At 46.6% G+C, this 256373-nt stretch overlaps 4 protein-coding genes across 11 annotated transcripts; 2 read left to right on the top strand and 2 right to left on the bottom strand.

Annotated features, from left to right (window-relative positions):
- Positions 1-7198: 7198 nt before the first annotated feature.
- Positions 7199-8071, bottom strand: LOC135899167 (uncharacterized). Its single transcript, XM_065428435.2, has one exon. It carries the CDS (start codon positions 8054-8056, stop codon positions 7199-7201), a length of 858 nt encoding a protein of 285 aa, XP_065284507.1. The 5' UTR covers positions 8057-8071.
- Positions 8072-35691: 27620 nt separating this feature from the next.
- On the bottom strand, positions 35692-240247 carry LOC135899217 (hepatocyte growth factor receptor-like). Of its 7 annotated transcripts, XM_070538371.1 has the most exons (22): positions 212019-212057; positions 211735-211925; positions 210220-210336; positions 132060-133301; positions 122881-123057; positions 119589-119717; positions 106308-106478; positions 76578-76726; positions 74246-74381; positions 72414-72550; positions 59940-60131; positions 59238-59352; positions 56460-56729; positions 53797-53952; positions 50235-50487; positions 48743-48892; positions 46090-46176; positions 40132-40316; positions 37896-38005; positions 37654-37816; positions 36505-36641; positions 35692-36386 (listed from the first exon to the last, which is right to left on the bottom strand). In XM_070538371.1, the coding sequence occupies exons 2-22, from the start codon at positions 211894-211896 to the stop codon at positions 36197-36199; spliced, it is 4428 nt and encodes a 1475-aa protein (XP_070394472.1). In that variant the 5' UTR covers positions 211897-211925; positions 212019-212057; the 3' UTR covers positions 35692-36196. The 7 variants fall into 7 exon arrangements, with proteins under 7 accessions (XP_070394472.1, XP_065284548.1, XP_070394475.1 ...); XM_065428476.1 differs by lacking the exons at positions 211735-211925; positions 212019-212057 and adding an exon at positions 240125-240247; XM_070538374.1 differs by lacking the exon at positions 211735-211925 and having other exon boundaries at positions 212019-212060.
- On the top strand, positions 181533-194909 carry LOC139059876 (uncharacterized). The gene is made up of 3 exons (XM_070538378.1): positions 181533-182297; positions 189487-189827; positions 194291-194909. Exons 1-3 carry the CDS (start codon positions 182048-182050, stop codon positions 194714-194716), a joined length of 1017 nt encoding a protein of 338 aa, XP_070394479.1. The 5' UTR covers positions 181533-182047; the 3' UTR covers positions 194717-194909.
- LOC135899218 (uncharacterized) lies at positions 215114-255753 on the top strand. 2 transcript variants are annotated; one of them, XM_070538376.1, is made up of 7 exons: positions 215114-215239; positions 217658-217830; positions 233458-233757; positions 240023-240313; positions 243961-244245; positions 250328-250468; positions 254971-255753. In XM_070538376.1, exons 1-7 carry the CDS (start codon positions 215131-215133, stop codon positions 255298-255300), a joined length of 1629 nt encoding a protein of 542 aa, XP_070394477.1. In that variant the 5' UTR covers positions 215114-215130; the 3' UTR covers positions 255301-255753. The 2 variants fall into 2 exon arrangements, with proteins under 2 accessions (XP_070394477.1, XP_070394478.1); XM_070538377.1 differs by lacking the exons at positions 215114-215239; positions 217658-217830 and adding an exon at positions 223982-224114.
- Positions 255754-256373: the final 620 nt, after the last annotated feature.

The following is a 256373-nucleotide window of genomic DNA, read 5'->3' as shown; positions in this document are numbered from 1 at the left end:
GTACCAGTGCAATTTATACCTCGGTATTTCTACCCAAAATAGACCCTATTTACACATTGCACTTCTGCCCATGTTAACTCTCACACTACTGCACACAAATGTTCTTTTCTTTCCCATTGCCAAACTCCTATTTCAGTCACCACTTATGACGTTTAACTAATGAATAACCTTTCTGCCAAGCTGAAACTGCACATATTCAGCTTAGCCAAGCCACGCATACCGATTTGCTCACAATGAACAAATTTTATTCCATCTATTTCAGGGTTTCAGGTAAAGTTTGCACAGTTGTGCAATTTTGGAGCTGTTCATAATGCTGCATCGTGCAGTGGCGCAGTATTATTTTAACCTTTTCTTTGAACGAAAATCCTTTTTTTAACATAAAGTATCATTTTCACCCTTTTCTTGCATTCGGGTGCTTGAGTTGATTCCCGCAATCTTTCTGCATTCGAGTGTTAGACTCTGTCTTTCCAAGCTGCCAAGTGCCTTCGCTTAATACTTGACCCCTTCAGTAGGATGCCTGTCCGTTTGATCACACACGAAAGTGCAAAAACTCTCCTTTGACTTATCGCTCTCGTTCTGATCCCGGCTGCCACAGCTTATCTAAAAGAATCCTTGTCTCGTTTATCTGGAAGCTTGATCCACCCCCCCCCCCCCTTTGTTTTGCGTTTTTGTCTTTAGGACAAATGTTTAACATTTCTTTAGCAGTGTTGCCAGATGGAATATCACTTCCAGTTAAAGGAAGGCTGTCGCCATATTAAGGGCAGACACAGGAACCATTGACCGACACAGTATAGCAGGCCTGTAACAGAGAACAGAATGGCTTTGGTGGCACAAATTCAGATGTGCCTCTGTGAGTTTCTGTGCTTTTGGAGCTATGACTGTTGCTTCTGCAACGAATCTATTTGCTGCGAGAATACCGCTACTCAAGTAGTGGTAATTTCTTGCAGCTACCTTTAGACCGAGTTATTAGCTTCATCAATGGGCATCCTCTCGTCATGTGAACAAACCCAGCTCTATGGCCTTCTTATTAAAACCCCTGTTCGCATAGGGTGTGTGTAACATGCTGTCCTGTCTAACTTGGTCAATCGGACCTAGAGCTTCACTTTACTGCAGCAGGTGTCCAATTCAATGTATTCACAAGCTTATACGTCACTCATGTTGATCCAGACTACAAGTGTTAGGAATCTGGTGGTCTAGTTTTTTCAACGCCTGTCGCATCAATTGCAGATGTAAGCAAACTGACTTGAACTTAACAACTATTTGTGACATATATGTAAGTATTCTATCACTTTTCTTTGATTTCCTTGATGTGAGTGTGCAAGAATATTCCCATACTTCTCAGCCACTCAATGTTCCATATTTCAGTCTTTTAGATCCCTAGGGCACTTGTGAGTGCACAGCCAAGGATGCTACATATTTGTTTGTAAACATCAGTGATCCTCGCAGTTCCTCTCATTTTTAATACTGCCGCGGCGGTGCTGGCTGCTTGAAGGGCAAATCTTCCAAATTTCAGATGGGACGACCTCAGCATTCCAGCCTTGCAAACCTTGGAGTGCCCATCACGATGAAGGCGCAGAATATTGGCAGGCACACAGCTGGTGATTTCAAGGGCTAGGCCTGCACGATCAGCCTTCCAATGAGAATTGCTAGCCCAGCCTTGTGAGCTATAGAGCAGTCATCGTTGTGGTGGCAAGATAAGTCTGCACTCTACGTGCTGTTCACTTCAAGGGCTAGGCCTTCAAAATGGATGTCACTGAAGAAATTTATCATCCCTGTCTTGCAAGCTTTGCAGTTGTCACTGCAGTTGTCCTTCGCATCGATAGGCAGGTCATCGGCTGCTACGAGGGGTAGGCTGACAGGCTGTGTCATTCACCCCGGGGGGGCATCCGAGCTTTGTGAACTTTATGCCATTGTGCTGAAGGGCAAGGTCAGACAGGAGCTTAAGCAAGATGAAGGTGCTCCCGCCTCTCAAACCTACAGATGACGCCTGCAGCCACACTATGAGTCCTGGATATTACGGCGCAAAATGTAAAGAACCAAGACAGGTGCCATGGCTACCCCGATCTTGCTTCTTTAATGGAACTTTAATGTGAACGATCATGATAGAAGAGTGATGCTATCTTCCTGTTCTGTTTGCAACAGGTACGAGGGGATTCAAGGCAAGAAAACAGGAAAAAAAGGACCTATTTGTACGTATTAACTAAGGGACTACTCACTGCGGACCACAAAGCCCCGGGTGACAAAATGAAGGGAATAGCTGGAGCATGGAGGAAAGCCAGGTAGGGAAGGTCGCCCTGTGGATTGTACTGATGACATGCCATCAAGACTTCACTGGACCAGGGCAACCAGTCAAAACCTGGCCAACACATCGCTACAAGAGTACGGTTTGTAACTTCACCAGGCCACAGAATTCTAAGACAAGGCCTATGAGTTGCCGTTTCTGTGGCCAGAACACAAACTTCTCGATATGGTCTCTACTTCTTTGGCCAAAAGTGCACATTAAGTTCGAGATGTTTTGGATCTCTTGGTCAAGCCTGTAGTTGCTGGGGTGAGTGCAGTGCTGCTTCCCTCATCGTCTCACCTTGCTGCAATATTGAAATTTTTTATTTGGCTGAACAGTACTTTTTTCATTCACTTTGTTTTGGGCCACTGCTTTATTTGTTGTAGTCTGCTGTTCACGCCCCCCCCCCCAGAACGCCATCTTAATCTCGGCTTCTAAATGAAATCTTTACCTTTACTTCCCCTTCCATGGGTACATTAAGCTTTTTTGAATGTGTGCAATGACTTTATATTATTTTGGGTACTATGAGGTTTTGGGTAAGTTAGTAATTCCAAATATAAAGAAGTACATCATATCTACTGATTATTGGTAGCCACGTGGAAAGCAGGAAAACGCAGTGAATATGTAATGGCTAAAAATTCACTCCACATAGTTAGATGGTTTGTTGCGATTTTTAGGCCTGCCAAACTTTTAAGAACATGACAGTGCAAGCCAGAAAGTACTTAAATTTAGAGGAATATAAAAAATATTCGGTTATTTATTATGTTGACTGTTCACCGTAATGATGCTGTGAACAGCCATGCAGCTCAATGTAGTCGCAACCGCAATGGGTCTGTGCTGCAGACATGCAGAAATGTATATAAAGTTTATTATGATCAATTAAATCTTCACGTAACATCTGACAAGAACTCAGTTGCCGTATACATGCAGCCGTGCAGGTAGGTCTGCATAATCAATGAGCGCAAAAAAAATTTGGCCATAAGCATCGCTCAGTGGCTTGTTTTATTTGAAATTGATTTTGCCCAATCTACACAAATGAAAGCCATCACATATGTGTCTGAATATGAAAAACATAAATGAGGGGGAAATGGCAAGACGAAATGGAGAACAAAGCCCGAATGCGATTGGGCTTGGTTCTAAACCTGACAACAGCTTCAAAGCACGGCCACAAGGTTGGCCCAGGATGCTAGACAATATATTATGTTGGCAAGAGATCGAGGGCATTGTGGTCAGCTCCATGCTTGATCCATAGTACTATCTGCAATGCGTGTCAATAATTGGCCTCCTGAAATTTGTTTCATATGTAAGCGTGGTTGTGTATGTTTAAGCTCAAGAACGGAAGTTATAGTTACCAGCTTCTGTGCCTGAATTGACAGATGAGACAGATAAACCAGGAAATGTCGATAGTGTACTGAGTAGGCTTATGTTGGCAGGCTAGGATTTTCTTTGTCTTCAGTTATATTTCTCATCATTTTACCTGTTGCACAATTTAGACCAATGAAGGCCCTAGCACAAGAGGGAAGATGAAAAAGTGAATGCATGCATGACTTCCTTTAATGACAAAATGAATGTTTTCTACCTGCCAACTATGAAATTTCATCACAAAATGTCAGATTTCTAGAGGTTGCTTATAATTCTTCTATTCACACAGATAATTATAACGTGGGCATTTCTTAGGCATTTCTTCATCATCTGCACATGATAATCACCACATCTTGTCCTTTTCTTTCACTTAATAATTCCAATAATAATCGACCATCGATTCTTTTCACCTTTAATTATGCATCGTCAAGTGTACGCGATTTTAACTTTTATTTATGTATTGCCAATTGTATGTAATGTGGTGGTGCCTACTATCTGCATTGCTTTTATTTGTCCTTATCCCATTTCTTTGTTCCTTGTTTGTTTGTTCCGTCATAGAAAAGTCTCTTGATTGATGATTGTAAGTATTATTTATATGTAATGTTCAGTTCAGTTCAGTTCAGTTTATTGTCCTTAAAGACCCCCGGACGGGGTATTACATAAGGGGTGGGTTTAACACAAGTTCCACATTTGGTACATTCATAAGTTATATTCAAAGTGATCAATCACACGCTGTAGGAATGAAGACAGGCAAGTGATGCTAACAATGTCAGCAGGAAGGCAGTTCCAGTCTTTAGCTGCTCGAGGAATGAACGAGGCGGAAAAATGAGTGGTTCGGGCACGTGGCCGTGCGACTTGCTGCGGATGACTGGTGCGGTGAGAGATGCGTGCTGCAGGAACGATGTATGGCGCATGATGAAGGGTACTGAAAAAGAACTTGTGATAGAGCTCAAGACTAGCAATGCGTCGGCGATTAGATAGTAATGTTAGTCCGGATTGTGTTTTAAGTGCGGAAATACTGACATCATATGAATATTGTGAGTGAATGAACCTAGCAGCGCGGTTCTGAACAGATTCAAGTGAGGTGATAAGGTATGTTTGGTGCGGGCTCCAGATGGCAGATGCATATTCAAGTTTTGCCCGAACAAGGGACTTGTAGGCAAGCAGTTTTACGTTTTGAGGTGCCTGGCGGAGATTACGTTTTAAAAAACCTAGTGTTTTATTAGCAGATGATATGATATTAGAAATATGTTTATGCCAGGATAGATCATTGCATACAGTGACACCTAGATATTTATAGGACTCTGCTAGTTCGAGAGGCATGCTTCTAATTTGGTAGGGAAATACCAGGGGATTACTGCTACGAGTGAAACACATAACTTTACATTTTTGTACATTTAGTTTCATTAACCAATCGTCACACCATGTCAGTATGTTGGTGAGGTCTTTCTGCAGGGCTGTTTGATTGCTGGTGTTACGTACAGTTCGATAAATGACACAATCATCGGCGAACATTCGGATATTACAGGACACATGTGAAGGTAAGTCATTAATATATATTAAAAATAATAGGGGGCCAAGAACCGATCCTTGAGGGACGCCTGATGTGACTGGCACAGGGTTAGATAGGTGATTATTTATAATGACAGATTGGGAGCGGTTGCTAAGAAATTCAATGATCCAATTCAAAACATCAGGATGCAAATTAAGTCTTGTAAGTTTCAATATTAGACGTTGATGAGGAACTTTATCGAAGGCCTTAGAGAAATCCAGGAAAATTGCGTCAGTCTGTATGTTACTGTCAAGGTTAGTGTGAACATCGTGCAGGAAAATGGCCAGCTGTGTTTCACAGGAGAAACCTTTGCGGAATCCGTGCTGGGCGGGATGGAAAAAGTTATTCAAGTCAAGAAAATTCATGATAAGAGAGTAGATGACATGTTCCATGATTTTGCAGGGGACGCTTGTTAGGGAGATGGGGCGGTAGTTAAGAGGCGAGTTTCTGTTACCTGATTTGTGAACTGGAACGACCTTCCCAATTTTCCAGTCATCTGGAATGAAACCTGAAGAAAGAGACTGGGCAAATATCAAGGACAAATAGGCTGCAGAAATAAGCTTCGTGTTTTTTAAAATTTTTGGGTTAATCTCGTCTATGCCGGAAGATGATGAACACTTGATTTTGTCAATGATCGCACAAATACCATCTGCATTGAAAGCAATGGCTGGCATTGACGAGTTCATACTAAGCGATGATGAAATGGGAGGCGCATTAGATTCGTTAGTGAACACAGAAGCAAAGGCCGAATTGAACACTTCGGCGCAATCGGAATCATTAATAATTTCGTTCGATTCGTTAGTTATCTTAATAGTGCGCGTTTCGCTATCGTTTATAACTCTCCAAAATTGCCTCGGGTTATTGATTAATAGGTTTGGTAGATCATTGTGATAAAATGAGTGTTTAGCGTGACGCAGTGCGTCGACGTAGCTCTGTTCGGCTTCATAATATTTATCCCATGCGCATGGGCGTCCTCTCTGTTTGGCGGCGCGATACAGACGCTTCTTTTTGTTTTCTAGGCGTTTTAAGGCCTTTGTGAACCATGGTTTTTGCTGACAAGAACGAAAGGTGACTTTAGGAATGAATTTATGTGCAAGATCACTTAGTTTGTTTTTGAAGCGCGTCCAATTGCTGTTAACGGAATGGTCTTGAAAAGTTGATTCGAATATAGGAAAGAATGTATTCATAGCTTCAGTTATAGCTCCGTAATTTCCTTTGTCGTATAGACATATTGTTTTCTTAAAGGTATCCCGTGTCAACAAATTGAACGAAAAAGTGGCATGGATGACTTTGTGATCACTGATCTCAGGTAAATAAGAAATGGATGAAAGGCTGTCAGGGTGGTTGGTTAGTATGAGATCGAGGACGTTAGCAGTTTGCTGCGAAATCCGGGTTGGTTCAGTTACTAGCTGGGAAAGATTAAAGTTGAGGCATAAATCGACAAAATTTTTGGCCTCTGTGTGTCCGGATACCGAGAATGATTGTATGGTACGCCAGTCTATTTGTGGGAAGTTAAAGTCACCGAAGAGCAGGATTTGCGCGTTTCGGTGGGTGGTTACCAGTTCGCTTATGACGTTGTTAAGTTGATGGCAGAAGTCAGAAGTAGCACTGGGCGGTCTGTAGCAGATACCAAGTAGCACTTTTTTTGGATAGGTATGCATTATGACCCATAACATCTCGAGATCTGATGTGACGTTAATTAGCGAGCATGGCAACTGCTCACGAACAGCGACTAGCACACCACCACCACGGGTTCCTGCGCGGTCGTTCCGATAGAGGCAGAAACCGGGCAGGTCGGCTATAACTTCGCTATCAGCAACGGCGCTGCTCAGCCATGTCTCAGTTAGTAATAGTATGTTGCTACCGGTAGATGAAACTATGTTCGACACCAATTCACGCTTTGGAAGGAAACTGCGCACGTTCGTGTATATTATAGAAAGCGAGGCGCTATCTCTGGAGCAAGTCGGTGTTGTGTTATTTTTCTGTTTGGGGTGATGTAGCTGCTATGACAACTCTTTGACACTACTCGAAGCGGCATCAAAGGTGTATCTTCTGGAACCGATGAACAAAGTCTTAAAGCGGAGTGAAAACGGGGCGCCTTTACCTTTTGCGAAAGCAACGAGATGTTTTCGGGCATTTCGTACTGATCGCGAAAAGTCCTCGCTAATACTGTAGTCAGTGCCCTTAAGCTTTCGGCCACTCGAAAGGATGTTAACTTTGGTTTTATGGAAAGTAAATTTCGCTATCAGGGGGCGAGAGTGATTGGCGGAGTGACGACCGATGCGATGTGCACGTTCTATTTCTTTTGGGTCGATGGTTAGTTGCAACCTATCGCGGCAAAGTTCCACAATCAACCTTTCGGAGTCGGCAGTGGTTTCCGAGCTGGAGGGGTCAGGAATGCCGTAAAAAATTAAGTTGTCCCGCCGTGAGCGATTTTCAGCATCGTCGATACGTGCTTCGAGCTCGGAAATGCGAAAAATAGCCTGTTCAGTCGTGGTGCGCATTGCATCCACTTCGTTGCGAATGGGCAAAAGCGTCTGGTAGTGACTCTCAAGATCATTCATTCGTTTGCTTAGATCAGTAATTGCTTTATCGGTAGAAGTAAGTTGCGACTTAAGACCATGGATTTCAGTGATCAGCTGGTTCTGACCGGCGGTTAGTTTTCGCAATTCGGTTAGTAGGTTTTCAGGAATGTTAGGACCCGGGTTTGTTTCCACATCACCGGCCAAAATCAGCAAGGCATGAATAATATGAGCACATTCGACAGCAATGGCGGCACAGCAGTGCGGGCTCGGCAACTGCATCAGGAAATAATTGCTAGATTTTTTAGCAAAGAGAGCGTATGGTTGACTAACCTGCATTGCAAAAGCAACAGGTTTAGCGAGCTGTGCAGATGCGCAGTCGCCGAGTCCACAAAGCTGTGTTGACGGCCGCCCACAGTTTATATCTGGTGACTGCGTTGCTGTTGCTGACGATGGGGACTGCCACCCTCGACTGAGGACCACCGGCCGCCACTTCTTCTGCCGGATGTCCGGGTATGAAGCATCACTGGTACGGAAAACCTGGATGTTGGCTGGCTCGTTTCCTTGGCAGTCGACCACGCACCTCGACGAAGCTGGTGTAGCAGGAGCGGTTATCGTAGGCAGCAGGAAATGCACAGTAGCGAAGGTGACGATCTGCATTGCAAAAGCAAAAGGTTTAGCGAGGTGTGCAGATGCGCAGTCGCCGAGCCCACAAAGCTGTGTTGACGGCCGCCCACAGTTTATATCTGGTGACTGCGTTGCTGTTGCTGACGATGGGGACTGCCACCCTCGACTGAGGACCACCGGCCGTTCTTTGCGTACGGTTGATTACGCTACTCACTGCCACCATGTAACACGGGGGCTAAGGGCACCTCAAGCTGCATCATTGCAGCTTTTATCTTAGCCCTTGTCATTGTATTTTAGCAATGGAAACAAATAAAGAAAAATCTTATCCTTCATCTTCATCTCTTGTGGGGACTCATCTTAAGATTGATCTGTGCCTTCAATGTGATCGGTTCACCATGTCTTCGGGGCGTATGAAAGGTCATAATAAATGCTACGTCACAATACCATTTTTTCATTTGAATGCTACTAACGGCAAAAACAGATCTTAACAGAATGCAAATATTATCAATGGGCAATTTTCAGAACCAGACTACTCAGACCCACTTGGTTATTCAGACTTACTGGCAGCAGTGCCACAAGAAAAACGGCAAGTAATATTTTGGCTGTCGTTACATGAATATTTTGCAAATAAATATCACAAAAATATGTTTTTTATGACGCAGATTATGTTTGCTGCGAATATAGAGCAGCGTGCCTTTTCATAGTGCCTTTACATAATGAAGAAATGTAAGGTTCCCAGAAGTGTTGCATAATTCAGTTTCCAAAATCAGCTTCGCCCGAATAGTCTTGTTATGCAGTGAAGCATACACAATGTACGGCGGCGAAGCATATTATAAAAGTGGAAAGGGGCCACCATCACGGGATATACAACGCGTTCCTTAATCATACATGTGTGCACCCAGCGTCTCCTGTCAGTAAAAGCACCAATACACCTATTAATTGCACTAGCAGGCCATCAGAGCTACTTTGGACACGGCTGTGGCAATGTAAGCTCTTATTTAAACCTCCTTGGAAGGATGCAGCTAATATTCTAGAAGTAATAAACACTTAAAAAAACATGAACACTGTAAACTTTGGCTTGATAAACAAAATGTTACTCTCTTACAGCTAGGACCGCACTTTTCACTCCAGAAGATGGGCCTTAAATCTCCAGAGAAACAGCTTTGAATGGCTGCCACTACAGTTATTACATGTGTCGGTATTTGTACTATGACAGGGGACAGTATGTGCGCACATGTGTAATTAAGGAATACACATGTCCTGTGACAACGGCTGTATTACGAAAAAACTGACTTTATGAAACCGAATTATGCAACGTTTCTAGACCCTTGCCCAAAGCCAACCAAATTTCTGGCGCAGAAAACAATTCTCAGAATTACTTGCTATATTTCAATGTTTCCTGTCTGCAACGGTAGTACTTTTTGCATATAAAGTTGTAGGGTCTGTAATACAAATGGTTTGTTTGTGTGTAAATTTTCTATCAGGTTATCTTAAGCTCGAAGTAGAACACGAAAGCAAAATGACATACAATACAGAAAAGCTGAAATTTGGCCTAGACAGCACAAGATAGCACAAATTTTAGTTCTTGTGTAAATGTATTTTGACCATGAGTTTAAAAACCCTGTTCACTTATTGTTGAAGATAAAACCTATAAGGAAAAATGCACAAATTTTTAACGAATGAAAATGCGCAGGGTAGGTTCATCAGAAACTACGTATAAGCTTTGTGTTTTAGTAAGGGTTTCTTGCAAAAGTCCAAATGTGGTTTGTAACGAGAGCTAATTTTGAAAGCTGATAATCCCAATATTTCTATGACATTAAAGTCATTTAATGTGGATCTAGCTCCTTCCTCCATGTTTGGCGTCGGCATCTAACCAAGTACACGTAGCAGGATACAGCTGTACAATGGACAGGGAAAACACGAACATTTACAGGACAAAGGACTCCTGCCAGATAGACTTGGCGGAAGGGCTCTGTACTTGCGTGATGGATGTATGTATTCGCTCATGCAATTCAGAGATGCTCAAACAGTAAACATTTTTACTACCTCGTAGCGGCGTGACTGTCACCTCTAACGCAGGCGAAAAAGATGAGCTCACATGCAGGTAGCGCGAGAATAGAACACGTTAGCGCACTTGACCAAAGCGGCCACGGTGTCAGCCGGCCCTCAGATCCCATGGCACCATGGCTGGCTGGCTTAAACAAACAGTGGCTACGGCGGCTACCTCTCCGCTCCACCTCCCTCAAATTGATGAGATGGATGACCAAGCCCAGCCGTCCCACAACTTGGTGGCCAGGACGACTGAGCACTGCCATGGCAGCATCAGTGCACCGACTTTACCAAGGCGAGTAGTGACGTCGCCTCGCATGGTTTTGCAGACGTCCTGCGATTGTAGGGTGCCCGAGAATTCTACATCGACATGGCGGACATCTGATTCATCCAGCTAAACAGTCATTTCCTTCTCAACAAGGTTCCAGGCTCCGGCTTCGTTGCAGGATCTGGCTCTCAGCCCCTGCTCCGACTTCTACAAGGACTTGCAGGCAGCCGTGCTTGCTCACTATGTCACCTCGAGCATTCACTTTCCTCCAGCTGGTGCTCCATCAAAACACCTCTCACCATCTATCGCGTCCTTCTGCGTCTTGTCGTCCCACATCACCTGCGTCCACCTGTGGCGGTCGTCAGCACACGCCGACCTCAGCATCAAACCTCTACTCGGTCCGTGAGCCTCCTCCGCAGCTCAAAGGCAGCTGTTCGACTATTCTTTCCAAAAATTCACTGGGCCAAATGCAAGCGCTTTCGGCTACTCTACAGCTCATCGTTCTCCTTCCTTAGACGTTCCAACAAGCTACCCGCTTTCCACTCGGGGCACCTCACTCATCACCGATTCAGAGGCTCAGCCACCGGCTCCACAAGGCGCAAATTTCACTCTCGCTGGCACGGCGACGCCACTAGTCCAACCTTAGTGATGCATTCAGTGACCACTGCAAACCTGATGCTATCGGCATTCGAGATTCCACTGCAAGCAGCAGCAGGCAAGCCTTCCGATGTTGTGTTCACACCTTCCGCGGATGCATGGCCTACCAAAGGTTAGCAGGAGCAACTCTGCCATCTGGTTTCTTCAGCTTGAGAATCACTTAGTCAACAACATGAGTCACCAACACTTACGCTATCTCCACGCAAGTCCCGAGCTGCCAGACGGTCTACTTTTGGAGCTCCGACTTCTACAGGCCCGGACATTTACGAGTACCTGTGGCAGGTTGCGATTTTTCACTCTGGTATCATTGTGGCTGCGCCTCACTCACAGCCTATGCAGTCGGTGCTGCCTGGTATATTTCTCTCAGATTGCATGAACCTGACACTACCAATGACGACACCGTCTGCACACTTTACCTCGGCTTTACCACTGGACTTTATTTCAGTTGCACTTCGCACTAGGAGGTGGGCCCTGTAGCCATGCGACTATCGCCTCCAACGCAGGCAAAGAAGATGGGCTCACGCACAGGCAGAGCAAGAATAGAACATGCTAGTGTGCGCAACCTGATCGGTTGCTCCCGAGATCCCGTGACACCATGGCTGGCTGGCTTGAATAAGCCGTGGCTACCTCTTCATGCTGCCTCCCATAAATTGGTTACCAGGACGACCGAACCAAGCATTCCCACAACTTCTTTGTACATACACCACTGCTCACAGTGCTTCCATCGCAAGTCTGTGATGTGTGGTGCGCGACATAGTGCGGTGTCCGGGACGGTTCGAAGCAGACGACGCTGAGTGCACGCGCGCCGAGGTGGAAGAAGGAAGACAACGACGCCGAAGAGCGTCCGGCACGAGAACGCGCGGCGCATGAAACAACAAAAAGAAGAAAAACAGCCAATCAGAAAAGACCACGGGGCGTTAGGCAGCCAATCCAAGAATGCCAAATCGGCCAGACGAGAAGAAAAAGCGTTGTGCGCTGGCAGAACGGGGCGACACGCAAGAGCACACGCTAGAGGACACGCAGGGAGACGCCGGGGAGACGCCAGGAGAGTCCCAGGAAACGACGGCAGGAGGAGGTCAACCACCGGAGTGGGCGTTGAAGACGGGCCGTCGGGTTCCGGACCCGAGCCCACCAGGACTTCACCCGCCCGGGGCCTCCTGCCAACCTGTTCCTGGGCGTCGCCCGTCTACCTGAGCGTGCCGTCAGCTCCTCGAGGCCGGCGGTGAGCTTCTGCGCCAGTGGGCAGGACGAGAACAGTCGGGCTACGGGCCCGAGTTCTACGCCAGCTGCCCGGCCAGGACGCCACCCCCGTCGGCCGTGCCGTCTGCTGCCCGAGGCCAGCGTTCGAGCTTCCGCGCCGTGGGCGAGAGGGGAGCAGTCGGGCTATGGGCCCGAGCTCTCTGCCCGGCCAGAACGCCGCCCTCGTCCACTCCTGCCACCCAGCCGCCAGCGTTACCTTGCCCAGCCAGAGCTAGCGCGCTCCCGGCGCCCGGTCGGTCAGCTAACGCCGCAACCTTTGGTGAGACCGGCGCCACTCCTTTCGCCAGCTTGTCGCCGCGTCGCCGCGTCGAGACTCTGACGCGTCCCCGCCTTCGTGGCAAGCCCGGACTCTCGCACTTGTTAACCTCATGCTAGCCCTAGGTGTGTTCCTTACCGCAATGTCCGCATGAGTGTTTATTTTATGCATGCTTTCTGCTTCCTTCCATCTACTTTATGCCTCTTTTTAGTGTGATTAAAAGTCTGTGTGTGCGTCCAAACCAACGGCTTTGTCCTCATTTGGGTTCTCGGAGGCTCCGCCTAAGAGAACCGACCGAACCATTGAGAACACGAACCTTTGCCCCCATAAGTGGGTCATCACAAATTGGCGTCCGCGACAGGACAAAGCCGTTCGTTTGGACCTTTTTTCTCTAGCGGCTAGGAACTATGGCCAACACACGAGACTTGTTAGCGCTAGCCGAGCGCATGGGGCTAGAAGGTGCGGAGTTGAGAGCATGGTTGAACGAGCAGGAAGCGCGGGAGCGAGAAGAGCGGGCAGCGGAGCGAGAAAAGCGGGCAGCGGAGCGAGAAGAGCGGGCAGCGGAGCGCGAGGCTAAAAAGCAGGAGCTTGTATTAGAGGAGAGAAATCTACAGTTACGGCTTAAAGTCGCGGAAGCTGAGGGTAATCGTGGCGAGACGAGCCAACGGCAGCTAGAATTGGAGGAGCGAACGCTTCAGTTGCGCCTCCAAATGGCGGCAACGGACGCTGCAAGGACAGCTGACCGAGGGCCAGGAGGGAGTGCCCCATTCAGCGTGAATCCCCACAGTTTAATGCCGGGATTCAACGAAAGCCGGGACGACTTGGATGCCTATTTAAAAAGGTTCGAAAGCGTCGCCACCGGACAAGAATGGCCTAGAGACAAATGGGCCACGGCTCTAAGTTTATGCTTGAGCGGAGAAGCTCTGAAAGTCTTTGGACGTCTGTCTCCAGAAGACTCCATCGACTACGATAAAGCCAAGTTGGCGTTGCTCCAGCGTTTTCGGTTTACGGCGGAAGGCTATCGGGAGAAGTTCCGACAGAGCAAACCCCAAGATGGCGAAACTGCAAAGCAGTACGCAACTAGACTACTGAGTTTCTTTGATCGGTGGGTGGAAATGTCCAAAACCGAAAAGGAGTATTTGGCACTTCGCAACCTGGTGGTCACGGAACAGTTTCTGAACAACTGTCATCATCGGTTAGGACTCTTCCTGCGCGAGAAGAGCTACCGCCAGCTAGATGACATGGCCGAAGCTGCCGCTAATTTCCTAGAGGCTCAGAGACAACCCAATTTGTTAGTGTTCCGGCAGAAATCGGAAGACAGTAACCCTACGGAGAAAACCGTAAGCCCATCTGAGAGAGTTCCAATGCGATGCTTCGTATGTGGAAAACTGGGCCACGGGGCATCAGACTGCCGATCTAAGCTGAGGCAACCGTACTGCGGGTATTGCCGTAAGCCCGGGCATGATGTCAAAGCCTGCACCAAGAAAAATGATCCACCAAGGACGTCTTGCCTGTTGTCGCCGGAAGAGCGCCTGGAAGATTCAAACGCAGTAGTCGTTGAACAAGACATGGCTAACACGGTGAAGACCCCCACAAAGACTGTAGCATGCAAGATGCCAGTGCTAAAGGGCTTCGTCTTCGGACAGACCGCGTCAGTCTTGCGAGATACGGGAAGCAACACGCTGGTCGTGCGTCGTTCCCTCGTACCAGACAAGGCTCTGACAGGTACCACCGCTAAGCTTGTCCTGGCGGATGGCAGCAGCATTGAAATTCCCGAGGCTAAGGTTGAAATCAATTCACCTTATTTTTCTGGTATAGCGATTGTAAAGTGTCTGAGAGCTCCTCTATACGATGTTATTGTCGGGAATGTACCAGGCTCACGAGGACCTCATGACCCCGATAAAACCTGGACAAAAAGACTGAAGAAGCCCATCGAAGATGGTATAGCAAGTCGGAAAAGAACGAAGAGAGAAGACCATTCCCCGGATGCTTTGCTGGTCGGCATCAAGAGCCGAGACCAACAGCCGAAAACATCCGCGATCAATATCAGCGCCTTGAAAATAACCAGGAAGGATCTTACCACAACCCAGAACGAAGATAAGACCTTAGAGTCTTGCAGGAACAAAGTGGGTCAAGTGTTCCAAGGCAAAGGATTGGCATCCTACTCATTCGAAGTAGTAAAGGGAGTGCTGTATCGCCGCTGCCGGCTGTCCTCGGGCAAAACAACCCAACAAGTGGTAGTACCCCAAAAATTGCGGGGCCAAGTGCTCACTCTGGCGCACGAAAGCCTGATGGCAGGACACCAAGGAATCAAGAGAACGATCGATCGTGTTCTAGAATCCTTCTACTGGCCAGGAGTCCAAGAAGCAGTGAGAAGATACGTACGCTCTTGTGACACTTGCCAGCGAACGTATCCTAAGAGCAAGATACGCCAGCTGAAAGTTGGTGACCGTGCCCTTATCCTGCTTCCAACGACGGCCAACAAACTGTCGATGCACTGGAAGGGGCCTTTCTTGGTCACAGGAAAGAAAAGCAACTTTGATTACTGGCTGGACTTGGGGCATACCAAAAAACTGTTCCATATTAACATGCTGAAGCGCCATGAAGAGCCTGAACCGGAAAGTTCCCCACAGTCAGCATCATTCATCGTGGTGGAGGAGGGCGAGAGAGACACCCCTATACCTACCTCCACAACTGAGTGCCCGGGTACAGAAGCAATTAAGCTTGGCGATGACCTTCAAGAAGGTCAACGTGCGGAACTTTGCAGGGCGGACCACAGGAGTAGAACACAGGGGGAACTCCAACCCTACGCCTCTAGACGCTATTGGTACCATAGCAAGGTTATGTCGTCGCAATGCCATGCTGTTAGTGTTTGATGCTAGTTTCTTTGTTTTTGTTTTACTTGGTGTGCTTTCTTTGAATTAGTGTTTTCCTTTAACGGTTTCATGTGCGTGCTCAGTGAACTGTGCGTTGAAACCATACAGCGCAATCTCGAGGACAGATCATGACTGTAGTGTTGTGCGCAATCTCGAGGACAGATCATGACTGTAGTGTTGTGCGCAATCTCGAGGACAGATCATGACTGTAGTGTTGTGCGCAATCTCGTGGACAGACCATGACTGTAGTGTTTGGAACTTTGTCGCGCACTTAGCGGCAGTTTTTCTTCAGAAAAACTTGTTAAAAAAGGGGCTTGTGTGATGTGTGGTGCGCGACATAGTGCGGTGTCCGGGACGGTTCGAAGCAGACGACGCTGAGTGCACGCGCGCCGAGGTGGAAGAAGGAAGACAACGACGCCGAAGAGCGTCCGGCACGAGAACGCGCGGCGCATGAAACAACAAAAAGAAGAAAAACAGCCAATCAGAAAAGACCACGGGGCGTTAGGCAGCCAATCCAAGAATGCCAAATCGGCCAGACGAGAAGAAAAAGCGTTGTGCGCTGGCAGAACGGGGCGACACGCAAGAGCACACGCTAGAGGACACGCAGGGAGACGCCGGGGAGACGCCAGGAGAGTCCCAGGAAACGACGGCAGGAGGAGGTCAACCACCGGAGCGGGCGTTGAAGACGGGCCGTCGGGTTCCGGACCCGAGCCCACCAGGACTTCACCCGCCCGGGGCCTCCTGCCAACCTGTTCCTGGGCGTCGCCCGTCTACCTGAGCGTGCCGTCAGCTCCTCGAGGCCGGCGGTGAGCTTCTGCGCCAGTGGGCAGGACGAGAACAGTCGGGCTACGGGCCCGAGTTCTACGCCAGCTGCCCGGCCAGGACGCCACCCCCGTCGGCCGTGCCGTCTGCTGCCCGAGGCCAGCGTTCGAGCTTCCGCGCCGTGGGCGAGAGGGGAGCAGTCGGGCTATGGGCCCGAGCTCTCTGCCCGGCCAGAACGCCGCCCTCGTCCACTCCTGCCACCCAGCCGCCAGCGTTACCTTGCCCAGCCAGAGCTAGCGCGCTCCCGGCGCCCGGTCGGTCAGCTAACGCCGCAACCTTTGGTGAGACCGGCGCCACTCCTTTCGCCAGCTTGTCGCCGCGTCGCCGCGTCGAGACTCTGACGCGTCCCCGCCTTCGTGGCAAGCCCGGACTCTCGCACTCGTTAACCTCATGCTAGCCCTAGGTGTGTTCCTTACCGCAATGTCCGCATGAGTGTTTATTTTATGCATGCTTTCTGCTTCCTTCCATCTACTTTATGCCTCTTTTTAGTGTGATTAAAAGTCTGTGTGTGCGTCCAAACCAACGGCTTTGTCCTCATTTGGGTTCTCGGAGGCTCCGCCTAAGAGAACCGACCGAACCATTGAGAACACGAACCTTTGCCCCCATAAGTGGGTCATCACAAAGTCATAGAACATTGGCTTAGCCTGCAAGGTATTATTGCATTCATGTAATTAACCATGAGGACTTGTTAATTCACATTCCAGCAGAAGTTAAACATCTACACAAGTCGGAAATCAAGATGGAGCAACCCCCATGCATTATGGGAACCAATGTTATGGTCACATTTTGCTGGTAATCCATCATTGTTATGATTAACGTTATGTGTTGCTAAGCAGACCAACATGTTTGAGTAATGTGAACAACTATGTGTGTAACAACAGAAAAAAGACATCAGTGACCGTGATTATGTGACACTGACGGCATGATTTCTACTCCGGCCATTTGAAGTCAGCTTACGACATGCAGACTGTTGCGCTCTACATGTGTACTGGACGAGCACATGAAAAAGAAGCATGGATTGTGAAGTTATGAGTGGATATATGTGTTATATAATCGTAAGTACCAATGGCTATGCCATGTGATGTATGTTAAAGCAACGATGGCTTCATAGGTTTCTCTGCTGAAAGCAGTTTCTTAAAAGCCCATATGGGTTTCATTCAAAAAAAACTTCATAGCTGAAAAAATTTCTCCTCGTCCGGGGATGGAACCCAAGACATTGTGCTCAAGTCAGGTTGATAAGAAGTTTCCTTTTCGTGAACTCTCCTTGATCTTGAGGGCTTCCACAGGACTGATTTGCCATTAGTTGTGCTTAGGAGCAGGTCGAGAAGGTCGATGGCCCTGACTTTGACCGCCTCAATGCCTTAGGTTCGCATATAAGAGTTTATTGGCTACTAGCCTGCTTCTACGGTCATATGCAATTAAAATGAATTATATTTACTAGCACATGCAGGATCGTTCTAATAACATATGCCTCCATGAACTCATGCGCTGCCCAAAATTAGAGCACGCGAAAAACACTCACATTAGCAGGCCTTGCAAAGCATGCCAAGATGCACACCATAAAATTTATTTGAATTGTTTGAGTGCTTCCTAATATAGGCATTTATTGGAACACTAAAGGCGAATACTAAGTAGATGTGGCCTAATAAAATAGCATTCCAGAAACCTCACAGTGCTTGTTTCGTGCCAAGAAAAGACTTAGTTTATGAGAAAACTGCATCTGAGGGGGTTCGCATACCTAGAGAGCAATTCAACTCGCCTACCCCTGAGGACGGAGTGGCGATGCAGCGCCATCACTGCCCTTTACTTCCATCCGCAAGTGAAACAGTGCCCTGCAGATGGTGCTACACTTTTCTGTGCAAAATGCGTACGCACGGCCATGGAAAAACCGAGCCAAGACAGAACATTGGACTTGCTGCTGCAGCTGCTCTTGATCAAGTAGCATGGACTGTTCGGGAATCCCGCAACATCACATGAACATAGAATTCTCTGTAACTTGCAGTTTGTGTGAGTTTCGCGAGCCAGAAAAGCGAGCTCAGCACTACCTGATAACAAAACTACTGAAATGCGAAAGCTTGGTCGATTACTTAAAGGCTAACCTCAATGGGTTCTTTTTTCTAAAGATCAAATAGAACTAGACGAGTAGCATTTTCTTTCTTCTTATAATGCAATGCAGCTATCCTTTTATTATTAGTAGATAAGTCCTAGCAACAGAACTTTAATGAGGAGTGCCTTCGTCATCGGGCTAGAACTTGAATGTCCCGGGGCAGCCTCTAATTGTGTCCTGCATTTACTTCAGTTTCTTAAATACTGATGCTGTGTTCGCAATAATAGTGATGTCTTAGACGTTCTGGAGCACTAGTCTCTTCCTTAAGCTTGAATTAATATTTGCCTTGAGTGTCCCTTTAGAACCTAGTCCTTCTGTCCTTCATAGGACTTGCCATAGAAGAGAGGTATCGCACTAACCCCCAGAGCACAACGCACAAAGTGCTTGGCATTTCATACATCCTTGTCTCTCAGTACTCGTGGTACAAAGACACAATTGGGCTAATCGCTTCGGTGTGGGAGAAACCACTGGGGCACCATATCTACCAGCCAAGTTTTTCAATTTGTGGCTAATTCTGAGCATATATGGCACAAAGTCATGTCTAGTGATGTCTGTTCTTTTTATATTCGATGATGTGTCCTAGTGAGCAACGCTTCACCTTTCAAAGAAAAGATTTGGTAACAGCATGTACAACAAATTGAGTGAAGCTGGATTTTAAATGCCTGTTCCTTCGATGAAATCGCATCAACAGGCCACTTGCCCCAATTGGGTAAATGGCCAATAAACCATTGTACGCTATCTTAGGGCATCAAGGGGCAGCCGAAGTCAGAGCCCTCGAACAGAGTTGCCTGCTTATGTATTTCATGATGCCTGCAGTTAATACTCTCCTGCTGTGGCTGAGTAGTAGTGGCTTATGCGAAGGGGATGGGAGGGTGAGTGCCACAGTAGCAGAATTGGTAAGGCACCACATGCCTAATGAAGGTGGTGTGGATTCAGCTCCTACCTACAGCAAGCTATCTTTTCGTCCACTTTCAACTCCCTTTCTATATCTGTAAATTCCAAAAATGCACAATTAATTTACTCTATGCTTTCTCCGATTTAATTGTCTACTTTCATCATCTGGTCAAAGAATGATGGCTCATCTCCATATGGGCTACTTCGGCTTAGAAGATGAAGCTTCGAAGTCCGATGAGGCCTAAGGAAGTGACCTGCTCGGCAATTGTAGATACTGTTCAGAATAAGTTTTAAAAATATAGAAGGTTTTGAGCTAAATGCATAGCAGACACTCGATTTGTCATAAAGGTGCTTAGAGTAAATACTCGTGCACTAAACATGAAAGCTTTAGCTAAATGTGCCCCAATTGCTGACAAGAAATGCAACTGCAAGAAACTTCTCAATCTACTATATGCTCCTGAGAGTGCAGCTTGCCAGCGAGCACCGCAACATTTGTAACAGCAGAAGCGCAACGAGGGGTCAGATGGGGAATAGGCACCCTGCAAAACAGTGCAGTTTGCGGCTTTGAAGCTGGGCGGGGCACAGCATGGTATTGGCGTGTCCAGTAAAAGCATGAATCTTTTTAAAAGGCGGGAGCTGACGCATATGCTTTCCATTCCACGTTGTGGCACTTGGTAAGTCGTCAGTCCTCACATCACCGGCAACTGCGCTTTCCATGCTCGTATGTTGACATTTCTAATCAAATTGCCGGACATTTGTGTCATTCTTCTGCCTGTCCATGTAGAGGCTTGGTTAAGATGTCCTCTTTGCCACATCAGGGCGAGAAAATTGTTTATTAAATCAAAATTAACATAAAATACGTGTTTTCGTTTTATTGTTGCTCCGAGTGATCTAGTGCCTCACTTGGTCGCCCCCTCCCCCCCCCCCCCCAATGCTGCATAGGCTTCATCGCCTCTCTTGTTTCATGCTGGCGGCCAGACCAAGCTCTGGTTACTTCAGCATCCAGTGAATGTATGCGCCTGGGAGGTGCTATTTACATGGAGCAGCAGTGTCTGCCTAACCGGAACCCTTTATTCTGATTTGGAACTAGGGACAAGTTTTACATTTAAAATAGCGTGAGTCTTGTCACCGACGTGTGATAGCACTGCAATGCATACTAATAATGCGGCTGAAGTTGACCGTGAGGCAGCCCTACTACAAAAATCTGGACTTATATCTACCTTAACGCGTCCCTAAATCAATTTTTCATTTCGCTTTCTTCAATCTGTGGCTGCAGTAGCAGATCGAGCGAAATGCATAGATATTTCCGTGGCGTGATTATAATGGTCATTATAATGGCGTCATTTTAATGGTAAAGGCGGCTAATCACTTTGAGCACGCTGAAGTAAGCAAAAATTTAGGGTTCACTAGAGCGTCGAAGCAGTGCCATGAAAGAGCGAGCTACTCGAACATCGAGCCGGGTCGTGTTCGCAGACTTTTGAATTGCTATCTCAAAGCACAAATTCATATACGATGTGGCAAAGTAAAAAAACTGTGTTTCCATTGCTATGAATGTTGGCACTCCAGCAAAAAATGACCCCTCCTTTCACGCCGAAAACGTGCGCAGCAGTGTACATTTGTCGTATGTGAAAGCGAATAATTTTGCTATTGGCTTCAAGTAACAAAGCAGAATTCGTGCCATTTGTGTTGCTCTAAGCAAGAGCGTGCATGCCGTTTCGATATTAGTACAACATTGGCAGACCGGTCCCACCGTGCCAGGGTTGACTCAGCTTGCCTTGCGAAGCACTGATAGTTCTTGCCCCGCTGCGCCACCTGCGCCGTGCCAGAAGCTTGTACGCTATTGCGAAGAGAGGCATCTGTTTTTTGCAGGTTACTTCTAATGAATTGGCACACGGTTATTTTAGTACAATGCCTAAACAAAGAAAAATGAACATATTTGTTCACCTCAACCTAAGGAATTTAAAATCCAAATTTCTGCAGGTAAGGCGCCAGTGTCCATGTTTGTGGACCAACAAGGGGTCACCTTGACTATCTGTGTGCGGGTGCTCGGATGCTACAGTAACAGTAGTGAATAATTCATCACTGATGGCAAAATGATGCAGATCAGATCGACAGGCTTTTAAAAGCAGGTTTATCCTATAGGTCATGCCTGCCATGGCCGAATCCATTCCCCGAAAGCTGAAAAGCAGCTCGACAAGGACTTGCTAATTAGACGTAAGCGGAACAGACGCCACTAGACCTGAGGTGTACAAATTGTACGCCTCATATACAAATATGTGCACAAATTTACCCACAGCTTCAAGAACATGCCTGCTAGATACAATGTCCCATTTGTTCCTTTACACACCTGTCAAATTAGCCCAATCAAGTTCTCGTGCCACGAGACAAGGGTGTATGAAAAATCACGCCAACCATTTTGTGTATTGTGCGGTGGGTTTGTCTATAAGTTACCTCTCAGCTGTGGCAAGTTCTATGTGAACCAAACGGCCCAATGCATATATGACAATTTGAGGGAGCAGTCAAACAATTAAAAAAAACCGGATGGTGCAGCGCACGTTGCAAGGACTGCTCATGTGAGCCGTGCTTCCGCACATTATGATCCTGGGCAGGGGTAGCAACAAAACCGCACATGAGCTCACGAAGGTATACAGTGCAGAAGTTTGTAGCGCTTCAACTGCCTTAATTCCCCCGAGGTGCACTTGTTTAATGCCTATTTGTCGCATTACTAGACAAACTAGCACTGTCACAACATTCTCCTCTTGCGTGAACGCAAAATTTGTACTCTATGTCCATCCTTTGAATCATTAAATCAGTTGCTAGTTAGCACTTTCATGTGTCCTTCCTCTGTAAATATCTTTTTGTGCACAAAAATGTGCAGCAGACTTCACTAACTTGCCCAAGATTAAGTCCTAGTCAGACTCAAAAATCTCCTTCAGATTTTCTTATTGTGAGGAGAATTTCTGTCACTGAACGGCACTGTGTTCGAACAAAGTCTTCATTGATAAGATGGGAGAAAAAAAGGTTATAGAGGCAAAAACTATCCCATGGTCACCCAGATATATTCCCTAGTGCAATGCTTAAAATATTTTTTTTTCTTGGACAAGAGGATCAGGGTAAGGCTCAAGACCTATGAGCCTTCTATTTCACAGATGAAGGGATTAACCAAACAAACCCTGCAAAGTCAAAAAGATTCAAACAATGTAAATTTGGCATTTGCTTAAGAGTGGCATGCATGGACCTAAAGACCCACACCGGTCATATTAGCATGCATCTCACATCTATAACCTAATGCAAGTTCCTGCAATGAACCTACATCGTGCTTGCAAACAAGTTGCGAAGAAAATTTGTGCAAAATTGGTACATGGCATAGCGCCATCAAATGAAGCAATACTAAATAGCAGCTTAGCAAACTAGCTGGAAGAAATTTAGGAAAATTTCGTGGTCTTCAAGGCAGCCAACCTTTACAACATTGAGCCAGAGTAGAACTATGAGCGGCTGGGCCACGTTCTGCAATATTTGTCTTCATCGTTTACATTGCGGTTGCTCAACATGTGCTTTTTGAACTGTGGCTAGAGGTGCTCAAGCAAGTCGCGATTCGCTAGCCGCCAAAATCCCAGATAAACAAGGAAACAGTATGAACATGCAAGACAAGACACAGTAGAGGTAAATGCGACACCAAGTGCCGTATAAAAATTGCAACAGCTCACTTACTCAGGCAATATCTGCAACATCAATCCTACGAAGGATGAAAATTTTTTCGCGATCGATGCACAGCACTAAGCGGCAACTGCAGCAACAAGCGCTTAGAACGAGTTTAAACGTTTTTACCATAAGAAAAAAAAAGTGCTGCCAAACTGAGAGCCCGCATATGCCCCATTCACAACAGCAAATTCAACAAACAAGAGCAACCTTACTGGAAAACGTAACAGGAGCTGCACAAGACCACACTACCAACCATAAACGCGCTGCAAGGCATAAGGAAACGAGCTGCTCCAGCGTTGCGCCCAAGTGTCGCTCGAGATCGCAAGCTGCAACATCATGTTCTTCCAGCGCAACTAACTAGAATCAAATTCTAGCACACAATACAGTAAGAAACCGTAAAAGTGTGTTTTAGAATAGCGGCGTAGCTGAAGCAGCTCCAGCAGCGCGCATAACTAAAAACCGGAACATGTCATACTTGTTTAAAAAACGTCATCATAATTGTGACGTCACTTCGGTGTGCGGCAGTAGCGTTTTAGTATGACATTTCGCTTCTACCACGCGCGTGTCACCAATTACCGCCTAAAAATGCCTATAAACATTTCCATAATCACAGCCATACCCTCCACAATTTGTCCTTACAACGTGGGGACTAAAGAAATAATCACAATTTCAGTTTCAGCTTCTCATTTCTAAGTATAGGTGGGTATACACCGTTTTTGCGTAAGCGCCGCCATATTGTGAACCCAGTGGCGGCGCCTATGAGCAGCGCCATACTGGCTTGGGTGAAAGTGGTGTTTTGCATGGCAGGTATACGCTCGGCGGTAGGTTCTGGCGTTTGTTTTCGCGGTCGTGTGGTCTGTTAAGTATGACGTGCTCCTTCTACGTGGTAAACGGTTCTGTGGGACGTGCTGAAGTGGTTTAAGGTGTCCTGGCCGGAGTTTCTGCTGGCGCTGAGGTGGACGGAACATGCAGCGCGATGTGTGCGCACATATTTGAGCCTACAATCAGCCTCGGAGATCAATTCTGTATTTCTGAATGTTCCATTCACTAATGTGACCTTATGCAGTATTATCCGGTATTTCTAAGCTGCGGTTTAGGAGCCATGAAACATACGCGACGATCGCAACAGCATGGGTAACGTTCTGCTACGATAGGAGATGTGATGTTATACATTGACAAGCGTTCAAACTGTTCGCTGCAGGTTACATTGCGTGACTACTTGGTCCGATGGATGAGGTTTCCGCCCCTGAATAATATAGTTTTGGCAAGTAATAGCAGCACACCTTACAGTCTGAACTAGGCTTGTACAGCAAAGGGACTGTTTACGAACTGCGCGAGCGTCCTAAGCAGTGGTAGGTGCTACATTGCAGATATCTTTGTTCTATATACCGCATGGTCCAAGCATACGGCATCAGCTATTCTATATCTATGAACGTTGTGTGGCGTGACTATTCGTATTGAGGCGTTAGCCAGTTTTCTGCTTTTTCGAGAAAGAGGATGGTCACCGAATTTTTTTTCGGTTGTGTTCGTTCCATTCTCTACGACGCACTCACACGTATCACGGAAATTTTGTCTTCAAAAATAGCCATCGCATTCTTTTTATGCGATCCCTGTCATATATTATGGCTGTAATCAGGCCAAAAAGGCAATGCCGAAGCGAACAGCTTATATATGTATCATGCTGGTTCACCAACAGCAGTGATCGCTGTGTTAAGCAGCGCCATCGGCGCCATGCAGCAAGGCTAGCGTAGACATAATTTCAAGCCTACTAGACTTGAAATGCGCGAGAACAATGCTGGTGCATCACAAATATTTGATAGCACCTGCCGCTTTGAACTTTCGTGGTTGCCTTAGGTTGGCGTTGGCCGTGCACCAGCATGCGCTCTTATGTTTTATGTGTACTGGAGAAGAACGAGCAGCAGGCGCTGCTTCGTGAAAGACGACGACAACGAGCGATTGGAAGCCTTGTGCCTGTGTTGCCGAAGCTCTGTGTCCTCTCGCTGCGGTGCTTTGCTATCTGAGCGTTTTAGCAATCGAACTATAACGCCCCTTGACATTTGGTGGACGTTCTGGGCCCTTCTCAAACTGGAACTCCGCAGCCGGACGCCCCCTACCATTTCTGCCATGCCTCAGGACGCCGCGCAGCCCTATCCTCCCCTGGCATCGCCTGTCGTCTGCTCCGGTGCTCTACGCCAACGAGATCCTCCGGCCTTCAGCGGCAACGACGACCATGACGTGGAGGATTGGCTCTTGTCATACCATCGCGTGAGTGCGCATAACAAATGAGATGACAGGGCTAAACTGACTAACGTCATCTTGTATTTTTCTGGAGTCGCTAATCTGTGGTTTAGGAATCACGAATCCAACCTTTCCACCTGGACAGCATTTACCCATTGTTTCAAAGAAGTCTTCAGTCGCCCTGCTGTGCGCAAGCTTCGCGGAAAACAACGGTTGCGTAGTCGCGCTCAGCAAACGGGTGAAAACTTCACCAGCTACATTGAGGAAGTAGTTGACCTTTGCCGGCGCAATAATCCCGTCATACCCGACTCTAAAAAAGATCAAGAATGTCATGAAGGGCATAGAGGATGACACCTTCCAAATGCTCTTAACGAAAAATCCTAAAACGATTGACGAGGCCATTATATTGTGCAAGAGCTACGATGAGCTCCGCAAAGAGCACCTTACTACGCGACGAGCTGCCGCGCCCGACGACACGATTTCGGCTTTAACTGACACCTCCAGTGCTGCTCCCACCCACTCTTCGTTCCTCGACCAAATCAAGCAATTCGTTCGCGAAGAAGTCTCGCGCCAACTGTCACTGCTGCCTGCTACCCAGTCGTCTGAGTCCTATTTGTCCCCGGAACTCGGACGTGTCATACACGAACAAGTCAGTGACGCACTACCTCTCGCTAGTCAGCCACCTTCAGCGCGGGTTCCACATACGTACGTTGCCGTCGTCGCCAGGCCAAGACCACCGCCTGAAATCGCGCACTACACACCCACAAGCGGCTTCTACGACTCGCCTTCTGCAGCTGCGAACTACTTGCCCAGAAGCAGCTTGTGCGCGCCTCCACAGCCCCTTCGCCCAGCTCCGAACTGTGCAGCGCTACCTAGGCCCCCTGTTGATAATCCGTGGCGTACCCAAGACAACCGACCGATCTGCTTCGCATGTGGCTTTTCTGGCCACGTGACATGGTTCTGCCGCCGGCGGGGTTGGCATCCTGACGATACTACGACATGTCAAGGGAATGCTCCTGACTCCCAGTCCCGCTATTCGCCACCAGTTCCGCACTTCGCTCCTTGATCTCCTGTTCCCCGAAGCTTCAACACTCGTCGGTCTCCATCTTCCCGTCGACGTTCCTTCCCCCCCATCGTCCGCCGCCCTCTAGCTGTGGAGGAAACTTAAAGGCGCAGTTACATAGGCAAGAACTGCGATCTCTTCGAACTGCTCAAGCACTAGTTTATTCGCTACGAACATCATAGAAGTTTTTGCCGAAGGTGTCGCCGTTCACGCGCTTGTCAACACGGGTGCCACAGTGTCCGCGATTGCCGACCAGCTTCACCGTACCGTGCGAAAAGTCGCGACGCCGTTTTCTGCCTATTCGCTACGTACAGCAAGCGCTGAGCCGATTGAGCCCTTACGAACATGTACCGTCCTTGTCGCCATACAAGACAGTTTACACCACATTGAGTTTGTTGTTCTTCCCCGCTGCTCTCATGCCACCATACTAGGATGGGACTTCCTCTCATCTCATAACGCTGTTATTGATTGCGCCCGTGCAGAACTTTCGCTGACTCCATTTTGCGGCAGTCCTGAAGATTTGCCTCCATCTTCTGTTCGGGTGTTCGTCGCCACCGACGCTGATATCCCTCCTTTCTCTTCCGCCCTTGTACCCGCTTCCTGTGCTGCTTTCTGCGATTCCACAGTTGTTTTCACGCCATCTCAACTTGCTGCACGCCGTCATCCCTTCTTGCTTCCCTTTGCCCTCCTTCCCTTTCGCCAAGGCTCCAGCGCACTTTGCGTTTCGAATCCGTTTTCGGGTCCGTCAAGCTTACATCGTGATGAGTGCCTCGATTTTGCTGATGAATTCGACACGAGCTCTGTGTACGATGTGCCTGATGACTCGACTCCTGTTCACGTTGACGCCATGGCTCTCCCTGTCTCTGCGGCTGCCTGCCTGCTTGTGAGGAAACGTTTGCTTCATTGATTGATCCTAACTTAACTCCGAGTCAGCTTACGCAGATCGTCGACCTCTTTAACCAATTTCGAACTTCTTTCAACCTCCAAAAACAATGTTTAGGGCGTACCTCCACAGTCGTTCATCACATCGACACCGGCAGCCACGAGCCTCTACGCGAGCGTCCATACCATCTGTCCGCGACGGAGCGCCGTGTCATCGATGAGCATGTAGGAGACATGCTTCGACGCGGCGTGATACAGCCATCACACAGTCCCTGGGCTTCTCCGGTCGTGCTGGTCAAAAAGAAAGATGGGACTATTCGTTTTTGTGTGGACTATTGACGTCTAAATAAGATAACCCGAATATATGTATATCCTCTTCTCAGTATCGACGACGCACTGGACTGCCTCCCAGGCGCTGAATTCTTTTCGTCCTTAGACTTACGATCCGGTTATTGGCGGGACCCCGTGGCTGACGCAGACCGCCCGAAAACAGCATTTGTTACGCCTGATGGCTTATATGAATTTACCGTGATGCCCTTTGGCCTCTGTAATGCGCCAGCAACATTTGAAAGTATGATGGATGACATCCTCCGGGGCCTCAAATGGCAGACATGCCTTTGTTATCTCGTTGGCATTGTCATCTTTTCCCCGGACATTTCTTCTCACCCGTTTCGACTCAAACGCGTGCTCACTTGCCTTGCCGATGCTGGACTCCAGCTTCACTTAAAGAAGTGTCGCTTTGCCGCCTGGCAGCTAGTCATCCTTGGCCACGTTGTTTCGAAAGATGGTATGCTCCCAGATCCAACCAAACTCCAAGCCGTTGCCGAATTCCCACGACCAAAGACCACAAAAGAACTCCGCAGCTTCATCGGATTATGCTCCTATTTTCGTCGTTTCATCAGGAGCTTCGCCGCCATAATAGCGCCTTTGACACAGCTTCTCGCGGATAACCACAACCTCTTGGCCTGGCCACCACTTTACTATGCCGCATTCACGACGCTGCGTCGTCTTTTAACCTCACCCCCCATACTCCGCCATTTTGACCCAAGCGCACCGACAGAAATACACACGGATGCCAGTGGCGTCGGCATTGGCGCTGTTCTTGCACAACGAAAGACTGGCTTCGATGAATACGCTGTTGCCTTCGCTAGTCGCACACTCACGAAAGCGGAAGCAAACTATCCCGTTATAGAAAAATGATGCCTGGCTATCATTTGGCCCATTACAATGTTCCGTCCTTACCTCTACGGCCGCCCGTTTGACGTTATCACGGACCACCATGCACTCTGCTGGCTGTCGTCCGCGAAAGAACCGCTCAGGCCGTAAACATTCGGACGCGGATGCCTTGTCTCGCTCCCAAGTGTCAGGCCAACCCAATTACCAGAAAGTACGAATATGCGAGTCCCCACTCACCGCCACGGATATGCTTTCGGAGCAGCAGAAGGATCCATGTATTGTTGCTGTGCTGGCTTTTCTGTCAGACCCATCAGAGCCTTCTACTGACCGTGCATGCATTGCGTCGCCAAGCACACCATTTTGCTGTTCGTGACGGGGTCCTATACCGCCGTAACTACCTCTCGGACGGGCACAAATGGTTACTCGTGGTTCCTCGGCATCTACGTTCGGATATATGTGCAGCGTTTCCCGATGACCCGCAAAGCTCACATGCAGAAGTACTGAAAACATACGCGCGTCTGCAAATTCGTTATTACTGGTGCGGGATGCACCGATTCGTCCGCCAATGTGTCCGCACCTGCCTCGCTTGCCAACTCCACAAGAATACCCCTCATGCTTTAGCTGCTCCACTGCAACCATTGCCTTGTACAGGACGGGCCGTTGACAGGGTCGGAGCTGATCTTTATGGGCCCCTTCCGTGTACTTCAGATGGCAACCGCTGGGTGATAGCGGCGAATGACCATCTCACATGCTACGCCGATCCGAAATGTACGTGTGACACCGGTATAAGTCACAACTTTCGCTGTCCCCGTACATGGCACTCACCACACTGTGGTTCTGCGGTCGTATATTTGGCTCAGAAATAAAAGTTCGCAGATTCCACGCAGTGTGGGAGCCTATGTTAATGTAAAGAATTTTCCGGTATAACGCATATGTGTGAGTGTTTAATAGGTGCTTATTACGTAGGCACCAAGTAATGTAGGATCTTCGTAAGACATGCGAGAACGTCAGAGGCCGATGCAATCAACGAGCGTCTTATAAGATGCAGGACACTCTACCTACATTGAAACGCCTCTAATGTTTTGTTGTCATGTTTACGCTACGATATTGTCACGTTTATGCTGAGATACACAGATCGACGGTGCTAAGCATGTTGCTGTGCTGACAAGGGTGGGTAGTGGCTTAAGAAGACTGGAGTAGGAAAAGTAGCCGCGTGTGTTCAAATTGTGAAGTCCCCTTGCGACCACATGTTCAATGACGCCCTCTCTGCGTTCTTTTATTTCCATGTTTCCTTGGTCGAGCCCCGTTGCTGTTTTCATAGACGCAAAAAAAAAACACTTGCTTGATGGGTTCGATATGTCGAGCCACTGGTAACCATCATCGGCGTGTATTAGTATTGTCCAAATATGACAGCATCACGTTGCGAAGCGTTTGGTATCAGCGAAACGATGCTCACGATTCAATCAGTTCAGCCGGCAGAGTTCGCCTATGTGCCTGTATAGGAATTTTGCGTGCCATTATCTTGACGTCAGCGTCTCTAAGCTACCTTTAGGAGGCCAATTCATTATACCAGGATTTTGTATATTGTTACGTAGGAAGACACCGACGAAAAGCTATTTACAAGTATATTTACCAGGCTATACGCCGCAGTTGACCAAGAGGCAACAGCCCGCGCTAGCTTCCAATCGTCGTCTTCTTCTTCTTCCTGCTCGGCTCTTCGTCACTGGGAATACTACCACGTATCACTACCCCCGGCGGCAAAAGCGCCGTCCCGGAGCGACTAAAGGTTGGACTCTGAAGCAGTGTAGTAGCTCTTGAGTCTACTGAGGTGCACGACATCACTAGACGCCAGAGTAGATGACGAGGTTGAGCTCACAAGAGCAATTTCATAAGTCACAGGCGTCACCTGGCGCAGCACGCGGTAGGGCCCTGTGTACCGCGAAAGGAGCTTTTCGGAAAGTCCAACGTGACGACAGGGCGACCACAGGAGCACGAGTGCACCAGGCGAAAACTGTACGTCACGGTGGCGGGCGTTGTACTGACGCTGCTGCGTGGTTTGCGAGTCCGTCAGTCGAGCACGGGCAAGCTGGCGTGCATGATCGGCGAGGGCGATGGCGTCGCGCGCATACTCGGTTGTTGAGGTCGCAGCAGGAGGAAGTACCGTGTCAAGGGGCAAGGTCGGTTCGCGACTGTAGAGTAGATAAAATGGAGAAAATCCGGCGGTGTCGTGCCGGGAAGAATTGTAAGCAAAGGTGACGTAAGGAAGGGCAACGTCCCAGTCGTGGTGGTCCTTCGAAACGTACTTGGACAGCATGTCGGTAAGAGTACGGTTTAAGCGCTCTGTCAGGCCATTGGTTTGAGGATGGTATGAGGTAGTCAGCTTGTGTTGAATAGAGCAGGAACGCACAATGTCGGCGATAACTTTCGAGAGGAAGTTACGACCACGGTCAGTAAGCAGCTGTCGCGGGGCGCCATGCACTAAGATAATGTCACGCAAGAGAAAGTCCGCGACGTCAGTGGCGCAACTGGTAGGAAGAGCCCGCGTGATAGCGTATCGGGTGGCGTAATCAGTTGCGACGGCTACCCATTTGTTCTCAGAGGATGACGTGGGAAAGGGACCGAGGAGGTCTAATCCAACACGAAAAAACGGTTCCACAGGGATGGGGATCGGCTGGAGATGACCGGAAGGTAGCACCTGAGGCGTTTTCCGACGCTGGCAGGGATCACAGGCCGCAACATAGCGTCGGACGGAGCGAGCAAGACCAGGCCAATAGAAGCGGCGGCGGACGCGGTCGTACGTGCGGGTTACGCCAAGATGTCCTGCAGTGGGTGCGTCATGCATCTGAAAGAGCACAGTCTGTCGTAGATGTTTTGGCACGACAAGAAGAAGATCAGGGCCGTCAGGGAGGAAGCTCCTTCGGTACAGAATGCCGCCCTGGAGGACATATCGGCGAACGGATGCGTCGGTAGGTGTAGAGCGCAGACGCTCGATGAGTACTCGCAGCGATGGGTCTCGGTACTGCTCATCGGCGATGTTAGCGAAGGCAGACACAGAGAAAATGCCGTCGGCGGTACTACTGTCGGCGTCGTCAGGCTCGTCTACCGGGTAGCGAGACAGGCAGTCAGCGTCCTTGTGTAGTCGGCCAGATTTGTAGGAGACAGAGAACGAATATTCTTGGAGGCGTAGGGCCCAGCGACCAAGTCTTCCTGAAGGGTCTTTCAATGAGCATAACCAACAAAGCGCGTGATGGTCTGTGATGACGGAAAAGGTCGGCCATATAAGTATGGGCGGAACTTCGCAACCGCCCAGACTAGGGCCAGACACTCACGCTCAGTGATGAAATAGTTGCGCTCCGCGGGTGAGAGGAGCCTGCTGGCGTAAGCGATAACACGGTCGTGGCCACGCTGGCGTTGGGCCAGTACTGCGCCAATACCGTGACCGCTGGCATCAGTACGGACTTCGGTAGGCGCAGAAGGATCGAAATGGGCTAGAACGGGAGGCGTTGTGAGAAGATCGATGAGAAGCGAGAATGCAGAGGCCTCGTTATCGCCCCACTGGAAAGGGGCGTCTTTTTTCAAAAGCTCGGTTAGTGGTCGTGCGATGGCCGCGAAATTTTTGACGAAACGGCGGAAGTACGAGCAAAGGCCGATGAAGCTGCGCACATCCTTGGCACACTTCGGAACAGGGAAGTGCGTAACAGCATGGATCTTGCCTGGGTCCGGTTGCACGCCGTTCGCGTCAACGAGATGTCCAAGGACAGTAATCTGGCGACGGCCGAATTGGCACTTCGATGCGTTGAGTTGCAGACCGGCTCGCCGAAAAACGTCCAGGACTGCTGAGAGGCGCTCGAGGTGCGTAGCGAATGTTGGGGAGAATACTATAACGTCGTTCAAGTAGCACAGGCATGTGGACCATATGAAACCGTGAAGAAGGGAGTCCATCATGCGTTCAAAAGTGGCAGGAGCATTACATAGGCCGAACGGCATCACCTTGAATTGATAAAGACCGTCGGGTGTCACAAAGGCAGTCTTCTCGCGGTCGAGATCGTCCACGGCAATCTGCCAATAGCCGGAGCGAAGGTCAATAGAGGAGAAATAGCGAGCACCGTGGAGGCAGTCAAGGGCGTCATGAATCCGAGGTACGGGATACACGTCCTTTTTGGTAACCCTGTTAAGGTGCCGATAATCCACGCAAAAGCGCCATGAGCCATCCTTCTTTTTTACCAGCACAACCGGTGACGCCCATGGACTTCATGACGGTTCAATAATGTTCTTGGCAAGCATTTTGCGAACTTCGGTGTGAATCACTTGACGCTCAGCCGGTGATACTCGATACGGGCGGCGATGAATAGGAGGGGCATCTCCGGTATTAATGCGATGTTTAACAGCCGTTGTTTGGGCCAAAGGACGATCGTTAAAGTCAAAAATATCTTGGTAGGTCATCAGAACGCGGCAGAGCGCACGAGCGTGCTCGGACGGCATGTCGGGTGCAATCATTTTCTGTAAGTTTGCGATGGTACAAGTTGCCGACTGCGATGGTAGAGGAGGATCGGTTGAATTGTCGTCTACTGAAATCGATGCTACAGAGTGATCCTCGAATGAGCAAAGTTGGGCCAGAGACATCCCGCGTGGCAGCACTTGTGTCGTCAAGGCAAAATTCGCCGTAATAGATAAAATAGTATGAGGTAGTGTGATCCCGCGTGTAAGGAGGACGTCTTGCATAGGAGCCGCGATGTAGTGACCGTCGGGCACTGGTGGGGATGACACGAAGTCAACGTAAGTCAGTGCCGAAGGTGGCAAACGAACGAAGTCGACGGAACTGAGGCGAGGAAGGTGTTGTTCAGCGGGATCCAGAACAGGCAGGTCGAGGCGGAGAGTACTGGCGGAGCAATCGATGAGAGCAGAATGTGCGGAGAGGAAGTCGAGGCCGAGGATGATGTCGTGGGGACAGTGAGCGATGACTGTGAATAGCACGGTAGTGGAGCGATCGGCGAAGGAGACGCGGGCGGCACACATACCAATTACGGGGGCTGTTCCGCCATCGGCGACACGTACAACAGGCGTCGTGGCGGGCGTGATTATTTTCCTCAGCCGGGTACGAAGATCCGCGCTCATTACCAACAAATGCGCCCCAGTGTCTATGAGAGCTGATACAGGAACACCGTCGACTTGCACGTAAAGAAGGTTCAGATGAGTGGGCAACGTCAGGAGAGGATTTGGCGGCGTAGGGAGCAATGCAGCGTCACCTCGAGGCGCTGCATCGTCTAGTTTTCCGGCTGGGAGCGGCGTCCGAAGGGAGTCGGCGAATAGGAACGACGAGGCTGGGGAGAGCGAGATTGTCGTCGTTGGGGCGAAGGTGAACGAGAATAGGGGCGGTTCGGCGCAGGAGAATCGGTGGCGGCATTATCTGAGCGGGCAGCATAGCGACGAGAAAGGCCATCTGGGGGGCGAGAGTAGGCAGTATATGTTGACTGGTTCAGGGAACTCCAGCGACTGCGGCAGTGCCGAGAAATGTGCCCAATTCGATGGCAGTGAAAACAAATTGGCTTGTCGTCTGCAGTGCGCCATTCAGAGGGGTTGCGGAAACGTGGTGGGTAAGAAGGTGCGGGACGGGGTGGAATGGAAGATGCCGGGTGGGGATCAGGGCGATGGGCCGAGCAGATGGTGTGAATACCCATGTTGGCGAACTCCTGGCGGACAACTGCCTGGATCAGGGAAACAGTGACTGCAGGTGCATAGGAGAGGCTGGAGTCGAACGCAGCCGGATAGGCGGCCTCGAGCTCACGCCGGACAATCCTGGTAACATCGCCAGTGTTGTTGGGACGAGGAGCGTCGGCACAGGAAAATGTCGCTGGGGTGTTGGGCAGACGGGCAAACTGTTGGTCGATACGTCGGCTTTTAGCAAATTCCAGGCGGCGGCACTCTTTTATAACTGCATCCACCGTCGCGACGTTGTTAAATACGGGCAAGTTGAAGGCGTCATCGGCAATGCCTTTGAGGATGTGGGAGACCTTGTCGGACTCAGTCATGTGTGCGTCAACTTTGCGGCATAGAGCCAAGACGTCCTGAATGTACGTGACGTAGGGCTCCGTTGACGTCTGCACACGACCGGAAAGCGCCTTCTGCGCGGCAAGTTGGTGACCGTAGGGGTTGCCGAACAGGTCTCGAAGCTTTTGCTTAAGCGAATCCCAACTGGTCAGCTCATCTTCGTGCGTCCGATACCAAACTCGAGGTTTGCCACCGAGGTAAAAGACGACGTTGGCGAGCATGATAGTTGGGTCCCACCGGTTATTGCGGCTGACGTGTTCGTAAAGGCTGATCCAGTCCTCGACGTCTTCCCCATCTTTTGCCGAGAATACGCCAGGATCACGGGGAGCGGAGAGAGTGATGTAGGTCGTCGAAGTGGCAGGAGGTGTCGGAGCCGGTGGGGTCGGGTTGGCGTCGCCGGGAGCCATGAAGGTAGGCTCGACGTACCGTTCACTGCGAAGCTCCGTGACGAGGTACAGGGAACGTCCACCTCCACCAAATATGTTACGTAGGAAGACACCGACGAAAAGCTATTTACAAGTATATTTACAAGGCTATACGCCGCAGTTGACCAAGAGGCAACAGCCCGCGCTAGCTTCCAATCGTCGTCTTCTTCTTCTTCCTGCTCGGCTCTTCGTCACTGGGAATACTACCACGTATCAATATCAGCAGTGCAAGAGGCACTTATGGAAAGGCAAACGAAGTGAAGGGCGACGAATGAATGCGCAGCAAGCAAGCAAGCACGCGAGCGAGCAAAAAGCAAGCAAGCATGTATATAAGCGTAGCGCTCGCTTCTATATGTCGCTCTTATCATCCACCGCTCAAGGGCGGCTGATCTGGTTGTTAACGTGGCCCGAGCGTGACCATTGACGAGGCGCAAAAAAGAATAGTATCGGCAAACGCATCGCTAAAAGCTGGCGGCCATTCCCCGGAGATCGCATAGCGCTTGTTGCCTTTGTTGCGACATAAACCACCAACAGAGGCGCGGTGCACCGAGCTCCGTTCCTGTGTATTGCTTTAGCGGTAGCCGTGAGAAAACATGCGTAAAAGCTTTATGACGTGATTTATTTCTTTATTACGCAGAAGAGAAGTAGGCTCCCAGGCACTGCTTTGTAGGTTAGTTTACTCATACCAGCCTGCCCACTCTACAAGGAAACTTGAAGATCAAATCCAATAATGCTTCGCATCATCAAAAAAAAGAAAAAAAACGAGAAACGCTTTTTTATCATGAACTATTCCACATTGCCTTATCCTCTTTTCATCCATGTGCCTCATGAGCGCACTTACGCCATCTAAGAAAGAGTTGCAGCCTTGTGATGAACAAGGGCGTGACAGACGAAAGCAAGGTCTGCAGCTATGTGACTTACATTCGACTGATTGGCTGATTGGCCGACTGATTGATTATCTGAAACAGATTTCTACGTCTAGCATCGTTCCTTGTGGCATATGGCCCCTGCCGCTGTGTTGACTATACTTGCTTTGAATCGCTACACCGACACATAAAAGTTTTGCTGAAAAAAACTTTCTTTTTGTTTGTCCTGCACAAACAGCATCGCTCCTATTGTAAGCTGCCAGTCATCCCGGCGGCAAAGCACGTGCGGTGTCGGCTCGCGGACGATTCTCGTATGTGACGTTCAAAATGATGCTCTTGTCATCCTCCTTCTTCTCAAGGTTAGTGATCACACTTGCGACATCTGCAGCAAGCCTTGCGAATGTGGGGCGCTTCTGAGGATCCAGCTCCCAACACTGAAGCATAATCTCATACCTGTTCATAAGAAAAAAATAGACATAAAGGACAATAGAGGGGCGCAACGTTAAGCTCATGGCAGAAAAAGCACACTGCAAATTTAAGGACGTCCATTACGAATTGAGAATCAACTTACAGCTGATCAGGACAAAAATATGGCTGCTGCATCCGGCGTCCGTTCTTGAGGAAGCTGTGCATGTCCCAACTGTCGACATGGGCGTATGGCGGCGCTCCGCGCGTCATGAGCTCCCACAAGAGCACGCCGTATGACCACTGGGGGAGACAAGAAGTTCCGGGTGGTCTCGGCTTCATTCGATCAACCATGTGTTTTGTTCTATTATACAGCGCGGTGGCACAGGTAAAACCCACCAATTATCAAGCGCGCTGGCTCGCGAATACATTCTTCTCAAATGTTTGATATTCATGAGGCTAGTAGACGCATTGCTCCTGGCGAATAAAAAAATAAGAGTCACTGGACGTTTTCAAACGCCTGTGCGAACTGTTCGGCGCAAGCAAGGTAGAAAGCTGTCCCCGCTCACGCATTGCTAGCCGACATTGCAACCGATGAAAGGGGGGATTAGACGACTTCACTGTGTGCATCCCGCTTGCTTATGATGAAACTGTTGCTTAATCGTATTTACTTACTTTTTTTTATTTCCTAAAGGAATGCAGTGAATTGCATCGGGAAGAGGCAAGGGTGAAGAGGAAAGGAAGAAAATGGTGATGGAGGAGAACTTTATTCCTTATATCTGGAGCTTATTCTTGAAGTTGGAAAATGGCATTGGCGAGAAATAGGGAGCCGAGATTGCCCTTGGAAATAACATCGAGGCTGCTTGTCGAGCAAAACCCTTTTTTTTTTGTCGCTCGTACAAGAACTAGCATGTCGGAATGTGGCAGCATCGTGTGCAGGCTGCGTCAGGCCTCATCGGCAGTATTGGTGAGACATCCCATGCCACTCTTGTTGATGTGCAAGTAAACCTGCTCGAATTGGCTCGGTGCTTTGCCGCCACCGGTGAAGAACCACGTGTTCAGCATGCGCCCTACTTCTTCTCTTTCGAACGCGACTACCACTGAGGTTTCAACGCTATAAAGACAGGATAATGTACAGACTGACAGGTCGGGCTATCTCGTCCCCATTTTTGACGCGACTTACTCGCGTAGAGTCGTGCGAACTAATTTAACGTTTCAAGCAGCCGGGCATGAGATGTGAAGTGTAAAAAAAGTGCTACGAATGAACAGCTCATGATACATGAACAATGCGAGTACTGTCCCAATGCCCACTTACCACGTCCGTCTTGTGGTCGTACACGCCAGCCTCTAAGCTTTCTGGGGACATCCACTTCACCGGGAGCTTGACCTTTCTGTCTTGATCGCTGTAATAATCTTTCTCATACACATCGCGCGAGAGACCAAAGTCGGCAATCCTGACGATGAGCTCTTCGCTGAGCCTGAAATTAGTAAGGTGTTAGTAAGAAACGCGAGTCTTGAGTCTTCGAGAAATGTCGACCAGTGAGTGGCATGACTTACAAGCAGTTCCTAGCGGCTAGGTCTCTGTGCACAAACTTCAGGTGCGCGAGATACGCCATGCCCTCCGCCACGTGTATGCCGAAGGTTATCAGGTGCCTTAACGTGGGACTCTGCGATAACAAAATAACAAACTGAAAAACTAACGACGAAAGGAGAAATATATGGCAAATTTAAACCTTTATGAGCGTTCATGGCCTACTACATCAATGGAAAGCGTGACTACATGAGTACAACTACTCAACGCAACTAATTAGCTTGATTATTATTCTGATATTGTTACTGACCCTTGCTTGGAGCAAGTAATACAGGATGGCTGCAATGTCACTGTGTCTAGTAAATTATTATTTTACAATGTTTGAAGACACTTATATAGAGATAAAATTTAATCTGCAAAGCAAACATTAAATTGCTGCCCACGTCTAGAATTTGTTATATGTCCCAGAATTATTCATAGGCCTATAGGTCTATAGGACCATAGCTTCACAGGTACGGTTAATATCTAACGACGCATTTAGGCATTTGTGCGGAGACTAGCGGATCGCCGATGACAAAGTCTCCAATTCATGTGTCCTGTTGTCCCAGAGTACGGTGCTTGTTGGTGGTGTGTACCCCTCGCTTTTCGGATGCCGGAAAGATCAGATGGCGTCGAGTGGGTGCTCTGTGGAAGCCAATCATATGGTGCAGAGCAACCATACAAACGTCCAAAAAAGCAGCTGGCAAGTCACTCACGGAGCAAATTGTACAAAATGGACAAGTGCACCATATTGCATAAAAATTGGATCGCAGATCTGATATTTGTACATACTATATTCTGAAGCATGCAGAGGTACCGATATTATTTTTTGTCTATGCTCAAGAAGAAAGGAGCCGGTAACTTCGGTTTGTCTTGCCTCACAGTACACTCAAATTTGGTCGACATTTCACAGATTATGGAGATCCCAACCTGGATCCCGGGTTGTCTTTTTCTCAGTGCTGGCAGTTGTGACGGTACAGAAACCCACTCCCACTATTCACATGAAAAACAGCTCTGCTACTGTAGAATATTTTTTCGAAGAAATGTGGCTACGCACCGTATCAGACGCATTATTTGAGCATGCTCAACGGCTGATCGCAAGAATTCCCCAGACATTTCTTCAAAGTAACGATCTTACAAGGGTAAAAAAAAAGGCAGTTTTGTCCGAAAGTGAAGCATTAAGTAGAGGTGTTCAACTAGTGGAATTTTCGAATCGCATATCTGATATTTAGTGAAAAAAGTTAGGCTTAAGTGCATATGATACATACACGTTGTGCCATTCCTAACTAGATGTCACGACAAGGGAGCGCTTTGTAAACGACAGACAACTTACAATTATTAGAGGCACCCTAGAAATGGCAATACTGAAGCATGGAGACATTACGTGATCAGATGCACGTAGAGTTTTGTGTTAGTTAACCCTTTACCTCCCGTTGACGAGTGTAGTCGTTATGAAATTTTGTACGAATATAACCAATCACGACTATAGTGGTCATAACCAAAAAGTTATCCCATAGTGAACCTGTGACGGTTATACTCGTCCTATTGCATCTAGTTACGATTCCTGACATTAGATCGCCACAAGTGTCCATGTGGTGCCATTTGTGCCTCGCCTTTCATTATATTGCCGCCACATACACCCCCGCATAAGGCATAGCGGGCTTCTCGAAGGTCGGCAATTAAAGCGCGTGTAAATAAACTATTCTGACGACTCCGCATTAGGCCACAGCTCGGTAGAGTTTTGCTCGCAAACAAAAAGTGATGTGTTCTAATCTGAGGCGTCTGATGACTATTCTAAGGATGGCCCGGAGGACCTTGCGGCTGCCCGTGTGTCTAGTATACGAAGGTGACCTACTAGCTGCTTTAGGAGCTGCGTAAAAGTTGCCACAATTTATGTGCATGGTTTTGCAACGTATAGCTTGTTTTTTCCACGTATTCTCTTTTTTCTTATTATTTAGTCCTGCAAAATGCGTTTTTTGCAAGACACCAGAGCAATGTTGTGAAGCCTGTGAAACACAGTTCCATGGTCAGATTATTAACATTAGTTTTCTGCAGAATAATTTTTATATTAAGCCCTCAACTTTGCCGGTAGCTTGAGGCATGTGTAAGGGCAGTTAAACGTTACGGAGCAGCCTTTTGACAAATACCAAACTTCTAGCGCAGTATAGTTGACTACACCATTTCGGCTATATATTGTTGCCTAAGCTTATATGCTTCTCTTACATTCATCTCGTTGCGTAGATAGGAGTGCAGGTCTCCATGCTTCATGTAAGGTGTGATGACCATGAGTCCGTCTCTTTCGTCCAAGCACAGACCAATAAGTGGAAGCACGTTCACATGGGTGAAATCTTTCATTATGAGCGCCTCCTTCAAGAACTGCTGGCAGTCGGTGTCACCTCCACGAGAGTCTAAAATGCGACAGTAAAACGAGACCAGAAATCAAAACACATAGGCTCGTATTAACACATTATTTATTGTTTCTTTTTTTCGTTGTATAATTTTCTTATTAGTTGGAGTTCACGTTCTTGCCACTTAAGCTCGTTTCAAATAATGCGTTTTCGTCGTTCCAGAAGTGCAATTAATATGCGACGGCAATCGCAATCGCCAGACGCCGACCCCCCCTAGAGTTGCGACCAACGGTTTTGTTGCATGTCACATGGGCCGAAGGGACCAGTGTGATTTTGGGACGCCACACAAACACAAAAAAAAGAAAAAGAATGAAGGAAAGGATGGAAGAAGATCCGTTGAAATTGTGCTGGGAGCTGTTTCGTGGTTTGATTTGACGATGGAGGTTGTTTTGTAATGTCTGTCGTTAAACATATACGGACAACTGGAACTAATTGAGCGGAGCCGTGGATTGCGCAAGTTGTACGCACCATCAGCAGCGACACGAGAATAAGCCAGATAAAACTCGTAGTTCAGAGTTGGTTACGTGACTGATTTCTTTGTGTTTTTGACAAGCTATGTGGGTAATCCAGCGACGTTATATTTTCACGTTGGCTTCGATTGTCGACAGCACGCACTGTTGCATGTCTTTCGGTTATTTACATGCGCTACGAGTTCTTAATGCTACGATATGTTCCTAACGAGAAGACATATGACTTTCGGATGCCATCCCAAATTTATGTTTTGCTGCGGAGATGCTACTTGCGATAAACGAAAACGTCAGTTCTGGCGCAGTACGCTTTTACGTACGGATCATTTGAAGCGTATGCAACTGCGGTCAAATGATGTGTCTATGAGATATGACATGACAGCACAGCATCTGACGTTTCAACATCGCACTCGTCGCGATGTACGCGCCACCATTTAGTTGAAGTCTGTTCGTGTCGGCTTTCACGCGAATGTTTCCCGGTGAATTGAGCGTCTCGTTACAAGGTCCCGTTACTTCTGGAGTGCGACGCGACATTTCTAATCAAGTTCGCAAAGTGAACCTGCAAGATATATATCGTATCGAATTTTCGACAGTAACCTAATAAACGCTTTGACTGGGAACAAAAAGCACCGTCAAGTAGTTTTCGGAGCGCTACTGCACGATAACCATCACTGAACAGTGCTAACTCGTTCTTCTGATGTATCATCTTTTTTTCCTGCACAGAAACCAATAAAACTTCAATATGTTACACACTTAGTATTCTTACTACGCCTGTAATAACGCCCACTGTAAACGTTTTTGCTTACTGCTCTTACATCACTGCCTTGAATTCTTTGTTTTTGTTATGCTGGTCCTAACATCAAATAGCATTCTAAGAAACTACTTCGCCGTAAAGATCCCTGCCTTGCCTTGCTTCTCTCTGCCTCTTGTAAAACACAAGCAACAATGTGGAAAGCAAACAAACACCTTGTTTTTATAACACTTTAAGCAAAAGTAAATCAAAATCGCGAAGTCAAGTCCGTAAGTTGCATCCCTTCCTTCGAATGATACCCTCCTTTCAAATGCGTACGGCTCTTATACATCCACAGCTAATCAAGTGTACAGACGTATCACGAGACATAAGGAATGTGCAAAAACTTTAAAGCAAAGTCGCTTGAGTTTGCTATTAGATATATTACTTCTAAAACTGATTTAATCATAGAAGATTCTTACTACATTTATAATTAAAGTATCATGCAACGTCCAAGATATACAAAGACAGCATGACATTGGTGTATCTCAATGTCCTCTGTCTGAGATTGTAAAATGCAGCTGTTTAATTATTTATTTTATGATGTAATTTAGCAGCATGTATGGGCATACTCCCCAAAATTCTACCCATTCGAGCTCACATCGACTAAAGCTCAGACGAAATTCTACTCAGCCCAGCACGCTACAACTCATATTCACCGAAATTATACTCAGCCAGGCTCACACAAGCTCAGCCTCACGGGTCAGTCCAAGTATTAGCGAGCTGACTCTTGAGTGTATTCACCGGCCTATGTATGCATTACACAACATTAATGTTATGACCTGTACCGTGCATAAGCAAACATTGTATAGGAATTAGTCGGTGTTGCGTCTGATGAAAATGAGGACATTTGTACACGTCACTGTGAGTATTTTTTAGAAATTACCTCACGGTTGCATGAAAGCTTCGCCTCATGTCGATTCTAACAAGTGCTTTGCATCTGCAGCATATTTTTTTACAATAATGCTGGCTATCTTGGCCATTACAGGGTGGCCACATTTTGTACATTTACACACCGGCTGAACAAAAGACCGTGGTGCAACATATAAAATAAAACGCTTATATCACTACAAGTGCAACAATTAGAACATGATACAAACACATGCGCATAAGAAGGTGTACACGAAAGCTAATTATATATACAGACGTAATCGCACTTCGGCTGAGTTGGCCGCCACCTTTTACAAAAAAGTAAAAAAAAAAGCCGAGGCCCACATTGCAATGAGACCACGCATAGCCATGCCGCTTGCCGGGTCTTTGGGCTACGAGTTAAACATACGTGTAACTCAGCAGCTACCTAGAGGTAGCAGCTACTCATGCTGACACAGTCGGCAGCTGGACACTCAATCACTTAAGTGTGCTCAATCTGTACTTGTACTTAGGCCCACTTTTTATTGTTTATTACTTATATATCTAATGTGGCCTTCTAAGAAATTTCACAATGTTTGGATTCTGAAACTTCCAAAGATAAACAGTTTTATTCCATTGTTGTTCAAGAAGAAAGCTCACAGAGATATTGTGAACGCCTAACACATTTCCTCGAAACAATATGTTGTATGCTATTGAGAATCAAGCAGCTTTTCAATAGCAAGAAAATGAATCAGTTTCCATTGTTTTGGGCATTCGGTTAACGCATGTAATTGAATCAGGCATGAAATTTTGCTTATTGCAATTCGTTCGGGATTATAAATCTTAGATAGTACCTCGAGGCTTTCCTTGCACTTCCTTATTTTGGTCAGTTATTTTAGTTTGAGTTTGAAACAGCTCCTATTATCACGCTCTAGCGTTGATCTATAATACAAGTGCATGACTAGCTTAAGATATTTGAAACTTGCTTTAATTTCCAGTGAAGTAATTCTAACATCTGCTCCTGTCGAATAGCTTTTTCGTAATTTGGGGTGTTCAGCCCCACTTTAAGACAATGTGCTGAAGCAGGTCAGCGAGATTGGCTGGTAGTTACGATAACTTCCTGCTTTACCTTTGCCGCTACGATTACAAACGTTTAGCGCTCTGTTCTCTTATCAAGCAAAGAAATGTACTCCCAACTACATATTTGATGTTTGCCGCGGTGCTACGCCACCACGCTGCGCACTGCATTATATTGAGTTAAGGTTCTTGATGCAGATTGACCGCATAATAGCACGAGACACAGGACGAGAAAGTTGGCGACGCCCATGGATGTTACAATGCTATGATGCTCCATACGCGAGTGACTGCAGTTCCTAAAAAAATTGTGGTGTCAACTTTTACGTCTTTCGAAATACTCAGAGAGCATTTCTATACACAAAACAGCACACGCGCGAAGATGGACGAACCAGGCTAGCGCTAAGGTTGAAGTTCACAACACAAATTTTATTGCACGTTCAGTAATCACACACTGATCATTTGCGGCTTCCTTCAGGGTCAGATTTGAGCTTTAGGTTTCGTGCTTGCCACTACGTTTGGTGCAAGAGTATGGCTACGAGCACGAACTGCTTACGCGTGATTACGAGCCTATATTATTTTTTCAGAAGCTGACGCTGAGCACGGCCAGTGAGGTTCTCTCTGCGCTGACAGGGAGACTTCGCAGCGACCGAATCGCGAATATTGCATATACGATGATGGTAGATATGCGGTCTTATTGATCAGTCATCTTGTTATTTGTTGCAGCACGAGCAGAACGACACGGACATGGAAGGCACATGAGACAACACACAGCGCTGAACGACCAGCTGCGAACTACTGCTAACAGCTGCGAACGTCCGCCATGTCTCTGCGCACTCCAAAACAATTTCAACTTCAAAACCTTTGTAAATTACAAAACATGGGTATTATTTGGTCGTAATAAAGACAGATCAATAATATCAAAAAGCTCATGTTTCTTTCATTACGTGTGAAAAATTATGCGATATGTGTTCCCAAAACCTGGCATCAAGCAACAATGGGCGTCGCACCAGCCACATCGTTGACATCGCACTCGCGTGAAATGAGCGCTCTGAAAATGGCAATGTGATGTGTGCGACTGCACCAATTTTTTTCTCTTTTTAGCTAGAGTCACAGCATCTGAAGAAGACTTTAGTACAGTTGTCCGTGTGATAAAAATACAATCAGATGACTACCTAACGCGAATGAAATTTGTGTAAGAAAGAATTGCGAGTAGGGGCCACGATTATTAACAGTACTCCTTACCCTGACCTTAGCGTCCGACCACCAATTCACTGCTACAATTTATAATCAGCAGACTTCTTAAGGCGGAAAGGGCATTGTGGAATTGTTCACGCGTCCGTTGTCATATATTATGCTAATTTTGAAGGCTCTAGCGCAGCGCAACATGACACTACGAATTTTTATAACGCCACCTATGTCGGGGATATTAAGACGATACGTGTAGCTCAGCTGAATAACAAAGAATGATTTGTACTTTACAGCCTATGCGTAATTACAACTGTGCAATAAAATTTTTCCAGCAGCATGTAAATACTGACGTAGAAAGTACTTGGACATATATAGTCTTACCCCCGTATGCAGAGATGCAACTTAAGTCGAAGCACATGCTTGACTTGATTTAGATGACGCCTGGCGTTAACGTGCCCAAAGACGCTCCCTGCGTTTCCTTCGGCGCGTTCCCGATAGGCGTCACTCGGATCAAGTCAAGCATGTGCTTCGACTTAAGTTGCTTCTCTGCATACGGGGGTTAAAGAAGAGAGAGAGAGAGAGGTAGGAAGACCGAAGTACCCCGTATGAAATTACTTCAGCAGTGTTAAAGCACCCGCCCCCTTTTATGTGTTCGTCATGATCATTGTACTGCAGCAACACTCTGCTTTTTTTATTCACGCGCGTCCCATGCAAAATAATTTGCCAATGTTTATTACTACATTCCCTACTCAGCGTGTTCTATATAAAATGTACGAACGTCACGAACCATTTAGAAGCACCAATTTCTCGGCTTCTGCATCCCGTCCCAACACTGAAATCCTGTTGTAGTGTATATGCAAAAAAGAAAAAAAGAATGTATTCGGAGCTGCCACTGTGCAAGCATTATAAAGTTCGATTCCACGAAGTCATCAGCCTTTTTACTCCAGGCTTCGACTTCTCCAATCTCATGTCCTCCTGATGCATAGTGTTCCGGTAACAGACCTCCTAAGCTAAAATACCCATTTATACCGCACGAGAAAACTTTCAGCATAAGAAAAAAGGCGAATCAGCCAACAATAGCTATATCGTATGACCATAAGAAAATACGAACTAAAACGGTTCAATGTAAGCACGAGGCCAAGCATTGTTTTACGTCATAGAACGTGTTTGCATCGGAAATGCTTTTTTTTCCAAACCGGATCGGGCGCATCCGTTCGCGGTCTGGTGATTTATTTAATAATGTCGAGCGTCCATGCAACCTCGTGTACTCAGCTGTCAAGCATGCCCATTCTGACCCCATACGGTGCAATTGTGCATCTCGTTTCGCGCAATCTTATTCGGTAATGAAGACATCAAAATACACACGCGTTTCGGATAATAATGAACCTGATACTATACTCACTGTTGTGTAACGTCTTCACTGCAACTCTGATCACTTCGTCCTTGCCTTGCAGTTCCAGTGTGCCTCCGTACACGCAACCGAAGTGTCCTTGCAGTAATTGAAACGACAAATGCAAAAATCTGCGTTAAAACAAGGTTAAGCAGCCACAGAGCGACAAAAACTAAATTTTACATGACATATTGAGAAGTGACTCATAAAATTGTAATTAACAGCCCTACAGTGATCACGCCGAAACAAAACAAAGTACAACTTGGACTTACTTTATAAACACCTAATTTGGCAAGATAATGCAGCATATTTGTTTAGCAAATTAAGTTCCCGGGTGATGATCGAAAGAATACCATCTTAAACACGCGACATATTCGCCTCAATTCTAAATTCTAAACAATTCTAAAACAATTTGTACCAATGCAACCGTTGCCTTAAGCAACAACCTTGTTGCCATGAGCTGAAGTGAAAAACGGAGGAAAGTTGTAAGAGCTTGTGTCACCCCTCATCATCATCATCATCATCATCAGCCTGGTTACGCCCATGGGAGGGCAAAGGCCTCTCCCATATTTCTCCAACAACCCCGGTCATGTACTAATTGTGGCCATGCCGTCCCTGCAAATTTCTTAATCTCGTCCGCCCACCTAACTTTCTGCCGTCCCCTGCTACGCTTCCCTTCCTTTGGAATCCAGTCCGTAACCCTTAATGACCATCGGTTATCTTCCCTCCTCATTACATGTCCTGCCCATGCCCATTTCTTTTTCTTGATTTCAACTAAGATGTCATTAACTCGCGTTTGTTCCCTCACCCAATCTGCTCTTTTCTTATCCCTTAACGTTACACCTATCATTCTTCTTTCCATAGCTCGTTGCGTCGTCCTCAATTTGAGAACCCTTTTCGTAAGCCTCCAGGTTTCTGCCCCGTAGGTGAGTACTGGTAAGACACAACTATTATACACTTTTCTTTTGAGGGATAATGGCAACCTGCTGTTCATTATTTGAGAATGCCTGCCAAACGCACCCCAGCCCATTCTTATTCGTGTGATTATTTCTGTCTCATGATCCGGATCCGCAGTCAACACCTGCCCTAAGTAGATGTATTCCCTTACGACTTCCAGTGCCTCCCTGCCTATTGTAAACTGCTGTTCTCTTCCGAGACTGTTAAACATTACTTTAGTTTTCTGCAGATTAATTTTTAGACCCACTCTTCTGCTTTGCCTCTCCAGGTCAGTCAGCATGCATTGCAGTTGGTACCCTGAGTTACTAAGCAAGGCAATATCATCAGCGAATCACAAGTTACTAAGGTATTCTCCATTAACTTTTATCCCCATTTCTTCCCAATCCAGGTCTCTGAATACATCCTGTAAACACGCTGTGAATAGCATTGGAAAGATCGTATCTCCCTGCCTGACGCCTTTCTTTATTGGGATTTTGTTGCTTTCTTTATGGAGGACTACGGTGGCTGTGGAGCCGCTATAGATATTTTTCAGTATTTTTACATATGGCTCGTCTACACCCTGATTCCGTAATCCCTCCATGACTGCTGAGGTTTCGACAGAATCAAATGCTTTCTCGTAACCAATGAAAGCTATATATAAGGGTTGGTTGTATTCCGCACATTTCTCTATCACCTGATTGATAGTGTGAATATGATCTATTGTTGAGTAGCCTTTACGGAATCCTGCCTGGTCCTTTGCTTGACAGAAGTCTAAGGTGTTCCTGATTCGATTTGCGATTACCTTAGTAAATAGTTTGTAGGCAACGGACAGTAAGCTGATCGGTCTATAATGTTTCAAGTCTTTGGCGTACCCTTTCTTATGGATTAGGATTATGTTAGCGTTTTTCCAAGATTCCGGTACGCTCGACGTTATGAGGCATTGCGTATACAGGGTGGCCAGTTTCTCTAGAACAATCTGCCCACCATCCTTCAGTAAATCAGCTGTTACCTGATCCTCCCCAGCTGCCTTCCTCCTTTGCATATCTCCCAAGGCTTTCATTACTTCTTCCGGCGTTACCTGTGGGATTTCGAATTCCTCTAGACTATTTTCTCTTTCATTATTGTCGTGGGTGGCACTGGTACTGTATAAATCTCTATAGAACTCCTCAGCCACTTGTACTATCTCATCCATATTAGTAATGATACCCAGTCACACAGAATTGGAATGTCACCCCAGTCTCACAGAATTGGATACGCAGACGAGAGAAGTGAAGATTAGAGCAATTCGGTGAGTTTTAAAGTCAAACTGCGTTCTAATATTAAAAAGTGTGCACGGAATGTGAATTGAACATTTTAGTGCACCATTGTGGAGGATCCAGGTACGGTCGCTGTCGAAGACATAGAGCGCTGAAGGTGAATTGAGAACAGTGCGCGTGCTACTAGGTGTCATGTACCATCTCTCAATTCACGCGTGCCTAGCTGTATTTAATATGTACTGATAGACAGGAGCTCGCGTTATAGCGTTTCACTCTTTTGCGACGTTATGTTCGAGCATAAGCCGAAATTGTTTTTAGTAACTTTTCGCACTTGCTACTTTTGTCAGGTCCATCGTTAACAGTGTAATGCTGCTCGGCGATAAAAGAATGTTCGTGCCAACTAATAGAGTCGCGGAAAGCACCCGTGTCATTCAAGAAAATGAGACGTGTGTAAAATTGGTTACATCTCATACCTTGTCCTACTACCGGACCCAGAACGACGAACTCTCTCTTGAAGAGTAGCTTGTCAGCCTCTAGAATGGCTTTTGTTTCTTCATCAAGTTGAAAGGCGGCGGGTTCCGTGGTCTGCTTTGTGACGCCTCCCTTCGGCACCTGGTGTCTTTCTGAACGAGAACAATACAAGCAATCACTCGTTATTTAACACTTTGGCGAACAATAAATCATTACGCAAAAATGAAAACGGCGCACGTCGTCTATGTATGGCCACTCGGCAGTTTTCCATATCTGATTTTTATTACGGATCCGGCGAACATCAAATGGTAGCTCTGGCTCATTCTCTATATTAGTCGAAAGCGCTGCGCTGAGGCCGTATAGACGGGGGAAGCCACTGACCGTTTCTGAGGCGTACGATGGCGGACACTCATCTACTGAGACCGACCGCCCGTTACTCGAACGGAGATCATTGATTCAGCACATTACGAAGGCTAACAGGCTACGTTGCCAGACGCCAGCGTTGAGCGCAATGCTTTTTAAATAACTTATTTCTAAGGTCGTACTTATTATTTATTTATTTATTTATTTATTTATTTATTTATTTATTTATTTATTTATTTATTCATATGCGACGTCGGCAAATATCTTATTTTTGCCGAGACCCACAAGATGGTGGTAGCGAGCTAACTAAAAATGCTTCTCATGACATTATTTCTGACAGCGTGTAAAATTTTTAAAAAATTTATTGACGAGTTCCGACGCGAGTCACAAATAGAACAGACCTACCTACCCCAAAGTGCCATTTATGAAGCAAGGTACGCTTCCTAATAAAACATGCGATAAGAAGTACTCATTGCGACAACTCGAGCAATTTATGCTGCTAATAGTCGCTATCTATTCAACTAGCTTCGAAAAGAATCCGTGAGGACTGAACTACTGCGGGAAAACACTCCCGCTTAAAGCAAGCCTATAGCATTAATAAAAACACCCTGAAGTTCTACTCGACAATACTCAGCAACCTCTATGGGAGCGCAATGCTTTCTCTATGGTACAAAGTTACAACATTTGAATGCTTACCGATGTTTCTGATCAATTTGATCAATCTGTTTTTTCTGCATAGAAGAAATTTCTTAAACATTGTAAACGTACTGCTCAATTTCATATGCTTTCGCAGCAGGAACTTTCTAAATATGTCTGAATTGCTAAACTTTCTAAACATATCTGAATATGTCTTTCTAAATATGTCGCGACCTGTTACGCCGTTGACAACGTCCCCCCCCCCTACTTTCTTTCACTATGTCTACTTCCCCATCTAAAATAAGATAATAAAATAAGACTGGTTTGCCCAAAGAGAGCAGCGTAATGAGCACGCACATTGCTAGTGCGCTGAATTAAACTCTAGTAAACATTGGAAACCGCGGATGTTTCCAAGGTGGGGCAGCTTAAACGTAAGAGGCGCCAGGGCATCAGAGCTTCGAAATTTCTGCGTTCGGTACAAACGCGTGCACTTACGACAGTCTCCACCAGCCGATGCACGGTTCTCGATCAGGCGGTTGTCAAAGTCGACGAAGTAAACGGGAGGCTGGACCTTACGCACACGGAACCGACAGTAGAGGAGAACTCCAACACCGATGAAGAAAGCAAGTAGGAGGGCTACAGTAATGCCGGCAATGGTCCCGAGGGACGACCAGGACAGCGGCTTCTCCTTTACCACCTTGACCAGCCTGATACTACCCACCGGGTAGACGCGATCCACGTACACAAGCTGTAATTGTGAAGGAAAATTAGCAACCAGTACAACTTGCTTTTATTTTTCCCTCTTTTTTTGTCGTAAGCAATTACACGGGCACTCGAGGCACGTTTTCGTCATTTACTGCTGGTTCGGCCATGCTGCGTTGAGAACGAGGCTCATGCGCGGTACTGCCTACAGAGAGCGCTCGGCCTGCGCGCCGTGTGTTGGAGGTCACATGATCTGCTACGGGTGTGACGGCAAGCAAGCGAGGGCGGCCCGACGAAACATGATGCGCGGCGAAGTGCCGCGCGCCCCTTGTTGGTTAGTTCTGCTCTAAGTGCAAGGGCGAAGCGCAATCTTAAAATCCTAGCGCTATAATGCTCGCTGTTTTGCTGAGCGCCTTGTGCTGGAGGTCAACTAATTGAGCCTGCTTTGCTTGAGCGGCTGAGCACACGAGGGCCGCGCGCTGTGTTCAGAGGTCGCGTGGGTGCGAATGGGAGCCCAGGCAAAGGCTCAACGTGCAAGGTGAAGCTTTGGAGTCTGTTGAATTGATGCGCGGTGTCCTGCCGCGCGCCTAGCATTGCAGGTCACTTGGTGTTGGGAGTTTTAAAGACTCGGCACGGTTCAAATGGCGGGCAGCGGCACCATGAAACGTTCGGGGTGGGACAAGTACGAGTGCTGCCCGCTGCCGGCGCTCCTCTCCACACCAGCATTGTGCTCGCGAGTGGTCACTTTCGATCTCTATCTCTGTCGTCGGGCACGTAACTCCACGTTTGTTTCGTTGGTGTGGGTGAAAATGTTTTTGAATTAAGGTCCGGAGGCTCGACTAATGCTTGTTGTAAATAAAACTGCCTGTAGAAGGATGAGGCTTACTTCTCGTTACAATTTAATACAATCGCTATCGCTAACAGTAACTTGCGTTTTGGGTGAAATGGGACTTCGATTTTTGCTTTTCGCGGCTGCCACTGTTAGTTTCACTAAAGAATCCTGGACGTTAGATCATACTTTGCTCACTCCACCACCATGCGTCTGACCTTAAGAATTTGGCCGATGGTGCATGCAGTGACCTATATCCCCGCGCGAGACCAATCAGAGACTGAGCAGGGTCCTGACAATATACAAATAAGTGTACGTACCGCGGCATAACCAGTGACTACCTCACTGAGTCTTGTGGAATGTCATGGCAGCTTTCCTGGCATGTCTTGAATGCGTGGCTGGGCTCAAAAGCAACCTTATTATGTCTGTATGTTCCTGCTTGTTTTTGTGATAGGACCTTCAAAACGGCAATTGCGAAACTTCTTGGACGTTTTAGGAGCCACTTTTACAACGAACTGAAATAACTTTTTAAAAATTTCGATCACTGCCCTGAAGAACTGTCTTAGAACTTGACGTAATAGTTGTGCTGAAACCCGCAAGGTGGAGAGAAGTAATTAATAACTGAAAAGCAACCATTGTAGCAATTGCTACGAACGTATGGATGTCTGATTTTCCGTTATTAATGTATTAAAACTTTATAAAAATCCTCGGTAATATTCGCAGCTGGTTGAGTTAGTGTTGCGACGTGATTAAAACAGCGCTATCGAGCAAGAGAGAATGTGAAAACCGCAAGACACTGCGCTGACTCGGCTAAAGCTAACACATTTCACTCATGTCATTTTCCGGTCAAAAACGCAAGCAAGACCGAATATTCAAACCAAAAAGTAAAGGACAGTACGTATCCGTTCTGACATGTCTTTATTATTGGTAACTGCGCAGATCGCCATGGTAACTCATTTTTCGACGTCTTAATACAAGATACAAGAGATAGCTTAGATAATTATCTTGACAGACGAAACTACGAAACGTGACCTCTCAGTTGAGTTCACTACAATGGCCGGCAACAATGCCTGTCCGGAAAAGGGGGATGCCTGCATACTTTCGCCAAAGAACCACTCAACGTTAGTACGGCGAACTAAACAACGGCTACTTGGAAAACCTTAATATAATTTTACGACATATGCTATTCTTACCTCCTTATTGTTTGCTTCAAAATATCGGCATAGCTTGTAGGCAACTGTCATTTCGCATAGGACCAATATTTGCATTTTCTTAACGGCACAACTGCCTACATCATTCTTGAACATCTCCCGCTTCATCTTTAGAAGATCGCATACTTTGTAAAGTTACACCGGCAAACGAAATACTGTATTAATTTCATATCTGTGTGTCGCATTCTTCAAGTTTGACAATTTACGCGTGCACGCAAGACTTCCTTCCGTTACACCATTTTACTCTTTTTCTGAGTGGCGTTTCACCCATATGACCAACCTATAACTTGTGGTAGTCACACATTGGCTCAGATTACCCGCAATAGAAAGCCTGCAAAATTGCTCCTGAAAGTTTAATTTTGATGCCGTGGTCGCATAATTAAAAAGAAAGGAACGCCAGCAAAAAAAGTTGGATGTCAAATTTGAAAGCCCTGCGATGGCTTCAAGAGTAATAATAATGGCTCAAATGCTTACGCTACAAAGCATCAGCGCACATGGAGACAGGACAATGGTGCATTATTTCTCCTTCTGTCAAGCTGTGGCAAAAGTGCACAATACGAGGATAATGAAGCTGCAAGTCCTCTAGGGTACCGTATAGGTGGTTGTGACATTAGGCACGCTCACTTATTTGTTACATCCAAAGTACTTGCTGTGTACAGGCAGTCGTTATTGCGTGTCAAAGGGTGTGAAGGTCGGAGCAGTGCGAGAGCTAACGTAAAATTTAGACCTGCAGCTACGCTTTCCAAGGGAGTTACCGCGCGCCTGGGGCCGCATGACCGACGGAGACCAAGCAAAAGGAAGTCTGAAGTTTTCGCCCAACTTTGTATCGCTGGCCACTGGTCAGAGGGCTCAACAGCACCTCAACACCGTAGCCCGCCCATCTTTAGGGCTTCCGTAGATTAAGTTCAATACAAAGTTACTCCTGGCAAGGAGCCTAGCGTGTCCTGGCGCTCGCTCTTTGTGCATAATGACCGGCCATTCATCGCGAGGCGCGCCCGAGCTGACCGGCTTCTGCGCACTCTCGCAACTGTACGTGTATTCGAGGCTCGAGATGAAGAGAACACAAGTATTGGTTGTTAGGTTCGTCGTGCTTTGATTGTGGAAACACTGTAGAATGTTTTGGCGTACCCTTATTTTCCGCCGAACTATCGTTCTTGCTCGTAATTAATTGTTCGAGGTGCGAACGAGAAATGGCTGAAGATTTTTACATTGTCGCGCCTGAAAATTGTTTGTAAACTTATAGTCACGTCTAGATTACCGCCTTCGTTTTTACGATGAAAACCGTGATGTCCTCCACCTGTGACTGTATACTCACATCAAGATGGTGAGGTAGACCATCATCCCACGCAGTGCTGTTCAGCGTACAAATAATTAGTTCGGAAATTATATTCGTAACATAGCACGCATCATCCACGCCGTCAACACGAACGGAAAGCAGTGTGTTTTTAATAAGAACGTCGAACAGCTTTCCCTAAAAAAGATGCACAGAAAAATGCAAGGCACATGAGTGGGGTGAAATAGATCAATCAGAATCTTCGTCATTGCCAGCCTGATTAAGTTTCACACATGACGAATCTGTCGTGCACTTCTGGTTCGGCGCAATAACTCAAGAATTTCTGACCAAGACGCGTAAGGCCAAGCCCAACACAAATGACCACGATCTTCCTGGCCCTTGCCAGAATGCACTGCTTGAAAATTAATTGCACCTAACTCCTCAGAACAAAAGGTTGTTCGCTGAGGCCTTTCACTGAAAAAGGAAAGGCAGTGGCTCTATCTCTAGGCAGCCAACTGTCAGATCAATGCAAGCTAATCAAATCATGATTGAGTTCATCGCATTCGTCATTCGTTCCGTGACCAACGTTATAGCCTTTCTGTAGACTGAGGTATCTCTAATGGTAGACACATAAATCAAGCTCGCCACATCATCTTCTTTTGTTTTGCTCTTGACAAACAAAACGTTTTTAAAGCAGTTCCTGCACATCAGCAAAATATGTTAATACCCCACAGAACATTCAAAAGAGATATAATACGCCCACTCTGACTACTTTCCTAATATAAATCCTTCTCTTTAGCATGCATGTCCTCAACATGGCTTTCACCAGACTATAAGAATTTGCTCTACCTTCCAGTGTACGTGTCGGAGTATACTCTTCTCGCTCCTCAAGCAATCACGGTAGCGCAGTGATCTTAATTTCCCCTGCCCTATTTTACAAACGTAGATCGAAGCTTTATATTGCCGTTGATAATTGCAAATCTGTTTGGATACATCTATGGACAAATCAGAATTAGCTCTGAATGCTAAAAAATCTATTATAGGTCGTATCTACTCGTTCACCTTAGTCAGTTTCTAAATTGTACGCAAGCTTTAACGTATTTTCAACAATTTGTTAGAACGCAAGAACTCAGTATTTAAGGCTGATCTAAATGGTATACGCTTAATCAAACCCGAGCTAATTGCAATGAGTACACTAATTGTTTTTTATGGAATTAGTGATGAACCACTCTTAGTTTAATAATAGCAGAGTGTATCAAAAATGCGGAACTAAATACTTCTTTCAATTCGACATTTCAATTACTCATCACTCACGCATGTCGCTATTTTAATACTGGGACTTCATTTACGCTCTACTACACCTTTATCCACAGCCACACTAACTGTTCCATCACCACATGGGGCAACGCTTATCTTTCTAACCTATTTCCTATACAGTATCCACAAGGCCCAGTGATTAAAATACTAACGTTCAGTTCATTGCCTCTTCGTTGCTTCACCAATGTAATATATTTTTTATTTTTCTCGCTGTTTACATGTCGCCGGCTGAACTTTCCAATTCACAACAGTGCATCTTCTAGCACTATCAAACGCATTTTACACAATTGTTCTTCGTAACACTAACACTACCAGGCTTGCGTCAAATGGGAAAGCTTTAGCACATGTAGTACAGACGAATTATGGTCGACATGAGCCATAGCTTTCCGCTTTATTAATTTGGACCACTCTACAATTTTGTCACACTGCTCATAACTTGATACATTGATACATACAAAAAAGAATTCTTTTGCTGTTTAATGAAATATTATGTTTCTTATATATTTTTAAATATTATTCAATGTTTAAATTTTTAGCGTATGTTTGCCATATTTCTTGATTTATTTATAGAATGACTAGCTTCACAGCCATTGTAATGCTGTTTTACCTGTTATACGGCCTATTACCTAGCTTTGACAGGAGGTCCCCTAATATTTAGTGCTCTCGGAACTAACTCTGTATAATTATTTGCATGCCATTTTCTGTTGGGAGCCCAAGAAACATATCTCTGACTCCGTTTCCTCTTTGACGTCTTCAATTACAGTGATTTCCCGCAGCAAATTTTATCATATCCATGCAAACTTCTTAGCCTACATTTTCAAATGTCAGCCATATGATTTTATGCACTTATGCGTGGCTTTAAGATAGGCATAGCTTCATGCCCTATAAACAATAATCGCTATTATCCTGTGAAAATACGAACATCTGCTCTCAAAGTAATCAAGCTTCACACAAATGTAATTTGTTTAGTGAGACAGCAAAGTATTTGTGTCTTTACTCACTACAGTTTATATAAATGAAAGTTATTAAGTTCATCGTTTCCGACAAATTCTTGGTGAGGTATTTCTGTTTGAAGCTTAGCGTTTCTTAATATCAGCGTACTGGGCACTTTAACTTGGGTACTTTAGGTATGCTATTCAGGGAGGAATTACTGACTAACTTTACCGAATTTAAGATAACAAATTTTAGCTTAAATACTCATTTCTGTATGAAAAGTTATCATTGATGTCAAATAACAAAGAATATTTTTTCTCAATGTTATGTAGAAGACGAAAGTGTAAGAATGACGCTTTTGGAACTTCTGTTACTCGCTAAGCCATTCTGTAGGAATAAGGCACTGTCGCAGAGAAAAATCAAAGTACATCAAATGGTGTGACTTGTTCACTAACCCTTATTTCCACCACAGGGTGCCAAAAGTCAACTGCAATTCCTTCATCGGGGAAGCGGGCGACGCACAGTTCCAAACGATAGGTAAATGTGAAATGTGCGGGCTTGCCATTCATTGGCAGTGGCAGCAGCAGTCCATCCATCTTGAATGTGATATGCGCTACGATGGGCTTGTCGTGCGCTTGCAAATCTGCTGAGCTGAGCACTGAGAACTCTGTCAACAACGGGCCGATGCACGTCATCTCCTGGCCACCGTCAGCGACCATACAGGCCTGCAAGTCAAGATGGACAATCTTTGTGCTAGATCTAGCAGTATCCGCAGGCAGTATGGAAATATACAAGGTGTTTCCACAAAGCCAGCCAGAAAAGCAGCGTAGCGAAAAAAAAATATTGACTGAAAAGAAGAGAGGTCGCCCTGAGCCCTGAGTCAGGCAAATGTTTTGCCTTTAGCCGTGTCCCCTAAGACAATCTGTTCATTGTCTTAAATAAATCAATAAAGAAAGAAAGAAAGAAAGCTAGCTTTCTCTAGCTTTTTTACTCAGAAATCTTTGAATATTCAGAAATCTTTGAAAAATTAGTACGAGACTTCTAGGAAAATAAGGATTGGTTAGTCAAATAAAGCCATCGTGGCTGGAAAATTCTAAGAAAACACCTGATGCTTTATTTTAAATGTCAGTAGTTTTCTTCCAATTTATCTTAATGGGGCTGCGAAAACTGGAGTGCATTTATGGCTAGCGTAAGATATGGGTTTCTTAACTTTAAACGAATCAATTCAACGTAAATGAATAAAATGGACACATATGTGTTTGATTTCACGAGATTTTGCTTCGAGCAGTTGCTTTAACAACAGTGAATTTTGTTTAGCTTATTAAGTGGATATAACTCGTTCGGGCACTGCCTAAAGCTGCGTGGTTGCAGCGTTTGCGGGCCTTTAAGTAATGTGAGCGTTGCTTTCAAAGGATATCAGTGTAGCCGTTAAATTAGGCTGCGAGTGACTTTCGCATATTGTGGAGATCCACGAACGAGTGTAAGGAGGATGGGTGAACACGCATGACACTTTCAAGGATAGAAAATATTATTGTTGACAACTGGCAATAGAGGAAGATGAGTCGACACACTTCCTGTCCCGACGTGAACGACTAATTTCTATGTACGCGTAAAAAGCTTTGGCAGATATCAACTCATTCATCACAGATAACGAAGCTGTGTTAGGGAGTTATGACACCCTTGGGAACGTCATATGGGCTATGCGAACGCTTCGCAAAGTCTTAGCAAACGCTTCACTATATTCGAGCTTTGCACAGAAACGCACGTTTGTCCCTTTCAAGTAGTAAAAAGGAATGGTACAGCGCGAATGCACTCATCGGAAACGACACAAAATTGGTTTTAGTCTAAACGGCTACACAGGATATCCACAGAATATTTGTCAATTTCTGCTTATAGCTGCCCTACAACGTCGAGCCACTGAAACGTGGCCTGAGAAACGAAAATTTCTTGGTTAGCGGTTAAGGTAAGCCGCGCCAAGTAGTAGTCTCTTCGAGCGAACCTTTATATTGTAATTATTGATAATCACTCTTCAAAGCAAACCTTCGGCGCAAGCTGCATCGCTGACAATTCCTTGATTGACACTTAAAAACACCACTTTACGCCGGCCTTTGCGGATGGTTTTGACCATCGCCGCAGAAAGACCCTTGCGGTTTTGAAAAAAAAAATATGCAGGTCCCATGCGCTGTGGGTGTCAGTGTGACGCGAAATATTTTGCAGGTGCGCTGACTGTTCACCACTGTTTCGAGTTCATCAAAGCGCTACCAGATGTACCTACCTATTTGTGTAATTCGGGAAACAACGTGTTTGACGCGAGTGTGCCGATGACGATATAGCAGCAAGGGCTATTGCGCTGCGGGAGAATGCGAGATCGATTTGCATTAAAAAGCCTTACATTAAGTATGCGAGCACAGGTCGCCTAGTTAAGGCTTTTTCTGTGTGCTTCTACCTCATATCTAGTGTCCCACTTGCACTGAAAGCGAGATATGTCACGAGGACAATTAGTTATGCCATATAAATTTCGCTTTCCTTCATTTGAATATTAGCAAGCTGTTGCACACCCCCGCATTGTCTAACGTCGTGCTGGAGAAATAGCTTTAACCTATTTGGAACATGTTTATAAAGCTCGTTTGCACTGTGCGTGGAAACCGATCCTAGACTAATATCCTCATGTTCACTGGCTTTCTTACTTACTACTGCCGCACATAGTACGGCTGCCAATGACCTCGATGTTGAACTCTACGTAACTTCCTAATTTTTTGTGCTCTAAACGCGTATTGTCCTTCAATGTGAAATTCTCTCATCAAGTGGGACCAGAAAATAATAATATATAAACACGTCGTTCATACACACACATTCTTGCTGAGACACTCTCTCCGTGCTTATTAATGCTTTCGAAATTCGTGAGAGCTATCCTTGTTTTTCCTTCTACAGTATTTAAGGACCAAGGCCTGTGTATTTTGAGAGAAAATCTTAGCAGTTATGGATTTCCCACTGCATAATCGACGCGATGGTGGTTAGTGGTCACAAAAGAGCTTCTTTTGTCGTAGAATACGACGTGTGCTCTGCTGGGATTTCAGTGCTTTCCGAGGGTAATGTCTGTTTCAAATACAGACGAATTTTATTCCATTTCATGGCGAGAAGTGCGCATATAATGAATCGGCAGATACAAGACCGCATGATAGCTGCTGTAGCTTCTATAAGACACCGCGCTTACTGCCACGATAATTTCTTACCTTTTCTATCCCTTGGGGTACGTAGGAATTTCTCGCAGATGACACCTGAGTGACCATGGTGGGCTTAGCGACACTGTCCAAGTTGGTGCCCGTCACATTAATTCTTGGGTCTTCGCTGAAAGTATTTAGAATATATGCTATATAAAACTGCGTATAGTTTTTAGAGCGCAACTACAATTTCAAATCTGACGATATTATTGCTTCATTTTCTGAAAACCCTTATGCAAGCATTTCTTTTTACGAAAGCATGCTTAATATCCGGAGCACGATTCCCGAATTCTGTCAATATTTCCATCATTCAATCAAGTTTGCAATCTTCCAGCCTCCCACTGAGTTTATCACCAATATTGCTACTCCGTACGCAGCAATATGCACGTTCTGTCCTGATTATCGATAATAATCATGGCAAAAACGGCCATATATACAGGCGTATCAAAGTGCTAAAAAACACCCAACAAAGACCTGCGACTGGTAAAAATTTAGGGGCAGGTTCAGTAAATGGGGAAGTTTTCTCTCTTGAAATGTCCTTCGGAAATACAGAATAAATTACAGTTTACATATGTGAAGCGCTATTATGTCTCCAAAATTAATCTCTGCCAGTATCCAGCTTTGGCTTCCAAAGTTTGTCACCTTCTTAGCACTGGAACTGTAAATGCACAAGTTTTGGTATTGAGCGTTTGTTGCTGCCGATGATCGGCCTACCTGACAGACGCTTCGACTGGTAGGATGCCGTCGATCACCGGGTGCGGCTTGTAGGTGAATGTGGAGCCCAGATTGTTTTTCGAGGTAAAAAGCACCTCGGTATTATCTGTGGTGACTCTGAGTTGCAGACTCTGGCCCACAAAGCTGCTATTCACGGGACTTGAAAGGCACTCCACAGACGTCTCATTGATCCTGGAAAATGCCGGCCCAAGTAATATGTTTCATAGAGCAAGTAGAGTACAGTAAATAGAATCGTTTACACGGATAGTTATCGGCGGCGAAAATTTTCTTAATCCGGTCCGCAGCGAGAATTTTGTCTGGTCTACAGATCTCCGTCTCACGGTGGCGTTATATCAAGAAGGCATTCAAACTGCTCGAACCGGTTGGTACATAGCGTGTGTTGAAAACAAAAAACGACGACCACCGCGTCCCGCGCACAGATATCATCGTCAATCAGAATTAAGTGGCAATAGAGGAGGAATGTCGGGACAGACATGCTTGTGCACTTTGGGCGACTGCCAACTGCTCCGGCTCCAGGTCCAGATGGTATAAAAACCAGCATGTTCAAAAATATCAGTTAGCCTTCTCCTACAGGACCTCCTTAATATCGTCAACTATTCCGCTAAGAACCGATGAATTTCCCCAGATTGTAGGGTTGGTTTATCCCCCTGCTTAAAGAACATGGAGTGGTGATCGCAAACGGACAAGATAGGGTCCATTTCACTAACGTTTAATATTACGAAACTAATAAAAGGGTAGTATGCGTCTGTGTAATGAAGCTTTTAACGCAACACATTACTGAGCCCGTGTCAAATGGAATTTAGGTCTCAATGCTTGACTTTGTGCGTGCACGTTGATCTGGTTGACAGGCATCAAGCTTACTCGACACAGGCAATATCATGCAGCGTTCATGGTTCTTGATATAGCTAATGAACGAGAAGAAAGGAAACCGAGGGCCCAATTTTATCTTTTTTTTTTTTGTTCAGTGCATTGTGAGGCCTAGAATCCGACAGCATCGATGCCTTCAGGAGGCACGTGTGGGTTTATTAACCCATAACGATCATGTACACGTGACGCCTGTGACAAAAAAAGGATGTTCCACATCCGCCGTCAAGGCCGTGAGGTGTGGCGCTGGGTAATACTCCCAGTATTAGTCTAGTAGTGAAACATAAATACCCGAAATTCGATGGCAAAACGACGACGCAGTTGCTCTATTGGTAAGAGCATCGCATGCGTAATGCGAAGACATGGGTTTGTGTTCCACCTGCGGCCAGTTGTTTTTTTTTATGAACTTTTATTTTCATTAATTTATCATTCATTTAATTCAATTAGTAAGTACACGCAATTTGCCCCATGCTGTTCTTGGTGTGATCTGAAGTGATTCTTTGATAGAACGCTTGTACTTTTGTCTCCGCTTTTTCGCTTTGTTTCCCTGCATTTAATGGAGCTGCCGCTCCCGGCTTGCGGCAATGGATGAAGAGATCTCCGAGGACTGTTCTGATGTGCAGCCGTCAAGTCGGCTAGCGCCCAGGAAACGTGGAAGTGCGTCAAGCAATAAAGACAACGAGGCCACTGAGATATGTTCGGACAGCTACAACTCGTCGGACGATGACTTCCAGGTCGTGATGAGCAGATCAGCAAAAAGAAGACTACTGTAGGCATATTCGTCGCCAAGTGCTTCTACCATGAATAGTGCACCGCTGCGCTGGCCGCACACTGTGCTCTTTATGCACGTGGACCCGGCAACCAATTTGCGGCTCCTCAACAGGCAGGTCCTCTCTTCATTACTCGAGAGAATCGCGCCAAATGAGAATAAAGGTGTGCGAATAAACTCGCGGAAAAATGTCCTAGCCGTTGATGTCTTACATCGCAGCGTCCTACAAGACCTACGTAATACAACTGAGATCGACAATGTAAAGGTGCGATCAATGATCCCTACAGGTGGCGATGGTACTGGGGGAGTAATTTATGACGTCGACGTTGCCATCCCTAATGACGACTTGTCAACACTGATAAAGCCAACGACAGAAGGAACTTTCATTACAAGGATTTCCAGACTGGGAAACACACGTCATGTGAAGATTTTGTATGGAGGAGACAGCCTTCCATCCCACGTCAAAGAAGGACATGTCCGCCATCTTGTATGACCACTCATACCGAAGCCCCTCCAGTGCTACAAGTGTTCCGAAACTGGCCACGTAAAGGGTGTCTGCGTGAACAACGTCGTGTCCCCGCGGTGCTCTGAATCCCATTCAGAAGACGCCTGCACCACACATGTTCTAAAGTGCCCTAACTGCAGTGGTCCTCAAAAGGCCTCATCAAAGGATTTCCGGCAAGTTCGGAAGGAATTCGCGATCCTAAAACGAATAGCGCTGGACAATTCAACGCACCGAGAGGCTGCTGCCGCTGTTCGGCGACGTCGGCATCGACACCAAAAACGTTCACGAAATTCCGCAACTGCAGATGGGAACACGCCAGCTACCGTCAGAACGACTGCCGCATCACTGCACAGCGCCACCAACACAGATATAAGGAAAGCAAACAAAGCGGAGAGGCTCGCCCGCCCTGTAGAATGGCTTGAGCTACCGAGGGCACAACTTTCTGCTAAGTTAGCTCAAACCGCACCGACTTCGACGGCTTCGGAAACTTTTGAAGCTACGCTGGCTGATGACTTCCAGGTCATCAACATCCTGCGGTCGCTCATGAATGCCATTCGCGTTATACTTACCAACATGAAATCTTCATCTGCGCAAAACGTGCTACAGGTGCTAGACACTTTGCGTCAAGTACTAGCAGCTCTTGGTTAAAATCATGGATCTCCAGAAGCCGTCATTTCGTGACGAAGTCCGGAACGCGCCGATATTTCAGTGGAACGCCAGAGGACTTAAGTCACGTATGAACGCATTTCGACAGTTTGTGTTCATAAATAAGTTCCCAGTCATCGTCATCGGCGAGCCCCTATCAGATAACATCAGATTGTCCAGGTATGAATGTTTTCATTCCGCCACCCACGGAGAATGCAGCAAGATCATCGTATTCATACGAAGTGATCTTACGCTTGTCCATCATCCAGTGTCACCTGACCAAGAAAACCAGTACGCATGTCGGACAGTGAAAAAAGGCAAGCTCACTTTCACATTAGTTGGGGCCTACATATCGCCCTCAAGTCGGCTGGACTGCGAGCGATTACGGCGAATCACGACAGCGACTCCACAGCCTTTGGTGATTACTCGAGATTTTAATGCCCACCGAGATTTTAATGCTTCCGAGAACATATACACGCACCGATTGCGACATTGAGCCAGAGAAGCTTCGTGCAATTCGTCGCCGTGAAGAGCGGAGATACAGGCGCACGAAGTCTGTACATGACTTGAGGTTGGCCAGAAGAACTCAAAAGAAAATTCAGCGGCGCATGGACAAACTCGCATCTAAAAGATGGAAGTCATTCTGCGAGTCTTTGGATCCACGAAAACCTTTGTCTCACATATGGAGAACTGTTCGTGGTCTCCGTGGAACCCCTTAGCAGCGCCACCCTTTAAATCTTTGGCCCTTCACCAACAATGCAGCGAGAATGACGCCGCGGAAGCTTTCTGCAGGAGGATTTCTGGCGTAACTACTTCCGCTGGAACATCTACGCTCCACCACTCACCGATTGGACCGTCCTTTCTCCATGGAGGAACTCGAAGCTGCACGGGCCTTGTGCAAGCATTCATCTTCACCAGGACCCGACGGTATAACTTACCGTGCCCTATGTATTCTTGGCGAAGAGGCTCGGAAAGTGCTCCTGCTCTTGTTCAACAGCTCCTGGCAGACAGGCATGGTTCCCCAGGAATGGAAGACCAGTCGCCTAATTCCACTATTCAAGCCTGGAAAGTTACCTGTAGACTTTGCATCATACTGACCAATTGCGCTTGCCACTTCCATTGGAAAACTAATGGAGAGGATGGTTCTAGCACGGCTAGAATGGCACCTCGAACATTACCAGGTATATCCAGATGCAGTGGCCTGTTTCAGTCATGGCCATTCTTTCATAGACAACGTTATCGACTTGTTGACGTGCGTCGAGCACCAGAGGGCCAGCAAAAGATTATCTGCTGCCCTGTTTCTGGATGTTAAAGGAGCGTACGATAACGTAACGCGCGAAGCGATTTTCAACGCCTTAGAGGCACTAGGATTTAGTGGCAAAGTCTATTTTTGGATAAGTAGCTATCTACAGAAGAGATCATTTTTCATACTTACCGCGGATGGCCCGACCTCCCCGCATTACAGTAACCGTGGGGGGCGTCAGGGCGGAGTACTGAGCCCAACGTTCTTCAGTCTAACACTCATTGGCCTTGCCGACATCCTGCCATGCACTGTTAGGCTCTCCATCTATGCCGACGACATTTGCATTTGGACGTCGGGTGTGACGCGACTGCAGCTTCGCGCGAGGCTTCAGAAGGCAGCCACTTTAACATCATCCTACCTTCGAAAACAAGGACTTCATATATCATACGAAAAGTGGGCAGTGGTGTCGTTTATCAGGAAATTGATGTCTCCATGCGGGATATCTATCGACAGACAACTGATCTCGTACAGCACCAGTCGCACGTTTTTGGGGGTGGCCATTGAGCAAAATCTCTCTTGGACACCTCATGTGAATTATGTGAGAAAACGCCTGACAGGAATTTGCCATATGTTCAAGTTTCTTGCAGGAAAGACCTGGGGAGTGCCGATACAATCCATGCTGGAACTGTACAGGGTCCTCTTTATTGGATTCCTGCGGTACAGCCTACTGATCATGTCGAACACCTGCAGAACTAACCTGAATATAATTCAAAGCATCCAAGCCCAAGCCCTCAAGATGTGCCTTTGTGTACCACGGATGCGTCAACGACTGAAGTTATTGCAGTCGCTCAAGATTCCACTATTAGAACGCACATTAGCATTGAAACAATGCGTGTGCACACAAGACACTTCCCCCGGACCCCTACACATCATCTCGCAAGTCTGCCAGTATATAGGCCCCACAGGGCATTCAGTGCGACTGTCTTCGCGCACCGTGCCTCTATGAGGTCAGGTTACACACCTACCGCAAGGCCTTCCATTCCTCCATGGTGTATGCACCGTACTCAAGTAATCCTTACACTACCAGGAGTTCAGAAATAGTCAGACATGTCATCATCTGCGCTTAAGCAACTAACTTTACTTCGCTTGTACGAGAAAGACAGTGACTGCACACACGTCTACACTGATGAATCAACCACATCAACCAGTTCGGGTGGCGCTGTAGTTATACCAACAATTAGAATAACCCAGCGGTTCAAGACTTCCCATGTCACTACGTCTACAGCTGCAGAGGTCGCGGCTCTCCGCGACGCGCTTCATGTGATAAATGCTGAAAGTCCTAGAAAATAGGCAGACTTCTGCGATTCAAGGCCAGCCTTGCAAAGTGTGCAGTCGTTTCTCCGACATGCAGCTCAGGATCAGCTCACGTGAGAAATCATGGAACTTGTCCATCACTTAGGAGAAAAAGGTCATATCTCTTTCTAATGGATACCAGCTCATTGCGGCATCATAGGAAATGACGTCGATAAGGCAGCTCGGACATCATACCAAGAAGACAGCTGCGTCCCCATTCCTCTCTCAAGGACCGACGCTGTGAGACAACTTGGCATTTTAGCACGCACGATTTCCTTAGCCGAGTGGAATACCGTACGTACAAGGTGGACGAGACTGCACAGACTAAACCTGCCACTTTAACTGAGCCCTCCAGCGGGTCTACACCGGCGTGAAGCGTCTCTTCTGTGTCGGTTATGGCTTGGAGTTGCCTTCACGAATGCCTACTGAGCATTAATTGGAATGGCTGATAGTCCTGCATGTGTTGTTTGTGGATGCGAGGAGAACACTGACCACTTATTGTGCCACCGTCCTAAATTTCAAGCACAAAGACAATCTTTGTCCAACACATCGAGGAAATTAGATGATCGTCCTCTGAGTGAACAGACGTTACTAGAGCACCGTCCCAACCGATCATCGGCTCAGAAGGCAGTGAAGGCACTTTTATGCTTTCTCAGAACTTCTGGTTTGCGCGAGCGGCTTTAACTAAAGTGCTGCCCGTACACGTATCTACACCTTCTCTCTCCCTTCTCTCGCTTCCCTTTCTCCCTTCCCCCAGCGTCATTCCTTCCCTCTATTACAAATATATTACAAAGTTCATTTATGAATATCTGAGAGATAAAAAATTCCATTGCTCCCAAGCCGTGCGTTTAGACGTCAAAATATAATTAGTCCAGAGGAGTTCCACAGGGTTCAGTTTTTTCCTACTTTGTTTAATATTCTAATGCGTTCAATTAAATTGTGTCATAACGTTGAAGTGTGTATTTCTGTAGACGAAGTTGCATTCTTTGCGTCAGCGAGTACTATTCCCTCATTACATAAAAAGCTACAATCATATTTTGTCAGCACTTAAACACTGGTTTGAGGATCTTCGTATGTCAGTAAACGCCCCTGGACTGTGGTTCCACTACTGGTGCCATCTACGACGTGGACGCTACCGTTTCCAGTGCTAACTTGCCGATTCTGGTGCAGCCTGCCACTGATGGCGTCGCTATAACCCATGGCCATCACCTCGGCACATCCCGCTGTGTGAAAATAATTTCAAAGGGCGAGACCCTCCCTTCGCACGTCAAGGTGGGCCACTTTAGGCACCCTGTGTGACCATTTATCCCACGGCCACTCCAATAACACAATAGTATGAGGCTGGGACACGTGAGGGCCATGTGCGAGAACACGAGACTTTGCTTACGCTGCAAACTCCTGTGCAGCCATGGTTCTCAAATACACAAATTGCCTTGGGTCCCATTACGCTTCCTCGAAGGACTGCCCCAAAATGAAAGAAAAGGCAGTCATGAAGCAGATGGCGAGAGACAGTTCGTCTCGTCGGAAAGCTGTTGCGGCCATTAGAAAGCGACGCTCCCGGCGCCGTCGGACTTCAAAGTATGCTGATGCCTCTGTAAAGAGTACGCCCATCCGACGACACCTCCTCTTTTGCTCCCTAGGCCCGGCGAAATCGAATCTAAACCTGACAAGGTCATGGCACAGACCAATACAACTTGGTCCGCAATATTAAAGCCACAGCCAGAGTTTACAGAGTCACAGCGGAAGTATCTACCGAAGTCGCAGCCAATGCCACAGCCGAAGTCACAGCCGGAGCCGGAGCCACGTCAAGTGGTACAGCTGCGCACCGCTGTAGAGTGCACCGCGCGGGTTCCTGTCAAACTGCCCGAAGAAGACCGGTAAGGGGTTGTAATGCCCCGGTCTCTGAATACTTTTCCAATGCTGTTGAATACCTGCACACTTCATCAGCGCGAAGTGCAATGCAAGTGCTTGATGCTCTCAATTCAGTACTTGCAAGTCTTGAGTAGGCTTCATGGCTCACCCACATCATTCTATTCGCACTGAAGTCAACAAGGTTGGGGTTAGCTTAACAATATACAGCCACGCACTACAACGTACTGCTGACGCCCACCGGCTCATTCGTCTTCACAGGTGACTTCAATGTGCATCGCCAGCTATGGGGAAGCACCAAGATTAGCTTCAGACAGCAGAACGATGGCCTCTTAATGTATCGGCGGCGCACTTGCTTGAACTTGACTGATTTCAAGGCGCTTTGTTGCGTGCACACATAGTATTCCTTCTATCCCGCTTTCTTCTTTCTGTTCCCCTTTCCCTTCCCCCGGTGTAGGGTAACAAACCGGAGGCACGTCTGATTGACCTCCCTGCCTTTCGCCTTTTTGCTGCCTTTCTGTCTCTTTCTTAGCAATAGTGCCTCGATTGCACTTCCTTTAAGTGCACGTGTTAATCTCTCTGTCCAATACCGTAAAGAAATAATGCTTCCGCGTGACTTCACTAAATACCTAGACATTATGTACGATTCAAACCTTATCTGGCGCAACCACATCGAACATGCTACGTATAAGGAAGCGGGTGCTGTTTCCATGATTTGCAAACTCGTTCAACGCCGATCTAGGCTATGTAAGGACACACTCATTACGATTTATCGTACATGTGTTCAACCCATATTGGGATTTAAGTGATTCCTGTTCTCTAGTGGGCTAGCACACAAAATTAACCCCCTAGTTATTCTAGAGCAAGATGCTCTGCGGTTTTGTCTTGGCTTGCCGAAATTTTTTGCTAATAATGTAATATATCAAGAAGCCACATTGTTCACACTTGTTTGCAGATTCCTCATTGTCACAGTGAAGAACTACTTAAACACTTACGAATCTTCACTAAGACGATTACACTTTATACTTAACAAGGAAAAATATGCGTTCCCTGACAAAATGTCGACTCGTCTGCACGATCCGCAGGTTTTTTTATGCAAGCACAACTACAATCAATATTTGAACTACAACTACAATTTTTGGACAACAATCAATACTTGAAACCCAAAAGAAAGCGGGAACAGATGATAGTGTTCATCCTGCCTGGTCTTCCTTCATCTGTCCTCGTGTTTCTTTCCGATTCAAGTCAATTATGCATTCTCGCAATCTCGCCCGAATTTCAGCCTTTATAGAAGCAATAAAGTTCCACTAGGAGAGATCATTCCCCTTCAAAAAGCCCGATGATGCTATGAAGATTGAATATGATGATATATTTGCTTCCAATGCTTAATTCTTGCCCACTAGACATTTAGGTGGCCTATCACAAGATCATTTATTGCAACTGAAAATGAACAATGTAATAACAACACATGCATCAATGTGTGAAGAGAAAGCGGGTGTAGACATTTTTTTCTGAGGCGCTGTCCTGGTCATTCGTTTTGACTTCCTGAAAAACACTCATATTTGAGGAAGAGTTATTAGCAAGTACTTTATCACTTAGAAAACTTTCTGTAACTTTTAGACCGCTCTAATAGTGACCGATTTCTTGCAGTGTGCACAGCACACACCTCCAGCTCAGACAGTGCAGTTTTGAGTGTACTAGAAACATCAATCCTTTCGACTTCACTTCTCATGCGCTTGATATGAGTACCAGGTCACCGTGATTTGTTTCTAAATGAAAAGGCCGACATACTGGCGCGTACGTCCCTAGATGGACTAGTCATGTCTATTCTGCCCACTTATACCACCACTGCTAGATTTACCAAATTTTCTCTTTTAAAATGCTCTGGAAAACAGACATTCCAAGTAACATACCAAAATTATTTCCTTTTCGTTTGGGACAATCAATGGTATCCCACGCGTAAGTTAGAAATTTCCTTCAGAAAATTATGATACCATGTTTCATCATAAAATTTTTATTCACAAAGGTCTGGTCTGATGCTGTCCCTTCTATGCCATGTCTGCGAAACACCTGAAACAAATTATCATTTTATTATTGCAAGAGCAATTGCACGGACAATCCAAGCAAATCTTTCTTGTCGGCGTTGCCGTCGCCGTGAGGTTCCGCATTTATTTAGGTATGTGCATGCTATATGCCACCCTCTGCTATATTACATATAGTATATGCGGGTATGTATTGCCACATCATCCTCTCGCTAAAGTTGCTCATACCATGTTTTACATTCTTGACAACATTATTCCGCAGACTTTTGAGAATGGCAGCCCACAAAGAAATGTCATGAAATAAAACACCGGCAGCACATACGTGCCTTTCATCTTAAATCTTCTCCGACTTTATGATTCAAAGTGCGCAGCAGTAACGGAATATAAGTAATTCCATTGGCACGACTGTGCAATACCTCCGGGATCAGCACACGAAAGAGGTTTGAAACACTCCGGATACAGAAAAGTGGCGGCAAATTCACTAAGAAAGACGTTGGCTTTTATTAATCGACATAGATGAACTTTCCCGATGGCATGATTCGATGGCATTTAGCACGACAGCTCGTTTTTGCTTAGCTTACGTTTACTTCAATTCGTATTGCCAATACAGTTACGAGTGTTGCACTTCGTGCAACATGTTGCTATCGCATTCATTGCTTTACCCGTATGGCGAAACTGTGATTTCTTTATTACTATACCCTCGACGGACTGCATCTAAATTACATTGTAAAAATTAGGCATTGCTGCAAACACTGAAAATAATCTCTCATTTGGGTCATCGACGTCGGGTTTGAGCCACAGGAGCGTATGCATGACAGTCTGTGAGTTCCTTTGTGACACAAGGAGAGTTCTTGTTTAAATTACTGATTGAATATTTCATATTTCACAAAATTCAGATTTGAACTGATTGCAATTTCTTCTTCTCAAATTTGCTATCCTTTTATAAAGCACCCGTCTCCCTATAACGGGAAAAAAAAGTTCTACAGAGGGTTACACTCCTGTAACACGTGAACGCGAAAGCCTGCTGCACACGTGGTAACGCACCGCCTCGCATCGCCACGTTTCTGCTTCGCAGTTCGGCTTCTTCGGCTCGTTTTTGACGCTTAGCTGCGCCTTCACGTGCTCGTATAGCGAAGTCAGACTAGCGCCGACGACGTTTCTCTTCGACTTTACGTTGCATCTTCTTAGCAGAGGATTGAGGCGCATGCTGTTCTGTGTGTGGGTGATTTCAAAGAATGTATGCACTGTTCGCTTCACTTTTCTGGGCGCTTATAGCCTCAGCCTTACAGGGGTATGAACCATTGAGTTCACGTGTTCTTTTTTGTTTGTAGTACTCGACCCAATGCCGCGTTTCTGTACATTGTATGCGTGATTCGTAGAGTAGCAGGCCAGATGCTCCATTATCCGGCCGACCTCTCTACATTTTCCAATCATTAAAATACTTCTTCTAATGAATGTATACACTCTACGCTTCACTTTTCTGAATCCTTCTATTGAAGCCTCTGCATTACGAGAGGGATGGGTCATGGCATTTTTTGCTTGCTCAGAGGGGTATGTGCCATTGCTGATGATGATAGATGTTGTACCACTGGACCGGACAACGTGCTTCTTCAAGACCATCGGGGGAATGAGCCACTTAAGGCTTTCGCCTTAATATGCCTTTAACGTTAATTTGTCTGCTTTATCGCTTTGTATAATTTTACCCTGACATATACTTCTCTTTAGTTTTCTCTCCCCTACCGAATTACCTGCCGGCTTCTTGGCTATCCCCCGTAGTGGGTACGCGTCATGATATGGTAAACAAGCAAGAAACCAACCAAACAACGAGCCATGGTGTACGTGTCGGTTTCCTACATTAGGTGTCATGAAACTCGGCACCCGCCGTGGTTGCTCAGTGGCTATGGTGTTGGGTGGCTGAGCACGAGGTCGCGGGATCGAATCCCGCCCACGGCGACCGCATTTCGATGGGGGCGAAATGCGAAAACAGCCGTGTACTTAGATATAGGTGCAGATTAAAGAACCCCAGGTGGTCGAAATTTCCGGAGTCCTCCACTACGGCATGCCTCATAATCAGAAAGTGGTTTTGGCACGTGAAACCCCATAATTTTTTTTTTATGAAACTTGGCGCTGCGACTGTGGCTGGGACTGAGAGCGAGGCTACTGGCCTATTTACAGACGCGGCTGCAGGCGCCGTCCAGAGGCTCGTGAGGCGGGAGCACTTTCCGTTCGCATCATTCGTGCCTGTCCTTGCCATTCAGCACAATCACCTCAGGTTCGCAAGGCTGGGGTGAGCATGAACACACGCGAAGCACAGCCAACGGTATGTCTGCCCATCCACCAGATTTTGAATTGGCGATCAGGTCGATGCTCACAAGGCAAAGACGGCGAGTTTCTTCGGCGACATCCGTGATATAGGCCTAGTTCTCCAAGCGAATAGAACATCAAATGCTCACATGTCAAACCGCTCTAACAACGACGGCTTCGAGGCTCGCCAGGCCGGGATGGCGAGTCTTATTCCAAAGAGCGATTCTGCCGGCCTAGTCCTCGAAGCCCATCTGCGTGTCTGCCCATCAGATGCGCTTTTCTCATGACGGTGACTCCAATGTTCGCGAGGCCGGTATACTGAGCTGTCGTCGCAGCGTGAGTCATCATGGAGTCCTTGCTCTTGGAACAGCCGGTGCCGCGACAGCAGTATTGGCGATGACAGAAACCACGTGCATTGCCCTTATTTCGGAGGTAAAAAGATTGAAGACCATGATATCGAGCGACAGGTTAGGCAGAATGCCATACGCCTGCGGCTTCAGGAGATCAGGAATAAAAATGATCAGCTTCTTTTGGATACGCGACAAAGCATTGGTAAGCTTAAAGAAATCGGCTTGCTTGTAGAGACAAAAAGGAAGATCCTGGAAATAGAAATGGTCGAAGCCTTATCGAGACGGACAAAATAGACAGGGAGATCTCCACATGCAATGACTTCGAACTTGAAATCTGCCTCAAATAAAAATCCAATAATCGAATCAAATAGAACGATATTCGATTCGCTATTCAAAAGTTCAGAATATTCGCAGACTCATATATTCGTTAGACAACAGTAACATTTCGTTGCATCATTTTTGTATTAAACTTTGTACGGAAAGAAACGTCTGGTATAATTTCAACTCACCCTTTCAGTTTGCATTCTTTCGTACCGATTTTCACCTTTATTTTGGACCCAGAGTCGAGGTGCGTGCCACGAAGGACGACAGACGTTCCACCGGCCAACGGCCCGTGATTCGGAAATATGTCTGTCAATCTTGCGTCCTAGCAACAACAGCAACAAGATACTTTTACTCACTTTACAAGAAAAAAAATGTTTTTACTCACTATGGGAGCGAAATAATATTTTACGTCACACAACCTCCCCTGGCTCTGCACTTTCATAAGTACGGCTCTAACTTTTCTAACTTTATTTTCGAGTAGAACCGGGAAAATCTGGTAAACCCGAGTAAATTGTATAAAGTCTGCGCTTGTTTACTTTTGGAACAAATCATGTCGCTGAATTTTAGCACAGATATGGTGCGTTATTAAGCAATCTTGGTTGATAATTTCAAAGCTCGCTGCACTCTACAGAATATAAATTACCATGAGATATTGTCCGAAGGTAAACGTTATTTCTCAAATATAGGAACTATTTGGGACAAAGAAAAATGCAAATGTGACTGCAGGCCTCACGTTACAGCCTCTACGTATACGAACGTACACGCATAAATTCACCACACAAGGTTGTTCAAGAATAGTATGTGCCTTTTTTATTTTTCAAATGACATCATTTGCACCATAGACAGAAAACGATTTCGTGACCTGATCAGTCTCTGGCAACCTGAATAGCCAGTCAGCAGTGACCAGTAGGGTTACCATATGTTGGCTCTCGCCGGACATAATATCTACGAATTCTGTAAAGCTAATATTATTTTTTTCTTTCTTTTGCATTTCATTTGTTTTGAGCAATGGTTTTTATAGAACACTATGTGCATGGGGCAGTTGGAGACTTAAGGTAGAATGCTGCCTATGAGCTTCATCTGGTCCCTGCGCTCCATATCATTAGCAACACTACTGCGAGCGTATTGCAGATTGCAATGTAAATTGCAATGTGTTAATTGATGCATAAGGAATCTGCCTTCATACAAAAGCGTAACAGAGCGTTTGTGGATTGCCTTTTAGATAATTTGATTAGGACTCATAAATAAAGGGCGCCTATAATTCAGCGATTTTCATCCATTGAACGTTGGTGCGCTAATGTGGCGAATTGTTCATTCAAAGCTTCAAGAACACTTCCGGAACTCTAATGAAAATAATAATTTATTCTAAAGTATGGATCAGTGCGGTCTCAATGTAAAAGTCATGATTTCAGTTGTTCCGATGTCTTTGAACGCATTCAGGAACGAGCCGGGTCGATTCCTTTCGAGTTGCTGTTATTTCACTGGCAATGGTTGTTGATAAAACTTGCGCTGGTGGCTTAATTACACTCAATCAGCGGCGCCTACATAGACCACCAGATGTTCTTGTTTTTCGTTTAAACCAGGCAGCCCGAACTACCGAGCATGCGATTCTTCCATCGTGACTTTGTTACAAACAGGAGCCACCAAATATTGAGTCTGAAAAATCGTTTACAGGGTTTCTCTCCCAGGAACATGTGTCAGAGTTCATTCTTCTGTCAAGCCGGTGACAAGCTGAATAATGTGTCCACCTTGCCTGAATCAGCTATATGCTATTGCCTCGCGCTAGATTTGAAAATTTTGTCCGTTACCACTGCCCATCGAACAATCTCCCACTAATGGTTCTCCGCTACTTTGTAACGAATCTGTTTAATTGACGCTACAGTGCGCTTGTCTAATTTGATGAAAAAAAATTGTTGTTTCTCCTTGTGTAAACCCAAGAAACAGTGACGCATACGAGTGCCACAAGAAAAATGCGCATATGCATGCATGGATATGTGTAACAGAAACTATCACGTACCTTATATTCGAAGCCGGAAGGAATGACATGATCCAAGGGATCGTATTTCCTCAGCTCACTGCTGGCCACGTCATTTACGTATATAATAATGTCTACTATCGAGTCATTGCGTGCAGGTGGTGTTTTGCATTGGATGCTGCAAGAAATGGAATATTTATCAACGTTTGTGTTAATGAAAAGATGCAAGAATATACTAACAGTGGCGCCAATGTTCCCATCAGATTCAGTCTAGCTTGCGTACACTGGGATATGCCCACGTACTTGTCGAGTAGAAAACGTTTAGCAATTGCATCAGATATGAAGGAGCGTATACTTACAGCATAATATGTATAAAGGGAAATTCATACTCCGTGTAATGCCGCGATTGCGGCTGCGATGCCCTATTCCGCGTCCCTCTCCTAGTTCAATGACTGCTATGGAAATTGTAATGTTACCACGTAAGTCTGACATGGCATCACATGCACCACACGCTTGAAAACCAGCGGTGGATCATTCTTGCTCAAAATGAATTGTGGGAACTGGACTCGACATTTATTAGTAACAACTGTAAGAAGTCAACAAGCAAAGAGGAGAAGTTATTCGCTGGTTCTCATTTAAAGTAGAAATGTAGAAATACTAAGGACACGTAGAAATAATAAGTAAATGCAGAAATAATAAGGAAAAGTGTGAAGAAACCATCAACGATGACTGTCATTGAAACCTAACAGAACGAACGAACGAGCGTTTTCCAGAGTCCGACCACCGACCAGCCCATAAATGGGTGACAGCCAAAGAAAGCTACTTCCTTAAAAAGTGAAATCGGAATAAACAAAAAAGGCGGCAGATTCCATGCCCTGTGGGAATCGATGTTATGCGAAGTCGTGTGCGGGGAGCCTACCAAGTTACCGAAACCACTATGAGAGCATTAAGACGTAGCCGGCTGTTACATGACCTGCAAGACACACATCTCATGACATTCTTGTCATGACCTATCATTTATATTTGCCATACGCTCTTGTCATACTATACCAATTTTTGTACATACCAAGTCAGCGAAAAGACCATGAGAGCACCCAGATGTCGGCCGCTAGACAGATACTGTAAAAGTGTCAAATGTTCGCTAAGAAATGCTTCGCATTTAATAAATGCAAGAAACGATATGGCGATTAAGCGCTAATGGATAGATTTCTCTTCCTATTTAACTACGTTGTTGTGACTTTACGACGAAAGATAAAACAAAACTACAGTATAGCGCACTTCACGCTACGTGAAAGACATCTTTAGGTGTTGAAGAACCTTGGCATGAACACTACGATTTGCTCCGCCCGCAGAGAATTTTTCCACTTCATGAATCTTAGGGCCAAATATCTGCGTGCTGAAATTGTCGACCATAGAAGGAGAAAACAGGACTCCTGGCTGGGCTTTAGAAGCTCGGTTAATGTGACTAGTTATTACCAGTACTGTCCTTCTTATCAATTTTGAACTATAATAAAGAGGGTTACGTGCCCTGCGAAATCCGATAACATTTGTTTCTGAGGCGAAGGCAATTTAAAGAGCACATTTGGTGAAAAATATATTAGCGAGCGGATGAAATTATATTTCCTATGAATGTATCTATTGACAGAATTTATTCGTGCAAAGTAGTTCAGATGTTCAGAGTTCAGATGGTATTTTTTGTGTGATTCTTATGATTCAAGGACAAATAAAGCTAAATCGACAAGTACGCGATGTGATTTGAGAAAGTGAAAGCGTATGAAAACAAGAACGATTAGAGAAGGTCGCGGCTGTCAAGTAATTAATCCTCACATAGACTCATTAGAATTAAATTAAGAATACAAAAATACATTCTGCGGTTATATGTGCCAAAACCACGATCTGATTATGAAGCATGCCGGATTTTTAGAGCACCTGACATCGTTCAACCTGCACCCTGTGCACGGCCTTCTTGCATGTCGCCCCCATCGAAATGCGGCCGCCAAGGCCGGGATTCGCTCCCGCGACCTCGTTCTTAGCAGCACCCCGCCAAAGCCATTAAACAACCACGACGGGTCACACAATTTCGAGTGCAGAACCCCAGCTACCCATGTAGAAACCTGAAGTAACCACCATACTTCGCGGACTTTCATTCTCTCAGTTATGACTCAAAGAGTAGACCCATTAGAAAAAAGTTCTAACTACTAAATGGCTAAACACAGAGACCAGTGTTAGAGCTCCATAAAATGGCGATGTTTTCATTATTGGCAAAACGGTTATCGAGCTACACATAAAGGCAAAAACGCCCACTTGAAAAAGAAACTGTGCTTTTATCAGATTGCGTAACTTATTTAAACACACGTCGATAGCGTATACTCACCGCCGCGTAGACCACTTGATGACTTCGCACAACTGACCACCAACAGTAACGTTGCCGCTCTTCTCGGACTTATTATTAACGGAAGCGAAATTGTCGCCTTCGATCTTGAGCATGGTGCCTCCCGCAGTCGGACCTTTCTTTGGACTCACCTGCATTGGGAGATGGAAGATCACTTGATAACACATTGTTTCTTGTGTGTTTTGTCTGGTTTCACGCTGTTTAGAAAGAAGATGTTGACGTAGGCTATTTTACGCAGCATGCTCGCTAGTCACAGAGAGAGAGATAAAACTTTATTATGTCCTTGATGGGGTTCATGGGTGGCGGGGATCGGGAGACTAACCCCCAATCCCCCCCTTCCTCAGACGGCGGCCAGTCCTTGGTTTCTGGCGGCGTCTTCGGCCATCCGGGCTGCCCAGAGCTGTTCCTCTGTGTCCAAGCTGAGCAGCAATGTCTCCCACTGCTCGGTCATAGTTATGATGCGCGTGTGAGAGCGGGAGGGGGGGGAGGGGTGTTGGTGGGTGAGGCTCTGGGGCATGGCCAGATAATATGATCGATGTCAGCGCGTGCGTCGCACACTTTGCAGAGTGGGGAGTATGCATCGGGGTAAATTCAGTTGTGAAGCACGGGGCTCGGCAAAGTTCGTGTCTCAAGGAGTCGCCAAGTGGTGGATTGAGATTTATTCAGTGCTTTGTGTGGTGGGGGCTAGCGTAACCACTCTCCGCGGTAGTGCAGCAGAATTTCTCTGAACGTGACCATTCGTTCCCGCGCGTGACCGCGATGCAGAACAGAGGGCTGGTCGGGATCGGAAGACGCAGGAGAAGAATGATGCGCCCTGTGTGCGAGAGCTCGGGCGGCATCGTGGGTGGCTTCGTTTCCAGCCAGACCCGATTGACCAGAGGCCAAGATGATCTGGACACGGCGTTGCCTTGAGGGAGGGGTGCCAGAGAGTATCTTCTGCGCTTGGGGCACTCTCAGTCCTCTTGTGTAGTTACGAATGCCCTTTTTTGAATCGCTGATGATGCAGTGTGCATTGGTAGCCGCGTATAGGGCAAAGCGATGGCCGTTTCTTCTCCTACTTCGGGCTGCGTGGTGAAATATTGATGCAGCCATGGCGAGGCGGTGCTGCGAACCCGCGACTGCGACGACCGCCATGGCGTTTTGGTTGCGGTATTCCGCTGCGTCCACGTAGGTTACGTCAGTGGCTTGGTCGTAGTGCTTTTGTACTTGTTTAGCTCTTTCTGCACGTCGCTCCGGATTGTGTTCAGGGTGCATATTGCGAGGTATCGGCGGGATAACTAGCTGAGCACGAATGTTTGGAGGGATGGGTACTTTGGGTCCGAATTGGGTGGTGTAGGTTATGCCTAGGGTGCCCTAAATGTGCCTGCCCGTGGTGGAAGTGGCGAGTCGTTCGTATTGGCTAATACGCTGTGCTTCAATAAGCTCGTCTATGGTGTTGTGGATGCCGAAGGCGTCCAGTTTTTCATTAGAGGTGGAGATGGGAAGATGTACGGCTTGTTTATAAGCCCTCTTGATTATGGTATCGAGTTTGAGCTTGTCAGTTACATGGAGGCTAAGGTGCGGGGCAACATAGGGGATCCTGCTCAGGGCATAGGTTGTTACCAGGCATATAAGGTTGTTTTCTTTCATGCCGTGATGTCCATTTCCAATGCGTGCGATAAGGCGAGTGGTTTGGTGTACATAATTATGTAATTGCTTGAGTATCTCCGTGTTTCTGCTGTTTTGTTGGATGCGTAAGCCAATGATACGAATGCTAGGTACAGTAGGTATGCGCTGCTGGTACACGTAGAGTTTTATCTCGGGCGGGTGAGGGTCCGGACGTCGACATCCTCAATTAGGCTTGTACAGAAGGAGCTCCGATTTCTGTGGGGAGCACGCCAGGCCACGCGGTTCTACGTATGCAACGACCTCGTTGATGGCTTGCTGCAGCGTGTCTTGGATGTCCCCGTCGCTACCCCCGGTGACCCACAGGATGATATCGTCTGCGTAGAGGCTATGCTTGAGGTTGGGGATGCTAGCTATGCAACAACAACACAGACTCGCTTCGTCACGACTTGGCGAAACCACCACCTGCGAACGATGATTGCTGATGAGTCTAGTGTGGTGTCCAAGTACTGAACTCAATTCCTTATCATTTCATGGAAACGAGAAAGTTAAGGAGCTCGCAAGCTACTCTATCTGGGCCGTTATGAACCTCTACCTTTCCATAGCTTCTTTGTACGACAAGGAGCATGTGAGGACGAGGCATACACCAAGAGAAAAAAGAATGCATGCTTTTTGATGTTACCTACTAGTGAGATGTGCCATGGGTCTGTTCGCCCGCTCTATATATTCAAGATGCGGTCCTTATGTGTTTCTTTTAGCGAAGAGTCTAAAGACACGTCGGACGTACGCATGACAAATCCTGTATGTGGCCTTAAATCAGAAGTATCCATAAGGAGAACGCCCTCTCGACACCTCATTCCGTGAAGCTTCGCAGTACCTTCGAAGCACGGTAGTTAAATACGTACAAAGCTGCTCGACATACGTGCACATGCACCTTTCCGTCACCAGATGTCAGATTAAGGAACCTGCAAGAACAAAGGGGAGTAGTATGTGTCGCAACGCATTTCGGCGGCAATCCGTGCTAGCGCGGCAAAGGACTAGCTATAGTCTAACAAAATTCGCCCCCAAAAGCGGCTCTAGGCGTTATGCGTGCTATGGGACAAGAGGGTAGAAAAGAATGCACCCGAAGTGCCCAATAATTGGCCTTCGAAACGCTGACATCAATAAAGATAATGCGGGAAAGTCTTAACTGTTCTGAGGCAGTGGTTAATATAACCACTGAAAAAGCGAACTGGCAAGCTTCAGTGGTGGCGTTTAATATTCAGGCAAACAAACACATTCATTGCATAAAAAGACCCACCATGGGGGCTGCCCTTGTATCGCATACACGCTATTCACGTACAGCCGTGAGCAAAAGTATACAGACCACAGGGTCGCCGAAAAAACTTAATTTCTTCGTAATTACAAGGCATAAACGGAAACTGACGACTACACTAGAAAACTCGCAACGCCAAGTTTGGATTGCAGTCTTTAATTTCAAGTTACGCTCACAGGCAGAGGATAAGATCAGTTTTATCGCGCAATCCCTGGTCCGTATACTACTCACGGGTGTACGATGCAGTTTCACGGAAACAATTGACCTCCTGGACCTGCGAATTTCAGCGTGCCCGTCACACATCAAAACTGTGCTGAATACCATTTAGTCCCGACAGAATAAACATGCCATAAGGGGGGGCGTAAGGGTTTTTTGATGGTTGGAAAGCTATTGAGTATAGTGTAATGTTTATATGTTTTTACAGTGTCCCTTGTAGCATGTATCAAAGGAACACCGCGCCTTTGCAATCTGTAAAAGAATGATTGATAGTTTCAGATTCAGAACGTGCGCAACATGGCAACTATGGCGTGGTGATGGTCACCATGGCAACAACATGGTGATCATGCCAACAACCCCTATCCCCCAAACACGCTTTAACATAAAGGGCTGCTGAATGCAATAAGAGTGAGTTTGCTCAGAGCTTTACAGACCTTTGCAGAGCTTTGCCGAGCTTTTTTTATTTATTAAAAAAACCTCATCCATGTAGATTGTACTCTATCATTTATTTCTATAACACAAAGACACGTCTGCCTACACGTCTGCCTGGAAAAACGAGTCCTAAGCCGACTATGCATTGATTACCAGCTAGGTCAGCTACTGCACGTGCATTATTCATCACGTTTGCGCAGAATACCACTTATATAGCATTCTCTACTAGTAAAAAAAATTAAATTGTGGGGTTTTACGTGCCAAAACCACTTTCTGATTATGAGGCACGCCGTAGTGGAGGACTCCGGAAATTTCGACCACCTGGGGTTCTTTAACGTGCACCTAAATCTAAGTACACGGGTGTTTTCGCATTTCGCCCCCATCGAAATGCGGCCGCCGTGGCCGGGATTCGATCCCGCGACCTCGTGCTCAGCAGCCTAACACCATAGCCACTGAGCAACCACGGCGGGTTCTCTACTAGTAGACGAAGCAGTATAAAAAAAATTAATTATGAGGTTTTACGTGACAAAACCACGATCTAATAATGCCGTAGTGGGGGACTCCGGAAATGTGGACCACACGGGGTTATTTAACGTGCACCTAAATCTAAGCACACGGGTGTTTTCGCATTTCGCCCCCATCGAAATGCGGCCTCTGGGGCCGGGATTCGATCCCGCGACCACGTGCTTAGCGGCCACTGCGGCACAAGTGTGCACGCTATTCCATTTATCACGTTATTCAGGGAATATAATACATTAGCTTGCGCCGCTAGGTATGTGCTCGTGACATGTGATGAGATATTATGTAAAGTAATTTATTTATGCAGGTTATCTATTAGAACTTGAGACTGACTCCAACCAAATAACTGAATTTTATTAGCCCGACGTTTCGGAGCCCATTCGGCTCCTTCTTCAGGGGGTTGTTCTTCGGGGGGTGGCGGTGTGCCTCTTTTAAAGCGTCTTTTTTGAAGAAAGGAGGGGGGGGGGGAACACGGGAGGTGGGGAGACACTCCACAGACGGAAAGGTGGGGGGGAACAAAAGTAAAGGGGGGTTTGTGTTGTTGAGCGCTTCCAAGGAGCTGCGATGACCGGTGCTGGGTGGAGTGCTCACGAGGGTGCCCTTGATGGGCCGCGGGGGGGGGGGGGGGGAGGTTACAGGGTCGCGCCGACGTTCTGTGTTGGTGAAACGAGCGGGAGTCTATCTGGCTGTGCGTCCTTTTCTTCTTTTCGTCATGTCGCCAAGGCCATGGACATAGACCGAGGGTAGGTTGCCCTTCACACGGTTTATGTTATTCTCCGTATTCTGAATGTGCCATGACTCCAGTAGTAGTCTCTTTCGCCAGTTCGTTTCTGTTTGAAGGATTTCAGTTTCCTTGAAAGCAATTTTGTGGTCGGCGACTTCAGAGTGTTCCGCGACGGCGCTGCGAATACGGTTGAATGTCCTGACGTCGTTCTCGTGTTGTCTGATCCTTTCTTTTAGATTTTTGGTTTCCCCGATGTACGACGCCGGACAGTCAGCACAACTGATTTTGTAGACGACGCCTTGAGCTTTTTCTTTTGGTGGACAATCTTTTGGTTTAGGGAGGAGGATATTGAAAGTGTTTATTGGTTTGTGCGCCACTTTGAGGCCTTCTTTTTTTAATATTCGGCTGAGCGCTTCGCTGGTACCTCTGATGTACGGGATGGACACTCGCTTCTGGGGTTGGGGAGAAGTAAACGGCTGAAGGTCCCGCATTTTGTTTCTTCTTTTTTGTTGTCTGGTTGTCTTTCGAATGAAGTCATCTGTGTAGCCATTCCTCTTAAGTTCGTTGAGAACCGTTCTCTTTTCTTTCTTTAGATCCGATTCCGATGAGGAATGAGTTTCGGCTCGTTTGAATAAAGAATTTACAACAGACGCCTTGTGGTTTGCCGGATGGTCGGATTGGAAATGAAGATAGCGGCCTGTGTGGGTTGGTTTTCGGTAGACTGAAAATTTTAGAATGCCGTCTTTTCGTGTAACTTGTACATCTAAGAATGGGAGTGATCCGTTCTGTTCGCGCTCATATGTGAACTGTATATCCGGGTCTATGGAGTTTAAGTGTTTCTGCAAGTTTTCGACTTGGCTCGTCTTCACGATGCAAAAACAATCATCCACGTACCTGAGGAAGACTTTTGGTTTCGGGAAAAAAGTATTTAAAGCTCTCTCCTCGATGCTCTCCATAGTCGAGTTAGCCATGGCAACGGAAATTGAGGCCCCCATAGGAGTTCCTTTGACCTGTTTGTAGTAGCTGCCTCGGAAGGTGAAATAGGTATTGGACAGGCACAGTTCGAGAAGGCGGCAGATCTCGTCTACACTCAAAGGGGTTCTCTCACTGAGCGTATCGTCACGTTCCAGTGCATCTCTAGTTGCGGAAACAGCCAACTTAATGGGTACTCTTGTGAACAGAGAGATTACATCAAAAGAGACCAGACATTCATCATCTTCGATACGGATTTTTGATGTGAGTTTGATGAAATTCTCGGAGTCGCGCACGTGCGATGCTGTCCTTCCGGTGAGTGGTGATATGATCTGATGCAAGTAAGTGGATAGTGATCGTAGTGGGGAACACGAAAAGTCTACGATTGGTCGTAAGGGGATTCCGGGTTTATGGAGTTTTGGCAAGCCGTAGAAAGCTGGAGGGCTCGGGTGAGTTCGGGAGAGCTCGTCCACAGTGATCCACTGGTTACCTTTCAGGAAATCACCTCTCATTACAGAGGGAATAGGCAGAGTTTTCCTTTCCCCCATCATAAGCTCAACAGGCCACAAGCTAGCACGCTTCGCATGCTCCAGACGGGGTCCTACCCCTCTAGGGGCTTTTTGAACAAGCTCCACCCAGACATCGATCCACTCTGCCCAGATTGCGGCACTGAATTTAGCTCACTAAACCACATGCTCTGGCAGTGCCCTGTGTTACAGGATTTTAATACAGAAGAAGAGTGGACGAAGGCCATCACAGACCCGAGACAGGACGTCCAGCTCCTGGCTGTCCAGAGGGCCCGTGAACGAGCGGAGAGGCATGGCCTCTCTGTTCCGACATGGGACTAGCCAGCGGCTGGGTAGGGACCTGCAGGCCCCCGCTTAGCTCCTCAGGACCACAATAAAGTCATTTGCTGCTGCTGCTGCTGCTGGAGGGCCTCAAAGTGGCGCACAAACCAATAAACACTTTCAATATCCTCCTCCCTAAACCAAAAGATCGTCCACCAAAAGAAAAAGCTCAAGGCGTCGTCTACAAAATCAGTTGTGCTGACTGTCCGGCGTCGTACATCGGGGAAACCAAAAATCTAAAAGAAAGGATCAGACAACACGAGAACGACGTCAGGACATTCAACCGTATTCGCAGCGCCGTCGCGGAACACTCTGAAGTCGCCGACCACAAAATTGCTTTCAAGGAAACTGAAATCCTTCAAACAGAAACGAACTGGCGAAAGAGACTACTACTGGAGTCATGGCACATTCAGAATACGGAGAATAACATAAACCGTGTGAAGGGCAACCTACCCTCGGTCTATGTCCATGGCCTTGGCGACATGACGAAAAGAAGAAAAGGACGCACAGCCAGATAGACTCCCGCTCGTTTCACCAACACAGAACGTCGGCGCGACCCTGTAACCTCCCCCCCCCCCGCGGCCCATCAAGGGCACCCTCGTGAGCACTCCACCCAGCACCGGTCATCGCAGCTCCTTGGAAGCGGTCAACAACACAAACCCCCCTTTCCTTTTGTTCCCCCCCACCTTTCCGTCTGTGGAGTGTCTCCCCACCTCCCGTGTTCCCCCCCCCTCCTTTCTTCAAAAAAGACGCTTTAAAAGAGGCACACCGCCACCCCCCGAAGAACAACCCCCTGAAGAAGGAGCCGAATGGGCTCCGAAACGTCGGGCTAATAAAATTCAGTTATTTGGTTGGAGTCAGTCTCAAGTTCTAATCAATTTCCCAACCAGACAGGCAATTCTGTCGAAATGTTTAGCTTCAAGTCTTTACGTGCAGACTTCGGGCTAGAGGCAGTGCAACTTGCAAAGAACTATATAAAAGCAGTGAAAGGAATATCCACCTTCAAGACACACCTAGACTTCACCCGGAAATGCAAAGACAAGAACGTCGTGCCACGAAGTCTCCAGCTACGCCAACCAATCAACACACCAGAAGGCCGGGACATCATCGACAAGGCCCAGCAAAGATTGGTGACAGCACGGATACATGAGTGCCACATGTTGATCCGGAAGAAAGAAGTCGACGCGTTCTTCGCCAGAAGACAACTTGAACACAAGGTACCCCATCTCTTTTCATCAATTGAATCGTTTGCAAAGGCCGTAGCGTCCTCAGAGGAAATGAAACACAGTCAAACGCAGAAGAAGAAATTCTCTTCCCTAATCAACGAAAACGAGAAAACAGGAGTGTTAAACAAGCACACAGTAACCAATTTATCATCGAGAAAGCTCACAAGCGAACAAACTTCAATACTGGCAAAAGGTCAAAAATTCAATGTTACGACAGATAACCCACCCCTCCCCAAGATGATCGCCGCCCTTGAGAGCGGCATCCAGCAACTAGACCCCAAAGTGCGGGAACAGGTCAGACTGAAAGCAATCGGCATAATAAGGTCCAATAACAACCGCAGAAGAGAACGCAACTTAACTTCCGACGAAATAAAAGCAATGAGAACGCTGAAAGAAGATACCAACATTGTGATCCTACCGGCGGACAAGGGGAACTCAACCGTTGTTTTGAACATAAAGGACTACGAGGATAAGGCGTCCGCCCTACTTGACAGCCAAGATTACGAGAGACTAAAGAAGGACCCCACTACGAGAACTCAGTCGTTGCTGAACAAGACGCTGATTGAAATATTCCGCAGCCACCCAAATTCTCGAAATCTCTACCTAAAATTAATCTGTAGGAACGGATCCGCTCCAGCTTTCTACGGCTTGCCAAAACTCCATAAACCCGGAATCCCCTTACGACCAATCGTAGACTTTTCGTGTTCCCCACTACGATCACTATCCACTTACTTGCATCAGATCATATCACCACTCACCGGAAGGACAGCATCGCACGTGCGCGACTCCGAGAATTTCATCAAACTCACATCAAAAATCCGTATCGAAGATGATGAATGTCTGGTCTCTTTTGATGTAATCTCTCTGTTCACAAGAGTACCCATTAAGTTGGCTGTTTCCGCAACTAGAGATGCACTGGAACGTGACGATACGCTCAGTGAGAGAACCCCTTTGAGTGTAGACGAGATCTGCCGCCTTCTCGAACTGTGCCTGTCCAATACCTATTTCACCTTCCGAGGCAGCTACTACAAACAGGTCAAAGGAACTCCTATGGGGGCCTCAATTTCCGTTGCCATGGCTAACTTGACTATGGAGAGCATCGAGGAGAGAGCTTTAAATACTTTTTTCCCGAAACCAAAAGTCTTCCTCAGGTACGTGGATGATTGTTTTTGCATCGTGAAGACGAGCCAAGTCGAAAACTTGCAGAAACACTTAAACTCCATAGACCCGGATATACAGTTCACATATGAGCGCGAACAGAACGGATCACTCCCATTCTTAGATGTACAAGTTACACGAAAAGACGGCATTCTAAAATTTTCAGTCTACCGAAAACCAACCCACACAGGCCGCTATCTTCATTTCCAATCCGACCATCCGGCAAACCACAAGGCGTCTGTTGTAAATTCTTTATTCAAACGAGCCGAAACTCATTCCTCATCGGAATCGGATCTAAAGAAAGAAAAGAGAACGGTTCTCAACGAACTTAAGAGGCATGGCTACACAGATGACTTCATTCGAAAGACAACCAGACAACAAAAAAGAAGAAACAAAATGCGGGACCTTCAGCCGTTTACTTCTCCCCAACCCCAGAAGCGAGTGTCCATCCCGTACATCAGAGGTACCAGCGAAGCGCTCAGCCGAATATTAAAAAAAGAAGGCCTCAAAGTGGCGCACAAACCAATAAACACTTTCAATATCCTCCTCCCTAAACCAAAAGATCGTCCACCAAAAGAAAAAGCTCAAGGCGTCGTCTACAAAATCAGTTGTGCTGACTGTCCGGCGTCGTACATCGGGGAAACCAAAAATCTAAAAGAAAGGATCAGACAACACGAGAACGACGTCAGGACATTCAACCGTATTCGCAGCGCCGTCGCGGAACACTCTGAAGTCGCCGACCACAAAATTGCTTTCAAGGAAACTGAAATCCTTCAAACAGAAACGAACTGGCGAAAGAGACTACTACTGGAGTCATGGCACATTCAGAATACGGAGAATAACATAAACCGTGTGAAGGGCAACCTACCCTCGGTCTATGTCCATGGCCTTGGCGACATGACGAAAAGAAGAAAAGGACGCACAGCCAGATAGACTCCCGCTCGTTTCACCAACACAGAACGTCGGCGCGACCCTGTAACCTCCCCCCCCCCCGCGGCCCATCAAGGGCACCCTCGTGAGCACTCCACCCAGCACCGGTCATCGCAGCTCCTTGGAAGCGGTCAACAACACAAACCCCCCTTTCCTTTTGTTCCCCCCCACCTTTCCGTCTGTGGAGTGTCTCCCCACCTCCCGTGTTCCCCCCCCCCTCCTTTCTTCAAAAAAGACGCTTTAAAAGAGGCACACCGCCACCCCCCGAAGAACAACCCCCTGAAGAAGGAGCCGAATGGGCTCCGAAACGTCGGGCTAATAAAATTCAGTTATTTGGTTGGAGTCAGTCTCAAGTTCTAATCAATTTCCCAACCAGACAGGCAATTCTGTCGAAATGAAATGTTTAGCTTCAGGTTATCTATTGCACGTAATTTGTCATGACATACCATGTCATTTATGGCAAGCATAGCACACGTAACGCATGTCAGCATGATATCGAGTCAAGCGTGCATGTGATTCTTGTCGTGTCATTCATGCCAGCATGAATGTCATGCTTGTCATGTGATGTATTGTCATGTCATGGCATTTCCCGCAATTCCTTTCTTGATGTTTTTCGTGTCATGACATTAAAGCCATGTCTTTTATGTCACGTTATCCATGCTCATGACATGACGTCATTCGTGCAATGCATGCGTGTCATATAATTTTAGTACATGTCATATGATTTATGACATCATGTCATGCATGTCATGCCACTCATATGAGTGTGATGACATTCTTTCAATACACTGATCTCTCCTGAATCAAAACCTCAGCCCATTCAGTCATTGGAAGATCACTGCGTCATTGCTCTTTTATACCTCTTTCAAAGGTAGATTTCTAGTAATAACTTTCAGTGTTTGCCGCTTCACGCTCCAGTGCGCACACCTCGACGCATTCACAACGCACTTAGTTTCATGAGCATTCATGGCCAAAAACAGGTATTTAACTCATCACCACTACTTAGAGCTATTGCACATTGGGATGCTCTCCCGGATCACATTGCATCCATCTCCAATCGTGAAACATACCGAGATAATCTGAATTCGTTTCGTGTTAATATTGTATAACGGTTTTGGACTTTGCTATTTTTCTGTCATGCAATTATTGTTGCTCCCCTCACTCAATGTACAGAATGGGCCTGTAAGATATTGTAAATAAATAAATAAATAAATAAATAAATAAATAAATAAATAAATAAATAAATAAATAGGCAAAGTCATTCGTTGCTAAACTAAAGCATTCATTAACCAAGTTGAGCAATGACACAAACCTTACAAACGTACACGGTTGGTGAAACACAAAAAGTAGAAGTCTAAAAGGAAAGGTCAAAGCCAAGATGGCTTAGATGGCCAAGATGGTTCGCCGTTGATGGCCTGCACTGTAAGCGAGACGGGCTGGAAGTAGGTGTCGCCTGGTGTGGAGTAGCCGTGGCAAAGCTAGACACCATCAAACAGTCCTGGTCGCCTCCAGGTCAACAACAGGAACCCAACGATGCAGGAGAAGGCATGATTACGACCTCGGGAACATGAGGGGTAGACTTGCCACGGTACGAGGCTTTGCAGCAGGGTACGAAGCCCAGTGGCTTCGCCTCTGCTGCCGGTGCACGAGCTTCACTTTTCTGACGTGTTACAGTACCTTCCTTTCCTGTAACCATGGAGAACGTAATGATCACGCCTCTGGAAGGTCGTCCTAGTCCAGTAGGGGGCGCGAAGCATGGGTGTGACGCCCGACGGCTTCCCTCCTGCGCCCGGATCGCTGGCGGAAACCTTCCTCCCCGCTGGCATGCTCTTCTCCGTCTCCCCGGATTTCTTTTCTTCTCATTTTCTCTGTCGGCACAGCCATGTAAATCATTATTCACTCAGGGCCATTTGTTTTGGTTTCACGTCTCGTGCCACCATCCTTGTCGTCGTTTTGAAATATTTCTTCGATGCTTGCTCGAGCTCGCTTCTTCCCGACGCCACCCTGGATGCGGGAGCCACCAGGGACCTTCTCCGTAGGCGTCGCCGCCGCCGGGAGGCGGCTCTCAAAAGTTCAGAGCTGGCAGACCAGCTCTGGGCCATCCGGCAAGCCGAAAATGCCGCCCAAGTCCAAGGAGTTCAATACGCCACCTGACGCGACCACAGCAAAAACTGGCGGACTATTCTTTAACAAAGTTTCTTCTTCTTCTTCTCCTTCGATGTTTGCTTGCTTGCTTCATATGCCATGGTGCGGTACCCACTACGGAGAATTGGCCAAGAAGCCGGCGGTCAAATAGAAAACGGTTACCGCAGGACCACTGCAGCGTGTCGTCGTCATCTTCGCAGGGCTGACCCATTCCGCTCACGGCATTCGCTCATAAGTGGATCATCGTGGCGACGGACTACCTCACCCGCTTCGCTGAAACAAAAGCACTGCCGAAAGGTAGCGCAGCCGAAGTGGTGAAATTCTTTGTCGAAAACATGTTGCTGCGACATGGCGCCCCAGAAGTCCTCATCACCGACAGAGGAACGGCCTTTACAGCGGAACTCACCCAAGCCATTCTGAAATACAGTCAGATAAGGCACAGGAGGACAACGGCCTACCACGCGCAGACGAATCGTCTCACGGAGCGGCTGAATAAGACCCTCGCCGACATGCTAGCGATGTACGTCGACGTCGAACATAAGACCTGGGATGCCGTCCTGCCATACGTAACATTCGCTTACAACGCGGCGATGCAAGAAACAACACAGCTCACGCCGTTCAAGCTGGTCTACGGCAGGAACCCGACGACGACGCTCGACGCCATGCTGCCGCACGTCACTGACGAGGAGAACGTTGACGTCGCTACCTACCTCCAGCGCGCCGAAGAAGCCCGACAGCTCGCCCGCCTGCGGATCAAGAACCGGCAGTGGACCAACAGCCGACACTACAACCTCCGACGACGCTTCATTGAGTACCAGCCCGGCAACCGTGTTTGGGTATGGACCCCGATACGCCGACGAGGACTCAGTGAGAAACTACTGCGACGCTATTTCGGACCCTACAAGCTCATCCGACGTGTTGGCGCACTGGACTAGCAGGTCGTGCCAGACGGCATTTCACATTCACAGTGGCGCCGCGCACGATCTGAAGTGGTCCACGTGGTGCGCCTTAAACCCTTTTACGGACGCTGACGAACTTCCTTATTTTTTTTGTTTTCTGTACTACAAGTGATTTTGTTTATTACTTTCGTTTGTTTGCAGCATCGGGTCGACGCTTTTTAAGAGGGCGGTATTGACACGTGTACTTACCTTTATCGGGCGACCTCGTTTCACCGCTTAACAAATGTAATCGCACAGCGCGGGGCGCGCCTGCATGTACCCAAAGTTTCTGGAAAGTTATCGATGCTTCTACCCGGCTGTCTGTTGTCGCCGAACCTTGTGTTATCTGATTTCATCGCGTGACGCGAATGGTGTAGAACTTTTTGGAAGGCACGCGGGCCCGAACGATTAGTCTGGAACATTCGACGACTTCTGTATAAAATCCGACGCGCTTGACCGGCTGATCAGATTTTCGACAATCGCCGACCGTGTTTGCCACTATCGTTGTGCTATCAGTGTAGCCTGTTTTCGTGGGCACAGGTTCGCCCAATAAAAAGTTGTTTTGTCTTTCACTGTATTTGCTACTGTGTTCTTCAACGTCACCACCACGTGACAGTATTTACCGTTCTGTTTGCCGGTACATCGCTTCCTGTAAATCTAGTCAGCACCACAAAACGTCAGCAGCCTTACCAGCTGGTCGTCTTCAACCTATTGAAATACCATATTCGCCATTCTTTCGAGTTGGTCTCGGTCTCCTTGGCCTTTTTTCTCTATTCGCTTAGCAGGCACAAGTGGATAGAATTGGCTACAGACTGCGCCACCCGGTCCACGATCACGCGGGCTCTCCCTACCATTTGTGCAACCGACGTCGCTGACTTCCTTCTCGAAGGAGTGATACTTCGCCACGGCGCTCCATGACAACTCCTGACCAACCTGTGCGGCTGCTTCCTCTCACAGGCTGTCCAGGACACCTTGAACACCTGCGCTACACAGCACTAGTTTACAAAGGCGTATCACCCTCAGACCAACGGCCTCACAGAGCGGCTCAATAGAACTATCACAGAAATGCTCACTATGTACGTTTCTACCGACCGTCGTGACTGCCATGCCGCTCTGCCGTTCGTCACATTCGCCTACAATACGTCCCGCCTGGTTTCTCTCCATATTTTCTCGTGTCCTCGTGTCCGATCCTCCCAGCCGTTCGCGATACAACGTCAGAATATGCCCGAGGTACCATATCTAAAGCGACCGAGGCACGCGAGAGTGCACGCCTGCGTCTGACCGCTTCCCAAGGAAAGCAACGACGTATATACGGCGCTCGTCACTGCGCTGCCCATTTTAACCCTGGTGAAATCGTGCTTCTTTGGAAACCAGCACGGCGAGTTGGTCTCTGTGAGAAGCTGATTTCACCCTACTAATGCCTGTACCGTGTCTTGCCTCAAGTGAAAGGCGTGACCTACGATTAACAGCCTCTCGATACCTCCACACCGCGATCCTCCTCTGATATCGCTCGACTAAAGTGATATCACTCAAACCTACCAAGCGCCGGTACAGCCCTTCGCCGCCAGGGGTCATGCTACGAGACGCTGCAGTAGGGTGCCTCGATGTCCTCCTCGTACGGAGCAGCGGGCGAAGAGGACATCGAGGCACCCTACGCTGCAGAAGCGAACAATGATGAGAGGACTGACGAAGGCAACGATCGCCCACAATGGTGCGCACGGGCTCCATCTTGTATGCCTGTTTTCGGCCCGTGGTATATATCTTGTAAATATATTGTCAAGCCTCTTTTCTCCCCGTAATAATTTTCTCCCCGTAACAACATTTGTAATGTTTGAAATCGAAGCCGATGAAGTTACATATATTATTCTCAGCTTACGATGCAATAAGTCTTCCGGACTGGACGGAATTTAACCAGCCATGCTTAAGGAAAACACTGATATCTTATCACCCATATTATGCAAACTTTTTAATCATTCATTAAAATGTGCAAAGTACCCCTCTGCACTAAAGATTGCCAAAGTTGTCCCGGTATACAAAAATGGAGACCGATCCGAGCCGCCAAACTACAGACCCATTTCTATCCTAAGTGTTATTAATGATATTTATGAAACGATTCTATCCAATCATATTCGTGAATTCTTACAAAAATATAACTTACTCTGTCAACAGCAACATAGATATCGAAAACATCATTCAAGAGCATCTGCGGTCCTAAGCCTGACTCAATAAATTATTACAGCATCACATGGAAACAAACTAGACGCCACTGTATTTCTTGATTTAAAGAAAGCGTTTGATACCGTGGATCACGCTATTATGCTCAACAATAAACCACTATGGATTTCGGGGTGAAGTCTACAGCTTACTTTCCATTTACATTGAAAACCGTCAAAAAGCTAAGTTATCAATAACATCACATCATCACTTCAACATTTACAGACCGGGGTTCTTCAAGGATCCGTTTTAGGGCCCCTATTATTTTCGTTATAATTGAATGATTTGCCGAAGGTCCTAAGTTGCTCTGATATTTTAATGTATGCAGATGACACTGCGATCATAGTAACAGCTCACAACCATGAGGATCTAGAAGCAAAGACAAAGGCTGAATTAAAAAAAATTACAAGCCGGTTTTTCACACACAAGCTAACGATTAATTCAAGCAAAACCAAATATATAGTATTTAGCTCACGATCAAAATTAATTGACAGCTTCCAAATTACCATTTTCATTACCGGCCACTCACTCGAACGAACACACTCATTTAAGTATCTTGGTGTCATTCTAGATGAACATCTTCACTGGAAAAATCAGATTAGCGCCGTTTGTTCGAAGTTGGCTTGTGGCTGTTATGCCTTATTACAGGCCCGCGATTGTTTTAGCACACATACATTGCGTACCCTTTATTTTGCCCTTATGAACAGTCATTTAACATACTGTGTAGAATCACGGGGTTTGACATACAAAACTTAGCTTGATCTTATCCGGCGATTACAAAAACGGGCTATCCGAATTATAACACAAAGCAAGTGTACTGAACCAAGTAAACCAATTTTCCAGGTATTCAATATCCTTCTTTTTGACCTTTTGTGGTCTTTAACGATAGTGGTGTGTGTAAACAACATAGCAAAATATAAACAACCTTTCTATGCCACCCTTTTTTGCTCTCCTTCTCGACTCACGAGAAACCTCACACACAGTAACTTTAACCTGCCATCGAATAGTAACATTTACAGTGAACGATTGGTGCAGTTTTCAGGAGCCAAGGTTTGGAATGCTTTACCCCCAGGAATAAAACAGTCCCACGAAACAAACAAAACATTAGGAACATACTTTATGAGCCTTATTTGATCTATGTAACAGTCGTTTTCGGTTTGTGTTCGTTGTACCGTGTTGTTCATTACAGATCTTTATTCATTCTGCTGTAAAGTGCACATTATTTTATTTCTCCTCATTGTATGCTGTACTTTGGTCTTTCGCCATGATTTTGGGCTTTTCATTTTACACAAGTGCTGTGTTATTGCCATCGTGTATTTTTGTTTCTAAACCCCACACTAGCCTCTGGCTATGAGTTCAGTCAGTGTTTTGATAATTTGTATGGCAAGAGTAGCAATAAAATGAAAATGAATGAATGAAATGTCTCAAACGGGCGTCCGGGGACGGGAATGTGCCAAGAGAACCCGCAGTGTAGCGATGCACTTTAGACTGTTGGCAGTTGAGGCACGTGCGTGACCAGCGACGAACGTCTACGCTGGTACTTGGCCACACATAACGAGAAGCTACAAGTCGCTGTGTTGCGCGAATGCCAGGATGAGCCAAAGAATGGAAGGCATCAATGATGGCCCGGCGGCATGGGCGAGGCACGTAAGGACGAGGACGTGCGGCCGACGTATCACAAACGAAGGGTACGTCGCCATGAGGAAGCAAGATGGCGTCAAGCACCAGAGAGGTACCGCGATTGGCGATTGGCTGCCAAGCACCAGCAACGAACTGCTGCAAGACTGCGCCGACAGCGGTGCCCGATGCGTCAGCCATGACAGATGGGGCGTCGCATTTGGAGTAGACGAGAAGCGTCGCGCCGGCAATGGCTTCTTTGATGCCTATAAACGTGCTGTCAGCGGTGTCGTTCCAGGCCACGGGAGTATTCGGTGTATTGAGTCCTGAGAGAAGGTAGCGTAGAGGCTGCAGTATATTGATGCAGCGAGGAATGAAGCGGCGGTAATTGTTGGCGAGGCCGAGAAATTCGCCCAGTTGCCTGGTGGGGGGCGGCTCAGGAGACTCACGGATGGCCTTGACGCGGGTCGGGATCGAGTGGACGAATGCCATGTGCGTTGACACGAGGGCCAAGGAGATGCAACTCCGCAACGCTGAACTCGCTCTTCGAAACGCTAACAAGACCAAACTTGCTCAGTCTTACGAGCACTTGACGTAGATGGAGCTTATGAGCTTCGTTGGTGCGGCTGTGGACGATGTTGTCATCAAGATAGGCAACCCGGCTGGGGTTGCTCAGTGGCTATGGTGTTGGTCTGCTGAGCACGAGGTCGCGGAATCGAATCCCGACCACGGCGGCCGCATATGGATGGGGGCGAAATGCGAAAACACCCGTGTACTAAGATTTAGGTGCACGTTAAAGAACTCCAGGGGGTCGAAATTTACGGAGCCCTCCACTATGGCGTGCCTCATAATCAGAAAGTGGTTTTGGTACGTAAAACTCAATATTTTTTAAAGATAGACAAAGCAGTACGTCAACAATATGCTGAAAGGTCTGGGCCACATTACAAAGATGGAAAGGCATGCGCAGATATTCGAACAAGCCGAAAGCTGTTTTAATGGTGGTCTTGGGATATCTGAGGGTTCCACAGGAATCGGGTGGTAGGTTTTCACGAGGTCTATCTTGCTAAAAATGTTGCAGCCGTGCAGTGCCGACGTAAAATCTTGAATGTGAGGTATTGGGCGGTGGTCCTGGACAGTGGCCTTAATGAAAGCACGGTAATCGCCACAGAGGCGTCAGTCACCGGTCTTGGGCACCATACGGAGTGGCAAGGCCCAAGGACTGGAGGAGGAATGAATGAAACCAAGGTCAATCATGTGTTCAAACTCCTCTTTGGCCACAGCTAGACAATCCTGCGTGAGGCGATGAACCCGTGCAAACGCGGTAGGGCCAGTCGTGATGATATGATGCTGTGAGCGACCAAGGACTGAAAGGAAGGGGGTCGAAAGACGTCCTGAAACTCGGCAAGGACTGCTGACCAAGGGCCGGGAACAGCCATCTGCGCCAGGAGAAGCCGGAGCAGTGGAGCGTGACAGGAAACGCCTTGCACGGTTAAGCTCGTCTCGGAGTCCAAGATGCGGCTGTGCAGCACGTTGACGACGAGCTTGTAGTACCAAAGAAAGTCGGCTCCGATGATGGGCTGGAGCATGGCCGCGATGACAAAGATCCAGTGAAAGGTACGTATGAGGCGGATGTCAAGAGCCACCGACTTTTGGAAGTAGGTCCGGATGATCGATCCGTTAACCGCGGTAAGAGGAGGTGAGTCGGGATGATGGTGGCGTTCAGCCAACATAGGAGGAAGAACACAAATCTCGGCGCCAGTGTCGACTAGAATGCGGACTTTGGTTCCTCGGTCGGTGACGTGGAAAAGACTACTAGACCTGGGGCCGGGAACAGCAGTCGCCATCAGTGTTCGACCCAACCATATCCCGCGTAGGAGCAAGGCTGGCGGCGCTGGTTTGCGCGAGAGTCGTAGCGACGGTGGTACTAGAAAAGCGTAACGGGAGTAGGAGAATGGCGTCCAGAGTGGCCGGGGCTGGTGCATCGAAGTTGCAACGAAGAACGCGGCCGACGTGTTCGCATATATATAACGAAAGGTTTATTTAAAAAAAAAGTGCAGAAAGCGAGTGGGTGGAGCCCCTAGTCTAGGGCCCCACTGGCTTGAGCGGTCCGCCATGCCTGGTCGTGGAGCGCTAGCTGCATCTCCCTATCCTCGCTGGCGAGCCAAGTCTCCCACTGCTCCCTTCCGGAAAATTTGCCGGCTATTTTTGGTTTATAAATTTTGGGTGGCCTGTTCTGGCAATCCCACGTGATGTGGGCGATAGTTGGCCGGCCTGTGCACCACGGACAGCGAACGCTGTACAGCGTTGAGTGAATGGCTTGTTTCAAGTAAAGGTTTGGAAATGTGTGCGTCTGTATTCGGCGCCAGTCATAAGAGTCCCGCCTGGATAGGTCAGGGTGTGGTGGACTGTACTTTCTTCGTTCACGCCGTTGATGCTCAAGGATGTCTCGTGGTAAAAAGGAACTTTCGTCAGAGTGGTCGGCCGCTCGGTTGACAAAAGTATGAGCTGCACCGTCCGCTCTCTGATTGTTCTCGGGTCCTACGTCACCTGGGCTCTAGATGATCATGTGTTTCTGCGTTAGGTTAGATCCTAATAGGTGAGTGGGGCTGTGTGGTAGCCTCCCGGTGAGGAAGAGTCTACATGCGACTTGGGAATCTGTAAGAATGATCGACGATTGCCCCAGAGGGTCCTTAGTTTTAATAGCTAGCGTGATGGCTGAAGCTTCTGCGGTATTCACAGATGCAACTCGAGCCGTGGCGCAAGCCACAAGCCCTTGATCTGCGGCTGCTCCTACTACTGCGAGGGCGTACTTGTGATCAACGCATCGAGCGACATCTGTGTAGACTGTATCCGGATTTCCGCCGAATTTCTGCATTAACTTTCGGGCTCGAGCACTTCTACGACCCCTGTGGTATTTTGTACTCATGTTCTTAGGGATTGGGGCTCATCATCATCATCATCAGCAGCAGCAGCAGCAGCCTATTTATGTCCACTGCAGGACGAAGGCCTCTCCCTGCGATCTCCAATTACCCCTGTCCTGCACCAACCGACTCCAAATAGCACCAGCAAATTTCATAATTTCGTCACTCCATCTAGTCTTCTGCCGTCCAGTACAGCGCTTCCCTTCTCTTGGTGCCCATTCTGTTGCCCTAATGGTCCAACGGTTATCTAGTCTGCGCATTACATGACCTGGCCGGCGCCATTTTTTTTTCTCTTAATGTCTACTAGAATATCGTCTATGCCCGTTTGCTATCTGATCCAAATTGCTCTCTTTCTGTCTCTTAAAGTTCTGCCTAGCATTCTTCGTTCCATCGCTCTTTGCGCGGTCCTTAACTTGTTCTCAAGCTTCTTTGTCAGCCTCCAAGGCTCTGCGCCATGTGTCAGCACCGGTAAAATGCACTGATTTTATACTTTGCTTTTTAATGAAAATGGTAAGCTCCCATTCAGAAGCTCACGATGTCTGCCGTATGCGATCCGAACCATTTTTATTCTTTTGTGAATTTCCTTCTCATGGTCCGGGTTCCCTGTGATTAGTTGACCTAGGTAAACGTACTCCTCCAGACTCTAGAGGCTGACCAGCGATGTTGAAATCTTGTTCCCTTGCCAGGTTATTTATCATTATCTTTGTCTTCTGCATATTAATCTTCAATCCCACTCTTACACTTTCCCTGTTAAGGTCCTCTATAATTTGTTGTAACGCGTCTGTATTGTTCCTGAATAGAACAATGTCATCGGCAAACCGAAGGTTGTTGAGGTATTCGCCATCGATCTTTACTCCTAAGCCTTCCCAGTTAAATAGCTCGAATACTTCTTCTAAGCACGCATTGAATAGCATTGTAGAGATTGTGTCTCCTTGCCTGACTCCTTTCTTTTTACAGGAATCTTCCTATTTTTCTTGTGTAGAATTAAGGTGGCTGTGGAATCTCTGTAGATATTTTCTAGGGTATTTACGTAAGTGGTGTGAACTCCTTGATTATGCAATGCCTTTATGACTACTGGTATCTCTACTGAATCAAATGCTTTTTCGTAATCTATGAAAGCCATATAGAGAGGTTTATTCTACTCTGCGGATTTCTCGAGGAAGCCAGCCTGCTCCCTTTGTTGACTAAATTCCAGTGTTGCCCTTATTCTCTTGCAGATCATTTCGGTAAATATTTTATGTAAAATGGGAGTAAGCTAATAGGCGTATAATTTTTTAGTTCTTTAACGTCGCCCTTTTGTGGATTAGTATAATGTTTGCATTCTTCCAGTTTTCTGGGACCCTTGCAGTCGATAGACATTTCGTATAGAGAGCCGCCAGTTTTCCTAGCATTATGTCTCCTCCATCTTTGAATAAATCGACTGTTATTTCATCCTCTCCTGTCGCTTTCCCCCGTTTCATGCCTTGCAAGGCCTTTCTGACCTCATCTCTAGTTATAGGAGGAGTTTCTCTGTACTGTTCATTATTGTTTTGAATAGAGCGCTCCTGAGTGATCTGGGTACTCTAAAGGTCAGTATAGAATTCTTCCGCTGCTTTTACTATATCTTCCAGATTGCTGATGATATTACCCTGCTTATCTTTTAGCGCATACATCTTGGTTTGTCCTATGCCAAGTTTCCTTCTCACTGATTTCAGGCTGCATTCATTTTTTACGGCTTCTTCAGTCTTTCTCATGTTATAGTTTTGAATATCACTTATTTTCGCCCTGTTGATCAATTTTGACAATTCCGCGAATTACATCTTATCTCTTTAGTTGGACACTTTCATTCTTTGCATTTCTTTATGAGGTCCTTTGTTACTTGGAAGAGCTTGCCTACTGGTTGCCTTGGTGCCTTGCCTCCCACTTCAATCGCTGCCTCTGAAGCCAGCCTCGTTACGGTTTCATTCATTACCTCTATGTCACCATCATCATCTCTCTGTTCTAAGGCTGAATATTTGTTTGCAAGTACCAGCCTAAATTTGTACGCTTTTACCCTTACTGGCTCTAAGTTGACCTGTCTTTTTCTTGACCAATTTTACTCTTTCTCTGTTTAAGTTCAGGTGGATCCTGGTCCTCACTTACCTATGATCACTACATTTTACCCTACCTATTACTTGAACATGCTGCACTATGCTGGGATCGGCAGAAAGTATGAAATCAATTTCATTTCTTGTTTCACTATTACGGCTCTTCCAGGTCCATTTTCTGTTGCTACGTTTCCTGAAAAAAAGTGTTCAACTTTCTCAGCTTATCCCTTTCTGCGAATTATGCCAGCATCCCGGCTCTAGCGTTTCTAGAATCGACACCGTAATTGCCAATCGCCTGTTCACCCACCTGCTTTTTTCCCACTTTTGCATTGAAGTCCCCCATTACTACTGTATACCGCGTTTGCACTTTTCTGATCGCTAATTTAACATCTTCATAAAACTGATCTACTTCCTCATCGTCGTAACTGGACGTTGGAGCGTAGGTTTGTGCTACCTTTAATCTATACCTTTTATTTAGTTTGATTACGACTACTGCTACCGTCTCGTTGACGCTTTAAAATTTGTCGATGTTGCCCGCCATGTCTTTATGGATTAGGAATCCCACCCCGTATTGCTTCTTATCCGGGAGACCTCTATAGCAGAGGACATGGCCGTTATTCAGCAATGTGTTTACGCCTCACCAAATCTTCTGATCTCACTAAGGCCGATAATATCCCAAACAATGTCTGATAGTTCTTCGAAGAGTCCTGCTAAGCTTGCCTCCCTTGAGAGGGTTTGGGTGCTAAACGTTGCAAGGGTCAGTTTCCAGTGGCGGTGTGCGGACCCAGATATTCTTAGCACCCTCTGCTGCGTTGCAAGTCTGATCGCCGCCTTGGTCAGATGCTCCGCAGCCACTGCGGACTGAGGGCTATTTCTTTGAGATCATTTCATTAGTGAGGTTGTGGTCCTTTCACGAAGGACCTTGGGCAGTGATTCGAGTTCTCCCGCATACTGTGGACGAGCAAGGTAACCTATGCGGCAAAGTAATTTGCTGCCAGAGGAGGTTAAGCTGAATCTCTCCCGTTGAGATATGAGCGTCGCTGCCCGTAACTCCTCGTAGTTATTGTGAATACCGAGGGCCAGCAGGCGTTCAGTAAAGGTTCCCTGTGGTAGGCCGAGAGCCGCTTTGGGCGACGTTCTGATCAACGCATCTAGGGCCTTCAGTTCTGTTTTCGTGGGGTCCTGGAAAGGGAGGCTATATGTGAGACGACTTAGCGCAAAAGCCTGAATGAGCCGGATCGTCTCTGTTTCCTTGAAACCTTTTCGGTGATGGGTTACTCTACGAATCATGCGGGAGATCTCTTTCACCGTAGTCCTAAGAGTTTTAATGGTGCGGTCTACTCGTTTGTTGCTTTGCAGCCACAGTCCGAGGACTCGCATTTTCTGGACTTCCCTTATCCAGCTGTCTCTTAGAAAGAGGTTGACCGGCTCATGAGTTTGACGGCCTCGACCTCAGATCCTGATAAATTCTGATTTATCGGGAGCACAGCTCAACCCGCTGCTGCGAGCGTAGGTTTCAACAGCGGTCGCTGCGTCTTGCAGGATTTGTTCTTTTTGTCCTTAAGAGCCGCTGATTGCCCATAGGGTGATATCGTCTGCATATAACGCGTACACTAGCCCGGGTACGACGTCGAGAGTTTTGGCTAAGCGTCTCATGCCGGTATTGAAAACAAGGGAGGAAAGTAACGCCCTTTGCGGTGTACCTCTATTGGGTATAGGAAAAGGGTCTGAGCGCGTAGTCGCGATGCGATTGTTGTGATGCGAGAGGTCAGGAAAGAGCGGACGCAGTCATACATTCTTTTTCCGCAACCGATGTCATTTAGCTCAGATAAGATAAGTTCATGTGAAATAGTGTCGAATGCGCTTTTCAAATCAAGAGCTAGGACGAGATGCTCGGCACCAACCGTGGTGTTGCAAAGAACTTCTCGCGAAGTAGCAGGAAAACATCCTGTGTGGAAAAATGTTGGCGAAAGCCGAATATGTTTGTAGAAAATAGGTTGCGGTCTTCAATGTAAGATGTGAGACGTGTGTGGATAACCTTCTCAAATAATCTGCCAAGACAAGAGGTTAGTGATATCAGCCTAAGATTTTGTAGATCATGAGGTATTCCTGCTTTCGGAATAAGCACGATTTTGGCCTCCTTCCACTGTTGTGGAACTATGCCCCTCTCCCATATCTCTTCATTAAAATACCGAGTAAGCTGTTCTAGGTGCTCGTCGCTCAGGTTCCGGATGATAGCATTTGTGAGCTGATATGGTCCCGGAGCAGTATTTCTCTTCACAGCTTGCGCTGCCGCAAAGAGTTCTGCCTTAGTTATCGGGGCGTCCAGCACCACGTTTTCTTGCCCTTGGTATGGCAGGGTGCATGGGGGAGTGATTACTTCTACGTATTTCTCTTTAGCCTTAGTGAGGGGAGCCGGATCGGTTCCTGAATATTCTCCTGCAAGTTTTTGAAGGGTGCGGTTATTGGCCGTTTTGGTTTTTCCTGGTTCTATTATTCTGCGAAGTATCGCCCATGTCTTGGAGGTGTGTAACGTTTCGCAAAGTGAGTCGCCAAAACTCGCCCAACTCGTTGCCTCTATCAGCTGGGCGTAAGCTTCTGCCCGCTCGGATATTTCAGCAATCCTGTGGTGCAGTTTGCAGTTAAAGCGCTGTTTTTTCCATCGCTTAGTTAGTCCCCTTCTGGCTTGCCACATATGTAGCAGATCGTTTTCAACTACCGGCGTTTCCACTGTGAGCGCTAGCCATTTGGATATTGCTTTATGAGCGTCTCGTATCTGCATTGCCCACTCTTCAGCGTTCTCAGGCGATATCTCCGGCATGGAAATTTTGCGATAATTTACCCAGTTCGTGATTACCACATGGCCACAGGGTCGCTGAATTTCTGGAGAGCCTACCGACATGATGGTGATGAAATTGTCACTGCCTAGATTCTCTCTTAGATTGGTCCAGAATATATCGTCGACATCATTTGTGAATATAAGATCTGGAAAGGTGTCCGCACTGACGCTGTTACCTAATCTCGTCAGGTTTTGAGGCAGAATGATCAGCCGGAGGTCATGTGCTTGGGCCGCTCGCTCGATCTCCCGGCCTTTGGGGGTGTCTGTTCGGTAACCCCAGATGGTGTGAGGGGCATTGAAGTCCCCAAGAAGCAGTAGTCGATCCTGGGTGCCAGGGCGACACTTCACGTACCGAATGAGGGCCTCAAAATCGGCACTCCTTTCTTTAGGTGGGCTGTACACGTTCGTGATTATGATTTTTGTCTTGCTACGCTTCTGCGGTAGTATTGTTACGATTTGGTGGTTGATGCTGCTAGTCGCCAGATAATCTATACTGGTTGATATGTTCTTGAGCACCATCGTCGCGACCTTAGAGTAGTCTTAGTGGGATATCATGCAGTAGCCAGTGAATCTGAACGGCTTGTTACCGATCTCTTGCAAACAAATGACATCAGGTTTGACTGGCGCCGTGTTAATGTATTGCTGTAGAGCAGCCGCCCGTTTGTGGAAGGTGCGGCAGTTCCATTGCCAAATTTCGAGATATTCCTGATGTGCTCGCATTCTACTCGCCATGAATAGTGCTTTCGCTGTATGAGGTCAGTATGGGCCGCGGACTGCGGTTAGATTGAGCACTGGGGCTAGTGCTGACTCGCTTACGAACAGCGCTCTTTACACTGGCCACGGTATCATCGACGTGAATTTTTGGGCTTTGAAATTTTGCGTACACCTGCTGCTGAAAATTTTGCATAGTTTGTAATTGATGCACAACTTGTTCGAGTGTGACCTTCATGGAATTCGGCGTTGTTATAACCTTGAGAGGCATGCCTCCTACTTCAGTATGTGCTCTTTGGTTGGTTCGGTGCAGCGACTGGCTTTAAGAGAGGCCAACTCTCGCTTAATTTTTTTTTCATTTTCATTTTATTGCTACTCTTGCCATACAAATTATCAAAACACTGACTGAACCCATAGCCGGAGGCTAGTGTGGGGTTCAGAAACAAAAATACACGATGGCAATGACACAGCACTTCTGTAAAATGGAAAACCCAAAATCACGGCGAAAGACCAAAGTGCAGCATACAATAAGGAGAAAATAATATGCATTTTGCAGCCGAATGAATAAACATCTGTAATGAACAACACGGTACAAAAAACACAAACTGCGAACGACTGTCACATAGATCAAATAAGGCTCAAAAAGTATGTTCTTAATACTTTATTTGTTTCGTGGGACAGTTTTATTTCTGGGCCTAAAGCATTCCAAACCTTGGCTCCTGAAAACTGCACCAATCTTTCACTGTATATGTTATTATTCGGTGGCAGACTAAAGTTACTATGTGTGAGGTTTCTCGTTAGTCGAGAAGGAGAGAGATATAGGGAGGCATTGAAAGGTTGGTTATATTTCACTATGTTGTTTACACACACCGCTATCTTTAAAGACCGCAGAAGGTCAAAAGGAAGGATATTTGATAACTGAAAAGTTGGTTTACTTGGTTCAGTACACTTGCTTTGTGTTATAATTCGGATAGCCCGTTTTTGTAATCGCTGGATAGGATCAAGGTAAGTGTTGTATGTCAAACCTCGTGATTCTACACAGTATGTTAAATGACTGTTAATAAGGGCAAAATAAAGGGTACGCAGTGTATGTGTGTTAAAACAATCGCGGGCCTGTAATAAAGCATAACAGCCACAAGCCAACTTCGAACAAACGGCGCTAATCTGATTTTTCCACTGAAGATGTTCATCTAGAATGACACCAAGGTACTTAAATGAGTGTGTTCGTTCGAGTGAGTGGCCGTTAATGAAAATGTTAATTTGGAAGCTGTCAATTACTTTTGATCGTGAGCTAAATACTATATATTTGGTTTTGCTTGAATTATTCGTTAGCTTGTTGGTGAAAAACCAGCTTGTAATTTTTTTTCAATTCAGCATTTCAATCATTCAAGTATAATGAAAATAACATGGGCCCTAAAACAGATCCTTGAGGAACCCCGGTCTGTAAATATTGGAGTGATGATATCATGGTATTGATGACGTTAGCTTGTTGACGGTTTTCAATGTAACTGGAAAGTAAGCTGTAGACTTCACCGCGAAATCCGTAGTGGTTTAATTTGTTGAGCATAATAGCATGATCTACGGTATCAAACGCTTTCTTTAAATCAACAAATACAATGGCGGCCAATTTGTTTTCATGTAATGTTGTATTAATTAATTGAGTCTGGCTTAGGAAGCAGGTGCCGTTGAATGATGTTTTCGAAATCCATGTTGCCAAGTACCTGGCACTCTGCCAAGCTCTCGCGGAGAAGCTTGTTTTCGTTAATGATCTTCTGATATGCGGGATTTTCTGTTAGAGGCGCAGTAGGAGAAATGACTCGTGCCCAGCTTAGCGTGTTATATTGTGGCGCTTGCTTGGTCAGAGTTCCAGGAGCCCCAGATTTAGGCGACTTTGGTGATTGGTAATGAGGTAGGTTTTTGGCATTGGAGTTCCTTCGTATTGTATTGTATTGTATTGTATTGGGTTTTATGGCGCATAAGCAACTCAGGATATCATGCGCCAAACACATGGTACAATTTATTTCAAAAATTCGGTATCCTCAGCGAAAGTCCTTGTCCATCTGGACATGGATCGACGGCGAGTCCCTGATACCTCCGGCGAGGGATCTGATGCGGATTCTCGATCATCGGAACTGAACCAACGTCGGCGTTGAGGTGGCTTCGTAGAGCTGTCCTTCCGGGTAGTCGATTGAACGGCAGCCCTCGGCGTTTTTTTGCTTTGGGGTTCGAGACGTTTCTTACGACTTCGGTCTCCTGTCATGTGACCCTATCCGCAGGCTGCACACTTGGGAGCGCACTAGTGTCCATCTACAGGGCCCCATTGTCCACTTGTACGACATAGTGGAGTGTCCGGCTGGGGACATACGTCCGATCAGTGACCCATTTGGTGACACACTTTGCACGTCTGAGTGGTGATTTTGTAGGCGTAGCAAGCAAGTTCTCCGCCATTGTAGTAGACGTACCGTGGCGTAATCTCTCCAAAAAAGGTGATAACGGCCATTTTAGTGTTACGGAACATGTGGGCTTGGAGAATTTCACCCCTTGCGTGCGTATGCGTAGATTCACTTTGAGCGCTTCAGGCGTCCTGTGCGGGTCCAAGCCGTTAATGACACCCTTGGTTGTCCCGTCAGTTGTCGCTACATAGGCATTGGCCGAGTGAGGCCGGCCGTTGATGTTTAGCACTGTAATGCGTCTCACGCAGTCTGCCACTGTCTGGTGCGGCATGGACACGATAAAGATGTTGGAGCCCGGCTTGATTCTGAGCAGAAATTGCTCGCCTGATATTTTCCTGCTGCATGCAGCAATCATGGCGTCCGCCAGTAGTGGACTAGTCAGGTTCTTGACCGGTAGCCCTTGATGCGGTCGCACCACTATCTGGAAATCGTCCTTCGGCAGGGGAGGGGCGGGGGAAGTAACCGCCTATGTGTTGGTCTGTGTTTAAATTTTCCGGTTGCTTGACCAGCGTAAACGTGTTGATTCCGCGAATCAACACATTTTGATTGTGTGTTGATTGATGTTGATGTTGATTGATGTTGATTGTGTGTTGGACAAAACGTGTTGATTCCGGAAACGTGTGAAGGTCCGCGAATACTCTAGTGCTTTGCTCTTCTTCACTTTCGCAGTTTTTTTTCTGCCGAAGCGTGATGACCGACTGCCGATCCCCATCTGTTTAACTTTGGCTCTCCATCCCGGCGTTCTGGTTGCTGGGTCCTTTTGGTGTCATGAGGTTGTGAGAAGCGGAGCCTTGAAAATCCATGTTGTCAAGGTTCTCGCGGCGCGTGCCCGTCATCTGCGAGGGCCCGGGACGCGCAGTTGCGTCGGGGGGTTGATTTGCAAGAGCCATCGAGCGCGCGTTCGCCGCACACTCTGGCGTTCCAGCGGCCGCCTACGTGGCGGCTTTGGCCTTAGCGAGCTAGCATGAACGAAGACACGTTTGGGGTTGTGAAATACTAAGTTCCGGTCACTCACGGCTGTGGGTAGCTTCAGTCGATGCGGGACCACTTCACAGATCCGTGATAATCGTGCAAGTCAGTCGCACACACAATTTTCCACCAAAAGTCAGGAGAATTCGCGGAGCGCATGTGGACACGACAATAGTCCATGTTCGGATGGCAGCAACCTCAGCTGTCAGTCGCGCTACCTGCCGCGTAAGTTCCTCGTTAGCTTCGAGGAGACGTGCATAGCTGGCGCCAGGGGAGGCTCTGTGGGACGTCGCCTATATAATTTGTGGGTGAAGAAAAACAAGACAGAGGCTGTTTCCTGGTGTCCACAAATTATATCTTTAGCCGAGCCCGCTCAATCGGGAAGAAGTCTCATTCCGCCGATTCCACTCCTCGCGCACCGTGAATGTGCTGGTGTATCATCGCCGTCTGTTGTGACGGGAACATTGTCATATCATGTATGTATACAATGAAACATTGTGGCCCGCAGTAGTGCGCCACAAGATATTAGCACATGCACACCAATGCATACAAGGGAACTGCTATCTTAATGCAGCCTTGCTGGCACCACCTTGTCATCGTGCTCAATAGTAGATCATATTAGCAGCTTAATCAGGAAGATGAGATTGTCACAATCAGAGCTTCGTGATTCCCCATGTATATTTACACGAAAACCGCAGTAAAACCAGCAGTTACGTTTCCTCTGTGGCTCTGTGAGAGTGCATGCTTTTAGGACCATGTTCTATAGTAGAACTGTTGCCTCGGGCAGAAACACATTTTCTCACCTTAGCTTTTACCAACAGAGAGTAAAGCAGTAAAATGATTGCGCCCATGATTCTTGATGCAACACGCTACAGGATAAAGATTGCCACTTACTTTATTAACTACTATGGGACAGCGATTTGAGACCCATTGTTCTGCAGGACACTCGTGGGAATGCGCGCACCTGTCGCCACACCAGCCACACTGCAGTGGGTCTGCGGTTTTCTGCATGCAGTCCGAGCAGGCCCTGTAGACGATGCACGAACCTATTGGAAGCTGTATAACCTGCACAAAGGAGGTATAGAACAGAGCTTAGTTATTTTTAATGCCTAGCAACCTCTCTGTTCCATAACAATCCACATTTTGTATTATGTTTCCTGGGCCTGTTCACGGGGAAAGGAAAGCTATAAAAAGCTACTGGAATCAGACACCGCTATTAGAAGTATAAGGAATGCCTATTTAGGGTACAGAATATTAAACGCGCACAAAGCTGACCCTACTTAGTACTCAATAACAGGGATAGGAAGAATGCAGCGAAAAACAAAGTGAAAATAGATATTGCAGCATGTAGAAGATAAAATTATCTCGTTGACGATGTGGCGCAAGGCTCTCTCCTCTGTTGAGCGCTCTCTCCCGTTGCAGAAAACTTTTCGTCACGCAACGCGTTACCTAAATACCATCAGTCATGGCGACAATGCATAGGAGCTCATTTCGGGCTATAGCTCTGTGTAATTATAGCCAGGAGAAATTACCAATGTAACGCAAACCAAAAGAACCTACTTTTCAAACGATAAGCAATGCCGCATGGAACTATAATTTGGAGAGTAGCGGGAAGCCGTTTTGTTTTAATAAGTATATTACCATATTTGAATGGAATTTCAGGGTAACGCCATGTATCAGTGATGCTAACGCGCATTTTGGCTTGCACGATTACACGTTTACCTGCTTATTACCTGCCAACTTGTTCGTAAGCCACACTTCATCTGCTTTGATAAAACAGCAGATTATTATTGGCCGCTGGAAATCTAAAATAATTTACTTTTCGCAAATATAGTAAGTGACCAAGACGACCAAGTGACCAAGACCAAAACTTCATTTCGAATCACAACGATTCGCGTCCGGCGTGTTAGTGGGCTGGGGCACCAGCCGAGGTTACGGTCCTCAGTTCTTGCATTTCGGCGGCGTCACTGGCCCGCTGGACTGCCCAGGGTTGGTCTCCCTGGTTCGAGCTGAGCAGCGCGGCCTGCCATCGTGCACGGAGGCTGTCAATGGAGGCTTCGCTCTCATTGTCCTGCATAATTCCCTGTCATTCCCATAGCATGTGTTCTAGCGGGGCTCAAGTGCCGCACACTTTGCATCTATCTGTTGTGTATGTATCTGGATAAATAGCCTACACAATTATCAGACTCTTGTATGATTTGGTTTGTAGTCGCCACTGGACAGCTTGTGATCTACTGAGTTGTGGATGTGGTGATGGATAAGTGCATCTTTGCATCTTGTAATGGTTGGTGATGTCATTGAACCTAGTCATTCTGTCTTCCCATTCCCATACTACGGAGGGCCCTGTCGAGGGGTCTGCGTTCATCGCAGCTCTGAAGGTGAGTCCACGAGCTACGTTGTGTGCCGCCGCGTTAGGCTCGTCCTCTCCCGTTGAGTCGGGGGTGTGGGCTGGTATCCGTAGGATTTGGACGCATCTGTCTTCCCGTGTTGTTTTGCCTTTTCTGAGTATGTTTAGCGCCTCAGCTGAGATCCGGCTGTTTGGGAGTTGCGTACTGCCATCTGGGAATCGCTGATTATATAGGATCCGTTGTTTTGTGCTATGGCTAACGCAATAGCCGCTTCTTCTGCCGTTTCGATGCGTGTTGCGTTTGTGGTCAAGCTTTTGCAGCATTGTCTGTTGTGGTTAAGTACTGCTGCGACAAAGCTGCGCTTGTGTTTGTAACCTGTAGCGTCTACAAAGACCGCGTCCTTGTTTCTTCAGTAGTTATTCGCCATATTTCTTTGCCCTGCTTTTTCTCTTTCCCTAGTGATGTACAGGACGCATACTCTTGGGTAATGGGGGTACCATGAGTTTGGCCCTCATTTCGTTGAGTACATCCCGTTTTTCTCCCTGTTGTGTGTGGTAGCGTATCCTTAATTTATCTAAGATGTGTGTTCCCACCGTCTTCTTGGAGAGGCGTTCATATTGTGCCATACGTTGCGCTTCTATTAGCTCCTCTAGCGTATTATGCAGTCCCAGCTCTAGGAGTTGCGCCGTGCATGTGCTTAGCATGAGTCCAATAGCTTGTTTATATACCTTCCTAATCAGGCCGGTTAGCTTTACCTTTCTGCGGCGCGCCATCTGTGGTATGCTGCCACATATGTGACCTGACTTATGACGAATGCCTGGATGATTCTCATGACGCTTGCTTCTTTCATTCCCTCCTGCCTGTCGGTAATTCTCTTGATCAATCGCATCGTCTGAGAAACTTTGGCTTCGATTTTGCGAATGGCTTCTCCATTGGTGCCCTTAGCTTCTATGATCATTCCCAATATCCTTCTCGACTTTGGGCATGGGCTGTCCATATTGGGTCATGATTTGTATGTCTTTGTAGGTTTATGTGTTGTGGTTCTTGGGAGGTCTCCCTTTTGGCGTTGGTCTGTACAGAAACAGCTCAGAATTTTTGGCCGAGCATGTTAGACCTGTGCGTTCTAGGTATTTGTCGACTATTTCAACTGCTTCTTGTAGTTTCTGTTCAACCAATCCATCACTGCTTTCGTTTATCCATAGCGTGATGTTGACTGCATAGATTGTATGGTTAAGTCCTTCGATTCTATGTAATTTGCTAGGAAGACCAATCAGAGCCAGGTTAAATAGCATAGGTAATATAACCGATCCCTGTGGCGTGCCTGCACTGCCAATAGGCACTTTCATAGACGTCAGATCTCCTACCGTGATTTTTACTTCGCTTTCCGTTAATAAGTTTCGTATATAGTTGTACGTCCGCTTGCCCAAGCCAAGGTTGCTGATTTGGCGCAGTATGGTTCGATATGCCACATTGTCGAATGCCTTCTTGAGATCTAGACCGAGGATGGCTCGGGTCGATCTCCCTGGTTCGCCTATTACTTGGTGCTTCAGTTGCAGCACCGCGTCTTGTGTAGAAAGGTTTCTTTGAAATCCTATCGGCGTGATTGGGAGTATGTCATTGTTTTCTATGTATGTATGTATGTATGTATGTATGTATGTATGTATGTATGTATGTATGTATGTATGTATGTATGTATGTATGTATGTATGTATGTATGTATGTATGTATGTATGTATGTATGTATGTATGTATGTATGTATGTGTGTATGTATGTATGTATGTATGTATGTATGTATGTATGTATGTATGTATGTATGTACGTACGTACGTACGTACGTACGTACGTATGTATGTATGTATGTATGTATGTATGTATGTACGTATGTACGTATGTACGTATGTACGTATGTATGTATGTAAGTATGTATGTATGTATGTATGTATGTATGTATGTAGACCAAGAATCCATAAAATATTTGTCGACAAGCTATATCATTCTCAGAAGAGGTTTATTGGCGGCTCCTAATGCGAAGGTACAGCGACCGGGAACGGCGAGGCAGCTCGAAGCACTGTCCAAGAGGAAGCCAGCAGTCAACAGCGCGAGCCGAGACGAGCCGCGCGTTGGCGATGTGGCTGTGCCGCGATGCGCGTCTTCTTCTTCACAATCTCCCCTCGGACAAAAAAAGCCATCCTGGCGCCTTAGGAATCGGGAGGCAGAGGTCCGTGGTAGGACTCGAGACGCGAGACGTGGATAATGTCACGTCCACGCCGGCGCAAGTCTTCAGGTGGTGACAGGGGCTCAATAAGAAAATTCACCGGGGATGTTTGCTCCAAGACTCGGTAAGGCCCTTCGAATTTTGGGACAAGTTTCGAGGAAAGCCCCGGCGTTTGGAAAGGAACCGACAACCACACAAGAACGCCTAAAGTGTAGGTGGTGTTCGGAAGCGTGTCGATGCGGTTTTCTTTCTGGCGCTGCTGTTGCTCTGCCGTAAAGGAGCGCACTAACTGGCGGCATTCTTCGGCTTGTCGGGCGACGTCGGACACAGGTCCGACAATCGGAGGCGTCAGGACGGTATGGAAGGAGCATGTCGATGGGATGCGTAGGCTCGCGGCCATACAAGAGGAAGAAAGGCGAAAATCCCGTAGTGGCCTGGATCGCGGTGTTGTACGCGAACGTGGTGAATGGAAGGATGCGGTCCCAGTTACCATAATCAGATGCCACGTACATAAAGAGTATATCACCAAGTGTGTGGTTAAATGGCACTGTGAGACGGTTAGTCTGTTGATGGTATGCCGGGCTTGTCCGATGAATGATATGGCATTCCGAAGGCAAACTTTCGACGACTTCGGAAAGGAAGCCGCGACCTCGATCGCTGAGGAGTTCTCGAGGTGCGCCATGTCGAAGCACGAAGCGATGTAGGACGAAAGAGGCTACATCCCGCGCTGTAGCACTTGGTAAAGCAGCAGTTGCGGCGTAGCGTGTCAAATGGCTAACAGCAACTACGATCCACGGATTGCCGTCTGGCGTCATAGGAAGCGGGCCGTATAGGTCGATGCCGACGCGATCGAAGGGTGTGGCAGTGCACGGGAGGGGCTGCAAGGTACCAGACGGGCATAAAGGCGGTGATTTGCGGCGTTGGCAGTCAAGACAGCACCGAACAAACTTGTCTACAAAATTGTACATGCCGCACCAGTAGTAGCGGTGGCGAATTCGTTCGTACGTCTTTAAGACTCCGGCGTGGCCACACTGCGGATGGTTGTTGGAAAGCGGCACATATTTGAGACCTTAAGCTGCGTAGAACCACCAGAAGCCACTGATGACCTTCAGGAGTGTAATTGCATCGGTGCAGCAGCTGGTCACGAATGGCGAAATGAGCTGCTTGGCGTCGGAGGGTTCGGGATACAGGGATGGTCGATGATCCAGAAAGATAGTCGAAAAGAGAAGCGATCCACGGGTCACGACGTTGTGTGGTGGCAAAGGGGTCCACGTCGGGCGATGACAGGGAATGTGCGGAAGTTGTTCCGCAGGCCGAGTCTGGAGGTGAAGGTGAACGAGACAAAGCGTCTGCGTCGGAGAGTGTGCGTCCGCTGCGGTACACGACGCGAATATCATACCTCGGGATGCGTAGTGCCCAACGGGCTAGGCGGCCAGTGGGATCTTTCAAGTTGGCGAGTCAGCAAGCGCGTGGTGATATGTGACCAAGTCGAATGGGTGCCCGTACAGGTATGGTCGGAAGTTGCTAAGTGCCCATATCAAAACCAAGCATTCTTTTTCGGACACGGTTTAATTGGCCTAAGGCTTCGTCAGCGTGCGACTCGCATAGGGGACTATGTATTCGGGGTAGCCGGGCTTTCGTTGGGCGAGGACGGTGCCCAGACCTACCCCGCTGGCATCTGTATGTACTTCAGTTGCAGCTGACGGGTGGAAATGGCGAAGAATAGGTGGGGAGGTGAGAAGACTACTTAGCGTAGCAAAGGCGGAGTCACATGCAGAGGACCAGCAGGAGAGGGCGGCGTCACCGCGTAGAAGCTGAGTCAATGGCGCCATGATCGATGCGAAATTTCGAATAAAGCACCGCAAATATGAGCGTAGGCCCACAAAGCCTCGAAGTTCTTTGATGGTCTGAGGCTTTGGAAACTCAGCGACTGCTTGAAGTTGTGCAGGATCAGGTAGAACGCCGTGGTTGGACACAACGTGGCCTAAAATGGTGAGCTCTCGCGCGGTGAAGTGGCACTTCTTGAGGTTTAGTTGATGGCCAGCGTTGGTTAGACAGGTAAAAACATGCTTGAGGTGGAGCAGATGAGTAGGGAAATCAGGCGAGAAAACCACGACATCGTCGAGGTAACACTGACATATAGACCACTTGAGGCCACGCAGCGTGCTGACCATGAGTTGTTCAAAGGTGGCAGGGGCGTTACAAAGCCCGAAAGGCATCACCTTAAATTCATGTAAGCCAGGCGTAATGAATGCGGTTTTCTAGCGATCGGCCGCGGCCATAGGGACCGGCCAGTACCCTGAACGCAAGTCGAGGGAAGAGAAGAATTCTGCTCCCTGAAGACTGTCGAGGGCGTCGTTGATGCGCGGCAAAGAAGAGACGTCTTTGCACGTTACCTTATTTTACTTATGGTAGTCGACGCAAAAGCGAATAGACCCGTCCTTCTTGCGAACGAGAACGACAGGAGATGCCCAGGGACTGTGCGAAGGTTGAATAACATCACGGCCGGCATATCTTCGACTTGGGTAGCAGTGACACGACGCTCTTCGGCAGAGACGTGGTACGGTCATTGACGTAACAGCTGATGTGAAACGGTGTCAATGTAGTGCTGCACCTCCGACGTGCGGCCCAGGTGAGGTTGTGAAACGTCGAATGAACTTCTAAATTTGCGCAGGAGATCAAGAAGGTTGGCGCGTTCGGCAGGTGTGAGGGTATCGGTGATGGCATTCGAGAACGCATCCCTGGACGTTTCCTCAAGCACGGAAATCGAAGATGGTTGGCCGGAGTCAACATCAAATCAGTCTCCGGGAACGTCAACCAAAGACGAAGAATCGAGGAGTTCCACAAAGCCAAGGCATTCACCAACGGCAACGTAATAGGCGCGCAGAGGGGATTGTAAAAGTATATATTGCTACAACCGCGAGCCATGTCAAGCGTCGCGAAGGGTAGTGGAAAAAATTTAAGGCTCATAAAGACGTCGGACGGCGTGAAGAGGACCATTGCATCAGCGATGGCATCGCAAGAAACGGGTACGTGGGCGAAGGAACCAGGTGGAATATCTGTGTCCTCGCGCACGGTAAGTTTAGAAGGGTGGTCACAATCTTCGCCAAGGATTCGTGACAAGGAGAAAATTCAACTTCGGCGCGTGCGCAGTCGATCACGGCTTTATGACGGGATAAGAATTCTCATCCGAGGATGACGTCATGCGAGCAGGTGGGAAGAACAATACACTCGATGATGTAAACAATGCCGTGAATACACACACGTACAGTACAGGCTGCGTGCGGAGTGACGTGCTGCGCGCTTGCCGTACGAAGCGACAGTCCAGAAAGCGGCATGGTCACCTTGCGCAGCGAACGGCACAGTTTGGCGGCTATCACAGAAACGGCTGCGCCGGTATCCACAAGAGCGAATGCAGGAACACCTTCTACACAAATTTCGACCACGTTAGCAGGAGAGGTGCGAGGACTTAGACAGTTCAAATGCGGCGCAGTTCTTGCCTCTTTAACTGCGACGTTCAGTTTTCCTGGTCAGGTGATGCGGGTCGCCGACGCATTGGGGAGAGCGAGCATCGGCGAGGGGATGGCGAGCGACGCGAAGGAAATTCTGGGATGTCAGCACGAGCTTACGGTTGGGGGGAAGGAACGGCGGATTGGCGAAATGGCTGGCTGCCATACTGGAAGGGCCGAGAGGCGTCGCCGAACGCTTGAGGGTGACGCTGGCAATATGAGGCGACGTGTCCGGGAGTGCAGCAAAAATAACAGATGGGACGATTATCAGGTGTCCTCCAAGGATTAGCTCACGGTGCGGTCCAAGATGCAGCATGGACTTCCGGTGGCACCGGTTGGGACTGGGTTGCGAAAGACGCCGGTGGAGGCCAGCGTACTGCCCGCGCGTACGTAAGAGGCGCGGCCACAGGCACGACTGGCTGCGCATAGGTGAGAGGCGTCGCGACAAGCTGCACTGCCAGTGCAGAGTTGAGAGTGGCGGCTGCAGGCGGCTGACGGTGTGCGGAAGGGACAACTTGAGCAACCTCCTCGGAAATGAGGGCGCGGAGCGTGTTTGGAAGACAGGATGTGGGCTCCTGAGTGAAGGGGAATAAAGAAAGTTGGTGGGCAACTTCCTCACGCACGAAGTCCTTGACCCGCTGAAAGAATGAGGATGAGTCGTACATGTTGTCAAAGCTCGCCAGCAAGTCGTCGCTTCCTGGAGCATGCCGAGTCGAAGCGCGTTGCTTCCTTAACTCATCGTAATTTTGGCATAGGCTGACGGCTTCAGGCACAGTGCGCGGATCCCTGGCTAGGAGCATCTGGAATGCACCGCCATCGATGCCTTTCAGTATATGGTGAATTCGCTCAGCTTCGAGCATTGCGGCGTTGACTCGTTTACAAAAGTCCACGACGTCTTTAATGTAGCTTGCGAACGTCTCTGCCGTCTGCTGTGCTCGGGCGCGCAAGCGGGGTTCGGCACGCAGCTTGCGAACAGCAGGTCGACCGAACACTTCCGTAAAGGTTGTCTTGAACACAGACCACGTGGGTACGTAACTTTCGTGGCTGTGGAACCAGAGTTGGGCAACACCAGACAGATAAAAGATGACGTGGGTTAAATTGGCTGTATCATCCCACTTGTTGTGCGCGCGCACCCGTTCATATGGCGCAAACCAGTCTTCTACGTCTTCGTCGTCTGCACCGCTGTAGATCTTGGAGTCCCGTTGTCATGGAAAGCTAGTGCAGGTGACGGACTGTGGCGTCGGCGCCGTTTGGCATAAGCTGTCGGTCATGGCGGGCGGTAATGTTCTTGATCGCAGCTCCAGGGTTTCAAGCGACGGGGTTTGAGTACGCAGCACCTCCACGAATTGAGAAGAGGTTTATTGGCGGCTCGTAATGCGAAGGTACAGTGACCGGGAACGGCGAGGCCGCTCGAAGCACTGTCCAAAAGGACGCCAGCCATCAACAGCGCGAGCCGAGACGAGCCGCGCGTTGGTGATGCGGCTGTGCCGCGAGGCGCGTCTTCTTCACAATTCGTTTACTGGAAAACAACATTATTATGAAATACATAAACTCCATCGATCGTAAAAGGGAGTTCTCTAAATTAATGAAAAAAAGGAAGACCCTTCTTTTTTTAGCAAGCACTGTACCAATTTTGATACCATTTGTTGCATTTAAAAGTAAAAGGTAATATCCCCTTACCGCAACAAAAAAATCTGATTTTGGTCATAAGTATTTTTACAAAAGATGGCGAATTTTTGCGAATTACATGAAACTCAGGCATTCCGTTTAACAGATTGTATACTCCATGAATTGAAATATAAAAAGCAAAAAATTGAGCTGGTATAGACAGCTCCGAAACAAATCACTGGTTTCTGAAAACCAGTGATGTTTGGAAAACCACCTTAAACAGTTTTTCACGAAACAGATTAAACAGCTTAAATTTCACGCAAGCTCCGAAACTCATAAGAAATGTCTCTGCTTCAGTAGCTTTAACAGCAACAGTTAAGGGAGCGGCGATGTCTGTTTTCAGTGCAGTTAACTGTCCCGAAAGCGCAGTGGCTACGGCATTCCACTCCTTAGAACGAGGCCGTGGGTTCGATACAGGCGGGGTGGAATTAGGATGGAACGCAAAAGCGCTCGCGTACAATGCTATAAGGTGCACGTTCAAGAACTCCAGATGGTCAGAAACTAAACTAGGTGCTTTTGTTTTTTAAAAGTTGCCATGTTCTGGAAATTCTTGCAGAAATCTCATTACCCTAAATCGACACTAAGCTTCGCTCAGTCACCTGAGCTTTCCTACAGCTTTTCTTGTTAAATGAAACAAATTTCAATCAAATTACTTCAGCTATTATTTAATGAGAAAACTTCTTAGATTCAGAGTACGGCGGTCAAGCCAACGAGAAGCTTGACCGCGACATCAGCGTCGAGGAGGTGCGAGCGGCCCTGCACGAACTAAACAGCAAGTCGGCGGCCGGCCCGGATCACATCTCGAACAGAGCGCTCAAGAACCTCAGCGATGTGGCCATCGAAAACCTCACCGGTTACTACAACAAGTGCTGGAGTGCAGGGTCACTGCCCCAGCAGTGGAAGACTGCCAAGACAATACTCATCCCCAAACCAGGCAAGCCACCGAACACGGACAACCTCCGGCCCATCTCGCTCACGTCCTGCGTGGGCAAGGTGTTGGAGCACGTCCTCATGTGTAGGTGGCAGGATTACCTGGAGGAGTCGGGACTATACCCCACCACGATCATCGGGTTTCGGCGTTCCCTCGGCACCCAAGACGCGATGATTCTGCTGAAGAAAGATATAATTGACGAAGATACCCTAACGAAAGACAACAAGGCCATTCTGGGGCTGGTACTGCAGAGCGCCTTCGACAAGGTGAAGCACTCTGCAATCCTAGCCCAGGTGTCCAGACTCAACATGGGCGCAAGAACATACAATTATATCAAGGACTTTCTGACGGGACGGACTACTGAGCTCTGCGCCGGCGATCTACGGCTCCAAGAGAAGAGGCTCGGCAGTGTCGGGACACCCCAAGGCTCGGTCATCTCGCCGTTGTTATCCAACCTCGTCATGATCGGGGTGGCCAAGCGACTCTCTCGCGTCGAGGGCGTGCGGCACACCATCTACGCCGATGACATCACGCTGTGGGTTCCGAGAGGCAGCGATGGTCACATTGAGAGCACGCTGCAAGAAGCCGTCGACGCGATTGAAGACCAGCTGAACGGTTCCGGTTTGATCTGCTCACCGAGCAAGTCAGAACTGCTGGTGTTACCACCGAAATACGTCAGACGTAAGAAGAGCGAAGCGAGGGATTACGAGGCCATCAAGATCGTGACGAGGAACGGCCACGTGATCCCGGAGGTCGACAAAATCCGGGTGCTCGGCATGATCATAGACAAGCGACGGGGCAACGGCGAGACTATTTCCCGCCTTACAGCCAAGATTACCAACGCAATACGTCTCATCAGACGGGTCGCCAACCGCAAGGCCGGGATGAAGGAGGAAAGCTTGATTCGGCTTGTGCACTCCTTCGTAATCAGCCACGTCACCTACGTTGCAGCCTTCCACAACTGGATGCAATGTGAAAGGAATAAAATCGACGCCCTGATACGCCGAGCTTACAAGGCGGCGCTCGGACTATTCGAGTGTACGAGCACCAACAAGCTCCTGAGTCTGGGGGTACACAATACCCTCGACGAAATTGCGGAAGCGCAACGGACCGCCCAGCTGGAGCGGCTGTCTATGACCGAAGCCGGCAGGCGCATACTTCAATACTTGGGCTTCACGCCCGGAGCGAAAGCGGCGAGTAGCGACGTTTCTGTCCCGGACGGAACCCGGCGCCGGATTCGGGTGGACCTCATCCCGAGAAACATGAGCCCGGAGTACAACAAGGAGAGAAGAGCGGCGAGGGCCAAGGCCCTCATCGACTTTCATGCCAAGGACGAGCACGCAAGATTCCTGGATGCGGCAGAATATCAGCGAGACTGCGCGGCGTTCGTAGCTACCGTCATCGAGGCGTCGTCCGGCGCGACGAGGGCAGCGGCGAGCTTACGGGTCCGCAAGGCGTGTCAGGCGGAGGAGGTGGCCATTGCCCTGGCCATTGCCGACCTCGGGTTCCAGACGGTGTTGTGCGATTCCCGAAGTGCAGTGCGGAATTATGCAAAGGGCAAAGTGTGTGGTGAGGCTGTGCGCGTTCTGTGCTCGGCTGACCTGCAACGACAGAATCGGTGTGTTAGAATCAAGTGGTTCCCGGCGCACGCGGGCAACGATGCGTCCGAGAAGCACGATAACCACAACGAGACGGCACACGCAGTGGCGCGAGCGCTAACCAACCGCGCCGCTGCAACCGACCGTCCAACGTTGTGTAGTGCCAAGGACCGCATGACGACGTTCAACGAACTTACCCAGTTCCACCGCCTGGCTCGAAGGACTTTCCCACCCCCACACCCGGGGCTGAGCCGAGCGGAGGCGGTGCTGTTCAGACAATTCCAAACTGGTTCTTTACCCACCCCAGTATTAATGACTCATCTATACCCTAAATTATATGTGAGTGATGTGTGCCGCGTGTGCCAGCGGGAGAGGGCCACCCTGACGCACATCCTATGGGATCGCACCAAGTTCCCCAATGAGGCTTCGACAAGTACAACGATTCCTCCGCGACTCGCGGCTGCGGCGGAATGCTACGACCACGAAAGCCAAACCTGGGCCGTCCAGCAGGTCTCGGCGGCTCTTGAAAGACAAAGGCCGAGCGAAACCGACGGAACGTTGCCCCACAGGGCGACCAACCGCGGGAGTAACACGCGCTGGAGTTGAGTAGAGACCACCCGCTGAGAAGACGTCAGGACCCGCGTCACGGCGCCATTTAGTCATGGTGTCGTTCTGCAGGCGACTACATGAAGTTGTCTCTCTCTCTCTCTCTCTCTTAGATTCACATGTGTTCTAAGTAAAACAATCGGAGTTGACCCCAGCCTACACCTTCCTCTTTAAATGGCGACACCAATCATACACCGACAAAAGCTTTTCAATCACTGTGTGTCTTTTTGTATCATTACCATTTGTTTACAACATGCGCTGTTTGGCGAGTTCATATGTTTGAAGTACCTGTAGTATTTTTAATGTTCCTGCTATTTTTGCACGTTTTTTTTTAAGAATTTCTCCCGAAGCCATCACTTCCATTGTAGACGGCCTAGTCTACTTTAGTTGCGCAATATTGCGTAGAGTGTCGATCACACTTGTCTAGAGTGGACCGAAGGCTGCTCCGCACTGCGCCTGCGACGCCTAGCGACAAGCACCGGGTTCGAGATGTGTTGGCCGACAGCGCCGCGCGCGTGGACGCTGCGGCATTCGCGGGTGGCCAAGATACAGGCCTGCGTAATTTGCCGTGTCACGTTCGCAGCTCAGCTGGCAGTGCTCGTCCAGTAATAAAAAGCCGGTGCTCGCGACCAGCAAATCACGCAGGCCTGTATCTTGGCCGCTCGCGAATGCCGCGGCGTCCACGCGAGTGGCGCTATCAGCCAACACATCTCGAACCCGGTGCTTGTCGCTAGGCGTCGCAGGCGCAGTGCGGAGCAGCCTTCGGGGCACTCTAGACAAGTGTGATCGACTCTGTACGGTACTGATTATAATAGGCATGTACAAAAAATATACGATATACAAAGACAACGTGTGTAAGTATTTCCACATACTGCAAGAACAGCCCCATGTAAGAAACGTCAATGGCTATAATACGTAGTAAACGCACCGCATTTCCTTATCTTCACGTGCTATTTCCATATACGATTGACGTTCGTATCGTCATGACCTATGGCTCTTAGATATACAACCTCTCGTAAAAATATTGTTACATATGACCTCAGTACAGCAGTGATTCAAATTATAGCCATTTTATCAGCCTACGCAATATTAGGTAAATCTTCAAGATCTTTGATAACAAAAACATTATTTTGGCCAGCTAGGTCATATGACATTTACTTTATTTAGCGACACCGTTTTCAGAATGTCAATTTAGGATCACTGCAAGTATCTTTTTTTTAGCATACTTAATACCTTTTAATATTTTGCAGTTCAACGCACTGAAACAGTGTAAGTATAATTCAGCAGACAAAGTCTTACACTATTTCCCGCAAGAAAATATCCATGAGAACCATCGTGATCCACGGCTGTGGCTCTCTCAATGGGAACAGATGCAATGTAGCCAGTCCAAAGGTGCTCCAACCTCGTCGATTCATCTGAAATCACGTACTGGAAGAAATGGGTAGATAATTTAGCCCACTCTTTACATTTGGGGAACCAAATGAACAACTGTATCCGTGAACAATCGTGCTATGTGAAACAAAACTTCTTTTACCAGCATTCCTGATTTAAACGCCCTCCGTATAATGACAGTCTTTTTCCGGCACAGATGCTGTGCAAGCTCTTGACAGCTTTGACGACGAAGTTGTGAGCATTGTTAATGTACTTAGTGCATAAAAGCCGCCAAATATGAACACCCCGTTTTGTCTGATGTCGGTACCAGCAGATTAGTTTGAATTGTTCAACTGTTCGCGGATTATACAGGTATGTTTGCGATCGTCATAGGCACCCAATTTTATTTATTTATTTATTTGTTTACACTGCAATGGCCTGTGGGAATTTAAGCAGAGTGGGTAACACATGGTTAAAATATGGAAAACATGGGGAAGGCGGGAGATAGAAATTCAAGAAGACGGGCAGTACGAGAACAAGATTAAAGCTTGAACCAACGTTTTGACAAGTGGACTTGCTTTGAGAAAGGCAAGTCTACTTGTCGAGACGTTCGTTGCTGATTTCACATTGTTCTCGTTTGGCTCATGGTTAAAATAGGGGACATATGTAGCATAAAAATAACTATGTAGAAATTTCGGCAAGCAAACGAATTAAGGAGCACGAACGAAACATACTTTTATGTCTTGCACAAAAAAAGTAAAGAGCAACTATTACGTAAGTGTGGCACATACTATGTTATTGTAGGGTAGGAATTGAGTGTTTTACAGCGAAGCTATCCGCCTGGTAACGATTGTCACGATGGTCTGTCTGTAAACTTACTCAAAACAACATCGACATCTTGGGTCCAGTGCTTGCAAACTGCTTTAATGAATCCGATCTATCGAGTACATACCCTGACTAGCTCAAAATGGGAAGAATGGTAGCAATACACAAAGCATATAGCCCTAATGGCTTAGCGACCTATCGACCAATAGCTATTTTTTCATGTATTAGTACGTTCCTCGAAAAAGAATTCTTCGAAAAAGCGTGCCACAAGCTATCTTGAAAAACACCGCATACTTTCAAACGCACAACACAGTTACTTAACAACAAACTACTTCAGAAGAACTAGAATAGAATAGTTCGTATTCGGCGTGTTCTTGTGTATTAGAAAAGCGTTTGACTCTGTGGATCACAGTGTATATTACTAGGAAAATTAGAACATTATGGTTTTAGATGACAAGCACTTGGTTTTTTTTTCGTAGGTATTCAATAAATCATAAGCAATACGTAGTACTTGAGGCAAATAATCTTCACTAAAGACAGCAAAAACAGGCGTTCCACCAGGATCGCTAATGGGTCCAATACTCTTCTCTCTCTTCATTAACGATTATCCTAGATCGCTCAGACGTTTTCATTCTATCCCATACGCGGATGATACAGCTCTGATAAATCCACGACAGTGACTACAGGAAGTAGAAGTCACTCAAAGTGAGCTGGAGGATGCTTTAACACGGTTTCAAACTAACAAGCTCACTTAAACTCCGAAAAGACAACGTATGTACCATTTGCTCCTAACCGACAAACTATTCTTACTAAGGGCAACTTGCACTTGGTAGACGCATAAATCCAATAAAATAGTATTCCTAAATATCTAGAAAGAAGTCTTGACTCGTCATTACACTGGACTCCAGATACTGAACAAGTACAATTACAAAAACTGGTTGTTGGTTCTTACACCTTATTAGAGGCACGCAAACATTTGCATCTTGAAACCTTACACCTAATTTATTTCAGCATTTTTCATTGCCATATAACATGTTGCATAGAATATTGAAGTTTCACCTACGCCTCGTGAATTGATTGTTTAATCAAAATTCGGAAACGTGCTGTGCGAAAATTGTATTGGCCACAAAGGACGCGCCCTCCGCAGAGAATTTTGTACAATTAAATACAATGCCACTTATCCAAGCTCGGGACGCGAACACAGCTATACTAATTCACAGAATACTAACCACGAACAAGCCATATCTCTCATCAGCATTTCTCACGCCTACAAGGGACACTAGACAAGCCGAGCGTAATATTTTTCTACTTCCCTAAATCTCATAACCTATACGGTCAACCTTCCCTATCATTTATCATAAGAAAACTTTCCAATTCTACTGCATCATTAAAACAACACTTTAAATTATGTAAGATAACTTTCTTTGGCTTTTTGCTTTGGGTTGCAATTTATGGTGACTTTTACGGTATGGATCTAAAACTAGCCACATAGGCTAAGGATCCAGAAGATACTGTCAATCATATTGACTACACTCTGCGGGAATAAAGATTTCTTCTTTCTTCTTTTTCTCTCTTTTCTCTCGGTGGTCGGCAATTTTCGTGTGCATCCATAAGCACAAAATATCATCAGTAGCAATGCCTCATACCCCCCTCCGTCTTCCCCCCTCCCCACAGCAAACTAAATAGAGCTCAGACCATTATGCTAAGGCTCTTGCAAACAAGATCTTATCCGAGCCCGCTTCTACTCAACGAGATCTATCAGTAGTTCTATACGCCTACAGCATGCGATAAATGTAACGACACCATAGATCTTAGTCACATACTATGGTGTTTCTCCACGTTACGCAGCAACAAGGACAACACTGAATAACTGTGGGACACAGCTCTAGGCAGTCTCACATTCGAAGAACAGCTACGGTTAGTCCGACGGGCACGTAAAGTGGCCGAAAGGCTTGGCGTTTCGGTGTCATCGTGGGAACGGCCCGCTTCGGGCTAAGAACCTAGCGTGGCCTAATGGGCCACAGTAAAGTTTTTCCATCCGTTCATCCATCCCTCTCGTAATGCAAAGGCTACAAGCCGTCAGCAAAGTGAAGCGAACAGTGCATACATTCATTGGAATCACGCATACAACGTACAGAACAGCGGGCGTTTCAATAAAGAACATGCTCAAGACAAGCATCTATCATCAGCAACAATGGCCCTCACCTCTGTAAGGAAGCTAAAATGCAATGGCTCATACTCCCTAAGGCAGAGGCTACAGGTGCTCAGCAAAGTGAACCGAACAGTGCATACATTCATTGAAATCACCCATGCTACACACAGAACAGCACAGGCTGCAATAAAGAACAAGCTCATGACACTCACTAAACAACGCACTTTCAATTCCCGCACTTACCTTGTGCAGATTTCCTTTTAAATCACCGACCCATGCAACAATAGTTTGGTTCTGCTGTGTCACCGTCAGCGACGTTACTGTGCTTCCGAGGGTGACCATCGATTTAGCCAGCAGTGGAGCAACGCCTTCAATGTAGTTGTTGATGCCCGGTAAACACATATTCTCGCTACGTGGTTTCTGAAAAAAAAGAGGAAATCAACAAAGCGGCTCTAGACGATGCAATATTAAACTTTCGAAGTGGTTGACATCTTTACAAGAAATCGTCTTTCAAGACTGGGTGAAGCTAACTTTACGATTTTGCATGATCTCGACACTGTAGCCATTCAGAAGACCAAAGTGGAGAGCGAGGACCAGAGATAGCAGATGGTGCGTCCTTTCGCGAGGCGCTATGATGTGTGTGTTCCTCATTCGGTGGGTGTGTCTTCGGGGTGCATTGTGTTAATGCAGCCTTGGTGCTGTAGTACCGTCGGTAACCAACTGTGAGTCAGGCCGGTTGAGAGTATGTTAATTTTCGCTTTTAGTGGAAAATTGGTGCGTAATTTGTCTGTACGCACCAACTATGGCTCATGAGCGATGGGAATTTTTTGAAAAAATTGCGACCTACTTTCAAATGCGGGCGTAGAAAAATTTTTGCGGCTGATGTCAATTGTGTCCGTGTGGGACCTGACAAAACCGGTGGTGAACAACACAATGATGGACGTACTGATGGTTTGAAAGATAATCTCGCAGAACTTCATCTAGAAGGCGTGGGTAAATGCCTTCGCGGCGGTAAAGCTGGGAACCTTACCCAATTTCAGGGTACGAGCCATGCTAGACTTGAAAAAGTGTGCGTGTCGACTGAACTAATTCCTTTGTGCGACGACTACCGAGTCGCACCCGTTGCCTAGAGTGATCAGTGTTTGATTTGTTTCAGCGCTGAAAAACAAAGAAGGAATAAAAAATATTTCTTGGTATCTCTGGAAATTTCAAGCAAATTTCCTGAAAGTTGAGTTATGTAAGCAGTTTCTCTAGACTATAGATAAAACAGCTCACAACTTAGATAGCTAGGGACATAACTGCAAAATTGTAAGCAAACAATTCAGTTGGATGAACTTGAACGGGCCAGTGTTTTCATCCACAGGGAAAAAGAATATTGAGTCCCGTCTTCGATGAAAACTGCAGCAATTATAGAAAGCAGAAAATACAGCACCCGCTTAATTCTTAGCCGACATAAAAAGCACAAAGGAAAACTTGCGTTGGTAAAGGGCGATACAAGTGAACATTGGTTCGAGTCGGAGCTGAGAACTTGTGCTCATTTGAAATGCCATGCTTAAGTGAATGTGAGCTATGTGATCAGCGAAGGTGTGCGGATGGCTTACGCCGGATGTATGATGAAGCTGATAATAAACAAATCAGTAGGTGAGGACAAGGAGGAGGAACTTTATTATTGCAGAAACTGTTGCAGTAGGTGAGCGCATACCAGTGCAGCTCTCAGTCAGGCAAGTATGCCCGTTACCGCCATTAATTTCTTTATATATATATAAGCTTTCTTCTAAGCGTAATTGGGAGCAGTGTGATAAGAAGTTTTAATTTATACATGGACGAGGCCAGTCTTCTTGCTTACGCTGACGACACTGCAGTTTTCTTTGGGCTGTGAGTGTTCTAACAAGCTTTTGTCAAGCACGCGGTAGTGAATTAAACAGGGACAAGTGCCTTCGGCTTTGGAATGGGGAAGGGGACGTTACAAACTGGGTGTTTAGGAACATTAAATGGCAAGAAACACCAGCAAGATACTTAAGAGTGCCCCACCAGTATTGCTGCGACAAGGGGTCTCATTGAAAAAAACCAGAGGCGTTATGTTAGAAGGCCCAAAAATGGAAATGCTGCGATAAGTTCATTTTGCCATGGGCCACGAACGGCTTGCAACTTATTTCTCGCATGCAAGCTTTGGTAGAAAAAACAAATCTTGCATTGCAGCAACTTAAGTGAATGAAAAATCCACAAAGTGCGGATTGGCGGTCTTTATTTGGAGATTTCTATGGGAGAAAATGAGCCGTACAAGTCTTTTTAAAAGAGGGGGGGGGGGATGGGGACATGGGCTATTGCATCTGTTACTGTTATTCGCATCTGTCATTGTTATTGCTACGAGTAAGCCTCAATGTGACGCACCCCCTGGGTGTTGTCACCGCTGACACTTCTGGCATGATTCCCCGTTAGGAAAGGCCGCTCTCTTCCTTGGCGGAACGAAAGCGTAAGAAGAAGAGCTTAGTGTTGCGTAAGACAGGCTGTGCGGTGACGATGGCTACGACATGGCGCCAGAGTAGCTCGTGCCTTCTGCATGAAAACAAAGCGCTGCATGAGCGGAGGGAGGTCTGTCTGCGGCGGTTGCTGTGAATCGCGCCCACTCGTCACCTACGCGCTGCCTCTCGCGATTTCCCGATTAGCGAGGCAGTGACGCCACACTTCCCTCCATTTTCAATGTGCGGCACGAGGCAGATTGTGCGCACCAGCTATGCTACACACAACGTTCTCTTCCTTATATAAACCATGTACCTATGTAATCCCAGTACAAAATATTGACACGCGAGCTGCATATACCTATAAAGCTGTGCTCAAATTTCTTATTAGGGTTTATCGTATTTGTCGGTGATTTTTTTAATTTGCACACAAAAACCTGATCAGCGAAAACAGGTTTAGAAGATGGTGGTATATTTGTTCCATGGGGTATTCATTGTTTATTAAGGAAAAGGCCAGCTACAACCGAATGCATGTTTTTAGATTGCTTTAGTGAGATGTTTCTCTAGAACTTCTTACAGAAAGCACTTAATAAAGAATTGCCATTAAGAGAAAGCTTTAGCTCGGGCCCAACTCCAACGCGGCCTATTCAAATACATGTAAAACGCAAAAACCTTTTTCTGAGATAACCCATGGACCGATTTTAATGAACTTTGTTGAATTTGAGAGAGAAAGTTAAGTTCGAGTGAGTGTTGGAAGTGGAATTTCGGTTTAGGGCCTGAATATTGTTTTAAAAAATGTCATACATTTGACTGTTCGAAAAAAAATAGAAGCATGAAGTTTACAAATTCATAGCTCTGCATCAAGAACAGATATCACGGTTCTGTAAACCGCATCCATTAGACCATTTAAAGCGGACAAATTTGGTATGTCATTTTACTACTTACGTGAAATTGTTACGTTTGTTACAAGGGTTCTGCCAAAGCTGTATTTCCATATAACTAAATTTTTTCATATTCATGTGTAACATATCAATTTTGTCCGCTTTAGGTGTACTAATAGATGCAATTCACAAAATCGTATTATCTTTTGTTGTTGTTGAGTTACAGAGTTGTAAACTTGATAGTTCCGTTTTTTGAAAATTTTTGAATTTGCCGATATTTAATAAAAATTTACGGCCTAACTCAAAAATTCGAAACTAACAGTCCCTAGATTTTAAGTTTTTCTTTTAAATGCAACAAACCTCGTCAAATTTAGTGCAGTGATTGCCGAGAAAAACGAATTCTCCTTTTGGATGTATTTAGAGAGGAGCACTCGAGCTAAAGCTCCCTCTTAAGTCCACGTGGAATCCATTATCTCACAGTTGACGACGAATATGGCGTGCCTTTTCATCTTGCTATGCTCCTGGGATTATACAGTATATGTCGAATTCGTACAGCTCCGCACAATACAGATACGCGTATTTAATGTTACACATGTTCGGAAATATTTTTACGCATCTTTGTCCTATTTTGTCGAAGTGCAGAAGGTGCAGACGTATCTACCGGAATGGGTTCCCAGTTTGGAACTTTTGTTATACATGCTGAAATAGTGATGACATGTGGTCAGTAAAGAGATGACTGTTAGCTGTGATATAACCTCGCTATTCTTTTTTATGCTCTGTGATATGCGACGATATAAAAGGAAAAAGAAAGTATCCGCAGCGTAACGGTTTCAATGGGCTTCTGTGCAAGAGGCCCTGTGTTCGAATCCAACCATCAGACCATTTTGATAATACTTATTTAGTTATTTATTGCACAGCACTTTGTTGAAAATTACGAGTTCACAAAGTCCCGAAACGGTTTGAAGCCGGGAGGACGAAGCTTAGCAACTCCATGTACTACCCGTCATTCTCATGCAGGCTGAACCGCCCTGCGTGCAGTTCCCTTAGGCACAAGCACTAGAGTTCCCTCTGGTAATTATTCTACAAACCTTCATTGTGCCTAGATCAACCGGCTCACCAAGTGATTGAACTAGGTCCGGACAGATAATATGGCTGCCAGAGCCCGGTTTCAAGCCAATGTAGCTAAACACCGTAATTTAGTTATTCTATTTACATACATTATACTGGTACTTGGTTTTCTCCCCCCCCCCAAAAAAAAGAAGATTCCGGCATCACTTCATGATGAATGCAGGCGATAATCTGATTATTATTCAAGTGACGTAGCTATTCACCGTATAGCCACCGCAGAGACAGATCGTGTACGGGGTGCGTATGCAACCGTGGGCTCCTGTCCCGTGTTTATGATGATGACGCATTGGCATTCTTTTTGAAACGTAGCGTTGACGTATAGTCAGCTAGCTTGCTTGAGTTATTCACGTATGCTATACATGCTTTTAATTCTAGCATTTTTGTATACATCTTCTTAGTCTTCTTTTTTTTCTCTTAGTCGAAACTCCTGTACTTTGTACCGTCACCTATACCTGTAAAGGGAATGGTTTCGTCAACCTATTCCATGTTTTCTATTTTCCACCAGTACTCTAAAGGTCTCTTGGTTATATCGACTGACGACCGCTCGATGCTTCCGTTCACTTTAAATCCAAGCGCTTCTAGAAGGTGTACGTTACTTGGGGATTTCACTGGGTGTATGCCTTTGCATTCCATTGGGATGTGCTGAATTGCTGCAGCATAAAGGCAGCTCATCTTATTGCGAATATTTGCTGCGGTATGTTTTTGTCTTTAGGCAACCCGCTCGAGCCTCAAATAATAAGACATTGCCATCTGTGTTATCGTACAGATTTTGCCTTGTAATTTCTTTCTTCTCCTTATCTTAAATATTCATGGTACTTTTGTACCCATTCTTTGCATCCACTCTCTGCGTCCTTTATTTCTGGACGCGCTGCGTCATCTAGTAGCGGCGCAGACACGATGTTTTATTCTTTATTCATTTATTCATTTTTATCCTAATAAAGACATGAATAAATATGTCTTGGGGTCAATTCTCACCAGCACCGCATAAATCGACAACAATATTTGTCACTAAAAAGCGGCGCATACCGAGTGACACTTACACAGTGACCAAAGGTTGCATCAAAGAGGTTCACTGAAGAGCGCCGCATAACCAATGTGTCATACCTAGTGCCCCAAGTTGGTTGGTCTGATGGTTGGTTTCAAAATGTGTCCCATAAGCACAATAGCGCAGTGCTCTGCCCATTAGATCATGGACTACCTAGTCACCCAAGTTCGTCTGACGGTTGGTTTCAAATTGTGTCCCGTCAGCACAATATCGCAGTGCTCTCTCCAGTAGATCATGGACTACCCAGTGACCCAAGTTGGTCTGACGGGTAGTTTCAAATTGTGTCCCGTCAGCACAATATCGCAGTGCTCTCTCCAGTAGATCATGGACTACCCAGTGACCCAAGTTGGTCTGACGGGTGGTTTCAAATTGTGTCCCGTCAGCATAATAGCGCAGTGCTCTCTCCAGTAGATCATGGACTACTCAGTGGCCCAAGTCGGTCTGACGGTTGGTTTCAAATTGTGTCCCGTCAGCACAATATCGCAGTGGTCTGCCCAGTAGATCATGGACTACCTAGTGACCCAAGTTGGTCTGACGGTTGGTTTGAAATTGTGTCCCGTCAGCACAATGTCACAGTGCTCTCTCCAGTAGATCATGGACTACCCAGTGACCGAAGTTGGTCTGACGGTTGGTTTCAAATTGTGTCCCGTCAGCACAATATCGCAGTGCTCTCTGCAGTAGATCATGGACTACCCAGTGACCCAAGTTGGTCTGACGGGTGGTTTCAAATTGTGTCCCGTCAGCACAATAGCGCAGTGCTCTCTCCAGTAGATCATGGACTACTCAGTGACCCAAGTCGGTCTGACGGTTGGTTTCAAATTGTGTCCCGTCAGCACAATATCGCAGTGGTCTGCCCAGTAGATCATGGACTACCTAGTGACCCAAGTTGGTCTGACGGTTGCTTTGAAATTGTGTCCCGTCAGCACAATATCGCATTGGTCTGCCCAGTAGATCATGGACTACCTAGTGACCCAAGTTGGTCTGACGAGTGGTTTCAAAGTGTGTCCTATCAGCGCAATATCGCAGAGCTCTGCCCATTGTATCATGGACTACCCAGTGACCCAAGTTGATCTGACGGGTAGTTTCAGACTGTGTCCCGTCAGCACAATATCGCAGTGCTCTGCCTATTAGATCATGGACTGTATACCCAGTGACTCAAATTAGTCTGACGGTTGGCTTCAAATTGTGTCCCTTCAGCACAATATCGCCGTGCTCTGCCCATTAGATCATGGAGCAGTAACCCAAGTTGGTCAGACGGTTGGTTTCAAATTGTGTCTCATCAGCGCAACATCGCAGTACTCTGTCTATTAGATCATGGACTATCCAGCAGGCCAATTTAGTGAGAAAATGGTCAGAGACGTAGGAAGCCATGCAGGCAAATTAGCAGGAAAGGTGGTATACACAGGAACATGTGTGAAATATGCTAAGAATGCTTATCGCATTAATACTGCAGGATACACCCACATTACTTTTCTTTCGGATACCAGCTAATATAACCGTTGCGTACATTCCGTCCGGCTTCGACCAGCGATTACGCACGCCACGCCGTTTTTCAGGCTGGTCAGGCTGGTCTGCTCGCGCATAGTACGTTTGTGGCTTTCCAATACATCCCAGAAGGGCCTTCACGGCCATGTACACCACATTTGCGTTGTTCGGAGTTGCTTTGTGCTACCTCGGCAATGTCCCGTAGCGCGGGGCTTTCCTAAAAGACTTCTCGTCACGCGCATCCATATCATGTGCTTTGACCGGTGACTGACCTCATTGCCAGTGCCATTGCGTATTCTACCCCGTTCACTCGTAACGTCGTCCATATTTCGAGATTCAAGCATTACCACCCTTCTGTCGCTGCTCCTTATATTCCCCATTTTGGCGCTTCTGCCACCGGATCCCACACTACGTGGCATTCGATGAAGATAAAGATAGGAACCATGGATGTAAAGACAAGACGTGCCTTTCTTCTGAGTACTCGCCTCTATAATGTCCCGCTCTTGCTGAGCTCAGTTTTGGAAATGTGCCCATTAAACATGATCTCACTAGCTTTGCTATCACGTAGTAATATAAAAAGAAGCTACCCTCCTATATCACTTGGAGCGACGGACTGCGCGGCGGGTCTAAGACACAAGTACCTGATGCTAGACGACACCGACGATACTCTAGCTGAGAATACGAGACATCTTTAGCTCGACCGCCAACACTGATTCCACCTATTCAAGTACATGCAAAACTACGAAAAAAAAATAAAAGTCTGAAGTTTACAAATCCGTAACCCTGCACGAAACATAGATACCACAGTTATGTAGATAGTATACTGACACGTGTACTTATCTTTATCGGGCAACCACGTTTCGCAGCCTGACAAATGTAATAGCACAGCGTGGGACGCGCCTTCATGTATCCGAAGGTTCTGGAAAGTTATCGATGCTTCTCTTCGCTGTCTGTTGTCGCCGAACGTTATGTTATCTGATTTCATCACTTAGCGCGAATGGTGTAGAACTTTGTGGAAGGCACGCGGGTCCGAACGGTTAGTCTGGAACATTCGACGACTGCTCTATAAAGGCCGACGCGCTTGACCCGCTGATCAGATTTTCGACGATCGCCGACCATGTTCGCCGCTATCGTTGTGCTATAACTGTAGCCTGTTTTTGAGGGCACATGTTCGGCCAATAAAAGTTAGTTTTGTCTTTCACAGTATTACTACTGTGTTCTTCAACGTCACCACCACGTGACAATACGTTAGACCACCTAACGGGCGCAAGTTTGAAGTATAATTTGTAGCTTACGCAAAATTTTTGCAATACAAAATATTTTACAAGAGTCCAAGTCTCCAATTAGCACCATCTTTTACGGAGATAATTCAAGTTCGAGTGCTATCGATTTATTATCATGTGAAGTTTACAGCCTTGTGACATTTTTTATTGCTGAGTTATCTAGTTGTAAACTCGATAGTTTTGTATGTTGATATTTTTCACTTTTCTGCAATCTTTACGGAGAAGTGAAAAAATATCCTTAAATAATGTGACTATATTTTAATTTATTCTTTAAATTCAAGAATATACATCAAGTTCGTTGTCGTGGTTCGCTATAAACGCTATTTCTCCGTTCTCATGTATTCTGATAGGAGCCTCCGAGCTAAAGCTTCCTCTTAAGAAGAAACTGAATTCGTAAGTTAATCAGATCAGTAGAACGTATAAATGGTGCTCCATTACAGCGACGTGACTGGTGCCACAGAAAGTATCGAAAACAGTCGAGGTCACAAAAGGATTAGATGAAGTCAACTGAGGAAAAAACTTGCAGACTCAGAATCGACTTCGCTGGCGCGGGACACGGTGCCCTCATTTGATAAATAAAAGAATCATTGAATGTTTTACGAATCTTAAGGAATGATAAAATAGCATTGTGTGAGAAAACCTCTAGAGTATTCTTTCGCTTTTCAAGCACTCGGTAAAGATTTTAAATGCATAGTTTGCGCTGCTGCAAGAGAGAACAACTGGTCTTCCTTATTATTACAGCGTACCGACTCGCCCAGCTAGCTACCGTGCAAGAATTGATCGACGGCGAGAACAATATGTAAGCGCGCTGTCACACTCACAACCTCCCAGCTTAAGTGGGAACGATTTTGATGTTCCAGATCAGATCTTTGATCTACCTAGCCTTTCGAAACCAGTTGAAGCAGCCTATTTTTTTTATCACGTTTTCGCTTGCATAACGAGGCCTGATGCAGTGTTTGGGCAAGTTCTATTATTTGTTTAGGTTAGTGCATCTAGCGCAAGGAGGGCATATTATGAAGTCCCTGCAGCCTTTGTCCATTGTAAATGCGCCAGAAAACAGTCGCTAGTCTTCTGTGACCGGAATGGCAAAAAAGCATGGCACGAAATAACTTTCTGTGTGCATCTCGTTAAGCCTACTTACGTAAACTTGGCATGTGAACTTGTTCCCGTTGTTGAAGAGAGGCGACCACCGGGCTACCTCCTCCGGCTTGCCGTCGTTGCAGTTGTTAATCGTGTCGCGGAACTGTTCTTCGACGCGATTCATGTCGAAAAGGCACAGTGCGAACTTGGGGCGGGAGTTTTTCGTCAGATTCTCATCGTGCGGTGAAAAAGCCACGAGGAGAACATTGCCGCTGCTACCACGGTCCATCTCATTTGGTCCATATACCGCGCTGGAAGCGTTGGTGTACCGATTATTTCCACTTTCACATGCTATCAAAATCTCAGTGTACGTGCGGAACGACGTGTCGTTCTCGCAGACACGTGTTATTCGTGTTTCCACGTGCATTGGAGGCGGCATACCTTTCTGCACAGTCACAAAATATGCAAAGCCCTTGTGGGTGAAACCTTGCAAGTAACGAATCTTGTGTTTCTGCTTATGCCTGCCAATTACGTTCACGAATGAAAAGTCTCCTGTCGGTGAAGAACGCAGGGTGAAGACATGCTCGTCGAGCACTCTGGCGGACACTGCGTACGGGTGGTACTCCAGAGGCCTACCGTCGTAAGTCGATGCCGCAAACAAGACGTTCTTGTTGTTGCCGGTGCCAAAGAAAGCGACAGTGCTGACCCTCGAAGCGACGTAGTTGTCTGTTATGCCTACGTGCATGGGCTCGGCGACGGTAAGGTCCTCCAGAGGACGATGAATGGCACACATACCTTGAGAAATTGTTCCGCATGCAAGCACGTGCGGAAAGGGTAACTGAAGGAGAACTTGATTGTCGTTGTCAGCTATTATTCGTGTGTAATTGCAGTCGTAAGGATAAGGGCGGCACTGCCGACTGTCATTTTGGGGACCAGTGACGTAAGTAGCCAGGAGGGATAAGTTTTCCGCTGACAGTTTGTAGAGTGCGTTGCGTCCAGCCACTACCACAATGTCCTCGGCTCCCGGCAATCTAAGGTATATGACATTCTGCAGAGGACTTTTGGAAGAGGAAAACTCTCGCATCGGCACACGAGCGGTCGCCATCGCTAAACACGCTAATACTAATAAGGCTTGCATTTCACACGATGAACACGGCAACACAGACCAGCCCAAATATAAGTAAGGCAGCAGAGCACTCTGTGTCTTGAAGCTCAGTTCGGAGGGTCGGTCTCTGATCACAAAACGCCTTCCTAGTCCACAGAACGCCAGCAGCTGAAGAAGGTCGCAAGGACATGGCCACTTCTGAAAGCAAAGCAAGAAAAATACACTCAGCGCGCCGTACTACCGCATTTCAAATGGCCCAAGGTAGATTCTCGCTCTTGACCAGAATCCTAGTTTCCTTTAAACCGAGAAATGGAAACGTCACCTCCCGCCAATATCGAAATATGGCACTATATGGCACTAAAAATGGAGCCCCTAAGTTAACTCCCTTTCTTCTCATTCATTGCATCATGAGAAGCTCGAATGCGGCAACATTTATGCCTTCAGGTAGTGCGTGTTGGTTTATTGGCCAGTTGACTTCACCGATAAAAATCACGTACTCGTGACGCCTGCGGCATAAAGGATGTTCCACATCCGCCGCCAAGGCTTGTGAGTGGTGGCGATAGCTAACAATCCCAGGGTTAGTTCTAGTACAAACACATAAATACACGAGAGAGTGGATGGGAAAACGGCGCCGCGGCAGCTCAATTGGTAGAGCATCGCATGCGTAATGCGAAGACGTTGGATCGTTCCCCATCTGCGGCAAGTTGTTTTTTCATCCACTTTCATTTCCAATAATTTATCATTTCTTTAATTCAATTAGTAAGTACAAGTAATTTCCTCTGTGTTGGTCTTGGTGCCTTTGTTTGTGGCCTTCCTCTGACACCCAGCTATTGGTGTTCTCACCAAGTCTTTGTTCTATAATGTTGAGATTACTGAATGGTGCTAAGATGAAAACCATTTTCTTAACGGTCGTAGGCTCAAAGCACAGCACGAACAATAGTATTTTATTCCCTATAAGTTCGGTCTTGAATCTTTAAAGGCGTGCTTTTCTTGCTTTTATTATAATTATAACTGTAAGAAAGAGTTGTATGAGCGCAGCACGAGGATTACAGTGCACAAAGCCGCGCAGTTCAAGAGGCCACCATGAGTCCTTGCCAGTTGTTTACTATTGCATAGGCGCCGATATTCATTGCATTGGCGCCACGATTTTACGTCTCAGTAACGTTGGAAGCGATACAACAGATATCTGACAATTTCGATGCGCACTTTCTTAAGGTAGGTTTCAAGAATGGCTTTTCAAAAGTGTTCCGTAAATTGACAAGCGATCTAGAATGTGTCATAGGTGGCAGGAAATACCGTAACAAATAAAAACAGGATGCCACCCGTTCCGCAGGCACTCCATGGTCATTAACGACATATTAGAAAAATAGGCGCTCTTGGTCGGCACTACAAGAACGGCAGGCCAAAAGACAGATGCGCTACTGACTCGCAACTGGAGCTCTGATCGAAGAAACACCCACCTACCTCCCCCCAAACCCACACACACAAACACAAACACATATGCTAGCTCACACGCATTGCATGATAGTAGCGTCAGACAAAACCAAGGTACAGTAAAACCACTTTCGCCCACTTATACAGACACATGTGATAGCGTCCAAAGTGCTAACATATCTAACAGCAGAGCATGGTGACCTAAACATAGCATCCTTTACCACAGTGATACAGAAACCAATGAAGTGTAAAAGTGTAAATATCGGGTCACTGAACCCCATTGCGCCATTTCCTCCTAATGTAGCAGGACTTAGTTATCTGCCCCATCGATCGACCTCTGTGCAGATGTGACACGACACAACTTGCAGCGTTGAGTAACGGACTGTGTGGATCGCGCTTTCTTGAACTCTTCAGTTTCATTACCTTAGTATTATTATATCTTTCCGACTGGCCTATGTTCACGTACATTCAAGATAACTGCATTAGATACAATGCCACTCTTACATCCCTACGAAAGGAGAGGAGTGCCTGACTTTTCACATTCGCGTATTGGTTGTGTTCGATATATTGTTTAACGCATATTGCCCTGTCCAGTTTTTCAGGACTTCACCCAAGTTGTTCTTTTTCGTGATGTTAGCATCCTCTTCTTACGCTTCCACATGCATGTGTGTGCGCGTGTGCGCGTGCGTCTGTGCATTTAGTCAGGTGGAATGATTTCACTGTTTCTTTGTTCCTTTTGTATGAGGCTACTGTAATGTCCGTGAGTTTTTTTACCGTTTGCGTTTCATCATTGGTTTGAGCGGAGTGTCAATGCTTTGTCTGCATTGCTTGCCTGCGGTGCCCACCATTAGAGCTGCTTTTTCCAAGTGCATGATGATTCATGAACCCAACCAAATGATGACCGTCAGTAATGGTAGCCGAATGAAATGCATGAAAAGAAGTGTATATAACCTGCGCATACTGCCAGCATTAGCCGGCTGGGTGGTAGCCTGAAACATAACAAGTATGACAGAAAGGTAATGAATAAGCAATAGGCGATGGAACCCATAATGAACGGCGTGACTAAATAATAGGAAAGCTAGAGTAGGGATTACAAGCAAAGGTGGGTGCCTGATATTGTAGGCAACATTTAGAGGAATCATTTGGCATTTAGATAGGTTTTTTAATGCTCAAAACAGAAAACCGGTGCCCTATTGCCGCAGCATATTTCGTGCAATTCCAAATATTTGTACATTCGCACAACCATAGGTAAAACTTAAATTTTCATATACGAATTGTGCTGTACTCATTGTTCAGATTGGTACCAGTACGAACCATGTTGAACAGTATTTCTCTAGACCACAGATCTGTTAGTTCGGAACAGTACTGTAGCGCGAACAAGACGAGTACACGCGAAATGCACTTGAACACGTAGACAACACCGTGTCTCTGTGTTCATGTGCACATGTCATGTACTCCTCTGGTTTGCGCTACACCAGAACTCCCCGATTACACACCAACAATCCCGCACTGCAACAAGAGTTGATAGTCTTCGTAGCTTAACTTCGTAGCTTAAGTGAGGCACACAAAAGCACGCTTTTGTGTGCCTTCGAATATTGTTTCGAAGTTATCATTCCCTTCATCTTATTATATGCCTCATGAGTAATTACCCTTACAGTTGTTCGGGGGCAAAGCTCTTTAATCAGGGCAAGATATCGTAGTATTTCAGGTAAAAGGAAAATATAACGCCCGCTTAATGCCTGATGATGAGTATTGTCCCAACGAGGACACAACAGGTAAAAAGTGCGATACGCAACATTATTTGAAAAGTTACCCACGTTTTTATGAAAACATTTGATGTAAAATGTTCAGATTCTGCATGGTGTACTCACATTCCAAGCATTCTACGAATCAACACTCATTCTGTAGAGATCGCTGCAGGCATCGTAGCCACAGGCCGTCACGACACAACACGGTGCACTAATGCGCGACAGGCAACCGGTGTTTGGGCGAAGGCAGAAAGCGACACAACCACGCCAGGAAGCTTGAACGAAAGAACAAAACGTGGTCTATGGCGGAACAAAACAATTAAGAGCACTCGCATAACGGAAAAAGCAATTCAAGGTCCTTTCAGGGCTGTCACTGCCTCCTACACACTTTGTGCCCAACTCGGCCGCCAGGAGGGCCACACCGGAGGGACGCCGTGACGCGAGTCCGGAAGAAGTTCACAAGAAAGAAAATACCCCTACAAAAACTGAAAAACTTAACTTCCTGTAGCCCCTGTCACAACTGCAACCACTCAGCACGTAACTTGATTGACGGGGGTACCACTAGTGAAACGTAACCCAATTGGTTGCACATTGTTTAGTTTGAAGTCTCACGGCCTCTGCAAGGCAAGGCAAACAACAGTTGGCACGGCCTGCAGAAACACGCCGGCGTTAAACATTGCGTTCCATGTTTTGTGATAGTTCGCGAATGTATACCATTTTATACACACGTCACCTGGCGTTGCGCCGCATAACAGCGCGATCTAAAGGAAGCTGAACCCATGCAAGCGCAGTTCCCTGCAATATGTTACACAGTGAAAACGCTACGCTTTATTATATTGGAGTTGCTATAGACAGGGCTGCTAAACGAAGTTGCGCGTAAGACACGAATTAAGACAGGTCACGCATACGGAGGACGGCCGCAGTGCAAACCAATTACCTACTACGCAAACCCGCTTCGCTTTTATAGCGGATATTTTCACGCACAGCATCTTGAGCGTGGCGCCAAGGGTACAATGTGGATACAAATATCATTAAATTAGGCGAAATACATTTGTTACAAAGATGCCCTACAATGACACAGTCATATTTGGCCCGTCTATATGGATAGCTAAAGCGTGTACACTTCCACATTTCGCACTGTCTGTCGAAAATATTGTCAATGTACTATTAGGGCGCAGCCATGATACTTATAAAGCTTCTTTTGTTGTCCTCGAAGGGGCAAAATGGTAGGTTAGATCTGGTGGAACGCATTGGTTGCGTGATTTTGATTTCGAGGATAGTCATCACTAACCTCCTGCAGTCACGACATAGGAGTGCTTACTTGATCACCAATCAGGAACTCCCCGCTTGAAGCCCTACAGAATATTATATCCGTGCTTTGCATATACAGCCTCATATCTAATCTTGGGGTGACCCTTTGTGGCCGTCAGTCATTTATTGTGAGCTATCGCCGGCGTTGATATATAGGGCAATATCACCTGCAAACCGCAGATTGTTGAGATGCTCTCCTTTGATCCTTAGATATAATCTCACCCAGTGTGAGAGGTTGAATACTTTTTTAAGCCCGATATTATACTGCTTGGCTTGTGAACACATTTGGTAGCTAACGTATCTGTGAAGGTGCTTAAGTTAATCGCGTCTGCATTATCTACTCTATGACCTCCACATATGTTGGTATTTCTAAAGAATCGAACACTTTTGAGGTAATCTACGGATACCTTAAGGAAAGATTGGGTATATTTCGCAGACCTCGCAATTACCTGTTTTATGACGTACATGTAATCGATTGTCGAACATCTCTTTCTCCACATTTTTTTCTCTTTATATTGTATCTTTGTCGCTTTCCCAAACCGTTTTCCTAGCGGGAAGCAGCAGGCCAGAGACACTTCACACACTTCACTCAGGCCGACCTCTCCATCTCTCTGCTACTAAAGTTCCCTTCCTCTCTCGCTCCTTTCACCACATTCCAATCATCCAAAATATGTATGTCCCACCGTGACACAAGGAGCATAGAAGTGTTAAATGTATTTTCACGTTTGTAGAAATGTGACACAAGTGACAGAGAAGCTATGACCTTTGAGGTTGAAATGTCACCGTTCAACGTGATTATGTGTTACACATAATGAAAGAACGCATTTGCATGCATTGCAGTTTGTCGTATTGCTTTTACTTAAGCGCTTAGTTAAAGCTTCGTCTCACAGGCTCTAGGACGTGGGTTGTATCTGCATATTATTTTTCGAGTGAAATGTACCCTTGATATTTTATCAGGTCGACCGTTACCCCACTTTCTCGCCTCCCCTTGCCCCTCCGCCAGTACAGGGTAGCCAACCGTAGAAAATCTCTGGTTAACCTCCCTCTCTTTCCTTTGCCTTTCTCTCTCTCTCTCTCTCTCGCCTCCACTTTTCACCTGAAGATCTTGTTTCGAAGCTCCTCCTTTATAGCTGCGTTCGATCATCGTTCCATAGTTCTGTCGGGCATTGAATAAATACCTATATGATTCCTGCGCTGCCTTTAATATATGGCCCGAAGTTATGATGAAATTGCCCAGCTTCTTATATACATCTTGTTCTTCCAATGTCAAATTTCTTCTTGCTGAATACATCTTTTTCGTATTCTTTACTTCTTCCTCAATCTTTCCATGTTATAATTTCTAACGTATTTTGTCGTTGGCATTGTTTTGGTCAGTATCAACAGCATAGTGGCCGTTAAACCACCTTGATATCGCCTCTGTTGTGGGACACCTTGATGCTGTGATTTTTCTTTAGTAACTTTTTTTTGCGCGGCTCGGTATGTCTATTTTCTGTCTAGCTGCCTTACCGACAATTCCGGTAAGAATACGAGATTATATTCGTACCCACCGTGCTGGCGAAGTGGCTTTGGCGTTGCGCTGCTAAAGCAGCCGCTTGGGGCCAAATGCAAGGACGCCCTTGTACCGTGTTTTGCGTCCGCTTTCAAGAACCCCAAATGGTCAAAAGATATCCGGAGTCCCCCCCTATGGTGTGCTTCATAATCATATCGTAGTTTTGGCACCTAAAACCGCACTTTTCTTTAGAGTTAGCTTCGTTATGGGGCCTTTGACAACCTCTGGCATTTTTTGTTACACATTTCAAACAAACGCACCCATCGCGTAGAGAATGCTGTGAGTCCCGTGGCCGTTTTCTTTGGCAAATGCAGCAGCGCACGTACCGCAGGAACGCCACAAATTCACAAAAACAATCACGTGCTTCTCTCGTGGCCTCCTTCGCGCCTCGCTCGCGCAACGCGGTGTCAACAGAGTCCTCCGAGTGACGTCACCTGGGGTAAAAGCTGTCGATTGTTCGGCTGCCGAGGAACGACAGCGCCGACATGTCGAAAGCCATCCATGGGTTCGGAGAATGAAGAAGGACTTGTCCAATGTGCGTGTCTGAACATTTCACGAAGCAGTGTAAAAGTTTGGGCTAGTTGGTGGGTCATCCTTAGCTATGCTCAAAGCGCAAGGCTCTACGTGGACAAAAAAAGAGACCAGGACACATACAGTGCTGACTTCCAACTGAATCTCTGATCACGGAGAAAACACTTATATGCGTTTTTACATTGAAATTAGAGCACAGACACGCTGCTGTCTTCTAATCTCACAAACTTTAGTTTCACGTAATATCAGGAACCAGGCACGTACCCAGGATATATTTTCGGGGGGGGGGGGGGGGGCCACCACCTCCGCCATCATCATCATCATCATCATCATCATGTTTTATGTCCACTGCAGGACGAAGGCCTCTCCCTGCGATCTCCAATTACCTCTGTCCTGCGCCAACCGATTTCAACTAGCACCCGCGAATTTCCTAATTTCATCGCTCCACCTAGTGTTTTGTCGTCCTCGATTGCGTTTTCCTTCTCTTGGTACCCATTCTGCAACCCTAATGGTCCAACGGTTATCTAACCGCCGCATTACATGACCTGCCCAGCTACATTTTTTCCTCTTCATGTCAATTAGAAAAGTTCGCTCTCTGATCCAAACCGCTCTCTTTCTCTCTCTTAACGTTATGGCTTGCAATATTCGTTCGATCGCTCTTTGCGCGGTCCTTAACTTGCTCTCAAGTCTCTGCCCTATATGTCAGCTCTGGCAAAATGCACTGATTGCATGCACGCCTTACTTTTCAATAATAATGGTAAGCTTCCAGTCAGGAGCTGGCAATGCCTGCCGTATGTGATCCAACTTATTTTTATTCTTCTGTGAATTTCCTTCTCATGATCAGCGCTCCCTGTGAATAATTGACCTATGTAAACCTACTCCTTCACAGTCTGTAGTGGCCGACTGGCGATCCTGATCTCTTGTTCCTTTGGCCGGCTATTTATCATTATCTTAATCTTCTGCATATTAATATTCAACCCCACTCTTACACTCTCTCTGTTAAGGTCTCCAATCATTTTTTGTAACTCGTCTGCATTGTTGTTGAATAGAACAATGTCATCAACAAACCGAAGGTTGCTGAGAGTTTTGCCGTCGATCTTTACTCCTAAGCTTTCCCAGTTTAATAGCTTGGATTCTTCTAAGCATGCAGTGAATGGCTTTCGTGATATTGTGTCTCCCTGCATGACCCCTTTCTCTATAGGTATCTCCGTGCTTTTCTTGTGTAGAATTAAGGTAGCTGTAGAACCTCTGTAGATATTCTTACGCGAAGGACGAGTCAGTAAGACGAGAAACTATTTACATATTATATTTACAACAACGGTTGCAGCGAAGACCGGTCAGATTCACAGCGCGAACCCAGTTCGTTCTTCCTCCTCTTTTCTGGAGTGATGGCGCCTACGCGCCTCGTTCAAACAAACAAATACCACACGCATGTAGCAATATTTTCCAAGCTTTTTACGTAAGCGTTCTGTACTCATTGATTACGTAGTGCCTCTATGACTGCTGGTATCTCTACTGAATCAAATGCATTTTCGTAATCTATATAAGCTATATAAGCCACATAGAGAGGCGTATTGTACTCTACAAATTTCGCAATAACCTCATTGATGACATGGATGTGATCCATTGTAAGGTATCTCTTCCGGAAGCCAGCCTGTTCTCTTCGTTGACAAAATCGAGTGTTGCCCTTATTCTATTGGAGATTATTTTGGTAAATATTTCATATAATACTGGGAGCAAGCTAAGGGTCCTATTATTTTTCAATTCTTTGACGTTTCCTTTTTTGTGTATGAGTATAATGTCTGCATTCTTGCAGTTTTCTGGGACCCTTGCAGTCGATAGACACTTCGTATAAAGAGCCGCCAGTTTTCCAAACATTATATCGCCTCTATCTTTGATTAGATCGATAGTCATTCCACCTTCTCCTGCTGTTCTTCATCGTTTCATGTCTTGCAGGGCCCTTGTGACCTCATCGCTAGTTATAGGAGAGTTTCTGTATCTTTTTCATTACCGTTTCTAAGTGAGGTATCGTGACTCCTCTGGGTACTATATAAAGGTCAGCTTAGAATTTTTCCGCTGCTTTTACTATATCTTCGAGGTTGCTGCATGATGATATTCTTTTAGTGCATACATCATGGTTTGTCCTATGCCAGGTTTCTTTTTTACTGATTTCAGGCTGCGTTCATTTTTTACGGCTTCTTCAGTCTTCCTCATGTTATAGTTTCGAATATCAGTTATTTTCGCCTTGTTGATAAGTTTTGACAGTTCCGCGAATTGCGTAACGCTGTGTGGCCGCCAGTCCCATACAACCGCGTAGAGCGCAGGACTCTGCGATTCTAGACGTACAGCGCTCACCGCGAAAGGTTAGAAAAACACCCACATAAGCACAGCAGAGAAGTGGCTACGTGAGGTGGTTCGACCGATAACTGTAGGAGCGTCATTCAAAACAAGTAATTGTCCTCCACTTCCGGCGGCGTTTTCTCTACTTCCTTCTAAATAACAAGATGCTGATCCATAAATATTCTCATAAACAACGGTTAACTCTTTTAATATTCGCTTTTGCTTGCAGTTTGGTTGTTGCCTTGGCTCTCTCCCTTAGTAGATCGCTTAATTTCTCAACTCCTTGCGATTTTTGTTTCCAGTTCCCAATTTGGCACGAAAAGTGCTATAGAATTAGGGAAAAACAGACGAGGTAACGGGCGACAGTCATCTTGCTTATGGGCTTAAGGGTTATTACAGGGTTTCATGATGGACGTTCTTTCACATTATTTTATTTCCCACCTTATCTAACCCATATCACGTGTATATGGTTCCGGGCATCTGCCAGCGTCACGGCGAGCCGTAACTCAAGGAAATAATGAAGCAAAGGGAAAAGTTAAACGCAATTGGCGTTTTCTCCGCGGCCGCAACTCTTTCCATGAGAGTACGGACCAGCTGAGTAACAGCCGCATCCCTCTCCTGGTCCCAGGATCAGCCTAAACAAAGAAGGTTGAACTAACAAAAGCAAAAGCTGTGTGCGTGACGGTTGAATAGATGGTGACAACTGAACGCATCTCGAGTTAATCGCGTGGATGCGGAATCTATGAGAAAACTGTCCTTCACATTACAAGAGATGCCGATAACTACCGCCATCTAAAAGGAGTGAAAAAGGCAGCATAATGCTGACCGATGAACAGCTGCCAAGTCTCAACATTGATCTGGCGGCGCTTTAGGGATGTGTGAGGGGTGGTGGCGTGGGTGGGGAGGGGGAAGGGGTATGCCACTTGATTTCGGGGGGGAGGGGCCCGGGCCCCCCCCGCCCCCCCCCCCTTGGGTACGTGCCTGTCAAGGACACTGGCCACACTCGCAATGAAATCACAAAGCTCTCACTGAGTCAGCTTCACACCAAGGGTGACTTGGGTCGGACAATGGAGAAGCCTTTCTTCTGGCGTGCAGACATGAAACGTAGCTTTCATCTTAAAGCTTATTGTGCGCAAACAAACAGGGACGAAGAAAAGAAAAAACACAAGGACGAGCGCTTCTACTTCTATTCTTCGTCTCTGTTTGTTTGCGCACAATAAGTTTTAAGATGAATTTGTTGCAACTAGGCCGACTCGCAGTCTTGCCGTAGCTTTCGCTGAATTGCGTAAGCATGGTGAGCGTATGTGCCAAGGTGGAGAGAGCGCGAGCGGGGTGGGCAGCGAAGGAGAGGGAGAAGCAGGGGCGGCCGCGTCACCGTTCAATAAACGCTTATAACTTTGCTATTTCTCCACAATTTCAAAATATTCTCTCGGCTATATACTCATAGACTAGTACTGATCTCCCGCTATGTAAGTAATTTTCGAGTTCAGGGTGGGCCTGCTACTTGAGCTTCGAGGGTATGGTGGCAACGGATTAGCATTTATATGTCAGGTTAACCAGGAGATTAGCCCCGTGTTCTTCGCTACATCTGAGGATATGTTTGCAAAACTCAAGAAAGAAAAAAGGAGCAGTATTTCGACCTTACGAAACGTACTGTCCACACGCTCTCAATTAAATTGCAGCATCAGTGTCTCCCACTAGTTGTTCGTAGGAAATGTGTTTGCAGCATACAGCGTGGTACTTCTGGATTTTTGTCTAGACTATAAACTACTTGTGGTCCGCTTCTGTATAGCAGCATTACTTTTCACTATCTCACATCGGAGAGCGCCGCATCCATGACACCTACAATTGACGGCCTGTCTGTGATCATTCCGTTTAGCGATGCATTCTTCAGCAGCCTTTCTTTCAGAACTGCGATTTACTTCACTGCGTTGAGGACGCACATGCGGGTCACTAGCCATTTTCGTTGACATCACGAACCCCACTGTGGCTGCTAAAAAAGGTTACACTCTATCCACGGATATGTTGCTTTTGTCACACGTCAGATGAACGGAGTATATCGAGAATAAGTCATCTGACTACACTTCAATGAGATTTGATCTCTTTCACTTCAAATTCAACCCTCAATAAATGCTATATTCCTTTCATCATCATATCTGAACAATAATGCATTGACCATATATTTATTTATATCTGTTGTTTAGCTTTATTATGGCGGCTTTCACCCTGCGGTTGATCTAGTAGAATTTATCGATTCTTGTTGCTATAACCTTAAGCCGCAGAAATACAGTCTTTATTTCTTACCTGGAAGGCCTCTATAGCTTAGAATGCGCAATTTATTGGCACTGAGATGTACCTCATCAGCTCTCCCAACTTCGTAAGTTCAGCAACATTCCAAGTAGTGGCTCAAAAACAAATTTACCCGGCTAAAAGGACACGCACAGTAAATTTGAACGATAACAACAACACAACAACATCTACCTTCCTGCGTCTTCTAAGTGGCAAACATGTATTTAAACGCGCTATAACTAGGCCGAGAAAATCATTTTGGGCCGGATTATTCCCCGAAGAGCACTGATAAGTCAGTTTCACTTAACAGCCTCCGCAATTTCAATAACGCCACGTTCAGTTTTCACCATATATCGCCATCTTGTAACGTTGGTTAAAACAGCATGTTGGATGTGGCTCCAAATCGTTTGATGGGGCTTGCAAACTCTGCCAATGATCACGAAGAGAAAATACAGGAGAAAGTGTAGGCATTATCTCACAAATACCGGTGCTAGTTTGCCAACATCGTTTTATGGTGGTCGTCTGCCATGCTTATGCTTGTGATGAGCTCAGTCATGTCATATGCAGAGGACAACCCATAACTGATATCTAATAAAAAAGAACAGTAAACAGAGGGTCAACGAGAACTTATAACTCCACAAGTGAACTAAGATACTCTCCCCAGAAATTGATGAGGCTAAAGGTACGTCGAACGCATTCCTTCAACGTTTTGGCAGGTATACGTCTAATGGATCCTATAGTTCTTTTCTTGAAGTACTTTCCACGTATCACGTTGTTTTCTTGATGTTTCACGTTCAGATACGTCCGGGATAAGCAGGTGGGACAGCTGAATACGCGCTTCTCGCGGTTCAACGCTCTTACTCTGTGCGTTGCGGTAAAGCGCGCCTCAGTGAGCCACGATTTACATACTCGTCAACGCTGCAACAACTGCCCCATCTGCTTCCATGGCGTTGATGCGCGATTTCACAGAAAGAAAAACACTGGAGCCATGCGTGATCCTCCATAAGCCCAACCCAATTTCCAGTGAAGCCGTTATTTTCAAGCAGTTCCAATTACATTTTTATTTGCCTGTAATTAAATAACACGCTTTAAAACATGTCCCTTAATTACAGGTTTGTTTCGAACTTTCCAGCACATAATTCTTATTCGGGCGCTTGGTAATACAATTTTACAAACGAAGTAAATCATTCAGACACATATCACTTTGACACAATATTGGCCATAATATTCACCCATGTTCACTACCTGTCACCTTGCTGCTGTTTACAGTTCCGTCATGTCAGCATGTTGAATTGTGTGTACTTCCTGAACAACATTTACAACACCCCGGGCAGCCTGCATGCGCAATTTACTGCTAAGGCCTCTAATTAGTCCACGAACTTTCAGCTTTGTTTACACATTATCTACAACATGCCGCTGCGTTCAAACAAATATAAACAATGTGACTGTGGAGTTTTTCGAGGACAATGTAGAAACTTACTAAAATATCGTTTAATGGAAAAGTAAACGAAAGAAAGCATAATTGAGCAGTTATTTGCGACGATTCTAATCTGGCCAAGAAAGTTAATGTTTCGCCATACGTTGCACTGAACACTAACACCCGTTTCCAGCGAACATAAACTTGGTGTCATATAGAGGTATCTCTGGTTATTGGGAAGCACAGCTGATAACTGCAGTGTGACATATTCGAATACTTGCTCAAATTTTCCGTGAAGGACCTATTTCTTTCACATGCATTGAACTTAGCATAAGAGTTTGCAATTGTTTTTCTCACATTTTCGCTAACGTTGATCTTGTTGGCACTTGTTCTCCAAGGAAAGTTGGTTAAGTTCTTCGAGTTCGTAAAATGCACTCACAGTGCTCTAGAGTGCCTGCGCAAGTAATTTATTTCTAATGTCACGATAAATCCACCCACTTTGAACTATATATGCTTACCTATAGCCCATTACCTCTTCTCTACATCACCCAAATAGAAACAAAGTATCTGCTTTAGTTCTATGGGGACTGCGAGCGAACATCGTACCCCGCATCGACATATAGTAAAAATGATGATTAATTAGATTTTTGTAAATTTCTCAATTACACCAGTAACCTTAACATTTAAGACAAAAAACATACAAAGAGCCCCTCATTACTGTTAGATATGAAGATTGTGTAACACAGTGTTCTTTCGGGGCGTTGGGAATGGTAGCTGATAACGGCAGCTCGACACTCGCGAGCGCTTGCTTAAGAAAATTTTCGCAGAAGTTGTGTTCAATCCACACGCATTTAGCTTAGCGAACACATTTGCTTTTGACACCTACCTATTGATGCGAAAGCATCAAACGGATCATTGAGCGAAAAAGCCGGCGTCTGTCATCTGGAGGAGCGAAACGGCACCTAATTTTCTATTGGCTACGGCGCCATGTCAAGAGCGCGCCTCGACGGAGCTCACCCGCCGTGGTTGCTCAGTGGCTATGGTGTTAGGCTGCTCAGCACGAGGTCGCGGGATCGAATCCCGACCACGGCGGCCGCATTTCGATGGGGGCGAAATGCGAAAACACCCGTGTACTTAGATTTAGGTGCACGTTAAAGAACCCCAGGTGGTCGAAATTTCCGGAGTCCTCCACTACGGCGTGCCTCATAATCAGAAAGTGGTTTTGGCGCGTAAAACCCCATAATTTTTTTTTGACGGAGCTGAGGGGCCGAGAGGGAACACCTGCTGGCGCGATAGCACCCCAGGTGTTGCCGGAGGGGAGAGGGTGTCGCCGCGACGCCACGTCACCCTCGCTATCTCTCTCTCTCGGAAGCCTGTAAACAAGAAAGGGGCTGGCAGATGGAATGGCACACTGTGGTATAAACTTTTTTAAACAGGGTTGAAGTACCTCAGACAGGCTGGCCAACGTTTCGATAGGTGGACCTATCTTCATCAAAGGCGGCCTCGTCATCCTCGGCGTGTTAGTTTTAAAGGGTTAGTGCAGTGACGTCACGTGCGGGTGTTGTCGCTGGCGGCTGGTTTTAAAGAGAGAGATTATAAGAGGGAACAGGCGCTGTCGTCCGACGTCTGTGAGCCTCATTCTCAAGACGAAGGGACAAGAGCGTGAGAGTGGGCACGCGGGGAGGAAAGAAAAGAAATAGAAGCAGAAAAAAGGGGAAAAAAAAGCAGGGGGGTGCCAGGGCCGTACCAAGACACAACAAAGGGGGGGGGGTGAAAGAAAAAGAAAGAGAAAAATGAAATCTTTAAGAAATACGGGGGCTTGGGAGCGTGTTGGGAATGCGAAAGGTTAGGAGGTAATCCGGGGGAGTCGTTGGCGGCATGTTTTTGAGGCATTAGAACGGCCGGTCAAGCAATAGGTCGAGTAATTTTGAAATAGTTAAGGTGGCGACGGGGAGTCTGCGGTGCAATGTGTGGGGTGATTGAAAGGCAGCGGCATGGTCTTTCAAGGGGCACTTCCCCACGCGCTTAACGTAGGTGTCGTTACGGCGGCATCCAGAAGGCGATGGTTGAGGCGCCGAAAAAGGCATATTGACTTCGGAATGTGTTGTCGAGGGGGTTTCAAAAAAAAAAGACTAAAAAAGGGGTGAGGGGGAAGGGGGGGGGCGAAATCGGTATAGCAAACAGGAGGGCGACGCGTGCAGAAGCGGGCGCGGGCAAGTGTACATGGAAGAAGGGGATCGTACACTTGGTATAGACGTAAAATCCTGAAAGAGTACATTAAATTGAGTAGTAGGCAGGAAATTTTTTTTTTCTTTTTCCTTTCTTCCTCTCTCCCCCTCTCCCCCCTTTTTTCCTCCGAAATGAAAGAGTAGGTGAGGTTAAGAATAAAAGTTGGCTGGTGGCCTAATGTGTTTTGTGTATTGGTTGATGATATGAGAGTTTCAGATTTAAGTTACAGCTTTTAAAGATTCTAAGTTGCCGCGTGCCAAATTAATTCCTGTCGGGTGTAGGCAATTAAACTTGTGTATGAGGTATGATTCCGTGTACTTCCTTTCGCGAGGGGAACGGAAATTTGTTTGTAGTATATAGAGCCTTGCTTTGTCAAACATATGTCCATGTTCATTAAAGTGGCTGGCTACTGCTTTGGGTAAATTGTGTTTTGTGTCCGTGCGGTGACCATTGAGTCTTGTATTGATTTGTTGTCCGGTCTCACCTATGTATTGTTTGCTACAAGCGGCGCATTCTAGACAGTAGACTACATTGCTTGATGTGCAGGTGAAAGCCGAAGTTACTTTGTGTGTGTAATTCGACGCTGTACTTTTTACTGTAGTAGTGGATTGAATGTGTTTGCATGTAGAGCACCTGGGGCGACCACAGGGATTGGTTCCCAACTTCTTCTTTTTCTGTAGTTTGGCGTGCACAAGAACATCTTTAAAATTAGTGTTGCGTCTGTAGGCTACTCTGGGAGGGTCGGGAAAAATCTTCTTAAGTTTCTGGTTGCTGGTGAGAATCGGGTAGTATTTGCTTAGGATGTTATTCACGTTTGGGAGTGCGTTTGAGAATTTAGTAGTAAGAAGAGGCGTTGTTGTTCTTGTGATCTTCGGGCGGGGCTTGAGGACCTCGGCTCGATCAAGTTTGGTTGCAGCGATGTAAGCTGTTTGTAGGTCACTGTTTGGGTGGTTCCTGTTTGATAGCGTTTCTTTAAGGTGATCGAGTCTATCTATGTAGTCTTGGTTTTCAACGCAAATGCGACGTAGTCGTGTGGCTTGGCCTTTAAAGATGCCTTGTTTGCAATGTCTGGGATGGTGGCTGGTATATTCTAGGTACTGTTGTTTGTCGAAAGGTTTCCTATACAGCGTTGTCTTTAGTTCACCATTGTCAATGTATATTGTTGTGTCCAGAAAGTTTATGCGCTCAGTTGAGGATTCTGATGTGAATTTTATTGTTGGGTGAACAGAATTTAGAAAGGATACATATTTATCTAGACTGTCTTGGCCCTGTCCCCAGATTATGAGTATGTCGTCTATGTATCGTAGGTATGTGTGGGGCTTGGTAGTGCAGCGCGATAGGAAATCTGTTTCTAGAATCCCCATAAATATGTTCGCGTAGGTTGGTGCAAAAGGCGTACCCATGCTTGTACCATGTATCTGTAGGTAGTAACTCTCTTCAAATTCGAAGTAGTTATGTGTGAGAACTAATTCAAGGAGAGACAGGTAAACTTCAGTAGAGTGTTGTGCACAGTGTTTAGACAGCGTTTGTTTTATCGAAGATAAACCATCAGGGATTGGAATGTTGGTGTACAGCGCCGTGACGTCTAGTGTTGCGAGAATTGTGTTGTGGGGTAGTGTGCCTTTAGTATTAATGTCTTCTATAATTCTCAGCAGGTGGGGCGTATCTTGTACAAATGACGGAAGTGTTTTCGGCAAGTTACCAAGGTAGTGGTTAAGGAATGTGGAGATGTTCTCTGTCGGGGTGTTGTTGTTTGATACTATCGGACGGCCTGGGATAATAGCAGTGTATAGTTCAGCGGATGGAATTTTATGAATTTTCGGAAGGAGGTAAAAACGTCCGGCAGTTTTGTTGCTTGGTTTAAGAAATTTGTATTCTGATGGTGTTATCAATTCATCAGCCAAAAGTGATTTCAGCCTGTTGGTAATTGTCACTGTATAGGACAATGTCGGATCGTTATCTAGTTTGCGGTAATGTTCTGGGTTGTTTAGTTGTCTGTGAGCCTCGTGCTTGTATTTTTCTATTGGCCAAATAACTATACTTCCACCCTTATCTGCTTCCTTAATAACAATGTCATTCCGGCAGCTCAGATTTGAAATGATATGACTCTCCGACGCAGTTATGTTTTTAGGTCGCTTAGATGTCTTGGATTGGCTTATAATTTCTTTAGTGATAGTTTTAAGGTATATGTCAAGTTCTATGGCTTGTTCTGGTTCGGGAGTCCAAGTGGATTGGGCTCTAAGTGGTGTCGTCCCGGTGTCTGGTGTGTCTGCAAAAAAGTGCCGGATACGCATTCGTCGGGAGAATTCTGAGAGGTCCTTGTGAAGCTCGAATTCATTTATTGTGTTGTTCGTGGGGCAAAAGTTTAAGCCCTTGCTGAGTACGGCTATTTCTTTTTGACTTAATGTTTTAGAAATGTCTATAACATTGGAGCGGTTTAGTTCTGTGGAAATTTCCTTTCTGTCTGGTCCTTCTAAGCTCGAGGTCCCTCTTGTCTGGGTGTGGTGGCTGTTTGGCTGGAAGGTTGTTTTTTGATTAAAATTTGCTTTTTTCCTTTGTTTTTGAACCAATTTTCTAGATTGTTTTTCGCCGTAATGTTCTAAATCTCTCTTCTCATCTGGTGTCTGGGTTATGTTCCTAAGTCTGTGGTTAAAAGTTTCGATTTGCTCTTCGCAGTGTTCTTTGAGGATATTCAAAAGTGAAAGTGAGGCATTATGTAATGTTGTTTGCCAGTTTGCGCGATGGTGTGGTGGGAGTGTTCCTAGAGCTGGTACAGCCTTGAGTGTTAGGCCTTTAGGAATTATATTTTTCTCGGTGCAGCTTGTGTAGGTTTTCAGATGGGAGGTGTAGCTCACATGTTTTTTGGTAAGTTTTCTAGCCTGTAGGAATTCGGTGCTTCGTGGCATTGAGGAATTATTGATTTGCGATGTCTGTCATTTACTTGTCTTCTTGCGGGCAGATTTGCGTGGGGTGTTTTTCCGTTCGGCCGGTTTATTATCGTATGCCTGGCTTAATTCGATCTCGGTCTCTGTTTGAGTTTGTGTGTGTGCAGGCAGGCGTGTGGGGGTCTGTGTGTAGACTTCGGTGGTGGGTTTTCTGTTGTCTGTTGCCATTGTGTCTGTTTGCATGGTGGTTGATGTCATTTTTGGTGGTGTGTGTGCCTTCTGGTTCTTTTCACATTCCACTGTCTGTGTTCCAACTGTTCTTGTGTTGACTGTTTCACTTGTGCAGTGGCTTGCTTCACATTCCACTGTCTGTATTCCCTGTGTCCTCGAAGTGACTGTCACAGTTGTGTTGTTCGCGGTGGCACGTTCCGCAGAGTTGGTGGAGGTGGTATTTGTTAGCCACGCGTTCCTTGTGCGCGCAAGCTCTCGCCTGCCTTCTAACGGCGTCTCCGTAAGGGTAAATCAAAACTCGCTGAAGCGTCTCAGGGCGCTCGCTTTTTGTGCTTAGTTTGATCTTGGTGGCACATGTATAGCTATGCCATGGCAGTAGGCTAAATTTAGCGCCGCTCCTAAAACACACTAATAAATCTCTGGAGTATTTACATACACAATTTACAGGAAATTTCGCAATTAACCCCCTTATTTCAAATATTGCGGACACGCTAGCCATAACATTTCCCTGATTTCCCTTATAAAAGCAAGCTGCCTTGTCTTGTTCACCGATGACACTGAAGAAATCAACGGCAAACCTGGTACATGACACACGAAAACAAGGGTTCAGTAATTGTTTGAGACTTCCAATTGTACCACGTACATGAAAGTTTCGCCACAACATTACACATAACATTCCCACTCTTTTCGAGAAATTTGAAGTTGGTGTCTTGCGCAGTTGCTTTAAGACTTTAGGAAACGTAGCAAATAACAGCAGTATGGCACACTGGAACGTGTCAGTAAGTAACTTTCTACAAAAGCTGTAACCAAGATACAAAGAGGAAACATTTACCATTCGTCAATCACAACACGCTACCTACTGCAAAAAAAGCATAAGCCGTGAGATTCGCGCCATTAACCAATGAGTGCAGGGAACAGCAACTACATGCCAAGTAGAAAGTATAGGAACTGGGCGAAGTCTGAAAATGAGTAATTGTTTTAGAGCACATAATTATTCTAGACACTTCAAATTTTCGGCACGTGTCACGCGTAGAATGGTCTTCATTTCGACAAAATACGAAATCTCTGCCGCTTATCGCCCTCCCACAGACGAGAGAAAGTTTTTAATCGTTCAGTATAACGCTTCTATAAGCGAGAGTTTAACAATAGTAATTTAACTCCTAATTGAAACAGACATTGGAAAATTTATTTTATCATTGCACTGAACAATCCCCACATTTTCTTATAATAGTCTTTGTGAGTGGTTTCGTTTTCGTACAAGTTTCATCAAACCATGAAGACTGGTACGAGGGTGAATGAGAAAGTTCTTGCCCCCCCCCTTTTTTTTGCCAAATGACGGCTATAAATGCGAAATCAACATATCCATTCCCAGCGTAGTACTTTTCTTGAACCGGCCCGGCCTTGTCTGCCGGTAGCTCCGTGGCACAGCGCTGCTGTGAGTTGTTGAAGATGGCGATTGTGTTTCACACGTCCACGGCGTACGAGCAACGAAGCGTGATTCGTTTCCTATGGATCAAGGCACGAACGTCCATCGATATGCACAGGGAAAAGCAACATGCGTATGCGGAAAGTGAGTTCGCAAAAGGTCGTGAATGATGACAATGAGCGTTCGGGGAGGCCGCTTGTGTCGCTGACTGATAACAACATGGCACAGGGGCATCCCAAATATAGTTCTGCGATGGGACAAATGTCTGAACCGGTGTGGGGATTGTGTGAAAAAAATAGTCTAAGATACTTAGAATAGTACGTATATTTGTAATTATCTGTATATACCTTACTTTAGCTAATAAAACATAGGGACAAGAGCTTTATGATTCGCTGAGTCGCAATAAGAGTTTCGCTGCAAAATGCATTCCATTCGGGGCAATACTGTGATACTATAATAATGTGTGCTCCGCTACGCGATACTACGATAAAAATGTGCTCCGCTACCAACCCGGTTGAGTGATTGGTGGAAATGCGTGCGTGATGATGCTGTTCTTCGCATGTGTCACGGTTACAACGTCGCAGTCGGAACTAAGATCCATACATGAAAAGAAACGCTATCCCGAAGCAGCGCAACGCAACTAACTCTTCACCGAACAGTTATGCTCTTCTTCTGACCACTGTTTAGTTATCCTTCGGGAACAGGCACGAGGGAATCTTTGTTGCACCTCTCGCTTTGTCGCAAGCACGCAGTTTCTCCTTGGTGCTTGATCGTGAAACCGTGCTTTAATAATACCGCTACGGGGACTACTAATAAAGAATGGTGATCTGACGTGCTGCGGGAATCAGTTGATTTATTCGAAGTGTTCGTTGGTGCTAGCGACGAACGTTGTCCTTCGTTAGAGATAATTTGGAAATACAGCACATGAACAGATTGACCACATCTTCACAAAAAAAAAACACTTGACTACCCCCGCCCCCACCTCCCGCGCTTCAGTTTCAGTTTCATATTGAGTTTATTATTCTTTAAATATAGTGAATGGGTTGAATGATAGTGTAAAGACGAGGATACCAAAGTGAAAGACTTGATTGGGACCCTTGGTTAATAATAATAATGTAGAGATGTATGACAGATAAGCCAGTATACAATCCTTTAGAATATAAAAATACTATCAATCCCAAATGGCAATTTACCACGACGAACGATGTAAACTTAGTTACCCATGTGAAAAAGCATAAGGACATGCGTAATTGCCTGAAAGGGTGATGAACACTTAATGGTGTTGGGAACAACCATTCCATAGCTTGATAGCCGTGAATGACGATTCTTTGCATAGATTGAACCATAGGGAGTTGAAAATTGGAGTTACGTGCAAACCTGCCATTATTCTGAATAATAAGATACCTAGAAACAATGAATTCATGTGAAGGCTGTTCGGTAAGTAATCTCTAAAACAGAATCGTGAGATGATAGCTGAACAAGTTCGTAACAAGAAGGATGTTGCTTTCACGAAGTAACAGAGTAGCATTCGCGAAAAACATGCTGTTAGCGATGATGCGCATTGGTTGGCTAAATAGTGCTGAATAGATGAGATATGACAGTAATGTGTACGTCCCCAGGAAACGATGCCGCAATTGATAGAACTGCGAAGCTGAGTATAATGTGAATAACACGTATTTTGTAGGATATGCTCTGGATTTAATTAGTCCTCTACCACCGAAAGTACAGTTTTGCTTAATGAATGCGATATAATAAGAAAACGTTCAATTGGAATCTAATTTGGTGCTATGCACAGTCACTAAAAATAAACTTGCCGTGCTCGATTGCGCGCATAACACACGTGAATCACGACGACGGGTTAACGACGATGGCAGTGCGACAATGGCATGCTGGCACTGGAGTCAAGAATACGAAATTACGATGGTGGAACAAGTAGGGTGGCATAACGATGCCTGTACGACGACGAAGAAATGATGACGATGAAATGGGCACGATAGCACGACGAAAATGGCATGACGTTGTCACTGACGATCACAGCACAATGACCGCGAAATGACGACAATGAAATGACCATGTCCTCGTGGCGACGCCCGAGTGACGACAACGGTGTGGCGACAGCGGGATGACGACGCTGGTATCCCACGCATGCATGACGACAATGGGTTGACGATGTTATGACGTCGACGCAATGACGACACTATACTAGTGATAACTGTATGACAACGACGGCGTGACTTCAACGGCATGACGTCAACTGCATGACGTATACGGAACGATTACAACGGAATTAGGATGGTAGGAATAAAAGCGACGACTTGACGATGAAGGGATGACACTGACGACGTTACGAGGAAAGTGTGTTTGTGTTGAAGCTCACGTCAACGCTTGCGTCTATCGGCTCGCTCACGGGGCCGTTATGCGATGCACTATATCCCGTGCTGTTTTATGCTGTATACTCTTTCGGTGGAGTAGTTTGCTCAAGGAGAATGGCATGGCGATTTCGGCTCACGCCACGCGCGGCCTCTAGCGAAAGCGCATGAATGCGAAACCATTACCGCTTCTGCCCTGATACTGCGCGATCAGCTGTCGGAAATGCAAATAGCGGATACCTAGAGACTTGGGCTCCATTCAAGATGTCAGATGTGTAACGGTACACGTACAGTAGTTATCTACAAAATATAGTGACTGGCAAGTTAAGGAATGTAATGAATGCATGTGGTCAAGCTCGCGGACCGCTGCTACACAAGGACTGTCTGTGTTGCCGGCCCTCCGCGATGCATGACCTTCCTAGAGAATAACAATTTCGCCATTGCGCTAGTTTTGTATCGCTAACCTCCAAGGAAAGGACTTCAGCCCGGCAACGTCGGAAAGAGTGATTACCACTCGTTACACAGTGGCAAAGGGAGCGGCGCCACTTTCCGCCGTAGTAAATATTTGGTACTTTATCTATACACATCCACTCCAACTCGCATCCAATCTTATGTCCGCTTTGTCACCCACACAATAAAAATACGTCAACAGGTGTACTCTTGAGTGAATGCACGGAAGCATGAGCGAGGGACTGCACAGACAGTGCCCAAATGTTCGAAATTCAAAGTTTCGTGAAAGTCCGCAAACTAAGTGAGTGACTATCGATAATACGTCTTTGCTAAAACCTATTACAAAGTTACATCATCTGCATTTGAAGCCTTGTGCGCGGAAAAAGCACATTTGCTGCAACTGAGTAGACATGCGAGCGATTATGCAGAAAATAAAGAATCAGACACTGACCGCACCGAGCATCGTTACTGAGCCAAAAACGTGACAAGCCACTGCTTCAAAGTGGTTGTCAAATTAAGAACTAAGAGCAAAATACACTGATTCTGATTAAATTCAGAAGCGGAAAGTTTAGCCAGCTTGGAATATATTTCTAGCCCCCTTTCTAGTAGGAGAAGTGCACTGGTCACACTGTTTGGACAAGGCGCAATGTACACCGAAAGCACTTGCATCTCCTCTGAAGCTGTGGTCAAAGCTTCGCGTCGTCCAGCCAGTCCACATCTATGATATGCGCCAGAACTGATGTTTGCTGAGCCGCACCGTCGCCATGCACATCCATTGTGAACATGCAGCTGAGGCAAGCAATAGACGCGTCATTACGTCAGGAAACATGGCGAAGCCCACGGGATGACCAAGAGAGTGTCTATGCCCGCACTACGAAGGAATTATTGTGGGCGACGGCGTGATGACGAATGTGTGCTTGTGTTGGAGCTCGCGCCTGTGCTCTCGTATCAATTATTCCACACGCTTTCAACTTCGCCTAAAAATTACCTATACCATTTCCCTTAGACCAGGCATAAATGGCGAGGAGGATGGATCATGAGGAATCGGAGAGCTGCATATGATAGCAGCCTTAAGGAAAAGGAAAATGCAAGCTGGCTTCTGGCGAACAGCTAGTAACGGGATATTAAAGGGCTTCTGAAATGGTTTAAACCATTTTTGTAGAGGCGTGAGGTACAGCTGCAGTAAAACATTCGCGCCGCAAATTAAGTGAAGCCTCTCATATAAAGAGTGCTACGGACAATTGCAAGTTACCCGCCCCCTAGCCATGCTTCTTCTCCTCAACTCGTTCGCCGAATAATCGGGGCTAAGCTCAGCCTTCAGTGGCTCTTCGTCATGATTTAACGTCGTGTCATGTACTTCCAGTTGACTTGGAGCCAGCCAACACACTCTAGAAGCCTTTCCAATTTCTCCGCTAGCCGCCCGGTCGTCGATCCCCAGCGAGAGCTGCCCAAGCAGCGTGCATTGCAAGCATTTTGTCGCAGCGCCCAGCGTGTCAGGTATTCTGATAACCGCAGGCGAGCTGGGCTTTTTGACGGATGGGCGGAGGTGAAAGTTAAAGCCCCTCCATACTACTAACGTTGTGATGAAAGGTCTTTAGCGTAAACGTGAGCGTCCTAAACACCTTGAACAAAACAAGGTAGCGACATCTTGAGCGATAGCTGCGGCGAGGAGCGTGAGACGAGGCAGGAGAGATGGGCTGCGCCTCCCAACTGGTTGAGCGCCGTCACGTGGTATCTTCTTGCGCCATTTTCTATTTTTTTTTCGCTTATCATGCAGTCGCCGCCATGACTGTTGGCCGTCGAGCTGCTGCTGCGAAGCATTCGCAAAGGGATTTGATGTGTTTTGGGTAAGTTTCCGGGCTACCCGCGTATGCAGAACCATGTTTTTTTAAATGCTAGGGACTGCTTTTAAGTGTGCTGAAGGTGCAAAAGTGTACAAACTGAACTTTTTTTCTTTTTTCACAGGCTACGACACTCAGGCATGGTTAAGCTTAGACATGGGTAAACTTGTGCAAGAGTTGCTTTCTCGGTTCTCGTTCAGATATTTTTTCTCCTGATTGAGCTACCGTCAACCAGCCTCTGCATCAACAAGTGTTTGAGGCTATGACCTTTAAGCGCTGCAAATATATCTTGTGAGGACAAGCTGCTCCTGAAGTGTGTATATAATTTTCACTATTCTGAGTACGCTCTATAGCTTGGAAGGTATATGTTGGGATGTTGAGCGGGGCATTGTGCACTGTGGTGCATGTGTTGACAGTAATGCGTAAGTTTGGGCACGCTGAAACTACGTTGCACCGGTGAAGAACATGCGAGTGTCCCGTTCTCTGCGCGACTCCATGTGGTTAAAGCTAGGTGGCTGTGCGTGCTATATATGTTATGCATTTGCGTTTGTATACTATTCGGCTGTATACCATTCGGTACAAATTTCGTCCACTGTCGTGAACAAAGTCTGCACTTTTGTTTTCGTCCTCGCAATTGGCCCCGTGACCGGAAGGGAGAGTGCGTGACGCCACATTTGGGTGCGCGGCTAAGGTTACATAAACCATAGATAAATAGTATCTTTTACATGTGACATTTTAAATTTCAAAACCGCAGTTGTATGAGAAGCTATATAATTGGCCGTGCGCTAATTATGCTCAGATTGCATATACGTTTTGACTGATTCAAGACGTAACTCTTTTGCATTGTGGATGTTCGGATGAATGAACAAGCGATAATTCGAACTGTGCTGCACGTGTCAGCCATGTAACAGTTGCTTCTTTTTGTGACGCGAAGACAAGCTTTCGCGTTCGCGCACCATTTGTTTGTTTATACATCCAAGTATCTTCCAATGAAATGCCTGTTGATAGCCTGCTCTCGTGCTTGTCTAGGGTCCCGATTTCTTTTTTTTTCCGCAGGTTCCAAGAAGTCGAGCAACATGATGCAAACGTCCACGAAAAAGCGATAAGCGGCACATTCGTAAGAGGGAGACCGACTTAACGCATTTTACACTTGCGTCGCAGCGCAAAAGGCCAACATTTGTAAGGATCTCATTCATGGGAACCATTTCTATGTGTATATTTCGTGTTTGCAAACACTTTGTTTCCAAATAAATTACAGGTTCCAATGTGATGCTTGCATTTGAGAGAAAGCGGCACCAATTTGTCATAAAGGCGTACGATCACTTTCACGGCGTGCATAGATGACAACGTCACGACTAAAGGACGAGAATAACTGACATACTACGTTCATCGCGCACATTTCTACGTGACGCTCGCGTTATTCAGGCAAATATGGCACGTGCCTTACGTTCAGTCATCGCGGTACTAAAATTATTTAATACACGCAAGTACCGACGAACGCACGTAGCTCTACCAGGGCAAACACATCCGCGTTGTTGCATCAGCAGCTACATAGCGCTGCATACACGCAACCGCATTGCCTTTCGCGTGTACCGGCAAAACCTTGACTTCATCACAGCCCTTTTACGCCGGGCAAGTGTCTTTAAAAGACAAATAAATAATCTGATGAATGCAATAGAAATAACTTGCTACGCGGTTTGATCTGTGTGAGCCGCGACAGTGCTTTTACCTGCAGGTACACCAGTCGTGGACGACATAACACTTATCAAAGTTCTGGCAGCTATATGAACAACGTGTGCATTACATATATTATTGGCGAGACAAAGAGCTCTGATTTTTTGTGCTTGTACTCCACACTAAAATAACTTTCTCCACGAAACTAGCCTCAAAATGCTTCTAACTGGAAGCAGGCTGCCAATCCGAAGCGGCTAAAAAAGCGTGCAGTTACTCTGCGCAAAGAGCGCAGAAATCATCTTCTTCTGCCAGCTTTATAGCGTTCCATCATCGCTCCTAGCACAGCACTCCACAAACAAGCCTAAACTACGGTAAAATTGTATGCGCAAACGCCCAACAACAATTTTAGTGTATCACCTCGCGTATCTCTAAGGGCGAAGGAGGCATTGCCCGGGGCGAATGACCGAACTGCAAGGGCGAGCTACGAGGGAAATAGCGAGTGGCGAGGAGACCAGGAGAAGGAGAGGCGGGGCGAGGAGGTATGTCGCTACCTTTAATTTTATTCAGGGAGCTTACAGCGGCCTGCATGGTGCAGCCGACTGGTGGCACAGAACTTAACCAGCCAAACACAGACTATTGCAACCAGTCTAAACGACTTTGAATATTTCAAAGGACAATGTGTTCCCGATTACGCTCCTGCCAAAAATTTACACCAGCAGCAAAGTATAAAACAGTTGGTTACTGCTATATTAGCTCTGTGTTTCTCTGGTTCAGCTGTGTGCCACCATGCGGCAGCACCATGAAGGACGTTCATGAATGGGCCTCCGCTCATCCGGTAAAACGCCCAGTCCACTTACGTTTGCCAGACGTTTACCCAAATACCAGACAATCTAAAGCTCGCTGTTGTCGTAGTTATCCTCCGGCGTGGAGTGGCGGCCGCAAACGCGTAGATGCTGGTGCCGATCGCATACCAACAGCCCGATACGTTGCAGCCACTCCGTTCACATGCTACCTTGCAGAGGTACACGATGTCGCAGCTTGACATGTCACCGGTCGCTAGATTTGCAGCCCACAAAATAATAAGGCCGATCTAGAAAGCTCGAGAGCAACATTGACCGAGTAGCTGGCGTCCACTCGGAAAATGTTGTAACACAAGCAGGCAACACTTGCTGTGTGCCGAAAGTGCTTGAGTGTAGTGATAAATGGACGCTGTGTATTCTCTTTCTGTGCTTCTTTATAGAAAAAATTTAACTAACATCCCAACTATCACGAACAACATTTGTTCACCATAAAGTTGGAAAAATTATTGATCACGCCACCTGTGCAGCCAATCGGATAGCTCGCCCAACATGGCTAACTACGTCATTTGTGAGGGGGCGGCCGAAAACTCAAGGCAGCGGTACCGCTCTGATTGGTAGCGATGCGCATTTTTTAAAACCTTATAAAATTAATTGCACCTTTTACGCGGGGCGCTTAAACGCGCCACTTAATGTTTACGAGGACATACCCTAACGTCTCAGTACGTCTGTACAGCATTGTCAAAATTGTTTCAGGGTCCCTTTAAATATAAGCAAGGTGCATCGTCTAATTTATCGACGACATCAGCTAAACCAACTGAAAACATCGTACGATACATGAAAATAGACAAAAATACGAGGGTACAGTAATTATTTCCGACACTTTCAATAAATGCAAGAACGTGGAAGCCTTCCCACGGGTTGCCCATAAGTCGGCATCTATTTTCCCCAAGCTTGAAGGGGGTGTCTTACGCAGTTATTTTAGGAGTGTGGGAAACCTTGCGAACAACGGCGCCGAAACACCCCGAAACGCAGGAATGAAAAAAAGAAAACTTTCTGCAAAAGTTGTGATTGACGTACAGCGATGAAACATTTATAGCTCGTCACTCGTAACACGTTTTCTACTTCAACCAAAAAATAAACACCGTGCCTGAGATAGTTCACCGAAGAGACCGGGGCAAAGCAACTACATGCGTTGTATATAAAAATTTGGAGATGAGCATTCAGTAATTATTTTCGAAGCACATATATTTATGATACACACGGAAAACGTTCGGTACACATCACGCATAGTGTGAACCTCACCGCGCTGAAATATGCAATTTCTGCAAACCTAAGCCCGTCCAGTGTAGTGGATAAAATGTTTAAGCGTTTCAGCTGACGCCTCTGAAGGCGCCGGAAACGAAAGTTCAGCTATTTTAATGTGACCCCTAAATGAAGCACTCACCTAAAAATATTCCTACATATTGCGTCGTATATTACCTACATTCTCTAAAAGTAAGAGTTTATATAATGTTTTGGCTTGTTTATAAAACCGTAAAGATTGGCATATAACGTCTTCGAACGCTTCCAGTCGCAATAACTACATCGTTGCAAAAAAATGATGGAAGGCGATTTAATACCTAGTTGAAGTAGATGAAAGATAATGTACTGATGGGCAAGTTCGGCGTGAAGATGTGGCATATAAACCATGTAAGTGATGATGATGGCAGCGCTGGCACTAGTAAGTTTGATCGACCTCAGCTAGAGGTTGGATCGTTTTCCAACTTTTCATCAACAGTTATTATCGCTAAATTCATCATCATCAAAGTCACGATGAGTGAGGCTCTTAGAATAAATGACATGGCTCATAATTATTAACATCATCAACATTGATATTATTATCATCATCAGTTCTGTCTCCCCTTTAAACTACAGCAGTATCTCGGAAATCAGTCCACGAAAGTGGCTGGAATCCGAGGCTAGAAACAGGCCTACCTGATATGGAAAAGTGGCGATAACTCGTGAAGGAAGACATCGCCTTCAAAAAAGTAAAGGTGGCAGGGCATTGAACCCTGTTACACTTGCGCGGGAACGGGAGTACGAGCGACATTCCGAAAGTAAGTTTCGTCATTTATTTTCACATGGAAGCTTTATTGCCAAACAATACACCATAGCATCATGAACTACACACCTTGCACTATTTTTTCTCATAGTCGCCACCAACACTGAAGCATTTGTAGCAGCGTGCATTCAGATTGAAGAAACCACTCTAGTAAAGCTCGGTGCTGCGATGCAAGGAATTGTCGCACAGTCTGTTCCATGTGAGGATTGTTTTGGAAGCAACGTCCCGAGATTGCGGCTTTCAACGCAGGGAACAGGTGCCCATTCATAGAGCATAACAGCACGCACTTCCATTGGCGACCACGTTATCAGCACACGTATGTATGCCATCGTGATTTGTACTGGAATAACCTCCGCCAAGCCGGTCTGCTGCTACTCTCTCTTCTTCGGCGTTCTGCGCTTGCGTCATTCCTCCTCCACTGGCGTTCCTTCAGTCATTGAACCAGCAACGGGCGTGGATTCTTATGGCTATCGTTTGTTTCACTTAGTGTACCATCTTCTCTTTCAAAAAAGAAAATAGATGACGCAACTTGCTTTCGGAACCTTCATGGTATTTACCGCAACGCCAACAGCGAGCTACTCTACGGCGCTGATGTACGCGCAATAATAAAAACTGACTGAAAACATTTAAAGTTCTCGCTGGGTCATTTCTGTTGATTTCTTCGTTTCCAAAGGTGAACTTTTGGGGCCATTTTACGTTCTTTGTGGCCTAACTTTTCGCCTACAACACATTTAAAGTGTACAGTAACTTCAAGATGCCCGTTTCATCATAAAAGCGACCCTTCGGTGACGCTGGCACTGCTTTCCATCGAAGTCAGGTACTGCACGTATGTACACTCTCCCCCTTGTTCTCGTAGAATTCCAGCTGGCACATTTGACGACGGCAGGGTATACATGTACGATGGACAGCGCTGTACATATTCTAAACGTTTTACTCCGAAGGCAGCTTGGAGCTTTGCTGGATGCCCCTTTGCGCAAAGGTTTCTCCATGTGGATCCTCTGCATCTTTACTAAACCATCTAATGGATACATCAGATGCGTCTTTACACATTTGGACCAGAATACTGGTTACCAAAGTCTTCACATCCTAGTAGAAGAATAAAGGTAAGGTGAGCTATATGCACGACAAACACACCTTGTTTCGGGCTACTTGCCCGGGATCATGAAAGGAGAAAAGTACTGAGAACGACAGACTATAAAAGCTTACCATAGCCCTTAACATACCTTGAATCATGTATTAATCTCCGTATATACGTTTCACCAAACACAAGACTACAGCGCAAGCACAAACCATCCAGTCATCCTGCTTTCTTTTCTGCCCAGCGCGCACTCGCTTGGTTCACAGGGCAGCTACGAATCTCTGATCAATTCAAAAGGGCGTAGTACCCGTCGTGGGGCGGAGCCAGGGGGCATACATATGCAAGGCATGCGCGTTGGCAGCCCCAGTCTACTGTGTGTTGCCATACTCCAGAGTCGTCTGGATCCATGTGCGGCTTAGCCTGCGGCCATGCCCAGGGCCTGGTATCCGCTCCCGATGACGTGAGAGGCAGCCAATTTTCTTTCCTTTTTTTCCCTTCTATTTCTTAAAGTTATAGGTTAAATAACAGTCCAACTTATCCTTTCAAATCCGGCTTCATTTTTGCCGTGGAATACCTTAAAGGCTTTCTGAATGAATTCGAGATTAAGTCGCATCCTATCGGAATGCACCAGCACTTGCAGTATGTTGCTAGTGGTAGCCTACTTCTTAAAATAATCATGGTCTCATTCCAGTAGCGTGCGTCGCATAAATGGCGGGCTACTGCCTTAGTAAACGCAGCACTGGCGGCTCGGGAGCAGGCTTTCATGCATTCTCGTTTGGACGTCTTCTACCGAGTCGCCATGTCACTGTATTGCATTTCCTTCCTGTTTTACATTTTCCTGGTAATTGCGAAACTTGACCGCTTAGTGAGTGGCGTGCCATCTGGTGTCTGAAGGACACAAAAGCCAGACCAGGAAAAAACGCTGCAGTGCACGCCAAAGGCGACAAGTGGCGCTGGTGACGTTAAACTCAGTGGAATGGTCCGAAACCCGGCACTGCTATGCTGTTAGCATCTCCTTCCTACAAAGTACGGCTTGCGACCCCTCGTGCCTTATATTTTTTTTTCTAGAAAAGCGCCTTTTTCTGACTTAAAATGGTTCTGCCGCTACTGCTGTTAGAGCAAAAGGGGGGGAGGGGAATAAAAATTAAACATTCACGGGTTTTTGCCTCCTCCAAGTGGCCTACAATCCTCTTTTGATCGCGAGGGCTTGCGACCCCGGACATTCTGACGCTCACAGTTTTCCTTGAAACGTCCATAGACAAGAGAACTCGAGCTTCGAACGGGCTACCGGCATGCTGCGTTAGGCCGCTAGGCAACCATTTCTGTATGAACCTTCAGGTTAATGGTTCGATTCCCACTAACAAAAAATACAAACAATCCTTTTTCTTCCCTTCTCTCCTTTCTTTTCTTTTCTCCCCATTAAGAGCTGCTCCATGTTTTTTCCCCGCATTTACCTCTAACTCTGTAACTCACTAATCGGAGGCGGATATGGAGCACTGGGCTTACCCTTGTTCTCACTCTCCTAATTAACAAGTTAAAATGGCTTCTAACGTCCACATACTAATGTACCCTCATTCTCATTTGGACTGCCATTTAAGCAGGGTCACCGAGCGCAGAATGGCACTACTGGAGAGGCACTACAAAAGTAACCATGGGTTAATCATTAAGTGGAAATGTAGTCTGTGTGCATTCCTGGGCTCATCACGATCGGTTGCTGCTAACATCCCATACTGCTCTCAGAACAAGGACTCCTCCTTAACACATACAAGCTCGAGTGCCGAGAGCCTAGTTAGCTGGCAGAAATCGCAAGTAACTTCCGAAGAGATGAAGAGTGCTTCTTTACAATCCAACACGAGGAAGTAATACTTAGTTTCCCGCCTCCTCGTAATATATGCCCTGTGTGTTCGGCACAATTTTCTTCAAGAGTAAAGGTCGAGCATCACGTCACCAGCAAACACAAAAATACTGTAACATGGCAATGCAGCAGCTGCAACTCATTCAGTTACAACACCTCTCAATCGGCATCAGCCCACTTCACTAAATGCCTTAAAAAATTGTCCGCTTCGCAGCCCGCGACTGGTGAAAGCCACTGTACAAGTAGAATTATTCATAAGAAAGGCACTGCAACGAACTCCGGACACATGGCTTCAGGAGGCTCAGGATACAGGTGTTGTAAGGCACAAAACGTCCGTCACCAAAATGTAAACAAGGGTGGTTTGGGAAAGGGCACTCCGGAAGGGGGGGGTCAGCCGGCTTGGTCGGAGCGGGAGATGCGGCTGTCGTCGCCGCAAGGGCGCAGTTGGGCTCGCTTGCCAGTGTCTATCAGTTAAGTTTCAATCTTCCGGCACGTTCGGCGGCGGACGTAAAATCCCTAATTCGATCGGCTCAATTCCTACAATTTGAATCTAGCATGCCGGAAAGAGACAGAATTAAAATCTCTCTGCGTGGCTGACTGGAGACGGGGGGCTCGCATCCTTCTTTGGGTGCCAGTGCACACAGGAAGTCAGGCCGATCCATGAATTTGTCCGTGTCACTCTCCTCCTCCCCCTCCCCCCCAAGTGGGGACATGTCATCTGCCCCTGGTCCGGTGCCTCCAACACCTAGTGGAGACAATGTCACGCCCACTGCCCCCTGCCGGCGATGCCGGTGTGCCCCCAGGGTATGCAAAGCAAAAAGTTGCTCGCGACCTTGAGATCGCTGGAGCCGCTCAGGGGGATCTAGCCAAGTATTCATCTTCAATACCACAAAGCTGTGATGACGAACGGGCCCGCCGGCTAGCTGGGGACAGCGCTGCTGGACTTCTTTCGCCCACTCTGGCCGAAGAGGGGCTCGATGAGCACCCGGCTCAGCCGAGTACGCCTGCTCCCCACCACCCTTTGACCTTAACAGCCGGCCGCCCCGATGGCCCTAGGAACGGGGCACAGAGCGAGGAGAGCGGCGGCGACGTAATTCCGATCCACGAGCAACGCCCAAGGCCTGTACCTGCTTCAAGCTCGTGCCACGGTCTTTCTTTCCGGGACGGGTGCAGCCCTACGTCTTCGGCGCTTCCTGCCTCAGAAACAAGTAAATTACTTAGTAAGAGTATTGATGACTCTTTTAACAACCTCAGTCTTATTCAGCCGCCCGGGTCGCTTGCAAGTACGCCTCCGAATCCGGATTCATAGGGGCAGGGTAGAGTAAAGTCGGCAGCGGTGCCTGCTGCAAGCTCTTACTGCAGGTGGATGACGCCGCAGATACTGATTCTGGCCAGAACTGAGCTGTCCCTTCCTCCCAGTGAGAATTACATAAATAAAAAACTAGCTGCTGTTTATCCGTCAAGATCTTTAGATGCAAATAACGGTTTAAGAAAGATTGAACGATTTAGAGACCTTTTGGCCAAAGAGTCTGAGCTCTGCCAAACTGACAATAATAATGAGCCTTCCACCTTGTCTCCTGAGGAGAACTACGATAATGAAGCACCTCCCACGGTGGAATCATTAGATGATGAGGATGTCAATCAGATCTTCTTAGACTCTAATATTAATTATCCAGGGTTGGCAGAAAATGCTTGCAATACTCCAATAACAATGTCGGATCTAGCCATCATTTACAGACATTTTGGAGTGAAGCCCAGAAAACCGAAACAGGCGAAGAACGCCAAAGGCCGCCTCATTCGAAACAAAAATGAAAAGTCTAGAGAATTCACACGGCGGCAATATAAGGAACACCAGCGTCTATACAACCTAGGTCCGAAGGTTCTCTTAGAAGAATTAGTGCGTCAGCAGGGAGAACTTGGGGAAATTGAGATGAGTGATATCCACGACATCTTTGATGACATCTTGGGATCGGATTCAGTAACTGCAGATAAACTAAGTATAAAAGCGAATTCGTTACCTCATGAATCCAACCTCTTTTCCGAGGCCGAAATTGAAATGGCTATGAAAAACATGGGCGTCGGCTCGGCACCAGGTCCGGATGGCCTAACCATCCGAGAGATGAAAAAAATGCCGAGCGCCATATGGACGATTATCTTTAATAATTTTCTGTGTTTCCGGCGTTTGCCTGATGATTCCCGACAGTCCAGAACAATCTTCATTCCCAAAGGTTGCGATGCGGCCTCTGCGGCTGAGCTTCGACCAATCACTATTTCCTCAGTGATTGTTCGTACTTTTTCTAGACTGCTTCTTATGAGATTACAAGATTCCTATAACTTCAATAAATTACAAAGTGGTTTTTCTCCCGACAGGGCTGCGCAATCAAATCTCCTCCTTTTACAGGGCATCATGAAGCACGCAAAGAAATTTCACAGGCCGCTTTTCGCAGCCTCTCTGTATTTGCGGAAAGCCTTCGACTCAATCAGTCATCACGCCCTTTTTACGGCTCTTGAGGAGAGCGGCTGCCATATCGCTTACTTGGAAAGCATTAGAGATATGTACACTTCCCAGGAAACCACATATACATAATTATAGAGGAAAAACGGACAATGTCAGAGTGTATGTCCATAGGGGCATTAAACAGGGCGACCCTTTGTCTCAGTTTCTGTTTAATCTCACTCTCGACCCCCTATTAAACGACCTGAACTCCTCGGCTTTCGGCTATGCGTTCAATGGTCCAACGATCGCTGCAATGACATATGCCGATGATCTGTTATGTGTCGCCTCGTCATACGAAGAACTGCACAGAAACCAGGAGGTTGCAGAGAGTCACTTCAAAAAAATCGGATTGGCATTATATTCACTCAAAACCCAATATTTTAGTTGGCGGTTCGACTCCAACAGGTTGAAATGGTTTGACAATGGCATTCCTGACCTAAAAGTTGGGGTTGCCATGATCGTCCCAAAGGGTCATAACGAACCCATTCGATACCTGGGAGTTGACCTTTTTGTGAACAAACACCCGACGGCTTCAATTGATACCATTCGACGGGATCTTAATCTAATTAATTCGGCCCAATTGAAGCCATTCCAAAAACTTAACTGCATCTCAACCCTATTGGTTCCAAAATTGATGTATGCCGCCTCCAGCTCTATGACAGTTCAGTCGTTAACCCGGAAACTACACCGCGACATACGCCAGGAGCTTAAGAGAATCCTACATCTCCCTGCATCTTTTCCAGACATTATCATGCATACTCCTCATCGAGCAGGGGGGCTTGGCGTGCTGGAGCTATCGTGAATGGCGGCTGAATGCCAGATAAAAGCATTCGCTCGGCTCCAGCGCCTAGGCTCCCCAATCGTGGATGCGGTGCTGGAAGGATCGCTTCGTGGAGACCAGGAGGCCCTTGAAGAAAAGATGTGTATAGCGGCTGGCCTTGTAGAGCCTAAATCCTTGCAAAAAGCTCTACAGCGGGCGCGCAAAACACATTTGGAGGATTGGAAGAAAAATTACACAAATAAAAGCCTCTTTGCTTTTGAGAGCGATCTGCTTGGAAATGGGTGGCTTCGGCCAGATACCAGGATTATGGGAGATGGTGATCGCATCCGCTCCTTGCGCCTGCGTACCAACCTATTTCCAACTAGGACGCTCTCTAATCGGCATTCGAATGACGATTCGGCCAAGCTTTGTAGAAGGTGCCATCAGGCACAGGAAGCCACATATCACATCGTCCAGGTGCGTCCATCCGTCCACTAGCCGCGTTGCTCTCGGCATAACTTCATCTCTCAGGCACTCATCACTAAACTGCGGGAAAAGCACAAGGATGCTGAGATTTCGAGCGAGCGCCTCCTTGTAACCGGGGACAACACCAGGCTTAAGCCTGACATTGTTCTCGAGCTCAAGGAAAAAGCATTCATTTTGGATGTGGCGATCGCTTGGGATGCCAGAACAGAAACACTGGAAGGAATGCGTGCTGCGAAACACCAAAAGTACCAGGCCTTGGTGCCGGTACTTCAGGCCAAGTGCCCTGGAAAGGAGGTGAAGGTCCTAGGGCTGGCGTTTGGCGCACGCGGTCTCCTTTGTCCCAGCACCAATAGGGCTGCCAAAGAAATTGGCTTAAAAGAATGGGAATTGGCCTGGCTTGCGGCACGCACTTTGGTTGGCCGACTTATCGGCCTCAACCGTTTTTATAAATAAGTGATCGCTTGATCTAGGGTATTGGCAGCACTATTGAGGCCATCCTTGTGTCTCAGCCCGTATAACATTTTTCCCCCTCTTTCAATTTCTTCTTTTTTCTTCTTTTTTTAAAATCACCGAGTACTCAACTTTTTTTCTCAAACCGCACCCTAACTTACTAAAAAAATTGTTTAGCTCCTGTGCGTTAGCGCTAGCCTAATATAAACGTAATGGTGAATGTAACTGAAAAGCACAAGGTAATGGGTAATAGGTAATGTAATAGGTAATGTAATGTAATAGGTAATAAGTAATAGCCGAAATAAAAACGTACATCCTCAATAATATAGTTTATTGGTACCCTTGGGCATCTTACGTTTACAACTTAGGAATCACGGTTTTTCAGCAATGTACATAACCTCTAGGTCCTTGATTACAGTCTTTATAAGGGTTATTCGGATAGTGTGCCACACAAACATGTATACTTTATGTCACTTTCATGTGCCTACCCTTTTTCCAGCTGCTGCATTGTTTTCATGGTTAAATGCCATTTATATATTCAGGCCACTTAGCTGGTCCGATCGGGAAGAAATGTCCGTGCACAAAGCCTCTCCGGTGCTCTGCCAACTGTGCGAGAGCATCGTCCCGATGGCTAGTCTCTTCGGCACGTCCTTTACCACTTCTTTTTTCAGCATGCTTCACTTTTTGTGTCTTCTGTCTTTAATTCTTTCTTTTAATTTCTAGTAAACCGAGGAAGGCTTTCTGTAAGCCTGTTGGAACCAACAGTGGACCAAAGCAACTACGCATACCAACTGCAAGTTAAGGTGACCTGGAAATCCGAGAAGCCTTCTGAAACTGGCCAACTTCGGCCTGCTCTGTGGTTCCTGGCTCCAGCATGGCTACCCCTGTACACCAAAGGGGAAGAAAATAAATAGCATTGCCGATAGAGCAGTGCGGCATTGTCCTGTCCGGTGAGCTTCAACTGGCATGGACCGGAGGAATCCGACTCTCCAATTAAAACAAAGCATTGTGAGGGCTGTTGACCATGGCTAGAGCAGTGCGGCTTTGCGCTCTCCGGTGTGCTTCTACTGGCGTGAACCGGGAGAATCCGACTGTCTAAATAAAAAAAAGAGCATTGCGTTGGCCGTTGATCATGGTGAGGCAATGCGATGTCTGCCCAGTGCTCTAAATGTCAACGTGAGGAAATTCAACAAGGTTCAACAATTGACAATACGATACATCTTGAGAATGCCTCGAATACCAAACCTACTCTGATGCGTGTCATCTGTTCCATGAAAACTTTGGTACGTAACGCCCACAGCTTGATGCGACGTGGTGCAGCTGTCTTGATGCTTGCGCCTTTTCTGTTCTGCCTTTTCTGCAAATGCATTGGCTGCCTCTTTGTGGCATTTTGCCACATGTCAATCATGCACGGAGCCACACGTTGCACAGCGTTCAGCTTTTGTCTGTAGTACTTCATTTCGGCGTAGCACGTTCTCGTTGACAAGGAAGCTTCCCTTCTAAAATCCGTACACGCTTCAGTGGAAGCACACACTTTCCTTCTTTCAGGACAACTACCACCAGTATATTTTATTTTTCTCTTGTTTCAGCCACTGCCTACGACGCCTTGATTTATCTTCCACTCATTTGCGGCTTTCTCTTGCACCACAGTGTGAAAAGATACTGACACGCGTATATTTGAAATGCGTAAGCATGTCTATAGTTACCCAACAAGAAAACTGTCCGTCCATTTTTCCTTCGCGTGAGACGATCGTTTGCAAGGTTGAGCCAGCCAGCTCTGAAAGACGGCGATGCAAACGCGCGGGCAGTGGTACTAAATTTGGGGGTGGGCCAACTTGAAATTTGGGGCTTGACCAAGTTACATTTGGCGGTTGGCCTGAATCCATGATATAATGTGTAAGCGCGACTGAACGAGCACGTAGAGAGAAAGAGACACACCGAGACAGCGCTGTCTCTGTGTGTCTGTTTTTTTTCTGTGTCCTCGTTCAGTCATGTTGACACAATATAGCATTGTTAGTTTACTTAGCGAATGTTTACAAGGTTATACAGCCGATAAAACTACTATCCTTACTTCGTATAGCTATGTACTAATTTGCTATCGCAATCGGTGCTTCACCTTTCGGGAAAAACTGCAACTTTTTCTAAACCGGGTGCGTGACATTACACTTGTTTCGAAATCGGCCCAGCTAGACGGCAGTAAGTGCTTGTATGGCGTTGCGTATTGTGTAAAAGCGAGAGGTGCACGAACGCCTGAAGTTTCACGGACAACCGGGACCACCTACTCTCGACTACGAGGTGATAAAAGAGATTAAGTGAATGACAAAAGGCCTGTAGGGCCATACTGTATTCCGTTAATTGTTTCTAAGGTGATTCGTTTATTATTTATTTCCGCTGACAGTTTTTCACCGGAAAATTGTGGATCCGCGGGACGGAACAGATCTTTGTTCCGTGTCAGACGGTGCAGCACGTGAATACGTCTCCTCCGTCTGCGTCTTGCTGGATGGCCCATAGTTGATTTTGGAGGTTTCAGCTGCGCAGCGCGGCCGTCCACCGCGCCACAGATTCACCTCGGAAAACTTCATTTTCTCTGCCTATAACCTCACATTTCCGGAGAATGTGTCTAAGTGATGCGTGAGCCCTGAACTATGGCAGTGCAAACTGTAGACTTTCGGATCATTCCCATAGTTTCGTCATGTTTAACGCTTCATGTGTAACTTTGACCGCCAGTCTAGATAACGCATCTGCATCCGTCAATCCGCTGCCTGCCCGGTGGATGACCTCAAAATCAGACTGCTGAAGTTTGTTTATCCAGCGCGCCAGCCTTCCTCTTGGCTCCGACTGACTGAGGAGATAGGTCAGAGCCTGATGGTCCGTATACAGTTTGAATTTTCTGCCGTATGTGTACGATCTAAAGTATCGCACTGCCATGAGGACGGCAAGGGCCTTCTTCTGCGTCGTAGAGTAGTTGAGCTGAGAAGTGTTAAAGGTGTAGGAATAGTACCCTACGACATGAAGTTGTCAATTTAGTGGAGAACTGCAGTCCCGCTAATACAGCACTGCCCCTGTACCATAATGTGATGCGTCTGTGTTCATTTCGTACGGCAAGCTGAAGTCGCGTAGAACTAGTGCAGGGTCAGACGAGATGCGGCGCACTAGTTCTTGATATGCTGCTTCACAATCATCGGACCAAATAAAAGGAACATCTTTTTCTGTCAACTCGGTCAGGCACTTTGTCATAGCAAAATCCTTGATGAAAGCCCTGAAGTGGCCTGCTAGTCCAAGGAAAACTCGCAGCGAATGAAGGTCGTGCGGCTTCTTAAGTGTGGAAATCCGATGTACAGACTCTTGCTTGGTACTTTTGGTAGCACTGTCGAATACTCTACCCCACTCTATAAAAAGGACCTCGGGCTGAAAGAAATCACTCTTTTTTTCATTTATCGTCAGATTGGCATTGCTGAGTGCTTGTAAGGCCTTCGCCAGGTGTTCGGGGTGCTCCTGCTCAGACCTAGAATACACTATGATGTCATCAATGTAAACATTGCCAAAAATTCCGATATATGATTTTTGAACATTGTTCATCATCTTCTGGAACTATGCGGGTGAGGTCTTCGAGCCAAAAGGTAGCCTGTTATATTCGTATATGTCGAATGGTGTCAGGAAGGCGGAAAACTTTTTAGTCTCCCCTGACAGTAGTACTTGCCAGAAGCCTTTGCACAGGTCCAAGCGCAAAAAAAAAGATCTAACAGCCCCCGGTTTCATTGATGATTTCGTCGATAAGTGGCATTGCAAAGGGAAATAAGTCAGTCTGTTTGTTGACCTGCCTGTAATCAGTACAGAGACGAAATGTGCCATCTCCTTTAGGAGCAATAGTGATCGGAGAAACGAAGGCAGAAATTGATGGGCGCATTACACCACCATCGAGCATCTTCTGTATTTCTTCCTTCAACCAATGCTTCTTCTCTCGCGACATATTGTAAGCCTTGCGTTTCACTACAGTCTTGTCGCAAAGTTCAAATGGTACTTCAAACTTTGACGTGGCGTTTGGATAGCCCCCGACGCATATTAGCTCTGGATACAGCGTGATAGCATCCACCGCTGTAGTGGGCTTCCGTTGATGTTCAGCAAGTGAAACCGAAGACATTTTGCGGTCATCTCGAAAAATGACTTCCCCATCCCAGTAGAGGTTAAGTCGTAGCTGTTGCATGACTGGGCGAGACAAGAGCAGCTGATATTTTATTCCACTGAGTACGAGAGCCTCAGTTAATGTGCCTTGTCCTTTATAGGTCATCAACACTTCCGCCCATTCATTATACGTCTGTTTGTTGCCGTCGTAACCATACACTGTTACAGGATAACATTCCATGATGCTTAGGTCCGGAATTTCGCTCTTGTTTACAACTGTTATCGAAGCTCCGCTATCAACTAAAGCCTTGCGTCCCTCCCATTTGCTTGCACAGAAATGTACACAAGCTTGGCACGATCGGCAAGAAAGATAGTCTCTTTAAATGAGAGAGGGTGACCTCCCGATATCAACTTGGTCCCGTTTTTACATCGCAGTGTTTGATATTCATTCGATGAAGTACTGTAGCCGTTAGAAGCACTCTCTTGATGCTGCAAAGTGCATAAATATTACATATTTGTAACCAAGTCATCAGCAGTATGTGGAGTTCGTAATTGTACCTCACGCTGCATGCTCTTCGGCAATCCTAATATAATCAGAGCTACGAGCGACGAGTCCGATAACGTGGAGTCAGCAATATGTAGCAGCCTTCTCTTCTCAAAAAAGTATTCTACCAGAGTGCCGGATATTTGAAGGCTATAGCGCTGCCCCAGCTCTGGAGCTTATTTTCGGAGAAAGACGTCAAAAAACTCTCTCTCTACTCAGCCCACGGCCGGTGCGCTCTTTGGGTGATTCTCAAGTCATGCCAGGTTTTTGCTATGCCTCCTACGTACAAGCGCATATTCATAAGCTTGTCAAGGTCATGTCGCAAAACATTTTGGTCGCACGCGTACTTTTAAATAATCAGCCAAGCTTGTTCGCTTGCAGGTGACGAACCGTCGAAAACATCCGGTTTTACCGGTTCCACCGATGGGCTCCGGGAATGCTGGAGGACGTTTTTCGTCACGACCTCTAGTATTTGTTGCTGGTGTTCGCTGTTTCTCTGCTCGAGTTCCATTATATGATGTAAGATGTCTTGCGCTCTCTCATATATTCGGCCTTGTTCACTCATGCTGGTCGTACATGGTTACGTTGTACCGCCGATAGCAAAAGGTCGTTCGTGAGCATTTTGAACAAGGGATCAGTGCTCACACAACAGCCGTCCTCCGTGGAAAAGGCTTGCCACACTCGTGTGTCTGTCGCCATCTGCGCAGATTCCCATAACGTTCAAGCCAATGGTCCTCGGTGAAACGAAGCGGATGAGGTGCACAACACAGGTTCTAATCCTATCCTGTCGACCACGCCAAATTTGTAATAAAACTGAGATACGTCAAGATGACAAGGTAGCCATCCTTGTTTTTTCTCACGTCTTCTTCGTCTCCTCCCCACACCTTTCCTCTTCTTCTCCCTTACATAACTTCTGTGATGACAAAGACTTGTATTAGTCTGAGAAGCGTTTTCCCCCAGACCGCCGGTGTTGTTGGACACGCGGCCGAGGAGTGTCAGAGTGTTGTCGACGGTGGTTTGGAGTGTCTGGAGTGTGTGCGTGTTGTGTCGATTGCTTTGAACATGCAGACCGGCAATCCTGAGCCTGTCTACCCTGGGGACTTGTTTGTTGCCGAGTAGAATGTCGATGTCGGGAGTGCGTCTATGGTTGCCGGTGTAGGCAGGAAGGAGTAGTTCCGATTCCTCGGGGAACAGATGAGATTCATGCATCCCGCAATGGCCTCCACCTTATCGGCGGCGGCTTGCAGGATGTCATGAATCTCACCGTCTGAGCCAGCTGTGACCAAGAGAGGGAGTCGTCTGCGTAAAGTAAGAAATGCAGCCCTGGGGTGGTTTAAAGGGAGCGTGTAAGGCTGAAAAGCAGTAAAGATAGCACGGACCTCTGGGGGGGTGATAAAGCTCCCAAAGGTATAGGCAGAGGATTGCTCCGCGCCAATAAATATTGTCGTGGTATGGTTGGAGATGAATGTGGCAGTGTGATTGTGGATCTTTTCGCTGACCTTCAGGAGGTCTTGCTCCCGAAGTATGACGCAATGATCTGCTTTATTAAAAGCATTGTGAAGGTGGAGACCCAAAATAGCGTGTGCATCGTGAGTAGGATTGCACGCCAAGATGTCGTGCTTCAAGCGAAGCATAACGTCCTAGCACGATAGGGTGTGGCGGAATCGCGCCATCACTGGTGGGAAAGAAGGTTGTTCTCCTTAATGCATTTATTGAGGCGGTTGAGACTGACGTGTTCGAAAGTTTTGCCAATGAATGAAGTGAGTGAGATTGATCTGAGGTTGGATGCGTTAACGCGTTTGTGGGGTTTTGGAATAAAGATAACTTTGGGCATCATTTCACGAGAATGGAAAGGTGCCAGTGTCGAAGCAGTAGTTAAACGATGTGGTGAGTGCCTTGGTGGAATTGTCATCCAGGTTACGGATCATATTGTTATTAATCTATTCGGGGCCAGGAGCGGAGGTCATGTGGAGGTTAGTCAGTGCGTGGTACACCTCGGCTTCTGTGATTGGTGCAGTAAGATCCGGATTAGGCACGCCATTGTTGCGGGGATTGCAGAAACGGCGTGCTGGGGGAAGGTGTTTTTGTCGAATTTCGGCAAAGAGTTCCTTAAGTTATCTTTGTGAGTGTGTAAGTTTGCTTATGTGGTGGTTGTGATGTGTGCGTGAGGTGGTGGGATCTATGAGGTGTCGTAATAGCTGCCATGTTCTCTTACTGCTGATCTGACAGTGCATGCTGTCGCATATTTGACTCCACTGCTGGATACTAAGCTGCGTGACATATGTTTAAATTTGGAGATCAAGCTGAACTATTCTAGGTCTCAACCTTCGATTGTGTTAGCGCTTTTTCCAGCGTTTCAGGAGGGATGTCTTGGCTTCCCACTTGTGTATGTGCCGGGCATCGACTGTGGGGAGTGGTGTGTTAAAACGGAGGGTTGTGGTGTCGAGCTATGCATCGGCTTGGAGTTGCTGGACCCATTCTGTGATGTCGGTAGGGGCCGACAGTTTCCTTGCAGCGCGGAACTGGTTCCATTTAGTGAGGTTGAGGTGCTTTGGTGCGAGGAGTTTGTGGCGGAAGCGTGAGGCGGTTTGGATGATGCAATGATAGCTGCCGAAGTTCATTTGTAAGTTTGTCCAGTGGACGTGATAGGCTTGCTGTGTCTGTGTTAGGTCGGGCGAGATGTCTCAGTCAACGTTGGTGCCAAGTCGTGAGGCTATGTCAGTGTCATTATGGAGTGTAAGGTGGTGGTTCTTTATGTATGCCCAGAAATATCTGCCTTTGGGTGTACTGCTGGAGTCACCCGCTAATTGGTTAGGGGCTTTAAGGTCTCCTAGAATTAGGAACGGGTGTTTACCGGCAGCATAGAAGGCATAGGCGATTGGTGTGTCGAATTTATTATTTGTGTCTTTAGGGTCACAATAAACGTTTAGAATGTATAACGCTGGAGTGTGAATTTTGCGAGGAAGAATTTCGATAAAATCGTGCCTTATGTCGTTGGCCACGAATTGTGAATGCGTGGCGGTTATGTGTTTAAGTATGAGTACGGCTGTATTAGGTGTGGTGTTGCATTTGGTTTGCATGATATTGTAACTAGGGAATCGCGTGGTTATGTGGGTTTCTTGTAACGCAATGATGGCAGGCGGATTGTTGCAACTGGCAATGAACTGCTGAACACTGACCAAACCCCCAGCAATTTCACTGCCAGACTACGAGTTCTGAGCGGGCAGGACTACTGGCCATTGCTCGGGAGGGTGAGTCATGAGATAGTTCGGCGGGTAGTGAGGGCTTGGATGAGAGCGGCTAGTTGTGCCGTGACGGACTCAAGAAAGCGATTGAGTTTGCACTAAGGGCGACGAACTGCCCGGCGGAGCTTTGTTGGAAGGTGATAAAGTGTTGTTGTAGTTTGGAGACTTTAATTTCAAGTGTGGTAATTCTATCGTTAAATCTAAGAAGGGTATTGCGTGGGTTTTGCGTTTGTTGGGGGAGAGGGTAGCTTAGGTAGCAGAGATTGAAGTGCAACGTGCCTGGGATAGGACGGTTAGGTGGAGTAAAGGGTTTATGGTGGAAATGATGGTGTGAGAGGTTGCAGTGATGAGAGGGTAGGAGGTCGTGAGGGTGGTGGGTTGGATTGAAGCGCCAGTTATAGCTGGCGAATCTCCTCCCTGACATTTGCATTCTTTAGAAGGAGAGAGGTTTCAAGGTTGGAGGTGTGAGATGTCGAAGAGCAGCTGGAGACAACCCTAGTCCAGTTTACCTGGGCTGGGGTATTGCTGGCTGTGAGGGAGGCGGCGGAGTGTAGTCCTGAAGTCTTGCTGTTGCTCCTGGCGCGGGTTTGGGCAGTGCCTCCGGCCGGGATGAGGTTGCTTATGGATGGCCACACGGTTCAAGGTCCCCCTGCACCTCCTGTTTCCGAGACCACCATTGGCATTTCAGACTGTAGTTGCTTATGTACTCCTGGACTTGGAGAACATCGGTTGGGCTTGTACCGCTGATTGCACAGCTGAAAACCCGAAGGTTGTGCACCGTTACAGACGATGCACACCAGTCTGCAGTTGTAGTCCTTGAAAGGGTCGAGGGTTCCCCAGTTCGGGCAGCGTATGTCCGTAGAGAACGGACACACGTCCTGGCGAAGGCCAACTTTGCGAAAGCGAGTGCAAGCCTCACTCTTCTCTCGGAAAGGAATATAGCGGAGGGCGCAACCCTCGTAGTCGATATAGTAGGGGACGTGCTTCCCTTGAAAGGTAATGAGCATGGCTCGGTGTTGCCCAGTCGCCTGACGGTTTCGATTGCGAGGTCGGGATTATAGCTAATGAGTACCGGGAGGATGGCTTATTCGGGTGTGTCGACAGGTAGGAGGATGACACCGCGACAGGTGTCTGAGGGGTCAGCTGCGTGGGTGGCCACCTCGTAGGTAGTTCTGTTAAAGTTGAGGGTGCGGACGGCGTTGTAGAAGCCGGCAAGATCCATATTTGGAGTGCTCACCAGGATGGCATTGCTGGTGCTGTTGACGCAAAATTGGTGTTGAGCAGTATGGCCGTTGAAAGATAGGCCGGTCGCCTTGAGGATGATTTCGCTTAGGGCGCAGGAGTGGCTTTTCCTGTAGTCGATAGCGCCTCGGATCCTGAGAACGATTTCGTAGTCGTTGGTAGGTAACGGTAGAAGTTTCGGTGCTTTCTTGGATTAATACAGCAGTGGTGCTGTTATATAGTGGGTGGTGACGCTCGTCGATGACGTCGGGCGATGTTGGTATGCAGCTCACGCCAGCTGAGTCTCGCTCCGCTCCTCCGTTCTTGCCGGGGAGGTAGGCTTAGCGTGGACGCTGCTGAGGACTAGCCTGAAAATTGGCTATGTCCTTCAAAAGTGCCATCGGAGCTATCAAAAAATGTCATGCAATACAATGGCCATAGCACTCACGAACGTCTAGTAAAAATTTTGACGCACTCGCAGTCATTGGCCAGTAGCCAGGTCATGAAAAACTAGAACCGAGACAAACGCTGCTTTCCCTGCTGCTGGCCCAGGTGCGTGTGCAGATTCGGAACAAGCTCTCTCCATTTACCAACAGTTTTCACATAAAGAACGTCTCCATTTTCGTTCTATTTATTAAAAAAGTTAACTACAGAAATTTCGAGATTTGTCTACTAAAGCGTAAGCATTGTTTGACTCGGCTGTAACTTTTTTTTTGCTTAATGTTGCTTACTTGCCTTTCCTAGCTTATGCACGTCACCCCATGGTCCTTCCAGTGGCAAAGAGTGCTTAGCCTTTAGTAGGCAGCTCACAAAATTTCTCGCCGCATCCAACCCCTTAAATTCAGTTGTGCCAATTGCGCCGGAATGCCAGGCACGAGTGGGCCTCGGAGCAGAGCGGTCGAACGCCAGCGGCCGCAGTACGCGTAAGGGCTTGCGTGAGGGACGAGTGTATCGCCGTGGTGCCACGACACCCTCGCTGTCCCTCAGGCAAGCCTGTCTTATGCGCGCATTCCTTGTCCACACAAGCTGTCGCCTGCGTCCTGACTGCGCCTCGGGAAGGCCCAGTGAAAACGCGCCAAGCGTCTCAACGCACTCGCCCGCAAGGTGTTCGTAACTGGAAGGACACTCAGCAGCGTTCAATTGAACATTGGGCCACCCCAAAATTTCAAGTCGGGTGTCACCTACCAAATTTCAAGTTGGCCTACCCCCAAACTTAAGTTGGCCTATCCCGAAAGTTGGTCCATGCCCAAGTTTAGGGTGGCCCACCCTCAAATCTAAGTTGGCCCACCCCCAAATATAATTTGGCCCACCCCCGAATTTCAAGTTGGCCTACTCCCAAATGTACCTTGGTCTACCTCCAAATTTCAAGTTGGCCCACCCCAAAATTTTCGTGTGACTGCTCACGCATTTGTCGTTGTCTTCTTCCATAGCTGGCTGGCTCTATCTCGAAAGCCATCGTCTTAGGCGAAGGTAGGACGAACGGACAGTTTTCTCGTTTGGTAGCCATAGAAATGCTTTTGCATTTAAAACTATTAGGTGGGGATTTAGCGGCAAATGCGAGAGAAACGTTTTAACATTACGTTTCACCTCTTTCACGTCCCGAATAGATGATTTACACCGCATTCACCACATTTAGAAGCGTTCCTCAGGAGCTGACTCGACACACGTCCTGCTTCTTAGAGGAATGCAGTGCAACTGATAGCGGTGCGAAGAAGACCACCTTCGGTTGCACTATATACATACGTATATACAGATATATACAGATATCTTCCGCAAAGAAGAGGCATCATATTGCTGGTGCTGTTGTCGCCTCAAAACATTACTCGCACCCACCAGGGGGATTGGCCACGCCGGATGGATTGAAAGGTGTACCTAACAACGTACCACAAATTTAAAGGCGAACATTAAGAACGAAGGATTTGGCAAAAAACTGGTAACGCAGATTTTGAGAGTAGGCCTATACATAAACTAAATAACTTAAAATAAACTAAGAAACTAAACAATTAAAATGAAATAAACAGTCCCATGGTCGTTACCCTAGCATCGTTACCTCCCGGATACTTCAATGAACATAATCGTGCAGAGCAGTAATCATCGAACCATGGCTTGTGATTAATTGACAGGCAGCAAAACACAAAATTTTTAAGGTGTTGTAAGTGCTAAACCCGGTTTTCCAGTTCAAAATATGAGGGACGTTCTGCGGTGGGAGAAGAAGCGGTGGCAAGAAAGAAAGAAATGGTCGATAGTTTCTGGTTCATTGCAGAAAGAGCAGAGGTTAGTTACGGATAAACCAGATCTATGAAGGTAAAAATTTTGGTGGGCAACGCTAAAGAGGAAGCTTGATGACGTCACCTCGCATTGGCGTGAAAAGCATTTGCTCATGTTCCACCAAAATTTTAGGACCCGAAAATGACCAGCGTAAAGTATGGATGATTCATTACAATTCAGCAATAAAAGGCGTTTAAATCTAGATCCTCTTAGACAAGATAAATCAGGAAGAACATTTAAAACCGGAGCTTTTAGTGATGATTATGTGAGCGAGTCAGCTGATTCGTTTAAAAAGATTCCACTATGTCTGGGGATCCAGAAAAAACGGTCTTCAGACCAATTGTCTGGGGCAAGAGTCGAAAATATGCTTAACAGGTGTGACCGATTACTGGAAGTTAAACGTGTACAGAGCGAAAGCGCAACTGTAACAAGAATTACATTTGATATCTTTGAATCCAATTTTAGGATGGTCAGAATAATTGCCAGAAATTGTGCAAGAAATGTTGCAGGGTAAACTAAACAGCGAGATGAAGAGCAAAAGATCACTTCAGCTGATTTGTAAAGATGCCAACAGCGGCCTTCTCTAACTTTTGGGTTGTGTCGGTAAAGATAACCAAATGAGACGAAAATTGATGAACATGATATTGGAGGAGAACTTCAAGTACGCGCGCTTGAAATATTGCGCGTTTTGGAAAAAATATAAAAAATCACCTTGAACAAATTCGATTTAGGAGAAATCAGGCTCGGTAGACAAACTGGAAGTTTTTAGAACCGCTCCTGAACTAAAACAGGCTGTGGCTGTCGGTAAGGCTGTCTACCTATTCTGAAGAATGATTCGGGAAAATCGGTGGAAACGGGTTGCAAATTGGAGAGGGATGTATCGTAAAGCGTCAGGAAATTCAGGGCAGTCAATCGCTGTAATCTGGATTCAAGCGGAATAGTGCCAGACTCCAGATAAAGTGCATTGTTAGCCACAAAACTTGGCAACAAGGCAGAGATGCACTGCCTGCATTTACAGCAGTATCAAAAATATTAGTTTGTATGCTGCACATCCTGAAAAAAAGAACCCAGTCAAATTCGAGAAATGGGCGGACGTAAATTTGATAAGCCATCAGCGACGTAGTTCTACGCATCCCTGTGTTTTATTATTGAACCGGCGCAACAATGCCATGTTACGCTCTCCTTTAGTAGCACCGTATTCGATTTGGTGCTGCCAGTTTAACTTACCATCATAAAATATCCCTAAGTACTTCAAAGCTACAACTTACTCATTTCGACAATGAAGATAACGAAAACGGAATTTGACAATAGAAACACAAATAACGAGCTTGACGTTAAGCGAAAAAGACAATCCGTCCAGCAGGTACTCGAGTTCGGCATGTGTTGTTGTTGTTGCCTCAAAAGATAGCATAAACTTGAGTGAACATTGCTGCTACTCGCCTCTTCTTCACCGTCTCATGCTTGTCTCAGCACTTCCGTGTTGCAACTGCGGTTCTCCTTTTCAACATTCCTTCGCGGTGTTTCTCGCAATTTTTCCAAACACAGCAGCATACGACGACGAAACAGCAAGTAACTAGTAGCAAATGCTTACGCATAATTTAGATAACTTCCACATGAGATTCTGCGTGTAATTTTTGTCAGTTCGTTCGAGCTACGTTCAAAGCTCATCATCATCAGTACCGGCACGCGCTGCGCCGCTCTATTCACGTGCGTCCAGCAAGAAGATCGTGGAAGCCCAGTAGGACGGACCAGGCCTAGATCGTTCACCCGGTGTACCTTGCTCGCTGAGCGCCATGGAGTCCACGCACAACTCGGCCACCAGCCGCCACAAGTCCGCGAAGGCCTCACGCCGCGCTCGCAAGCGGCGCAAGTCTTTGGCCTCGACGCTGTCAAAGTCGTCGAAGAGCGAAGACGATCGGCCGGAGGTGAAGGCCTCGCCCGGGCCCGTTGCCGAAGCCATCACGGTCCCTTCGTCGGTCACGCCGCTGACCGCCCAGCCGTCTCCGACCCCTCCTAAAAAGCCCGAAGACGCCGTACCGTCGGGTAAGCTTAAAACCACATCACGTGCATGGGATACCTTTGCAAAGAACTGAACGCGTGTGCGCTCGTCATGCCTGAGAAAACAGCTTACCTGCACAGTGCACCAAGCGCGTCAAGCCCCATATTACAATGATTCAGAAACCATGCGTATATGCCCCGTGCCGTTGCACTGCTACGACACGGACAAGTCGGACATTCGTTTCAGTAATACTCTAGGAAAAGGCTAATGTGGTTGCAGCCAGCCTGCTTGGAACCAGCTGTGATTTATACCTGGGCTGCCCCGCCGCAGTATTTGTGGACAAAACTTACCTTACTGCGTCAGTGACGCAATTGATCAGTCGTGTTGCTTCAATTGTGCGTTCATGCAGCGCTCATTCAGCACCGAGTATTTCCGCAGCAAGGTAAAGCGCAACAGAAAATAAATTACCGGAGGAAATTAGGCTCCCTTTGGTCGCCTCGTGCTGGGTTTCTCGAAAGCTTAAGTGCAATTATTGTGTAACAGCTAACGGTAAGATGAGAATGGAACATTGTCGGGGTACACTCGGCAGACGCTAGACGATGACTGTTGGAGCTCACTTGCACAGGCCTTTAACATAGACAGCGCAGGCAACAGGAGAATTGAAATGGGCGGGATTGATACGTGCTGTTCTGTCTTGTTCGCAGAGCTGCCAACCACCCAGGCTAGTTTCCCCGCAACTCAGATAAAAAAAATTCTTTAGATTTCCCTATATTCTCGCAAAATGCGGTTGTTTACCTTGTCAATATATATTTTTTTCCTAATAAAACATTCATTGTGTTATACAAATAGACAGCACATTTTAAACTGTAGATTTATTTCTAAGCTCGTTTTAAGATATTCACGCATTCAAGTACTGGACTCAAGCAGAAATTACGTGTCAATGATTGTTTTCATATTAATAGAGCATTATGCTTGAAGCCATGCTCACAGAAGATGACGTCAGCACGCATATAGTTTGTTTTTTGTCCAAAGTTGTTTTGCACCTAGACCGATGTGCCAAGATAGGACGACGGGCTAAGGATGGTCCCTTACAGAATGTAACAGTGTCAAAACAGTGCGCCACCACACGGCAGCAATGTAAAATAATGTTTTGTTGCCACTCCCTCATGTTGCCTCACCTATAGCAGTAATAATTTCTGGAGTTTTACGTGCAAAAAAGCACGATCTCATTAGGAAGCACCCGTAGCGGGGAATCCGGATTAATTTTGACGAGCTGGGGTTCTTTAACGTGCATCCAAATATAAGTGCACGGGTGCTTTTTTCGTTTCACCCCCATTGAAATGCCGCCACCGTGGCCGGAATTCGATCCCGCGATCTCGTGTATAGCAACGTCACGCCAAAGCCACTAAGCAACCACGGCGGGTATGACCCCACGCTACTGAAGCATCATTTGCAGGGAAGCACGGTGATACGCGGCTCATTATTATCTTTCCTCCAAAGCGAAGCTGGGTCAAGCGCATGACCGCTAAGACTGTCCATGGTTGCTCTGCCGATGGGCGGTTCCCGGTAAATTTTAGTACAGATAGTCCGATGCTCAACGCCCAAGCAGCTCTCTGAAACAGCTGTCCTCGCGTTCATCGCCTACGTGGTGTAAGTGAACAACTGATGTATATATATACAGGCAGGAAAGAGACGACGAACTTTTAGGAAGACTTATTTACTGAACGTTCTCGGCTGGTGGACCAGCCTTCGTCAGAGTACAGTGTCAGAGTACAGAGTACAGTCGTCAGAGCACTGTACTTTGACGAAGGCTGGTCCACCAGGCGAAAACGTCCAGTAAATAAGTCTTCCTAAAAGTTCTCGTCGACTCTTTCCTGCGTATGTTACGTCGGGTCCTGCGTTGTCCGCACGCAGGACCCAACGTAACGTGTGTATATATATATATATATATATATATATATATATATATATATATAGTTCGCTGTTTAGCGGCACGACAGCATTGCCGTTCTCTGCGCGAGGTACAGTCGCCGACAGAATATTATGGACCATGAAATCTAAGAAAAGGCTGAATATCTCCGCAACCTCACAACGCAATCTGGTATTTGCATTTTGGACCTCGACTAGAATATGCTAACAAAGTTGTCGTGGGCAGTTTTACTGGTTACTGCAACAGGCTGCTCGGGAACTGAACGTTTTCGGAGATGCCGTGGTCCATTTTATTCTGTCCGCGACTGTACATGTGTCCACTTACACCCATATTTGCCCACGCTCCTTCATTTGATGCTCCAGCCTATGTACGAACGGTGAAATTGTAGTGGCAGTAATTTAAAGGACTTGAGGCACCCACACACTGTCGTGTATACTGGGCGAAATGCGTTCACTGCACTACTGTACCATCAAAAAGTCACAGCGCACATGCTAGTGCGAATGTGATTTGCAAATGACTGAAATCAAAACACGCCATGACGCCAACAGATTAACCCTCTCCCTTTTTTAGCGCGAAAGATATTTTTTTTTTATTTGGACCGACCTCTCTATTTCCCCCCTTTACAATGCCAATATGCCAGATTTTTCCTAGGGTTTGCTGTCTTCAGTGAACCTTACCAGTTGGTTGCACTTTTCCCGCGGTCTGCAGTGTTTGCCATGTTAAACGCGAAACAAGTAGGTCGGCGTAGAACCAGCAAACTGTAGTGGGCCTAGAGGGCGATGTTGATAGAAGTGAAACAATCGGCAAGCATTCCGCCATACCTGCGCAAGTTTTACTTATGCATGTGTTTGACAAACAAATTGACCTTTTTTCTACCACACATGCTTGCATAAAGCATATACTACACAATCCTTTCCATATTCCGCCATCATAGGTATTCGACAGTCGCCACTGGGTATTCACTCACCATCAGAACGCCATATTCACTGAGACAATAGGGCGGTGGCAATGGCTAAAAGCGAAAAGATCACTCGAAATGTCGGCCGAACTGCGATTGATGTAAATATACGTGACGTATATCCACGGCAAAACAAGTCATGACGCAGTGGTTTGTGAGAAACGTCTGAAACGCTAAGGGAAACGTTTATAAGCCACGCCATACATGTTTCGTAATTTGAAGAACCATAATACAGTTAGCGGAGGCAATTTTTCTGGCTACGTTACCGTCCTCTTAACATTGCTGAATAAATGCGTCACAAATTCCGCCATTGAAGACAGGCACAATTATTAATACTCCTGTTCTGAAATAAGAATTTAATAAACTGAAGATCAATAGAGGCACGAAAGACAACAGGTGCGGTCACAGCTACCGATTACACCGTGGTCGGTGGGATTTTCTTCGTACTCCACCTACCTGGCTCTATGATTTTATTTTGCTTATTGCACATTAAGGACCACTTGGCTTTGTATAAGAGTACCTAGAAAACGTTCTGCCGGATCAGAAAACCTGACGTCGATGTTGCCCACAAATTTGCGTGGTAGCTCTGTAGATCGGTTAATAATTTGAAAAATGTACATCTTTATCAGATTTAGTGATGGAATTGATGAATGAATGAACTGATTATTAATGAATGGTTGTGGATGGCGCTTTAGGCGCCATCCACAACCGGAATACACCATCAATGGGAAGGATAAAGGAAAAAAGTTAATAATTCGAAGTATTCTAGATGTTAGCCATTGAGCGAAGGACCGTGAGGTCAGTAGAGTTGACTGGTAGTCTATTTAGTGCTGCGTCGTGAATAAGCGGCAGCGCTTCAGGTTAAGTTGCACAAATAGCAGAAGGCCCGCAAATAGAAGTCCTGCCCTATATTTTATTCGAAAAAAAGCCACAAGATCCGGAACACGCAGGTGCGACAGCGGCAGGCCACGCGATGCACTTATTCTCGTGGTCAACTTTCTGCGGCAACGCAGTGAAAGCTGCTGGGCGGAGCTTCTGCACCCGTGTTACGCACCAAGTAGTCCGGCAATATTTGACAGTGTTGTGGTTTTATTTATTTTATTTATTTATTTATTTTCAATACTGCTGCTCTCCTTCGAGAGCGTGGCAGTTGGGCAGTACAATAATTCAGTTGTACAATGCAAAGAAATCAAAGTATAGATTATACAAAAAGTAAGAAAACGACATAAGCAGTGCAAGTTATACATAGTACTATACAAGTAAACCATGATAAGATTAAACGTAACAGTAAATAATAAACAGATGTAAAAGAGCAAAATGCTTTATAACAAAAGCACAGATATTACTAAGGGCTAGTAATAAAACAGAAATAGCTAAAATAAACTACGAGTGTTAGGGAATCATTATGGCAAACGAATAAGCTGTCGAAAATTAGAGTGTTTATTAAATTTCCTAACGAATAAAGCAATCTGTGCCGGTGTCCCTGCATGCATAATAGGTACTGTTATTCACACACAGTTTTTTCTATTTGTGAGATAAATTCGGAAAATGATTCAATGTTGGTGATAGCAGGATGAAGTTGGTTCCATTCTGCTATCGCGAGCGGAAAAAAAGAATACTTAAATGTGTCATTTTTGCATGTGTATTCTGTCAATGTGTGCGCATGCTTGTTACGTGTAGCTCGAGTTTCGGAGAATGAAATGTATCGGGAGGTATCTATTCTGTAGTTATTTTTTAGTAGTTGAAACAAGAATTTTAAGCGAGCGTGTTTCGCTCTTGTGGATAGCGTTCGCAAACCAGACTGGGTTAAAAGATGTGTTGGCGAGTCTGTACGTCTATATTTGTTATGGATGAACCTCACAGCTTTCCTTTGTATTGATTCTAGCTTACTTATGTTAGTCTGTGTATGCGGAAACCAGACTGTGTTAGCGTATTCGAGAACAGGCCTTACAAATGATGTGTAGGCTAGCAGCTTCGCTGACTTGGTTGCGAGCGCCAGGCTTCTTTTTAAGAAAAATAGTTTGCGCAGCGCCTTTGAGATTATATTACTGATATGGTTGTCCCATTTGAGCTCCAAGGTTAATGTAACGCCTAGATATTTGTGTTCTACAACTTTGTTAAGTGGAGTGCCATTAATTGTGTAAACAAAAATTGATGATACCGTTTTCCTGGTTACAGACATGATCGCGGACTTTTGTATGTTTATTTGCATCTGCCATTTGGAGCACCAATCAGCTATGTCAGCTAGAGAATCATTTAATTTAATATGATCATTGTAATTGTTAATTTCTCTGTATATGACGCAGTCGTCTGCGAATAGCTTTATATTGCAATTGATGTTAGCTGTGATATCGTTAATATAGAGTAAGAAAAGCAATGGTCCAAGCACAGACCCTTGGGGGACTCCGGATGTTACTGCGACTGTGTTAGAAAGAGTTTTTTCGTAAACCACAAATTGCGAGCGGTTACTTAAGAAACCTTTTATCCAAGCAGAAAGTTCTCCTATACCAAAAACCTTTTCAACTTTAGCTATTAATTTGCTGTGACATACACAGTCGAAAGCCTTGGACAAATCGAGTAGTATCAAGTCAGTTTGACCGCGGTTATTAACTGTAATAGCAAGATCGTGGACTAGTTCCGTTAGTTGGGTTACTGTCGATAGACCACTGCGAAAACCGTGTTGGTTGGGTGAGAAAAAATGAATGCGCTCTAGGAATACGGTCATGTGCTTTAAGATTATGTGTTCTAGAAGTTTACATGACGTGCTCGTTAGTGAAATGGGCCTGAAATTTGAAGGTAATGTTGTGTCACCTCCCTTGTGGATCGGGATTACCTTTGCAATTTTCCAATCATGAGGTATTTGCGAAGTCTTAAGTGATTTCCGGAAGACTAGGCCAAGATATTTACTGCACCACTCTGCATATCTTTTGAGGAAAGTATTGGGTACGTCGTCGGGGCCACTACCTTTCTTGGGGTCAAGTTTAAGCAGTAGCTTGAAAATACCGGCATCCGTAATATCTAGTTTATCGATTTCCGCGTGATGTTGCGTTGCAAATGGGGGAATAATGTTATCATCTGTAGTGAACACTGACCGAAAAAAATCGTTATATGCGTTAGCCTTAGCAGTTTTTTCCTCGGGAAGAGAATGTGATGTAGCATTTTTATTAGTACGAAAGTAATTCCAGAACCTCTGAGGGTTATTAACAAGAAAATTAGGTAGTGTTACATCAAAGTAGTGCTGTTTAGCACGTTTAGCTTTAAAGTTTATTGCAAGAGATGCTGAACCGACGCAGTTTCAACGTACGATGGTTTTGTCGGGAAAAGAAAAAGCCGCAAAATAAGTCAACTTCATCATTCGGTGGTGTGGTTTGCCTGATTTATGTCGTTGTAAACAAAGTCTTAGTTCTATTTTTTTTCTCCAGCTCCAATTAAAGAAGATAACAATGCGGGACTCATTCCAGAACCGCTATAGTTGTGCGCGCTTTGGCTCCGTAGCTCCCTCATTGCCGAAGAATATTGTCCGCGAGTATACGAAGAAAAGTTGACAGTCACTTTATCAAACGCTAAAGCGGACGAAGGCGAAAGCCTGCTCTCTAACGCGACGGTCATTAAATTACTTGACATTTTCATTCTGATGCGTTGTTACTTCCTATTGCTTTCTCCCCCCAGCTTTCGTGGGTTCTAGTGCCCTAATTCGGCTTTAGTTGACTGTGTCTTAACTTCACCCTAATTAACATCAAAGGTCGTTGGTTCAAGTTCCTTAATTACCTCTACCTTAATTAAATTCGCCCTAATCAACACTAAATGTAGTTGGTTCGACTCTCGTCCTTCACGATGTCAATGGGAATCCAACTTAGAGATGTCGCTGGTTCGTCCATATCTCCAAGTGGGTTCGCCTTCCACCAAAAGTCGAGCTCGTGAGTACTACTGCATTAATTACATAACTAAATTATTTGTATAAATATTCAACGGGCGATAATTAGCACTAAAGGTCGCGCTTTAACTGTCCCTTAATTAATGTCGCCTTAACACCAAGAGTGGTGGATTGGAGGGCCTTAACTCTTACGCTTGCCCTTGCCGCCTTTTTAGTGTCCCGTATCCACTTTCGTCCTAGTCACTTCGGCTTAACTCTTAATCAACTGTGCTTTAATTCACTTTGCCGTTTTAACACCAAATATCGTGGGTTCGACTCCCACCAAAGTTACAAGGTCGGACCCCCTGATTTTGGCGCCATATAATTTTGGTCGCGTAACTCCGGACGGTCGAATTTTTGTCCCATGAGCCGTCTAAGGCTTTCGCCTTAAAAAGTTCCCTTACGTTAATGAGTTGCACACGTGGTGTGCAGAGTCTGCAGCAATGGTCGCCGCCTTCACCGAGTCCCCCGCCGTCGCCGTCGGTGCGTCGGCGCACTTGGCTTTCGACGACACTCTGCGCGTGGAAGAGCCGGTGGTTGTGGCGTCGCCGCTGTCCCCGCCCGTGATCCCTGCCAAGACCGCGAGCGACCAGCAGTCCGTCGCAGCCGAGACCGGGAGTGCAGAACCGCACCCTGGACCTTCCCTCGTCGCCAATGCTGCGGCGGCCGACGACGTGCACCATCGCATTCCCATTGGCCTGCAGGCTCGGCTGCGATCGTCGGACGCTGCACCTGCGGCGGCCTCCGCGCAAGTTCCCTCCGCGTCTAAAACGGCGAGTTACACTTGATCTGTCGATGCATCAGCGAGTTATCGCTAAGCGCCACGATCCACTCGGAATCCGCTCAGACCGATGTATCCTGGCGCACATCCTCTCAGCGAATACGCTGGTATACGCATGCGCATAACGCTGACGCCAGTATATAGCGCCAGGAAAACAACTATACGAGGGGCGTTGATAAACTTCGTGTTAGCGTTGCCACACATATATTTATAAAAGTCATACACGATAGGCTTCAAAATGAGTGTGTGTCTGTATAGTTCTAGCGCAATGTAAAACCTGTGTTCTATATAGCGCCGCGCTACGCCGCTATACGGCACCAAAACAAAAATGGCCGCACGCATCGGGAAAGTGGAAGCACGTGCAGTGATCGGCCTTCTGTACTTGAAGGAACAAGATGCCAAGAAGATTCACGTCGAGCTGGCGGTGGTGTACGGTGACAATGGCCGAGCTTATGACACTGTTGTCAAATAGCGCAGATGATTTCGGTGCGATAAGCCTGGATAACGAAGAAAGAAGGAGCCGCCCGTCGCTCGATCGTTGAACCACAGATTGCTGCGCAAACTGAGGCTCTAGTGCTCGCTGACCGGCGGATAAGTATTGAATAATTCGTAGAACAGGTTAGCGTGAGTTCATGCTCTGGGCCTTACATACTTCACAACAACCTGCACACGACGAGAGTTGATGCGCGCTGGGCCCCGCTTCTGCTGACGCCAATGCAAAAAGACTTGTGGAAGGAAGCAACCGCAAAAAATTTTGAAGCTTTTCGAGAGCAACTCCAGCGACATTTCTGAACCCCTGATACTCATGGATAAGTGTTCGGTGCAAAATTGACCCAGAAACTAAACTGCAAAGCCAACAATTGAAGCACGCGGAAACTCACTCGGGCCAAAGAAGGCCAAGGTTGTGCCGTCGTCATGAAGGTTATGCTGAGCGTCTTCTGGGACTGTCGTGGTGCTCTTCTCAAAATTTATGCCCGCTAAGACGAAACAATGACAGGAAAGTATTATTACGAGCTTCTCACCAAAGGTGCTATCAAGGCGAAACGCAGTGAAAAGCTCACGAAAGACGTCCGCCTGTTCCGTGACAATGCTCGCGCTCACTCAGCACACGCGACGATGACGCATGCAGCCTGCTTAGGCTGCGAAATTTTGCCCCACCCGCCATGTTCGCCCGACCTCGCACCAAGTTACTTCTTCCTCTTCCTTCGCATCAAGTGCACATTAGGCGGGAAGCGTTTTTCGGGACGACCAAGAAGTGATTGCTCAAGTCGAGCTCTTCCTGAGCTCTTAAAATGGGGAGTATGCTGCGATGGCCTGTGACAGCTCATCCATTGTTGGCAAAAGTGAGTGACCTTCGGAGTAGATTATGTACAAAAAGAATGAACTTCCAATCAAATTTCATGTATTCGTCTCTGTTCCTTCATGTCGGCAATACGAACTCTACGACCACCCCTCCTACTCATCAGTCGATTCCTTAGCGTGACCAGCGAGATGCATGGTGATGACTCGGAGGACACTTCACCGACACAACCGCAAAGGAGGCGAGGAAAAGTTGTGCGCTGAAAGCAGCCCCTCAACCCGTGTTGCAGCGGGTTTCAAAGAAGCTAATGCTGTATTTAGCTATTGTTATACGTGTTTTCTAACAGAGTTGCACACACTACCTCTTTGTCCTTTTTGTTAAAACTTCATCAAGCCAGCAGACAAGGACCAGGAGAAGGATAGAAAAAAATCATTATTTTTTAAAATTAAACTGGTGGTCCTGAATGCTCCGCATCCGCCGCCATGGCCGTGATTGGCGCGAGCTATTGTCTTGGCATAAATCCATAGCACACATGTAAAAATAACGAATACCAAGCAAAGTGCACTATCTCAACATAGAATATTTCAGCACCCACGTGGTGTGCAAATGATGTTGTCCTGTTCAGCAAAGCTCGAGGTTACTTGCAACAAATAATTGAGGGCTTCAGCCGGCAACATGTAACAGTAGGGTTGAATAATATTGTACAGACGACAGAGGTAGTGTTCAACGGCCTCGCGAGAAAACCAGAATTCATGATTCGTAGTTGGTTTATAGATCATGCGCAAAAGTATAGCTTGGTTCCCTGATTATTAGAAGAACTTCTACAAATATATAAATATGGGTTAGAGCACATGGCGCAGGCATTACCAAATCATGACTGGGAGCTTACCGCTATCCGTGAAACGAAAACTGTACTATCATTGCCTTCTACCTGTGCTAGCATATAGGGGCAGAAACATTCAATTTAACAAAGACGCCTGAGAACAAGTTAAGAACCGCAAACTTGTGATATAACAGAAATTGCTAGACGTAATGTTAAGAGGCAGAAAGAGAGTGGTTTGGATCAGAGACGAAACAGGGAATAGCCTATATTCTAATGGACAATACGCAAGAATGAAGCTGGTGGGGATATGAAATGCGTAGGGTGGATAACCAGTAGGCAATTAGGGCTTCAGAATGGGTGCCAGAGGAAGGTAAGGCAGTCGTGGATGTCGGATAATTAAGTGGTGGGATTAAATTAGGAAATGTTGTGGCCAGGAAAAAAAAGCGAGATGGGCAGACGAGGAATCACATACGCAAACGTTTAATGGACTCTCAGACGTGTTCCATCTCAAGAAGAAGAGGAGCACGCGCTGCCAGATCACCGACCACGCTCAGTCACGGGAAAATATGTCTTCACGCTTTACAATTTACAGGCATGAGTTGGAATCATGCAGCTACCGGAAGACAGGGGTAATTGGAGATCTATAGGAGAGGTCTTCGTCCTGAAGTGTACATAAAAAATAATAAAAAGAAAGTGTGTGGTAGGACAGCCGCTGCGGCAGCTATTTTCGTAAACCACCACATGCATAATGAGAGAGGAGGTGTAGGTTTCAAAGATCCCACCAGTGGTATGTCTCCTTGTGCGCTTTTATTTCCCTTTTAAATGCGAGGCCTTTCTGTGCCTAGTCGGAGCCAAGGTCAAAGCAAGGTCACGTGCAAGGGCGCACCGTTTTTGTCTTGGGGGAAATGTCGGCCAATCCCTGACATAGTGCAGCTCATAAAGCCGATGGACGTACTACCGACAAACACGAGATATAGCGCGAATGATACACTAAGTTTTGCGGCAGACGTTCCGCTTGCTATTTCTTACATATCTTACATCTTAGAGACATCTTAATCTTACATATTTCAGAGACAATGATACTTGAACTTTTGAGGCACGTGATAGTCTTGCGCAAGAATAAGTGTTGCCAGTCTCCAGCGCCGCAATTAAATGTTAGTGTTCGCTACATCGCCGGCGATACTTATACAGTCACTTTTTACTGACTTTTGTGGTGTTGCTTGTAAGACGTATTAAACTTTGCGACTTTATATACAAGTATCCATAGTTAAAGGATGGTCAACTATACAGCCTATAGGACGTAATTGTTTTTGTGCTGTCATTGGCGCGCAATGTGCCATTACTGCTTTGTTTAAGTCTACGTCTCGTTTTACGTGCCATGCCTGGCCGAAATCGTGAATGACGTATGTTGGCTCGTGAGTTCCCTCTGCAGCAAAAGGAGGTGTCTAAGGCGCCATGGCAAGGTAACTTGCAAAGGTACTGTGGCGCAATGTAAAACAAAATACTGCCGAAATTTTTAAGACTGCTTACATGTGGGAACCCAAAGCATTATGCCGTTTGTAGACCTCGGAACGCCATGAACGCGCTCATGTTATCCACTCATGACATGGCGTAACCTCCTCCCCATTGGCTGCGTCCTTCCTTTTTTCTTCTGTGAACATTTGCAATTACGAAAGAACAACTGCCTTGGCGGTGAATGATTGTTGAAGCGCTGACGTTAAAGGTGAGAACATTATTCTTAAAGAACAATATACGAAACATTTCGCTAATCTCTTCAAGCTTCCGGTTTTTGGAAATGTCTACAAGAACAAATTATTCATTCTTATTGAAGCCTTAATCTGCACTTATACTCCGAATCTATGAAACTTATAACTTTTTACCTGCGCCAAAAAAGAGCTTTTGCTAAAAAGTCGCAGTTTCATCGGAAAGGCGAATCATTGATTGCGATAGCAAATTATTGGACAGCTACACGCAGCAAGGCTAGTAGTTTTATCACCTTTACGAACTGCCGCAAACATTCGATTGCGATCTAAATTAACCAGCGTGGTGTAACGCGCGCACAAGCAAACATGAACACATCTAACTGGATGCACCGCGGACGCTCGTTGCCAGACCGCCGGCAAGATGAAGAGCGGCAGCAGTGGCGAGCGAATTCCCCTTCGTGCTACCTCTCGCTTCGACGCGAACTAGTCGAGCGAGAACTCGGCGCACACGAAGCTATCAGCCAACTCGGGTCGGCTGGCCTTCGAACACACTGCATTATGTTAGTGTATAAGTCTTTTTGTGTAAAAATAACGAAACGGGCAAGACCATACTGCTCTCCACACTGCAGCGCAAGCGGTCGTGCGGTCAGCTGGTCCTGAGCGCCCTGCCGCACGTCCTGCTCGCGGTATTCGTCCTGGCCGCGGTGTTCGCCGCGGTGACCATCCTGACCCCGAAGCCGAGGCCGCACGACGTGTGCCGCAGCCACGCGTGCGTCGAGTACTCGGGCCGGCTGCGGCGCTCGGTCAACCTGCTGATCAGCCCGTGCGCCAGCCTGACGCGCTTCGTGTGCGCCCACTGGCACCAGCACGACGACCTGGGAGTGCGGCCGGGCGTCGTGGAAGCGGCCCTGGGCCGAATGTCCCGCCTGGCGCTCTCCCTGCGCGGGCCGTCGCCCCGGCCCCGGAGCGCGGCGCAGTTCGGCGCCGCGTTCTTCCACAGCTGCAACGCTGTGTTCAGGTGCGGGGCCGCCCCACTGCAATCACTCATTCCTTAGCTATCACGCGATACCTGACCAGCCAGTGCGAGCCATACCCCTACGGTCTCTGTGAGGACTGCGTCCCGATAGGGTAGAACATTCCTAGAGAAGAAGGACCTCACCGTAATGGTGCGCGTGCCAATATAGCCGAGACAGTGTAATGTCCAACTTCTTTGAGGGATTGCGGTCTTGTAAGTCGAATAAATGTGCCAACTTCACAACCAATACTACGAAGGCTGTTCATCTGCAGATGTGCCTTGTCTTCCTAGATTACATAGAAGTTCGCATGAACGCAGCAAATACCTGGCCTTTCAGGAGACGTCAATATAATTTTGGGTTTGGTGAAAGGAGTGTAGAGCATTGGACGAGAGTCTAACATATGCCTGTTTCAAATATTTGTCGCATACCGTTGCAGCCTCTACTGTGAGAAGAAAAGATAGATATAACCGACCTTCAGCCATTTTATCTCTCATACATTCCGTGTGTGTGACGAGGGATATGAAAGTATGGTTTCTACGAAGCAATGGAGTTCGTTAACCATTGTGGTTGGGCGGAAGGCGCAGCAAAATCAGGTGGCGTTGCTACGAGTTCATTGTGTACACGTCAGAAGCTATAATGTCGCAAAGGAAAACACGGGGAAACGGGGACAGCGCGCATGTAAATAGTGCGTAAAGACTTTGTATCATCCATGGCTCGTGTCGGGTTATGATTTTATTCCAATGTCAATTATTTTTTAGATGAGCTGGCATTGAGTAGATGCATAAGCAGAAGAGGAGATACGCACTAACCTGGCCCCGACCCCTCCTCCTAGCACGCGCACGTCTCCTTCGCTCCCTCCCCGTCGCCCCTTGCGCGCGTGGGAAGACGGCGCGCACCCTCCCTGTCTTCCTGCTTTGCGAGCGCGGAGACGCCGCCGCATCAGGCCAACATACTTATATATATATATATATATATATATATATATATATATATATATATGCGAAAAGAAAGGGGGATAGCAGAGGGGCCCGCTTTTTATTAGTCATATCATAAGAAGCCAACAAACAATGACACCAAGAACAACATAGTAGAACTTACTTGTGCTTAATAAATGAAATAAAGGAACAATAAATTCATGGAAATTAGTGGATGAAAAAACAACTTCGCATTTCACGTGCGATGCTCTACCAATTGTGGGTTCAGTTCCCACCTGCGGCAAGCTGTATTTTCATCCACTTTAATTTCCAGTTTTTATCATTTCTTTATTTCATTTATAAAGCACAAGTAATTTCCTTTACGTTGTCCTTGTTGTCAGTGTTTGGTGGCTTCTTATGATATGACTAATAGAAATCGGGCCCCTCTGCTGACCCCCTTTCTTCTCATTTATTACGTAACGAGGGTCTCTAATCCGGCTACATTGATGCCTTCAGGTAGCATATGTGGGTTTATTGACCAGTTGCCTTCACCCAAAAAGATCACTTTCTCGTGATGCCCGCGGCAAAAAGGACGTTCCACGTCCGCCGCCAAAGTCTCTGAGTGGTAACGCTGGCTAACACTCCCAAGGTTCTACTAGGACACATAAATACCCAAGAAAGTGGACGGGAAAACGGTGCCGCGGTAGCTCAATTGGTAGAGCATCGCATGCGAAAGGCGAAGGTTGTGGGTTCTGTTCCCACCTACGGCAAGTTGTTTTTCAACCACTTTAATTTCCAGTAATTTATCGTTTCTTTATTTCATTTATTAAGCACAAGTAATTTCCCCTATGTCGTCCTTGGTGTCAGTGTTCGTTGGCTTCTTATGATATGACTATACACACACACACACACACACATATATATATATATATATATATATATATATATATATATATATATATATATATATATATATATATATATATATATATATATATATATATATATATATATATATATAAAGCAGGGGCTCGCGTCACGACTTCAGAGGCCGAACGAGGGCGTTGCTATGTTTGTCGAAGAAATAGTTCTGCTGTTTCGGAGATCGGATGTCTCGGTGCAGCTCCAGATGTGTAGAGTAAAAGAGCAACTGTTTGCCGGCCTTGTGCGTAATCCTCCTGCCACCGTAGCGGCGTTCCTTCGTGAGGCATTAACCATGGAGAGGATGCTTCGGCAACGGTCGTCGCAATATGAGCGTCTCACAGCCACCGCCTGCCTCCTCGCGACAGGAACCTAAAATGAAAGTCGCAGACCTCGTACGGCATGTGGTGAGGGAATAGCTCCAAAAGTTACAAGCAGTGGGACCCCAGCGGAACGTGACGCCCATTACAGATGTGCTCCGTGACGAGTTCCGGTAGATAATGCAACCTTTCGCACACCCCTTGATCACTTATGCCGAAGCGGTGCGTGTGCCAGTGCCAACTACAGTGAGTTTCTCGTCTCCAACGGGGCAGGCAGCACCGCTGTTCCCGAGCGCCGCAACCCCGCGGACGGCTATATACGCTGATCCACGCCTGAACATGAGGAAGACAAATGCGTGAAGCACGGCCGACAATCATCTACTGTGTTGCCATTGCGAGGAAGCCGGTCAATTTTACCGTGACTGTATACGCTTCACCAAATGGGTCTCCGCGGCTTTCACACGGACGCGCGTTGCCCACACTACGGCGATCGCCTTGAGGAAATCGAAGCGTATCTGGCAGGCTGTCATCACCTTGCGGTTCCACAGCGACGGCAGTTTCGATCACTGACTCCTAGGCGCCTCGTGCCCGCTAGCCCCAACACTACCCCCTTCGATTCCGTCGGCCTCAGTGGTTCCAGCCCATTTCGTGGAAACTATAATACCAGTGACTGGCGGTCTTGAGGTCGCTATATCCGCGAAACTGTCAAATTTCCTCTCTCGACATAACGTGTGTCCAAAGAACAACCGACAAATGGCCGACCAGTTTCCGACATTTCACCTGATACCGAAGTTTCCGCCGACATTGCCGTTTCCGTTGATGGCCATCAACTTATCGACACCAGCGCCGATTACTCTATTATCAGTGGTACTTTCGCAGCTGCACTGCGGGAGGTTACGACGCTTTGGGAAGTCCCCAGCTGCGCACAGCCGCCGGTCATCTTGAGACACCAGCAGGGCGATGCAAGGCCAGAATTCGAATCCGCAATTCTACTTTTATTGGCTCTTTCGTCGTACTGCCTCTTTGTTCGCGGGAAATAATCCTGCGGTTGGATTTCCTTCGGGAATATCAAACCGTCAGCAGTCTGCGGGACCTATTACTTAAATTTTCTAGCCAACGCATCGTAACACCATACGAATGCCCCTCAGAGCGAACAGCATTGCGTTAATACAGCATTGCGTGTTCCGGCATGACATCGATACGTCGAAGCATCGTGGAATATCCTAAGCCTTCCAACTTTGTACGATCATACTTCGGACGCACGGAACATAGGGATCGCCATTTTCAAAATGGGTAGACAGGTGCCTTCCAAATTGATTGATTGATTGATTGATTGATTGATTGATTGATTGATTGATTGATTGATTGATTGATTGATTGATTGATTGATTGATTGATTGATTGATTGATTGATTGATTGATTGATTGATTGATTGGACGAGTTTTGTGTCACAAAGAGGACACTAAGGTTTGGAGGGACGCTGCATCTGGGGTCACTGAATGAACTTTGACCGTCTCTTGTCCTTTACCGTGCACCTAAATGTAGGTACACAAACATGCTTGCACTCGTCCCCTTATATATACAGCCACAATTGCCAGGATTAGCACTACCTTGTGTCCGACAGCAGCAGTAATCCACTGAGTCACAGCGCAGGATGACGTTGTTTTCGCTGCCGTAATTTCAGTTATATGGTGAACTAAATGCTCGGGATTCGACGCGAAGTGATAGCATCGCAGAATCGGGTTGTCATTAAGCGCCGTCTCTCTAGAAGCAATAGTAAGTGCAATATCAGACCGCAGGTCCGCACATTTTTGGCTACCCAGGGAGAAAGATGCGCGAAAGAACTATACCGTGTAACCGTGCTCCTTCCACAGGTTCGAAGATCAAAGCATGCTTATTCGTCGGCATTCAGTCATTTCCACACATAGCACGGCGTCATTCAGACTTTGTTGCTGGGTTAGATGCAAGATGCGCATTTCTACCTTACTTGAGGAAAAAGTAGGAAGGTCTTCGTATTTACCGTCAAGGCATGTTCCGATAGATGTGCGAAGGGAACATCAGCACGGAGTATATACCCGTATAGTTCAAGAAGTTAGCCGATGGTGGTGGCGCAGTGGCTGCAGCCTTGCCGTGAGCGTTAATTCATCCCGCAGCGACCAAGTATTTTCTTCCTGCCATCCGGCTAGTAGTCTAAATTGCAGGCCAGAAGTATACACAAGATAACTCGTGCGAAGCTTTAAATAATCCACTTGTGCGTTACGCCAATGCAACAAACCGTATTTTGTACTGTCCGCTTGGATGACTCGGAGTACCTATTATAATGAACTTAGGTAAATATTTGACAATAATTAATTAACTAGCATTTAAGAGGAAGCTTTAGCTCTGGCCCAACTTCGACGCGGCCTATCCAAATACTTGTAAAACGCAAAAACGTTTTTCTGAGGTAGCCCCTGGACCGACTTTAATGAAATTTGTTGCGTTTGAGCGAGAAAGTTAAATTCTAGTGACTGTTGGAAGCATAATTTCGATTTAGGGCTTGAATTTTGTTAATAGGATTTTAAAATGTTTAACAGTTTGAAAAATATAGAACCACGATGTTTACAAATTCACAGGTCTGCATCAAGAAAAGATATCGCAGTTATGTAAACGGCATCCATTAGATCATTCAAAGCGGACAAATTCAATATGTCATTTACGTGAATTTGTTACGCTGTTTACAAGGGTTCTGCAAAAACTGTATTTTCATATTACTAACGTTTTTGATATTCATGTGTAACATAAGCATTTTGTCCGCTTTAGATTTACTATTCCACGGCATTCACGGAATTGTATTATCATTTTTCGTTGTTGAGTTACAGAGTTGTAAACTTGATAGTCTCGTTTCATGAAAATTTTTTTATTTTTGCCAATATTTAATAAAAAATTGACGACCTAAATGAAAAATTCGAAACCAACAGTCACTAGATTTTAAGTTTTTCTTTTAAAGCCAAGAAAGCTCGTCAAATTTGATGCAGCAGTTGCCGAGAAAAACGAATTCTCCTTGTACATGTATTTAGATAGGAGCACCCGAGCTAAATGTTCCTCTTAAGGTCTTGTTCTAAGCGAAAACTGTTCAATGAAAAAATTGTAGAGCCCTATAGGCAAATATCCAAGTAACTGTTTGATTCTTTCGGGGGGGGCTGTGGTTCTAATTTTCCCGGACTTCAGAGAGAGTGCGCGAGACTTGAAGATGTACCGCGTGACTAAGCTCCTACGCACGGCGACATTTGTGCCCTGAAAAATGCTACGAACGCACGATCGGTGCAGCACGCAGGCCAAAGGCATAAACGTGCAAGACCCCAGCAACGGAGATGGATCGAATACAGAGATCGCGGCTTCCACTATTGCCGAGATGTATTGTCCGTTGAAGCACGACATATACGCGATAAAGCCACGACATACGCGATAAATAACGCGCAGCAATTCTTGAAGCTCTGTCAGCGTTTTTGCTGCTGGGAGCCACCGCGTAAAGGCCAGAATACATGGAGCGAATATGCGACGAATAGTCGGCGTTCGACGCCCGGCGGCGTACGCGCGACGCGCGGCGGCGGAGAAATCGTCGTTCGCCGCCGATCCAGCTGGCGCAGAAAAGTTCGTCGGGCGTCGGCGATACCGGAAGCGGCAAACGAGCGGCGCCCCAAAGCGAGCCAATCAGGTCTCACTATCCGCCCCGACTTCCGACCTGGCTTCCCCGCTTGTCCGTGTATGCCGATCCCGCTCTATCGTTCACGCTGGGGGCCGAATCTTATAACGGTTCGGTTGGGGGAACCGTTCCTTTGGCCTCACCTGATTGGCCAAAATTTTTATTACGTCACAGGTCGTCAGAGGCAGCGGGGCGGTATCGCAATTTTCGAATACGTCACGCATCTGTCAATCATCTTCAAAGCGAACCGGTCGTAGGAACCGGCGAAGGGGTAGTCCGCTTTGGGTTCCGTTGCAGTGGCTTGGCTTTGGCTTGTGACCCTGGCCGCGCGCGCCGGTCGCGCGACCCCGGAGACACGCGGGCGTCGCGCGCGCGTGCGTTGGTTGCTTCGGAGGCTATTACTTGCCTTCGTCGTCTGCTTGGCGTTCCTCTTTCGGTGTCGACCATGGCTGGAAGCGCGATACGCGTTCGAAGAAGTGACGCGGATAATGAGTTGCACCACCCTTGCTGGCTTTCTAAGTAAACCTTTTGCAGGCTACGCTATCAAATGTAGGGGACTCGGGTGCAAGCGTACGAGTGGCCATTCCACGCAGAGGAAGGAATATTGCGCGCTGTGGTTCATCGCCACTGGCCTGCACCTCCCAGAGGTCGGTCGGACGTGAAGCATTCATCGGAATGACCTAGATCTCTGCTGCCGACACCGTCCACAAAGTTGCTCTCGCAATCACTCTGTTGGCCGGTTGAAGGGCTGGGTCAGCTTTCCCGTGACCTCAGCTTCAAAGCCAATGCCAAGGAGATATTTGCATGGTGAGATCGAATTCTCAGTGCTATCGCCAGCGTGAATAGCTTGCAGATCGCCGTTCAGCAGTCAGAAGGGTTCAACCTAGGCTGGTTCAGCACTTCCATCGTTCGGCTGATAAAACTATACAGTCAGGACGGGAAGATATTGTGGAGATCTCTTATTTGGCTGCCTTTTTTTCTCTGGTTCGGGAGTGCCGCACTTTGTTACTCAATTTTACGGCACAGCGCGCAGCGTCAGCACCACACTTGTTCGATTTGACTTCGCGCAGGCAATGCAGGGCCCGTGTATCGTAATGTTCGATTTCAAGTTTCATTGCTTCTATCACGCGACGCGCCGTGGGGCTTATCGCAGGGACAGCGGCAGCGCGGCGGCGAGCGAGTCATGTCCGAGCCGATGACGAAAGGCGAAAAAAGATGGAAAATTGATATAGTCGGCTAGTAAAGGTGTCCCTAAGAACCAGTTCACGGTTTTGTCGCGCTCGCTACTTGAGAAGTGCCGGCAGTGCGTTCCTGTTGCATGCATCCTGCGAGCTCCTGGTAGCAGACGACATAGCGCTGCGCTCTGCCATCTCATTTGCGCTTGCGATACCGCCTGTCGGCTGAGAATAAAAAAGAATGACATTAATAAATTACTTCTGCATTGCGTAAACGCCCGGCACCACACGTTTATACTTAAGAACTTGGCGTATAATATTAAATTTATATTTTACATTTATTTAGCAAGCGGAAACATTCTGCAATTCCTCGATTAGCTCGTCATATAATGACGTACACTTCAGAGGTGGCACCCTCTCATCTATTGGTCGCGTCCACCCCTTCTTCCACCGCCGGCTTGAGAGTGGCACATCTAGTGACGTAAGCGGCGAAGCGAACGGTTCGTATTCCGAACCGTTATAAGATTCGGCCCCTGGTCTCCCGCTTTTCGTGTTCGTGGTATTCAAAGAGGCGCGGCTGGAATTTAACGAGAAATTAATTTCGGCTGTTCAGAAGCGTGCCATCCTGTGGGACATTTCTAAACAAAATTTTACGCGTTTTTAGAGTGTTCCGCAATTCAAAAGCAAGAATAGTCGTCGTTAAAGTTTTTTTTTGTCATGTGTTTCACTACAGCGCTTTTGCCTCATCTAGCCACACTGATAACAACGCAGCGGCTCGCCGGCGGCGGCCGCCGTGTCTTCGCTCCATGTAGCGCAGCCCGACGAACATTCGGTGTCGCGCCGCGGCTGATTTTCCGCCGCCCGAACATCGTCGTGAAAGTTCGCTCCATGTATTCTGGCCTTAAAGCGGGTTTTGGCGGCAGATGGCGATGTATCAGAGACGATGGTTGTAGCCATCACCTATCATTATTGCTTGCGGCCTATTCATTCTTTTGATCTGCGTGCAGCATCAATCATTCAATGTTAGCATGTTTGAGGGCACTAATGTCACTGAGAACAAATGTCTAGTTGCGTGGTGTTCTTTGAAATCTCCCGCACAATCGTTGCAGCGCGGAAAAAATAAGACCACAGAAGCTCTCGTCACGGAAAGAAATTGTTCGGGTATTTGTCAACAGGCTCTACAGCTTCTTTATTGACCATTTCACGTGTAAGCTTATATTTTAAACTTCGTTAGCTAACTATTACTGAACATTACCTAAGTTCACAGTAAAATATACTCCTAGTTGCTCAACAGGACAGTGAAATATACTAAGTTGGCTGCATTCGCGTCAATTTATTCTTCCTTGGCACGATTTAGCGGAAACGTCCTGCATACTAAAGTACTTAGCTTGGTCGCCTGTGCTTCCTGACGAGAACATTTAAATAGTTTGTTGTGACAGCATGCGGCAGCGTAGAACTGGGACAAAGTTGAATGCCTATAGATGTAGCTTACTGCATAACTAATAACCAGAATGATCGCCGCCACGCAAAACTGCTATTGTTGAGATCTTCTCATTCCTGTTGATTATTAAGTCGTCAGAAGCTCCTCAGAGTGATCGCAAAACAGACTCTGGTGGCGGACAATGTTTCTTCAGGAATCTACATTTGCGAAGGTTGAAGTGAAGTAGTCAAAATAAAGTTCTGCGGTGCAGCACGTAAATAGCGGTGGCTAAGTGACAGTGCTTCACATAAAGACAAGTCCCTGGGAATGGAATTTTGTATGCGCTTTAGTATTAAAAAATTACTTAGTCTTTAGTAAAAGCACGAATTTCGTGTGCGATGAAGGTGTACTCTGTCACGAATTTTTCTTGTAGACATTAGTAGAGGTCACTTTGAGCCCGAAATCACTTCGGCAGCAGTGCGCCAACATCACGGGCCTATATATATAGTTTCGACTGTCCGCACTAGCCTGGTAGCCTAATATCAGAGGCTCATCGAATCGAAGAAAACGTGTGAAGCATTGACTACTACAAGTTACGTGGACATCACGGAACAACGGCCACTGCAGGCCACATGACTTCTTACGTTCTACTTGCGACGCCGTCCAGCTGCCTTAAATGCGACGAGTTTACCGGCCCACGCAGTAGTTCGGCAGCAGTGCACCGAAAGCACGCGGCTAATTTCGACTTTCTGCGCATGCATGTGAGGAAGTTCATGTAATTGTTTGTTCCGTAGCTGGTACTCTAACTGAATCAAATGCCTTATCGTAATCTATGAAAGCCATATAGAGAGATTGATTGTACTCTGCAGATTTCTCGATTACATGATTGCTGATATGGATGTGATCCATCGTAGACTATTCCTTCCTGAAGCCAGCCTGAGGACCTTAAAAGAGAAAGTGTAAGAGTGGGGCTGAAGAATAAAATGCAGAAGACAAAAATAATATTCAGTAGCCTGGCAAGGGAACAAGAGTTCAGGACCCGATCGCCAGTCAGCCTCTAGAGTCTGTAAAGGAGTGTGTTCATCTAGGTCAATTACCCACAGGGAGCACCTGATCATGACAAGAAAATTTACAGGAGAATAAAAATGAGTTGGAGTGCATACGGCAGGCATTGCCAGATCCTGACTGCGAGCTCACCCCTATCACTGAAGATAAAGGTGTAGAATCACTGCATTCTACCAGTGCTAACATATGGGGCAGAAACTTGGAAGTTGTCGAAGAAGCTCGAGAACATGTTAAGGACCGCGCAAAGAGTGGTCGAAAAATTCTAAAAATTTTCCTAACGATAAATGTTAGGCATAACCTTATAATAAGAGACAGAAAGAGAGCGGTGTGGATCAGAGAGCAAACGGGGATATCCCATATTGTATTTGACATTAAGAGAAAGAACTGGACTTAGGCAGGCCATGAGATGCGTAGGATGGATAACCTGTGGACCATTAGAGTTACAGAATGGATACTAAGAGAAGGGAAGCGCAGTCAAGGCCGGCAGAATATAAGGCGAAGTGATGAATTTAGGAAATTTGCAGGCGCAAGTTGGAAGCGGTTGGCGCAGGACAGTGGTAACTGGAGATCGCAGGGAGAGGCCTTCGTCCTGCAGTAGACATAAAAACGGGATTATTATTATTATTATTATTATTATTATTATTATTATTATTATTATTATTATTATTATTATTATTCTCTAACGCACTGCTGCCGAACAAAGAGTATTCTGCTACTAGCCATGACACGCCTCATGCCAAAGACCTAAAATGTGTGGTAAAACTAATCGAGAATCTAAGCGCGACTTGGGAACAGAAATCATAGAATTGAAAGATGGCATAAAATACTGCTCATACACATGTGACGATGTCTGAGCAGGACAAAGGACTGAGAAATGACTTTGCAGCGTTAAGAAATAACGGAGATGACAACCCTGAGCTAGAAATTAGATGTAGAAAATGAAAAGTTGTCGCAACGTGTCGAAGAGCTCGAGCACTGCCATTTAGAAACTAAAGAAATAACCGGGGATGAGCAATCCTGTGAAAGTTGTGCGACAAATAGGAAAATGCATTGGAGCAACGATCAGTCAGCCTGACACTGATGCGTGCCACTGGGTACAAAGCCCGAATGCAGGCGCGAAAGACGTGAGTATTCGTTGTGTCCGACGAAGCGATGAGGTCGCTTTGATAAAAAAAAGGAACAGTTGAATGGGTCAGCACTGTGATACTAATCTGACAACTCTGGGCCCATGCGCGAACACCTTACAGAGACCAACACGAAGCTGCTTGCAGCGGCAAAGCAGAAAATAAAGATAAGTGAGCTGAAAACCTGTCTCGACGTCAAAAGGGCAAATATGTGCAGCAAGGGATGACAACACTCCTGTTCTTCGAATCGCTGATCAGGGGCGCTATTCTGGACATTCCGCCATTTTCTTCGGAGCGTGACGTAGGCGCGACGCAAACAAAATGGCGCTGGTGGCCCGGTTTTGCTTACGTAACGTGACGCCAACTTGACGTTTCGCCTAAGAAACTGAAATGAAGGCACTGAATGTAGCGTTATCGGTAAAGCAAAACAGTTTTCCTCCGCAGTAAAAATAAAGCAGCTATCTCAAAGCGTATGATTATTCTGTCGAAAACGCTTCTCGCTTCCGTCGTCTGCTGCGTACAAGCCGTCGTCTGCTTCAGTAGCTCGGATGCGTGTCCCTGGAAAATGGAATGAGTCATCGCATGTTCGTGCCAACGCGCTTGTTTTCTTTCTTGAGACAACATACGCGAACTACCAGTGGTGATGCGCGCACGTTCTAGGCCACGTTATCGCTATTTCGTGAAACGCAAGTGACTCAGCCCGACTCGGCTGGCTTAGAAACGGCCGAATATCACCGATAGCGTTGCGCGCGCCAGAGATATCCACTAGAGCGACGCAAGCGCCGGCGCTGCCATCTCTTGTTCATTTCGCTGGTTACTCGCACCGCGGGAGGAAACTTCAAGGCGCCGCCTTGCGTACATTTCTTTTTGTAAGTTAGAAAAAGGCCGTTGTCATAACTTTTGATTGTGCGAAAAGGCATTAATCTCGATTACAATACAAATTCAGCAGTGAAAAGTGGACAACATTGCTGAAAGTTTGCTATATTCAACCGATATTATTTCGTATTTACGCGTTCTTTTAAAAAACGATGGCCCAAAACACAAATGCCAACACCACCCGAGAGCGATGCAAATACTATGAGCACGCGTTATGAACAAAAGATTTTCGTGGCGCCAAACGACGGGGAAAATGTGGCGATACGCATTCCTCTCGGCTGCCACTGCATATGGCTGCCCATTAGCATAATTCGCGCGGCTCGTCGCAGCAAAAATTATGGCGGAAAATCTCAGCAATGGCGGCCCTGCGCAACGTCACGCATCGTCAAAATGACGTTTACGAAACAGCCCTTCCTGTGACGCTCCTCATGAGATATTCCTTCAGCCAATCAGCAAGCTGGCATGGCGCATATCTTGAATCGCCACCACATATTCGCGCAATTGCAGATGCATTGCACTGGCTTCTGCACGCTACCGCTCACATTCTTTTTGAAGCGCTAACATCACAATATATCTGCCAAGGACCAAAAAAATGTATTAGTCCATAACATTTGCAGCTCCACGTCACGTTTCGTCATCTTGATGAAAACGCAAAATTGCATTTTGCAATACTTCCGCTTCCCTGCACAAATTTCAAAACACGTGACCTTTCGACAGCCAATCAGAGAGTAAACATGGCGGCTAATGGCGGCCGTGCAGCCGCCATGCGTGTCCAGAATAGAGCCCCTAGACGATCTTTCTAAAATTATGCCGGTGGAATAGACAGTTGCTAGGCAGGCACTGTCTGAGAAGCCTTTTTTCATGGCTGTTTACAAAGAAGCTGATGGTCACTGTACCTTAGATAAACGCGAGAAAGGGCTTACTGACAGAAACAGAAAACCATGCACTTTAATGTAAGGAACATGAGGAATAAATGAGACGATTTGAGTTTCTTTTTTCCTTGTAATTAAGGCGAGTGAAATTTAGCATGCTATGTCTAACTTAGACGTTGTTGACAGATTGTAATCCTGTTTTCTTTTCTTTTTTCGCGTTATTTAGAGCACCTGCTTAGACAAAAGAAGAGTGGCGAAGTTGTAATTTATGTTAAAGATGCTCACTCCTACTGTGTTAACGAAGACTGCTCGGAAATGAGTGAGGATGTGGAATGTTTAACGTTACGCATAGAAAAAACGAGAACATCAGCGACTTACTGACCGCCGAGGGACACAAGACTAACTTCCGTGCTTTTCCGGAGCACTTGGTTTGACATGAATACCCGGTAATTGAGTTTAACCACGTATTATCATAGGTGATGTGAATATAAACGTAAGTTTCGAAGATATGTGGCCACTTGAGATAAATAATCTTTTAAATTCCCATGCTTAGAAAAATTACATTCGATTGCCCACTAGACTAACGGCGACTTCGAGCACGCTAATACGTAGGGTTATAAAATTTAGGTGACAGTGGCGCCACAGCCGGTGTTCTGATTATTGACGTAAGTGATCACGTGCCTATAGCTTCCATTATAAAGAACATCTTCCAGAAACAGAAAGCCGACCATCAAGCCCGTTTTCAGAGTAAAATTAAATGATCGCACATTACATCATTTTATATACTTGCCATCAAGTGAAGATTGGCAAGATGTGTATCGTGACACTGAAGTTGGAAGAGCATACACTGCCTTCTTCTAGCGCATGCGTGAATACTGCGGCATACTATTTCCACTAAAACAAGAACATCCCACGAATAAAAAGGCAAAAAAATAACATTGGTACTTAAATATCTGTACAAACGTATAAAAAACATGAAAATGCCACGTTCATAATTTTATCCGTACCCGCGATGAAGGATTGATTATTGAGTGTAAAAAGTATGCAAATAAGTTAAATAGTGACCTGGGAAAGGTTAAAGACGCCTATTGCGACAAATTTTTCACCAGGCTGTGCAATCAACTACGAAAATCGTGGGAAGCAGTGAACAGTTTAGCAGGCAAGAAATAGAATGATCAATTACACTAAACCAGAATAAGAGCGGAAAATTTGCTGTTAGCCTATACTATGAACAGACATTTTATAAAAGCGGGTGCTTGCACACTTGAGCGAGAATGTTGTATTAGTTATACAGAAAGTATAATTAAGGCTAGTAAAACTTTATTCTTTAGTCTTAGGGATTCAATTGTAGTAGCAGCTCTGTTAAAGAAACTAAAGCGTGATGCAGCCGCGGATGTAGTCAAAATTATATCGACTATAGAATTACATGTATTGCACGAAATCAGTTAATAGCTTCGGTAAACAATTTAACTTCAGCTGCTAGTGTGTTTCCGGAAGAAAGGAAGTAGCCCGAGTTATGCCAATACACAAAGATGGGGATCGAGGAAAACTTAATAATTGACCAATATCTATTTTCACCTTGTTTTCCAAAGACTTTGAAGAGGTAAAATATAACAGATTAATCACATTTTTCAATGCACATAGCGAAATTTCCAAGAGCCCATATGCCATACAAAAGACTAAATCCACCGAACAGGCTCGTCTATGTATAAAAGAAAATAATAGTTAGGATTCAAAAGAAGCATGCGCCGGCATTATTGTTAGACCTGAAGAACGCCTTCGATTATATTGACCACAAATACTATTAAGAAAATTGGGGACGCGCGCAGTGCGGAGAGTTGCAGCTCGCTTGCTTGAAAAATATTTAGGTAATCGGATATGGTTCGTGCGCTTACAATACGTTTCGTCGAGCGTTCTAGAGCTTCAGCGATGCGTCCCTCAAGGTTCCAAATTAGGTCCCTTATTATTCATACTCTATGTAAATTATATAGTTACCATGCTTGATTTACCAGAATTGACAATGTACGCCGACGATATAAATCTGATTTTTAGCTCGCATGACCTGAAGGACCTTCAGCACATTGTGAATCGGTGCCTAATTTCACTAGCAGGGTGACTTAACCAGAATAAGTTGCATAATATATACAACTGCCTTTCTCATTCGAAACTTTATTACGGAGGTCTGGTGCGGCGAACGAAGGCCAAAGCTAATTACAAGTTTGAAGTGCTTCTTCAGAAAAGAGGGCTGCGACTATACTGAAACCACCCAGAAGATTATGCAAATTTTAGGACAGCTCCATTACTCCAAGGCTATTATATGCTTCGTGCTGAGCAAACGTTTTACATGAAAGTATTACAGGGCATAAATAATGAAAAACTGTATGCTAAAAAGATGTTAGGCAACGCCGATATCTTATTCGACAAATCTTACGCTATATCCAGAGAACGAGGACAAATTATGGTAAAAAATGCTCTTGCTTACCAATCAACATATATATTGAGCAATGTTGAACAAAAGCTCAACTTCAGTTGTCCAGCAAAAGCGTTCAGGAAACAGGTTACAGAAATTTTTATGCAGGTAGATGTATATCTTGAAAGCTAGAAAGAATATCATTAACACAGTACCCACACACTATACTATGCAAAGCAGCATTTGTGTAACAACGTTTATTAACATGATCTGATGTCGTGTCAAATTAGCTTTGTTCGGTTTTCTTAAGTGACATCGCGTCCTAAGTCGTTGGAACAAAGCTACATGACTTCCGTGTATTGTATTCATTATACGATTTCTACGTTTCCTTTGTTCGGGTTGTCGAATTTTATTTTCCATTCGCTGAGTTATTTCCTTATTGTTTATTACAAGAATAATACTTTTTTGTTGTCCCAGGTTGTCTATGCATCGTTATATTTGTACATTTGATTTAGCAAGGGAGAGTAAGTTCTCTGCAAACTATGCCTTTCGTGTACCGATTTACAACTGATATCAGTTTGTGTGTATCTGAGTGCTGTATGAAGTGTTTACAAGGGTGTTGGCACCTCTGACAGGTTTATTGCTTTTAGTCCCCATCTGTCCTTTATTTGAGAAGAAAATATTAAAACAAAAATTAAACGAAAAAAAAATCAACCACTCCTTCAGAATCGAGTTCATGCGAGGCAAGCGTAGGGCCGTTACCTTATGCGTCATGGCATCAGCTCCCTGTCCTCGAAGCATTATTTCCCATAGCGTTGACACCAACGAGCAGCAGTCGTATAGCCGGAGAGAAAGCACAAAAAAGGGAAAGTGATGAGGCTGAAAAAAAAGGAGGTACATCTTTGTTCCACAGTACAGTCTTTAGCGGCGCCTTAGCATTCTAACATTGTAAACCTGGTAGCGTTCCAAATTCTGCATACTTCCATATTTTAACAACAGCCCGCTTCTTTTACATTAAATGTTTAAAAAGTTTGCGTGACATTACTCGTACCCAATTTTATCGCCTCTAAAGTTGCCGTAAGTCGGAGCAAAGCTTAGAGGTGCTAACCATAGCTACAGCACCGGCGCTAGGCATAGTATTCCAGCGTGTATAATACAATGACTGGCGCTGAAAGTCCTTCGTATTGCTCCTGTAAATTTTGACAACGTCGATGCAGGCTCCAAGTTTAAGAAAAAAGTAACCAAGACATCCAAGCCTGCACGGCTCTTAGAAATATTTAATGTGAAAGAAAAGGCAGTATATAATCGCGAGAATGCGCATGTCTATGCTATAGTATGTGACCCCGTTTATGGTGTAGCTGTCGCTGTTTTGTTTGTCTCTTTTGTGTTGCTGTGTGCAACGTGCACCAAGCTGCTGTAGCGTGTATATTGCTTCGAGGCATTAGTCGCATCTACTGCAATGCGGCGGCAACGGATCCCACTTTCTAGCGCGTGGTCTCAATGCGATACGCCATTCTTTATACGTGGCGCATAGAGTCCACTGCTATGACGCTCCATTAAGAGCGTCATAGCGTTAGATGGCATTAAAGTGTTAAAGATGGCATATGTTGCCTATTTTCATCCCGTGAGCATTAACGTAAAGTGGAGGAGAGTATCTCCCTCTCTGGAGGTTTGCGTGATTTCGTCGGCCGGCGTCTCCCGCATCTGGATTAGTACCTTCCGGTTCACCGAGGCAATTCGGCTATGTGGGTGCATCCACTCAATTTATACGGATGCGATGCCCTGGCGCAATGAAGTTGATTGCTATTGTCGTATTCATGCGAACCCCTCTGCTATTCGCCATTGGTGGCGCAGCATTCGAGACAGCGTCCACAGCAAAAAAATCTGAAGACCATTCAGCACAAGCTAATAGAATGCGAAGGTATTCACCCAGTGAGACCCGTAGGCAAACGTACGACCTTCCAGAATCGGTTGTATTTACATTGGATCGAAGCACCGACCGGTCAGCAGTAGAGATAAGCAAGGTACATTTAGAGTATTGGTGGACAAGAAGCAGGTAAGAGATAAGACCGGGGATCCGTTACAGGCAGGGGTATACCGATCGATACAATATGACTAGAGAAGTTTTTTTTTTTAGGAAAAAAAAAGAAAAGGTTAAGGGAGTGTATAGAAAACTCTAACATAAAGCTCAAGCACGCTAGGTGACTATTTGTCAGCGCCCCGTTTCATAGGGGATGCTAATAAATCATCATAATCGTCGTCCTCGATTCTACATACATTGTGCAGGGGCGTGCGGGACGAGCTGGACAACGCGAAACGAGCGCTTGCCGAGGCAGGCATCACGTGGCCGCACCGACCGCCGGAGGAACCGGACGTGCTCCACACGCTGCTGTTCGCCGCCATTCGTCTCGGATGGCCGGCCATCTTGCGCGTCGACATCCTCGGTGCGTCCGCGCGCGATATACCTGCTGCATCGAACTGTTTACTGCAGCGCCCGAAAGTAGCCAACACAACGCACAATAAAATCAAACAAACGAAGAGAAAAATTCAGCAGAACTAACCTCACTGTGAATGTCGACGTTGATGCGATTAGCACTGAAGCAATGTGGCGCGACGCCGAATTTTCACCACCGAAACGCGTCGTGTATATATGAGGTGTGAATGCAGTTGGACTGCTCTTTTGCGCTTCCCTCTCGACGGGCTGCGCCACCTAGCGACGCCACCGCGATGTCCGCGCGTGCGGCATGCATGTGCGAATATATATTCAGACAGGATTGTGTGCATATATACGACGCGGATTCAATTGCGCCCCGCACCGGATAAATTAATAAGGATTTTTTACAGCAAAGCTATTAAGCGATAGTTCCCCCAGGATCGTGTCCGTGTGTCGACACGAAACTCGAGCCTTCTCCTCCGGCGTCCGCATCAGACGCCACCTGCGTTCGTGCCGTCGAGTACGCGCCGTGATTGACGCGTACCTGCTTGAATAAAACGTCATTACGTGGGCCGATCCTGAAGACAGTGCAATGCTGGGCCGACCCGCGGCGGAGGTGAAGCAGGTGCTAAGCACTCCCCAAACGTGCGCCGATCCCGAAGATAGCGCAATGCCGGGCCGACCCGCGGTGGAGGTGCAGTTCGCCATTAAGAGGAAGCTTTAGCTCGAGTGCTCCTATCTAAATATACTTAAAAGCAGAATTAGTTTTTCTCGGCAAACACTGCACCAAATTTGGCGAGGTTTGTTGCATTTAGAAGAAAAACTTAAAATCTAGGTTTCGAATTTTCGGGTTATTTTTTATACAAAATTGGCAAAGATCACAAATTTTCAGAAAACGAAACTATCAGGTTTACAACTCTAACTCAGCAATAAGAAATGATATCACAATTATCTTAATTGCATATAATAGTACATCTATAGCGGACAAAATTGAAATGTTGCACATTAATTGGAAAAAATTTAGTAATATGGAGATGCAGACTTTGCAGAACCCTTGCACTCCACGTAACAAATTTACGTAAGATATAAATTGACCGGTCGCTCGGTCGGTCGGTCGGTCGACCGACATAAGCTTTCTTTGGTAGATAACCTGCCCCCTATTTTCGCCAAATAAATGCTTGTCACGTTTCGAAATTATTTAAGCGACGACACTGGAGATATCTACATGATTCTTATTACACTTGGAACTATGGAGATAAAGAGAGTCAGTAATTATGTGCAAAGCTTCTCTTATACGAAGAATATTTGAATTGCTGCCACACATTACCCTTGAAGGGGCACTGAAGCACTGTTTATCGAAATGTAGAAATGCATTTGAACCTAAAATAGCCTATTTCAGCAATACTTTGCCGAAAAAATGTATACTTCAATGCATCCATCAGAAGCGCAGTCATTCGCAATCAAGTCTGCCGAGGCGTCTTACCGTGAGCGGCCAGGAGTAAGCACGCGCTGGCTACCGTTCATGTGGTCAAAGTTTCGCGTGTTTTGAGGCTGCTTTAACGTTCAAAACTAGCCGAAATTGGTGAGACCCGACGGCTACGACATCGATGCGCAGGGTGGGCAAATGTATATTCCTGCGCGGGCGGCCGCGGCCGAGCATGAGCAGGCGATAGTCGGCTTCTTCAGGAAGTAAGTAATTATTATGGGAATTCGAAAGCAGATTTTCACCTATTTCAGGCTATATCTTGAACTTTGTCAATAAATATGCACACTAACAGTATAGAAGAGCACTGATTTAAAAGCTCCTCTCGATTGACTACAGCTATCGGCCAACAGCAGTCGCTTGTGGGAATCCGTTATATTACGAAATAAATCCTCCAGAACAGAGTGAGGAGCAGGCTTTTGTTGAAAAGAGAACGTTTGAGAGCTAGGTGACTTCGCGTTCGGCTTGCGAGGTCCACGCGACGCGCACATTTGCAACACTACGCTGAGATGTTCACAGCAGCGTTTGCCTATCCATGGACTATGTGTGTTTTTTTTTTTGTTTTTTTTGTTTTTGTTTTTTTACGAAGCCCGAGGATGGTTCAGGGCCCCTTTCAGATGTCTCTCAGGACACTGGGAAGCATTACGAATGAAGGCTGCGTAACGCTTTCGAGCACTTGCATGAATAATATTTTTTAAAGATTCTAAATAACTGATACTCTTTAAACTCTGCCCGCACAATGACATGCACCTTATTCATTTTAAGTGTAAGTTCCATGACACATTAATTCGTTCGGTACACTGGGCAAACATTCTACGCGGTTCGCAAAGCACAATTCTAGCTACATGGGCATAGTGGAGCTGATAAGAACTACAAGCTCCCGTATTTTCAAACAATCCTCCATTTGAAGCCCTTCCTCCACTCGACCGAGTTTAGCGCCGTGCCGCCACTCGACTCATAAAGACGCTACAGCTATCAAGAATTGCCGTGAACGATCACAAAACGCAGTGACCACTTCTGTCGAGGGGTGGCGCTGCTATGTACTTTCTCTAGTCTAGGTCAAGCATTGAATGGAGGAACGTTCTCGAACGCGGAGGTAAGAGACAGAAAAGGCTCGAGGTGCACGCGAAAACCTTCTGGGCAATATTATCTCCGTATGTGCTACACTGCATTTGAGGTGTGACATGTGCAGCTGTACACGCAGTGTCTGCAGGCGATAATTCAATATATCCTATCGACTTCGTTGCGAAATTCATACAATAAAGAGTTTTGGCTTACCTATATACGCTTTACCTTTTATCGAATACCGTGTTATGGGACACGTGGCTGGCAGTAAGAGCATTGGTAGATACACCTTTGCGACACTTTGTAGAGCGACAATGCGTTAGAAATCTTTTTGTGCTATATGAGTGTTCTCTCGTCAAGCGGCAAACAAAAAAATGATTGCAGCTTGAGGAATTGTCCTGGTGCCAACACTTTTCACCAGCAGCCAAGCAAACTCAGACTCTCTTAGCAAACTAAGCACGCTCACACTTTGTGTCACGCTGAAGAAGCACGTCGACTGGCTAGACTTTGGACGCTGCCCTCACAAGGCTACAGCAGGCCTCGCTACGGTGCCCGTCATATCCCCGTCAGCTTTGCTCCCGGTGCCTATAGATCTTTTACAGCACCATATCCGCGGGCGCCGCCATATTTGCTCACGTGACGGCACCCGTCATTCAGCGCTTTCTGATCGGCGCTTGCTCGCTTGTTTAGAATGGCCACGGCGGCCTCAAACACGGCTCAAACAGCCGCCATTTCGGCTGTCACGGTGAGCAATGAGTTAGTAGGCGACAGAAGGCTGTGGCCGAAGCTGCAGGAGCAGTGTAAGTACACATTTCATGAATGCATTTGGTCTGCGCAGCAATCTTATCGTGTGTAAGCTGACCGGCTAAAGGCGACGAATGAAGCAGCCTCATGTTTGCTTTTACCTTCTATATTCTCATATTTCCAGCGGTAGACTTACAGGGCTGTTACGGCCGTGCACCTGTTGTGTTAACTGTATGTGCGACAACATCGTTCAAGAATAGGTGTGTGTTCACGCGAAGAAAGAGCCTGTTTGCTGTAACCGCGTGCTTCTTATTGCATGAACTTCTTGTTGCGTACTTCTTGTTGCATAACCTGAAAATGGTTTTCTGAAAACGTACAGCGCAGAATAATATATATGCTTGTGGCGTGCATAAAACATGCTGCAAGTGCCTGAGCGATCGCCCACCTGCTGTTTTGAATCTCGGCGCAGAGAGAAACCTCGCGGAGCCCGCCTATTACTTCACGTCTGACTTCACTGGAAAGTGGGTTCATTCGAGCATGTCAGTCGCGATTGCCTGGGGAATGGCGTCTCCTTCACTTGAATGCTTATTGAATTTCAACATCGCGTCGTGATATTTTGTTCCAGCGCTGGCGGTAACGATGTGCTTTCTTCTTCTGCATATGGTGTTAGGCTGTACGTCAGTGCCGGAAACGGTTACCGGTCATTGGCGGCACTTTACAATCCAACGCTAGCGGTAGAGCTCGTTGTGATTCCCTTGCGGGAAGGTGTTCATGGCGAATGGTTGTAAATACGCACACTCCGTGTACAGCTGAGGCGGATAAAGTTCCCACACAGTCTCTTCCCATACATTCAAGTTCATGTTGCAGTTCTTGCAGTTCGCAGCGGAGTACGTTTTCTCTCAGCTCTTCGCCATATTAAGTAAACATTACTAAGGGACTCCCGGCCTTTCGGCGGAACCTTGTGGCAGCTGCGAGCGGCGGCTGATGCCTGCTCGCCCTAGATTCAGAAGGCGTTCACTGACGACCTGCCTATGGCGTCTCCTGGTGCACGGCAGGTATACTGCTCGCTGTAAAAGGTCTATATTTAGCGCGGACACCTGTTTGCAAGAAATCACTGTACCACAATCTTCACACCGGTTACTCTGGACCGTTACTCATTCGATAGAGTGATGTGAACTTTGTGGCCGTCGAAGTGACGGCACGTAATCAACGTTTACGTGCGATGCAACATGTTCGTGGCCCACCTCAAGTAGTATCGCCATCACAGACCCCTTAAACATCAGCGGCGACCTTCGCTTGTCCCTGGGGCAAATGTCGCAGCCCTTCGCGGCGGAGCCAGAGAAAGAAGAATTGGGAGATCGCGTGAACTTGGGCCCTATAACGTAAAACTATTCCAATATGTTTTTATTCTAATCTCCTGACGTCAGATTTGCTTAACCGCCGACGCATGCATCGGACGGTGACCCGCCGAGTTGTCTAAACAGACCAATCTAATGCTCTCCTCGTTTATAGAAGGTCACTTCTGTTTGCTTTAAAAACGAATAACATTGCCTACTCTGAGCGGCTTGTCTTAGCTAACTGGCTGACAAAAGACGAGGAGCACGCTCAAGTGGAGAGGGATTCGATGGGACCGAGCCAGTGCACTCAAAATCGATAACCGAATGAAGATGGTGGTGTTGGCGTCTGCGATTGGTCCGCTTTCCCTTACTCAGCTTGCGGTGGCTGGTCGAAAATTACGGTGGCATGCAACGGAAGCTTAAGAATGACGCTAAAATGGATCGTCAGCAAAGAAAAGTTGCTGAGCGAGGTCGAAAACGTGCCGAAAGTACTCGAAAACGTTACACGACCACGAAAAAAGTTTTATTGTACGCAAATAAACCCATGCTTTCCGGCAGGTGCGAGTAGCCAGTGCGTGAGTGATCGGTGGCAGCCATCTTTTATTCCTTTCGGAAAGGGGCAGCCTACGGCTATTCAGAGAAAAGTTCAGTTTTAGTCGGGATATTAATGCATCTTTAACGCGTACGCGTCATTTTGACGCAGCGAGTTTTCGCTGTGTTGTGACGTCGCGTGACAGGCAGGTGAAGTGGATGCAGCCCAAAAACTTTTGACCAATAGCCGAGGGATAATGGCGAAAACGCGTTGAATCAGAAATAACTATTTTTCTTTTGTTCAATCCAGTCATGCATAATCGGAGTGTACACGTCATATTATATGGGAAACTACCGCAGTTTGCGTGACGTCGCGTGACTGTCAGGCGACCCTCATACGTTCGTAACAAGTTTGTTGCTCACTGCAGCGACAATTCTCTGTCCTTTCTGGTAAGACACTGGTGCCACCAACGTCATCGCTCATGTAAACGTCTCCAGCAATCCAAAATTCCCTGATGGGTGATATGCATATGGACGAAGGGCTATAACTTTCCTTTCTGCAATATTGCAAGGGCAGCTCACAACAATTATGGTGTCCCCTTGCAGGCTCCGGCGACGACCCGCAGCAGCCGGGACAAAGGGAGCACACCATCGCGTTGTCGCCATCGCGTGAGTTCACAATGCTGGCTCGGAAGCACGCCTCCCTGCCGGAAGCCGCGCTGTCACGGAATGCGTACTTCTCCCTGCTCAGGGACAGCTTCACCTCTGGCGCGGTTGAGGTGAGTGACGAGTCGAATACCAAGCCTTCGATTGACAGTGCGATTAACTACGTTCGTCGACTCACTGATTCGGAACCAGAACAACATAACCATGCAATCGAGTTAATCTAGCTCCCGTAACTTAGTCACTACTAACTCTTACGAGCACCTAACTACTTTAATATCTGGAGACTCCCGCTTGACCTTGGCAATTATTCTATAGGCGCCGAGCACGGAGCTTATGACGTTACTTTTACAACTACGCAAATGGTTCTTTCGAACATTCTTTATCGACAGTTTGCCCTCCTTTTGTCATGTATCGTTTTGAATTCGAAGAACAAGATGTACCTTAAACCATTATTTCTTTATTTCCGGTGTAACGTCTCTAATCCTAGAAAGGTTACGCGGCAAATGAAGTTTAAAAAAGTATTACTCTGCATAATACACGATGTAGTTCTTCCCGCTAACCTGCCTTTGTTTCACAAAATTATAAACACTAAAGCAACTTCGCTATACTGCTAATTTTGCTCATTCTAGATAGTTTTACGGACGGTTTTATTTCGCAAGCATTAGCTGTGGCTGCTATGGCGAAGGAGTTAAAATCTGAGCGCTTATTATCTCTCCCTGCAAGAACTATTTCGCTAAACTCGTCCCTAAAATATCTTACTTGGTGTGGCTGCTGCTGTCGGTGAACTACAGAGCCCGTTTTCAAACGTATTCGTGAGGCCGCGAAACATGGCGCTGACGCTAGAGACAAGAGCTGTGCCGAAAATCGGGCGAGCCCGCGAGCACGCAACCACACAACCAGAGAAGCAGAAGAGCCGGCGATAGGAAAATACGGCGGCGAAGGCCTGTTCGTTGATGCTAGTCCCTTCCAAAAATTACTAGAACGAACTCTGGCGCTGAAATCGCCTAACTAGGGCACGATGGTTAGTACATACGATTTTTTACAATTTTCGTGCTTGTGGCTTCAAGCGTTCTTGTGCAAGTTACTGACTATTTCATTTCATTTCATGTATTTACCCCAAGGGCCCAGAATCGGGCATTATATAGGCGGGGGGGGGGGGGATAACCACAAGAAATTTCAAAGGTGGGTTAAAACCATGAGGATCAAAATACAAAATACAAAACAGCACTGTTTTAAGCATACATGAGATACAAAGCATCTAGTAGTAACCTGGCGTAACGATTATATAATGCAATTAAGCAAAATTGAACTACAAGACTATTTAGAATAACGCAACAAATACGTGACAGTGATCAAAGATAATAGGGCACTGAAGCAGGATAACATGGTAGTTTACAAAAGATCAGCTGGTATGGCAGGTTTGCTCATTGAGGTAGTTTAGTAAAGCCGATTGGTCAAAAGATAATTCCTTAATGTTGACAATGAATTGCGGAAGGGCGTTCCACTCATTTATTGATAGGACTAAAGGTGAGTGTAAATATTTTTTAGACCGTGCGAAAGGTGGGCATGCCTTGAGATGTGGGCTGCTGGATGAATGACTTTGCGTGAAGAAGCACTGTCACGGTAATAAACACTCTGAAAAAAGGATAATCGTGAATATTTTCTGCGTATTACGAGAGGTAAAATGCCAAGGGTTCTTTGTTATAGACGACACACTGTGATAACGAGAATATGAGGACGAGATGAATCTAGCAGCTCTGCTTTGAATTCATTCCAGCATGTCAGTAAGGTAAGCTTCATGTGGATGCCATATGTTAGAAGCGTACTCTAATGATGGTTTAATTAGCGAATTAAACGCCTGAAGTTTGGTGTCAGAATTAGCAATGCATAAGTGACCTTTGAACGCCAAGCTTTCTAAAAGTTTTGCTAGTGATTAGTTCTAAATGACCAATCCATTTTAGATTGCAAGTGAACAGAACTCCTAAGTATTTAGTCGAAGAAACTGTTTCAACTGCAGGATTGTTAATTAGGTAACCGTTAAGCAATAAATTGAGACTAGGACCAAATTTAACCTGTTTATTTTTCTCGATGTTAATTCCCATCTGCCATTTGCTGCCCCATTCTGAAAGAGTCGTTAAGTCGGATTGCAGGGTTAAAGTGTCGTTCTGGTTTGCTATTTCTTTATATATTACGCAGTCATCAGTAAAAAGACATATGGAAAACTACATGTTAGTCGATACATTGTGTATGTAGATTAAAAATAACAGCGGTCCCAAAACGTATCCTTGTGAGACCCCAGAGTTGACATGCATGTGGTGAGATACGTAGTGATCGATTTTAACACCCTAAAATTTGTTGGTTAGAAAGTGCTTAATCCAGATAAATGTTTTCCCATCTAGCTTTAGGCTACGTAATTTTGTTAGAAGGCGTTAGTGAGGGACGTGATCGAATGATTTAGAAAAGTCAATAAAAATTGCATCGATGAAAAATCGCCCATTGATGGAGTTGTGTAGGTCGGTGACTAGTTCAAACAACTGCATGTTACAGGAGCGGTTTTTCTGAAAGCCGTGTTGGTTTTCAAAACGTAATTTGCTAGATTCAATGTCAGACATTATTTGACTGTATATGATATGCTCAAGTAGTTTGCAGCAAATAGATGTAAGAAAAATGGGACGGTAATTGCTAGTGAAGTGTTCGTCTCCAGATTTAAAGGAAGAAATTACATGCGTAATCTTCCAGTCATCTGGAAGAAGTCCAGTTTCCAGAGACTGCTGAAAGATTAGTCATAACATGTAAAACAAATTATCTGATGTTAGCGTCAAAAGTTTTGCGCTGATACCAACCGGCCTAGGTCAAGTTTTGCATAGAAGCATCTCTATTGCACGTGCTACGCCTGTTTCTGTTATCGAGATAGGTGTAAACTCGTGCAAAACTGCTTGCATTTGAAGCATCGTAGATTGTAAAAATTAAAAATTAGATTATGGGGTTTTACGTGCCAAAACCACTTTCTGATTACGAGGCACGCCGTAGTGGAGGACTCCGGAAATTTCGACCACCTGGGGTTCTTTAACGTGCACCTAAATCTAAGTACACGGGTGTTTTCACATTTCGCCCCCATCGAAATGCGGCCGCCGTGGCCGGGATTCGATCCCGCGACCTCGTGCTCAGCAGCCTAACACCATAGCCACTGAGCAACCACGGCGGGTATCGTAGATTGTAGCGCCAGCTCGTCTAAAAAGACCGAAGCGAAATGTTGATTGAAATTTTCAGCAGTTTCTTCTATCGACAGTAGGTCACCATTTTCACATTTGAGTTGTACGCTCGGTAGCTTTTCTTTCGGGTTTATTACCCGCAAAAATTTTCCACGGTCGGTGATCATCAGACTAGGCAATGTACAGTTAAAGTATTTGTTTTTAGCTTCATTGATTGAGGTCTCCGTAAACTTTGATAGCTTTTTGAAGTTTTCCCAGTCTATATCGGAATTTTATGTCGAAGCTTTTCTAAACGCCGGTTTTTATTGTTAATATTTCTCTTGACATCACGTGTGAACCAAGGATCATCTGCTTTGGAGAGGAGAGTTAATTTTGGCACACAGCAATCTTCCATTTTTTTAAGGTTGTCTCTACATAAAGGCCAGTTGTGGTTAACTGATGCGATTGCGAAATTTTGCAGGAATTCGGCCACTAAAGCCGTGAACATGCAGTTCATTTTGGCAACATCTACACGAGCATAGACAAATATTGTTTTCATTTTCTTTGTTTTCGTTGGTCGTGCTACCTATAGTGCAGTGAACGGCCTTATGGTCACTTATTTCTTCAAGAACAAGAGCGTTTCCGTATTCAGGACGGTTAGTAAATATCAGATCCAGAATATTTTCGCCTCGTGTAGGGTATTTTACCAATTGGGAAAGGTTATGAAGGTGTACAGTATGCAGAAAGGGAAGGTATTCTTGGTGATTATTGTTACCTAGAACAGAGGGAATCAACCAGTCTATTACTGGATAATTAAAATCACAGGTCAAAACAAGTGTAGCATTCGGGAACTTAAAGGTAGCGCGAACCAATAACACAGTGCACGTGACAATAACTCATAGCAATCCAAATCATTTCAAGCGGCGAGTCAACAGGTATAAAAGATTGCTGAAATTCCCTTTTTAACAACAATTATTACGCCACCTCCCCGCGACACTTTTCGGTCTCTGCGAAAAACAAATGATTTCGGCAACGATAGTTCATTATCAGCAATATGCCCGGTGAACCACGTTTCTGTGCCGATGATGATATCAGCATCACACGCGTGTATCAGCGTTTTTAAGATATCAACTTCGCTAAGTAAGCTTCAGAAGTGATTATGATTTATTTTTCTAAATTTCCAATTATTCATAAGTTTCTACAGGCAATTAGCCTTTGTTCAGATGCGTTATCATTGTAAAGTGTTGTACTTATGACGCGATATATTGTTGAAAATGATCACTCTGCAAAGTCACAAAGCACTGTGAAACCAAAGGGACGAACCGCAAGTAATTCGCATGCTGTAGCTGTGCACCCTGTGCTTGCCACTATGCTTGACGCACCTGTAGGCAGTACGGCACCAGAGTTCTCTCGAATAAGTATTGTAGGAAACTCTGTCGTGGTAGTAGTTAACACCACGCCAACTGTCGAAGAGCTGGCGAAGTGGCTGAAATCCTCCCTAAATCATTAAGAACAGAAATGTTGGAGCAAAGATTGAATCGGGCAAGGGTGACATCGAATGCAAAAGAAAAAAGAAGAAATAAGAGAAATAAGTCGATGGTTCAATAGTAGTATTTCTAGGACAATGATACATAAATTTTTGATGTGCGGCAACTTTTGCAAATGAAGTTTTGCCCTAATATTATCGAATTGAAACTAGTCCTTATAGAGTGTTCCTTCTGCAGACGCCCCCAAAAAGCGATGTATCACCCAGATGCGCCTAAAGCGACATAACTGGTAAGAAACGCCACACAATAAAAAGGGGGTCGACCAAGTGTCGGTGCTAAAGGAAACAAGATCGACGTAAATGGTGGTTCAAATGATTCACTGAGCAAGTGTTCAATATATCTCTCTATTCTGTATCTTCCTGTCTAATTTCCATGTTTATTATACACTCATTTCTTGTTCTTCTCGTATTTCACATGCTATTAAGTCAACCTTGTTGACGAAGCGTCGGCATAGCGTTCGACGCTTGGTTCACCGCTTTCCTTTCGATCAAGATGCCAACTGGGCCGATTCCGGTGATGATTCAGTCATTGGTGCGACCTTCTGAATTTTCGTCTATACTGGTGCCAGTTACGCCAGTACAATTAATTTTATCTACTCTGTGACTAGTACTTGCTTCATGTGGGCACCACCAAAGCCACCTTCTAGACCCCATCATCCCGCTCAAGTCCTGCTTAGTACAAGCAAAGTCGCTCCAAAACCCAACAGTGTACGACACGATGGTTTTGCCTCACTATACCTTTGTCTAGGGAGGTGCACGCTTCACAGGGGCTACAGTGAGATGTGGTTAATTTTCGAATACATTGGCGCTATTTACGCCCGCGCCGTTAATTTTTTCTTCCACTGTGACTAATTCTCAATTGTCTCATTGCGATCTGCATTCTCATACCTCTTGCGGCTCGATACGGCACTCTGGAAGCGTGAAATGGCCATTTTTTTATGGAATTGGATGCAAATACACAGATCCCAGATACTCCAAACCCGTGTGAAGTCAGCTAAGAAGTTCTTGTCTTAAAAAAGAAGCGACAAAAACGCAGCCATAGCTAGCAGGGAGTAATCAAAGGAGAATGCATTTGCCCGGTTTCCTGTGTCAACAGTGGTTTATTCCAATATAATGATTTCAAGACAGATGCAAAAACGAACCCATTTTCTTCACAATGCACTAAAAGCTGGTTGAAAGGATGTAGAAGTATAAACTATTATACTGACAGAAAAAGTGTAAATGGAAATGATCCTGAAAATGATGCATCCATTGTCAAGGTAGTGCGTGCAGCATATATATATATATATATATATATATATATATATATATATATATATATATATATATGTATGTATGTGTGTGCGTGTGCGTGTGCGTGTGCGTGTGCGTGTGTGTGTGTGTGTGTGTGTGTCTGTGTGTGTGTGTGTGTGTGTGAGGTGGGGACAACAAGTCGACGTGTGTCACAGAGTGAGGTGGTAGGCGAATAAAATCTATGCAGCTCAGATGGCTTGGAGGCGGGTCCACAGGGTCGGCAAGAAGAGGCAAGTCAAGGCGAAGTGAGCCGGCCAAACAGTCAATGACGGCAGAATGATGGACAAGAAAATCCAGACCGAGAATGAGTTCGTGAGGGCAATGCTCGATGACGGTGAAGAGAACGACGGTGTGTCTCTCAGCAATGGTGAGTCGGGCAGAACACATGCCAACAATAGCGACAGTCCCTCCGTCGGCGACTTGTACAACGCGGTTCGGGGCAGGCGTCAGAACTTTCTTGAGCCGACGGCGAAGAGCCGCACTCATAATGGACACATGCGCCCCGGTGTCAATCAACGCGCACACAGGAACATTGTCGACGAGAATGTCCAAAAGATTCTTGTTCGAGGGTAAGGTGAAACGAGGATTTCGTGCCAATGTCGTCAATGCAGCTTCACCTCCAGAAGCTGCACTGTCTAGTTTTCCGGTCGGGGGTGCGGCGAGTAGGTCGGAGAAGGAGCACGGCGTGAAGGGGGCGAGCGAGATTGGCGGCGGGAGGAAGAAGGCGAGCGGGAGTAGCGGGGTCGTGTCAAAGGTGTCGCAGGGTCAGATGATGGAGCGCGCATAGAAGGGGCGAAGGAAAAGGATGCGCTAGAGGGGCGAGGGGGGTAATCAGGATAATAGCGCGTCGGAGAAGTCCAGCGGCTGCGGCAGTGGCGAACGACATGTCCAATGCGTCGGCAGTTGAAGCAGATCGGCTTGTCGTCCACGGTTCGCCATTCGGAGGGGTTGCGCTCTCCATAAGAGGAGTAAGAAGAGCGCGGTGGGGACGTGCGTGGAGGCAAAGGTTCCGAGCGTACGGAACGAATGGATTGCACGCCGACGTTGGACAACTCTTGACGGACGACGGCCTCGATCAAGGAGACTGTCACCGGAGGTAACGGGAATGAAGGGGCCGCCGGTTGTGCCGCTTCGACCTCAGGACGAATGATGCGGGTCAAGTTGTCACATCGTGACGGCTGGTAGAAGAGGTCGTCACAGGATGACGTAGCAGCTGTGTTGGGAAGTCGCGTGATGTGCTGGGATACCGGCGGCTTTTAGCATGCTCGAGACGGCGGCACTCCTTGAGGATGATATCGATGCTGGTGGCGTTCGTAAACAACAGTAAATTGAAGGCGTCGTCAGCGATGCCTCTGAGGACGTGATTAACCTTATCGTCTTCAGTCATGTTCGGGTCAGCCTTGGCACAAAGGGCCAACACGTCGAGAATGTACGACACGTAGGACTCGGTCGACGTCTGTACACGTGTGGCAAGGGCTTTCTTGGCGTTGAATTGTCGACCAAACGGATTGCCAAAAAGGTCACGTAGCTTGTCTTTGAAGAGATCCCAGCTCGAGATCTCCTCTTCGTGAGTATGTAACCACGCCAATGGAGCTCCATCGAGGTAGAAAAGTACGTTGGCAAGCATAATAGTCGGATCCCACCTGTGACTGGTGCTGACACTTTCGTATAGGCGGAGCCAGTCGTCAACATCAGGACTGCTGACTCCGTTGAAAACACCAGGATCCCGAGGTGGGGACACGGCGACGTAGGTCGGGGCTGCAGACGGAGACGCTTGCGTAGATGAAGTGCCGCCAGCAGGAGCCGAAGTTGCATTGTCGCCGTAGCGACCGCTGCAAAGCTCTATGGCGGGTACGGGGAACGTCCACCTCCACCAAATTATTGTTACGTGAAGCTGAAGCCGAATACTATTTACAGTTTATTTACAGGGAAGCTCACGGACGCCAAAATGGCGACGCTATATCAACCCGGCACACACGTCGTCTTCGTCCTCCTCAGTGCAGCCACACTGTGGCGGCTGTTCCGCAGCCATATATATATATATATATATATATATATATATATATATATATATATATATATATATATATATATATATATATATATATATATATATATATATATATATATAGAGAGAGAGAGAGAGAGAGAGAGAGAGAGAAGCTGCGAGAGCTGCCACTCTAGAATTTCCTTTGATAACCTCCTTGGTTACCACGCCTAGATGATGCCCTAGACTGCGTCCACATAGCCAGTTAATTTTCGTCCATCGACCGGGTGGTGTGGCTATTGGTAGGTTGCCATGAATCATATGGACCGCGAGATGACCGCATTTGTAGCACCTGACGGGCTATAACAATTTAAAATTACGCCCTTCGGTCTATGCAACGCACGAGCCACATTTGAGCACATGATGGATTCGCTACTTCGTGGCTTCAAGTGGTCGACCTCTTTGTGGTACCTATATGACGACATTGTTTTTTGAACGACATTTGCCAGCCAGCCATATTCGGTGCCTGTCGGCCAATCTCCGACTGTTTCGCAGCGCCTGTCTTCAGCTCAGCTCATCAAAGTGCCACTTCTCTCAACCAAAGATGTTCGCTCCTTCATTGGCTTATGATCTTACTTCCGTCGCTTTGTCACAATTTTCGCTCCCTATCGCCTCCCGGATCCAGCCGGAAAACTAGACACTGCGGCTTCTGGGGGTGAAGCTGCCTTGTCGACCCTGCCCTCGAATCCTCAGTTCACGTTAGCTACGAACCAAAGCCCTCTTGGCGTTGACGTTGACGGCTATCCTGTCACTGCACTCATCGATATAGGCGCACATCTTTCTATTTTGAGTACTACCTTCCGATGACCACTGAAAAAGCTCCTCACCCCAGCGCCGGCACGCGCCGTCCGCGTTGCGGATGGCGGTACTGTGCCTATCATCGACATGTGTACGGCACGTGTTATCATCGCAGGCCCCCCCCACTCCTGTCCTCTTCACCGTGATTGCTCATTGCCCCCACGACCTAATTCTCGGCCTCGATATTCTCTCCGCGCAATCTGATCTTATTGACTGCTCTGCCTTCGCCTTGAATTGCCGATTCTATCAGAACCTTCTGACGCACCCCAGTGCCTCTTACGTCCCACCGGCTTTCTTCACCTGCACCCACAGTCAATAGCCTACATTGAACTGTTGTCTTCCCCTCCAGTTCCTGATGGCGAGTACCTCGTCACTCCTCTGCCCGACATTCCACTACAGTATGACGTTACCGTGCCTCGCAGTATACTTACTATTACTGAGAACCGCACTCGCATGTCTGTCTTTAACTTTGGATTGGCAAAGTAAATTCGACCGCAATGCATTTGCCTTGCCAACGCTGATTGTCTCAGCGATCATCACGTGGCAGTTTTATCAACCGATGGTTCTTGCGAGCTTAGCAGGTCCCTCGCGCCAGCCTCGGGCACCGATCCCAACATGAAGAAAATAGTTGCGACGGACCTGTCCTCTGCGCAGGCTAAAGACCTTTGCCAAGTATTATCGTCCTACCGAGATATTTTCGTCTTCGACGATCGCGCTTTAAGCTAGACGCTCGCGTTCAAGCATCGCATTCTTACTGGTGATGCTACGCCTATTCACCGACGACCGTATCGAGTTTCTGCGTCGGAACGCCGAGTAATTCAAAGTGAAGTGAACAAAATGCTAGATAAAATCATCATTGAGCCTTCTTCTAGCCCATGAGCGTCCCCTGTGGTGTTGGTTAAGAAGAAGGACGGCACGTGGCACTTTTGTGTAGGCTACCATCATCTCAACAACATTACTAAGAAGGACGTCTACCCGCTCCCACGTATAGACGACGCCCTCGACTGCATCCACGGTTCCAGCTATTAATGCGACAGCGTTAAGGAGCTCGTGTCGCAGAAAAGCCGGTGTCGTTGGCGTCGGCGGCGTTGACTGTGAGCAAAAAATACCAGAAGGCGATTCATAAATAAAAACAACTTGCAAGATGGGCTGGGTGGGAATCGAACCAAGGTCTCCGGAGTGTGAGACGGAGACGCTATCACTCAGCTATGAGTTCAATGGTTGAAAGCGGGACAAAAGCGCCTCTGGTGAATGCGGTGTTGCTTTAGAAACGTGCCGTAGAAAGTTATACTGCTGCGTATATCGGTAATTATAAGGATGTAAATGACAGAAGTCGCAGTTAAACGCGTAGCGAAGTACGTTTCCGCTACATTCCTTCTGCGCTTGGCGCACAGGCAGAATCATCTTGCGGCAAACACAGAAGACCCCCTCCTCGAAATATACGGTGATGACCCGACAGTTGGCGCGCCACTCGCCCGCTTCTCTCCTTCGTCTCGTCAAGAGCATGCTGAGCGAACGAGTGGGCGGTGCAAATGGGGTGCGATAACGCTCTCGCGTTCCACTCTTGAAGGCGAAGCTTAAGCGTCCTCCAATTTTTTCTACTCTGTTGATCTTCGTTCTGGATACTGTCAGATTGCTGTTGACGATATGGACAGAGAAAAGACCGCGTTGATCACTCCTAATGGCCTATACAAATTTAAAGTAATGTCGTTTAGATTATGCAACGCCCCTGCCACCTTTCATTTCAGTGTATGATGGACTCCTTGCTCCAAGGTTTCTAATGGTCCACACGTCTCTGCTACCTCGACGACATCATCGTCTTCTCGCCGACGTTCGACACCCACCTGCAGCGTCCAACCACTATACTTGACGTATTTCGAAAGGCGAAGCTGCAGCTTAACTCGTCCAAATGTCGTTTTGGTCTCCACCAAATTACTGTCCTGGGCCATCTCGTCGACGCTTCCGGAGTACAGCCTGATCCCGACAAAACTCACGCTGTCCGAGACTTTCCGATTCCGAAGACAGCCGCAGACGTTCGAAGTTTTGTAGGGCTATGCTCGTACTGTCGTCGTTTTGTTCAAGATTTTGCCGCAATTGCTAGACCCCTCACTAATCTTTTGAAGAACGGCGTACAATTCTCGTGGGGTATTTCAAAAGCCACCGCCTTCTCTCGTCTCGTCACTCTTCTCACCTCACCACCCGTTCTCGCCCACTTCGACCCTGATGACCCTACAGAATGGCGTACAGATGCTAGCAGTCACGGCGTAGGTGCCGTCTTAGCCCAGCGTCAGCGTGGCCAGGATCGTGTTATTGCTTATGCGAGCCGCCTCCTAGCACCATCGGAGCGCAACTATTCCATTACGGAAGGAGAGTGCCTTGCTGTTGTCTGGGCGGTTGCGAAGTTCCGTCCTTACCTTTACGGTCGCCCTTTTTCCGTAGTCACTGACCATTATACTCTCTGCTGGCACTCATAGCTAAAAGATCCTACTGGCTGGCTTGGTCGATGGGCTTTGAGGCTACAAGAATTTTTATATTCCTTGGTGCACAACCCTGGCCGCCTGCACCAAGACGCTGACAGCTTGTCGCGTTACCATGTTGACGACTCTGACTCTTCCAATACTGCCAGTGCTACTTGCGTATTCTCTGTGTCGCAGCTGCTTCATTCCGCCGACGAGCAACGTCGTGACGCCTACATCAGAGCACTCATCGACCGTTTTGGACACTCTCCGGCCGATACTACTCTACGCGTCGTCGTCTTCTGTGACCGTACCGATAACCTTCATCCGAATGGCTCTGAGTGCCTACTTGTAATACCTAAACACCTCCGCTCCACCGTTCTAGAAGAGCTTCACGAGCACCAACGGCAAGGCACCTCGGCGTATCTCGAACCTATGACCGTGTACGTCGCCGTTTTTTCTGACCGGGCCTTGCCCGTTCCGTACGACGTTACGTCACCGCTTGTGAACTTTGCCAACGACGCAAGAAGCCTTCCCAGCTCCCCGCTGGTTACCTGCAGCCGCTCAACATCCCTGCCGAGCCCTTCCATCTTGTTAGCTTAGACCTTCTCGGCCCATTTCCGGAATCTACATCAGGAAACATGTGGGTTGCAGTCGCGGCGGACTACGCGACCTGCTACGCCGCAACCCGCGCTTTTCCGACCAGTTGCGCAACTGATGCTGCGGCCTTCCTCCTACGTGTTATCATTTTGATGCATGGTGCTCCGCGCCGATTGCTAACAGACTGTGGCGGTACGTTTTTGGCCAAAGTCATTGACGACAACATGCGTGCCTGCTCAATACAGCATAAATTTACCACCTCCTACCACCCTTAAACGAACGGCCTCACTGAGCGTTTGAACCGCACCCTTACAGACATGTTATCCAAGATTCAGACGACCACCATGACTGGGACCTGGTTCTACCTTACATTACCTTTGTGTACAACTCTTCCCGTCTGGAATCTGCTGGCATTTCCCCGTTTTACCTCTTGTATGGTCGAGAACCGACGCTACCACTAGACACTGTGCTTCCGTTCACCACAGCATCAACTAGCGATTATGCCCGTGATGTAATCGCCCGGGCTGACCATGATCGCCAACTTGCGCGCGCTCGTCTACAAGTCCTCAAGACAAACAGAAGAAACGCTACGACCTCCGTCACCGTGATGTCCATTTTGTACCCGGCACCCTGTTTTGTTTTGGTCACCATCACGTAAAGCTGGCCTTTGTGAAAAAGTGTTTTCCTGTTACACAGGCCCATATCGCGTGCTCCGCCAAATGACTGATGTCACCTATGAAGTCGTTCTAGCCACGCCCACTACGTCCTCCGATCGTAATAATATTATCGTGACATCGGCCTCACGAAGCCTGCTCGTTTCCTTTGACTCCATGTATCCTTCTGCTGATGCTATCCCGAACTGCACTCCTGAAGAACCGTCATCGCATCTAACCGCTAAACGCCTTATTCGCACGTGATCCCTGTTTCGTGACCACTAGATAACTTAGTGAATTCCATCTTGGGCCCTAACTTTGCAATGTGCCTCGAAGTGTTAGAATTATTTTATTTCATGAAGTTCGATGTTTGACGGAAGCCCGTCTGGGATGAAGCATGGTGAAAAGGTAGACAAAACCCGGGGCACTAAGCTGACCAAAGTAAAATTTTAAGAGAAAAGAAGACGTTTCAGCTCCCATACGGGAGCCTTGTTCACAGGTAAAATCACAGGTAACATTTTTACAGTGCACACTCTAAGAAAATTTACACCCTTTGGGGGTGCATTTGCCACACAACAATAAATTTCATCTGTCTTGCCTGCATTTCCTTTCTTGAAAACGCTGCCCTCGTTACTTTCCTGTTGAGAATTCTCTTTCATGTTGATAACGCGCATGCCGTTCGTGACTTGGACGTACCGGGCTCGCAGCGTTAAAGAAAGGGAATGTGGGCAACACAGATGATGATTATTGTTGTGTGGCAAATATACACCGCAAAGGGTGCAACTGTTTTTAGAGTGCACTGTAAAGATGTTTGACCCTTAGGGATGTATAGCGTCCGACAACGGAGCTCTAACGAGACGTGCGATGACATAAGACGTAGTTGAAAACGACACGGACGTGAAAGAAGACGACACACCAAGCGCAAACTTTCAACTAAGTTTATAGTGCCACTGCGTTTTTATCCTGTTTAGACCATGACATTTCTTTACAAGTGCAAGGCACTGCAGTTTTTAAAACATTTAGATACGTTGATGACTTTTTAATTTTCATTGACTGCTCTTCTGATGCCTTCTTTCTGGAAGCTAAGAAAGCGTTAGAAACGTTTCAGAAGTGCTTAGTCCCCCTTCAAACTACTCATGAGATGCCGGTAGATAGGTCTCTTCGTTTTCTTGATCTTCGCCGGAATTTTCAGCACAGCCACACGTGTTGGTCGTATGAGCCGCGAGCCAACAAACCACTTCTGCCGTATACGTCCGCACATTCTAAGCTTGTTAAGCGGGCCATTGTCAGTTTGTGCTTCAAGAATGCCCTTAGCAAGTCTTGCTGTCATGTTGTGGACGTAAGCTTAGAAGCGCAAACTTTACGGTTGCCCTTGGCTGGATATCCTAGGGTGGTGCTAGTGTCCGTAGCGGAACGCATCTTAAGAGAAGCGCGATCCAGTACGCAGAAGTCAGTTGCCGATGCCCCTCCTGGTACACGCCCTAAAGTTAGTGTCATACCTTACATGCACGGGATATCCCACAACTTGAAAAAGATTACCCAAAGGGCGAATGTAAGAGTTGTTTTTTCTGCTCCCGACAAGCTCGGCAGGCTTTGCAGGCTGACGGATCCAAATGCCGTCCCTTCCGATAAGCGCAGAAAGCATCACCGAAAAAATTGTCGAGTGTGTACACCGGGTGGTGCACAACCTCCCGCTTTCACGTGGGAAGAAATATATCTGACAAACTGGGCATTGCCTCAATGATCGGCTCCGCGAACACAGCAACAATGTAAAAAACGGCTCAGGGGGTTTCTTGGCGATCCACTGTCGCGATCATGGGTGCAAGCCTCTTGAAGATCAATGCACGATTGTTTCCCGTGGCAGTACGCAGCTCATCCGTGAGATATCTGAAGCGCAGATGATCGCGAAATTGGGTGATGCGTGTGTCAGCTTCCCGTCTCTGGCTCTCACAGAAAAAGAATTACGTTACTTGGACGCGGCATCACACGACACGTAACCATGTTACATGAATTCGCACTTCATTTCCTTGTAAGCGCGTGCGCGATCTACGTTGCCTGCCATGAATAAAATGATGCAGTGGCACAATAAACTTAGTTGAAAGTTTGCGCTTGGTGTGTCGTCTTCTTTCACGTCCATGTCGGTTTTTATGTCGCGCAATATCATTTAAGCAATGGATTACCGACTTGCCCGGAATGCTGCTCTCAGTAGTTGAAAACTGTGTAATCATTCTGACAGCCTTTGGCACACAGAAATATCCGACGAAAGAATTTCACAGGGAAAGATATGAAACTCTCCAGTCGGATATATGTAATCATTCTGACAGCTTTGGGCGCACAGAAATATCCGACAAGAGAAATTCACAAGGAGATATATGAAACTCTCCAGTCGGATATTTCTGTGCGGTCAAAGCTGTCAGAACGATTACATAGTTTTCAACTACGTCTTTTGTCATGGCGTATCTAGTTCGAGTTCCGTTGGCATCCTCTATAAAATTTTGTAAGTCCCTAACTGTAAGGGTGTTACCAATGTGACAACACGCTTAAGTGTGCAAACATTTTTACTGTGTAGTTTCTAATTTTTTACATTTGCGATCTACATTTAGGCGCGCAGTAAAAAAAATTATGTGCTTCGGCTGCATTGCTTTCGCTGCGCTGCCACAGAACGTTGTCGCTGGGTGTAAGCACGCACAAGCCGTTTCAAGTGCCCCACTGTGATTACGGTCCTGATATACAGCCTATCAGAATTTTTCCCGTTAAAAGAAATTCATTGGCATTGAAGATCAAAACCCTTAGAAAAATACTGGCCAGCCTAATCAGAGCGTTCCTGCAAGAATCCGAACTTATTCTATAATGGCTTTTCTGCAGACAACTTTCACTTACCAGAAAGTGTATGTGTTGTGAAGTCATGACGCGGTAGGAGGTCACGGGGAAGCGCGATGTTTTTCACAATCGCTTTAGCCTGCTTTGTGGTCAGTTCTGCATTGTGCCGCGCAACGAGTAACAGCAATGCAGACTACTGAGCAAGGCGAAGCTGCTCGAGAGTTTTGAGGTTAAGGAACTTCATTTCAGAAAATTAGTCGCAATGTCGGTACTCCTTTAAGCAGCCTCTGTACGCATTTCACTGATTTCATCTGTTTCTTTCCCTCCATGCCTCAGGCCGTTAGCTTCGACACGACTGAGAAACTGGACGCCACGTTTCTCGCCCTCCTGTCCGCCAACCTGCGCACGTCCCATCCGCGGCTCGAACACCTGGAGGCCGGCGATCTGTTCTCTGGCGAAGTGGTGCCAGAGTCTCGCTGGCGAAGCGCCCTGGCTGCCTACGGTGTCTCGCTGGGGGAAGGGCACCGCCTCCTCGTGCGCAGCGAGAACGTCGACTTCGTGCATGCATTTATCGACACCTGGGAGACCATCGGAGAGGCGGACACGCACGTCTTCCTCTCCTGGTGCACGGTCCAGGTCCGTCTCGAGTATTAAACGCCTCGCTCTTAACGACATTGTAATGCCATTAGAGCGCCCCCGGTTTCGGAGCGCTGGCGAAGCTGCCTGGAATCGCTCTTGACACGTAGACAACCCAGTGGCATAAGACAATTTTAACTGACCTGAGCACAGCTCAGATTGCACGCGCTGAGGCACTGCAGAGAATTAACTGCGTCGATTTAGCATTTTTGACGAGTTCGTCAGCTTGGCACAGTCGGCTTGGCGGCATAAGGAGAAAAAAAAACACAAGTGAGCTCGCCGTCATGCTCCGCTCCCTCGGCTCTGCAGCGTACCAAGGGCAGCGTTCTACGTTCCATTGCCGACATGAGCATCGTGCTCACATGCGCTAGCGTTTCCGCTGAGCGGCTGAGTTAGACCGCATTCACACAGCCGTCAAACGCCCCGTCCCGTGACCATCACGGCACCGGCATCTGCCATGAAACGGCGTTTTCTTGTCAATTTCTCCTCAACAATAGCACACCGGTTACTTTGGTTGACGCTCCTAAGATCGCCGGTGTCCTTTTTTGTCCCGACCCAGCTGCCAAGGTTGTCTACCTGTTTGAGCCACTAGGTATAAGAACATGGTCGTGATGTCGTGGTTGTTCCGTTGTCATCGTTCCACCTTCGTGATCTTACTCTCATACCATCGTCGTCACGCCTTCTGGCCCGACCCAATTACCCAAGTTGTTTAACAGGGCTGATTCTTGGGCTAGTTGGTACGGTTTACTCACGATGGCAAAGCCTTTAGCACAATTCAAGAAGACAGGGACGTGACAGAGACACTGGACAGCGCTGTCCGGTGTCTATGTGACGTCCCTGTCTTCTTTAATTACGCTAAAGGCTTTGCCATTGTTTAATAGCTTGGGCCACTAGATATGGGTTCCAAGTCGTGATGCCCTTCGTGGTCGTTGCATCGTCTTCCATCCAGCTTTAGTCAGCCAACCCTGGTCACGCCGTCATCGTCACGTGATGGTTCTCATACAGTCGGCGTGTATTCGTTGTCACACAACCGTCGTAATGCCATCATTGTCGATCCATTGTCCTCCATCATCACGCTGTCGTTTTACCATCTTCATCACTTTAGTAACGTAATGTTATTGTCATGCCATCGTCGTTAATTCGACGTCATAATTTCTTTTGTCATTCAGTGTTGTAATCTTAGCGTGATTCAATTGTGATTACATCACCGTTGCCATCCCGTTTTCGCCAGACAGTCGCTATCATGCATCCGTTGTTAGACAAGTGTCCCCGCGCCGTCGTGGTGATTCCATCGTCGTGACTACAGCTTCCGTCATCCGACTCTCGTCGAGCCGTTGCCGTCACACCATCGTCGTCATAAAGGTTTCATGATACCTGGTATCGCTCGTATCACCAATGACGCCAACCGCGTTCTGGCACACTTGCGGCGTAACATGCCTCTGGCCACAACCTCTGTCAAATCACTAGCTTATTATACTCTAGTGCGTACACATGCTCAATATGGGATCCCCGCCAATGTGGCCTGTCTAAAACTATTGAAAGCGTCCAGAATCACGCAGCTAAATTCATTTCCCTTTTCTTTTTCAAATTTTTCTTTCCATTCCGGCGTGACCCAACTTAAATCACGTGCTATATTTTCCAGATTGGAATCCAGACGTAAAATATCCCGCCTGTGCTTTTTTTTTTTACAAATTCTAGCAATCGTGGTCATCCCATCAGCCTGATTTATGTCCCCTGCAGGAAGAAGGCCTCTCCCTGCTATCTCCAATTACCCCTGTCTGGCGCTAACGGATTCCAACTTGCGCCTGCAAATTTCCTCATTTCATCACCCCACCTAATTTTCTGCCCTCCTCGACTGCGCTTCCCTTATCTTGGCGCCCATTTTGTAACTCTAATGGTCCACCCTATGCACTACATGGCCTGCCCAGCTCCATTTTTTTTTATCTTATTGTCAACTAGAATATCGGCTATCCCCGTTTGCTCTCTGATCCTCACCTCTCTTTTTCTCTATCTTAAAGTTACGCCTAGCATGTTTTCTTCCGTCACTCTTTGTGCGGTCCTTAACTTGTTTTCGAGCTTCTTCGTTAAACTCCTAGTTTCTGCCCCATATGTTGGGCACCGGTAGAATGCATTGATTACACACTTTTCTTTTCAATGGCAATGGTAATCTCCCAGTCAAGATCTGGCAATGCCTGCCGTATGCACTCCCCAAGTCACTTTTATTCTTCTGTAAATTTCATGCTCATGGTCAGGGTCCCCTGTAAGTAATTGACCTAGATAAGCGTACTCCTGTACAGAGTCTAAAGGCTGACTGGCGATCATGAATTCTTGTTTCTTTGCTAGACTACTGAACATTGTCTTCTGCGTATTAATCTACAGCCCCACTCTTGCACTCTCCCGATTAAGGACCTCAGTCATTTGTTGCACTGCATCTCCAGTGTTGATGAGCAGGACAATGTCATCTGCAAACCTAAGATTACTTAGATATTCGCCTTTGATCTTCAGTCCTAAGCCTTCCAAGTCTAATAACTTGAATACTTCTTCTAAGCATGTAGTGAATAGCATTGAAGAGATTTTAGCTCCTTGCCTGAGCCCTTTCTTGATAGGTCACTCGCTACTTTTCTTGTGGAGAACCAAGGCAGCTGTAGAATCTTTGTAGATAGTTGCCAAAATATTCACGTACGCCTCCTGTACTCCTTGAATATGTAATGCATCTGTGACTCCTGGTATCTCTAGTGAATCAAATGCATTTTCATAATCTATGAAAGCCGTATAGAGAGGTTGATTGTACTCCGAAAATTTCTCAATTACGCTGGTTTATGACATAGACGTGAGCCCTCCCTGAAGCCAGCCTCTTCCGTCATCACTCCTGACCACTGATCATCTTCTAGGGCAAGCCACAGCGAAGCTGTTCACACTTGCCACGCTCGCAGCTCCTGCTACTTCCGGTCTTTCTTCATACAGACTGCGAAGGATTAGAGGTGCCCCCGCTCCTGACTGTGTTGCGCTGCCAAGCTGCCAGCTTCAAGAAGTGCATTGGAGAATGTATCCCGTCATAATAGTCCTACCCCTGATGTAACATCCTTTATGTAGAGCATGTGAGGAATAAATAAGTACATAGACATTTCAAGGATCACTTATTTATCCCTACGGGGGTGAATAAGAAAGCATTGCGACCAGCCCGCGATGGCTGCGCTCTTTCAGACGTCGTAATTCACTTTCGCCTTAATTAACAAAAAGTCGGGGATTTGAGTCCTACCAAAGGTAGTGGGTTCTAGTGCCTTAATTACCTACGTCCTAATTAAATGTGCCTTAATCTTACCTTAATTAACGCCAAAAGTCGCGGGTTCGAGTTCGACTCCCACCAAAGGTTCGAATGGCTTAATTAACTATGTCTTAATTAACGGCACCTTAATTGACTTCGCCTTAATTCACACCAAAGTTCGTGGGTTCGAATGCCGTCATAAGTTCTATCTTAATCAAACCTGATTTAGCTAACTTAGTCTTAATTAGCGAAGCTAGTTAAGACTAAGTTAAATAAGTAAGGCTAAACTAGTAATACTAGGACTAAAGTAACGTCATCGACTCCTCGATTGGCTCACTTGACATTTTGGACCATCGTGGTCACGCCAATGCCGACAACGCTGGATTTTCCGCCTCGTGAGTCACATAATGTTGTCGCATTAATAAATAACACAGTTGTGACGCCATCGGCATCGTGCATTCGTCGTCGTCACATTTTCCACATGCCGCTGTCGTGGGTCATCGTCGTCATTGTGTCGTCTTCGTACACTCGAATACCGTCGTCGTGAGGCCCGTCGCGGTCCATCGTTGCCATTCTAACGTCGAGATCCGACTATTGTCACCTCATTCTTCTCCTCGAGTCATTTCCGCCACGCTTTCGTCGTTATACCATCGTCAGCACTGATAAGAATCGACATCAAGTTGTCCCAGTGCCGTCGTCGTTATGACGGACTTGTCGTTCTGTAGACGTCACTCCTTCGTCATTCCATCGTAGTCACTGCGTCGGCATCGTACAGTCGTCGTGTAACACCGCCAAACGCGCGGGCGACTTTGGCAAGCGAGCGACATAACGTAGCAAAGTCGGGCGATACCGGAGTATGTCGCATATATCCGAAGCAACGAAAGTCTCGGAATGGCCACTACGCATGTTAAATAAACGTTACCTCAGGAATACGGTATGTCGCTACATCGATCGAATGCTAATCGCATTACCGTCGACAGAGGCGATCGCCGCAGCCGTCATTTTTTTTTTTCGCGGTAAGATCAGCGACGTATGTGCCACAGTCGGCTTGCGACACAGTCTAATTTCGCCCCACAGGGCGTGCAATATTTAAATGACTGTGCGAAACTCCAACTAAAGGAAGCGCTTCAGAGAGCACGGAAACATTTCGAAAGTTTCAGCAAGGTTGTATATGCGCCAAGTTATCTGACGTCGACTGTTTCGGTCCTATGTGCATTTTTTATTTAATTTCTTTTAATTTTTCTTTCTTATTTAACCCTTTATCAATGAATGTTTCACAGGCAACATAACAGTCTTTTTTCTTGCCGATTTTCGGTATTGAGTACGAGTTTCCTAGCTAAAAGCCTTCTGCCAACATTGAGTGACAGGTAGCAAGTGTCATCCGTTGATTTGGAGCAGGAACAAAGGAGGAGGAGAAAGAAGTTTGGCACGCGACTCACTTTGTTTTAAAAGCTTAAAAGAAGAGAGACTGATGCAAGGTCTGCGGCTGCAGTGGCGTCATGGTGGGATGTAAAGCAAATGAAATGTGCACCCATGGTGCACATATGACGAGAGCTGTCTGTGCGTCTTCCAAATGAAGCCGGAGGTAGCTTGGAGTGAAGCCCACTTCCAGTTTTCTTCCTGGTGTTTCCTTGCTATTGCTCAAAAAATTTCAGAACATTTCTTTTGTTTTCGTTGATTATGTTTATTCTCAATGTGTTTTCTCCGTTTAGATAAAAAATATGAGTATTTTTCCTCTACTCATATGCGCTGTCATCAAAAGGTTAAGTATGGGAATACAACGGAAACCGAACTCACCAGCCTCAATCCTGGTGACCCGCGTCAGCTGATCAACAGGGTCATGCAGGCGGCCAGGTTTCATGTCTTCCTGGACTCATGAGGTAACCCGCAAGGAAGGCGACGAAACTACGTCTGCTCTCAAAAAGTACAGGTATCATCATCATCATTAAGCACGTCACTGTAAATCGCTTCTGCGGGAATCAGCAGTGTGAGGGAGGCCAACGAAAAGGAAAACTGTCATCCACCCGAGCACAACGTGAAGCTGTTGCTTTCGTTGTTGTTATTACGAAACATATTTCTTTGTCTGATCACAGGCAACGTCAAACGCGAGGCAGTCCAGTAACTCACTCCGCATAAGCATAACCTTTTCGTATTATTAGCATTTTTAACGCAATAATTTGTTGAAGCTAAGAGGCAAAGTCACAGAGATGTCAGAAGTCGGGAGGTCAAAGCTTAAAGAGAAAAAATTGGAGGACGCTTAAGCTTCGCCTTCAAGAGTGGAACGCGGTAGCGTTATCGCATCCCGTTCGCACCGCCTACTCAAACGCACTACGCCAGCCAAACGTCGCGATTGGCCGAGATAGCCGGGCCCCGACGCGCCATGAAGGCGGACGTGGTCATGGGGCGAGTGGCGCGTCACGTGTCGGGGCAACGCCGTACATTGCGAGGAGGGGGTCTTCTGTGTTTGCCGGAAGATGGCGTTGCGTGTGCGCAGAGCGCAGGAGAAATTTAGCGGAAACGTACTTCGCTACTCGTGAAACTGCGACTTCTGTAAGTTACATGGTCATAATTACCAATATACACCGCAGTATAACTTTCTACGGCACGTTTCTAAGGCAACACCGCATTCACTAGAGGCGATTTTGTCCCGTTTAGTAGGAACGAACTCGTGGCTGAGTGGTAGCGTCTCCGTCTCACACTCTGGAGACCCTGGTTCAATTCCCACCAGCCGATCTTACAAGGTGTTTTTTATTTATAAAGTGCCTTCTGTGATATATCGCTCACGGCCAACGCCGCTGACGCCGACACCGACGCCGACGACACCGGCTTTTCTGCGACACGAGCTCCCTAACGCTGTCGCGTTAATACACGTTGGCTCCTATGCTGGCAGTACCGCCACACTTACAGCTCCTGTAGACAGTAGCGCGACATGCCGTACTAAAATTGAACTCGACTGGAGTCGCGACTAAGTCGAGTGACGTTGATCATTACGTATTGCAGCTGGCTGCACTGTTCACGCGGCGGTCGCTCATCGTGAGCTTCTACGGGAGCCACAGGGGAGCCCAGCTGATGCACGGCGCCTTCTGCCTGGCGCGCACCTACCTGCTCGCCGGCGACGCCGCGTTCGCCGGCTACAGCGCCGACGTCCTGTACGCCGGCTCGCGGAGACAAGCCGAAGCGCTGGCCGCGATGGTCCGGCAGCAGTTTCGCAGCAGCCTCGCCCAGTGGCTGCACCGAAACGGGAACGTGACCATCGTCGCCGACTGGAACTCGACGGACGTCATGTTCAGGGTACTGCGGCACCCCACTGGGGCATGTTTTCAAGATGGCTGCTCCCCAGTGTTCCTTTCACAGTGATAACCTGTGACATTTCGTGGTCGTTCACTTGTCTTCAAGCAGCGCACGCAGCGCTCTCATTAGATGAAAAATGCGGAAAAGTCCACGGAATGTGAAGGTGTTGCGTAGTGAAGCGAATGAAAGGAGAAAAGTAGAGGAAAAGTATATAGATCCGTGGCACACGGCTGAGAGGGTGTTGTCACGTGGTGCGGCGCTGCGGAGATTGACGTTGTCGCTTTTAGTTGGAGTTGCGTCAGCTCGTGCGCCACTCGTTACCATGCCTACTGGTTCCCGGACGTGTCACACGCTTGTCCTGCATTTGGCCTTACCTGGTTGATACAAAAATCTGTTATAACTGTATAATTCATTATACATCGAATAATTCCCTGTGGTCTTAATAAACCATAGTCTAATTTATGATAGTTGGGGATACAAAAATGCCTTCTAAATGCATCCATTCTCCCACTGCGATAGAAACTAAGAAACTTCGTGCGAAAGCAACTCGTCGTCGTTATGCAAGAAGGCTGAAACAACAGACAGTTTTTGTAACTCCGGGACCTCCTCCCGTACTAATGATGAGTGACGAAATAAATAAATAAATAAAAATAAAGATGGCCGTGTTGGAGAACCTGAAAAGAAACGCGCCGTGACCGCGAGCGAAGAAGAACATCTGTGCTGCAAACGTAAACGTTATCACCATCGTCAAGCAGGGATGACTAAAAAAATGCCAGTATAAATCATTGCCGAAGATTATCGAAGTTCAGTGATAATCAAAGATTATCAAAGGGATGCCGCGGCATCCTCATGGTGGTATATAGATGAGAATGAAATTGTCATGATAATGCAGCGGAATTCGAGAACGGTATTGCTACATTTCATAATCATCGGCAATAATTTGTACCTTGACTCTTTCACACTGCGTACATCAGTCATCAGCGTCAAAACATAACCAATTATTTTTATTCGTTTGCCATGCCTAAGTTCAAATGCAGCAACGTAGCGTGAAAGACGACTCACCTCTTTGGTATCGTTGAGTCATTTAATGGGAAAAGCAGTCGGCAACGCGCTTTCCACAGCGCTAGGATGACGAAGGCATGCGCGGTGTCATGACGACGATGTAGGCCCGACTGCGCCATGACGATAGGGACACGAGATCGACAACGTTGGCACGATGACAATGTCAGGACAACAAAAAGATGGCGGGATTAAAATGGTTCGATGAGGACGATGAGGCCAGGACAATGCCACGACAAGGTAGTCGTGCGGACGATCGAAACAGCATGGCTACGAGGCCATGCCGACGACGATTGGTTGCATCGTCATTGCGGTGGCAGTGTCACAGAATTGTCACTCTCACCTGCCAATCACCTTTTCCTGGGAAGGTGACTGAGCATCTGTTGACGCGTCCTTGAGTGTCTTCAGCGTTTCCTTCTGTATACCCAAATCTGATATAATGACCTCTCGTTGGTTGTAAACGTAAATAACTGAATATGCGGACGGTAGCAGTACGAACACGATGCCACGAATGACAATGACAGCAAGATGATAATGACGCGGGAACCGGCACGATGACAATGCCATGGCAAAGACAATTGGGTGGTGAAAACAATTACAACCGTGAAGGCATGATGACGATGAAACAACAACTATTAGGTCATGACGATGGTGGTGAAACTACATCCTTTGCAGGAGTACTGGGCTTTTTCAAGATCATGTGGGAATCTGTAAACTTATGCAGCAATTGAGCACGCGTAAAAGCCTTTCGCAATAATTTAGTTAAGCAAGTGGAAATATCACTGGACTTTGTGTACATCTTTGCCTTCTCTACATCTAGCAGGGAGTCTGAAAAGAAACTTTAGTTTTCCTACTCTAAGAATAGTAGCACTAAAAGAGACTCAAAAATTTTCAGGTAGTCGTACTTAAGCATTAATTTCATTTAAAAGCTTAAATACTGATTTTCAGGACTAAAAAAAATTTGGTTGGCCGGTGCTCAAGACGTGAGATTGCAGATACTGGTTTCGAAACATGCTTTCGGGGATTTGGGAATGGTAATGCTACAGGGCAATTTCAGATATATAGATACATGTTTTTTGTAGCACAATTAAAGTTATCTGTGCATGCACGCACTAAAGCATTGCTTGAAAAACTAACGTCCTGTTCTTTCTTTCATTCTTTCCGTTCTTTTTTTTTTCCTAAAAGCACTCGTCAAGCTGCCTTCACCACGATAAGAGTTCGTATAGGAAGAAGCCTGCGTGCCTTTAAGATTCCCATCCATGTAGAGGCAGTAGCGTGAATATGTGTGCTTGTATGGGGCGTCAATAAAACCTACAGTTGCGTGTAGCGCTCTCTTTATTAATTGCCTCCTGTACACGTTTCTTTTTTCATTTTCTTTCAAAGTACGCATACGTTCAATGCGGCAGCTCTGAACACATCCTCATTCACACAGCCGCCAGCAGCCGCCATCCCTCCTGTCCCGTCACCGTGACAGGAAGCGTTTTAAAGCGAATAGCTTTTTTTCAGGGAGTGTGCTCTCTGGCAATCGAGGTGCGGAAGATGAGCAGCAAGGAGGGGGTGGAGGGTGACGGACGGACGCACGCACGCACGCACGCACGCACGCTCGCGCTCGCTCGCTCGCTCGTTCGTTCGTTCGTTCGTTCGTTCGTTCGTTCGTTCGTTCGTTCGTTCGTTCGTTCGTTCGTTCGTTCGTTCGTTCGTTCGTTCGTTCGTTCGTTCGTTCGTTCGTTCGTTCGTTCGTTCGTTCGTTCGCTCGTTCGTTCGTACTATTCGCTTCCATTGAAATCATCGGCGACGGTTTCTGCATAATTTCCTTCCCATCTTTCTTCATAAAATCGGGACACCGGCGACATTGGCCGTATCAGCAAAGTTCGCCAGCGTCCTATCTTTGAGAAGAAATCGCTGAACATACGCTGCCTTCTGACGGAAACTAGTGCCATGATAGTGACGAGGACCCGCCGCGGTTGCTTAGCAGCCATGGAATTGCGCTGCCAAGCACGGGAACGCGGTTTTGAGGCCTGGCCATGGTGACCGCATTTGGGTGGAATCGAAATGTAATAACGCTTTGGTTTAGGTGCTTGTGAAAGAACCCGAGGTAGTATACATTAAACTATGGGGTTTTACGTGCCAAAACCACAATGTGATTGTGAAGCACGCCTTAGTGGGGGACTCCGGCGACTTGGACCACCTGGGGTTCTTTAACGTGCACCTAAATCTAAGTACATAGGTGTTTTCCCATTTCGCCCCCATCGAAATGCGGCCGCTTTGGCCGGGATTCGATCACGCGACCTCGTGCTTAGCAGCCCCACAGGACAGCCACTAAGCAACCACGGCGGGTTATGGTAAAAATTGAACCTGAGCTCCCACTACGGCGTGCCTCATAATCAGATTGTCGTTTTGGCATGTAAAGCCGAAGAATTTGTTTTATTTTTTTATGTTTACGGGACGGGACAGATGATGGCTGTACGAGTCTCTGCCTATGACAACATATCTAACCAATTTAGAAACGTTTACAGTTGGCAAGGAAATTATAGTCTGAGAAGACTGCCTGGCGGCATGTGACGGCAGCTCAAGCGTTTCCTTCGCAGATCGTGGCAGCTGCGATAAGGGTGGCCGACGGTGGTCTCATGAATCACACCCAGCTCCATTATCCGGACACTGGCGACTCTCTGGTCGCGAACTGGCGCAATGCTGTCGCTGCCGGCCGCACAGTGGTGTCACCGTCGCGATCGTCCCTCCTAACGGCGCTAGAGGCGCTGGCCTTCCATGCAGAGGTCGATAACGACTTCGTGCTACTTCCGTACGCCTTCTCGTTTCCGTTATACGACGCCGATGCCCTGCTGGCGATCAACTACGCTGGACTGGGAGGCCAGGTACTTTGTACAGCACTTCTGCGAGGACAATCAGACGCCAAAACGTTTATGCAAAAACTCACTCCTACAAAACTCTCCTACAGAACTACAAAACTTTCCTACAGAAACTCACTCGACGGCCCCATGGTGCCATCCAAACTAGTGTTCCTGTTTATAAGAGCCATATCAATCAGTCAGTCATTCGCTCAATCATTTATTTATACAATGTGTGCGAGTGCATCGATAGTGAGTATACACAAGGAGGTCTCATAGCACAAGGCCCTAAGAGGACCTACCTCCTGCAACAGAATACAAAAAATGTTGAAGAGGTGCAACAGTACAGCATCATGCACATAATAAGATTACAATGAATTCGATGCATAAATATACCAGTAAAAGAATTATTATTGAAGTGATCAAGTGACGAATGGTGCAAGGATAAGATTGAGCACAACTGTACAAACTAAATATATCATATTCATTACAAACGTTTTAAATGTTAGTACATAGGAAAAAAAGAGCTTGTTTAAACACTAATAATGATGATTGCTTAATACCTAATGGGAGCTTGTTCCGGAAGTAGATCGCTGCAAAGAATATGATATGTTTGCCATACTTACTACGTAGCAATAGTAAAAGAATGTTATTGTTGGATGCGAACCTCGTTGGATTGGAATTAGATAAGCTATCTTGAACGCATCGAAGGTAGAGTTGTTATTAAGTGCTCTTTTAAATAGTATGCCAAGTTCGTATTTGAACAAACAGTGCACATGTACAAGTTCAAGTTCCTGAACTCGTAGATGCGCACTTGCTAGGAGTGGGCTTCATGTCAGTATGCGAATAGCTTTGTTCTGCTGGGGCTGTAGCGGTAAAATGTGAGTATATTAAGTATTAACCGATGAAATTATGTAGTAAAGCATGTAGCTATGAATTAAAGCGGAGTACATGGTAAGTGAAGCATGTGGCCTGAAATAGGGACGTACCTTAATTATTAACCTCATCCCCAGAGCAACCTTTTCTTTTACGTGCTAGACGGGATCAGAAAATTTTAGCTTTGTCTCAAGCATAACTTCGAGAGATGTGCAGTGTGATACTTTGTAGAGACGCTGCTCATTGAAAACGATGCAAGGATTAAACGTGGCAGGGTTATGTTCCAAGTGGAACATGACAAACCTCGTTTGGGTCATGTTCATTTTTAGGCCACTGGATGTGCACCAGTTTGATAAGTGTTTCAGCTCAGTGTTTTGTTATTAGGTATACGGTCTACTGAGGTGTCAGTAAGAACAACTGCACTATAATCAGCATATGGCACGGGCAGAAAATATGCAAGGCAGTTAGCTAGGTCATTGATATGCATAACAAACAGAAGGGTCCTAACTGTTGTGCCTTGTGGCACTCATTTGTTAGTAGTTTTAAAGTTAAAAAATGGTTTGCAAAACCCAAATCACTTGTTCTCTGTGAGATAGGTAATCTGATTAGAGTAATGACATTTCTCACCACGCCTATCGGAATGAATTTATTCATTATTGTACCATGTATAATTAAATAAAAGGCCTCGGTTAGATCAACAAATAGAGCACCGGGGGTATAGCCAGAATCAAGAGCATATTTACAGAAATTTGCCACAAAAATTATGCGATATCTGCCGATAAGCCAGAATGGAAGTCGAACTAATGAGGTTACAACAAGGCAAGCTCCATTAGGTGTTTGCGTAATCATTTCTCAATGCATTTTCCTATAACCTCGCTGAAGGTGGACACAATTGCAATGAGATGGTAGTTGAAATCATATTGAGAACACAAAAAAAAACATTTGTTTTAATGCTAAAGAAAATTTACCCGCCTTAAAAAATTAGATTGATTATGTGACATAAGGAAACCGCGATGATGTGAGTGATACACGTCAAGTGTAAAGACCTAATGTCATTGAGTCTAGCGTTCGTCTACTTTAGTTGCTGGGTGATTTCAATAACTTGATCTGGACCAGGGGGATAAAGATAAAATGAATGGATACATCTGCTATAGATAGTTCCCAGGTAGCAGGCTGGAGTGTGGAGCTATGACAAATTTGTTCGATAAAGGCGTTTGCGATACAAACGGGATTGTTATAAATGTCAGCAGAACGTACTTCTAGGATAGATGATCCAGGCGCAGACCTGTTCGAGAACAAAATAGTTACCTTCCGCTATTGCTTACGGTCATTACCTGCTTGACTGATTATCAGCCTGATAAGCATGGATTCTGCTTCGAAAAGATGTGAGTCCACCTGAACAGCTACTTAACGGCAGAACTTACACTTCACGTTCACGCTCCAGAGAGGACGTGTTATCGCGTCCGAATTTTAAGATGCATAGAGTCAGTTGCGCTCTATTTACAGGCAGGTGTGTCGCATTGTGTCGAAAAAAATGTCCTGACTCTGTGTTGCCCAATTCTGTGGAACTTGATATCTTCGCTTTATCCCTATTTCCTCCTCCTGAAAAGTAAGTCGCCCAAATTGTGGGCAACTTTACTTAACGCACCTACCAGCGCTGCCAGCTCTCGGAAATATTCCCTAGATTTCGTGTATTGTTTAGAGAAACGGGGAGCTTTGTCCCAGCCTATGGAATATGCGCACCATTATACTGAAACAGTGAAAACTGCTGACAAGGCGGCGTGTTTTGAATTCAGGCTCTCACAAACTGCGTTCGCACTAGCGTGCGAACTAATGACTCTCAATAGTACAACACCACATTGAATGCCACTTGCTTAGTAGTCGAATGTATGCGGATGCCCTGGGCCCTTTATAGAAATCTTAGCTGCTACTGCGTTTTTGCCTTTCGTACCTCTCGCTGTGCTGTCGATGTATGTGCACTGCGAATGAAATATTTATGTGTAATCGACGAAACAAACGTATGTCGGTGCAGCAAACGAAGCAGCATGAGCAAATCTGGGCGTAAGCGGACGTGTAAGCCTATAGCGCCAGGCACACTAGCTATAGTATGGTAGGGGCGCTAAACAGCTGGCTGTGCATGCGTATGCTGTAATTTCGCCGGGAACACGCGCGGAGAAAACTTGGGACAGAGTCTCAGTAATCATGTGTTTGCACGGCTGTTGCGTCGGAGGAAAGATGAAAATTAGTGGAGCAACTACATGCTTCGCTGCAAGTGACCCGTAAGGCAGTTAGTGTGGTGGTGCTACCTCAGTGCACGGCACGGGAAAAAAATTCAGATACTTTACATTGGTGTCATGAAATGCCTCACTGTTTTGACACTGTTACAGTCCTTAAGGAGGTCCGGGGCCCATCTTCCACAAAATTAGAATAATGCTCCGTGTAAACTTGGCAGGTTGCTCTAGGTGTAAAACCACTTTGAACAACAAAGCATATAACGTACGACGTCTTCTGTGATTTTGACTTCAAGAAGGGGGTTGTGTTTTTAGAAAAACAGCTTGATGTACTACATCGTTTCAGCGTGAGTCCAGTGATTACATTATTTGAACAATTTAAAACGAGCTTTGAAATAAACTTAAAGTATGAAAATTGCCGTCTGTTTGCATACCACAAGAAAAATAGATCATTAGAGAAATCATATTACCATACTCAAGAACCGCGTTTTAAAAAAAAACCTAGGCAAATCTGGGAAAATTTTTATCTGAGTTAAAGGAAAACTGGCTTTGGGTGTTCTCTGCGCTGCCACCATCTTTCCTTGTATTTTTTCTTTTCGCTCTTCATCCAATTGATAGCTCGTGTGTACGAGCATCAAATCCCGGACCTGCTCCTTTTTCTGCGAACGTTCCACGAAGGCATGGAGGAAGGAAAAAATGTGGACGACGCTTAAGCTTCGCGGAACGCGATAGCATTCAAAGATCCTGACTGCTTGTCACACTTCCCTGCAACTGTAGCTTATGTAACCATAACGTTTGCCGGGAAACGCTGGCGGTGAATGCTATTCACGAAGGCAAGCGGACGAGCTTCCTGGTAGAAACACGGCTCTTGCATGGACCGCTTTAGTGGGCTTTTTGGTATATTCAAACTAAAATCCGACGCTATCATGTCTGTAGGTTGCGTTTAGGCTGTACTTTACAATTTCTCGGACGCATATTATTTTCGGGAATTCAATTAGTTCACTAACGCTTCCGCGCCATGCGGAGGTCCTTCGCAGTTGTGGTTCGGAATGATGTTTTGCTAAACGGCGTCCGACGCACGAAGGCGACACCGGATTTTGTGCCACACGGTTGAAAATGGAGACGAGCATCCTCCGTACAGTCCGCATGCTAGGGGAAAAGTGTGGTAATTTTTCGCTATTGCGACCATGTTGTCGGGGCACACTAGCGGTTGTGTTACGATGGTGCGTGCTCATGCGTGTGCTGCCCCGTAGCTTTTGTACCGTGGCAAAACCGTCGTGTGTGCTGGATTGTCTAAGTGTCCGTGTTTCTTTCGTTCTTTTTTCTTCTTTTATTTTTTGGCGCTGTTAAATGTAGACCATGCTCTCCCGGCTGATGTTGTGGCCATGGGACTGGAAGAAGTAAAAAACGTGAAACAAACGCGCATGCAATGCCGTACACAACCTACCTAGCTACGGATGAAGGACGATCTGAGAATATATTTCCCGTCTTCAGTGTATTCATGCTAACATGTCATCACAGATTGAAACCGCTGTGCTTCAGTATATGCATGATAAACACCTTGCAGGCCAGTGACAACTGTGCAGTGTCCCCGCTTTTGACAGCGGGCTACGCTTTTGTGGCACGTAAAACAGCCATGTGGAACGATGGGAAGGAAGCGGCTGCTGTGCGTAATTAAAGAAGGAGCCCTCCTTACCGCAGATAGCTTATATGTCTGCTCGAGGGGCGCATGGAGGTGAAGGTTGGTGGCTGCTTTGCAAGAGTGAACAAGCCTTGACAGAAGACGTACGCCTGCGCGCACATCAAATGGCTGGTTGTCGCACGTATACGCCTGGTCAACGCGCTAGCCGCATGCATACGCGCTTACTGTTCGGCACCGCAGAACCTTGTTTCAGTGAAGATTCACTTGGCGTGACAACGATATAACGCACGCCGCAGTCGGTGTGTTCAAACGCGCAACGACGTTCTCCTCCGCTGGCCTCTTCGTCGGCGCGCTATGGTTCGTTCCAACTATGCTGTGCGCGGCCGCCCGAAACTCGTTCAATAAAACGAGACGACTCCCGTAAAGCTGCGACCAGCGTACGTGTTTGTTGTCTCATAAAGTGCAGACTGGCTTGCCATATTGGTCGATGTGCGTGAGGTATGTGCTGCCTGTCATCGCCCGTGCATTCTTGCAACGCGGTGAGAATGCGCAGATCTGTTTTCAGAAAAGCCGGTATAGAAGTAGCGGGGCACCGGCCTCACAGTCTAATCTGTGGAGTTCATTATGAACTCCTTTCAACGTTGGAGCGCAATACTTGGACGAAACGAACTCGGGCAACGGTATATCGCGATGGCATACACACCGCGTATCTGATCCGTTGGTCGGATCACTACTGCGCGCGCACATCCGCGCAGCCCAACGTGGTTGCGCGCCGAAAGCGAGAACTGTAAACGAGAGGAGAATCTGACGCGACAAGATGGCGAAGTGAGGCCAACATTTCGCGTCACTGACCTTCGCAAAGAGTGCCGTCAGGACTTCTCCTTAGCTCTTCTTTCCTTCGTGCACGAAGGTTTTGCTTGAGCAGCCACGTGATTTGCCGCGTGAAAGTGCAATGATAAGGCAGGACAGCGCGCACAGTACGTGCTTATACACTGCCTTGACCCGTCTGAAGAGCCATAGTTAGTTTGGTGGTCTAATTAAATCGGATAATTCTAGAAACGAATTCTATAATAAGTTCTCATTAAAGTGCCTAAATTTTAATTTTAGTAACTAAAGAGGCGATTCAATTGGCGCACAATAGTAATAGAACAGTTAGTTGGGTTTTTTTCTTACTTACAATGTCACATTTGACGCGCCTCACTAAAAGGTCAATTTAGAATTACGAGCCGCCAATAACATTTTGCGAGCAAGAGGTCCTGCACAAATGTGAAAGCCGTTCGACAATGTCCCACAGTTGATCGCTGCATGCTATGGTGAAGTGCGAGTCTGTGGGACCAATGCTGACCGTTGCGTACCACAGGTTGCGCAGGCTCTCGGTGAACTGTTCTTGAAGGCATACCGCAACAGCTCATCCCAGGCAATGGAGTCCATCAGCCAATTCACGAAGTGCCTGGCCCTCAACAACGTCACTACGCTCCACGCGGAGGCACAAGCGCTACAGGTGGGACCCGTGTGGGACATGCTGACTGTGCAGTGCTTGACTGTCTATAAAGTTTTTTTTTATTTCATTTCTGTTACGTTCACATGAAACAGAAGAGTGGCTGCTCATTCTTTCGAGTTGTTGAGCGATCGGTAGCTAGCTTCAGATTCGTAACATGGGAAGCGCCGAAACGGCTTAAGGACACAGACGCAAACGTGGTGAGAGCTTTTCACGTTTATTTAGGCTGAGGAAGCGACACATAGCGTGTCCAACAGACATTAAATGGTGCTTAATTGGAAGGTCAGATGTTCAACTGACGGAGAAAGAGTGCCTTGCCCAGCCGAATTTGGACCTCACACAGTGGCAACGCTCTACCTCTAAGTCACCTCCGCGATGATCAAGATGAACAAGATCAAATTCAAAACAACACAAAAATGAAGACACAAATAATGCATCAAGACGGTAGTTTGTTGTAGTCGTTAAGGAGAAAAGGGAACAATGCAGACACCATCGAAGATGATTTTGGTCTATGGGAATATAGCCCAAACGAACAAACGATCGAGCGAGAGAGGGACAGTCGCCCCCCTCCCCCCTTCCTCTTCTTGCCGCTCATCCCCGCTATCAGATTGCACGAGAGCACCGCACCCTTTTGCTTGTCTCCTTGCCTCTTTTTCTCGGAGCTACTCCGTAGCAGCTGTGGAAAGCCAATGTGTCCGCTTCTTGCTGTCCTCGGTGTGTCGGCGTCAACACCCTCACCTTTCGAAGGAGAGCTAGCATGCATCTGCAGTGTATTTTTTGTGTGTGAAAGTCTGCTACGGATTCTAGTCCGCCGCATTAGAGATGTTGGGGCCCCAAGTCGCGTTGCGTTGGTTGCTCTTGAGTTCGCAGGAGCATCAGAGTTTCAAAAATGGGCAAGAGCAGCGTTGGATTGCGCGCTGGGGACGTCGCAGCGGTGAAAATGGAAGGCGCAAGCGAAAAAACAAGGAGTCCTTTCTCAAGTGAAAGCTAAAGGAATGAAATTTTAATAAAGATAAAGGCTTGGAAATGTTTGTAATAAAAATAATGACTATGGTATTATTTGTTCGACTTATTTCTGGCATTTTTAAGTGAAAGGGGGTGGGGCTTAAAGGAGGCTGACCCCAAGCATAGCTGGTTGCCCCAAGCCTCTTGGCTATGAAAAATGCCGAAAATCACGCGGAACACAAGTTTGCTCTGCATGCAAAAAACTTGACTGAGCGACACGCTGCTTCTTTGTGTTTAGAATCTTTGGATTGGCGCGAACGCAATGACCCAAGGCTGCCTCGCGTCCTGCGCATGCTCAGTTGTGGCCCGCTATGCTCTTGGGCATCGAGGCGATTGAGGGCCCTCTTCTAAAACTCTCTCCATTATTTACGATGGGCTGGCCGCTGCAAGGTGACGAGAAGCGCGACGAACGAACCAGTGAGCGACAGTACCGGACTGCGTGTAGGCGGTGCTTTCGGCCATTCAGCGTTGCGTACGCAGCATCTCGAGCAGTCCTGGACAGTCCTGGACTACATATCAAAGAAGCCCAGTGGCGCACGCGCGAACGCAAGATGAACTGCACTCCAGCGGAGAGGGTGCGCGCTCGACGGAGATCCCCGTCGAGAGCACGATCAGGCCTCCGCCAATAGCAAGCGCAGCTGCGGGAGCGTGAATGCCTCCTCGCACTCCTGTCGGCCTCTCTTAGCTGGTGACGCGCTCGCACGTGGTGTACCTTCTAACTCCTAAGTAGAACTGCGGCCGACCTTGCGTCGAAGGATCGTGCGTTGGCGGGCTGCCAGATTGGATCGTCGCATAGAAGCTAACGTTTATTAGGAAGTTTGCTTCACTGGATGTTGCTTCCTTCCTTTGTGCCACCAGCTTTCCAGCGTCCCATGTTACTAGTAGGTTTGTTCGATTCAGAAAAAGGTGCACGGCACCACAAACGAAAAGATGCAAGGGGTACCAGTTATTATGTGCCGGGCTGCACCCACTCGCTGCAAGGTTCAAGGGTGCACTGCACCGAGGCGGCACCCTTGCCTTGCACCCAACACCGTTCAATCGAGCACGGGGGGTGCAGGGTGCACCGCTGCACCTCGTGGAATCGAAGGCTTAGGTGCAGCGCACCGTGAATAGGTGCAGAAGGTGCAGAGAAACTTAGCTGAATCGAATAGACCTAGTGTTCACCGCAAGTTCATCTCCGTTTTTCCTATCGTCCTTATTACGGAAGGCATCGGGCAGGCTACGACGTCCACATTTAACGATGTATGGACAATGCCCTATTAAAAAAAAAACATTCAAGAAAAACCTAACACAGCCTAAGCAAAAGGGATCGAAGGCAACAAGACGATACTGCCACATTCTAAAAGAACATGGTCGATGGCTTCTGGATCCGATGCTCACCATCCGATGCTCGAATAATTTTCATCTACATATTTTCTTCTCTGTATCTACGTTTTCGGACATTATGAACTCATTCCGAACAGCAGGGCAATGTCTTTTAAAATATCATTAGACATTTCCATTTGTATTTAACAATGTGCGGGAACTACATAATGCCTCCCATGTTAGCGCGCTTACAACGAGAAGAACACATGTGCAAAGCGCGCTTGTCAGTCTTAGATGGATTAGCGGTACCGGAGGTCTCAAAGCAACACGGGAGCATGCGACGCCAGGTCCTCATTAAATTGTTATTAAATTACTTATTATAATATATTTAGTGCGCGGATTTTCTTTACGTGCACCCAATGTTCCATGCAAGCGGAGCTCAATGTCGTTATTCGGGTCATCAAAAATATATGCATTTCCTTCCGCTCCATTAAAGGGGCCGTGCCACGGTCATCTAAGAGCGTTAAGTTTATTATTGTACCAACAAAAAGAATTTGGCACACAGCGCACATTTTAGCCCGAAATTTCAATTTAAAATCGCTGTCTCTTAATTCCTCCCACCGACAGCAACCGCCATTTTGTGAAGGCTGTGTGCTGTGAGGAACTGAGAGGTCATCTTTGTGTCGTCTGCTTCTGTACAGTTCAAGAGCACATCGGACGTCTTTCTCCGCAGGCGCTCTAGCGCTCAACGGCGTAGCAACGGCGTCACCGCTGACTTGTGCACTCAATTCCTTCACTTGCTTGATCAAGAGTAGTAGCAAATCACAGACATGTGCCAAAACGCACATGCAAAAACGAAACGATGCATGGCGGCCATGATGAATTTCCAGCTGCTGTAATCACTTTCGGTGTTTAAAGTACACAAAAAGCATGGCCTTAGAGACCGGCTTCTGTTACCCTAGAGGGCCGTTTTCTGGGGTGCCCATTCGTTTTGTCACCACTCAGTGTTGCCAGACTGCTTTACGGTTCAATTGCGACATTAAAAAATTTGAATACAAATTTTATTTTCCACCGAATGCACTCGAATTTTGCCGGGTTGTGGCACGCGTGCGGTTTAACATGTAATGCTTAATTTAAGTTCTAAAATTTGGTGGCATCACCCCTTTAAAAAGCAGAATGCCACTGTAGTCCGTTACAAATCAGGTCAAGGCTCTACTTTTTCACTAAGCCAGGAACACCGTTTTTGTTAACGAGCAAACCCATAGTCTCATAGTCTTCATTAGTGTGTATATATATATATATATATATATATATATATATAGTATTCTCGCACACAAGGCAGCACGGCCATCAATGTTTCATGTATCAATATCGCTGAAATGTGCGACATCAAGATATTCGGTTTTCTAGCCCTATAATATTCCGTTTTCTTTTATCTTTCCTAAATATATTGCAGCGTTTTAGGTTTCTCACATTGTGCGGCGATACATTTCTTTCGCTTCACTGGTACGTCTCTCCTCCTGCTTAGGCCGCTATCGTTATCATTTTCCGTGTCTTGAGAAGCTGCCTTACAATCGGCCATCATATTGATAGTGCTTCATTCAACTTCTTGCTGTTTCTCCTTGATAAGCGATTAGTGTATGGAAGTGGGGGAGGGATAACCTAAAGAAACAATGAACACTACAAGAGGTTCAGTCAGAGAATAAGAAATAACAAAGGGTTACGTGTGACTGATACTGTAGCAAAGATTAAGAGGAAAACGTAGAGCGGGGCAAGTCATGTAGTGCATAGAGCAGGTAACCAGTGTTTTATTCGCGTAACGGATTTACGGTGCCAAGAAGAGGCAAACGTCGCCGATAATGCCAAAGGATCAGGTTGCATGGTCAAATCACCAAATTTGGAGGTATCGGATTGAGTCGGCTGACAGCGGTAACTGAATTTGACTGGGAATGACCTTCGTTATTCCAGTACGCATAAAGAATACTGATGTTTATGATGTTGACAACGCTTTGACATATTTACCGCAGCGAAAGTGCTAATGACTGTGGCGTGCCCCCCCCCCCCCCCAAAAAAAAAGAAGAACGTCCCTGACGTCTTCGTCTAGTCCAAAGCGGCTGTTGGCGCTGTTGCGCTCCTACACCATCATGGCGCGTGCCGCAGGTGCTGTCTTTCAGCGTGCTCTTCGATGCGTACAGGGCCGCGGCAGGGGCGGACGACCGTCGTCTGGTGGGCTTCGAGGAGCTCACGCCAGCGCAGCTTTTCTTCGTGGCGTCCTGCTACGCTCGGTGTCCCGGAGCTGCCTCCTCCACGCACCCGTCGTCGGCCTTCCCGTTACTCGACGCGGCACCCGAACCCGACTGCGACGCCCTCTTCCAGCGCTCGGGTCACTTTGCGCGTGCCTTCGGGTGCGACCGCCAGGCTCTCGTCAACGCCGGCGACGAGTGCAAGCTGTAGCGTTGAAGCACCACGCCTGCGTACTTCTACAGCCGGTGTCGTCATACGTTCGCCGTGGTGCTTCTATATAACTGTTCCGCATATAAGGCCGACGACAGCTGTGACCAGACATTTGCGTTTCTAACAAAGCTTAATGTAGTGGGCATTGGGAAGCGAAAGGGGCGATATGTGATGCTTCCCATGCCGTACATACCTTCAGGTCGCACCACCAAAAATTAGTCCATAGGATGCGTCGCTCAGGATTGTACCTATCTGCACGTCCTCGAACAAAAGCCTGTATATAGCTTGTGTTTTCTTTTGCGCTCATGTTGAGGAAGTGTTGCATAACTGTTCGAGTTCACATTGGACTTTATATTCGGTTTGACTTGGCATCACAAATGCCTCGATTATTCGTTTTTCTCAACTTTGTAATTTACGCGCGCTACTGTATACAGCCTGGGCGCGTGCGGTACGTAATTGTAGTTGCGCACGCGTTCATGTGGTTTAATATTGCGTAGCCAAATGAAGGCTCAAATCTGCTCGAACGCACCCGTTCCTTTTTGGGTAATAATGCAGATGTGTTGTCCGTCCTTAAAACAAGGCCGTATTACTTATCAAAGGACCGAACATTCGTGAAAGTGATCGACGACAATGCATAGAACCCTGTACCTGCATGTATGTGTTGTGTGCCCGTGTAGCTATCACTCATCATCCTACTCGGTGGCTGCCGCCGGTCCTCCGAGTCCTACGGCTCCAGCGGATGAAGCGTTCCGAACGGCACTTTGCAAATATTATGGCTGCAACGGCTGCAGCGCCCTTTCCGAAATTAAAGCGCGGCACAAGAGCGGACACTTCGCCCCCTTCTTTTACCAAATCAGTCAATAATATATGTGACACCATAGCTTAAGCGTGATGAGCAGCAATAAACTTGCGCAGTCCGACAATTGGCGTGATATTTATTGATTGAAACGTTATTGTTCCGCCTTCGTCATCGCGGAATGCGCTTTCCTGAGCTCCCCATTGATAGCGATTGCACCATTCACAGACTGTGTTGCTAGTTGTTGCATAGAGCCTTCGACAGCGACCGACTATCCCTGAACAGGTGCCCCAGATGGTGCCGCTACAGCCTCCTCGGAGAATAGCACGCCTCAAGCAGCTATAATAC

This window comes from Dermacentor albipictus, chromosome 5, assembly GCF_038994185.2.
Source record: "Dermacentor albipictus isolate Rhodes 1998 colony chromosome 5, USDA_Dalb.pri_finalv2, whole genome shotgun sequence".
Lineage (NCBI taxonomy): Eukaryota > Metazoa > Arthropoda > Arachnida > Ixodida > Ixodidae > Dermacentor > Dermacentor albipictus.
Note: the sequence above shows the minus strand (reverse complement) of the source record. Positions and strands in the feature narration are given on the sequence as shown.

Excerpts from the sequence above, each read along its gene's own strand:
- LOC135899167 (XM_065428435.2), bottom strand. The coding sequence starts at position 8,056 with ATGCAGGTTAGTCAACCATACGCTCTCTTTGCTAAAAAATCTAGCAAT.
- LOC139059876 (XM_070538378.1), top strand. The coding sequence starts at position 182,048 with ATGGAGTCCACGCACAACTCGGCCACCAGCCGCCACAAGTCCGCGAAG. Across the intron at positions 182,298-189,486 it reads CGAAGACGCCGTACCGTCGG|AGTCTGCAGCAATGGTCGCC; the intron begins GTAAGCTTAAAA and ends CGTGGTGTGCAG. Across the intron at positions 189,828-194,290 it reads TTCCCTCCGCGTCTAAAACG|CGCAAGCGGTCGTGCGGTCA; the intron begins GCGAGTTACACT and ends TCCACACTGCAG.
- LOC135899217 (XM_070538371.1), bottom strand. The coding sequence starts at position 211,896 with ATGTCGACGCGCAAGATGGCCGGCCATCCGAGACGAATGGCGGCGAAC. Across the intron at positions 123,058-132,059 it reads AGTTCACATGCCAAGTTTAC|AAACCACGTAGCGAGAATAT; the intron begins GTAAGTAGGCTT and ends CTTTTTTTTCAG. Across the intron at positions 76,727-106,307 it reads GTCCCATAGTAGTTAATAAA|GTGAGTCCAAAGAAAGGTCC; the intron begins GTAAGTGGCAAT and ends CTCCCAATGCAG.
- LOC135899218 (XM_070538376.1), top strand. The coding sequence starts at position 215,131 with ATGGCCACGGCGGCCTCAAACACGGCTCAAACAGCCGCCATTTCGGCT. Across the intron at positions 215,240-217,657 it reads GCCGAAGCTGCAGGAGCAGT|GCTCCGGCGACGACCCGCAG; the intron begins GTAAGTACACAT and ends GTCCCCTTGCAG. Across the intron at positions 240,314-243,960 it reads CGACGGACGTCATGTTCAGG|ATCGTGGCAGCTGCGATAAG; the intron begins GTACTGCGGCAC and ends TTTCCTTCGCAG.